The sequence below is a fragment of the Cetorhinus maximus genome, chromosome 1 (assembly GCF_964194155.1).
Source record: "Cetorhinus maximus chromosome 1, sCetMax3.hap1.1, whole genome shotgun sequence".
In the NCBI taxonomy this organism is placed as follows: Eukaryota; Metazoa; Chordata; class Chondrichthyes; order Lamniformes; family Cetorhinidae; genus Cetorhinus; species Cetorhinus maximus.
In genome coordinates, this window is record NC_135879.1 from 47,024,335 (window position 1) to 47,312,692 (window position 288,358).

Here is a 288,358-nt window from a genome sequence, read left to right on the forward strand (position 1 = left end):
CGGTATCCTGCTCCTGAAAAAATGCCTAGAACACGGCCTTGTCATAACCAACACTTTGTTCCATCAGAGAGATAAGTACAAGGCCTCATGGAAACACCCTCACTCCAAGTGCTGGCACCTGCTTGACTACGTCATCGTCCAAGCGAGGGACTGCAAGGACATGTGTATCACCCATGCCATGACAGGAGCCGATGACTGCTGGACAGACCACTGCCTAATTTGCTCTGTCATCAACATCAACATAGCCCCAAAGCAGTAATGGCGACAGAAACAATGCCGGAGGAAAATCAATACTGAGGCACTCAAGGTCCCTGAAAAGAGAGCCCTATTCAGCCAGCGCCTCACTGCCAACCTGGTGATGTCTGGTGACCCAGGGATGCAGAGTGTCCACAGCGCCTGGTCTGCCCTCGAGGCCTCCATCTTCAGCACCTGCGAAGAGACCCTTGGTCACTCGACCAGGAGACACCAAGAACAAACAGGAGATCCAGGAACTGATAAGCCACATGCACAAGGCATTTTTGAACCTGAAACAGCAACCCAACTCGAGAGCAAGAAAGCAGCTCTACAGACGGCTGAAGGCTGAGGTCCAGCAAAAAACCCGCGACCTAAAGAACAGGTGGTGGGTGGAGAAAGCGCGGGAGGTCTAACAGTTAGCCAACATCCATGACATGCAAGGTTTCTTTAGTGCAGTCAAGGCCACCTATGGCCCAAGCACCCAAGGCCCCACTCTATTGCTGGCCAAGAACGGAGAGGTGCTCATCAAGGACAGAGAGGCGGTCAGTGCCTGCTGGATGGAGCACTTCGAAGACCTTCAGTCTTCAACACGAGTAGCCTCGACTCCAACCTGCAGGATGCTATCTGGTGCCATCTCAGCACAACCCCAAACTGGCACAAGGCAGAAAAGGCCATTCGACAGCAAAAGAACAAGAAGGCATCAGGAGTAGATGGGATCCCTGTTGAAGCGCTATGGTATGGTGGAGAAGCATTATTGGCACGAATACATGGCCTCATCTCCCTTATCTGGAAGGAGGAGAGCATGCCAGGAGATTTCAGACATGCCGTAATCATGACTATCTTCAAGAAAGATGACAAGTCTGACTGCGGTAACTATAGAGGAATCTTCCTGCTGTCAGCCAAGAATCCTCCTCAATCGCCTTCTCCCTGTGGCTGAAGAGCTCCTCCTAGAGTCGCAATGTGATTCCACCCACTAAGGGGCACAACAGACACGATCTTCACCACGTGGCAACTGCAAGAGAAAGGCAGGGGGCAGCACCAGCCCTTGTATGTGGCCTTCTATGACCTTACAAAAGCCTTCGACGTTGTCAACCGCGAAAGATTATGGAGCATCTCCTCCATTTTGGCTGCCCCCAGTGTTCATCACCATCCTCTGCCTGCTCCACAATGACATGCAAGCCATGATCCTGTGCAACGGATCTACCACAGACCCAATGCACGCTCAGACCGGGGTCAAGCAAGGCTGTGTCATCGCACTGAAGCTCTTCTCAATCTTCCTTGCTACAACGCTCCATCTCACCCTCAGCAAGCTCCCCACTGGAGTTGAGCTAAACTGCAGAACAAATGGGAACATGTTCAACCTCAGCCACCTGCAGACCAGATCCAAGGTCGCCCCATCCTCTTTCATTGAACTACAGTATGCAGAGGATGCTTGCGTCTGCGCACACTCGGAGGCTGAGCTCCAAGCCACCTTCACCAAGGTGTACGAGAACATGGGCCTTACACTAAACATCCATAAGACAAAGGTCCTCTATCAGCCTGCCCCCTCCACACCACACAGCCTTCCCCAGTTATCAAAATCCATGACAAGGCCTTGGACAATTTGGACCACTTTCCATACCTTGGAAGCCTACAGTCAACAAGGGCAGACAACGACAACAAGGTTCAACACCGCCTTCAGTGTGCCAGAGCAGCCTTCGGCCGCCTGAGGAAGAGAGTGTTTTATGACCAGGGCCTCAAACCCGGCACCAGGCTCATGGTCTACAGAGCAGTACTGAGACCTGCCCTCCTATATGGCTCAGAAACGTGGACTATGTACAGCAGGCACCTCAAAACTCTGGAGAAGTACCACCAGCTCTGCCTCCACAATATTCTGCAAATCCATTGGCAGGATTGGTGCACCAATGTCAGTGTTCTCACTCAGGCCAACATCCCCAGCATTGAAGCATTGACCACGCTCGATCAGCTCCGCTGGGTGGGCCACATCATCTGAATGCCTGACACGAGACTCTTGAAACAAGCGCTCTACTCGGAGCTTCGACACGGCAAGCGAGCCCCAGGAGGGCAGAGGAAATGCTTCATGGGCATCCTCAAACCTCCCTGAAAAAGTGCAACATCCCCACTGACATCTGGGAATCCCTGGCCCAAGACGGCCCGAAGTGGAGGCAAAGCATCCAGGAAGGAGCTGAACACCTCGAGTCTCATCACCAAGGGCTAGCTGAAGCCAAGCATCGACAGTGAAAGGAGCGCATGGCAACCTGGGCACCCCACCCACCTGTTCCACCTACCACCATCTGCCTCACATATGACAGTCACACATTTGACTCTTCAGTCACCTGAGGACTCATTTTTAGTGTGGAAACAAGTTTTCCTTGACCCCGAGGGACAGCCTAAGAGAGAGGGGAGACTCATGCCTGATGAACCCTTGGCCGCCTCCCTGTGGGCTCGGGGGTAAGGAGCTGGAGCCCTGCTTATCAGGCACCCTGTGGCCCACAGATGGGCACCCCCCGCGACAATCACCACCCCTGTGGCAATCCTCCTCGTGCCCTCACTGACAACCCTTTGCTGGGACTTGCCTGGCTGGCCCCGATGACCCTAGACCCCACTTACTGGTTACGGGGCTGGCCTGCTCCCAGGGTTTCCTCTCTGCTAGGTGCAATCCAGCAATCCTAGTGGCGCTGTTGAAGCTGCTGAGCAACTGGCCCTCCAATTGACCAACGACTCTTGGTGGCGAGTGCCCTCGTTTAAATGGACGGGACCCAAGTTAGCCCTGATAATTAGTTGCTGGATGGACAAAAATGCTGCTGGGCATCCCACAAAGGGCAGAGATGGGTTTGTCCCCAGCTTTGAAGCGCATTGTTGTGGTCCTCGCCTTACTGACAAAATTCTGGCCTGAAGAACTGCTTTCTGACATTACCTCTGAAGGGCTTGATCTAATTTTAAGGTTATGATACCTTTGACTGGACTCCCCTATGAGAGGAACCAGTTTCTCTTTATCTGGCCTATCAAATCCTTTACTCATATTAAGCACCTCAATTGGATATTGTACCCCTTAATTTTTTATATTCTAGGAGGTACAAGCCTAACCATCAGTCCCACATCCATTGCACCTCCTCTCTTCGATTCCTTGATCCCTGTAGTGGATTTGTAGCACACGATTGACCTGCCTGTAACACAGGCTTTCCTCAATTCCATAGCTATTTTTCTGCTATTTTTGAATGGCTGCCTCCCAATTGCAAAGAATTACTGCCTCTCCCTTTTCATTGCTGGCCCATTGTTTGGGAGGCATAATTCAAATTTTAGCACACAGATTGAAAAACAGTAAAGTTGCAAATAGCAGATTGAGTTACTCCCTAAAACCTCCATTAACCAGCAGTTACCACCCCCGGTACACATGCCAGCAGTATCTTCTAGACCATAACGGTGTATATGAAATAGGAACAGAAGTAGGCCATTCGGCCCCTCAAGCCTGCTCTGCCATTCAATAAGATTTGGCTGATCTTCTTGTGTTTCGAATTCCACATTCCCATCTAACCCCGATTACCTTTGATTCCTTTGCCTAACAAGAATCTATCTACCTCTGCCTTAAAAACATTCAATGACCCCGCCTCCACAAGACAATCTGCACCTGTAACATACCAATCTTATTTACCACGCTCCATGCATTCACATACATGCACAGTAACCCTGATTTAGATTCTATAACAAACTCCTTCACTCTGACCCCACCTATTAACTTATTATTCCATACTACAGTGCTATCTTTCTCCCCAAGTATTCTGTGACCCTTGGTAATTGTCTCAATATTATCTCCTGGTTCCCTTCAGAGGCAGAGAGTTCCAAAGTTGCACAACCCTCAGAGAAAAAATTCTCCTCATCCCTGTCCTAAAAGGGCAACCCCTAATTTTAAAACAGTGCCCCCTAATTCTGGACTCACCCACAAGAGGAAACATTCTTTCCACATCCACCTTGTCAGTACTGTTCAGGATTTTATATAGTTCAATCAAGTCACCCCTCACTCTTCTAAACTCCAGTGGAAACAAGCCCAGTCTGTCCAACCTTTCCTCATAAGCTCATTCCAGGTATCAATCCAGTAAACCTCCTCTGAACTGCCTCCAATGCATTTACATCCTTCCTCAAATAAGGATACCAAAACTGCACATGATATTTGAGATGTGGTCTCACTAATGCTCTGTATAACTGAAGCATAACATCCTTACTTTTATGTTCAATTCCTCTTATAATAAAGGATAGCATTCCATTAGCCTTCTTAATTACCTGTTGTACCTGCATACTAACTTTTTGTGACTCATGCACAAGAACATCTAGATCCCTCTGCATCTCGGAATTCTTCAGCTGTTCTCTGTTTAAGTAATAGCCTGTTTTTTTATTCTTCCTGCCAAAGTGAATAACTTTACACTTTCCTACATTATACTGCATTGGCCAGATTTTTGTCCACTCTATCTATAGCCATCTGCAGCCTCCTTATGGCCTCTTCACAACATATTTTCCTACCTATCTTTGTCCCATCTGCAAATGTAGCTACCATGCCTTCACTCCCCTCATCTAAGTCATTGATATAAATTGTAAAAAGTTGAGGTCCCAGCACAGACCACTGCTGGACTCTACTCGCCACATTCTGTCAATCAGAAAAAGACCCATTTATGCATACTCTCTGTTTTCTGCCAGCCATCCATGCTAATATGTTACCCACATACCATGAGCTTTTATTTTCTGCAATAACCTTGGATGTGGCAACTTATCAAATGCCTTCTGGAAATCCAAGTACAGCACATCTACAGGCTCTCCTTTATCCACAGTGCATGTTACTCCTTCAAAGAACTCTAATAAGTTGGTTAAACATAATTTCCCTTTCGAAAAACCATGCTGACTCGTCCCAATTACCTTGTGTTTCTCTAAGTGCCCAGCTATAACCTCCTTAATGATAGATTCTAACACCTTCCTCATGGCAGACGTCAAACGCACTGGGCTATAGTTTCCTGTTTTCTGCCTCCCTCTCTTCTTGAATAGAGGGGCTATATTTGCTACTTTACAATCTGATGGAACCTTTCCAGAGTCTAGCGAATTTTGGAAAATTAACACAAATGCACCTAGTACCTCATTAGCCATCTCTTTTAAGACCCTAGGTGGAAAAGTTCCTGTCTCCCTCCCACCTACTGACGTACAGCTATCACTGGAATGTTTTTTGTATCCTCTATAGTGAAGACAGAAGCAAAATATTTGTTCATTTCATCCGCCATTTCTTTATTATCTACTATTAACTTTCCATTATTACATCTAGAGGACCAACACTCACTTTGCTTACTCTTTTCCTTTTTACATACCTGGAGAAACTCTTGCTATCCATTTTTACATTTCTAGCTAGCTTCCTCTCATACTCTAATTTCTTTCTCCTGATTAACCTTTCAGTCAAGTTCGGTCGTTCTTTATATTCTGACCTATCATCTGTCCCACCACTCATCTTTGCGCAGATATATGCTTTTTCCTTAAGTTTGATGCTTTCCTTAACATCTTTAGTTAACCACAGATGGTGGGTCCTCCACTTAGAATTTTTCTTCATAGTAGGTATATACTTATTCTGAGTATTCTGAAATATCCCCATAAATGTCTGCCACTGCTTCTCTTTTGATCTATCCCCTAGCCTAACATTCCAGTTCACTTCAGCTAGCTCAGCTTTCATGCCCACATAGTGGCCCTTATTTAAGTTTAAAATACTAGCCTTAGACTCACTCTCTCCCTTTAAAACTAGATGTAAAATTCAATCATATTGTGGTCGCTGCTACCTCGGGGTGCCTTCACTCTGAGGTCATTAATTAATCCTGTCACGTTACACAAGACCAAATCTAATATAACCTGCTCTCTGGTTGGTTCCAGAACACGCTGCTCTAAAAAAGCTATCTCGAAAGCATTCTCTGAACTCCTTATCCAGGCTACTACCGCCAGTCTGATTTTTCCAGTTTATGTGTAGATTAAAATCACTCATAATTATTGCTGTCCCTTTATCACGAGCACCCAACATTTCTTCTTGTATACTTTGTCCTACATTGTAGTTACTGTTAGGGGGCCTGTAAACCACTCCCACTCGTGATTTCTTTCTCCTACAATTCCTCATCTCCACCCAAATAGATTCTACATCCTGATCTCCTGAACCAAGGTCACCTCTAACTTTTACGCCAATGCCATCCTTGATCAACAGTGCTACCCCTCCACATTTACCTAGCTTCCCATTCTTCTCTGTATGTGTTATGTCCTTCACCTGAAAGACATTAACCATTAACTTTTGAAAAGAAATTACGACTCATGATTATTAACTGGAAGAATCACACCACAGGATTTCACATTTTAAACCAAACATTTACTGTGCTAGAGTTAAACCGAGCAAGCACTATTAACCTAACACTATATTTCATAAACCTTTATTGTTTAAGCCCCAAAATCTCAATGGTACACTCCTTGCTCTAGTGTTATTTCCACCAAAGAGTTCCCCTATACTTTACAGGTTCTTGAGTATTCCTTCGCTTCACCTGAGAGCAAACCAAGATGTGCCACAGCTTTCAAGAATTCACATTAACTCTCCTCAGTTTCCAATGTGGCACTTATGCTTCCAGTCTCTCTGCAAGGATTCCATTGGTGATCTCTTCCACTAGCTTAACCAGGCAGGTCTGACAATTTTAATTACTCATGAATTTGGACTTTTCATTTTGAACATGGGCCCCACTCACAATTTCTGCTTAGTGACTCCAACTCAGAAACATAGAAACATAGAAAATAGGAGCAGGAGTAGGCCATTCGGCCCTTCGAGCCTGCTCCACCATTCATCATGATCATGGCTGATCTTCCAACTCAATAGCCTGCTCCCGCTTTCTCCCCATATCCTTTGATCCCTTTCACCCCAAGAGCTATATCTAACTCCTTCTTGAAAACATAGAATGTTTTGGCCTCAACTACTTTCTGTGGTAGCGAGTTCCACAGGCTCACCACTCCCTGGGTGAAGAAATTTCTCCTCATCTCAGTCCTAAATAGTCTACCCCATATCCTCAGACTGTAACCCCTGGATCTGGACTCCCCTACCATCGGGAACATCCTTTCTGCATCTACCCTGTATAGTCCTGTTAGAATTTTATAGGTTTCTATGAGATCTCCCCTCATTGAAGTTGAAGAAGAGTGCGAGAGGAGCCAGGAGTTGAAGAGGAGTGCAAGAGGTGCTGGGAGTTGGAGAGGAGCGCGGGAGGAGCCGGGAGTTGAAAAGGAGCATGAGAGGAGTCGGGAGTTGAGGAGGAGTGCGAGAGGAGCCGGAAGGTGAAGAGAAGAGCAGGGGTGACTGAGGGAGTTCGGTGGGGAGGGAAGGAGGTGATCCTTTGAGTACCGTGAGTACGGCTGGGTAAGCATTTACTACTTTTATTGCTTATAGCTTTCAAGGTCTTATTTTGTGGTTCATCGTTTGTAAGGGTTATATTCTGTAACAACGAGGAACAGGGAAGAAGGGCCTAAGTATAATTGATATTATTCGATATTAAGTATCTTTCAAAAGGTTTAATTTAATTTAAAGGGGTAAGTCATGGCAGGAGAGCTCAAAGCCGTGGTGTGCTCCTCCTGCTCTATGTGGGAAGCCGGGAACATTTCCAGTGCCCAGGGCCAGCATGTTTGTGGGAAGTGTCTCCAACTGCAGCTCCTGGAAGCCCGGGTTTCGGAGCTGGAGCGGCGGCTGGGGACACTGTGGAGCATCCGCGAGGCAGAGAATCTCATAGATAGCATGTATAGAGAGATGGTTACGCCGCAGGCTAAGAGTCCACAGGCAGGAAGGGAATGGGTGACCACCAGGCAGAGCAAGAGGACTAGGCAGGCAGTGCAGGAACTTCCATGGCTATTCCCCTGCAAAACAGATATACCACTTTGGATACTGTTGGAGGGAATGGCCTCTCAGGGGAAAGCAGTAACAGCCAAATTTGTTGCACCGTGGTTGGCTCTGCTGCACAGGGGAGGAGTAAAAAGTGTGGGAATGCAATAGTTATAAGGGTTTCAATTGTAAGGGGAATAGATAGGCATTTCTGTGGCCGCAAACGAAACTCCAGGATGGTGTGTTGCCTCCCTGGTGCTAGGGTCAAGAATGTCTCAGCGCAGCTAGAGGACATTCTGAAGGGGGAGTGTGAACAGCCAGTGGTTGTGGTACACATTGGTTCAAACGACATCAGTGAAAAAAGGGATGAGGTCCTAAAAGCAGAATATAGGGAGTTAGGAAGTAAGTTGAAAAGTAGGACCTCAAAGGTAGTGATCTCAAGATTACTACCAGTGTCACATGCCAGTCAGAGTAGAAATAGCAGGATATATCGGATGAATACGTGGCTGAAGAGGTAGTGTGAAGGGGATGGTTTCAGATTCCTGGGACATTGGGACCGGTTCTGGGGGAGGTGGGAACATTACAAACTGAATGAGTTACACCTGGGCAGGACCGGGACTGATGTCCTAGGGGGAACATTTGCTAGAGTGATTGGGGAGGGTTTAGACTAAAATGGCAGGGGAATGGGAACCTGTGCAAGGAGTCAGAGGAAGGGGAATCAAAGACAAGAACAAAAGACAGAAAGGGGAATAAGAAAAGTGATAGTCAGAGAAACCAAGGGCAAGAATCAAACAGGGCCTCAGTGAAAAATAGTGGGAACGGGACAAGCAATGTTAAAAAGACAAACCTTAAGGCTTTGTGCCTTAACGCAAGGAGCATTCGCTTAAAACTGAAAATGGATTTCCTGTTATCCTCATTGTGGGTCTTAAGAGGTTGTCCATGATCAGGATTGATAGATGCTGCTGGAGGCAAAGCTGTTGAACATTCTACTAACAATGTACATTACAAGGCTTAGCATGTGGATTCACATAGAACCAACTCAGCATAGTCTGTTGTCATGTCGTGATGTTACATCACTGATGATGCAAGCTGTCATTTACATATTTAATATTAACCCTTTATACTACAGCTTTGTACTTCGACATTTTTCAAGTGAATTCAAATTCTTTAGCTGTCATGATTTGAACTCAAAGATAAAAGCAAAATACTGTGAACACTTGAAATCCGAAACAAAAATAGAAAATGCTGGAAAAACTCAGCAGGTCTAGCAGCATCTGTGGAGAGAGAAACAGAGTTAACATTTCGTGTCCATCTGACCCTTCTTCAGAGCTGAAGAGAAGTGGAAATGTGATGAAATTTATACTGTTTAAGGGGGTGGAGCTGGATAGAAGGCCAGCGATAGGTGGGGACAAAGGAGGGATTGACAAAGATGTCATGAACTAAAGAACAAAGAAAGTGTTAAATGTAGTGGTTAGTGCTAAAAAGAAAGGTGCTCACAGTGGCATAAAGGTAAGAAACCAGAATGTGATAATAGCAGAACAAAGGCAGCATTATGTGAAAGAACATCATGGAACAAGTAACAGATAGCCCTGTAAGGGATAGGGTTGGTGGGGGGTGGTGGTGGTGGGGAATAAAACGATAGAAAATGGGATGGAAGGGGTGATAAAATGGGGGATAAAACCACAGATGAATGAATAAAAATAAAAATAAACAGAAGTGAATAAAAATGAATGTAGAAAAAAGCGGATTTAAAAAAAGGGGTGAGGATGGAGGAGAGAGTTCATGTTCTGAAGTTGTTGAACTCAATGTTAAGTCCAGAAGACTGTAAAATGTCTAATCGGAAGATGAGGTGCTGTTCCTCCAGCTTGCGTTGGGTTTCACTGGAACATTGCAGCAGGCCAAGGACGGACATGTGGGCATGAGAGCAGGGTGGTGTGTTGAAGTGGCAAACGACAGGGAGGTCTGGGTCATGCTTGCGGACAGACTGGAGGTGTTCCGCAAAGCAGTCACCCAGTCTGTGTTTGGTGTCCCCAATGTAGAGGAGACCACATTCGGAGCAGCGAATGCAGTAGACTAAATTGAAGGAGGTGCAAGTGAAGCACAGCTTCACCTGAAAGAAATGTTTGGGCCCTTGGACAGTGAGGAGGAAGGATGTAAAGGGGCAGGTGTTGCACCTTCTGTGATTGCATGGGAAGGTGCTGTGGGAAGGGGATGAGGTGTTGGGGGTGATGGAGGAGTGGACCAGGGTGTCCAGAAGGGAATGGTCCCTACAGAATGCTGACAGGGCGGGTGAGGGGAAGATGTGTTTGGCGGTGGCATCATGCTGGAGTTGGCGGAAATGGCGGAGGATGATCCTTTGAATGAAGAGGAGAAAAGTGAAGACAAGGGGGACCCTATCATAGTTTTGGGAGGGAGGGGAAGGTGTGAGGGCAGAGGCACGGGAGATGAGTTGGACACAGCTGAGGGCTCTGTCAACCACAATGGGGGGAAACCTTGGTTAAGGAAGAAAGAAGGAGAAGGAAGAAGAATTCACACTATCTGAATTATTAGTTCAGTAATACTCTCGTACCCTATTTCTCACAGAATCACACAGTGCAGATGAGGCCCTTCAGCCCATTGAGTCTGCACTGACACGTGAAAAACACCTGATCTACCTACCTAATCCCATTTACCAGCACTTGGCCCATAGCCTTGAATGTTATGATGTGCCAAGTGCTCATCCAGGTACTTTTTAAAGGATGTGAGGCAACCCGCCTCCCCCACCCTCCCAGGCAGCGCATTCCAGACCGTCACCAACCTCTGGGTAAAAAGGTGTTTCCTCACATTCCCTCTAAACCTCCTGCACCTCACCTTGAACTTATGTCCCCTCGTGACTGACCCTTCAACTAAGGGGCATAGCTGCTCCCTATCCACCCTGTCCATGCCCCTCATAATCTTGCACACCTCGATCAGGTCACCCCCTCAGTCTTCTTTGCTCCAACGAAAACAACCCAAGTCTATCCAACCTCTCTTCATAACTTAAATGTTTCATCCCAGGCAACATCCTGGTGAATCTCCTCTGCAACTTCTCCAGTGCAATCACATCCTTCCTATAATGTGACAACCAGAACTGCACACAGTACTCCAGCTGTGGCCTCACCAATGTTCTATACAATTCCAAAATGATCTCCCTACTTTTGTAATCTATGCCTCGATTGATAAAGGCAAGTGTCCCATATGCCTTTTTCACCGCCCCACTAACATGCCCCTCTGCCTTCAGAGATCTATGGACACACACACCAAGGTCCTTTTGTTCCTCAGAACTTCCTAGCGTCATGCCATTCATTAAATACTTCCTTGTCAAATTACTCTTTCCAAGGTGTATTACCTCATATTTTTCAGGGTTAAAATCTATCTGCTACTTATTTGCCCATTTGACCATCCCCTATATATCTTCCTGTAGCCCAAGACACTCAACCTCACTGTTAACCACCCGGCCAATCTTTGTGTCATCCGCAAACTTACTAATCCTACCCCCCACATAGTCATCTATATCGTTTATATAAATGACAAATAATAGGGGACCGAGCACAGATCCCTGTGGTACACCACTGGACACTGGCTTCCAGTCACTAAAGCATCCTTCTGTCATCACCCTCAGTCTCCTACAACTAAGCCAATTTTGAATCCACCTTATCAAATTACCCTGTATCCCATGTGCATTTGCCTTCTTTATAAGTCTCCCATGTGGGACCTTGTCAAAGGCTTTGCTGAAATCCATATAAACTACATCAACTACCCTCATCTACACACCTGGTCACCTCCTCAAAAAATTTAATCAAATTTTTTAGGCATGACCTCCCTCTGACAAAGCCGTGCTGACTATCCCTGATCAAACCTTACTTCTCCAAGTGGAGATAGATTCTCTCCTTCAGAATTTTCTCCAATAGTTTCCCTACCACTGACATCATTCTGATTGAAAGAAAAATCAAAAAATGTCTTTGATTTCACATATATTTCAATTTTACTTTATTTTAAATTTTTTTATGTTGTCAGTCTCACAACAAATATTAGACAACACAGTATTTCTGGCAGTAAAGTGGGGATTATTGAAGTAGGCAAGTTTATGCTAGGCAAATATTCAATGCAAAAATTAAAGCATTCCACAACATTTACCAGAAACATTGCTTTCACAAAGCAAACATAAAAGTAAGGAAGATTATGAGGAATATCTCAATCAACATTAGAAGGGCAAATCCAGAAATCGACAAATTATAGTCACTTGGTTGCTATTTACGTCTGGAACATTCGCGAGAGAAGAGCAAAAAAATACAAGAGCTGGAAGGTAATGTTCATTGTAGCATCTTTGTATGCAGGAAACCTATCACAATCTAGCTTTACACATGTTTCATGCAGCACTTCACATGTTCCAGGCTGAATTTTTTTTTCAAACACTAACCCTGTGGTAATCTGAGGTGCAATACACCTTTAAGAGAATGTGAGCAGATTGACCATGTGACATGACTGTATGACCCAATAGCTGTGTAGCGCGGGCTATGATGTTAATGTTAGTCTAGAGTAGGGTCTGGATGGAGAAGCACACATCATGTTAGTGCTCTGTTGCCTGTGTAAATAAATAACATGTGCTTCACCTCATATTGGTCTCTGCGTCTGCAGTATATTGTTATTGACTCACCCGCTGGTAGGTAAGTGTGCAACCGGTTCGCAAGCAAAGCGACCCCCCCAGTATAACAAAACAAACTCTTTGATTCCATTTAGGCTCTGTTTTAATACAAGGACCCTGGCAGTTCTCTGCTTGTGACTTTTTACTCCAAGGCTGGAGTCGGGGACAAAAATTATTACTCCAAACCTTAAGTGTCTCCAATGGATCCATAATTGCCCTCCTTCCCAGTTGAATTCAAGTCTAAATTAGCCGTAACTTCCAAGCTCCAGGGTGTCAAATTGGGAGGAGGGGGGTGGAGGTTACCCCAAAGATACGCTGGGGAATCTCCTTTGGAAGTTCACAGGTAAGATTTGCATGGATGTGCAAACATCCCCTGGGCAATGGCTCTGTGCTGGGAACCATCCGAAAATGTGATTTAAATCACAATTTTGAATGGTTCTGACTGGGTGCATCAATAGTTACCCAGAAAAAGTTGGAAGGATTAAACCTTCTTCTATTGGTAACTATTGGCACAGACACAGACCGACCCTCCCATGGGATTCCTGCCACACCCCAAACCCCCACCCCCACCGACTACCCCCCACTAGACTACCTCCACTCCAAAGGGACCACATCCCCCAATGGGAATTCCCCAATCCATGGGAATCCCAAACCTCCAAAGGGGACCCTTCCCCCCACCCCAGCCAGGCCCAACTCTCACTCATTCTCCCACCCCTGCCAGGTCCGACCTGACCCGACACCATGTCCCCAGGCCCAGCCTGACACCCACCCCTTCCCTAAGGTCCGACCCGACCCAACACCCCCCCCACACCTCCAGGCCTGACCACACTTGACCCGTTCCCCCCTCTCACCAGGACGGAACTGACCCGACCCCACCCGAGACCCGACCACTCACACCCCTTGGCCCGACATGACCAGCCCGAGTCCCGGCCCAAACTCCCTCTCCTTGCAAGGCTCGACCCTCCCTCTGCAAGGCCCAATCATGACCCCCCCCCCCCCCAGGGTCCCGACCTCCCCTCCCCTCGTAAGGCACGATCCCGGCCTCCACCAGGGACCCACCTTCACCTCCCCTCAGAAGCCTGGCGCGGCTTCCTTCCTCCCGCAAGGTCCGACCCAAACCGCCGTCGAGACTCGACCCACCCTCCCCTGAAGCCCAACCCAGCCCCCCTTCCACCTTCCAGAGGCCTGACCTGACACCACACCCCGCAACCCCCCATCCCCCCCCCCCACCCCAGGGGCCCGACCTTTCTCCCTGGCCTGCTGAGGACATTTAAACTTGGTTGGACCTTTAAGCTTACCTGGTTTATGGCAGCTAGTACTGTAAAATAGGGGACATGGCCTCCTTCCCTTCAACAGAGTTGCCCTTCGATGCTCGGCCCTGGGGGTGCACTGCACTACTTGGATCTCACCTGGACTGAGACGGTAGGTCGGGTGAGACAGGATGGAATAAAACTTAAGGTAAAAAACTAGGAGTGGAGTGGCAATCTGCCTCTGATTGCCACTCTGAGGAAGTTCAGGCCAATTATAATTTTAAAATATCTTTTAATTAGTTAAAGCTTATTTTAAGATTAAATGGTAATTTGTCGTCCACTTTGTCACCCTCCACAAAAGTCTCCTTAAAATGTGAGAAAGGAGTTTTCTTAATCGGTTATTGCTTCAGCAGAATTTGTCCAGTGGAACAATTTAACCTCCTTTTCCCCAGTATATGTGGATGTGTTGTAAACTGCAAAACTTCCTTCAAGTAGGAAAGTTTTTAGACAAGCAATGTACAACAGAATTGCATAAATTGGCTTGAAATTCATCATTTTGCCATTTATGTGTGAGCTAATTGTCACAAAAATCTTCAAATTTTGAAAATGTTCTTATAGAAGGAAAAAAACATTTGCCAAATCATTTTTCTTTTAAAGGTGACTGCTTAAAAAGCTTAGATAGGATGAATGACCTTTGCTCTGTTCTATTATCAATGATTTTTTAACAAAGCTTCATTGCACAGATGGAAGCCGCTCAGCTGACTGCACCTGTACAGGCTCTCTAGTTATTGTTCCCCTCCCTTATCCCCAAATTGTCTTGAGTTTTTGTTTTCTCAAGGTTATAATGTACTGCCACCTGAACTTGAATTTTAATTGTGTCTTTAGTCCAGCTGGGCCTGTCTCCCTTCAGATTAGCTGCAGCAATAAACAAGGCAATATTGCACAAGGAATTTGTAAAATGAGCTTTATCTGCAGGTATGTGACAGTTTGCAACTCCAATCTCCTCAGTTCTGCCCACATTGGAAATAGTGACCCTGAAAGGTAACAGAAATTCTACTCCTCTTCTGCTTTTCTTAAAATAAATTTCAGTTGCACATTTTTAAACTTGTCCTTTCTCAAATTGTTTATCAGCACTCTCCAAGTAAAAGAAAAAGTTTACTTTATACAGCATCTTACCTGATCCAAAGGATATCTCAAAGTATTTTGGATAGAATTTTGTTTAGGCATCAGGGGTCTTGCCTGCCAGCTGGAGAGCTGGTGAGAGTGCCACGCTGCCTCTTTCAGGAAAGCCCCCTGAACCACAAGGCAGTGGTGTGGCAAGTGGCAGGCCTTTTCCTGGAATCAAGACCCCAGGGGTGCAATTCTCACCTACCGAGAGCTGTTGACTAATCAGAGGCCGGAAGCCCTTCTGCTCAGCAGCACATTGGGGAGGCTGTGATTGCTGCTGGAAGGACAGGCACTGGTGTCCAAGAACCTCAGAGCGACCCAGGCCACAGATCAGTAATGTGGCGGGCAGGAGGTGTTTTGTAGGGTGGAGGTTGCGGGGAGAGAGGTGCAGGGGGGGTGTGTTGGCAGTGAGGGCAGGAGGCTGGCTCTCAGTGGGACCCCTTTCCCAATGTCCAGTTCTTTGTTCAAGCACTGATCGAGGGACCAACCCCCCACAACCCCCAGAGGTGTTAACCTGGTTGCACAGTTTTAACTGCTATGCATGCTGCATGGTGACATGCCACCTGCAGCTGGGATAATCCAGCAGCAGCAGGATGATGCCCTTAAGTGGTCACTAATTGTTCACATAAGGGCCTCAACTGATGGCAGGGCAGAAAGGTCAACCATGGGCCTTTCCGCCCTGAAATTAATTCTGGTGGAGGCAGGAAGATGGAGGGGTTCAGGTATGCCACCATCCTGCCTAATGAAATGCCCTTCCTGATTCCAAACTTGCCATCAGAAAGAGCAGAAGATTCTGCCCTTCATCTTCAATTGAATATGTTTTAAACTGAAGTTACTATGTTATGTAAGCTGAAGCAACAGCCAGTTTACACATAACATGACTCCATAATAGCAATCTGATGACTGTTCATCTGTTTTTGGTGACATTGCTGAAGAATGAGAATTGACAAGGTCACTAAGGGAACTCCCCGCTCTTTGAAGAATGTCATGGGATATTTTATGGTCCCTGAAGAAGGCGGGTGGAAACTGTAGTAATTATGGTTTTATTTAGTGTGAAATTATTTAAGAATAATACTTGTTAGGGAAGATCACATGATCTGTAGTAACCAATAGGAGAGTAGTGCGGGCTACCTCTGCAGTCAGTGTAGAGAAAGAGTTGGAATTGAAAGCACATATGTAGTTGCTGCTGAGTATATTGTAAATAAACTTAATGTTTCCTCTCAAGAAGTGTCTGCAGTTCAATTCTGTTTCAAATAGGCAACTCAGCCACCCTAAAACAAACTGGTGACGAGGATAAAACAGGATTGAACATAAGAAATCAAGTTAAAAAGAAATCGCTCAGCCATTGTAAGCAATAAGTTACGTTAGAATTGAAGAAGATACCCTCTCTCAAAATGCTACAATTTGGGAGAATTCAATTTTTTGAACCAAAAACAGAGAATTGGTCTCAATACATAGGATGCTTCACATTCTTTTTTCAAGTGAATGAGATGATGGGGTAAGAAAAGAAGCGAGTGATCCTACTGAGTACCTGTGCGAGCAAAGCCTAGATTTGAAGATTTGATTTGAAGTTTGATGGTACCCAGTGCCCCAGACTCGAAGAATTTTGATGAATTGATGGACCTCGTGAAGGGACATTTTCAATCCAAGCCCTCACTCACAATGCAGAGGTTCAGGTTTAATTCACGAGATAGAGCCCCGGGTGAGACAATTGCATGCCACGTGGCAAATTTGAAGCAGCTAACGGGACATTGTGAGTTCAGTATGACTCTGAACGATATGCTCGGAGATCATTTAGTGTGTGGTGTGGAAGAGGACACTATTCAGAAAAGATTATTGCCCGAAGTGAATCTGGATTTCAAGAAGGTGCTAGAAATAGCATTGGCCATGGAAAGTGCTGTAAGAGATTCATAAGCAATACAGGGTGTGCAAAAAGGTGCCATCCAACACATCAGGTGGGAAACCTTAGTCGAAATTGGGGTGAAAAAGCAAGTCTCTGCCAAGAAGCGGGAAGCAGTCCCTGCTAGCCGAAGAATAAAGCAAAAAAGCTTAATTTTAATAGAGGTGGAAACAGTCAGTCTTTTAGCAATTGGTAGTTTGAAAACATTGAATGCTGCCATTGCCACAGAAATGGAAATATGATGAGACAGTGCCGGGAAAGATTCAAGCAGGCTTGTAAACAAAAGAAGAAGCCCACAATGTAGAAGAGCCTGAAACAACAAATTCTGACATTTAGTCATTTAATTTGCAAGTTGGAAAGACAGAACTAATGTTTGTCACTGTGAAAGTAAATGGCAAACCTGTTAAGATGGGAGTAGACATGGGAGCTTCCACTACCATAATTGGGGAACATACTTTCAGATATTTGAATTATGGTGAACATCAATTTAGTTTGGAACAAACAACAGCCAAGCTAAAAACATACACAGGTGAAGACATTCAAATAAAAGGCATAAGCAGAGTAACTGTCATTATGGAAGCCAATTGGCAAAGCTACCAGTGTTGGTATTGAGAGGTAGAGGACCAAGCCTTCCAGGGTGAAATTGGCTAAGGGAAATTAACCTTGATTGGCCACTAACATTCCAAAAGAAAGCTGGAAGCGTTCCTGTTTTGAAAAAGAAGTGTGTAAGGACTCAACAACCTGAAGAAATGCAGGCTGTCTTGAGCCAAAACCTGGAAGAACAGCAGAAGAAACTCAAAGAGACCCTGCTTGATGATAGAGTTCGAGGCAAGGTGAGTAACCTTTGCAGGGAAAAAGAAAACCTTTTGAAAGACCTTCACACGCTACAAGATTCCCTCAGGTCAAAGTTTGTACACCTGGAAAAGTATGAAGAGAAATGGGCAGAACTCAGCACTTCTCTGAACAAACTGTAGAATCAGTTGGCAGAGAAGACATAACAATGTTCAATTTTCCAGGAGGCAGAAACAAATACAAAAAAGAGACGGAAGAGCTGAAAAATCAGCTATGTGAAACCAAAGAGTCGTTGGAAGTAAAAGTTGCAGAATTTTCCAAGAAGCAGGAAGCTAATGAAATTTTGGGAGACTCAGCCACTGAGCTCAGACAAGTTGAACTTTCATCTGAGAGAAGCCTGGCCAATAGTGAAGACAAAAAGAAGGCCAAGATTAAGGTCTGCACTAGAAAGAAGAAGGCACATAGAAAGAAGATACAGAAATATTAATAGGTTCTTACTCCTGGCAGCATACAAATATACTTTCGTACATTGGCCTGGCAATCAAATCGCAAACGCCGATGCCCTTAGTCATTTGCCTTTACAAGAAAATGATGAGCACGTCCCAGCTCCACATGAACTTGTTTTACTGTTAAATTTCTTAGATTCCTCACCAGTTTGTGCTCAGCAGATCAGAGACTGGACAAGTCAGGACCCAGTCCTACCTCAAGTATGAGAACTATTGTTACATTGTTGGTCCCAGGAGCCTGTACCTGATTAAATGAAACCATACTTCAACAGAAGACATGAAATAACCAGTCAGGATCGCATCCTATTGTGGGGTGCACAAGTGATAGTTCCTCCAAAGTAAAGGGAGCTACTTTTAATTGAACTCCACAGTGCCCATCCAGGAAATTGAATGAAGGCAATAGCATGCAGCTATCTATGGTGGCCAGGGATGGATGGCGAAATAGAGATTATGGTAAAGTACTGAGTGCAATGTCAGCAACTGCAACAGCAGTTGTCAGTGACAGCTCCATTACACCCATGAGAGTGGCCTGGTAGGCCCTGGGTGCAGTTACACATTGACTACGTTGGACCTTTCCTGGGAACAATGTTTCTTCTTATTGTCGATGCCCTTTCACATCTCAGTGTGAGAAGTGCAGAAGAGGCCCTTCTGCCCATCGAGTCTGCACCGAAACGTGAGAAACACCTGACCTACCTAACCCATTTACCAGCACTTGGCCTATAACCTTGAATGTTATGACGTGCCAAGTGCTCATCCAGGTACTTTTTAAAGGATGTGAGGCAACCCGCCTCCACTACCCTCCCAGGCAGTGCATTCCAGACTGTCACCACCCTCTGGGTAAAAAAGTTTTTCCTCACATCCTCCCTAAACCTCCTGCACCTCACCTTGAACTTATGTCCCCTTGTGACTGACCGTTCAATTAAGGGGAACAGTTGCTCCCTATCCACCCTGTCCATGCCCCTCATAATATTGTACACCTTGATCAGGTCGCCCCTCAGTCTTCTCTGCTCCAATGAAAACAACCCAAGTCTATCCAACCTCTCTTCATAACTTAAATGTTTCATCCCAGGCAACATCCTGGTGAATCTCCTCTGCACCCCCTCCAGTGCAATCACATCCTTCCTATAATGTGGCGACCAGAACTGTACACAGTACTCCAGCTGTGGCCTCACCAAGGTTCTATACAACTCCAAAATGACCTCCCTACTTTTGTAATCTATGCCTCGATTGATAAAGGCAAGTGTCCCATATGCCTTTTTCACCACCCAACTAACATGCCCCTCTGCCTTCAGAGATCTATGGACACACAAGTCAAGGTCCCTTTGTTCCTCAGAACTTCCTAGTGTCATGCCATTCATTGAATACTTTCTTGTCAAATTACTCCCTCCAAAGTGTATCACCTCACATTTTTCAGGGTTAAATTCCATCTGCCACTTATCTGCCCATTTGACCATCCCCTATATATCTTCCTGTAGCCCAAGACACTCAACCTCACTGTTAACCACCCGGCCAATCTTTGTGTCATCTGAAAACTTACTAATCCTACTCTTCACATAGACATCTATATCGTTTATATAAATGACAAATAATCGGGGACCGAGCACAGATCCCTGTGATACACCACTGGACATTGGCTTCCAGTCACTAAAGCATCCTTCTGTCATCACCCTCAGTCTCCTACAACTAAGCCAATTTTGAATCCACCTTATCAAATTACCCTGTATCCCATGTGCATTTGCCTTCTTTATAAGTCTCCCATGTGGGACCTTGTCAAAGGCTTTGCTGAAATCCATATAAACTACAGCAACAAATCATCCAGACCTGGAGATTTGTCCACTTTTAAGCCTGCCAAAACCTCCAATACCTTGTCACTCCCTATATCAATTCAAAATGGTTGGGTATATATGAGGTGAAGTCACCAATGTCGGGCGCTACTTTTGAGAAACTACGTCAGAGTTTTGCCATTCACAGACTACTAGGGGTAATCGTTTCAGATAATGGAATGGCATTTGTGAGTGCAGAGTTCCAATGGTTTATCAGCCTCAACGGTATCACTCATGTGAAGACTGCATAGTACCACCCTTCTTGAAAGGGATTGGCCAAAAGGGCGGTTCAAACGTTCAAGGCAGGCATGTAAAAGCTAACTGCTGATTCCTTGGAAACTAAGCTAGCATGCTTTCTTTTTCATTACAGGACTACCCCTCAGACAACAACGGGTGCCACACCTGCTGAGTTATTGTTGAGGCGCTATCTCAGGCCGAGATTAAACTTCATAATGCTGAATTTAGAGGGTAAGGTGAAAAGGAGTCAGAGAAGCCAGAAAACTAGACATAATTGGCATTGTGGTGAGAAGAAATTTACTGTGGGGGTGTCGGTATACATGTAAAACTTCAGGGAAGGACCAAAGTAGTTACTGGGTGAAATAAGTGCAGTGCCTGAACCTCGATCTTACCACATGGAAGCGGGAGGCCGGATCATTTGTAAATATGTGGACCATTTAAGGAAGAGAGAGGCAAATCATTAAGGTATGGTTTCACCAGTGACCATGACCAGGTCTGCATTTCCTGTTGAAGATGCTCAACCCAGGACTGCCATGTCTGATGTTCCTCTAAGAGTTGAGGATACAAAACTGCAAATGCCCACTGAAGCACCTGACGTTCAGGGAACTCTGGAAAAGGAGGTACCTGACAAAGAATCTGAAGTTGTGGAGCTGCAATGTCCCACGTGTATGAGGAAACCACCTGAATGACTGAACTTGTAAATTTCTGACCCAGTGTAAATATTATGTTGTCTTGAAAAATATGTACTTGTAAATATAACATGTATAGCCGAGTTAAAGGGGGAGGAATGTAATAATTATGACTTTATTTAGTGTGTAATGTACCTTTAAGAATAATACTTGTTAGGGAAGATCACATGATCTGTAGTACCCAATAGGAGAATAGCACAGGCTATCTCTGTAGTAAGTGTAGAGATAGAGTTGGAATTGAAAGCACAAGTATAGTTGTTGCTGAGTATATAGGAAACAAACTTAATGTTTCCACTCAAGAAATGTCTGCAGTTCAACCCTATTACAAATAGGCAACTCGGTCACCCTACAATAGAAACGTGAGGTGGAATCGTCCCACATTTGCAGTAAGTGAGGTAGTGGGCATGTAAAAGGGTTGACAAGATGAAAGCGCAGGTTTCCAAGAAAGACGCCAAGAAAGTGCACAAAAAGTTGCCCGCGAAGGGCAGCAAGAAGAGGAAAATATCCAGGAAAGAAAGTTACTCCATCTACATCTACAAAGTGATGAAGCAGGTTCGCCCCAACACCGGCAAGGCCATGAGAATCAAGAATTCATTCGTGAATGATATTTTCAAGTGCATCACGGGTGAGGCTTCTCGCCTCGCCCATTACAATAAGTGCATCACCATCAGCTCCCGGGAGATCCAGACTGCCATGCGCCTGCTGCTGCCCGGGGAACTGGCCAAGCACGCCATGTCGGAAGGGACAAGGATGGTGACCAAGTACACCAGCTCCAAGTAAAATTCTGCAATGGCCTGAAAAACACCTTTAAAAGGTAATTTTAACCCCTGGCCGCGATGGTAGGTTTTCATACCGTATCGTCCCCTTCCTGGTGTGTCCTGCCTTATTAATAATGCATTCATGGGAAACACAGCAGATTGCTGGCAGGGCGGCCTCTGATTGGACTGCCCCACTGTCATCGGACACCTTCATTAATCCAGGCGCCATACTTAAAGGGTGCACCTGCACAGAGCTAGCATTCTCTAAGGGATCGAGAGCTGCTGGAAAGTCATGGCTGCCAAAGGGAGGAAACATATTGCCCTCAAATTTAGCAATGCCACATTTGGGCGCCTACTGGATACAGTGGTGGTGAAGTCCTCTACCCCGGCTCTGCGTGAAGACCGGCAAGCAAGGTCACCAATCCACATGGGAGGCTATGGCAGCAGTGATCAGTGCCAACACCCTGCAAAAGAGGACAGTCACCCAGTGCCGAAATAGGGTGAATGATCTCCTCCGTTCTGCCAGGGTAATTTACTCTTCTCATCACTTTCAACTCACACACTCACAAACCCATCACAAACCCACATGGATCTCACTGCCACTTCAAGGGACATCACCATTCACTCTCTCACACACTTTATCTGCCCTGCGGATCATGTCCTCATCCTATCCGTGTCACCACTCATCACCCACACATGCCAGGCATCCTCCTCATCAGGTCTGGCAGGCGTCCTGCTTACACTCTCTCTATCTGTCTTTACTCAGGACAAGCTGGCAGACATAAAGGGAGAGATCGCAGACTGGTGGAGGAATGCCCGACATCAAGGCCCTCACAGACTTTGAAAATAGAGTCATCCAGCTGGCCGGCAATGATTTGGACCATTCCTGTGCTGACCGTGTGGTCGGAGGTGCCCAAGCAAGTGAGGATCCAGCAGTGCAACATCCATCAGAAAACCATGCTGTGAGTCAGTTCCCCTGTCCCTCAGCCCCCTGCCATGCACTAATTATTGGAAAGGTCATATGGACTCGAAACGTCAACTGTATCCCTCTCCGCAGATGTTGTCAGATCTGCTGAGTTTTTCCAGGTATTTTTGTTTTTGTTCTAATTATCTCTCCTTGCTTTCGCAGGCACATCTGGGAAACAGCCGAGGGGGTCCATGAGCCACATCCTGGATTCAAACCCCAAAGACCCTTCTGAAGAATCTGATGACATCCTAATTGAAGACCTGTCACAGCGCTCAACCATACTCACCATCAGCTCAGAGACACACTCTTCAGTGGGACCTATCTCTAGAGTAACCTCGGGGTCACAAACTGGTGAGCACGTTGCACTGCCTGATGCACAGCAGGCAGCACTTCCTAGGTTTCCGGCACCCAGAGGATTGGTGGAGACCAGAAATCTAATGAGTCTGAGTCAGATGAGGAGTCTCTGGACTCGGTCATATCTCAGTTGCTGGAGCTGCAAAGGCAAGCTCAGGAACATCAGGAAGGGATGTCTGCTACACTACTCAGATTGCAAGGCACGATGGAGGAGTCTAACCACCTTCAGCCTGAGGTGATAGTTCTGGCATGCAAATGCACCAAGGTAAACACTGGTAGGATGGCGGCCACCATGGAGACCTTGGCCCAGGACATGCGTCCTGCACTCCTGTGGGAGCTGCACTCCATTGCTGAGGCACTTGCAGGCATCTATGAGTGTCAACATGGTGGTGGGGGGGCAGGGGGTGGTGTGCTGGGCATCTCAAGCTTACTCCAGCTGTCCCTCCCTCTCAAGGAGTCAGCCAGGCACCCTTAGGAAGGAGGATCAGTAGACACACACCCCGGGGTCATCAGTCCAGATGACTCTGAGAATGTCCAGCCCATCCAAATCCCCTCTTCCTGTGACCCCATCATCTCAAGCTCCACAGGCAAGGAGTTGCGCCTGCCCTGTGGCAGGACTCTGAAAGCAGGTTGCGACCCTCCAGACCTCAGTCCTCCAGAGGACGCCAGCAAAGGTCATCACAGGCAACAGGGTGCAGCAGTCAGCAGACTGCTTCTACCTCTGCTGTGGATGTTAGGGGAGCACCAAGACTCATTGACTCACCGATGTTTACAGCATAGAAGGAGGCCATTCAGCCCATTGTGTCCATGCCGGTCAACAAAGATCTAACCACACTAATCCCATTTTCCAGTGCTTGGCCCTTAGCCCTAGCAGCAGGGTTAGAAAGGTCAAGAAGATTTAGTTGCACAACGTCAGCATGGATGTTAATCACTTAATGTTGACCATTGTAAATAAACTCCCAAGAATGCCCCTGTGTCTATAGCTCCTTGTTCTGATGAGCAGTGCTTGTGTCAATCAAATGTGAAACCTTGGCTCCTGCACAAGATAAAGGCAGGAGTCTCAGTCCAGGGCTGGAGCTGCCATCAGCCCCTGTGCAGTGATGGTCCAGCTTCACACTCACTGGACACATTATTATTGCCTGCACTTTGATGGTGCTTGTCATTGCTGCCAGAATGTAGTGGGTAGGTGTCACAGAGTTCTGTCATTCTCTCTGTGAGCTCTCAGCACCTTTGAGGTGGGGCTGGCCCCCATCTCGTCAGCATCTGTGACCTGTGACGCTGTGCTCCTGAAGGGGGCAGGTGCTGAAGCCTGACAAAGGATCAGATGCATTTAAAGTTCCTCGGCTGCATCTCTATGATATGACCCTGATCACAGAGCGCACAGAGTGAGATACCTATGAGCACCCAGTCTCTGAGTATCTTCTGCCATTAAATTAATGAGTGGCAAGATTAACTAGAAGTCACTTTTATCCATGCTGTTTTTTCAAGCAGATAGTGTTGAATGTGCAGGCACTAAATTAGCACCAAAGTTAATATTTTCTTCAAAGAAAATGCTGGCCATGAATGTGTATATGTTTTAGTGGGATTTCAATTATTTTTTTCATATATCATACCACATTATACTTCTGAATGTGTATGACTATACTAACAAAGAATTATGTTTTTCTGTTAAATAGCCACTAAATCGTTCACTGTTAGTCAATCCATCCTGATGACTACATTTCTGGAAGTTTTGAAGGATGTTATTTACAAATGATTATGACTCGTGGTCAGACCATTCAGCAAAGAGTCTGAATTATACCATATTAGGAGCATCAAAGACCAGTAACTTTTGCTTATTTGGTTTTGTTGGTTGATGGATAGGGGTGTAGTCCACCAACAGAAATGATCCAATGATGTGTCATGGCAGTTCATTTATTACTTTGAGGGCACTCCAACCCTCTTGAGGGCTCTGGAAACTATTCTGCAGCATAAATAAATAACAAAGGGTGTCCTTGTGTTCTTTACCAGGGAACAAAATAGATCAACTGAAGGACAAGATTTCCAAAGCAAATGCCTGCACTCAATTTCCTGGTGAAGCGCTGATTCGAGGTCATTTCTCCAGTTCGGCAAGAAATTTAATGACCTAACATGTGTGGTCAAGGTAAGATCCCTTCTCACAGACACACTTCTCAATAACTATACCATCGCCAGCTTCACAACCTCAACACACATTAGAACATAAGAAAGAAAGAAATAGGAGCAGGAGTAGACCATATAGCCCCTCAAGCCTGCTGAGACACTCAAAATGATCATGACTGATCATCAGCTTTAACTCCACTTTTTTGCCCACTCCCCATATACCTTGATTCCCTGAGAGACCAAAAATCTGTCTATCTCAGCCTCAAAGTTATTCAATGATGGAGCATTCGCAACTCTCTGGGTGGAGAATTCCAAAAATTCACAACATTTTGAGCAAATAAATTTCTCCTCATTTCAGTCCTAAATGATCACCCCCTCATCCTGAGACCGTGCCCCCATGTTCTAGATTTCCCAACCAGGGAAGACAACCTCTTAGTGTCTACCTAACAAGGCCCCTCAGAATCTTGTATGTTTCAATGAGATCACATTTCATTCTTTTAAACTCCAGAGAATATGGGCCCAATTTACTCAGTCTCTTATCATGAGCCAACTCTCTCATCCAAGGTACCAATCTAGTAAACATTTGATGCGCCACCTCCAATGCAAGCATATCCTTCCTTAAATGTAGAGACCAAAACTGCCCACAGTACTCCAGGGGTGGTCTCACTAAAGTCCTATACAATTATAGGAAGACTTCCTTATTCCTGTACTCCAAGCCCCTTGCAATAAAAGCCAACATGGCATTTGACTTCTGAGTTGCTTGCTGTACCTGCATGTTAACTTTCTGTGTTTCTTGTACAAGTGTATTCAAGTCCCTGTGAAAAGCAACAATTAGAAGTTCCACTCCTTTGAAAAAATGTTCTGCTTTACTATTCTTATTACCAAAGTAAATAACTTCACATTCCCCAAATTGTACTCCATCTGCCACTTTGTTGCCCACACAGTTAACTTGTCAACATCTCTTTGCAGCCTATTTCTGTCCTCCAGGGTGCTTATATTTCCACCTAATTTTGCATTGTCAGTAAATTTAGATACATTATTCTCTGTCTCTTTGCCTAAGTTATTAATAAAGAATGTAAATGGGTGAAGCCCCAGCTCTGATTCCTGTGGGACTCCACTAGTCACTGCCTGACAAATGGAAATGGGCTGTTTATCCCTTCTCTCTGCTTCCTGTCTGTTAACCAATCCTCTATCCATGCTGATGTATTACCGCCAACTCCATGCGTCCGTGTCTTGTGTGGCATCTTATCAAATGCGTTTTGGAAATTCAAGTATACCACATCTACTGGTTCCCCATTACCTACCCTAGAAGTTACATCCTCAAAAAACTCCAATAAATTTGTCAAACATGATTTCCCTTTCTTAAGACCCTGTTGACTTTGTCTGACCAATCAATGATTTTCTAAGTGCATGGTTAAGACTTCCTTAATAATAGATTCCAGCATTTCCCAATAACTGATGTTGGTTAAACTGGCCAGTAGTTCATTATTTTTTTTATCTTCCCCTTTTCTTGAATAATGGAGGTACATTTACTAACTACCAACCTGCTTGGACCATTTTAGAACCTAGGTAACTTTAGAAAATCATAATCATTGCATTCACTATCTCTGCAGCTATCTCTTTTAGAACCTTAAATTAATCTCATATTTTATTTTGTTCCCTTATCAACTTTTTGGTGGCCCTTTGCTGGCTTCAAAAACACTCTTGGTTCTCATGTTTACTACTATTCTTTGCCATATTATAAGCATCTTCTTTTAATTTAATACTATCCCCAATTTACTTCAGTCACAGATAACTCTTTCTTGCTGAGTTTTGTTCTTTTAAAGGAATGGATTTTATTGAACATTTTGAATTATATCTCTAAATGTTTCCCACTGTTTGTTTATTGCCATATCTTTTAGTCTATTTACCCAGTCAACCTTATCCACTTCTCCCCTCAAACCTATATAATTGGCTTTGTTTAAGTTTAAGATTCTTGTTTTGGGCAGGGGTTTGTTGTTTTCAAACTTAATATAGAATTCAATCGTATTATGCAGATCTTTTACTATGAGATTAACTCTGCTTTATTGCACAAAACGAGATCTAAATTCCCTAGTTGGTCTTGCAATGTATTGCTGCAAGAAAGTGTCGCAAAAGCTTACCTAGCCATCTAGAACTCATCTTCCCCAAATGATCTTTGCCAATTTAATTGCTCCAGCCTATCTGAAGATTAAAGACTCCACAATTATATGTTGCTTTTATTACAAGCTCCAATTAGTTCTTAATAAAAGCAAAATACTGCAGATGCTGGAGACCTTAAATAAACAGAAAATGCAGAAAAACTCAGCAGGTCTGACAACATCTTTGGGAAGAGAAACAGAGTTAGTGTTTCGAGTCCAATATGACTCTTCAGAACCCGACATTCTTCAATTTCGAGGAAGAGCCATAATGGACTTGAAAGGTTGATTCTGGCCGGGACTTTCTGCGCATGATCATTACGGGCGTGTTTGGTGGCGAGATCGGGATTCTTGTGAGAAGGCCCTAGGCGCTTTTCCTGACTACGTGAATCCAAGAAGTGAATGTCTCCTCCCACCATCAATGGCAGACCACGTTTCCTGCCATTGAACGTCAGGAATTTAATTTGAATGCATTTGCACCTCATTATTGTGGCCACATACTAGAATCACCCCCACCCCTGCTACGTCAAATCTAAATCCCACATCGATGTGTTTTTTTGACGCTGTCATTTACATCTGCCTTGAAAAGGTATGCACCTGGTGACCAGAACTTTGAGGGGAACTTGAGGTGAGTGCACACAATTTTGCGCAGCACCTGCAATGATCCCAATGCAAGGAAGCAGCTCCACAGATTCAGTTGAGGGTCACAGACAAGTCTCCACAGCGGCTTCTTCGTGGTTGGCTTGTGGTGCCGAGGTAAGGGCGACAATGCTGGGGAGAAAGGAACTTCACTGTAAGGGTTTCAGTGCAAGAGGGGGGAAGGGGCAAAGGGGAACCTCGGGGCAAAGATGACAGTGCTGGGGAGAAGGGAAGCTTGGGGCAAAGGCCACAGTGAAAGGGAGAAGGGAAACTTGGGGCAAGAGCGACAGTGCAAGGGGGCAACATGGCAGGACAGACAAGTTTAAGCACAAACACATGCTGGGGGTGGGTGGGAGGAAGAAAATAGCCAGGCAAATGCCAAAATGTCAAAGATGAGCTCTGTTCCACAGCTGAGACTGTCTAGCTGGAGCTCAATTGAGATGCTTGAGGTCAGGCGAGTTAAGTAAGTGTGCTCATTGAAGCAGCACTAATTCCTGACAGTGCCAATGATTGTCCCTCCACTGTTAACCCCTCGCATGCACACTTCAAACTTGAATGAGTGCTATGATGCTGCAGAACCATTGTGCAACTGGGCAAGCTTGAGGATCCTGTTGGGAAAGGTGGCCATCGAACACTGATGGAGGGGTGTGCTCCTAGTCCCTTACATCATGTTTAAGTTGACATTGAAAAGTCACCCTCTTGGTTCAAATAAACTGCAAAGACTTCAAGTGCAGGTTAGAACAATGCCTGCGCCTGAGGTGAGAGTTCAGGATACAGTCGAGTGGCTGAAGCTGTTGTCACTTGGTCAAGTAGTATGGGGAGGTGCTGGGTGGGGGCATGGTGAACCATCATGCACATTAAACACTGGGCATCTATGTGGTGGCCTGGACTCTCCAGCATATGTTAAGGAGAGGCAGCCGCAGGTGATGACTTGACCAAAAATGTTCTTTAGGAGACAATTGCTGACACTGGCATCTCTCTCTTTGAAACTGCAGTAAGGAGGCCATCAGGAACATTGGCGATCTCACTGTTCTCTAAGGTGCTGAGAACATACAGAGAACATCATGGAACCCAGTGACACTTGGGTACGAGATTCTTGCAGCGTCACTAATGTGGAAAGTGACGTTGAATCCGGACATTCACTGTGCTCAAAAGGTTACACACTGCACAGGGGGGAGGCCCTGGGCTGCAACACTAGCCTTCATTTTGTGCAGGAAGCAAGGTTTCACATCTGAGTGACATGAACAATACTCATCATAACAAGGAGCCACAGACAAGGAGACATTCTTGAGAGTGTAATTATAATGCTCAACATTAAAGTACAAATGCCGATGTTATGCAACTGCATGTTCTTGACCCTGCCTTGGTGCTCCCCTGACATCCACAGTGGAGGTGGAGCTTGCCTGCTCACTGCTACGCCCTGCGTTCTGTGATGGCTTGGCAAGCCTCTGGAGGGCCGAGACCTGGAGGGCCCCGGCCTTCTTTTGGGGTCCTGTTATGTGGTAGTGGCACCCCCCTCAGCCTGCAGAGCTCGAGCTGCTGGGGTCACAGGAAGAGGAAAGATGGATAGTTGGAACGTTTCTGGAGTAACCTGGGTGGATGGCCCCGGGGTGTTCACCTGCTGATCCTCCTCCCTACGGATGACTCCTTGAGAGGAAGGGGCAACTGGAGTGAGCTCAGGCTGCCCTGCACCCCTCTTACATTAATACTGATGGATGCTAGCATGTGCCTGAGCGATGCAGTGTAGCTCCTGCAGTAGTACAGGACCGATGTCCTGGACCAAGGTCTCCATGGCTGCCGCCATCCTATCAATGTTGACCTTGGTATGTTGGCATACTGGCGCTAACATCTCAGACGGAAGGCGAATGGATTCCTCCATCATGTCTTGCAATCTGAGGAGTGCAGCGGACATCCCTTCCCGATGCTCCCGAGCTTGCCTTTACAGCTCCAGCAACTGAGGTATGACCGAGTCCAGAGGCTCCTCATCTGACTCAGACTCAGCAGATTTCTTGCCTCCAGCAGTCTTCTGAGTGCTGTAGACCTGGGAAGTCCCTGCCTCCGCTTGCTGTGGATCAGACAGTGCAATGTGCTCACCAGATTGTGACCCTGAGGCTACTCTGAAACTAGGTCCCACCGAGGTGTGTGTCTCTGCGGATTCCTCCTCAATTTCAGTGTCTGCGGATTCCTTCTTTGTTGTGTCCTTAGGGTTAGAGTTGAGGCTTGTGGATCCCCTCAGCTGCTTCCCTTGCGAAAGCAAGGAGAGGTAATTTGTGCATGGCAGGAGACTGCGGAACAGGGGAACTCACTCACAGGTTGTCTGATGGATTTTGTCCTGCTGGATCCTCACTTGGTTGAGCGCTGCCTACCTCACCATCAGCACAGGAACGGTCCAGATTGTTGTGGGCCAGCTGGATGTTGATGTTGGGCATTCCTCCACCAATCTGCAACCTCTCTTTTTTTTGTGTGCCAGCTTGTCCTGCATGAAGACAGGTGGAGAGAGTGTAAGCAGCATGCCTGCCATGCCAGATGAGAAGGATGCCTGGCATGTGTGGGTGGTGAGTGGTGCCATGGACAGGATGAGGACATGATCTGCAGGGAAGATGATGGTGTGTGTGATAGAGTGAATGGTGACGTTCCTTGAACTGGCAGTGAGTGAGGGCCCTGTGGATGTGTGATGGGTTTGTGAGTGTGTGAGTTGAGAGTGATGAGAAGATTGAATTACCTGGCAGAATGGAGATCATTCATCTTCTTGCAGCATTGGGGTGGCCGTTCCCTGTTGGAGGGTGTTGGCACTGACCACCGCTGGCACTGCCTCCCATGCTGCATTTGTCACCTTGAATGATATTCTTTCCCAGAGCGGGGGTAGAGAACTTTGTGACGGGCCTCCGCTGTATCTAGTAGGCGCTCAAGGGAGGCATCCCTAAATTTGGGGTCAGCATATTTAGCAGCCATCAGTTTCCAGTAGCTTCCCATCCCTTGAAGTGTTCTAGCTCTCTGCTGGGGTGGCCTTTAAGTATGGTACCTGATTTACTGAAGGCCTGAGCTGAAGGCAAGGTGGGGGAAATCAGAGGCCACTGTGCCAGTGATCCGACGTAAAACCCATGCCTCTCAACTTTTTTAAACAAAGTAGCTGGCGCAAGATGCGACAGAAACATTGCCATAGCCATCGGCAGGTCACATGCCAATTTCCCTGCCCAATATTGGACTTTACCGATTTTTGGGACAATTCCACCCTCTTCTACTCTCTCCAATTATTTCTTCCTTCATGCTCTGTCCAAAAGCATAACAACTGTTAGGGGGCCTATAAACTACTACCACCGGTATTTTCTTGCACTTGTTATTCCTAATTTCCACCTACTTCCTGACCTTCTGAACCAAGATTCTTTCTCACTAATGTCCATTGTTGTCCTTTACCATCAGGGCTACTCCTCATCCTTTTCCATTCTGTCTGACCTTTCAAAGCGTTGGAATATTAAATTCCCAATCTAGGCCACTTTGTAATCATGACCAGGATTTTACGGCCCCGCCGCAGCATGTCTTCCCCTGATGGACGTGGTGAGCCATTTAAATCCATATTCAGTTCGGTGGGCAGGAGGGGCCATAAAATCCTGGCCCATGGTCAGAATTTTCCGCTTGTCGGGCGGCCATGAACCTGACCCCAACAAATGTAAAATGACGCACGATATTTCAGTCGCTGGGAGCCTGAACCGTGCCCGCCATTAATTAAGAGGCTAGTTAAGGCCCTTGACAACCCAATTGTTGGCGATTTAATGTTGCCCATGCGATTTTTCACTCACCACATGGGCAAAACAGGCAGACGGGCAGTCCACAATTTGCAAAACCTCATCCACAGGTGGGATAAAAAGGATCAGCAGCATTGTCAATGTGAGCAGTGAGGAATTTTGGAAATAACTTGCTATTGGTGACTTATTGGTGCTTGTCAGCTTAATTTCTGATCGGGGCTTCATTCTTAGCATTTCCATGCATCATTTCAGGACTCATTGGTGTCTTCAAGACTCCCTGAGGATTCAGACTGTGTAGACCCTTCCAGTTATCAGACAGCCTTCCCTTACCCTGGTAATGGGGATTGTGGTCTCCACTGGAGGCACCTCATCTGAGGAGGAAGACAGGGGCAGGAGGGAGAGGAAGCCAGGTGTCCTAATGCAGCTCCAGGGAAGTGATCTGTGGGAGCAGAGGCACAGGCACAAGGGGCGCAGGGCCAGCAGGAAGTCCAAGGCAGAAGGGGCTGCAGAAGATGTGACTATCCTGCAGCCAGGGTTTACAGGCAGTGATGCAGCTACCTATCCAGGGAGACTGTGACCTCCTTTTGTCAGATGATCGGGCCTAAGGTTAGCTCCGACTGTGTGGGTGAACACCCCATGCCAGTGACTCTGAAGGTTACAGTGGCCCTCAACTTTTACGTTTCTGGCTCTTTTCAGGGGTCAGTGGGGGATCTGTGTGAAGTCTCCCAATCAGCTGCCCACAGTCGCATCAAGCTGGTGACAGAAGTTCTGATCAGGCGGGTACTGACATTCATTCATTTCTGTACAGACGAGGCCAGCCAGGCTGAGCGAGCCAGAGGCTTTGCAGTGATTGCTGGGTTCCCCCGCATCCAGGGTGCAATCGACTGCACACACGTGACCATCAAGGCTCCAACAGGTCAGCTAGGTGCCTTCATTAACAGGAATGGATTCCACTCCATGAACGTACAGATAGTGTGTGAGCACTGGATGCAGATTCTGCAAGTCTGCTCAAGGTACCCTGGCAGCTCCTATGACACATATATCTTGAGGCACTCCCAGGTGCTAAGGCTTTTCAGTGCTCTAGCCCGACCGGATGGATGGCTGCTGGGTGACAAGGGCTATCCCTTGAAAAGGTGGCTCATGATACCTCTCCACCACCCAAGAACAGAGGCAGAACAGAGGTACAACAGGGGCCATGCGTCCACAAGGGCGGTGGTGGGGAGAACCATAGTTCTTCTCAAGATGTGCTTCCAATGCCTGGACCATCGGACTGCAATCGCACTGCAATTACCTCCAGAGCGGGTGTCACTGATAGTGGTTGCATGCTGTGCTCTCCACAATCTGGCACTGGCAAGGCAGGACCCACTGGAGGAAGAAAATGTTGATGCAGCTGCACAGGCCACAGATGATGAGTCCGGTAGTGAGTCAGAAGAAGAGCACGGTGAGGAGAACACTGAGGGCATGGAGGCAGACCTCAGAAACCTCCACAGAGGCAGGGACACCAGGGACGCCTTGATCTAATACTCCTTCAGCTAGACTGCCAAATAAGAGCTACCACCTCATGCCAGGGCTGCTGCCACCATCCTGGATCGCAGAAATGGCCCTTCCCTTAGCTCCCAAGATACAATCAGTGCCTGTGCAATAAAGTTTCGAGCCACCCACGTCCAGTGTTACTTAAGGGCCTACCCTGCACCTACAAAACAAATGAAGTATACTCAGGCTAATAAAATAAAAGCAAATGTAATTTAATTTTGGAACTCATATTATTGAACAGGACAATATCCAGTGTTGTTGGTCACACCATTAAAAAAAGTAAAACAAAATGGGGGAACAAAAGATCACCTGTGACCAGTCTCTCTTGTGCTTAAGGTGCTTTAAACTTACATTTATGGGTGCTATGTCTAGGTGACTCCCCCCCTCACTGGCACCAGCATTGGAGGCAGCCCGCTCGCTCTGCTGTCTAGTTGGCCTTGATGACCTTGGCGGTCGTCCTCTGCCAGTGGCCCTGCCTGAGAGGGAACGGCCAGCGAGAACGCTGGCATCTCCCCAGTCGCTGCAGCTTCATCAGATGACACTGTCACTGGCAGAGGGGCAGAGAAGCTGCTGCCATCATCCAGAGTGCCCTGTGATGAGCCCGCAGAGACAACAAGCAGCTCGTGCACCAAAGTGAGGCCGCTGTGGACCTCCCTGCTCACCATTGACGAATGGGCACCTAACTGGGATACTGGGTGCCCCATCCACCTCATACACGGACACTGGCCATCTGAGGTCAGTGCTTGTGTGAGGGCTTGCAGATCTGAACAGTACCCCAGGAACCCCTGATTCTGTTCCTGGAGCAGCCTCTCCATGTGAGTTGTCACTCTCTCCATAGAGGAGGCATTGCGCTCGGCCATGAGGGTCAACGCAGTGCTCAGGCCCGGCAGGGACTCATACACAACAGAGACCATGGCACGCATACCCTCTTGGATCTCCGCCAGATCCTCCCGCATGGCCCGCTGGACTTCCGGCATCTGCTGCCTAATGGACAACTCCAGAGGCTCATCATCAGCCTTTGACTGAGCATCGTCCTGGTCTCCAGCAGTCCTACGACTGCCAGCACCCTGGGCACTCTCTGCCTCCACCTGCCCCTCAAGCAAGTGTGAAGCGCACTCACCAACGTGCACCGAGATACTAGCCACCAAACTAATGGCCACTGAAGTGCTGGTATCTGCGCTGGTGCCTGCTTCAGAGAGCGGGTGTGATGCTGGTTCTTTGGGAGCATGGTGGTCCTCCGGTGTCAGGGGTAGCACCTGGCGGTCCTGCTCTTGGCTGCTTGGTGGCAGATCTAAGGCAGAAGAAAGACATGTCACTAGTTTAAGCCACCACACTGTCACTGTGCATGCCAGGCACCCTAGTGAGACAATGGAGATCTGCATCATGGTGTCATCATCTTTCAATGAACAATGAGGAATCCAGTCTGGAGGCTCCCATCAATGATGAGACTGCACAAGATTGTTTGTAGCATCTGAAACTCTCACTTCAGTGCACTGCACTCTTACTATCGTCTTACACCCCAGCCTCACCTCATAGTAGTGCATATCATCTCTCGAGTTCCAAGGCCTCCTGCTTGTACCAGGAGAGGATGAGGAAGTGTGAGGGTCCTCCACTGTGTGACCTCTCAATGTTGCTATGGCTCATCTTCTCCTGAAAGGACAGAGAGGCATTGATTAGTCCACTCTCTACAGCAGCGCCACTGCAGCCTGGCCAACCCCAGCTGAGCACCTTGCAGGGCACATCCGAGTCATGGCCCTCAAGACGCAAGGCACTCAGTCCAAACAGCCAGGGGGCACCACCTTGGCTAGGTCCGGCGTGATTGGCACTCCGACTCTAACGCCCCTGAGCTCCACAGGAGGGATGGCCAGCCCAAAACAATTCAATAAAGTGACCCGGGCCAACACGGTACACACCCTTCCTGAGCGCAGCAGGTCATTGAAGCACTTCCAGCAATGCACCCAGGTGCGCCGCACCATGTCATGGCTGCTCACCCGGGCTTGCCAACTCCTCCTATGCCCTCTTTGTGAGGTGCGGTGCCCTCCTCCTCCCATCTCTGGGGACAAGGGTGTCCCTTCTGGCAGCCACCGCCTCCAGGAAGGCGGCAAGACACTCATCAGAAAAACAGGGCGCCAAGTACCCAGCCGACCTCACCACCCGCCTGGGCTCTACATCTTTGTTTGCAGCCATGTCGCTAACGCAAATCTGACGTGGGCAGCCTCCCTGGGCAGCCTGTGTCCTTTTTGAACCGGCCACCAGGTCGCCATTGGACCCGGCGATCAACAAGCCCCCGCCCCTTCTCAGACGTTTGGCAGCCGGCGTTCACGCTGGGCGAGCCTTAATTGGCTCACCAGCGTGAAATCGCGGTTGGGCCCCGATCGCAGGCAAGCATGCCTGACAAGGGCAAAACTCTGCCCCATGTATCTGTAATGACAATTAGATCCAAACTATTTATCTGTATTTGTGCCAGTAGTTCATACATCTTTTTGCAATGCTTTGCACATTTAGATAAAGAGACTTTACACTGATATTCACACACCCCACTATATCGTATCTTTCACAGGCTTGACTCACACCTCAGACATGCCTCACATCTCCTCAGCCATGTGAGGCATCTGTTATAAATACAGAGTTCATGGTTCATGTTAATGTTTTAGAAGTAATTTTTAGCTCTGCGAAGGTTAAGGTTTAACTGTAGAAAATGGGATAAATGCAACTAAAGCAGCTTGAAGATTATTACACTTAAAAGGTTGGAGCCATGTTGACTTGAGGAGTTAACATTAGAAAGGTAAGATCATAAAACAGCAGATGGGCTTACTTAGCTGGAGAACTGGAAACAAGGGGCAGAATTTTCTGTGCCCGTTGGCAGGGGGCGTGTTTGGCAGTGTGAGCAGACAATATGGCAAGAAGTCCAAAAACCGGTTTCACGACATCATGAAACCAGGTTGTAATCATCCGCTCTGCCTGTCAATGGTGGGCCATGTTTCCCACCATCAGACATTGGGAACTTCACTGTAATACATCTGCATATTATTAAAAGCCCAGCTCAATGGAATCACCCCCCAATGCTGGACCATCCGAGCACAATGGCGTGCAATCATGCCAATATGTTTCACAACTGTACAAAAGCGATGTGCACCTGGCGAGCTGCACTTCACTCGGGACTTCAAGGTTTGTTTGCCTACTTTGCTTCAGGCAGCACTCGTGGTCATCAGCGCCAGGCTTTGCAGACAGCACTACATCACTTTTGTGGGGGCTCAAGGGCAGGTCTCTACCTACCAGACCAGCCATAATGCAAGGGTGGCTTTTCATCGGCTGGAGGGCTAGGACTTGCTTGGGGAAGGGGGAGAAGTGGCCTCAGGCAAGGGAAGAGGCTGCAGGGCAAGGGCTGTACTGGGGAATGTGGGCATTACAGGTGTGTGTGGGGGCACCTGTTGATCTGTGCAAGTGGCTTCAAGTTGGTGAGGGCTGAGGAGGCAGTCTCCAGAGCATATGAGGCCAGATGGAGATGTGAGAATGTGTGAGAGAGTGAGTGGTGATGTCCCTTGAGCTGGTAGTGAGTGAGATGCCAGTGAATGTGTGATGGGCTTGAGTGTGATAGTTTAGAGTGATAAGATGGTTGCCTTCCCCTGGCAGCATAGATGAGATCACTCACCTTCTTTCTGCATTGGATGACCAACCTCTTCTGTGCAGCATTGGCACTGATCACCACTGCCATCGTCTACCAAGCTGGATTGGTGAGATTGCTGCCCCTCCTGCGGCCAGAGCAGGGATAGAGGACTTCATGGTGGGCCCCCAAGGCGTCCAAAGGTCGTTCCAGGGATGCATCACTGAATCGGGGACTGCAGTCTTCTTGCCTTTCGGGCTATGTCTTCTGTTCGGCAGTCCAGGACTAGAAGCACTGAGAGGTGTGCACGCAGCTGCACTCTAAATATGGCACTCAGCATGATGAAGCAGCGAGGTGATGGCGTGGCGGGCAAGTGAGAGCCCACCTGCCATTGAAACGGCATGCTTCCCGGGAATGCATGATTAATGAGGCAGGATTGGAACGAAACGGTGTGAAAAGCTGCTATTGTGGCCGGCGAGTCAAACATTTCCTGTCAGCTACCGTACTTAGTGCCAATCTGAGATGATTCTGCCCAAGGTATCTGCACTGCTTGCAAAGAAATGCAGCCCAGCAAATTGTTTTTCTTGGAGTTAAAGCGACAAATAATTTAAAAGCGTTCGGGGAGCCCTGGAAGACTATGTCATCATGGAGATGGGTGGAGCTTAAGAAAGTTCTAGGGTTTCAATTTATCTGTGTGTTTGCTGAGGGAGTGAGTGTTCTGCAGCAGGGGAAACAGCCATATGAAAAAGGTGCTGCTGTTATCAGGCTGCAGACAGCAAAAATGTTAGAGCTCAGAAACCCTGAAGGCCATTTATAGCTTGGTGTAGCCAGGGAGATTAGAACTTGGTGAAATCCAGGGGCACTGCCCAGTGAATCTAGCTGGCTATTAAAGAACTGACATGGTGCCAATAAGCAGAGGCTGGAGTGCAGACTCAGAAGTCCAGGGGAACAGAGTCTCGGGAGATGAGATTGAAACCCTGGGAGATTGCAGTCGTTGAGGCAGTCTGAGTTGAAGTGGCTTCGGGGGAATTCAGAGGCTTGATATTTGAAAGTAAAAAGTTTGGAGTCCCACATGAGGAAGACAGAGTTTCAATGAGATTGGTTGACTCACAATGTTTGCTGTTTGGGTGAGTTGCTGAGAAATCCGTGGGATCTGTCTTTGTCACATTTGCTATTTATTATACAGTGTGGCATGTTTGACCACAGTTTGCCTATTATTTCACATGTACCTCATATTAACCCTGAATGTAAGATAGATATTGTAAATTGTTTTGTCTTTTTGACCTTGTATAGTAAAATTTGTTTTTGTTTGTTCAAAACCCATGGAATCTTGAGGCCTTATTCACTGAGCAAGTGTCTTGAATCTCAAACTTTGTCAACTTTAAACAAAACGTTATTGTCCCGAACTGGATCACACCAGAAACTTTAGGGTTGAGTCCAGGATCATAACACATTACACACAAACAAACATACCTTTTGGTTTTATTCATTCATGTGAGCATTGCTGGCATGACCACAATTTGTTGCATATCCCTAGCTGCCCTTGAGAAAGTGGTGATGAGCCACCTTCTTGAACTGCTGCAGTTCATGCAGTGTAAGTGCACCCACAGTGCTATTAGGAAGAGAGCTCAATACTCTTATTCAGACTCACCACTCTTTCTCTTACAGGATAAGATAGCACATCATTGGCAGCAGCGAGGCATGACCAGGAAAGGGCAAGTATGGCTGTATGACATCACCCTTGAGGAGGCAATGCTGGCTGTGTTCGTGAGGGGAGTGGGAGGCACTGTGATCATAAGCAGAACAGGGGCATGGTCTCTAAAGATATGTGGCCACTCCAGCTTCGTTACCACTGCACAACTATTCCTCATCCCTATCCCCTAAAGCTGTCCTCATTTCCGATTTCTCTATCATGCTCATCATACATCCTCCCATAGTAGCAACACACACAGCACCCAAACCCTTCTGGTTTTATCACTGCAACCTCCCAGGAGCAAGATACACTTCACCATCCCCAATTCCCCAACTTGGAAGAAGTGGAAGACAAGCGCAAGATATCTTGATCTTCCCAGAGGAAGCAGAGGTGGTGGAGTAGAGTGAGGGAGCATACACTGCGTTAATGGCCACCTATGTCACAGGCACTAGCTCAGAGATTAACACCATATAATTCATTTTTAATTAATTAACTTTAATGCTAAGTTAGAAGAGGGATTGCAATAATGTCACACACCAGGCTCTAGTTGGCAGCAGCCATACCAGGTGGAAGGGAGACCACAGGTTCTACCTTGCTGGGAGGTAAGGATGCAAGCTATTTCTGCTGTAGAGGAGTCAGTTGAGCATCTTGCAGGGCCAAGCTTCAGAACAAGGTAGATGAGTCTGATAAATGAAATGCTTTGTTCATTGGAGAGCCTGCCTGAAAATTTATGGGTCATGGATAGAAGGAATGGAAGAGTCTGCCTCTAACTATGTCCATGACTTGATGCAGAGCCTCCATCATCCTTTCCAGCATGGAGAGGCTGATTCCAGCGAGAAACTTCTGGAGCCCAACATCATGCAACATCTGATGACTGAAGTCACAGCTTGCAAAGCAATCATTGCTACTCCTATAGAGCTCTAAACAATGTCTGTGTAACACCGAAGTGTGGCAGCAGAAGCTCAGGCAGTTGCCATGGTGCCTCTGGGCTCCTTGCTTGAAAAGGACTTACGGAGTGTCTCTGATCCTTGGAGATCTGTCCTCCACCAGCTCACTAGGCTGGCTGCAGAATCCCTGAGGTAGTGCCATGGCAGCAGAAACCTACTTGCCTCTCTCTGACTGCCAACATTGCTGCTTCCCTCCCTGCCCCTCCACCATTGTGCTTGCAGTTGCCTGTCAGCACAGTGGCCCAGACTGCTCAGGTCCATGATGAGAAGGTGCAGCCTGAGGTGGAACCTTTAAGGCCCATAGTCTCTTGGGGGTTTGGCAAGAAAACATCTTAACGGCCCTCCTAAGATTCTTAGTAACCATTCACCTTGCCAGTTGCTACCATGGGGTTTGTACTTTATAGAATCACTAGATTAAGCAAGAGTACGTATAGGATAGCCAGGAAAGATAAACACCAGGGTGAATAGTTTCATATTCGTATTCAACAGCTTTAACTGTTCAAATGCCCCACAGCAGATTCTTCTCATCAGTAAGGCAGACACCGTAGTTGGAAGCTGTGGAGGCTGCAGAAGAATATGTAGCCATGAATGCTGTGAAACTGCTCATGTACCAATGCTTCTCTCTGTCTGCTGGAGAAGAACGTGCACAATAAGTGTGAATGTGCAAAGACAAGGGGAAAAATGCCTGACATCAGGATCCTAACCCAGTTCGAGGAATAGGCCACAGAGCTGACAGGAAAAGAAGATGACCAGGCTTGTGCCAAAGGGGAAATCGGATTTGTCCAACCATCTAGTGAGAATGCCTCTAGTCTGCTCCTCCCAGCTGAACATGAAGCAACAATGCCTTATACATATGTTAAAGAAGGTTCACGGCTCACGGCACTAATAATTCTTCATGTTCTTCAATGCAGCCTCCGCAGCCCACTTCCACCCTAGGCATGAGGAGAAGACCCCCGTCCTACACCCACCTCCGCCTCCAGTTCCAAGTCTACCTCTAAGGAGGAAGAGTTGGGGCCCTCAGAGATTACACTGTCAAGGCGTTCCTCTGCACCCCCATCAACAAAGAAACATTCACCTCTGCGTAATCTATCTAAATTAAGCTTGGCGTCACAATCTGGTGATCATTACACTTACACGGGCCTGCAGCTGGCAGATGAAGTAAGGGCTGAGGTCTCTCGGAGGACTTCTTGAGAACAGGCCCCTGGAATGCAGATGATGAGCCTCTGAACTCGGCCATTAATTATATGATGGAGAGGCAGAGACAAGCAGGGAAACATCTGGCAAGATTTTTTCACTTGTTCATCAGATGTGGGCATCACTAGCTAGGCCAGCATTTATTGCCCATCCTAATTGCCATTCAGAACGTGGTGGTGAGCCGCCTTCTTGAACCACTGCAGTTGATGTGGTATAGGGACACTCACAGTGCTGTTAGGAGAGGAGTTCCATGATTTTGACCCAGCAACAGTGAAGGAATGGCAATGTAATTCCAAGTCAGGACGGTGTGTGGCTTGGAGACCTTGCATCTGCTGCCCTTGTCCTTCAAAGTGGTAGAAGTTATGCATTAGGAAGGTCCTGTTGAAGGAGTCTTGAGATGCTGCAGAGAGTCTTGTAGATGGTACACACTGCTGCCACTGTGCATTGGTGGTGGAGTGAGTGAATGTTGAAGGTGGTGAATGGGGAGCCAATCAAGTGACTGCTTTGTCCCGGATGGTGTCAAGCTTCTTGCGTGTTGTTGGATCTTCACGCATCCAGGTAAGTGGAGAGTATTCCATCACGCTCCTGATTTGTGCCTTGTAGTCAGTGGACAGGTTTTGAGGAGTCAAGAGGTGAGTTACCCTTCACAAAATTCCTAGCCTCTGACCTGTTCTTGTAGCAACAGCATTTATATGGCTGGTACCATTCAGTTTCTGGTCAATGGAGACATGAGGCTATATCCCATTAATTTTGAAAATATAATTTTCAACTTTCAGCTGACTGTAAATTTTGCAATTTGAAATGAGACAGAACAAACTATGTAAAATGCAAGGCCACCTTCCAAGGTGAAGGTGAAAAATTAACAAACCACCTACAGGGGAATGTGAAGAGAAAAACATTTCATAGAACTCAAAGTCTCATCAAAATTCACCACTGTCGAAGGAAAAGACAGTAAGATCCAAAGTGCTGGATATTGAAACAATGGCTGTTACACAAGTTTATGTTTTTGGTTATCAGGTTCACTTTGTCCAGCGGACGCTAGCTGTGCCATTGACGTTAACACATTAGTTGGTGCTTGAAACATTACAGGCAGAGACCGATTAATTGAACTAACATTGGTAGTTTATTGGAACTACAAACAGAGCACTAACACCATGTGTCCTTCCTCAATCAACTCCAGCTCTAGACTTCCTGTTACCCAAGAAGCCCCTGCTGTGTAGCAATTGGCCAATACAGTCACACGGTCAACTAACTACATTCTCTTAAAGGTACATAGCACTCCACTTTTCCACACAGGCAGACCCACCCACGCTCCTTGGAAATACACAATGGATGGAATATAACTGCAGAGAGATTGCAAGAAAGTTTTCAGCAGATGAAAACTCTTTCTATCTGTCTTTTAGAACAGTAGCCTGTTCGGAAGCCAGTGTTACTAGCAATCTACCAGTGAACTGAGATGTCATAATAATTGCAACATCTTCTACATCTGACCACATCCATGAAACTAGCTAACCCAAATCAGCCGCAGGATTTAAAAAATCTATGCCTCAAGGACAATCAAAGGACATTTAACCATATATTCTTTAAACCTTTTTTCATTGGATGCTAACTTCCCTTATTTCTGATACCTTTGTGTGTGACATTGTGTTTTTATTATTTTTTTCTCAGGTTTAGTGGTTAATAAATTTGCCCTTTCTTTAACTCAAGGAAGCCTTGTTTGATGGACATTGTGTTTTTATTATTTTTTTCTCAGGTTTAGTGGTTAATAAATTTGCCCTTTCTTTAACTCAAGGAAGCCTTGTTTGATGGACTCCTTATTGATTACAGCTTAAATAGTTAAGTAGATTTGGATTTGGAAACAGCATATCCCCATTAAAAAGAAACTTAAACCTTTGTTATGACCAACCAAGGAGGCTGAATAGAGGCCAGCCAGTTCACTCCTTCTAACCTGGGAGACTGAGTGATGGTAATGCCATTGAATGCCAGCAGGATATGGTTTGATTCTCTCTTGTTGAAGATGGTCATTGTTGGGCACTTCTGTGGCGCAAATGTTACTTGCCACTTATCAGCCAAGCCTGAATGTTGTCCAGGTCTTTCTGCATATGGACATGGACTGCTTCAGTATCTGAGGAATCACAAAAGCTGCTGAACATTATGCAATCATCAGTGAACACCCCCACCTCTGACCTTACGATGGAGGGAAGCAGCTGAAGATGACTGGACCTAGGACACTACCCTGAGGAACTCTTTCAGTGGTGTCCTGGGATTGAGATGATTAACCTCCAACATCCACAACCATCTTCCTTTGTGTTCAGTATGGCTCCAAGCAGGAGTATGATTCCAGAGGCCTGTAGGCCTCGGACCACCAGAGGACATCTGTCAAGGTCATCTCAGGCAACTCTCTTCCTGTCTCTACAGATTCTGCCAGCCCTGCTGAGTTTTTCCAGCAGTTTCTGTTTTTATTTCTGATTTTCAGCATCCGCAGTATTTTGCCTTCATCATTTTGCCTTCAGCTTTTTCTCCTGTCGAGTATATGTCGTCCAAGAATCACTACTGTGCTGAGGATGCAGGCGACGTAGACTTGTAATTTGGTGTTCAGTCAGGTTGCAGTTGTCCCACCATGCTGACTTTGAAAAATACCCCCATTCCTTAATTGTTGTTTGGTAAAAATTCTGGAACTCCCTCTCCAACTGTTCTGTGGGTGCACCTACACCACAAGGACCTCAGTAGTTAAAGAAGGTGGCTCACCACCATTTTCTCAAGAGCCATTAGGAGTGGGCAATAAATGCTACATTTGTCTGTGATGCCCACATCCCATGAACAAATAAATGGAATGAAACTGACATCCTAGGGAGCATTTTAAGAGTGAAATCACAAAGCTTGATGTCAGCTCCAGTCAAAGGCTGGTGTTTGCAGAATTTGTTGTGAAAGCCTGAATTCATAGCTTCAAGGGTCATTTCCAACTTTGGATATACTTTTAACTACCTTGGAGTTTACACAGTTTTATCTGGTGTTAATTTGGTGTTATGTCTTCACTGCAGCATGGCAGCCTCTCATGAAGCATTTGCCTGAACCTCTGAGGAGCAGCAACAACAACTATTGATGTCTTTTCGACAACCAGCTGCTACTTCAAAATGACAGGGAGGATGAACATGGAGCTCCAGCTCGAATGAGGCAATATCTCTCAGCATAGGGTAAAAATAAGGCAATCAGTTATGCATGTAAAGCTCTCATGTACTTCTGTAAAATTCCCTAATGCTGCTGTTCCCAAGAAACAGAAGCATAAACTAGATGCAATAGAAATTAACCATTCCTTTGAGAGCAATGAGCCATCATGGGCTCATAGCTTTGAGTGCCCTGGTAGATTCGTGGAAACTCATTCGGCCTCAAATCATAGGTTCTCACAGGCCTGTCTGCCATGTCTCACTAGTGCCCTGGCTTCTTCAGCAGCCTCATCACCGTCACCTCCCTCAGCATCTCCGTTGTTCCCCCCACCCCGCCCTGTCTGAGGAGACATGTGGCTCGTTCATCTTCCTATCTGGTAATTGCTCACCCTGTCACTCAGCTGGGTTGTGAAGGGCACAGCAACCAATCACAATCCTGGCGACATGGTCCGGCGAGTACCCAAGTGCATCGCCTGAGTTGTCCAGGCAATGGAACTTCACCTTCAGTAGACCAATTGCCAGTTCAATGATGGCCCTTGTTGATAAATGGCAGCATTGTACTACTAAAAACAAAAAACTACTGCGGATGCTGGAAATCCAAAACAAAAACAGAATTACCTGGAAAAACTCAGCAGGTCTGGCAGCATCGGTGGAGAAGAAAAGAGTTGACGTTTCGAGTCCTCATGACCCTTCAGCAGAACATTCAGTTCTGCTGAAGTGTCATGAGGACTCGAAACGGCGACTCTTTTATTCTCCGCCGATGCTGCCAGACCTGCTGAGTTTTTCCAGATAATTCTGTTAGCATTGTACTACTGTTTTGGGGTTCCAGACTGGGGTTTCTGGGGGTACCTCAAAGCCAGTATAGGTGCTGGGCTCATCTGGCTGAACATTGACAATGGAAGCCATGATCTGTGAACATTTTGCAGGAATTATATGATTGGCTTTTTCCAGAAACCTCCCCCTCGCCGCCATGACCTTTGTGCCCTTCTCAGTCTACTCATATCTTTGGTGAAAACCTGCCCTGCATCCACCCTGGTGAGATCCATCCTGCAAGAACCAAGGCTAGTTCTCCTCTCCCTCATGCAGCCGTGTGCAAGGAATCTGCAGCCTCGAGCATTACACTGCAAGCCATGATAGTGCAACTGAGCTCACTCTGATTCTTGCTGGCCTTCCTCATTCCCCTGCAACACATCCCTGCAACTGTTGAATTGACAACATGGTAGCCACCTCTCTATGTCATTCAGAATCATCCACCTGCAATGAAGGCTGCTCGATGACATAGCATTGCTACAAACACTGCCCCTACCATGTCCCCCACCCCCCCAACCAATATTGCAGAGTGTGAGTTGCCCTTCAGCACAGACTTCAATGCATCACCTGACCTGGTTGGGATCTCAGTGTTGTGATTACTCAGCTAAATGCAAGTGCACTGCCTTTTCTTGTTTTCTGTTTGGCTTCACATTCATTTGGGAATGTGAGCAATCCAGGAGCTCATGGAACTAGAGCTGAGACCCTTCGCCTTCCATTGTGCAGTATCAGTGAGGGGCTGCATAGTGAGCCTGCATTGAGTTACAATGGAGCGTCTTAATTTCTTATTTGATTTCATCACTCTCAATCCTCCCCCATGACATACCAACTTCCCCCCATCATCATAGACAGTCTTATGTTTTCTTTTGCCCTCCTCTCTGTCAACTTTAAAGACCAGCCCCCCCACCCCAATCCCAGTCACCCTGGACCCATTCACCCTTGCTTTGGATCTTCCTGCTGTTCCACCTGAGCCCACATCTGTCGACCTCCCCATGCTCAGTCTGACCCTCACACTGTCGCTTATCCATTTCACCTGCTCCCACACCCTCACAAGCCTATCTCATGAGACCATTCATTTCTCTCATGTTAACATTCAACTCCCACACTTCATTGTCCCCCTTTCCCCTGTCACTGTAATTTCCCCCTTGGCTTTCCAATTGCCTGTGTTGGATTCCTCGGACCCTTTTGCCAACCCAACCAACCATGCCTTTAGTTCCATCCCTGCCTGACACCCTTATTTATCCCACGTTTAGCTTCACCACTGATATTCACATTACACCCTTTCCTGATTGCCCCGTACAGCATTCCAGCCATAAGCCAGCCTCCCTGCTTCCCTTGGGCAGCTTCATTGCCCCAACCAGGCTGCCTCCCTTGACAGGACACCAACCATTCTGGGTCATAGCCTGGCAATGAAGGAGTCTCCGTAAGAGGCATAAAGCAGTGTGTACTCACCGCAGTGTTCAGGAAGAAGTCTACCTCACCTGGTGCATGTCTCATACATATGGTCGGGTTTCTGAAGGCACATTTTTCTTGCTCATTAATAACAAGATTAGGACTGTGAATGTAAAACCAGCAGGCTGGGGTTTTAATGAGTATGCATGACATGTTAATGAATGCAAAAGAGCTTCCCGACTATCACTGTTGAGAAGGTTGACCCGCCTGAAACATTCTTTTATTTTAATGCCAAAAGTTTAAGCTGTCATTGGGAATCTGACTTTTGGCCTCCGACACAAGTAAATCCCCCCACCATCTCCACTCCTTCCTTCCCACTACAGGCAGGCCTGGAAGATTCCACTCAAAGGTTTGCCTGAAAATTGACTCAGATGGGCAAATGGGTACACAATCTTCTCATCAGATTTTTAATTCCCTTTCACTCATTTGTTAGATGGGATGTGGGTAGCAATTGAAAGTGTCCCTCTCTCCACTTATGTCTATGCCTTTCAGATTACCACCACAAAGGACAATGTAACAGTGTGCTAAAAATAGCATTCAATGATACTTAGAATTAGTTAGAATCAGCAGGGTTAATTTTCACCTTGACATCTTTGCCGATGAACTGATAGATATGATCACTTGCCCATTAGAGAGTTTGCTAAATTTTGATTCTGTGGAATTAAAAGGGGGATGGATTTTATAACAGGTGAATGATCTGCTCTATATAAAAGCAAAATACTGCGGATGCTGGAAATCTGAAACAAAAACAAAAATTGCTGGAAAAAACTCAGCATCTGTAGAGAGAAAGGCAGAGTGAACGCATCCATATCAGAACTCTAAAAGAGTCAAAAGGACTCGAAACATTAACTCTGTCTTTCTCTCCACAGATGCTGTCAGACCTGCTGAGTTTTTCCAGCAATAGTTGTTTTTGTTGTGAATGATCTACTCTGTCAGTTTATTGCCCAAGAGATGAAGGTGAAAATTGCCCCTATAGAGTTCTACAGCATAGATGGCAGCCACTCAGCTTAATATGCCTGTCTAAGCCCTCTAAAAGAGATATTCATTTAGTCCCATTGCCCTGCACTTTCTTCAGATGTACTTACATTGTTCTTTTCAAGTTTACTCGTATTCTCTCTAGAACAATAGCACAGAGATGTTTATTGATTTTAATACCACTTTTCCTCCCATGTTCCAATGAGCAAAGAGCATCCATACCACTTAGAAAACTAGCAATAGCTGATCAATTGATTCAAAAAAGCCTGACAACTCAAGAACAACCTTACAGAAAAACAAAAGGATTCATTTTAACTCTTGTCACCTGACTGAAACCAGGTGAAGTGCAATTAAAATGGAGCAGATCACTTCCCCAGTCTTTTCCTGTCCTAGCTGACTGCCATTAGAAATTGCAGGTGGCAAAACATCCACCACAAACTGGAGGGTCCCTTTGAATATATTGATTCATCTCTGATTACACAATTGGGGCTTGATGTTATATTTGAACCTGTGGCTTGCGTGGTGGAGCAGTAATGGATCTCCCGCCAAGAAAATCTTGTTAGGAACAGTAGCAAGAGCAAGAAGAGGTAAATTTTTGCATAATTTCTTTTTGGGCCAGGAGTGTCCTCGTGGGCCTCATTAGGAAATCTTGAACCCTCCCTGTCATGAACATGTCTACTTACCTTGACTGGAACACTTACCCTGCTCTAGAAATCGTTTCCCAGGGTGTAGAGTAAAGAGTTAACATCAGGAGCACCTGATACTGATGAATCACATAATTGTTACGGTGTAGTAGGAAGCCATTCGGCCCATCATGTCTGCACTGACTCTTTGAGCATTTTAACTTAGTACCAATCTCAGGTTAACAGGCAAACTCGAGAAAAATAAAAAATAAAAGCAGAAAATGCTGGAAAATCTCAGCAAGTCCAACAGCATCTGTGGAGAGAGAAACAGAGTTAATGTTTCAGGTCCATATGGCTTTTCTTCGGAGCTGAAGAGTGGTAGAAATGTGCTGGGTTTTATGTTTAAGAGGGGGTGGAGCGGGTGAAGCAAAATAGAAAGTCAGGGATAGGTGGGAGCTCAGGAGAGATTTGACAAAGATGCAATGGACACAAGACAAAGGGAGTATTAATGATAGTGTTAACAACTAAGGAAGTTGCTAATAGTGGCACATTGGTCAGATAGTAGAATGTGTTAATAGCAGAACAAGGGTCAGTGTTCTGTGAAAGCAAAACATAAGAACAAGTTACAAACTGGCTCTGTAGGGGGAGGGGGTTTGGAAAAGATTTTTTAAAAAGATCAAAATGGAGGACAAAGTCTGAAGTTGTTGAACTCAATGTTAAGTTCAGAAGGCTGCAAAGTGCCTAATCGGAAGATGAGGTCCTGTTCCTCCAGTTTGTGTTGGGCTTCACTGGAATGTTGCAATAGGCCAAGGACAGAAAAGTAGGCATAAGAGCAAGATGGTGTACTTAAATGGCAAGCGACAGGAAGGTTGGGGTCATGCTTGCGGACTGAGCAAAGGTGTTCCACAAAGCAGTCACCCAGTCTGCGTTTAATCTCCCCAATGTTAGTGAGACCACTTTATCAGCAGCAAATGCAGTAGAATAAATTAAACTAAGTGCCAAGTGAATCATTGTTTCGCTTGAGAGGAAAGTTAGGGGCCTTGGACAATGAGGAGGTAAAGGGGCAGGTTTTGCACCTTCTGCGATTGCATGGGAAGGTGCTGTAGGAAGGGGATAAGGTGTTGGGAATGATGGAGAGTGGACCAGGGTGTCACAGAGGGAATGGCCTCTCTATGGAATGCTGACATGGGGGTGAGGGGAAGATGTCTTTGGTGGTGGCATCATACTGGAGTTGGCGGAAATGGTGGAGGATAATCCTTTGAATGCGGAGGCTGGTGGGGGTGAAAAGTGAGGACAAGGGGGGTCTTATCATGGTCCTGGGAGGGAGGGGAAGGGGTGAGGGCAGAGGTGCAGTGGTTGGACATGATTGAAAGCCCGGTCAATCACTGTGGGTGGGAAACCTCAGCTCAAGCAAAAGGAAGGCATGTATGAAGCGCCATTTTGGAAGGTAGTATCATTAGAACAGATGCAACGGGGACGGAGGAACTGGGAGAATGGGATGGAGTCCTTAATGGAAGCAGGGTGTGAGGATGTGTGGGAGTTGGTGGGCTTGTAATGAATATTGGTAGACAGTCTATCACCAGAAATGGAGATAGAGAAGTCAAGGAAAAGAAGGGACATGTCAGAGATGGACCAGGTGAAGGTGAGAGGTGGAAATTGGAAGCAAAATCGATAAAGTTTTCCAGGTCCAGGTATTATTATTGAACCCTAAAGAAACCCCCGAACCCCATCTAGACCCTGAACTCAAGACAAAATATGATGGCAGCGGACAGAGCATAAAGACCCAGAAAAACTCCAAGAGAAGACTGTAAACCTGAAAGACCTACAAATCCTTGGAAAAAGGACAAGAGGGAAAAAGATTGAAGACTCACCTGAGAATGGAGCAATGTGGGCTGCAGATGCAAATAGATACACAGACCTGGAGTGCAGACAGGGAGTACAGATCACAATCTACAAGCCGAACCACTGGAGCAGCAACGGATCCAGAGCATAAATAAGCATGGAGTCTACATTGCCATTCCCAGAACTGTTCTGAAGAGCTGAAGGCTCACAACAGGCTCAATACTGGGACAATTGGAAGAAGGGATTTTCCAGACACAGAACAGCTTCAAAATTGCATTAGAAGGACCAGAAGGATCAGGTCAATAGTTTACATAGTAGGGGCCATCACAGATGATGTTACTGCAAGGCAGGGCATTGATGAGGCTTCAAGCTCATATGAGGAAGTTCTCCAGGCATTTGATTCATATGTCAGTGTTTGAAAAAATTTGACCATTAAGTGAGCAAAATTTAATACAAGGAGGCAAAAAACAAGCAAATCCATGGATTCATTTATAAATGACCTGTAAAGACTTGCAGAGAATTGCAATCAAGGGATCTTCAGAGATGAATTAATACGTGGTCTTAGATGAAAGCCTATCAGAGCCTTTATGTACAAGGGAAGATTTAACTCTCACAAAGGTAGTACAAATAGCGTGACAGACCAAGCTTACTAAAAAAAAACAGATGGCTGCTTGTGGGGAAAGTGATGTCCCTTGTAAAAAAAGGAGTGAATCCATTCAATATTTTGGACATAAAAAAGAAAGGGCAGGAAAGCAAAAGCCTGCGAAGTTGGGAAAAAGCACATCAACTGCCATCTAGGGATGCTTTTGGTGTAGCAGTAAACCCTACACAAGCAGGAAGAATGCCCAGAAGGGGAGCTGAGTACTACAACTGTGGGAAGTTAGGGCATTTTAAAATAGTTTGAAGATCCAAAGTTCCTATAGCTAATATGGAGAAAGAGAAAACAATGAAACCAAGTAAAATCCAAAAAGCGAAAGAACAAATAACCTTCTTAGGAGAAGTTAATGAAGCAAAAAACAATTATTGAAGCAATAAATTAGAAGTTAATGGTTACCCTACAGAATTCAAGCTAGATACTGGGGCAGGTGTTTCAGTATTATCTGGTGAAGGCTTACAAATATCACGTTACAACCTTCCACCATCCAGTTGCAAGGTCCAGGAGGTACTACGCTGTTGAGACAAGATCAACATTCATGCTGGAAGGTGGACAGCAAAATGCTTTCACAAGATCAAAAATCTCCTGATTTCACCAGAAGTTCTAATGCACTTCGATACAGTGTTCCTAATAATTATAGCAGCAGACAAATCATCTAAAGGCTTGAGCACAGAGTTGTTTCAAGTTCAAAAAAATGGACCAAGACCTGTTTATTATGTCTCAAGATCTCTAAAGGACGCAGAGGGCAGAATTTTGCCCTTGTCATGCGGGCTCAGTGGGGTAGGTCAGGAAGGCAATCACCACCCACAATCGGGGCCGGACCACGATTTCTCGCTGGCGGGTCAATTAAGGCCCGCCCAGCGTGAAACGCAAGTGGCAGCACTCAGTGCTACCTGTGCAGGGGAGTGGAGGTGGGGGTGGGGGAGGAGGGCAAGTGGGGCGAGTGCGAACTTCAATCTCCCTGAGGCACAGAGCTGCCTCAGGGAGATGAAGAGTTTTAAAAAAATAATAATAAAGATTTGAAAAATGTTATAAAACATGTCCTCTCATGTAACTCTGTCACATATTGTAAATGGCATTTTAAAAAATTTATATCATTTTTATTTGATGTTGGAAATCTCATCCCGCCCGTGGATGAGGTTTCCAAAAATGTGCAAAGGCCGCCTGACCTTTTAGCCTGCCCGCTGAACATAATGTTGGATGGGCGGCGAAAAAAAATGTCAATTACCTTGTTAATGGCCTAAACAGGCCTTTTAATTGTTGGCGGGTGGCTGCCGATTACCACATGTGCCCGCTGGCCGAAATATCATACACCTATATCGCTAACCGAAATATTGCTTGCCCGACATCAACGCGCATCATTTTACGCTTGAGTGGGTCAGACGCGCGCCCGCCCACCGAGGTAAAAATTCTGCCCAGAGAAAAGGTATGTAACCATTGAGAAAGAAGCATTAGCAGCCACATGGGCCTGAGAGAAGTTCTCTGATTGTGTCATTGGATTAAGGGTTAAAATTGAAGCTGACTACAAACCTTTGGTAAATCTTCTTAACCTAAAGGAAATTGCAAAAATGCTGCCTGGAATTCAACATTTTAGACTGAGACCCATGAGAATCAATTCATATACTGAGTACATTCAAGGGAAGTACCAGACAACAACAGATGCATTGTAAGGAACACCAGTGGAAGGTATCAAGCTGGAAGATGTAAATTTTATTGAGGAAGTGGAAGCAAATACTTTGTTCATCGCCAAACACTTACCAGCCACTGAGTAGAGATTACAAGAAATTAAGCAAGTACAGCAGCAGAATGACGAGCTCATCAAAATAAAAGGGTATTGCCAGAACGGATGTTTATATTGTACACTCCTGACTCAGTGCTTTGCCAATTCTTCAAACAGAGAAAATATCTCACAATCATCAATGATTTCTTAGTTTTTAATAACAGGCTAGTCACCCATAAAACACTTCGACTCGGCATTCTCCAGAAAATCCATCAAAGTCATGTGGGCATAGTGAAATGCCAAGCAAGAACTCAGCAGTCAGTCTGGTGGCCAGGCAACCGTCAGTCCTTTGAAGAGTTAAAGATGAATTGTCTTACGTGTATAGTGAATAGCCAACAGCAGATCAAACCACACTGGCACCCTCTACTTTTCCTTCAAGGCATGGCAGCACCTGGGGATGAATATATTCGAGTTCAAAGGCAAAGTTTTCCTTGTTGTTATTGATTACTACTCCAGATGATTTGAAATGAGTAGCCTGTACAGCACCACAACAGAGGCAGCCATTACATCACTAAGAAGAATTTTCACGACACATGACATCCTGGGCATTGGTCCTCAGTTTGCTAACGAGCTATTCTACAACTTTTCACAGGAATATGGTTTCATGCATGTGACTAGTGCATCTAGATATCCTCAGTCAAAAGTAGAAAAAGGAGTTCAAACAATCAAGGAATTGATGAAAAAGAATGAAGATTTTAATTAGCCCTTCTTAACTACAGAACCTCACCACTAAAAAATGTGTTCTCACCATCTTTACTATTGATGGGAAGACGGCTGCGAACACAACTTCCAACTCTACAACAACACCACAACCAAACATTACCTCAGATGATTGTGAGAAAGTCAGGAAGAGTGAGGAGCAATAAAGAGACAGTCAAGCTTGTAATTTCAACTTCAGGCACAGAACACAAAACTTGAAAGTGCTCCATCCCAGGGAGGTAGGGTGAATACGAGATCAACAGAAAGATTGATCCTTTTGATATTTCCCTGGGAGATGTGAATCAGGATGTTTAGTTGGAAAAGCACTAATCGAACACTCGAAGTGCGAGTGCATCATCATTTAGCTCCTTTTTCAAATTGCCTGTAGTGTCTGCAAATGGTAAAGTGATGATAAATCTACTGAACTATGTAAGGTCTACCACGCCATAAGGCACCGCCAGTCTTATAGAAATATTGACTGTAGCATAAAAATTGATAAAGAAATCTACAGTGGCTCCTTGATGGTGAGAGCGCTGATGTGTGGGGAAACTAAGCCAAAAACAATGAGGGGGGATATTCCAGCACTGCATTCTGTTTAGAAGCACATTGTCAAGGATACTTTAAAAGAGCTTCCCCAAAGTTGTTGGTACCAATGTGGATCACAACCTCTGGTCGTTGATCCTCCCCCAAAAGAATGCCTGCAGCTGTTCAGTGACATCTGGATTGTGGCAGCAGGGAGGCAACATACAACCCTGGAGTCACACCGATGGCCACAGAAATGCAGAAATTTAAATACAACCATCCAATCAGACACTTAATTAAAAAATCCCTGGGATAGATTTTCCACGGTGGTTCTTTTACCTCCCCATAACTTCTGTGGGCAATTGGTGAAAATCCCAGAGAAACAGATGCTTCCACCTTTTCTCTGGGTCTTCCACCAAAGTTAAGGCAGCTGATGGGAAGACTCTGTGGAAATTATTGATGCTTATTAAACTGCCAAACATGACTTGTGTTTGGAGAAATGCCTTTGTGCAAGGTTGCCTGTTGTGTACGGTGGCTTGCCATAGTCATGTGACCTCCGAGTTATGTCACCTCTGATGTAATTCATTTGTGAGTAAAGGGTTGAGGCAGAAGCCATTTTTACCCACCACATGGAACAACTTGCCTCAAAGCTCTGTGCAAAGCAATCACTCACTGACACTATTGACAATGACTGGGAAGGGAGAAGTTAGTTTCTGCGTTATTTCTAAACTTGACAAAGACAATGTACTGAAGCTAAGGGGAAAGTGCAGGGAAATGGAACAAATCAGATAGCCATGACCATAATCAGGGTAACAAGTAGAATTTCTAAAGGGTTTTTGTGAAGGATTTTCAGATGTTGTAATTTGTCTTTTGTTCTGACCTGTTCGAGATTGTTTAAGCCACTAATGATAAACCAATTGTCAAACTATATTGGTTTATGTTTGAAAAAAAAGCAACTCATGATTTTTATACTAAATATTTTGATTTTTAAGGGTTAGTCTCTTGATTCATGAGACAGTAGGGTTGGCATATTTAAAAGTCAAATTATTGACTGTATCTGAAATAATTCTCAGATACTTCAACCTGCCAGACTTAACTCAGATTGTTCAACTGATGGAAAAAATACTCATTTACAAATATTAAACATAACAAACTAGATAGTCTCAATTTTTTTGGGCTTTTTTCAAAAATGTCTACTTCATTCTAGGGGTATTGTTGTGAATAAAAGCTTCTGGTAAACTTTTATTTGCTTTGTATGTGTCTAGCTACAACTCATGAAATGTATATATATATATATATATCTATAATGCATAAGATGTGGGAGAGCAATCCTTCAGATGAGGACCCAATAATACAATAGAAGTGTTATTATCCACACAGGCTTGAGGCCTACAATGTGGCTGACGTGCCCTAATAGCAAAATGCTATCAGATACTACAGTCTAAGCTGTGTGCAAGACTTAATAGACCCATGATGTTCACTTAAATTAGAATAACCTATGGGCTAGTACACCGTGGCAGAAAACATGGTGGCCGGGCCCACTTAAATGCGGGAGAGACCATACATCAGTCTCCAGGTGGTGGGAAAACCTCCCAGTTAAGTTGGAAGCAGAAACAGGCCCATGGGGAAAACTCACCCACTCACGGCAAGTTGTCAGTTAGGCTCATTATTGAGCTAATTGACACCAATAATACCTGAGCCCACCAGAGTTTAGTGGAGGCTCAAGGATTACATAAAAGTGACATAGATTCCCTGTGCCTCCAAAAGGACATTAACGCTTAGTGCCCGATTGAGGGACGTGGCATTGGAGTGGGATGGGTGGCTTCTGAAAACCATTGCCCTTCCCTTGCGTCCTTCCCACCGACCCCTACATGATCACCTACCTGTGACCCCCATCTCACCCTCACCTGGCCCTCAGTGATCCTAGTCCTCTCTCTGGGTGCATTAAGGGTAGCAGTCACTGCCTCCCAGAGGCACTGCTGTATTAGAAGGCTGCTGGCCTCTGATTGTCTGGCAACTCTGGGCAGGTGATATTTCTGTCCCCTGGATCCTGATTCCCAGGAACACCTGACGCTAGCCAGTGTAAGTCATCCTTTTGTGCCTCCCCTTCAGAAGCGACATGGGTTTCCCATTGGTTCTCCAATCAGTTGGCTGAACCCGTGTCAATTACATTAAATTCTGCCCCATAACGCAGTTGAAGCACTTCACTGAAGCCCTGTGTGTTTGGAAAGAGCATTGAATGGGAAGTTAAATTATATTTTGGAAGTTCCCAATCACTTTAAGCAACCATACCCTCATACACACCATCCACCTACCTTTGCTACATACACCTTCCTTCCGACATTTGTTGAAAAATCCTTGACATAAAACAGGAAGAGCACAAGTCTCTACTGTTAGCTGATGCTAACTATTCACCACAGTACTGCAGTATGAGTATTTGGTGTATCATAAAATTATGGGAGTGAGGTGACCCTGCATTACCCAGCAAGTTTAGTTCATTTCTGCACAGGTGCACACAGTGTCAGTCCAGTGTCAGTGGCACTGCATGGAAACTCTATTGTTATCATCATGAAACATGAAACATATTGAAAACATGCTGTATGATGATAGCAACAAATATGTTCATTATGGTGTCCTTCTTTCTGTTACTTTTGTGTCTCTGACAATAGCAAACAAACAAATTTCACACAGCACCCCAGGGGAAATTAATGACACTTTTAGGAGAGAAATACAGTAAGAGATGTGAATGGGTTGCCAGCTATTGCTCAGTATGCATTTTTTCACAAAATTAAGTTATATTTTCTTCTGTTTGCAAATTTTAATAAAAACAAAGGTAATGGAGGCTAACATGTTGTTTATTGGTGTTTATTGTTTAAAGTTTTATAATGTAACCCTCCAAAATAATTTAAAGAATACTAACAAAGATGCCAGAGTAGACACTACTTTGTGCATCATGCTCATGCTGAAGATCCTTATTGAAGGATTTATGCAGCATTCTGCAGCAGTGCACTCAAAAGGAAATATGAGTATTTTAGTCAGACCAAGCATCAGTGAGTTCAATGAAGGAAAAGATTTCAATTCAACCCCACAGAAAGACAGCAACATTAAACATTGTTAGATACCTTATTGAATTTTATCTATCTTCTATTAAAAACAGTGGGAGTAATTTTAGCTTTTGGTAATGGTGTAAAATGGATGATATCAGGTCAGCTGCCAGTCTATCTCTTGGATGGCCAATCCGATAGCATCTATTTTAACTGTACATGAAGGCGGTATTATGAATGTATTGTTATGTGACTAATTGAGTATAATGAGGCAGCAACTAATGTATATGACACCCCTGTACATAACTTTAAGAATATCCAATATAGCCCAGTCAGGATACAATCATGGTTCCAGGCAATCAAGGCATTCACAAGCAAAAAGAACCAATTGTTGAAATGGATAAAGAAACAGAAAGCATGTCCCTGCGCAAATTATTGAAGCAAAGATCAGGCAAAAGCATCACTGGAGTCTGAAGTCTGTATACTTCTTAATTAAATTGCACACAAAAAGAAGGAGTTCTTGATGCAAGCGCTAAACAGATGTTGGAGTAGTATATATATTGTTCAAAAAAACACATTTTCAGTATAACTATTACTCACACCAGCACCCAATGAGCAAGGAATCCTGAGAAAGAGAAAAAAAACAGAATTGTGGAAGTATAAAACATTTACTGGTGCAGGTATTATTAATCTCCTTCCAACCCCACACCATATGAGATTTGATGAGATCCAATACCCCAACAACCCTACAGAGAATGCCTCGGCAACTGAACAGGGAATGAACACACACTTTGTTGGACACAAATCTCTCCTTGTTAAGGTGAAGATCCAATGCATCCTGCATAGTAAAGAATGTCCCTTCACTACTCTCCTCTGAGCAGTGATCAATCCTCAACCCCCTACCTTCTTACTGAGCAAGGAATGTAGCAAGCCATAACATGCAACCCTCCTCCTGCTCCCTAACCCCGCCATGCACACACAATCCTGCACACAAGTGGGATCCACTTTGAACAAGGATCACTTCTTATTGAGCAGATACTTTGGCCACAGCCTGAGATGAAAAAGATGCCCAATGAAAAAGCAAAGAGATGAATTGTCCACTATATAGGAGTGGAAAGAGCACAAATTGGACATTAATCATCTGGCCTTCTCTACAAATCAAGGTAAGGAACTCTGAAGAACATGGGCAAACAAATTGAAGGGGTACTCCCCACATCTTTATAAAGATTGCAACACCTTCACCCCAAATGTAAACAAACCTTTATCCACCAAGCAAAATAACCTGGCACACTACACTGAGCTGAAATCCAAAACAGCTGACATATTTTCCAGCTTCTCACCCAGAAGCAACTTAACATTGTGCCCAACCTCTGCACCCAACACTAAGCCAAGGCTGCACCAAATGAAAAGCGTTTCAATCTCTCCTACCATTGCTATGGAAGTGGGCTGCTTTCCTTAGTAGCTGTCCTTTCCTAGTAAGAAGAAAATTATCTGGCTCAATGTCACTCAACCCTTTCCCAACCATCCTTCTCTCTGCTCATCCAGCCATATCTCCCTCCACTTCCTCTTTTTCACTTATCTCTTCCTGGTTCCACCTTTCACTACCATCACCACCCCCCCAACCCCCCGCAAACCCTCCTCTTCCTGACCCTTCTCAAAATGCCTCCTCTTCCCAACCTCACAATGTGAAGAAATGAAGGAGAAAAGGGCATGTAAACACAAGACTACACTGAGTGAGACATAGATTGAGTGAGGAGTTGGGAATTTGGTTCAGGTCGTAAGTTCTGGTAAGCTTTTCTTAAGCTTAAATTTAGATTAAGAGTTAGGTTCTTACTTTCAATCATTGTTAGGTTAACAGCCTAGTTAAACAAGGAGCTGCCTGAAGTGGTAGTTATCTGTCAATCAGCTGAAAGCACTTGCCCCAATAGGTGATAGTCACTGTAGCAGAAAGCTGAGCTAGCTAGTGAGTCATCAGTGGCTCCATGTATAAACAGAGAAGTTTTAAACCTGCATGGAGATAGGGGTGTGCGGACACAAGACTGCACTGAGTGAGATGTAGATTGAGTGAGGAGTTGGGAATTTGGTTTGAGGGAATTCAGTGTAGAGGGGCAAGAGGTGCTCTTTTTTCTACTTTTTTCAGCCTCCAGTGGTTGGTGAGTTCCCTTCCTTGTCTCCAAGCTAGGTGAGTTCAAGTTTCTGTTACATTACTTTCGCTGTGTAAATATTAACTAATTCACTAAGTAACTACATAAATTTATTAGGGTGTATTAGTCCTAGTAAGGCATATTAGTATTGGTAAGGCTTTTTAGCAGTAGCAAGGTTAACTAATAAAGGAATGGCAGGGCTGCTGCAACCTCAAGAATGCGCATCTTGTGCAATGTGGGAACTCCAGGATACTCCTTGTGTCCTGGATAACCACTTGTGCAGCAAGTGTTATCATTTGCAGCAGCTTGAGCTCTGGGTTTCAGAACTTGAGCAGCAGCTGGCATTACTGTGGTGCATCTGTGGAGCTGAGAGCTACATGAATAGCATATTTATAGCTGTGGTCACTCTGCAGATTAAGAGTTTTCAGGGAGAGAGGGAATATGTGACCACCAAGGAGTCAAAAAGGACCAGGCAGGCAGTGCAGGGGCCCCTGAGTGCATCCCACTCTCCAACCAGTATTCAGTTCTGAATACTGATGAGAGTGATGGTTCATCTGGGGAGTGCAGTCAGAGCCAAGTGCATGGCACCACGGGTGGCTCAGCTGCACAGGAGCACACAAGGAAGACTGGAATAGCCATAGTGATAGATGGTTTTATAGTTAGGGGAGCACATGGGCGTTTCTGTGGTTGCAAAGGCAATTCCAGGATGGTGTGTTTACTCCCTGGTGACAGGGTCAAGGATGTTAACAAGCAGCTGTAGAGCATTCTGAGGTGGGAGGGTGAACAGTCATCAGTCATGGTCCATATGACATAGGTAGAATGAGGGATTTGGTCCTGCAGTCATAATTTAGGTAGAAAATTAGCAAGCAGGACCTCAAAAGTAGTAACGTCTGGATTACTCCCAGTACCACACTCAAGTGAATACAGGAATAGGAAGATAAGGCAGATGAATGTGTGGCTAGAAAGATGGTGCAGTAGGGAGAGCTTTAGATTCTTGCAACACTGGGACCCGCTCTGGGGAAGATGGGACCTGTACAGGCTGAATGGGTTGCACCTGAACAGAGCCAGGGCTGTTGAGGAGGGTTTAAACTAGTTTGACATGGGTTCGGGGGCCTGAGGGTAGATCCAGTTGGGACAAAATTAGAAATGAAAATGGAAGGCAGAAAATTAGTGGATGAGTCTGGAAGGCAGACACAACAAAAGTTAGGAAATAAAATAAATAAATAGTTTTTCAGTGCTCAAAGGTATCTACTCCAATGCAAGGAGCATAACAAAAAAAGCAGACAAGCTGAGGGCACAGAGAGAAATGTGGCAGCATGGTATCATAGCTATTACAAAATCATAGCTTAAGGAGGGACAGGAGGGGCAGCCCAATGTTCCTGGTTACAGGGTCTTCAGACAAGATGTCTGTCTTCACAAAACAGGGGGACAATGCAGATATTGTAGGGAGGCGGGTGGCAATTTTAGTCAAAGAAAAAATTACAGCTGTGAGAAGGGATCATCAAATGAGGCCACATGGATTGAGCTAAGGAACAAAAAAGGGGCAGTTACACTGCTGGGGTGTACTATAGACCCCCAAACAGTCAGAGGGAGAAAGAAGAGCAAATATGTAAGCAAATCTTTGAGAAGCGTAAAAACAACAGTGTAGTAATAATAAGGGGTTTTAACTACCCCAGTATTAACTGGGATCGCTTTAGTGTGAAAGGAATTGAGGGAGCAGAATTCCTGTGGTGCATTCAAGAGGACCATTTTGGCCAGTATGTAGCAAGTCTAACAAGAGAGGGCACCGTTCTGGACTTAATTTTAGGACATGAAGCTGGATAGATGGAAGGAGAGACAGTGGCAGAGAATTTTGGTGGTAGTAATCATAATTCAGTTAATTTTAACATAATTATAGAAAAGGACAAAGATAGAATAGGAGCAATAGTTCTAAAATGGGAACAGAATTACCTGGAAAATCTCAGCAGGTCTGGCAGCATCGGCGGAGAAGAAAAGAGTCGACGTTTCGCGTCTTCGTGACCCTTCCGCAGAACTGAGTAAAGTTAGGAGAGGGGTGAAATATAAGCCGGTTTATGGTGGGTGAGAGGGGGGGGGGAGAGAAGTTGGGGGGGGTGTGGTTGTAGGGACAAGCAAACAGTGATAGGAGCAGATAATCAAAAGATGTCACAGACAAAAGGAACAAAGACGTGTTAAAGGTAGTGATATTATCTAAGAGAATGTGCTAATTAAGAATGGATGGCAGGACACTCAAGGTACAACACCAGCGGTCTGTCCGCAAGAAAGACCCAAACCTCCCTGTCGCTTGCCATTTTAACACTCCACCCTGCTCTCTTGCCCACATGTCTGTCCTTGGCTTGCTGCATTGTTCCAGTGAAGCCCAACGCAAACTGGAGGAACAGCACCTCATCTTCCGACTAGGCACTTTACAGCCTTCCGGGCTGAATATTGAATTCAACAACTTTAGATCTTAAACTCCCTCCCCCATCCCCACCCCTTTTCCGTTTCTTCCCCCTCCCTTTTGTTTTTTCCAATAATTTATATAGATTTTTCTTTTCCTACCTATTTCCATTATTTTTAAATCTGTAATGCCCTGTCAGTCTTTCCACCCCACCCCCACTAGAGCTGTACCTCGAGTGTCCTGCCATCCATTCTTAATTAGCACATTCTCTTAGATAATATCACCACCTTTAACACGTCTTTGTTCCTTTTGTCTGTGACATCTTTTGATTATCTGCTCCTATCACTGCTTGCTTGTCCCTACAACCACAACCCCCCCAACTTCTCTCCCCCCCCTTTCACCCACCTTAAACCAGCTTATATTTCACCCCTCTCCTAACTTTACTCAGTTCTGCGGAAGGGTCATGAGGACTCGAAACGTCAACTCTTTTCTTCTCCGCCGATGCTGCCAGACCTGCTGAGTTTTTCCAGGTAATTCTGTTTTTGTTTTGGATTTCCAGCATCCTCAGTAGTTTTTTGTTTTTAGTTCTAAAATGGGGCAAGGCCAATTGTACTAAGCTGAAGAGTGATTTAGCAAAAGTGAACTGGAAAGTTACTTGAAGGTAAATCAGTGTCAGAGCAGTGGGAGACATTCAAAGAGGAGATTCAAGGAGTTCAGAGTAATCATGTTCCCACAAAGAAAGAAGGCGGGACAGCCAAATCTAGAGCCTGCTGGATGTAAGCTAAGGCAGAAAAGGAAAGGAAAGCTTATGTCCGACACTGAGAACTCAATGCTACAGAAAGCCGAGAGGAGTAGAGAAAGTGGAGGGGTGAAATCAAAAAGGAAATTAGGAAAGCAAAGAGAGGGCAAGAAAGAATATTGGCAAGCAAAATCAAGGTAAAACTAAAGTTTTTAATCAGTACATTAAGAGTAAGAGTAGGAAAAAATAAGGAAAGAGTAGGGCCCATAAAAGACCAAAAAGGTAACTTATATGTAGAGACAGAAGATGTTGGTACAGTTCTTAATGAATACTTTGCATCTGTCTTCACAAAACAGGGGGACAATGCAGATATTGTAATTAAGGAGGAGGAGTGTGAAGTATTGGCTGTGAAAAACATAGGGGGAGAGAGAGTATTAACGTGATTAGTATCCTTAAAAGTGGATAAATCACTAGGGCCAGATGAAATGTACCCCAGGCTGTTAAAAGAAGCCAGGGAGGAAATAACCATCATTTCCCAATCCTCACTGCATACAGCTTGGAGGATTGGAGGTCTGCTAAATGTGGTGCCTTTGTTTAAAAAGGGAGCAAGGGACAGATCGAATAATTACAGGCAGTCAGTGTAAACTCAGTAGTGGGCAAATTATTGGAACCAATTCTGAGAGTATAAACTGTCCCTTAGAAAGACACAGATTAATCAAGGATAGTCAGCATCTATTTGTGAAGGGAAGATCATGCCTGACTAACTTGATTGAATTTTTTGAGGAAGTGAAACGGAGGATTGATGATGGTAGTGTAGTTGATGTGGTCTACATGGATTTTAGCAAGGCTTTTGACAAGGTCCCACATGGCAGACTGGTTAAAAAAATAAAAAGCCCATTTAATCCAGGGGAATGTAGCAAGCTGGATACAAAATTGGTTCAGTGGCATGAAACAAAGGGTAATTGTTGACGGGTGTGTTTCCAACTGGAAGATTGTTTCCAGTGGGGTACCACAGGGCACAGAAATAGGTCCCCTGCTTTTTGAGGTATATATTAACAATTTGGACGTCAATGTACAGAGCATGATCCAGAAGATTGCAGATAACACAAAAATTAGCCGCATGGTTGGACTGCAGGAAGTTATCAATGGACTGGTCAGATGGGCAGAAAAGTAGCAAATAGAATTCAACCCAGAAAAGTGTGAAGTGATGCTTTTGGAAAGGCCAAACAAGGCAAAGAAATACACAATTAATGAGAGAATACTGAGAGATCTAGGAGAAGTGAGGGACTTTGGTGTGAATATTCACAGATCCCTGAAGGTAGAATGACAGGTCATTGAGGTGGTCAGGAAGGGCATATGGAATCCTTTCCTTTATTAGATGAGGTATAGAATATAAGAGCAGGGAGATTATGCTGGAACTATATAAAACATTAGTTAGGCCACAACTTGAGTATTGTGTGCAGTTCTGGTCACCTCATTACAGAAAGGATGTCATTGCACCAGAGAGGGTACAAAGGAGATTTACAAGGATGGTGCCAGGACTGGAAAATTGCAGATATGAGGAAAGATTGGATAGGCTATGGTTGTTCTCCTTGGAACAGAGAAGTCTGAAATGTACAAAATTGCAAGGGGTCTGGGTAGAGTGGATGGGAAGGGCCTAGCGAGGTCAGTGACTAGGGGGCATAGATTTAAAATTTTTGATAGAAAGATTAGAGGGGAGATGAGGGGAAAAAAAAAATCACCCGGTGGGTAGTAGGGGTCTGGAACTTACTGCCTGAAAGGGTGGTAGAGGCAGAAACCCTCAACTCATTTAAAAAGTGTCTGGATATGCACCTCAAGTGCTGTAAACTTCAGGACTAAGGATCAAATGCTGGAAAGTGGGATTAGACTGGGTGGCTTGTTCCTCAGCTGGCACAGACACTTTCTGTGCTGTAAACTTTCTATGATTCTATGAAATGCATCCTGGCCCAGTACATTACACTATTGGCTGTTTGCATTTCTCCCTTTTCTTTGTCCCTGTTTTGGCTTTTTTTCCATTCTCTTTCTCTCCATCATCTATACTTCTCCCTATGTCCTTCCACATTCACCTCTTTTCATCCCTTTCTTTCCATCTTTCAATCTCTTCCCTTCTCACCCTCCCCTCTCACCCTCCCAGCCTTCTCTTGTTTTCCTCCTCTTCTCCTTCTACTTTCTGAGCCTTACCCCTTCCCCCACCCAGGTGAACTCTATTGCTCTCTCATTTGCTTGACCTGAATTATAAACTTGACCTTGTCTCCCCAATTGCAATACTACAATAAATTGTAGTGATAAATAAGTGGAGCATATGATATTTCACAGTTTTGCCTGACAGGAACAGCAAGAGGTCAATTCAAAAGTATGTTTCAAAAAGTCACTTGTGGTTATATAAATAGACAATTGAACCAAATGATGAGGTTACATGCAGAAATAGTGAGTTGAAAGGATACACATAAAATAAGATGAATAGATAAATCACAAGAAAAGAATAACACCTAAACAGGGAATTGGCTTATCTGTGGGAAGACAGGCTGGCACACATGAGTAGTAATTGAAGGGTGGTGGGTGCAAAAACAGACTGTCAGCACTGGACAGGTGGGTTCTTGCTGTTACTGGAGAGAATGATTGGTAATACCAATTCTTGGAATAAAGAAATATGATGTTAATGTAACCACATGAGTAGAATTTTATCTTTAGCACTTGGGCATAACTGAAGGAAAATCGGGTGGGTTCCATTGTAGGTGTGCAACCTTCTCATCCAACTTTCCTCATTGAGCCTTTCTAGGTGATTTAATGCCCAAGGGCTAAAGACAAAAACCCACTCCACAGAGCTCTGGTAGGGGTGAGATGGGGGTGGAAGTGTAGTTTGTTTATAAGCACAAAATAGACAAATCATCCAGTTATCAAATTATCTTATAGTCAGTTCATAAGACATTAGCAGGTTTATTATTTGTTTAAAATGCAGTCATATATTATTGTTGTATAACATATGTAATCATATAAATTTAATTTTCATATTACAATTCCTTTGTTTGGAACTTTCCTCATGTAACTATATATTAGCCACCACCTTCTCAAGGCAGTTAGGGATGGGCAACAAATGCTGGTCTTGCCAGCGGCGCTCACATCCCATGAAAGAATAAAGTAAAAATGAGTAATGATTGAAAATCATAGAAGGATTCTAAGCCTATAGAAGTGCAAATACCAAACAGAGGAAAGCTTTCTGCTGTGTTTATGGTATTGTTGACCTATAACAATGAGACAAGTCCTCCACAGGTTGTAAACCAGGATCTTGCAGCAGTTCCTCTCTAGATATGCAGCAGTTTCCACAATATCAGTCATTGTTTTCCACCAGATTTGTGAGATACTGAACTATATCATCAGCTACAAAAAAATGGAGTAGATCTTCACTTTGTGTGATTGTAGCCAGAATTTTCTGGCCCCATTGGCATTGGGCATCATGGCAGGCGGGGGAAGGAACAATCTGTCAAGAGGGCCAAAAATTAGTTTCACGCCAGCGTGAAAGCACAGCATGATCAGGACTGGAAAATTGCATGTATGATCAGCATGGTGTCCACCATGATGGAACAGGAATCCTGCTGGAGGTTGGCGTGAACATGATTTGCATCCCGGTAATGGGATGCAAAGTAAGATCCAAACGGAATCGTCCCCCTACACCAGATTTACCGTTACACCAGCGGGAAAACACATCAACCCAGTACAGATCTGGAAAAGAGTGACATGCAGAAGTCGGGATTTACCGTCAGATCGCGGGCATCCGAGGAGCAGAAGATGCTGGAGCCCAACAGCTATCGGACCCTGGAGGAACATATGCATCGCATCCTGGGTGGATTCTCATGGACATGGCTCCGCCACGAAGCAGCTCACAGAAGGTGGGAGGTCTCTGTTGATGTCCCGGGTCTGCTCCGGAACATCACAATCTTGACCAGGGCTGCTATGTGTGATCGGCAAAGTGGTGGGGGGTGGGGGGGGGGAGGGGGTTGGGTGGGAGGGACGTCCAGCTGTGAGTGGGAGAAGAAGGTGTACTGGGGGAGGGGTGCATAGAGTGCAGTTGGGATGGGGGAGGAGGGAGTAAGAGGGAGGAGGGTGTAACAGGGGAGAATGTGGCAAGTGGGGAGGTAGGTATAAGTGGGGAAGAAGGCATAAGGGAGGGAGTTCGAAGGGGGGAAGGAGTTCAAAGTGGGGAAGGTGTCTGGGATGGGGAATGGGGGAAAGAGTTTAGGGGGACGAGTGAGTTTGGAGGGAGGAAGGAGGAATCTCTGAGATTCCTGGATGGATGACCCAGAGGTGCCCAGCTGCTGCTCCTCCTCCCTTCGGGTGCCCTAGGGCCCTGGTCTAACTCCTTGAGGGGAAGGAGCACCTGGAGGGATGTCAAGGTGCCCTGTTTCCCTCTCGCGTTGCCACTGCGGGAACTCACCCATAGCTACCGCGATGGAGTGCAGGTCTGCACATATCCCTGCATTCTGCTGGATCAGGGTCTCCATGGCATCAGATGTCCTTCCTATGGAGACCTCCATGTGCGCACATGTGGCCACCACTTTAACAGAGAGCAGGTGGACCCACTGCTCTGACTCATGTGTGACTCTGTTGGGAGCTTCCAACAGCTCTGCATGATGTTCCCCCACCTTCTGCTTCCACGATGAGTTGGAAGGCCGAATCCAGAGGCTCGTCATCTGGCTCGGACCTCACAGATGCCACTTCCCCAGCAGTCCTCCGAGTGCCAGGTAGCTTGAATGAACCTGCCTCCTCCTGCTGTGGACATGTGTTTGTGCAGTGACCACCAGATTGTGAACCCAAGCCTGCTCTAGATCTAAGTCCCACCGAGGTGTGTGTCTCTGCACTGGTGGAAGGTGTGAGTAAGCTCTGTGATGGGTCTTCCAGGCTGCTTATATCCAGCTCTTCAATGGAGAAGGTATGCTCTTGGCTGGAGGTGAGGACCTGGATGGAGCTGAGGGACTGTCTGGCTGAGGGTGTCGGTTACTTGGAAGAACTCCCCGTGAACCAAAGTAGAGATAATTAGTGCATGGAAGCAGAGTCAAAAGCAGGAGAGAGAGCAGGAGACAGTTGTGTTGAGAGAGGGATGATGTGGTGCAGGATTCTCGGGTGGGTTTTCGCCATCGACCTCACAGTCTCTGCAGGCAGGGTCCACGTCCTCACCAGCCTGCGCAATGGCACACTCCTCAAAGTGAGTGAGGGGCCTAATGTGGGCCACACCACCCCAGTCTGGGATCTCTCCCTGCTGTGTGAGCCAGCTTCTCCTGCATGAAAACAGATGGAGAGAATGTGAGTAGGACACATGGCGCTGTTTGGAATATTTGTGCAGTGAGTGGAGCCATGAACAGGATGAAGACGCGAGCTCCAGAGGATATGAGCCTAATGGAGATGTGAGGGTGTGTGTGAGAGGTAGTGCTGTTGTCCCTTGAAGTGTGAGATACCTGTGGATGTGTGATGGGTTTGTGAGTGTGTGAGTTGAGAGTGATGAGGCGGTTGACTTACCCTGGTGGAACGGATGAGAGCATTCATCCTCTTCCTGCACTGGATGACTAACCTCCTCTATGTTACGGTGGCACTGACCACTGCTGCCACCACCTCCCAGGCTGGATTGGCGACTCTGCTGGACCTCCTGCGATCAGAGCAGGGATAGATGACATTGCAGCAGCCTTCCACTGCGTTGAGCAGGTGTTGCTAAATTTGGGGGCTGCCGCCTTCTTTGCTTTTGGGGTCATCTGTCACCTGGAGCAGACCTGGTATGAAGACATGAAGTAGGCTGCATTCTGGTGTGCTTTAAATGTGGCACCCGGAGTGAGGAAGCGCTGAGGTGACGGCGTGGTGGGCAAATCCGAGCCTGCCTGCCAGCGATCTGTAATGTTTCCTGTGAAAACGTTATTAATAAGGTGGAACACGCCAGGAATGGGAGGACACGGCGCGAAAGACCGTCATTGCGGCTAGCGGGTAAAATGACTTTTTCATGGCCGCTACCACACTTAGCACAAATCTGGGGCAATTCCACCCAGTGTGAATGGGTAATAGTGAATCAACAGCCTTTTTTTATATCCCTCCAATTTCTATTTTTGTTTTGTTGTGTATGCTGTTAAGGATTTGTAGCTAAATCAGGATTTTTCAATTTGCACTGAGCTATTTAGGATAATTCTTGCACATTCCACAGAGCTTTAATGAATAATTGAAGGCTAGTATAAGTTAGCTGCATAAAGAAGTATTAAAAAATCATTTGTAAAATGTTTTTCAATTTCTACTTTTACATTTGCAAACAAAATACATATCTTGGAACAATTTATTCTTGAGATTTTATTAGCTGAAACTTGCTAAGAGAAATAGCCATTTTAATCCATTATTTTCTGAGATAATGCAGCTGATTATTTTTCCCATTAAGTGTCAACCATGGCTCAATTGGTAGCACACTCTTGTCTCTGAGTCACAAGATTTTTGTTCAAGTCCCACTCCCAGGGCTTGAGTACAAAAATTAAGGCTGACACTCTAGTGCAATACTGAGAGAGTGCTGAACTGTTGGAGATGCCATCTTTCAGATGAAATGTTAAACCAAGGTCTCATGTCTCCCTGCTTGGGTGGATGTAAAAGATCCTGTGGCACTATTTCAAGGAAGAGTATAGGGCAAGTGTCCTGGTCAATATTTATCCCTCAATCAACATCTCAGAATCAAACTATCCAGTCATCATCACATTGCTGTTTGTTGAAGTTTGCTGTGCGCAAATTAGCTGCCATGCTTCCTACATTACAACAGTGGCTTCACTTCAAAAGTACTTCGTTGGCCATAATGTGCTTTGAGGTGTCTGGTGGTTATGAAAAATACTAAATAAATGCAAGTCTTTCATTTTTTTTCTCATTCTCATAGCCGCTATCCTTGTAGCTTCTCTGAGCGAACTTATGATTTGATGCCAGAGTATGTATTTGTTTTGTTTGGACAGACTTGAAACAGAGTTCAATCTGCAAAGTTTTATCTTAAGCAGGGATCTCATAGCTGGACCCAGGAAGTCCTCATCTCTGTTCTCCTCAGCAGAGCTGGAAAAGCACCTCACCCTGCAGTGAACTGCCTCCTGGACTGTCCTGCAACCTTCACTCTCTAATCCAGTCAGGACGTCAATTTCTGTGCTGGTGCTCGTAAGTGAAGTGGTGCATAACAGTGCCTTCTGTTACGGAGAAGAATGAGAAATAACTGAACCCTCAACTCCCTTACCTTACTGTCTGCAATCAGTATGTTTTTTTTAAAGGAAGATGTGTGTATTTCTTACTCCTGAGTTTATGGTCAATGTGAATAAACAGCAGTAAACTTCCATGGATTTAAATAAAGAGGATTATTTATTCATGCATTCACCCCGAAAGTCTAATGATACACTACTCACACAGCACTTACACACACACGCACACACGCTCTTGAAAGGAAATACAGTTATAGAGATTAGTGCGCTTCTACTGTTTGCAAAGATAGGAGCAGTTTCTATTTCATGTGTTTGGCTCATCTTAGGAAAGAAACATACTGGTGGGACTATTGAAGAAGGCATTTTCATTCCTGAAGGGTTAGATTATGTAAATTCCAATAACCAGAGTCATATCTCACAGTTGTTGCATGATTCCTTTGAAGGTATGGATTTTTCAGCAGGTCTTGAAATTGGTTACTTGTGGTTTTCCTACCGTGAGGTCAAATTTTTGCACTGATGGACTTGAAAAGGAATACGATGAGGAGACTTTTAAATTGTAGCCATCTCCAGGTTTTAAAAGCATAGATATTACTGCCTTTTTTCTGCTGCTGCTGTTGCTGCAGCTGATGTTCTATATAGGCTAGCCAGTTTCTCCCTGGTCCTTAACATAATAATACTTGTTATCTGCAACCAGTTTTGATCACATGATCAATGCTGCTATTGTACACCCAGAATGGTTTGAAAGTCTGAAGCCATTGTTACCCAGTGGAGAATGGAGATGGGTCTTTTCACACCTACTTGATGGACTTGATGGACTAGTTTTTCTACAGCTCTCTTTGAGTTTCAACTTCAGAAACTGTTAGTCTAGGAGTCCATTGATTTCAAGTTGTTGGATGAATCCACAGACAATAGAATATGTAAATTTCACAGATAGTTTTCATTTCAGTCTGTCCATTCAAGGAGGACCCCACCCCCTGGCCATTCACTGATGATCTCTCTGGAGACCTGAGGTAGTCTATCTGAAAATTGCAAAAGTTACCCGACCCTTCATCAGCCATCTCAGCCACCTTTTAATGTCCATTTTTAAAAGAAAAAGGCAGTTCCAGAAAATTTTATACAAACACAGTCCATGTTTAAATTTATGAATTTGACATGCCTTTACAGGCTGTGACACATCCTAGAGGGACTCTTCTTCCCCAAGTGCAGCTGCTGAGAAGGATCTATGGGGAAAAGAAAAGGGACAACAGTTAGCATGCAATGAAAGGCTTGGTAAGAATTGATGTCAAGCATTACAATGCAGCTTGACAGCCTTTCTAGTGTTCATCAAGGGGTACAAGTAATAGTCAGAGACCATTTTTGCAGAAGCTCCAAGTGTCAGCATGATTTGTTCTGGCAGATCTGGAAGTGACACTAATTTCCAATGTTTTCTATTCCAGCTCAGGCAGATTTATGAGCTTGGCTGGTCCTCTTCTGGTCATAATCCTCTCCCACATGCTGTATGCTGACTTGCCCAGCAGAGAGAAATTAATATATTTTCCAATGCCCCATTTTACATCCGAATGAGTTTGTAGAATGCTTTTGAGAGTTTTTTTTAGAGCAGCATGTTCTAGAATCAACCAGAGAGCAGGTTATTTTAGCCTTGGTACTGTGTAATGTGATAGAATTAATTAATGACTACATAGTGAAGGCAACCCTAGGTAGTAGCGACCACAATATGATTGAATTTTACATCCAGTTTGAAAGGGAGAAGAGTGGGTCTAAGACTAGTATTTTAAACTTAGATAAGGGCAACTATGTGGGCATGAAAGCTGAGCTAGCTGAAGTGAACTGGGATACTAGGCTAGGGGACAGATTGATAGAGAAACAGTGGCGGGCATTTAAGGGGATATTTGAGAATATTCAGAATAAATATATTCCTACTATAAATAAAAATTTTAAGGGGAGCACCCACCACCTGTTGTTAACTAAAGAAGTTAAGGAAAGCATCAAACTTAAAGGAAAAGCATATAACTGCGCAGAGATGAGTGGCAGGTCAGATGATTGGTCAGAATATAAAGAACAGCAGAGAATGACTGAAAGGTTAACCAAGACAAGGAAATTAGACTAAGAGAGGAAGCTAGATGGAAATGTAAAAACAGGGAGAAAGAGTTTCTATAGGTATTTTGAAAAGGAAAAGAGTAAGTAAGGTGGTGGCAATGGGGAGTTAATATTAGGTAATAAGAAAATGGTAGATGAAATGAACAAATATTTTGCTTCTGTCTTCATGACAGAGGATACAAAAGACATTCCAGGGATAGCTATAAATCAGGAGGTGGAAGGGAGAGGGGAACTTGGTGAAATTACAATCATAAAGGAAGCAGTACTGAGCAAACTGATGGATCTGCGAGCTGACAAATCTCTGGGTCCTGATAGACTTTGTTCTAGGGTCTTAAAAAAGGTGGCTAATGAGATAGTAGCTGCACTGATGTTAATGTTGCAAATTTGCTAGGCCCTGGAAAGGTTCCATGAGACTGGAAAGTAGCAATTATCACCCTCTATTCAAGAAGGGAGGGAGGCAGAAAACAGGAAACTATAGGCCAGTTAGCTTGACATCTGCCAGGGGAAGGTGTTAGAATCCATCATTAAAGAGGTTATAGTTGGGCACTTAGAGAACTCAAGGTAATCGGGAAGAGTCAGCATGGTTTTGTAAAAGGGAAATCATGTTTAACCAATTTATTGGAGTTCTTTGAAGGAGTAACATTCACTGTGGGTAAAGGGGAGCCAGTAGATGTGATGTACTTGGATTTCCAGAAGGCATTTGATAAGTTGCTCCATCAAGGGTTATTGCATAAAATAAAAGCTCAAGGTGTAGGGGGTAACATATTAGCATAGATAGAAAATTGGCTGGCTGGCAGAAATTAGCGTTTATGCATAAATGGGTGTTTTTCTGATTGCAGAATGTAACAAGTAGAGTCCCGCAGGGGTCTGTGCTGGGGCCTCAACTTTTTACAATTTACAACAATGACTTAGATGAGAAGAGTGAAAGCATGGAGCTAAATTTTCAGATGGGTATGAAAGTAGGGTAGGAAAGTATGCTATGAAGAGGACATAAGGAGGTTGCAGATAGGTTGAGTAAGTGGGCAAAAATCTGTCAGATGGAGTATTAAGTGCTAAAATGTGAAGTTGTTCACTTTGGCAGAAAGAATATAAAAGCAGAGTATTATTTAAATGGAGAATGGCTGCAGAACTCCGAGGTACAGAGGGTTCTAGTGCGTGAGTGACAAAAAGTTATGCAGGTGCGGCAAGTAATTAAGAAGGCTAATGAAATGCTATTCTTTATTACAGGAGGAATTGAACATAAAAGTAAAGATGTTATGCTTCTGTTATACAGGGCATTGGTGAGACCACATCTCGAATATTACATGAAGTTTTGGACTCCTTATTTGAGGAAGGATGCAAATGTGTTAGAAGCGGTTCAGATGAGGTTTACTAGATTGATACCTGGAATGAATGGGTTTTCTTATGAGGATAGGTTGGACAGGCTAGGCTTGTTTCCACTGGAGTTTAGAAGAGTGAGGGGTGACTTGATTGAAGTATATAAGATCCTGAACGGTATAGACAAGGTGGATGTGGAAAGGACGTTTCCTCTTTTGGGTGAGCCCAGAACTAGAACATTGTTTTAAAATAGGGGTTTCCCTTTTAGAACAGAGATGAGGAGAATTTTTTTCTCTCAGAGGGTTGGGTGACTTTGGAGCTCTCTGCCTCAGAAGGTGGTGCAGGAGCAGGTCATTAAGTATTTTTAAGGCAGAGGTAGATAGATTCTTGTTCGGCAAATGAATCAAAGGTTAACAGAGGTAGTGGGAATGTAGAATTCAAAACACCAGCAGATCAGCCATGATCTTATTGATTTCAGAACAGGGTCAAAGGGCCAAATGGCCTACTTCTGCTCCTATTTTGTATGTTTTTATGTAAATACATTTCAAAACTGATTTGCAGGCTCTTGTTTTATGTCGCAGTGGGAATTGGGTGGGCAGGGTCCAGAGTAGGTGGTAAACTGTAAATGCACGTGTCCAATCAGCTTTCTATCCACAACTATCTGGAGGTGACAGTTAGATGAACAAATTTATGCCTGTCACCCAGGTAATTTGGGTGGCAAGAGGAGGTAGCAAGAAAGATCTCAGGGCAGGCCTAAACTTTGCTTATAGAGGTTGGAGGAAAACTCCTCCTCTTGACCCCATGAAGAAAGTAAAGCAAAAATCAAAAAAAAACTTTTTCACCTCTTCCTGCCCTGACTCATCTTCCCACCAGGTTGGCCTGGCAGGAAAGCCCCAACTGCCCACCCCACCCCTGTTAAAGCCCATAGTTAAAATTCTTGTCACAGCCTGATGACACCACTGGAGCCAATGTGCGAATTTAAAGAAAGGCATTTCCATTTTCCAGCAGGTATCTTTATTGTCTGCTTAGAAGAGTAGATGGCTGAGACACTTCAGCAAACTCCACAGGACTATCTATCTGTCTGGTTTCTGCTGGGCAGGAAAGGTTAAAATTGACCCTGTTGTGTTTTTACTTTTGCAATTTGTGGGGCCTCAGGGGATATCTTTAGTTACTAAATTTTCTTAAAAGTTGGTAGTAAAAGTAATATAATATGTAAGCCAATATTGTGCAAAATTAGAAGTGTAATTTAAAGAAAGTAAATGCTGAATTTCAGATCATATTTCGCTGTTTATTATTTAAATAGAAAAACTTAAGGGAGATTAGAGTGAACAATGAGTTTAGTATTTGATCTTTCATCTCTGGGATTTACGTTTTAATCAAGTTCAATCTGATGGGTTGAAAGTCTTTCTTCAAGAGATGAGTCAGTTTGTGAATCAAACTATTTTTATCAGCAGGTTTGTTGTTGATGCAGACTTCTGACTCTTTAAGTTAAATTCACCTCAAGGACCTTTTGATTTCATCCGATCCTGATTTGAATTTATTCATGGGGCACCCAGCTGGTTTTCATGGCACATTTGCCAAATGAGTCAGGCAAGAATTAAAATGACGATCAGAGTGCTTCCTGCAGGAATGGGGCAGCAGGTTGATTTTCACAATTTTAACCGTTCAGTCATCTTGTTCCCCTTGGGAGGGTTAGATTAAATTTGGATCCTTATCTTTGCAGTGTCTCCAGTTTCTGGGTTGAAGGAGTCAAGGTAAGTAGAGTTAGTAATGGAAAAATCATCATTGCATTATCATGCTTTTTTGGTAAAGAGAAAAATGAAAACTCTTGAATTCTTGTAGCACTTTTCACATCCTACAGCATTTCCCAATAAGATATTTTTGAAGTGTAGTCACTGTTGTAATGTGGGAAAATACAGCACCCAACTTGCACTCACAAAATCTCACAAACATCAACGATTATAATGACCAGATAATGGCCTAGAAATTTAGTGATGTTCATTTTGGATGAATGGGGAGGTCCAAAGAACCCTAGAACTTGGGCCTCTGATATAATTACACTGAAAATAGCAAAGTTGGAAAAACCTAAGGAGAAGGAATAATGCACAAAGATTCAAAGATAAGTGATGGCTTTGTGGAAGAATTGTACAACATGGGATTGGGGGGTTGGGGGCAGGGGTCACAGGACTGGTGGTGAGATCTCAGGGCTTGGGAGAATGTGAGTACACTTGTCAGGGGGTGGGAGGTAGTGGCTGACAGTTTCCTCCAGGATCAGCAGTGGGGGGGAGAAAGATTCAGGGTGGTGATTGATCATGTGGCACAGACTGTGGAGGAAAGGGGATCTTGGGGCTCAGAAAGCATGGTGACCATGTAAGACATTTTTACCCTTGTGGGACTGTGAGCTCTTCCCAGCTCTGTACTGAATGTAAGTAACTCACCTATTTTGTTGAAAATCTGATAACAAAATACTGCGGATGCTGGAAATCTGACCTCTTTTGTGTCCAGACTTTCGTAGGGCTTGTTTCCCATTTTAGAGACTTAGGAAGAGGCCATAGTGCCTGAAATTTGAGCACTACTTATCCCAATTACTAGACTAGTCTGTTTCAGTAATGTTGATTGAAGGAAAAATGTTGAGCAGGACTGCATATTCTTGAAAAGCTGCAGTATAAATAACATAAAATGTGAACCAAGATCATGTGAAATTAGAAGAGTAATTTAAAGAAAATAAATGCTGAATTTCAGGAGATCATATTTCTCTGTTTATTATTTAAATAGAAAAACTTGAGAGAGATTAGGTGGAACAATGAGTTTAGTATACTGATGGTTCATCTCTGGGATTTATGTTTTAATCAAGTTCAGTCTGATGGGGTGAAAGTCTTTCTGCAAGATGTGAGCTTTCTGCTTAAGATAAGATTTTGCAGATTGAACTCAGTTCCTTGTGAGTAAAGTTTCTTCAAACAAAACCAATTCCTAACATGGCACGAAATGGCAAGTTTGCTCAGAAAAGCTGCAAGGATGACAAGTGTAGGAATGGGGAAAAATATGCTAGTATAGATTTTAACTACTGGTGTGGATCATCAGTTTGGGGATCGAAGCAGGAAAACTCTCCAGTCCCTGAAGTACAAAGTCCAAGAGAAGGTGGCCTCATTTTTAAGTTTAAGATGCGTTTGAAGCAGGGGGATTGGGGTGTCTCCAATAGCGTGCAGGAAAGCAGGAAGTAAGTTCATCCGGGTGGAATTTTTCATTCTGGTGACGAAGTCTGGTCATGGGCAAGAAAGTCAGCGTGATTCTTGCTGGGCAGCATGGAGGTTGAACATGCGAATGCATAATTAATGAGATGAAAAGGGAGGAGCTCGGCAAATCTCATGCTAGGGCAGGCAAGAAGTCACCCGTTCTGCCATTACCTTATGGGGTCAAAGGTACTGGTGCCATATTTAAAGGGCAGATGGAGAGACATTCACTCACTGCAGGCCAGGAGCTCCACATTACACCTTCAGAGTTCTTGCGGCCATAGGTCATAGTGGAGAAGCTCGCAGATGTGAGCAACTACATCCCAGGACATACAAGGGTACTTGCAGCATTGCCTTTGCTCATCTTTAGATAAGTGCACTGCCGATGATACACCCATGTTCGGGCCAATGCTTATCTTTGCAGTGGTCCACGTTAGCTAGTATCTTGACCTTTTAGAGTACCTGCTGCCTCTTGCTGCTCAGGCCCTTGTGTACCAACCTGCAATGGGCCCTCATTCTCTTCATCTGGATGAGAGCTATTACCCAAGGCAGGATTGTTTGCAGCCTGCAACATCGACACCTCAGTGGATGTGTGAACAAATTGAAGTGATACATTTAGTGGCCATATCCTTAATAGGTTTCTCTCCATCTCAAAGCCAGCAGGCTAGTGCTAAGCCTGTCACCTGGCCTCCACCTAGACATGGCATCCCCACCTCACCTTTTCAGGTAAAGGACATCCTGGAGGACCAGAGATGGGTGTTCCTCCCTTTGATACATGACTACATAAGAAGACATTGCTCTTTGACCAGGATGATGAGTGCCATGTGCAAGAAGCCTCCTTCTGACAATATTATGCTTGTCTCTGCTACCCTCAAGACTCTATAGAGAGACCATTGCCTTGGCAGTATAGAAATACTAACCACATGAGCACCTGTCAGCCATGACAATTCACCCAGGAGGATGAAGGTTTGGAGTTGCAAGTTGGCTACTGTCCACCAGCTGTGCCCTTGGAGGCTCCACCTCCCTCTCTCCCTTCATCCCTGCCTCTGACAGCAGCCGATGGCACAGAATGAATGGCAGCACTGGATATTGTTGGTATCTTGACGTTATAAGACACATGAGTCAGGACCAAACCTGCTGCAATGCGGGCTTCACCATAAAGAGGAGAACTCAACTGAGTGTGGTTCTCATTCAGTTGCCTCGTAATTATTAGGCTGGCCTTTAGTTGGCCACTGGTGCTGACCTTGAACTCCAGCCACCTGAAAAGACCCTCCTCCCACTTTGAGGGATCTCACTGACTGACTAACTGTGTGGTCAAGGTCAGATTTGAAAAATGGTGCAGTTACTTTTCAAACTTACTCCACCACCTTCTACCTGTCAGTCCCATTACCCTTGGCCTACGCAATATCACAATTCCTCTCCCCTCTGTCACCTCTAAACCTCCCGACATTATCCTGGACCCTATTACAATCCACCTCCACATGCCTTCACATGTGTCAGAGCCAACACTTGTTACAGTCCCCAAGCACATATTTACCCTGCTCCTTCCCATTATCCAATCCATCTGTCCAGTCCACCTCCATGACCCATCCCCTGCCTCCCACCCCAAGAAACCTTCATCTACCAGGCTCTCACCCTGGACTTCCACCTACCACATCCCACTCTCCCCTCTGACTGTGACTGTTCCCTCCTATCACCAGTACCCTTTGGCAAGTAACTACCTCCTGACTCACCAAAGCCTTGCCACAATCTATAAGGCACAAGTCAGGATCATTTTGCCTTTTCTCCTTTGTTCTCTCAAGTGTTGTGAAATCCAGAATTACCTCATTGGCAAAGGAGGGCCCAGAACTCCAAGTCTCGATGAGACTCAGTAGTTTCATGCATGTGTGGGCCGGAATTGGGCAGTGCATGAACAATCTGGCCATTTTCTAATTCTTCGGGCTGAGGACAGATCCAGTACACATGTGCAAAAAAGGAAAAGGCAAGATAACCAGATCATGTGACCCAGGAGCGGAGTGCCATAATCCTCAAAAAAGTCTCCATGCATGGATAGGGCAAGGGGACAGGGAGAGGTCCCAAAGTTAAGAAGAAAGAAGAGCAAAGAAAAAGGCTTCAAGCAGTAAAATAGCTATGGTTGGCAAACTTTAAGTGGTGAGGGCTCAGGAGAAGTCCTGGTGATCAAATAACACTCAGGAGAAACCCTGGTGATTGAAGCAGGAAGCATAAGTTTGGTAATTCTCTTCTGAGGGTCGTTGGGGCAAAGGTACCCCTTTGGAGCAGTAATGTTCTGCTCAGTGTGGCTGAAGAGCTGAAGTACTTGTGAGTTGGTGCTGCAATGCAGACTCAGAAAGGAGTCTCAGGAGAAAAGATTGAAACCCTGGTTGGTGTGCTGCTGTTGAGGCTGTCTGAGTTGGAATGGCTTTTTGGAGAGATTTCCAGGATGAGATCTTCAAAGGTGAAGACTGGAATCCTTCATGAGATAGACAGAGTTTCAATGAGATTGATTGACCTACAGTGCTTACTGATGTCTGGGTGGATTGTTGAGAAATCCATGGAATCTATCTTGGTGTCATCTGCCATTCATTGTGCATTGTGGTGTTTTTAACCATAGTTTGCCTGTTATTTCACAAGCACCTCATACTAATTATGAATGTTAGAAAATAAGATAGATGTTGTAAATTGTTTTATCTTTCTGGCCTTGTATAGCGAAGCTTATTTTTGTTTGTTCAAAACCTGTGAAATATTGTGGCTTTATTCTCTTGGAAAGTGTCTTGAATCTCAAACTTTGTCTACTTTAAACAAAAGCGTTATTTGTTCCTAACCAAATCATACCTAGAACATATGGGTCAGGTTTATGATCATGACACATGTTATGTGGGTGTCACTGGTAAGGTCAGCATTTGTTGCCTATTCCTAATTGCCCTTGAACTGAGTGATTTGGCAGGCGATTTAAGATGGCAATTCAGAATCAATCACATTGGGTCTGGAGTCACATATAGGCCAGGCCAGGTGGGGATACCAGATTTCCTTCCCTAAAGGACCAGATAGGTTTTTACAAAAACTGATGATGGTTGTAATGGTCACCATTACTGAGATTAGCTTTATATTCCAGATTTATTACTTGAATTTAAACTCCACCAGCTGCCGCAGTGGGATCTGAACCAAAAAGAGCATTAGACTGGTCCAATGACTATGGCACTATGCCACATTCTCCATTAGCCAGGATGAGTGCAACTGCAGCATCACTCAAGAAGCTCAACACCATGCAGGACAAACTTGGTTAATGCTCCATTCATCACATTGAGCATTGACTCCCTCCACAGCCAACTCACAATGGCTGCAGTATGTGCCATCAACAAGATGCACTACAGCAACACACCAAGCAGCCCTTGACAGCAACTTCCAACCCCACAACCTCTACCACCAAAACAACAAAGACAGCAGGCAGATGGGAACATCACCATCTGCATTTTCACCTCTAAGTCATACAACATTCTGATTTGGAAACATATCCCTGTTCCTTCATCACTGTAATACACTTGGAGTGCAGGACAGTTTTTTGTAAGAAGCAGTAAACTTTATTTACAGAGCTCCTGATGAAGCTTGTTGCCAGACCAAGGCTAGAAAAACCTGCCCCACGATTACCCGCACTTAGGGCTGATTCATCTATACAGTCACATGATCCCCATATCAATATGAAAAGTTTAATTTACAATTACTACATTCCCCACCTTTAACTTTGTTTTGCTACTCTATTTACAAAAAATATCTTAACCCATATCATATACAAATATATAAAGCTCATGCAATTATAGATTTAGTCTTTGAGGTGGTTTTCTGATTCGGGTAGAGCGGTGCAACGCTACAACTTGTGATTCTTCCATTGGATCGACTTGACCAGGAATTGCAGCATCAGGGACATCCTTAGACAATGGCAGTTCAGAATTATTTACTTCAACAGAGGCATCAGGTGCGTCTATTCTTTGTCGGTTTGGCACATCAGGGATTAAAGGTTCGACTTTGATTTCAGGTGGAGCAACTGGTTGTTGGAGGGTCTCTCGACTTCTGAGATGATCCACGTGTTTCCTAACAGTCCTGTTTTCCACTTACACTTGATAGGATAAAGGTCCTGTTTCAGAGGCAATTGGTCCAGGAACCCATCTCGGTCCTGTTGCAAAATTTCATACAAAAACTGTCTTTCCCACAGTAAATTTTTGACCTTTATTGCGAACACCATGACTCACTTTCTGACTATTCTGGTTTTTCTTTTTATTAATTCACTCGTGGAATGTGGACTTTGCTGGCTGGGCCAGCATTTATTGCCCATCCATAATTACCCTTGAGAAAGTGGTGGTGAGCTGCCTTCCTGAACCGCTGCAGTCCATGTGGTGTGGGTACGCCCACAGTGCTGTTAGGAAGGGAGTCCAGGATCTTGACCCAGTGACAGTGAAGGGACAGTGATATATTTCCAAGTCAGGATGGTAAGTCACTTGGAGGGGAACTTTTAGGTGGTGGTGTTCCAATCTATCTGCTGCCCTTGTCCTTCTAGATGGTAGTGGTCGTGGGTTTGGAAGCTGCTGTCAAAGAAGCCTTGGTGAAGTCCTGCAGTGCATCTTGTAGGTGGTTCACACTGCTGCTACTATATATTGGTGGTGGAGGGAGGGTGTGGCTGTGGTGCCAATCAAGCAGGCTGTTTTGTCCTGGATGGTGTCAAGCTTCTTGAGTGTTGTGGGAGCTGTGTTCATTCAGACAAGTGGGGAGCATTCCATCACACTCCTGACTTGTGCCTTGTAGATGGTGGACAGGCATTGGGGAGTCAGGAGGTGGATTACTTGTCACATTATCTTAGCCTCTGACCTGCTCTTGTAGCCATGGTATTTATATGGCTAGTCCAGTTCAGTTTCTGGTCAATGGTAACCCCCAGGATGTTGATAGTGGGGGATTCAGTGATAGTAATGCTATTGAACATAAAGGGGCGATGGTTATATTATCTCTTGTTGGAGATGGTCACTACCTGGCACTTGTGTGGTGCGAATGTTACTTGCCACTTGTCAGCCCAAGCCTGGATATTGTCCAGGTCTTGCTACATTTGGACATAGACTTCTTCAGTATCTGAGGAGTCGCGAATGGTGCTGAACATTGTGCAATCATCAGTGAACATCCCCACTTCTGACCTTATGTTGGAAGGAAGGTCATTGATGAAGCAGCTGAAGATGGTTGGGCTGAGGACAATACACTGAGGAACTCCTGCAGTGATGTCCTGGAGCTGAGATAACTGACCTCCAACAACCACAACCATCTTCCTTTGTGCTAGGTATGACTCCAACCAGGGGGGAGTTTTCCCTCCGATTCCCATTGACTCCAGTTTTGCAAAGGCTCCTTGATGCCACACTCGGTCAAATGCTGCCTTGATGTCAAGGGCAGTCACTCTCACCTCACCTTGGAAATTCAACTGTTTTGTCCATGCCTGAACCATGGTTCTAATCAGGTCAGGAGCTGAGTGGTCCTGGCAGAACCCAAACTGGGCATTAGTGGGCAGGTTATTGCTAAGGAAGTGCCGCTTGATAGCACTGTTGATGACCCCTTCCATTACTTTACTGATGATCAAGAGTAGACTGATGGGGCAGTAATTGGCCGGGTTGGATTTGTCCTGCTTTTTGTGTACAGGACATACCTGGGCAATTTTTCACATAGCCAGGTAGATGCCAGTGTTGTAGCTGTACTGGAGCAGCTTGGCTAGGAGTGTGGCAAGTTCTGGAGCACAAGTCTTCAGTACTATTGCTGGAATTGTCAGGGCCCATAGACTTTGCAGTATCCAGTGCCTTCAGTCATTTCTTGATATCACGTGGAGTGAATCGAATTGGCTGAAGACTAGCATCTGTGATGCTGGGGACCTCCCGAGGAGGCTGAGGTGGATCATCCACTCGGCACTTCTGGCTGAAGATTGTAGCAAATGCTTCAGCCTTATCTTTTGCACTGATATGCTGGGCTCCTCCATCATTGAGGATGGAGATGTTTGTGGAGCCTCCTCCTCCAGTGAGTTGTTTAATTGTCCACCACCATTCACAAATGGATGTGGAAAGAATGCAGATCTTAGATCTGATCCGTTGGTTGTGGGATTGCTTAGCCCTGTCTATCACTTGCTGCTTATGCTGTTTGGCACGCAAGTAGTCCTGTTATATAGCTTCACCAGGTTGACACCTCATTTTTAGGTATGCCTGGTGCTGCTCCTGGCATGCCCTCCTGCACTCTTCATTGAATCGGTGTTGATCCCCTGGCTTGATGGTAATGGCAGAGTGGGGAATATGCCAGGTCATAAGTTTACAGATTGTGTTTGAGTACAATTCTGCTGCTGCTGATGGCCCACAGTGCCTCATGGATGCCCAGTCTTAAGTTGCTAGATCTGTTTGAAATCTATCCCATTTAGCACGGTGGTAGTGCCACACAACACGATGGAGGGTATCCTCAATGTGAAGCCAGGACTTCGTCTACACAACGATTGTGCGGTGGTCACTCCTACCAAAACTGTCATGGACAGATGTATCTGTGGCAGGTAGGTTGGTGAGGATGAGGTCAAGTATATTTTTCCCTATTGTTGGCTCCCTCACCGCCTGTCGCAGACCACGTCTAGCAGCTATGTCATTTAGGACTCAGCCATCTTGGTCAGTGGCGGTGCTTCTGAGCCACCCTTGGCGGTGGACATTGAAGTCCCCCACCCAGAGTACATTCTGCACCCTTGCCACCATCAGTGCTTCCTCCAAGTGATATTCAACACGGAGGAGCATTGATTCATCAGGGTGGTATATGGTAATCAGCAGGAGGTTTCCTTGCCCAAGTTTGACCTGATGCCATGAGACTTCATGGGATCCGGAGTCAATGTTGAGGACTCCTAGAGCAACTCCAAGTGTATACCACTGTGCCACCACCTCTGCTGGGTCTGTCCTGCCGGTGGGATGGGATATACCCAGGGATGGTGATGGTTGTGTCTGGGACATTATCTGTAAGGTATGATTCCGTGAGGATGACTATGTCAGGCTGTTGCTTGACTATTTTGTGAGACAGTTCTCCCAATTTTGGCACTAGCCCCAAGGTGTTAGTAGAGGAGTTTGCAGGGTCGACAGGGCTGAGATTGCCATTGTCGTTTCCGGTGCCTAGGTTGATGCCGGGTGGTCCGTCCAGTTTCATTTCTTTTTTGTGAGTTTGTAGTGGTTTTTTACAACTGAGTGGCTTGCTAGGCCATTTCGGGGGGCATTTAAAAGTCAACCACATTGTTGTGGGTCTGGAGTCATGTGTAGGCCAGACCAGATAAGTACAAGAGATTTCCTTCCCCAAAGGGCATTAGTGAACCAGATGGGTTTTAACAACAATCAACAATGGTTTCATGGCCGTCATTAGACTCTGAATTCCAGATTTTTAAAAATTGAATTCCACCATCTGCTGTGGTGTAGTTTGAACCCCGGTCCCCAGAGCATTACCCTGGGTCTCTGGATCATTAGTCCAGCGATAATATCACTACGCTTCCCTTTGCTCCATTTTTCTCCACCTTCCCTTCTAAGTTAGGGAATACTAGACTCAATCTTGTATGAACTCGGTGTTTCATTAGTAATTTAGAAGGTATTGAACCCATGGTTGTATGAGAAGTTGTGCGACAGTTGAACAGAAATCTTGAAATTTGTGTTTCTAACGTTCCCTCTGATAGTTTCTTCATGCCTGTTTTAAAGGTTTGTACTCTTTCTGCTAACCCATTGGATGAGGAATGATACCGTGCTGTTCTGACCTGTTTAATCCCATTTAGGTTCACAAATCTTTGGAATTCAGTACTAGTGAAAGCTGTACCATTAACTGACACAATAACTTCTGGTAAGCCATGTATACTAAAAGATCGGTGCAGCTTTTCAATAGTTGCACACAATATAGGTGATCTCACTTCATACATATCCATCCACTTTGAATGTATGTCGATGATCACTAGAAATATGGTACCTAAAAATGCACCTGCATAGTCTATATGTAATCTTGCCTAGGATCGACCAAGCCACTCCCACAGATGCAGTGGAGTTGAAATGGACAACTTTGCTGTTGCTGACACTGGAGACAGTGTTTAACGATTTTTTCTGTATCACTGTCTATACCTGGCTACCAGATATAACTGTGTGAGCATCTTCATTTTTGAAATACCTGGATGAGTACTATGAAGCTGTCAATAGTCTTCCTTGCACAGGGATGACGACTCTTGCTCCTCATAACAAGATACCAACTTGACAACTCCGTTCAGATTTAAGAGCAAAGAATGGTTTTAATTCTTCAGAGACTCGTGCATTTGTCCATCCTTGCAATTCCTTTTCACAGACTCTTGATAGAATTGGATCCAGATTTGTCCAATTCTTTATCTGTCTCGCGCAGACCGGTGACGAGTCCAGGAAGTTCAACACAAATACCACCTCTTGAGGTACTGGAACATGCATAATGCCATCTGACAAAGGAAGACGACTGAGGGTGTCTGCATTTGCTAAATGCATACCCAGACTATCCATAAAAGTGTACTCGTATGCTGACAAAATTAAAGCTCGTCTTTGAATTCCAGCAGAGGCTATCTATCGGTGGGATGGCTTATCTTCACTAAACAAGCCCAACAGTAGCTTGTGATCTGACACAATGGTGAAGTGTCAACCGTGCAAATATTGATGGAACTTCTTTACTCCAAATACGATAGATAAACCTTCTTTTTCAATTTGTGAGTAACCTTTCTCGGCTGCAGAAAATGCTCTGGATACATATCCTATTGGTCTTTCAGATCCATCCTCCATCTTGTGTGACAATACTGCTCCAACTCCGTAGTGAGATGCTCACAAGTGAGTATCAATTACTTAGACAGGCCATGGTGTACTAGCAGACACGGCGAGTGTAAAAGTTTCTTGACTATTATGAAGGCTTCCTCTTGTTGTGCCTTCCAGGGCCATCTATGGTTCTTCTTCAATAATAATAGTATTTAGGACCGAGATAGATAGGTTCTTGATTGGTAAGGGGATCAAAGGTTACGGGGAGAAGGCGGGAGAATGGGGTTGAGAAACTTATCAGCCGTGATTGAATGGCGGAGCAGACTTGATGGGCCGAATGGCCTAATTTCTGCTCCTATGTCTTATGGTCTTATAATAAGTGTCAAGGGGCTAACACTGTAGATAGATTAGGGGCTAACACTCTAGATAGATTAGGCAAGAAGCGACCGTAATAATTTAACATGCCCAAAAACGACTTGAGCTCCATGACATTAGTAGGAGAGGGCACTTCCTTGATTGCTCTGAATTTCTCCTCTAATGGATGCAACCCTTGGGGATCCACTCTATGACCCAAATACGTGACTTCAGTTGATTGGAAAGTGCTCTTTTTTCAAACATACGCCAGCCTCCAAAAATCTCTTCAGAGCCTCTTCTAGATTGGCCAAATATTCTGCTTCCATTGATCCTGTGATCAGGACGTCATCCAGGTGCACTATGACTCAGGGAAGTCCTTGCAGTAGGCTTTCCATGTTCTTTGGAAAATTGTGCAGGCTGATGACACACCAAAGGCTAGGCATGTATATTGTTACAGGCCCTTGTGCGTGATTACAGTGACATACTCTCTTGACGTGTTATCCAGCTCTAGCTGTTGGTATGCATGACTCATTTCCAGTTTTGAGTAGGACCTTCCTCCTGCAAGTTTAGCATACAGATCTTCAACCCTTGCGCTTGGGCATTTGTCTGATCCCGCAGCCTTGTTCACGATTAATTTATAATCTCTGCAGATGCGCATGGTTTGATCTGGTTTTATCAGAGGCTTTGGGTGCTGCCCATTCTGAAAATTGACTGGCTGGATTATTCCTAATTTCTCCAAACGACCCAACTCCGCATCCACCTTCTCTTTTAGGACGTAAGGCACAGGTCTTGCTTTAAAAAAACTGGGGTGTTGCTTCAGAATCCAGGTATATTTTAGCTTGTAGACCGAATATTTTCCCCAGCTCATCTTGGAATACTATGTCATACTTTTTTTTAACAACTCAGGAACTCCACTTGTTCTGACTTGAAAACTTTGTGACTCGTTGAGTTTGATTTCTTTGAACCAATCAGAACGGCACCATGCTGCACACTCTGCAAAGCCTGCAAGTCTCTCTCAGCATTCTCTATTGCTAACACTATCTCCATGGCGAGCTTCAGGTTTATATTAACTTCTGCAAGTAAATGGCGCTGAATGGCATCATCATTTATGCCGCAAACTGAATGATCTCGCAATGTCATTTAAAGTGCCACCAAAGTTACAGTGCTCCGTTAACAGTTTTAACTTCACGATGTACATTGCGATCGACTCACTGGGGGCCCTTACTCTAGAGCTGAACTTGAATCTTCCACGTTCAGAACCGTCAAACTACGGATTTGGTTATACATTTTGCTCCCGCAGACACTTAGGAGAATTGCCTTCTGTTGCTCCTCTGCCATTATTTTATTAGCCACAAAGTAGAAACTCAGGTGCTCTATATACTGACTCCAGTCCTTGATCAATGAGTCTTACGGGTCAATTCTACCAAAGAGAGGCAGTGCTGGTGAGAATACTTTTATTTCATCCCTTCAAATTTGAAATATTCACAGTCAAGAGGCAAGGTGCAGCATTGGAGCTATTTATCCTCGTCGCCAATTAAGACCATAAGACGTAGGAGCAGAAGTAGTCCATTCGGCCCATCGAGTCTGCTCTGCTATTCAATGTGATTATGGCTGATCTGATAATCCTCAACTTCACTTTTCCTGCCATTTCCCCATAACCCTTGATTCCCTTACTGATTAAAAATCTGTCTATCTCAGCCTTTAATATACTTAACGACCCAGCCTCTACAGCCCTTTGCAGTAAAGAATTCTACAGATTGACTACCCTCTGAGAGAAGAAATTCCTCCTCATCTCTGTTTTAAATGGGTGCCCCCTTACTCTGAGATTATGCCCTCTGGTCCTAGACTCTCTCACAAGGAGGAACAACCCCTCAGCATCTACCCTGTCAAGCCCCCTAAGAATCTTATGTTTCAATAAGGTCACCTCTCATTCTTTTAAACTCCAATGAGTACAGGCCCAACCTATTCGACCTCTCATAAGAAAATCTCTCCACCCCCGGGATCAACCTAGTAAACCTTCTCTGGACTGCCTCCAATGTCAGTATATCTTTCCTTAGATAAGAGGGTAAAAACTGTTCACAGTATTCTAGGTGTGGTCTAACTAGAGCTTTGTATAGTTTTAGCAAGACTTCCTTATTTTTATACTCCATTCCCTTTGAAATAAAGACCAACATTCTATTTGCCTTATCTATTGCCTACTGAACTTGAATGCTAGCTTATTAGGATTCATGCATGAGGACCCCCAAATCCCTCTGTGCTGCAGCTTTCTTCAGTCTTTCTCTATTTAAGTAATATTCATCTCCTCTATTCTTCCTGCCAAAGTGCATAACCTCACACTTTCCCACATTATGTTCCATCTGCCACGTTTTTGCCCATTCACTTAACCTGCCTATATCTCTCTGTAGACTCTTTGTGTCATCTTCACCACTTGCCTATTTTTGACACCTATTTTTGTGTCATCTGCAAACTTAGTGATAGTACATTCATTTCCCTCATCCAAGTCATTAATATATATTGTAAATAATTGTGGCTCCAGCACTGATCCCTGTGGCAGTCCACTAGTTACAGGTTGCCATCCTGAAAATGTCCCCCACCGTATCCCAACTCTTTGTCTTCTATTAGTTAGCCAGTCTTCTATCCATGCTAATATACTACCTCCAACACCATGGATTCATCTTATCAAGTAGCCTTATGTGTGGTACCTTATCAAACGCCTTTTGGAAATCCAAATATATTACATCTACTGGTTCCCCTTTATCTATCCTGCTCGTTACCTCCTCAATGAATTCTAATGAATTTGTCAGGCATGATTTCCCTTTAATGAAGCCATGCTGACTCTGCTTGATTATATTATGCATTTCTAAATGCTCTGCTATTACATCCTTTATAAGACACTCCAACATTTTCCAAATGACAGATGTTAAGCAAACTGGCCTATAGTTACCTGTTTTTTTGTCTCCCTTCCATTTTAAATAAGGGTGTTACATTAGCAGTTTTCTAATCCTCTGGGACTTTTCCAGAACCTGAGGATTCTTGGAAGATGATGACCAGTGCATCCACTATCTCTGCAGCTATTTCCTTTCATATCCTAGGATGGAACTCGCCAGGTCCAGGTGATGTATCAGCCTTCAGCCCCATTAGTTTCCCTGGTACTTTTTCTTTAGTGATAGTTATTGTATTTATTTCCTCCCCCCCACTTTTGCCCCTTGATTATTTTGTATTTTTGGTATGCTACTAGTGTATTCTACCATGAAGCCTGATGCAAAGTATTTATTGAACTCCTCTGCCATTTCCTGGTTCCCCATTATTATTTCCCCAGCCTCATTCTCTAAGGCGCCTTTATCGACTTTGGCCTCTCTCTTCCTTTTTATATATTTAAAGAAGCTCTTACTGTCCGTTCTTATATTACTTGCTAGTTTACCTTCAAAGTTCATTTTCTCCTTCTTCATTTTTTTTTTGGTCTTCTTCTGTTGGTTTTTAAAACTTGCCCAATCCTCTGGCTTACCACTAGCCTTTGCCACATTGTATGTTTTTTCTTTCACTTTGATACTATCCTTAACTTCCTTGGTTAACCATGGTTGGCTTTATCCCCTTCCTACAATCCTTCTTCCTCATTGGGATATATCTTTGTTGTGAGCCATGAACAATTTTCTTAAACGTCTGCCATTGTTCATCAACCATCTTTTCTGCTAAACTCCTTTCCCAGTCCACTCTAGCCAACTCTGCCCTCATTCCTTTATAATTACCCATATTTGAGTTCAGCACAGTTGTTTCCGAACTAAGTTTCTCACTCTCAAACTGAATGCTAAATTCCACCATGTTATGGTCACTGTTTCCTAGGGGATCATTTACTCTGAGATAATTTATTAAACCTGCCTCATTACACATTACCAGATCCAAAATAGCCTGACTCCAGTTGGATCCACAACATATTGCTCTAGGAAACTGTCCCAATTACACTCTATAAATTCTTGTTCGTGGCTACCTCTGACGATTTGATTTTCCCAATCTACATGAAGATTAAAGTCACCCATGATTATTGTACTGCCTTTTTTTACATGCCCTCATTATTTCCTAATTTATTCTCTGTCCTACAGCATAGCTACTGTTAGGGGGCCTATGGACTACTCCCACCAGTGTCTTCTTCCCCTTGTTATTCCTTACCTCCACCCATATGGATTCTACATCTTCCAATCCAAGATCATTTCTTGCTATCGTAGTTATTCCATCTCATACTAACAAAGGTACCCCACCACCCTTTCCTTCCTGCCTGTCCTTTCGAAAAGTCACATACCCTTGATACTTAGTTCCCAGCTTTGATCTCCTTGTAACCATGCCTCCATAATGGCTATAAGATCATACCCATTAACCTCTATTGTGCCATTAATTCATTTATTTTCTGAATACTATGTGCATTTAAGTAAAGAGCCATTAATTTTGCGTTTTTACCATTTCTCCTCCATTGACTCTATTTTTTATGCTTTTTTTAATGTTTGTACACTCTGTCCCTTCCTGTCACATTCTGAGTATCAATACCTAAGTAGCTGCCCTGCAATGCCTCCATATCTTTTTGGCTTTGTAAGTATACTTATCCCCTTTCCAGATCTCCCCCCCACCCCCGCCATCCAATTGTAATACACTTGGAGTGCAAGACGGGTTTCTTATAAGAAACAGTAAATTTTATTTAAAGAGCTCCTGATGAAGCTACATGCTTGTTCCAAGACCAAGGCTAGAAAAATCTATCCCTAAGATCATCCGCGCTTAGGGCTGATTTGCCTATACAGTCATATGATCCCCATAACAATATGAAAGGTTTAACTTACAATTACCACAATCATCAATGGGTCAAAGTTTGGAAATCCCTGCTAAACTGCACTATGGATGTACTTACTCCACGTAACTGCAACTGTTCAAGAGAGCAGCTCAGCACCTTCTTCACAAGGGCAATTAAGATTGGCAATAAATACTGAACTTACTAGCGACACCTGCAACCCATGAACAAATAAAATAAAAATCTCAAACAAGTGCAGAACATGTAGCAGAGTCTGAGCACCAAGGTTTTCAGAAATTGCATTGGATGTCTTGGTGAAAGAGGTGGAAAGGAGAGATATCCAGTATTCACAGTGGGTTATAAGCACTATAGACAGATCCTCTGAAGACAGTGGAAACAAATAGTGGGAGCGTTCATTGCCAGTAGTATTGTTGCAAGAATGCGGATGCAGTGAGGAAGAAGTTTAACAATATGACATGAATTATCAAGGTCTGTGAGTTGATCTTCAAATAACATATCCTATCAAGCTGCATCACTCGTCTCATCCACTGCTCAATTCCCTACACCATCACCCACCTACCAACGATCTTTTTCAGTCAGTAATCAATCCTTCAGTACTTATGTTGAATTTCACTTAGGCTCCTTGATGCTACACTCAGTCATAGAACATTTGAAATAGGAGCCGAAGTAGGCCATTCGGCCCCATGAGCCTGCTCCATCATTCAATAAGATCATGGCTGATTTATTTGTGTTTCAAATTCCACATTCCCATCTACCTCCAATAACCTTTGATTCCCTTGCCTAACAAGAATCTATCTATCTCTGCCTTAAAAACATTCAATGACCCCGCCTCCACCACCTTCCGAGGCAGTGTTCCAAACTTGCACAACCTTCCTAAAGAAAATTTTCTCCTCATCTCTGTCCTAAAAGGGCAACCCCTAATTTTAAAACTCTAGTTCTGGGACTCACCCACCAGAGCAAACATCCTTTCCACATCCACCTTGTTAATACCATTCAGGAGCTTATATACTTCAATTAAGTCCCCTCTTATTTTTCTAAACTCCAGTGGAAACAATCACAGCCTGTCTAACATAAGACAAATGCTGCCTTGATGTCAAGGGCAGTACTCTCAACTCACCTCCAGAATTCAGCTCTTTTGTCCATGTTTGGACCAAGGCTGTAATGAAGTCTGGTGTGAGGGGGCTTGGCAGAACCCAAACTGAGCAGCGGTGAGCAGGTTAATTGAACTGTCAATAACACCTTCCATCATTTTGCAGTTTTGAGAGTAAACTGGCAGGGCTGTAACTGGCCGGTTGGTTAGCAAATGGGAAATAACTTATTTCCTGAGTCCCCAAAGTATGCTCACCATCTATAAGGTACAAGTCAAGAGTGTGATGGAATCTCTCAATTTGCCTGGAAGAGTGCAGGTCCAAGAACACTCAAGAAAGGTGATCTATTAAATGTCTATGAGCCATGGTCAGACATTGTTAGATTTTGCAAAGAATATATCATGGACTTTAATAAATTGTATAAAATATTGGCAAAATTCATTTTGGGGATCTTTAGTTCAGTACAAGTCTTTAAATTGCTGGACTGTGCTGAGATGTCTCTTATGGACAGCTTCTGAAGAAGTTTCATATGGACTCGAAACATTAATTCTGTTTTTCTTTCCACAGATGCTGCCTGACCTACTGAAGTTTTCCAGCATTTTCTGTTTTTATTTCTTATGGGCAGGCTGCTGGATCTAACTGATGTTTGGTTCTTGGAGAGGGCGATCCTGTTGGATAAAATGTCTGCTGTCTTGAAAAAAATTCTGAGGAAACAATCTTTTTTTCAGTAGACATAGAACAATTGGCATATTCTTCAGTTGTATAAAGAATAGAGGACGCAATGATTGCCAGAGTTTAAAATAGTCCATGAACTGGACTCAGGTGTTAATACAATGGAAGGATTAAAGACAGGCAGAAGAAGGATGAAAGCAGCTTTCACAGACCTGGATATTGCAGCAGAAGACAGAATTGAAACTGAAATAATTGACAAATGAATTCCAGGAATGCCCAAGCAACAGTTAATGGGTGCTTCAAGTGTGATTCAAAAGCTGGCATTTTCCTGGCAGGCAGTGAACCCCAATGTCAGGACCAAAAGAAGGTTCACCAGCCCAAACATGCAGGAAGCAGGATCATGGCAATGTTCTTCTTGGTGGCAGCATCTTAAGCATAATGGGTTGGCACTCCACACTGCTGGCCCAATCAGAGGACCAACAGTTCTGCAGCCTTGGCTGTGCCACTGAGTGAGAAGGGAATCACTGTTGAGGCTGCAAAAATAATGGAATTGCATCTCCATTTTGATTGGACATTCTCTGCAACTGGTTTCATAATATTTCTTATGAGTGAAAATGGTTAAAGTTGTCTTTTAGCTTGGGAAGCTAAGAAAATGAAAAGAGTTGTTCCAAGTCTTATGGCTGCTGAAACACTGGCTCTTGTGGAGGTATTAAGAACATAAAAACATAAGAAATAGGAGCAGGAGTTGGCCATTCACCCCCTCAAGCCTACCCCAGGCCTCAACTCCTCTTTCATGCCTCATAGCCCTCAACTCTCAGGTATTTCAAAAATCTATCCACCCCCTCACTGATCTAGCCTCCACAAGTCTCTGGGGTAGAGAATTCCAGATATTCACTACCCTCTGAGAGAAGAAATTCTTTTGCATCTCTGTTTTAAATGAATGTCCCCTTATTCTGTAACTATGTCCCCTAGTTTGAGATTCCCCCACTAGTAGAAACATCTTCTCAACATCTACCCTGTCAAGCCCCCTCTGAATCTTGTACATTTCAATAAGATCACCCTTCAATCTTCTAAATGCTAATGAATAAAGGCCAACCTTTAAAGCCGTTCTTGATAAGTCAACCCTTCACCCCAGGAGTCAGCCAAGTGAATCTCTTTTGAACTGCCTCCATTTCCAGTATATACTTTCTTAAATACGGGGAACAAAACTGTACACAGTACTTCAGGTGCGACCTTACAAACACCCTGTACAGTGGTAACAAGACTTCATGATTTTTAAACTCCAACCCCCTAGCAATACAGGCCAAAAGTCCATTTGCCGTCTTAATTACTTGCTGCACCTGCATGCTAACATTTTGTGTTTCATGCACAAGAACACCCAGATGCCTCTGTGCTGCACTCTTTTGGAATCTCTCTCCATTTAAATAATAGTCTGCCCTTTGATTCTTCCTACCAAAGTGCATGACCTCACACTTTTCTACATTAAACTCTATCTGCCAAATTATTGTTCACTCACTCAACCTATCTATATCCTCTTGCAGAATCCTTATGCCCTCATCACACTGCCTTCCCACGTATTTTTGTATTGTCAGCAAATTTGGATATATTACACTCTGCCCCCTCCTCCAAGTCATTAATATAGGTAATAAATAATTGAGGCCCCAGGACTGATCCTTGTAGCACTCCACTAGTTACATCTTTCCAACCTGAAAAAGACCCATTAATCCCGATTCTCTGTCTTCTGTGTGTTAACCAGTCATCAATCCATGCTAACACATTACACCCAATACCATGAGCTCCTATCTTGTGCAATAACCTTTTATGTGGCACCTTATCCAATGCCTTCTGGAAATCCAAATACACTACATCTATCGGTTCCCCTTTATCAGCTCTGCTTGTTATATTCTCAAAGAACTCCAGAAAATTTGTCAAACATAATTTGCCTTTCATGAAACCATGTTGACTCTGTTTGATTGTGTTAAGCTTTCCTAAATGTCCTGCTATTTCTTCCTTAATAATGGACTCTAGCATTTTCCCAATGACAGATATTAGGCTGACTGGTCTATAGTTTCCTTCCTTTTGTCTCCCTCGCTCCTTCAGAACATGGGTGTCACATTAGTAGTTTTCCAATCCGCTGAGACCCTCCTGGAATCCAGTGAGTTCTGGAATTTTTCGACCAATGCCTCCACCATCGCTGCAGCCAATTCCTTTAAAATCCTTGGATGCAGGCCATTGGGTTCTGGTGATTTGTTTGGCTTTGGTCCCATTAGTTTGTCAAAATACTTTGTCGCCCCTGATAGAGACTGTTACAAGATCTTTCATCCCATTAGCTCCTGGCTTATCTGATATTATTGGAATGTTTATAATGTCCTCCACCGTGAATACCAAAGCAAAATATTGGTTTATGTTATCTGCCATTTCCCTGTTCCCTGTTATCAATTTTCCAGTCACATCCTCCAAGGGTCCCACTCTCACTTTAGCCATTCTCTTTCTTTTTACATACCCATAGAAATTCTTGCTGTTTGTTTTTATATTTCTTGCCAATTTACTTTCATAATCAATTTTCTCCCTCTTTATTAGCTTTTTAGTCATCCGCTGGTGTTCCTAAAAAATTCCAAATCCTCTGGCCTACCATTAGTTTTCGCTGCTTTGTATGCCTTAGTTTTTGATTTGATACTCTCCTTGACCGCCTTTGTTAACCATGGGTGGTTCATCCTTCTCAAGTCCTTCTTTTTGACTGGGATAAATTTTTTGCTGAGCTTTATGAAATATCTGCTTAAATGTCTGTCACTGCTCGTCTACTGACCTTCCCCTTAGTCTCTTTTCCCAGCCCATTTTAGATAACTCTTTCTTCATACTGTAATTGCCCATTATTTATGTTGAGGACATCAGTTTGAGACCCGTGTTGCCCGCCCTCAAACTGAATTTGATGTTCTGCCATGTTATGATCGCTAGCCCCTAGGGGATCCTTAACTACTAGATGTTTTATTAATCCTACCCCATTACACATTATTAGATCTAAAATAGCCTGTTCCGGGGTAGGTTCTGCAATGTATTGCTCTAAGAATCAATCCCTGATGCACTCTAGAAATTCGTCTTCCATGTTACCCCTGCGAATCTGATTTATCCAGTCAATATACAGATTAAAATAACCCATAACAATTGTAGTGCCCTTCTTACACGCCTCCATAATTTCCTGATTTATACTTTGTCCTACAGTCAGGCAACTCTTCAGCGGCCTTCAGCGACTCTCACCTGTGACCTCTTTCCCTTGCTATTCCTTATTTCCATCTAATCTGATTCCACATCATGATCTATTGCACCTATATCACTACTCACCACCTCACTGATACCTTCCTTTATTAACAAAGCTGCCCCACCTCCTTTTTCTTTTGCCTATTTTTCCGTGACGTTGAATACACTTGAATACTGAGTTCCCAGTCTTGGTCATCCTGCAACTTTGTCTCTGTAACAGCTAACAAGTCAAATTCATTTATTTCTATTTGTGCCATCAACTTATCAACTTGTTACAAATGCTGTGTGCATTCAGATAAAGAGCCTTAAGGTTTGACTTTTTACCATTATTACTTATTCTGGTTCTAATTTCTGCTGCACTCTTCTGCTTATATTTTCTGCCCCCTCCTGTTACACTTTGATTATCGTCCACCTCTTCACTATGCTGCACCTCTGCTCTCTCGTTTCTTTTTGAATTTTTAAGCTTCCCTTCAATTGAACCCTCATATGCGCATAAACATTTTTAAAAATTTCACGAGAGGAAGGAGAATGTGTTAATTGTATTAATTATGCATAGCTGTATGCAGACAGTTGGCATTAATTGGGATTCACTTGTGTCCCTATAGACTGAAACTGTGTCTGTTGCATTAGGAAGTGTATGCTTGTAATGTGTGGCTCCATAAATAAATGCTGGTTATAGTGTGCAAATATTGGTTCCAGTCCTATTCTTGACCAAATGGCTTTCTTGAATACTGGCGTTAATAAGTACCTTAGTAGAAATGACATTAAATTTGAATGATGGAGAGAGGGATCTGGTGAAAATAATATATGCCAGGAAATAAAAGAAATATTTGGTGAGAGTAAGAATCAGACTAAGGTAGGGGATAAGTGTAGCATATATGGTCATCACTGATGGACCTAATAATGGAAAATGACCCAAATGAGAGAAACAAGTAGGTAATAAGCATCATAACATCATAATGTTTACAATAATAATTGAGAAAGACTTGCGTAATACAAAGACCAAAGTAATAGATTAAAAATACCTAATTAAATGGGGTGAGAATGGATCAAGGAAAGGTGAACTGAAATTCTTTATTAAACAGCCAAAGAGGTCTGCACTGGAGTGCTGCTTTGGGTGCATGAATGCTTAAGTCGGAGTTTGGTGAGTGAGGGAGTTTTAAGGGTTAATTTTAATGTTTAAGTTAATATAAGGGTTAATTTATATCTAAAGTCTAGTCTTTTCCTTAATTTAGCAATGAATGAAAAGTTGCTCTTTGAGTTGGGAGAAGTTGAGTTTTATTCCAGGTTTAAAACATGGGTTTACAGGCTCTGAGCTGCAGCTAGTTAATTTGATAACTTGCTTAAACTGGTTTTCAGAAGCTTGAATCAGGGAGCATAAAAATAGGCCTTCTTCAGTGCTGCTTGTATTTTATATTCCCTTTCTTTGTCAAGGAGACCAAATCTGCAAACAATACTCCAGGTGTGGTCCCACCAAGACCGTGTACACCTGCATGCTTGCTTTCTGTGACTGGTGTGCAAGGACATCCAGGTCCCTTTGTACATCAACATTTCCCAATCTATCACCATTTAAATAATACTCTGTCATTCTGTTTTTCCTACCAAAGTGGATAACTTCACAGTTAACCATGGCATAAAGCATCTGCCATATATTTGCACGCTCACTCAACTTGCCTAACTCACCTTGAAGCCTCTTTACATCCTCCTCAGCACTCACATTCCTACCTAGTATTATGTCATCAGCAAACTTGGAAATACTACATTTGGTTTCCTCATCCAAATCATTGATATATATATTGTGAATAGCTGGGATCCAAACACTGATTCCTGTGGTACCTCACTAGTCACCGCCTGCCACTGTGAAAAAAAACCCTACATACAATCCCTACTCTGTTTCCTGTCTACTAACCAATTCTCAATCCATGCCTATATATTACCCATAATCCCATGTGATTTAATTTTTCACACTAACCTCTTATGTAGGACTTCATCAAAACTTATCTGATAATCCAAATACACCACATCTACTGCTTCTCCCTTTTCTATTTTACTAGTTACATCCTCAAAAAGCTCCAGAAGGTTTGTCAAACATGATTCCTCTTTCATAAATCCATGCTGACTTTGTTTAATCCTGTAGATATTTTCTAAGTACTGTTATCACATCCCTTATAATAGACTCCAACATTTTACCGACTACTGATGTTAGGCTAAACAGTCTGTAATTCCCTGTTTTCTCCCTCCCTCCTTTTGAAAGTAATGGAGTTACATTTGCCACCCTACAGTCTGCTGAGATTGTTCCAGAATCTATAGAATGTTGGAAAGTGACAACCAATGCATCCACTATTTTCATGGCCACCTCCTTTAGTACTCTAGGATATAAATTGCCAGGCCCTGGGGATTTATCAGCCTTCAGTCCCATTAATTTCTCTAGCAATATTTTTTTATTAATACTAATTTCCTTCAATTCCTCATTCTCACTAAACCCTTGGTTCCCGAGTATTTCTGGGAAGCTATTTGTGACTTCTTCCATGAAGACAGAACTAAAGTAATTGTTTAATTGCTCTGCCATTTCCTTATCCTCCATTATAAATTCTCCCATTTTGGACTGTAAGGGACCTACATTTATCTTCACTAATCTTTTTCTTTTTACATATTTATGGAAGCTTTTACAGTCCGCTTTTATGTTCCTTGCAAGTTTACTCTCATATTCTATTTTTCCCATTTTGATCAACCTCTTTGTCCTCCTTTGTTGAATTCTAAAGTGTTCCCAATCCTTGGGCTTGTAACTTTTTCTAGCAACTTTATATGACTTCTTTTTGGATCTAATTCTATTGTTAATTTCTTTTGTTAGCCATGGTGGGCCACTTTTCCTGTTGTGTTTTTGCACCAGAAAGGAATGTAAAACTGTTGCAATGCCTGCATTCATTCCTTAAATATTAGCCATTGCCTTTCCACCATGATGCCTTTTTGATGAAGTTCCCCAATCTATCATAGCCCTCATACCTTCATAGTTTCCTTTGTTTAGATTTAGGACCTTAGTTTCAGATTGGACTCTATAATGTTATGGTCACTCTTCACTAAAGGTGAACATCAAGATTTTTAATTAACCCCTCCTCATTGCACAATACCAAATCTTGGAGAGCCTGTTCCCTAGTTGGTTCCTCAGTGTACTGGTCTAAAAACCGTCTCATATACACTCCAGGAATTAATCTGCATGCTATTATTGCGAATTTGGTTTGCCCAGTCTATATGTATATTAAGGTCACCCATAATTACTGTAGCTTCTTTGTTATATGCATCCCCAATTTCCTGTTTAATGCCACTACTGTTTGGAGGCCTGTAGACAATTGCCACTTATGTTTTCCACACCTTGATGCTTTTTAGTTCCACCCAGACTGATTCTACATCTAGATTTTCTGAGCCAATATCCTTTCCCACTCTTGCACTAATGATATCCTTTACTAAGATTGTCACACCACCTCCTTTTCCTTCTTGCTTGTCCTTCATAAATATTGAATATCCTTGGGTATTCAGTTCCCAGCTTTGGTCACCCTGCAGCCATGCCTATGTAATCGCAATCATATTGTATCTGTTGACATCTATTTGCGCTGTTAATTTGTCTACCTTATTGTGAATGCTCCATGCATTCAGATACAAGCCTTTAGACTTGTCTTTTTAACATTTTTACACTTTTCTTTTGTACTATGGCCCTATTTGCTGCTAGCCCTTGTTTCCTCTGCCTTCCACTTATGCTTTTTATTTTTCTGTCTTTCATTTCTATCTTTGTTTCCCTCACTTTGTGTCTCCCTTTTCAGGTTCCCATCCCCCTGCCAATCTAGTTTAAACCCTTCCCCACAGTACCAGCACAGTACCTGCACGCGAGGATATAGGTCCTTGTCCTGCTGGGGTGCAACCCATTCAGCTTGTGCAGGTCCCATATTCCCCAGAATCTACTGCCTCAGGAATCTAAATCCCTCACTCCGACAACATCTCTCCAGCCACACATTCATCTACTCTACTCTCCTATTCCTGATCTTGCTAGCACACGGCACTGGGAGTAAACAGGATTTTCCAGTTGTTGGGCGGGTGTGGTGGGTGGCCCGGGACTGGCCATGAAATGGACTGCCGCCCACGATTTCATGCTGGTGGGCCAATTAAGGCCTGCCCAGCATGAAACACGGCTCTGCACTGGACGGGAAGGGCTGAGCAGGGGCGGCGGCCTGTTGGCTGCCAGGTCCAATAATGACCTGGCAGCCAGTTTAAGAGTGGCCCAGCCAGACCCTTGAAGGCTGCCACAGAGGACACCCCTGAACTGACACTATGGACCCGAGTGCAGCTGGACACGGCAGGCGGGAGGGCAGGTCGAGTGAGCACTTGACCCCCCCCATTCTCTGATGAGTGCCTCAACATCCTCCTGGAGGGGGTGGCTGCCTGGAAGGGCACCTTTGTCCCCAGGATAGGAGGAGGAGGCCATTGCACCTCAGCAAGAGGGCATGGGAGGAGGTGTCAGCGCTGGTCAGCAGTCGTGACATGGTGCGGCGCGCATGGGTGCAGAGCTGGAAGAGGGTCAATGACCTGCTGCACTCAGGAAGGGTGTGTACCATGTTGGCATGGGCCAGTGTGCAGATGTGTTAAGGCCTGGCCGTTCCACCCGTGGACCTCAGGGGTGCTAGAGTCTGAGTGTCAAGTGTCAATCACACCGGAGCTGGCCAAAGGAGTGAGCCCTGGCTACTTGGACTGAGTGCCTTGCAGCTCGAGGGCTACGACTCGGATGTGCCCTGCAAGGTGTTCCTCAGCTGGGGTTGGCCAGGCTGCAATGGTGCTGCAGGTAGAGAGTGGACTAATCAATGCTCTTCAGTTGTTTCAGGAGAAGATGGCCCATAACAGTATAGAAAGGTTGTGGACTGGCAGAGGCTCCTCTAGCCTTCTATCCTCTCGAGATATGAGAAAGACGGCCTAGAGCTCAAGAGCCTGCATGCCCCAAGTGCGTCTGGGCATGGAGAGGTGGGGGTGCCAGACGAAAGTAAGAGTGCAGTGCACAGAGGTGAGAATTTCGGGTTGGGGAATTATTCTAGTGTGGTCGCCTCATTGATGGGAACCTGAAACCTGGAGTCCCCATTGATCATTGGAAGACGAGGGCACCATGATGCAGATCTCTGTTGTCTCAACAGGGTGCCTGGCATGCACAGTGACAGAGTGATGACTTTAACTAATGTTATGTCCTTGTTCTCCCTTTTAGGTTCACCAGCAGGCATTCGCTCTCAGGAAATCAAAGGGCCACCCCTGACACCAGAGGACCACCAGGCATCATTTGCACCATTTGCACCGCTCTCTGAAGCAGGCACCAACGCAAATACCAGCACCTCGGTGAGCATTAGAGCGGTGGCTAGTATCTCGGTGAACAATTCTAAGGGCACTTCACATTCGCTTGAGGTGCAGGTGGAGGCAGAGAGTGCCCAGGGCGCTGCAGTCAGAGGACTGCTGGGGACCAGGACGATGCTGAGTCAAAGGCTGATGATGAGCCTCTGGGGTCATCCATTAGGTGGCAGATGCTGGATGCCTAATGAGATGTGTGGGAGGATCTGGTGGCGATCCATGAGGGTATGTGTGCCATGGTCTCCGTGACTGAGGAGTCCATGGACTGTGTTTACCGTCATGGCCAAGCGCACTGCCTCCTTCATGGAGAGAGTGGTGACTCTCATGGAGAGGCAGCTCCAGGGACAGAATGAGGAGTTCCTGGGGTTGCGCTCGGACCTGCAAGCCCTCACACAGGCACTGACCTCAGGTGAACAAGACAGCAGAGGGAGCAGGCTGTCTCCAATGCCGGTGCCAGCAATGGGGGAGCACCTAGACGTAGCACTCGCAAACATAAGTTAAAGGCATCATGGGCACAAGAGGGACAGGTCGTGAGTGATTTTATGTTCATTTTTGTTTACTTTAAGTATATTGGTTTGGTGTTGAAGACCAGAAAAGACTTTGTTAAGATTATTGAACTGTCAGAATGACATAAATTGTGTTTTTTCATCATGGTCTGAGTATGCTTCACCTTTTTATTTCCTTGGTGCAGGGAGCGCCAGTATGTAATGCTGTACGTAGATGGTTCTGAACTTTATTGCATAGGCACTGAGCGTCCTTTGTGTTCAAATGAAAAGGTCATTTCAGACATCTGGGATGCAGGCAGCAGCCATGGCATGTGGTTGAAGCTGATCTTTGGCAGCCTAGCTGAAGGAGCGTTGGATCAAGGTATCCCTGGTGTCCCTGCCTCCCTGGGAGTTACTGAGGTCTGCCTCCATGCCCTTAGCATTCTCCTCACCATGCTCCTCTCCTGACACACTAGTGGACTCATCATCTGTGGCCTGTGGAGCTCCCTCTTCCTCCAATCGGTCCCCCCCTTGCCAGTGCCAGATTGTGGAGAGCGCAGAATGCCGTCACTATCAGTGACACATGCTGGGGGATATTGTAGTGCACCCCCTGAACAGTCCAGACATCGGAAGCACATCTTGAGAAGACCTATGCTCCTCTCTACCACCGCCCTTGTGAAGGCATGACTCGTATTGTAATGCTGCTCTGCCTTTCTTCTTGAATGGCGGAGAGGTGTCATGAGCCACCTCTTCAATGGATAGCCTTTGTCACCCAGCAGCCATCCATCCAGTCGGGCTGGAGCACTGAACCCGGCACCTTTGAGTGTCTCAGGGTGAACATGTCATGGGAACTGTCAAGGTACCTTGCACAGACTTGCAGAATCTGCACATTCATGAAGTGGAAGCCCTTCCTGCTGACGAAGCACCCGGCTGACCTGCTGACACCTTGATGGCCCCATGTGTGCAGTTGATTGCACCCTGGACATGGGGGAACCCAGCAATCGCTGCAAAGCCTCTGGCTCGCTCAGCCTGGCTGACCTCGTCCGTACGGCAAAGAATAAAGGTCAGTACCCGCCTGAACAGAGCTTGTGCCACCAGTTTGATGCAACTGTGGACAGCTGATTGGGAGACTCCACACAGATCCCCCACTGACCCCTGGAAAGAGCCAGAGGCATAGAGGTTGAGGGCCACTGTGACCTTCAGAGACACTGGCATGGGGTGTCCACCCACACAGTCGGAACTGACCTCAGGCTCAATCATCTGGCAAATGGAGGTCACGATCTGCCTTGAGAGGTGGAGCCTCCTTTGGCATTGCACCTCAAACATACTGAGGTAGCTGCATTGCTGCCTGTAAACCCTGGCGGCAGGATAGTGGCCCCTTCTGCCTTGGACTACCTGCTGGCCCTGCTCCCCTTGTGCCTGCGCCTTTCCTCCTACAGGTCCCTCCCCTGGAAGCTGCATTGGGACACCTGACCTCTTCTCCCTTCTGCCCCTCCCTTCCTCTTCAGAGGAGGTGCTTCCAGCAGAGACCACAATCCCCATTACCAGGGTAAGGAAAAGCTGTCTGATACCTGGAATGGTCCACACTGTCTGACTCCTCTGGGGGTCTGCCAGACAGCAATGAGTCCTGAAATGAAGCCCCGAACAGAGATGAAGCTGCCAAGTACCAATAAGCAACCAGCTGCAAACTATCTCCAAAACTCCTCACTATTCACACTGGCAATGCTGCTGACCTTTTTTATTCCGCCCTTGAAAACGGTTTGTGAAAATGTCGGCTGGCATTCTGCCTGTTTTGCCCATACGACGAGCAGAAAATCACACGGGCAAGGAAAAATCAGTCAATTGGACTGTTAAGGGCCTTAAGTGGCCACTTAATTAATGGAAGTCGCCACTCCGGCACCCGCGCGCACCTGCTGGGTGAAATATCGTGCGAGTGTGCGATGACATTGGGGCGCCCGCCCGATGTCATCACATGCAATTTTACACCCGATCAGGTCGGGTGCACACCTACCTGCGAGATGTAAAATTCTGCCCCTGAAATTACTACGTTTGAGGTCCTGCTTGTTAATTTATTTCCTGGCTCCTTATATTCTGCTTGCAGGACCTCATCCCCCTATGTCATCGGTACCGATGTGGGCAATGGCCTCTGGCTGTTCACCCTCTCTCTTCAGAATATCCTGCAGCTGTTCAGTGACATCCTTGACCCTGGCAAGGTAACATGCCATCCTGGTGTCATGTCTGGAGCCGCAGAAACGCCTATCTGTTCCCCTTATAACAGAATCCCCTATCAATATTGCTCTCCCACTCTTTTTTCTCCCCCCATGGGCAGCTGACCCACTCGTGGTGGCCCGGACCCGGCTCTTGCAGCATTCCCTTGAGAAACCATCTCCCCTAGCAGTATCCAAAACATAAAATCTGTTAGAGAGGGAGATGGACCCAGGTGACTCCTGCACTACTTGTCTAATACTGTCATTGCTTTTCTGCTTGTGCACTCTTCACCTGTAGTGTGACCACCTCACATGCTATGCACAAAGATCTCAGTCTGTGGATGCTGCACAGTGACTCCAGCCACAGTTCCAGCTCCGAAGCGCAGATTTTGACCAGCTGCAGCAGGAGACACATCCTGCACATGTGGTCACCCTGGATACTGGAAGTATAGAAATAGAGATGAAGATGGAAAGGAAGACGTGCGCGCACAACAGATGTCAGATAGAAAATACAATGGAGAATCAGGCTGAATATAGAAAGACCAGAGAGGAAGTGAAAAAAACTAACAAGAAAAGCAAGGAGAGAGCATGAAAAGAGACTGGCAGCTAATATAAAAGGAATATCCAATGTCTTCCATGAGCATATAAATAATAAAAGGGTGATAAATGAAAGAGTAGGGCCAATTAGGGATAAAAAAGTGGACTTGCACATGGAGGCAAGAGAACTAGTAAAGATATTAACTGAATACTTTACATCAGTTTTTACAAAGGAAGAAGATGCTACCCAGGCCAAGGTGAGAGAGGAGGCATTTTTTTTAACTCATTAAGGGCCAGCATTTATTACCCATCACTAGTTGCCCTTGAGAAGGTGGTGGTGAGCTGCCTTCTTGAACCGCTGCAGTCCATGTGGTGTAGGTACACCCACAGTGCTGTTAGGAAGGAAGTTCCAGGAATTTGACCCAGCAACAGTGAAGGGACGGCGATATTGGAGCGATAATGGAGAATTGATAACAGGAAACAGGGAAGTGGCAGATAATTTAAACCAATATTTTGCACGGTCTTCATGATGGAGGACACTATAAATATCCCAAAGATATTAGATAAGCAAGGAGCTAACGTGAGGAAAGATCTTGTAACAGTCTCTACCAGGAGGGACAAAGTATTTGATGAACTAATGGAACTAAAGGCAGACAAGTCACCAGGACCTGATGGTTTACATCCAAGGGTTTTAAAGGAAGTGGCTGCAGCGATAGTGGAGGCACTGGTCAAAATATTCCAGAACTCACTGGATTCCAGGAGCGTCCCAGTGGATTGGAAAACCACTAATGTGGCGCCCCTGTTCAAGTAGGGAGGGAGTCAAAAAGCAGGAAACTATAGGCCAGTCAGCCTAATATCTGTCATTGGGAAAATACCATTATTAAGGAAGAAATAGCAGGACATTTAGAAAAGCTTAACCCAATCAAACAGAGTCAACATGGTTTTGTGAAGGGCAAATCACGTTTGAAAAATTTTCTAGAGTTCTTTGAGGATATAACAAGCAGAGTTGATAAAGGGGAACCAGTAGACGTAGTGTATTTGGATTTCCAGAAGGCATTGGATAAGGTGCCACATAAAAGGTTATTGCAAAAGATAAGAGGAGCTCATGGTATGGGGGGTAATGTATTAGCATGGATTGAGGGTTGGTTAACACACAGAAGACAGAGAGTCGGGATTAATGTGTCTTTTTCAGGATCGAAAGACGTAACAAGTGGGGTGCCACAAGGACTAGTCCCAGGGCCTCAATTATTTATTATCTATATTAATGGCTTAGAGGAGGGACCAGAATGTAATGTAACCAAATTTTCTGACAATACAAAAATAGCAAGGGGATATAGATAGGTTGAGTGAAGGCCATTACATAATCAATTAAATTATTTTTTTTGCTGCCCATCCAACTTTATGGTTGGTGGGCAGGCAAAAATACCAAGCAGCCTTTGCATTTTTTGGAAACCTCATCCACGGGTGGGATGACGTTTCCAAAAGCAAATAATAAAATAAAAAGTTTAAAATTTAATTAATAACATGCCCCTGCTCATTTGACAGAGTCAGATGAGGGGACATGTTTCATTACATTTTTATTTAAAAAATTTTTTTTTATGAACTGCTTACTGGCATGCATGCGCGAAGTTCACGCTCAGCCCAGTCACCCTCCTCCCCCAACCCTGCACGGGTAGCACTCAGCACTGTCACTCGTGTTTCACGCTGGGTGGGCCTTAATTGGCCCACCAGCATGAAATTGGGGTGCAGTGCCGATTGCAGTCGTCTTCCCGACTGCCCCCACCCACCCCCGCCGAGCCCGCCCGCCAAGGGCAAAATTCTCCCCAAAATAATTGGCAAAAGGAGTAAAAGGGAGATGAGGAAAAAAATTTTCACCCAGCGGGTTGTTGGAGTCTGGAACAAACTTCCTGAGAGGGTGGTGGAGGCAGGTTCAATCGAGGTATTCGAAAGAGAATTGGATTGCTATCTGAAAAGAAAGAACGTGCAAGGTTATGGGCATAAGGCAGGGCAGTACGACTAGGTGGAATGTTCTTTCAAAGAGCCAGTGCAGACTGAATGGCCTCCTTCTGCACTGTAAAGATTCTGTGATTCTGTGAAACAGAACGGACCAATAGAGTACAGGATAAATATATTCTGACAAAAAAACAAGAACAAACGTGTTGACAATGAAACACCATGGGTGGAATCGTCCCAGATTTGCACTTAACATTTTAGCCGCCAGCCACAATGGTGGCTTTTGACGCCATATCATCCTAAACCTGCTACATTAATTATGCATTCCCGAGAAACATGCCATTTCGATGGCGTGGAGGCTCTCATTCGCCCGCCACGCCACCATCTCGCCCCCTAATCACGCCAGGCACCATACTTAAAGTGCAGCCATGCCTTCACCTCTCAGTGCTTCCAGCCCACAACCGCTGCAAAGAAGACATGGCCCTGAAAGGCAAGAAGACTGCAGCCCTCAGGTCCAATGACGCATCCCTCGAGTGCCTTTTGGACAAAGTGGAGGCTCGCTGTGATGTCCTTTGCCCTGCTCTGGCTGCAGGATGGGCAGCATCATCACCACTCTGGCTTGTGAGACAGTGGCAGCGGTGGTCAGCACCAAAGCCCTGCAAAAGAGGACAGCCACACAGTGCCACAAGAGGATGAACGATCTCCTCCGTTCAACCAGGGTAAGTCACTCTTCTCATCACTCTCAACTCACACACTCACATAACCATCACACATTCTCAGGGCCCTCACTCATTGCCACTTCATGGGACATCACCATTCATTCTCTCACTCACGCCTTCATTGTCCTCATCCCGTTCATGGGACCACTCACCACCCACACATGCCAGGCATACTTACCGTCTGGCCTGGCAGGCACTCTGTATACACCTTCTCCATCTCTATTCAAGCTGGCACACGATAAGAAGGAGAGGTCACCAACCGGCGGATGAATGCTTGAAATCAAGGTCCTCATGAACAGAGCCATCCAGCTGGCCGGCGAGGATCCGAACAGTTCCTGCACTGACGGTGAGGTCGGTGCTGCTCTACCAAGTGAGCATCTAGCAGTGCAACATCTATCAGACAACCATGCTGTGAGTGTTTCGCAGGCCACTGCCATGTACTAATTATCTCTCCTTGCTTTCACAGGTACATCTGCCAAACAGCCAACAGAGTCCACAACCCAGGGCCTCCACTCAAGCTCCAAAGACACCTCTGGAGAGGAATCTGAAGGCACCCTCCTTGAAACCCTGTCACAGCGCTCACCCACACCGTCCACCAGTGCAGAGACACACACCTCAGTAGGACCTAGCTTTAGAGTAGCCTCGGGATCACAATCTGGTGAGCACATCACACCTTCTGATCCACAGCAGGCGGTGGCAGGGACTTCCCAGGTGTCTGGCACTCAGAGGACTGCTGGAGGCCAGAAATTTGCTGAGTCCAAGTCAGATGATGAGCCTCTGGACTCGGTCATGTCACAGTTGCTGCAGCTGCAAAGGCAAGCTTGGGAACATAAGGAAGACATGTCCGATGCACTCCTCAGATTGCAAGGCATGATGGAGGAGTCTGTCCACCTTCAGACTGATATGATAGCGCTGGCATGCCAATGCACCGAGGTCAACACTGGTAGGATGGCGGCTGCCATGGAGACCTTGGTCCAGGACATCACTCCTGTACTGAGGTCAGAGTTGGCCTCCAACAGTGTGTATGCGAGAGGGGTGCAGGGCAACCTGATCTCACTCCAGATATACCTTCTCCTCAAGGAGTCAGCCAGGGGCTCTTGAGTACCCATAGAGAGGAGAATCAGCAGGTGTACCCACCCCCTTCACTCTGACAGGCCATCCATTCAGGTGACTCTGGGAGTGTCTGGCCCATCTGAATCCCCTCTTCCTGTGACCTCAGCAGCTCTAGCTTCACAGGCCGAGGAGCAGGATCCCAAAAGCAGGCCGGGGCCCTCCAGGTTTCCACCGTCCAGCGGATGCCCGCCAAAGTCATCACAGACAGGGCATAGCAGTCAGCAGGCTCTCTCCACCTCCGCTCTGAATGTCCGGGGAGCACCAAGAAGGTATAGTTGCACAGCCTGGGCACGGGTGTTAATCATTTGTACCTAATGTTCACTATTGTCAATAAACTCCCAAGAATGTCTCCCTGCCTGTGGCTCCATTTTCTGATGAGCAGTGTTCATGTCACTCAGATGCGAAGCCTTTCTGCACATTCCCTGGACTTATTACTGATGCCTGCTCCTCAACGGTGCTGGTCATTGCCTCCAGAATATCGTGGGCAGGCGTAACAGAGTTTTCATTGTCTCTCTGTGTGCTCTCAGCACTTTTAAGGTGGGGCTGGCCCCCATCTCTTCAGCATCTATGACCAGTGGCTCTTTGCTCCTGAAAGGGGCAGGTGCTGAAGGCAGACAAAGAATCAGATGCTTTTAAAGTTTCATGGCTACATCCCTATCATATGACCCTTATCATGGAGCGCAAGCAAACTGCCCTCAGAGAGACAGGAGTCAAACATTCCATAGAGGCTATGTGAAGATCTATGGAGTGTCCTCACTGCATGTCGTCATTATCCTCCTGCAATTGAGCAGCTATTAGGGCCTCCACTGCGTCTCCGTGACAGGAGCATTATCACAGAGGGTATGTGCACTGCCATAAGCCAGACTGGAGTCAAACATTCATAGATGCAATATAAGGATCTTATGTTGTCTCCTCACTGCATGTCATCATCATCCTCCACAAATCTAGCAGCTATGAGGGCCTCCCGTGTGCATCTGCCTCATCTGGCTAGTGCGAAGGCCTCATCGCCTTCATCGTCATCTCCGAGGACCTCCTCACCCTCATCACCGTCGACATCCTCCTCAAGGGAGGGGCCCTCCAGCTCCTGCATCTCCTTCTCAGCCAGTTCCTCTTTCCGTTGCAGCACCAGGTTGTAAAGGGTGTAGCAAGCGCCAATGATGCGTGACACCTTCTGCAGACGTATTGCAGGGCTCCACCAGACCGGTCCAGGCACCGGAACCTTATTTTCAGCATCCTGATGGTTTGCTCCACCAAGTTGCGAGTTGCAGCATGAGCCTCATTATACATTTGCTCTGCTGCAGTCTGAGGTCACCATACAGGTGTCATCAGCCACATCCTCTGCAGGTAGCCCTTGTCCCCGAGGAGCCAATGCTGCAGCCTCTATGGACCCTGGAAGATGTCAGGGATCTATGACCAGTTGAGAATGTAGGAGTTGTGCACATTCTCTGGAAACCGTGCGCAGACCTGCAGGATGTGCTTGTGGTGGTCGCACATCAGCTGCACATTCAGCGAATGGAATCCATTGTGGTTGACATAGTTGACTGCGTATTGCCATGGAGATCTGAGTGCCACATGAGTGCAATCAATGGCACCCTGCACCCGTGGGAAACCTGAGATCTGGGCAAATCCAGTCATTCTTGCATCCTGGCTTTCCTGGTCCCAGGCAAAATGCACAAAGTTGTATGCCCTCGTGAAGATAACATCCGTGACCTCATGGAGTTATTTGTGGGTGGAGGTTTGTGAAATTGCACAGAGGTCAGTTGTGAAGCCCTGAAAGGAGCAACTGTCACTTTCACAGCCATTGGCAGTGGATGTCTTCCATGTCTGTGTGGCACCAAATTCTGCGGTAGCTGGCAAATGTGACTGACCAGTTCCTTGGACATGTGCAGTCTTTGGCGACACTGGTTCTCAATCATGTACAGGAATTAAAGGCAGCGTCTATAGACCCTGGGTCTAACTAGGCACTGAACAGAGACGGCTCGCTGTGGCTCTTCGGTAGCATGTGCGGGAACCCCAGCCGCCCCGTCTTCCAGAGGGTGTTGCTCCTCCCTCTGCGCAGTCAAGCACCTCAGTCACTCTCTCCTCCATTGTCTTCACTCTCTGTACACCATGAGGCATACAGCTAGTTCAACAGGCTCCATGATCCTGATGTACTCCTCCTGCAGGATGAAAGAGAGAGGCGCATGGGTTAGCATGGATGTACTAAAAACCTCTCTTGGTTAATTCTGAAGGCCCCTTAATGTATTGCAGAGAGTGCTGGCCACCACTTGGATGGCCAGAGATTAGTGCTCTGCATGGCTGCCCGAAACCCCACCCACTTTCATGCCACTCAATCTGACCGATTTGCGACAGCTTCGCCCACTGGACTGCATGCTGTGCTCTCAGCTCAGGCGCAGGCATTCTCCTAACCTGCACTACAAGGCTGCACTGTTAGCTTGAACCATGGGGGAAACTGGTCCAAACCGGGATGATGACATTGCAAGGGGCTGTGAGCACCTCCACCAGTGACTGTTCCACGGCCAAATTTAGCAAGAAGATTGTACAATGTGTGCAGTTGTCCAGCTGTCCTGCAGTCCACTAAAACGCTCATTAGTTTGCAGTCTGTGCCCAAGGGCTGAAAAGCTCTGGAGCATTTGGTGGCTCTTTTAGGCTTCTGCACGGCTTGAGTGGGCAGATAAGATAGTGGCCCAACTCCAAGCATGTCAATGTGGCTACGCCTGAACTATCTCAGCTGCAGAGGGATGGTCACCTTATACAACATGTCCCTAATGCATGGCTGCTTCCTTCGCCCACCACCCCCACCCCGCACCTGCTTGTGCTCTACCTTCAGCTGCAGGACAGCCTTTGCCCCACCTCCAAAGTCACCTGAACTGCAGGACAGCCTTTGCCCAACCACCCCCCCCAAGTCACCTCAACTGCAGAGCAGCCTTTGCTGCCCCACCAATGTGCCTCAACTTTAAAGCTCAACAGGTGTCCCTCGCTAGTGCTCGGCACTTTGTGCTCATCTCCGAGTTCCCCTCAAAGTGCAGCCTGCCAAGTGCGTGCCTTTTATCTGCTCTTATAAAACAGCCAACGATTGCATGTCAACGTGGGCGGTCGATCCAGTGGTGGGGGCTGAGTCCGGCGGGCTAGCCTAATAATGATATGCTGATATATTGCAAAAAGGTTTCGGACACCCAATGGTGGGAAACATGGCCCGCCATTGACGGGATGAGCGGACGGTCGCAAACTGGTTTCACGACATTGTGAAACCGATTTTTGGCCCTCTTGCCATATTGTCCGCTCACGCCACCGAACACTCATGACGCTAGCGGGCATGGAAAATTCCACTGCATGAATGAATAGAGATAAGGGTAAAATTGAAACTAAAGAAGAAAGCATACATCAAGTGGTGTGTTACAGTTCGCTCAGGGAGTCCAAGTTGCTGTGGAAACATGCACTTTTATATGCATGTTGTAGTTTGACACTTTGGATAGCAATGGTAGAGGTTCCAACTTTCTTCCCATCACATGACTGACTAGGAATCTCTCCCACTCTTATAACCAGCTATTGGTGTGTCTTGGAAGGATTTTCAGGTTTAAAAAATCAAGCTGTTTGGCCACATTTTAAACGTATCTTTGTTGGCCAACAAATCCTGAGGTGGGACTGAAACCTGGAGCTTTTGTCCCAGGGGTAAGGATGCAACCCGCAACACCACAAGACCATATATACACACACACATATAAATTCATTCGAAAAGGGAATAGTACCAGAAGGCTGGCGCAGAGCTAATATGTTTTTTATATATTTACAAAGAGAGATAGAATAAATCCAGGGGATTATTGATCAGTTATTTTAATGTCAGCAGTAGGAAAGATAATTCAACCCTTACTCAAAGATGTCATAGAAAATCATTTAGGAACAGAATGTATATAAGTACAATAAAAAGCACTGATTTCATGCTTGACCAACCTTAATAAATTCTTTGAAGTTGCAGGAAGTATAGACATCGGTAATGTACTAGACTTAATACATTTGGATTTTCAAAAACTTTCAACTGGTGCCATATAGGCTCATAGCTATTGTGTGAAGTTTGGACAAAAACGGCAAGCTAATTATAGAACATAAAACAGAGAGTAAAGGTGAAGGGTAGATTCTCAGACAGAAAAGAAGGAAAATAGTATTCCACAAAGATCGGTGCTGGGACCACTGTTGTTCAAAATCTGCATATCCCTGGGATCAGAAGTACAATTTCAAATTTAATGATGACAACATATTGTCAGGTATAGCTAATGTTGAGAAAGACTGAGAAAATACAGAAAAATATTAATAAGCTTGCAGATTGGGCATGCAATTGGCAAGTTAATTTCAATATAGATAAGTGGTCAGAGGTTACCTCCCTGTGAGAGCCTGGTAGGGGACCATCAGAGCTGGAGGTTCCATGCTCTAAAGGGGGGCCGCTGGCAGGAAAGACCACCTAGACTGTCAAAACAATGCTCCTTGAAGGGTTTCACCTCTGATTCAAGAGGCCTAACAGCTTTGCTCCTAATAATTTTACCTTTAAAAACAGACCTCTGAAGGCACCTCCATGTTGAGGTGCCCTCAAGATCCCCAACCTGCCTCAGTAGCACCCACCCCTCCCGGTGGGGCTGCTGAAGCTCCAGAGTTGCTGGCCCTGTGATTGCTGCCAGCAGCATTATAAGAGCCTGCCCATCATCCTTAATAGGATGGTGAAAGTGGAGGTGGCCAATTAGGAGGCTGCTTCAGGGAAGATTCTGCTTTGGGTGGACTTCTGGTAAGTCTGGGATCAGGAACCCCCCCCATCCACCATTTGTTCCTGACATTGGGGTCCGGAAGCAGAGGGAAAATCCACCTCAATGTGTCCATTTGTGGGGTAGAACAAATTAGGAACTGTAAATATAAAATAATCTGCAATAAGTCCCGTAAGGAATTCAGGAATTTGCACATAGAATGGTGAGAATATGGAACTTGCTGCCACAAGCAATAGTTAAGGTGAATAGCATAGATGTATATAAGGGAAAGCTAGATAAGCACATAGGGGGAAACAAATAGGAGGATGGACTGATAAGATTAGATGACGAATAGACATGTGTGGAACACGGACCACTTGTGCTGTTTCAATGAACTCACCCATACTAAAAAAAGGGTAGGTTAATTGTGGGGTTATATTCCTTTTAACCTGTCTTGAAATATTCTTATGTGTACTATGAATAGATATCATCTACCACAGATTAAATTGTTGTCATTAAAGTCGAAGTTTATTTAATTTGCCATTTATCCACAGGTGCTGTGGAAATAAGATACATTATCTGCGACTGTGTATTATCAGTCTTCTTCCAGGAGTGTGAGTTACCTAATTGGCAAGCAATCCTAGACACAAATGTGCTATGAGTTTTCTCATGAGTGAAAGTGCAACAACGTTTTCTATCACACATTCTAGTACTATGTATTTTTATGCATCTAATATGCCGGGATTTAAATTATTTGAGTCATCTCTATTCTAATTTGTCCACTTGTAATATCCAAACTTTGTGATGTGAGGCCATTGTATTTAATTTTATTGATTTAACTGCAGAAACTCCCACAGCCTTTTACTTTGAACATTTCTTGAGATAGTGTGAAATAAGCCCATTAGTTAGAATTATTTGATTGAGGAGCTATTTTCATCATGATACTATACCTCACAATCCCCAAAAATAAGATGAATATGAATTGAGGATGAAATCCCTATTTAATAAAAATTGCAGAAATACCCGGGAGTGGCAGAATTGTCTTATCGGGGAGATTGAGGAAACTCCCTTTATTCTCTAGAGTTCAGAAGAATGAGAAGTGACCTCATTGAAGTGCACAAAATTCTTACAGGGCTCGACAGAGTGAACGCAGGAAGGATGGCCAGAATCTTATGTTGATCGGGCAGGCACGCGCCCAACCTGAACGCATGTGAAATTGTGTGAAATGATGTTGGGTATGTGTCCCGACGTCATCACGCACATGAGCAACATTGAGGTTGGTGGGCATGCGCTGGAGCCAGAGTCATGCACACCAACAATTAAAGGGCTAATTAAGGCCAATAAAAAGCCTTTTGTCCACGATTTTACATTGTCCGTGAGATTTCATGCTCGTCAGATGGGCAAAATTGGCAGCCGGGCAGCCCATTTTTAATGAAACCTCAAGAGAGGGATAAAAAGGGTCTGGAGCATTGCATTGTGAGTAGTGAGGAGGTTAGGAGGTAGTTTGCTGCTGGTTGCTTAGTGAAACTGACAGCTTTAACTCTCTTTTGAACTTCAGTGTTTTGCATTGCTAGCCTTCATTTCAGAACTCATTGGTGTCTCCATTGGATTTATACTGTGTGGACCCTTCCGTTCACCAGATAGCCTTCTGTTTCTTTGGTAATGAGGATTGTCTACTCCACTGATGGTACCACCTCTGAGGAGGAAGAGAGGGGCAGAAGGGAGAGGAGGCCAGTTGTCCGTAGGCAGCGTACAAGGCAGCGATCTGTGGGAGGAGAGATGCTGGAACAGGGCTATCCATTGAATAGGTGGCTTATGACACCTCTCCGGCAAGACAGAAGCAGGGCAGAGGTATTATAAGAGTCATGCCTCCACAAGGGTGGTGACAGAGAGGACTGTAAGCCTGCTGAAGATGAGATTCAAATGCCTGGACTGTTCAGGGGGGCACTTCAATACCTTCCAGAGCGTGTTAATTAGCCACCCAGCGTGAAATCGCGTTGAAAACGTAATCTAACCTGGGAGCAGATTATACATCCACTTCTGGGCCCGCTGACTTGGCGCACACGCCAAGCATGAAATCCAGGCTGATGTTTCCTCTGGTTGGGTGGTCTAGAACCAGGGGACACAGTCTCAGAATAAGAGGTAGGCCATTTAGGACTGAGATGAGGAGGAATTTCTTCAGTCAGAGGGTGGTGACCTTTGGAATTCTCTACCTTAGAGGGCTTTGGAGGTTCAGTCATTGAGCATGTTCAGAGCAGAGGTCAATAGATTTCTAGATACTAATGACATGATCTTGCTGAATGGCAGGGCAGGCTTGAGGGGCAGAATGGCCTACTCCTGCTGCTATGTTCCTAAATAGTATCTTGAGTTTTCTGCCTACAAGCTGTTAATCTTTTAGAGATCTGGAGTGAAGAGTTGTTTAGGAATGTAATCCATCATGTTCCTGCTTTATTCCATATCTCTCTGGATTTCTTCAAACAAGAGGCTTAGCAGCCATGGATAAACATATGAGGGGGAGTGTTAACTCCCAGGCAGTTGGGCGGCAGAACACGTGGGTTGATGATTCAAGAGGTGCAGAAGGAGGCCAGGTCCTTGTTTTATGTGAAAAAACAATATTGACACCCATTAGGGCGGGCAGCACATCAGATCAATTTAATGAGGTGTTAGACCACATTTTAGTGGGAAGATCTGAGATAAATGGAGCAGATAAGCTGCAAACCATTAACTGATGTTCACAGGCAGCTTCTCAGCATTTGGAATGGCACAAAACTGGCCTGACAGCTGCCAACAGCAGGGTAAGTCTTTGGGGAAGGATAGGAGCAATGTTTATTTATTTTCTTTGTTCGTGGGGTGTGGACATCACTGGCAAGGCCAGCATTTATTGCCCATTCTCAACTTCTCCTCGAGAAGATAGTGGTGAGCCACTTACTTGAACTGCTTCAATCCATGTGATGTAGTCACACTTTTAGTGCTTTGAGATATATGATTATTATCACATTGCTGCTTGTGGGTTCTTTCTGTGGGCTATTGGCAGCTGCATTTTCTACATTATAGCAGTGACTACACTTCCAAAGTACTTCACTGGCTGTCAATGTTTTGCGGTGTCTGGGGGTTGTGAAAGGCACTCTATAAATGTAAGTCTTTTTTCCCCTGAAACAGCTGCAGCTGGGACATTCTCAGGGATCATTGCCTTTGCTGTATACAGGGCACTTGGCTGTTTCTTGATATTTCATACAGTGAATTGAATTGACTGAAGACTGGCTTCTGTGGTAGTGGTGACCTTAGGATGAGGCTGAGATCGACTTAATATTTTTGGCTGAAAATTATTAAAATTGATTCAGCCTTGTCTTTTGCACTGAAGTGCTGGACTCTGCCTTCATTGAGGACGGGGATGTTCATGGAGTCTTGATCTGATCAATTGTTTATGGGATTGTTTAGCTCTGTCTGTAGCATGTTGCTCCTGTTGTTTACTATGCATTTAGTCCTGATGCAAATGAGGGAGCTAAATTCTCTGATATTTCCTGTCACCTGCTCTTTTGTCATGCTGGTCACATGGTCTCTTGTTCGTGCCTGGTGTTCAGTGTTGCTATTTTGATCAAGAAGTGCGTTGAAATGTTCTTTGTTTGCCACCATGGCCTTTGCAATTTTTCAGAGCAATGGATTACACAGGAAAAGTGTGATTCCTCCAAAAAAATGCCCTCTTCTACAGGAAGCATGGAGGTTTCCAAGAGCTATTGCAGCAAAACTCATAGCTGTGATCCAATTCCACCAAGCTGTTGAATGTTTTAGAGTATGTAATGCAACAAAGTGCCATTATGAATATTTATAGAGGTCCTGGAGAAAATATGTCAAGAATAATAAGTGCTCAATCCATGCTTCATTCAGCATCAACATTTGTTATGATCTCAGGAGAGACATGTAACTTTTAAAAAGAAATTCGAACTCTCAGTTATTAACTGAAAGAATTATGCCGCAAGGCTTCAGGTTTTAACCAAAAACTTTCACTGCACAGGAGTTAAACAAAGCAAATACTACTAACTTAACGTTACGTTTTGTGAACACATTTTTTAAGCCCGAAAATCTCAACAAGTCACTCCTTGTTCTACTTCTATTTCCACCCAAGAGTTTCCCTATACTTTCCAAGATCTTAAGGGTTCCTTCATTTCTCCTGGGACAAAACTAAGATTTCCCACCATTCTTAGTAATTCACTTCGATTCTCCTCAGTGTTCCCACTATTCTCCAAGATGTGATTTCTTAGGGTCCTTCTATCAGCAGCCAGCCAGGCGACCCTCCAACTCTCCTTATGCACCTGTTATTATCCTTGGCCAGACTCCCAAGTTTTTGGTAAGGTCTGGTTAGAGACCAATAACATTTTGTTTAAGGTATACAAAGTTTGAGATTCAAGGCACTTGCCCAATGAACAAGCCACAATATTCCATGGGTTTTGACCAAACAAAAATAAACTTCACTAAACAAGGTCAGAAAGATAAAATAATTTACAATATCTACCTTATACTCTAATACTCAGGGTTACTATGAGGTACACAGGCAAACTGTGGTCAAACATATTACACTGCACAATAAATGACAGATGTAACCAAAGCAGATTCCACGGATTTCTCAACAACCTACCCAGACACCAGTAATACTCTGAGTCAGCCAATCTCACTGAAACTCTGTCTCTCTCATGAGGGATTCCAATCTTCACCTTTGAAGATCTTGCCTTGGAATTCTCTCCAAAAGTCACTCCAACCCTAACAGCTTCAATGACGGTCTACCTCGCAGAGTTTCAATCTTGTCTCCCAATATTCCATTCCCTTAGATTCCCAAGTTCTCACTCAAAGCACCAAATTACAGGTACAACTTCAAATCTTCAGCTACACTGAGCAGAACACTACTTTTTCAAAGGGATATCCTTGCCCCAGCACTTACCAACCTTCGGCTGCCTTCAGGGCTTCTCCTGAGCCCTCTTCAATTACCACGGCTTCTCTTAAGCCCTTTTTACTTAAATTCTGCTACCTGTAGCCTCTTCTCTAATTTGGAGCCTGTTTCTCTGTTCCTTTCTTTTTCCTTAACTTAACTGGGGCTTATTTCTGCCCCCTGTCTCTGTCCCCCGCAGAGACACTAGGCTTTCATGGTGCTCTGCTCCTGGTCACCTGACCTAGCTTTTTGTGCCTTTTTTTCTCCCTTTATGTGGAGGTGCACTGGGCCTGTCCTGGGCCCAAAGAACATAAAGATGCAGATCTGCTGAACTGCGCTTGTGCAGCCCTCTCCCAGTCTGCGCATGCGCAGGAAGTCTGAGGTTTGTCAGGACTTGTAGTTCCCGACCTCCATGCTCAACATTAAAGTAAATTTGGATTTCATAACACACCTCACTATTGTGGACACTCCCACTCAAACATGGGCCTCAATACTTTCTTGCTCCACTGGAACATGGAGACTTAGTGTAAAATTCCAACTGCTGCACAAGATGAAGGTGATCTACAAGAATTTCTGGTCGTATGGTTTCAGATTAGGAAAGGCAAAGAGGGAAATACTTGCTTAGTAACTTATGTTATAATAGTCATTCATGTAGGACATGCACAGTTAAAAATTGGTCTCTTCAAAATGGTTGAAAAAATTGACACATTAGAGTCAGATTTCTCTTCACTCTCCCAGGGTGAAATTTAATAAGAAGAGCATGGCTCCCGATGGCGGGACAGGAAGTGGGCGCCACTTCCTCTTTGGTGACAGTAGCTGCCACGCATGCAATCACATTGCAAATTTTAAATGTGTGTGGTAGGCATGTCCCCCACATGCAATCATGCAGCACGGGATCACTCTCAGCAGCTTGTCTACTCATTAGCTGTTGATATCAGAGTCACAACAAGGTGTAAAGGTTGTAAAAGATAAATTAAGAAGTATTGAGGGCATAATGGTGGCATGGGTGCTGAGATGCTGTTATGGTATGCACATGTGTATAGATATCACTATGTATTTTGTTCACTTGAACATTGTGTGCTTTATGTGCATTTGCTGGCACATCTGCACTGTCACATTTATGTATGACAGTCACTGCTGAACGATGGGGACTGAGGAACATTTTGCCCATGCAAGCAACAACGTGGTGGTGTGTTAGCGGCCAGTCTTTGTTGGATGGTAATTTTTTGTGGCGTGATTTGTATTCTCAAGGCAATGTGACATGGCTGAACATGCAGCATCTGCTGGCCTCCCCATAAATGATGTGTCAAGGAGATTGGCTGAGGTCATTGATGAGCACGAGAAGTGATGTGTTGTTCATGTGACCATGGCCTTGGCAATGTGGACAAAGGAGCAGAGAGATAGCTCATGGTAGCTTCATTGACTTGAGTATCAGCACAAAGCCAGTATCCTAGTGGGGAGTCATCTCTTTTCATCCTGTGTGATAATGGTTCACTCCCCTTGGTCTTCTAGGGGGTAGAGGATGTGTGAGGTAGCTCCATATGGAGGCTGGCAGAAATGGACACACAATCAGAGCAGGCTAAGGTTTGCAGATGAGGAAATGATGCTCAGGCAGGTGCATCACTCGTGGTCAAAGCGATTGAAGATGAGGTTGTCCATGACAGGTCTGACACATCTCTGCATAGCCCTGGCATCTGGGAGAGCTGCGCGATATCTCTGTCCTCCTCCTCACATTCCTCCCCATCATCCTCATCTGAGGAGGTTAACAGCTCCTCATGTCCTTGACTGGCAATTCTTCTCCTCTTTGCAATGTCACGTTGTGCAAGGCACAGCTGTTGATGACAATCCCGGACATCCTCCGTGGCGCATATTGCAAATCTCCGCTGGTCAATGCATTGGAAGTGCATTTTGAGAACCCCAAGGACTGTTCATGCCCTTTTTGAACAGTGCACAGCATCATAATGCTCCTCTGCAGGGCTTTGGGGATGATGCACTGGTGTCCTGAGCCACATTCTGAGGGGATAGTTCTTGTCACCCAGAATCCAACCCTGCACTTGGGCAGGGGCCTCAAATAACTGTGGCAACTGCGAGTTCCCTTTGCGTCATGGGAGCTCCCTGGAAAATAAGCAACACCTGCATCATTTTCTTCTGGTGGTCACAGACAACTTGAACGTTAAGGGAGTGAAACCCCTTCTAATTTGCAGATGCAGCCGGCTGTTCGCAGAGAGCCCTAATAGCCATGTGTGTACAGTCAATTACATCCTGTATCTGTGGGAACCATATGGTGGCCTTGAAGCCAACTGCTCTAGCAGCCTGGCTAACAGCATCTGGTGAGGATCTAATGAATTTCTTGGCCCTTCTGAACAGAGCATTTGTCGCCTCCCACATGCATCTATGTGTTGCAGTCTGGGAAATGCCACACATGTCCCCCATGGAGCCCTGAAATAAGCAGCTAGTGTAGAGGTCTAGGGCTACAGTCACCTTGAGGGAAACTGGCATGTGGTTTCCTTCAAATCCACGGGATTGCAGATCTTGTTGTAGAAGTATTCACAGGTCAGTAATCGCTTCTCAAGAAAGCCTTAACCATCTCTGACATTGACTCTCAAACATCTGGAGGCAGTTGGTGCATGTTCTGAACATGCGTTGATGCGCCAATGCTCTTTGGCCTGAAGATGGCCCTGGTTGGGTTCCTCCTGACCTCCCCCTCCCCTTGGCTGGTGCTGCCTTGTGGCCTATGTTGTCATGCAACCAAGTCCCTCCTCTGGCAAATGCTCTCTTCCACTGTCTGAAGTTTCAAAAAGATGGGGTACATGAGACCCAGAATACAGAAAGTGAATTGTGTGAAGAAGGCAGGCAATTGCACCTCTATTGACATGGCTTTCATTCCTAGAGCAGCTACTGCTGACCAAGGGCCACATCTAGAACTCCTCCCATCCCACAGTGACCTCCTCCCACAACAACCTAATCTTCTGTGAGGTAAAACTTTCCTAGCAGCACCTGGCCTCCACCAAGGTGGCAGTTTCTTAGCTGCCATGTTGATGGGCACTAACACTGTGACCCTGCAGCTGAAGATCATCCACCTCCACCCTCCCTCTGTCATCCTCGTGCTTCCTCCCAACTCCCTTAACCCTCCCAACATTACTGTGCTCCTTCCCTGAATCATCCTGTAGCATCCAACCATCATGCTTGACCCATAGCCATTGATACTCAACCTTCCATCTTTCACTCTCAACACTCCCTCTCTCACCCTGGACCTTCCTGCCATTATCCTGTTTGCTCCCTCCAGCATCTTTTTCCTGCCTTCACTTTCTCTGTACCCTCCCTCAGAGGCCATTGGCCTGCTGTACCTACAGCTGGACCTGCCCTGCTTCAAATTCAAGTTCCTTTCCCTGACTGTTGACCTGCCATGTGTGGTGCAGTTACCTCCCTTGGACACACAGGATGAGACCACTGCAATGACAGACCCTGCCATATAGGCCAGAGCCTGGCTCCATTCAGACACCTCTTCGCACCCCTCCACTCCCAAACATGAGAACGCCTTGCTGTGCTGTCATTTGAGGATCCGAGCACCATACTCTCCACCCACTTTGCCCTTTCCGCTGTCAGACTGTCCATCTTCTCCCGCTCCCCTCCCCTCTGCCACTGAGTTAAACAAAGACAAAACCTCATATCCAAAGATTGAACAATCTCACATGGTGCATGCCAACTTTAAGCTATCCGGTAACAGGAGGCACAAGTTTCTTGTTTGCCACTGAATTAATCTTTAAGGTAGAGCTTGATTTGGTATGCTTCCCAATTAATGAATATTCATGGTGGCAAATGGATGGTGGATAGGTTCCAGATAAAATCAAAAAACTGCGAATGCTGGAAATCCAAAACCAAAACAAAAATACCTGGAAAAACTCAGCAGGTCTGGCAGCATCTGTGGAGAGGAGCACAGTTAATGTTTCGAGTCCACATGACTCTTCAACAGAACTAAGGAAAAATAGAAAAGGGGTGAAATATAAGCTGGTTTAAGGTGGGGGGGGGGAAGTGGGGGGGGGGGGTGGGACAAGAAGAGCTGGATAGAGGGCCAGTGATAGGTGGAGATAACCAAAAGATGTCACAGACAAAAGGACAAAGAGGTGTTGAAGGTGGTGATATTATCTAAAGGAATGTGCTAATTAAGGATGGAAAGCAGGATGAGCAAGGTACAGATAGCCCTTGTGGGGGTGGGTGTTGGCCAATACGCAGTCCACTTTATCTCATGAACTTCAACCCAACGAGGTCCCAGGTCTCATTACACTCTTTGACTTTACTGCCAATGCAGCTGAAATCCCTGACTCCTTTTTTGAGGAGTCAGCACTATTCATTGATGAAGCTACTGAAGAGCTGAATTCGTCTACTTGTCCCACTAAACCCACCAATGAAATGCATCAAAATTACTGACTGATCACAGTAAGCTATCCATGGAGAAAGGAATGCTTGATTCTAAGTTGGATCAAACTACTAGAGGAAATGCAAAGCTTATTAGTTTGTGTGAAAGTAAGTTGCAGCCCACACTCAAATCTCATCAGCAAGTCATGCTAACACTCAAATCATCTTTCAGCGCAGAAGCAGAGGCCCAAACTACAGAGCTTCTACAGCTGAAAAATCCTATAGAAGGTTTCCATCTAGATCCAGGTCTGGAAGTTTATTCCATCGTTGAAGATGGTGTAATCTTATCTTCTTATACTGACACCATCATCCCATTGCCTGCAGCAGAGCAACCTCACACTGAAACAAGTGTGGAAATGTTACTAATACCTATAGAAAGTGCAAGCAGTACCCTGAGATAGCATGGAAGTTGTCTTTTCTTCATATCAATGTCTTCAGGATGTTTATCATTCTTCTTCTTGTCTACGAGATTTATTCAGATCACAATACTTCTTTTGTCATGCAGCAGTGAATGATACAGCTGTGAAATTCTTCGTTGAAGTTGAAAATGCTTCATCATCTCAGGTCTTTCCCTAGCGTGCAAAGAAGAAGCAGAAGATTCAGAGAGAATGTTTATTTGTTCCCTTCCTATTCGAGACAGTGCAATTGTCCAGGTCCTGAAGCTTTGTCTCTTGAATCAGTCTTTCATTGAATGGGTTTCACAACCCTTACGATCAAGTCATCATAGAGATCACAGCCCAGATACCAGCGGGCATCAAGAGCTGTTATCCTACTCCACCAATGTGTTTGCCTTCCAGGGAAAAGACAAGGGAACGCATACGTCCGCAACGTGCCCCAAGCCGAGAACATGTTGGAGATTGAAGACTCAGGTGACAATCACTTGGACGGGGGGAAGGGTAGGAACTGGATAGAAACTGTAAAACAGTACAGGAAATTTACAGACTAATGAAAATGTAATGTTAATGGTTTAACTAAAGAATGAAACAGTTTGAGATTATACTTGGGGGAGATGTAGGGTAATAGTGAAAGTGAGTCTGGAGAATTGATAATGCAAAACAAGGAAATGGCAGATGAATTGAACAGGTATTTTGCATTAGTCTTCACTATACAGGATACAAGTAATGTCCCAGAAGCAGCTAAAAATCAGGAAAGGGAGGAAGGAATTCAGGAAAGTTACAATCACCAGAGAAATGGTACTGAGTAAATTGTTGGAGTTGCAGGCTGACAAGTGCCCAGGTGCTGATGGACTTCATCCTACGGTCTTAAAAGAAGTGGCTAGTGAGATAGTTGATGCATTTGTTTTAATTTTCTGAAGCTCCCTAAATTCAGGAAAAGTTCCATTAGATTGGAAGATAGCAATCTAACTCCATTATTCAAAAAGGGGGACAGAAAGTGGGAAACTACAGGCCAGTTAGCTTAATATCTGTTGTAAGGAAAATGTTAGAAGCTATTATTAAAGAAGCTAGAACAGGGTACTTGGATAAGTTCAAGGTAATTGGGCAGAGTCAACATGGTTTTGTGAAAGGGAAATCACATTTACCCAACTTATTGGAGTTCTTTGAGAAAGTAACGTGTGCTGTTGATAAAGGGGAACCGGTGGATGCACTGTACTTAGATTTCCAGAAGGTATTTGATAAAGTTCCACATCAAAGGTTATTGCAGAAAATAAAAGCTCATGGTATGGGGGTAACATGTTGGTATGGATAGAAGATTAGCTGGCTAGCAAGAAGCAGAGAGTAGGCATAAATACATCTTTTTCAGCTTGGCAAGGTGTAATGAGTGGTGTGCCACAGGGATCAGTGTTGGGACCTCAACTTTTTGATTTTTATATATATGACTTGGGTGAAGGGATGGATGGGATGGTTGCTAAATTTGCTGATGATACAAAGTTAAGTAGGAAAGTAATTTGTGAAGAGGACATAAGGAAACTGCAAAAGGATATGGGTAAGTTACGTGAGTGGGCAAAGAACTGGCAAATGGAGTATAATCTGGGAAAATTTGAAATTGTCCATTTTGGCAGGAAGAATAAAAGATTATTATCTAAATGGTGAGAGCTGGCAGAGCTTTGAGATGCAGAGGGACCTGGGTGCCTTAGTGCATGAATCGCAAAAGGCTAGTCTGCAGGTACAGCAAGTAATTAGGAAAGCTAATAGAATGTTATCATTTATTGCAAAGGGAATTGAATACAAAAGTAGAGAGATTATGTTTCAGCTATACAGAGCACTAGTAAGACAACATCTGGAGTACTGTGTACAGTATTGCCCTCCTTATCTAAGGAAGGATGTAAATGCATTGGAAGCAGTTCAGAGAAGGTTTACTGGACTAATACCTGGAATAGGTGGGTTGTCTTATGAGGAAGGGTTGGACAGGCTTGGCTTTTACCCACTGGAGTTTAGAAGAGTAAGAGGCAACTTGATTGAAACTTATAAGATTCTGAGGGGAATGGACTGGGTGGATGTGGAGAGGATGTTTCCTCTTGTGGGAGAATCTAGAACTAGGGGTCACTGTTTAAAAATAAAAGGTTGCCCACTTAAATTGGAGATAAGGTGAGTTTTTTTCTCTCAGAGGGTCGTGAGTCTTTGGAACTCTCTTCCTGAAAAGATTGTGGAAGCAGGGTCTTTGAATATTTTTAAGGCAGAGGTGGTTAGATTCTTGGTAAGCAAGGGGTTGATAGGTGATCGGGGGTAGGTGGGAAGCAGATTTGAGGATACTATCAGATCAGCCATGATCTTATAAAATGGCGGAGCAGGCTCAAGGGGCCGAATGACCTACTCCTGCTCTTTGTCCGTATGTTCGTATCGGTTAATGAATATCTTAATGAGACCATGATGATATTAACGATATAAATATGACATCAGAGGTTATGTGACAGGAGGAACCAAGATATCTAGGCATATCCTGAATACCATGTGTTTACCCTGAAGCCTTTGTAAACAGTTCTTAACTATTAATGGCTTGAAGTTAAACTATACCAACTATCTCAAGTCTGTTATAGAAGAAGCAAAGCTTCATCAAGGTACAGTAAATACATGCTAACAGTAAAACCTCACTAAAGCTCAGCAACAACACGAAACACCGCCTAATTAAGTCCCCCTGTCCGCCATGTTTCCTGTAGGGCCCATTAAATACGGCCCCCATTGTGCAGCCTTGTCTGCTGCATAGGCATTCAGAAAATCAGACTTATTGCTCTCATGTAGTTTTCCTGTTAAATTTTACACATGTTGTTGCTTACAGGACTATAATCTGGTTTTATGAATGTTTTAGTGCTAGGCTAAGCTAGCTTAATTGCCTAAGGTTTGCTTGCAACCAAGAAGTGAACATGATTCCAGATATGTAGACACTGTTGTTACGTTGGCAAAAGCAGCAGCCATTTTGTGCACAGTCAAGGCCCATAAATTGCAACAAGAGGTATAACCAGTTAATCAATTTTTAGTGCTTTTGGGTTAAAGTAGCAGTATTAATCAGTTTAACTGATTTTGCTGCTTTTCACAACACCTCACAAAACTATTTTCCTATATTTCCAATTCCTGTAGCAGACACTGTCAAGGACTTTGGGAATAAATGTCCTGTTATCTTGATTATTTAAAAAGAATTTAGAGCTGGAATACAAATACCAGGTAAACACCAAGGGTGGAATCTTCCTCTTGCATCGCAGGCCCCAACGTTGGGACTGAAAGTGCATGACACTTCTGCTCGTAGGTGGGATGGCTGGCCTCGCGCGATCACATGGTGGCCATGAAATTAGTTATTCATAGTTGAAGAGACCAGCCAATTTAATGGCAGCATTGGGAGGAAGTCGACAAGCCCACCGTTTCCCCCAAGGATGAAAATCCGGGCACCATATTTTAAGTTCCTGGGCAGGCATTCATTCCCTACAATCCAGCAACATCAACCTAGCTGTGTGACTGAATGCCTTGAGACTCAGCTGCTGCTTGAATCTTTTGATCTTTCACCACCCCCATCCTCCACAAGCCCCCATACCATGGAAAACCAACTGCTGCTATCAGGTAATGTCTCAGAGTAGACAACGAGTGGCCTCATGGCTCAGTGATGCCTTTGGGCTGCCTGGGAATGACGGGAGGTGCTTTTCCCCAGGGATGGCAGCAGGAGGCCTGACTAAGGTGGACTGGGTGGAGGTGGCAGCCAAGATTAGAAGTCATGGAGTCCACAGCAGAAACTGGGCAGGAAAAGAATGAACAATCTCTTCCGCGCTCTGGAAGGGTAAATGGTACTGTGTAGTCACTTGAACTCATAAGGGCATCAAGCAGTGTAAATATGTGAGTTTAGAGAGATGCCAGACAGGAGTTTGAGTTGGCCTCAGCAGCAAATAGAACGTGTGGGCCTGAATTTCACGCTGCCCCGCTGGCAGGTTTTTAGGCCAGGTGGGGGGTGGGGGGAATGTGAAATAGAAGGAACAGGCTTCCCACCCTCCCCAACCTCGCAGAAATTTTACGCTGGGGTGGGCAAGGGCTTGGATGGTCTGCCCACCCATTCCCCAATTGAGGCCTTTAAGTGGACAATTATTGGGCTATTCCCCATCCAGCCTCAATTTTCAGGCTGGCAGGAGGAGTTCCTGAGCATGGGGGAATGCCTGAAAATGATTGGGCTTAGGCCTCGGGTAGGAAGGGGGGTTGGGGAGGGTGGGTGGCGTCTCCATCAGAAGCCCCCTTCTAACTTTGGGCCCATCCACCCCACAAAGGTCCAGTAGCTGCTGGATCTTCCTCTCCTCCTTCTCCTGGCCTCTCCCCCAGCATTCCAATCACCCACGTTCCACACCCGCAGGCCTTCCCCAAACTCCCTGCCCTGGGTTCCCAAAAACTTACCTTTCTGTCCATCCCGGGACTTAGACTTCATCATCTTCACGCACTTCCACTTCTGTCCACTGCAGCTCATGTCGCTGCAGGGACTAGAGACCCGCTAGCCAACCTGGTTGCCAGCAGCTCTGTGAAGTGGGTCTTCCTCCTGAGTGAGGGGTGGAAGTCCTCCCTTCAGCTAAGTGTGAAATGGCTGTGGGGCAGCAGACTTAGCGGGGATGTGTTCCCCGCCGACTTTTCGGATGGTGCAATGGAAACCCAATCCTGGCCATGGACTGAATGTGTGGGAGCCAATTCATGCTGCGATAGTTGTACCAGTTGCAGGACAGTGTCTGTATGAAACACTAACTAGTGGCGGGGTGGGGTGACGCTGGAGGTTGGTGGGGGCATAGGAGCTGTCATAGGCATGACTGTTCATAAAGTGGTTATGCATCCATTGAGATGATATACAACCTTTCTGTCTGCCTGCAGGACAAAAGAGCAACTTGAGGGAGCGCTCGGAGACTGGTGGAGGCGTCCCCCATATTAGAATCTCCACAGAAGAGACTGTTGTGGAATTGGCAGGGAAGAAATGGGGAAGATCTTATGCAGACAGAGAGGCCAGAGTTTCAAGGCTAATGAGTGAGAATGCTTTCAGTTTGGTGTTGACAACTGGGCATACAGGAGTGACACCTGAAACAACCTTCCCCAAGCTCCATCTCCACCTCCACCTCTGAGAATGATGATGCAGTGTACTCAGAGGATGCACCATCCGTCATTCTCCTGCATGTCATTCTCCTGCACCCTCCACCAGCACAGAGACATTCAGCTCAGTGGGTAGGCGATGTTGATGAGGCTCGGAGTAACAATGTAGTGAGCACATCATAGACACGTCCCTGCAACTTATGGAGGATGAGACAGGCAGGGGAACATCTGGTGGAGATGCCTGAGGCCATGCGCAGCCTTCAGTAAAAGGTGGGGGAGTGTGCCAAGTCCTGAGTGCTATCATGGCTCCGACATGCGACGCTTGGCGTCCTCCATCGAAAGGCTAGTGACCGCCATGGAGAACCAGGTCCAGCAGAACTCTCAGTGCCTACCGGATATGCGCTCAGACTTGCATTCCGTTGCTCTGGACGTGGGCTCTAATCAACGGTGGCTAGGTGACGGGGGGATGAGGCACCTGAATCTCCCTCCAGGTGCCCCTTCTCTTCCTGGGTTCAGGGAGATGCCAATGTGTACCGACAGGGAGGAGTGCCAGCAAGCTACCCTGGGGATGTCATCTCAGGACGCTCCAAGGGTGCTCTGCCACTCCTCTCCCCCTCTGCCAGTGATCCCATTGCCTCCAGAAGGTGAGACCAAAGATGGTGCATCCAAACCTGTACAGGAGGCCATCAGCAGGCCAGAGGCATCAAGGCCTTGGACCACCAGTGAAATACCACCAAGGTCATCTCAGGTAATAGGGCATAGCGCTCAGCAGGCTGCCTCTACCTCAGCTGCGGATGTCAGGACTGCACCTAGGCATAGCAACATCAGATTAAAAATCATAATGACACAAAGGTGGAACAGGTGTCTGTTCATTATATAGCTTTTAAAACTTGTGTAAATATATGTTTTGGAGAACTTTACTGGTCATTGTGTTGTGAATTGTATGAGTTGATGGGTGCATTTAAGGGCGGGGAACTTCATGGACAATCAACAATGGGTTATGTGGGCCTATGGAAACACCATTTATTGTGTGAACTTGGGAGTAGTGATACCTCTGAATATCTTGACATATGCAGGTTTCTATCTTAGGCAACCTTTGTAAAGTGAGGGACTTGGAACCTGGCTGGCAAGCCAGCAGGTAGTGCTCACCCACTTATCATCCATCAGAAGCTGTTGTCTAAACAGCTAAGGCATCCCATATATGGCAGTTAAATGCATAGAGTTATTAGCAAGGCATTGTAAGCATTTGGAGCATGTATCACTGAGTCATGTGCAACTTCCTTCCAAATCACAAGTGTATGTGGCTTCCATGAGAACATGCATATGGACTTGTTAGTGCCAAGAGTCTGCAGCATTTTTCCTAATAGGTGCCAGTGCTCACAGGAATGTATGTTGGTCTGGAAGGAATGTGCCAGTTCTGCTGGCACTTCCACCATGACTTTTCTTGAGGAGATCATGAGATTTTGCAGGCGCCTCACTCTGGCTTGAATCTGGATGCAATGAGTGTAGCAAAGGCCTGTCTGGCATGTCATTCCATCACCCGGGATCTGCAGCTGCATCATCCACTCCCTCATAAACATCAGCTTCTCCTCCTTCTTTCTCAACTGAGGAGGCATCGGGCTCCTCCATATCCCCATCTGCAAATTCCTCACCACTTTGCTGAGTGAGGTTGTGTAGGGTGCATCAAAGCACAATGATTCTGGCGAGCACTACAGCACTCCACCTGAGGGGTCCAGGCAGTGGAACCTCATCTTCAGCAGTTCAGATGGTTTGTTCTATTGTTGCCCTTGTTGAGGCATGGGTGGCAATGTACATCTCCTCTGCTGGGCTTTACGTGTTCTGCACAGGTGTCATGAGCCAGGTTTGCTATGGATAACCCCTGCCCCCAGGAGCTACTGCTACAATAGCTGAGGGGGAGCGCACAGTTGGGCACCTGAAAGTAAGTGAGGATGTAAGGATTATAAGAGGTCCCTGGGAAATGAGTACACACATGAAGAATTTGTTTGTGGTGATCACAGACCAACTGCACATTGAGCAAGTGAAAAGTATTTCGGTTTATGTATGCTGCTGACTGATCCCAGGGTGCTCTCAGCACCACATGGGTGCAATCAATTGCCCTTTGTACCTGTGGAAATGCAGCAATGACAGCCAATCCCACAGCTCTTGGCTACCTGGCTCTCAGGCCCGTGGTGAATCGTACAAATTCTTTGGCTCTTGTGAACAGGGCATTGTTGACTTCCCTGATGTATTTGTGAGTGGCTGCCTGTGAGATGCCACATATGTCCCCCACGGTGCCCAGGAAAGACCCGCTGAAAATTCAATATCAAGTGACTTTTAAAGCTATTGACATTGGATTGCCTCTCAATCCACAAGGACCTAGGTCTTCCTGAAGGAACTGACATAGGTAAGTGATTGAAGCCTGTAACATCCCCGGTGGTCTCTGTCATTACCTTTCTGACATTTGCTGGTAATTACACTGCATGCAGTATATGTGCCAATGCTCGACACCGCACTGACCCCTCATTGCCATTATCCAGAGCTGCTTGACCCTCTGCTGGCACGTTGTTGATGTTCTGGCCGTAGTTGTGTCTGGCCCTGAACTATCTTCTATTGGTTCCTCTGCAGCTATACCAGAGCTAGCAGAAACACTGGGTGCACTTGACCCATCTTGTCTGCTTTGCACTGCAAACACAAGGCAGGCAAAGATCTAGCCCACACAGGCTTTGAGGCCCTCCCTCCTGTCCTGAGCACTTTTGACCAATGGGGAGCTATATTATCCACATCCTGGTCTCCACCCACCCAACTGTGGACACCTCCATCCTTGAGCTTGTGTCCAGAGAACTCTTCCTGGTGACACTGTCATGCCCATGGTCACACAATGATCCTGGAACTGGAAGCCGTCACCCTGCACCTCCCTCCCTTCATCACTCTTGACCATCACATGACTCTGCCACTTGAGCAGGGACATGTTTTTAATTCAAGTGTAAAATTTTTATTTTATTTTTATGTGCTTCAGGAAACCTCATCCCGCCTATGGATGAGGTTTCCTAAAAAGTGCAAAGGCCACTTGGCGTTTTCGCCTGCCCATCGATCATAAGATTGGACGGGCAGCGTAAATTTGAATTGAATGACTTTTCAATGGCCTTAATAGGCCTTTTAATTGTCGGGGGTGTGTGCCGAACAAAATATCATGAGACTATGCGATGACGTCGGGACGCTCGCCCGATGTCATCATGCGTCATTTTACGCTTGGCTGGGTCTAGCACACCCCCACCCGCGAGCTCAATATTCTGCCCAATGCCATATTATTACCAACATCGATAGAATTGTCAATTCCATTCCATATAGCTGTTTATCGTCTAATTTGCAGGTACAGGTTAACCAGACATTCATTGTCCTATCTTAGTTGCTGTGATCAAACTTAATGTTCTACCAGGAGAATGCAAGATATGATTAATTAATGCTTTTAATATTGAATCAGAGCACACAAATCTCATACTTTAGACAATCTCTTTAGTTATTGTTTCTTTTCAGACAAACTCTACTGTTTCAAATATGAGGTTTATAAAACTGTTGTCTTCTGGAACTGTGTCTTTAATTTGAGGTAAAATAAAAGGGGTCATGTGACCTGTTCTGAAGTCTCCTTGACAACAGATCTGGGCAGTTAAGGATCAATGGAAGGCTTAGATTGTGTCACTGGGGCGATGATGTAAGGTGTTCATGTGGACAAAGGCAGCAGTTTCTGAGTTCATGGATAGACTTTGAGGCTGGGATTTCATCAACAGTTTGTCATTCTGAACATCATAACCAGAACTGTGCGCCACTTCTGCTTCCTGTCTTTTTGCCATCTCCCATGCGATTCAAATTAAAATTCTAACTGCCGGCAGCGTGCATGCAAAGCACCTTTGCTTTAGCAGTGATGGAAGATTTTCATTGGTGCAACCTGCCATCAGCTGTCAATGCTGAATCTATAGGCGGTCTATTAAAGAGCCTCCTGGTCAAACAGGGAGGCTCTGCATTACTGCCACAACTTTCCTGCCCAATTCCATTGCCATTAATATAAGACTTGAGAGCACAAACATGGCACAGGTGTTATACAAAATTAAAATTCACTTGTAAATATTTCACATTGCATTGGTTTCACTTTATTCATGCGTGCATCATCATTATTTGTTGAGTCTAGCTTAGTCAGAGAGCTAAATGTACTGGCAGGCCTCATGGTTCGCACACAATGATGGTTATGGGGGAGTTAGGGGCATTTCCTTTATTGTGGAGGAAACAATGTTGTGTTTTTGTATTCACTCTTAATTGAATGTTCATGTGAGTCTCCAGTGTTGTGCTCACCGATCTGTGGGGCATGGCTGAACTTGCAGGCTCAGCTGGCCCACCGTTTTATGCATTGTAAAGAACATTGCCAGACAGCAGTCTCAGCAGGGGTAATTGAAATGTTGCAGCTGAACTGAAAGCCCTGTAAGGACTCTGGCAGCCAACCCCCTGATTATGGACACACATTTGGACAGTGCTGCACCACCCTTCAAGCTCCACATGTTCTTACCTTGACTGGCTGTCCCCACCAACACCGCTTACCACACCAAAGATGCCAGATACTTTCCACTTCACTCCTCCATGACCCTGACCCCCATGCCTCTCATCCCACCCTCTGTCCTGCCCTGGATCCCCCGACCCCACTCCACAAACCCCCTCACCACTGACTCACCCTTGCCAGTCCTGAGCCTCCATGCAAAGCTGCAAATAATTCTCTTGTTTCCCTCTCTTGTCCTGTAGAGTTAAACAAAGAAAACTGCTCACCTCAGATGCACCAAAGCCGACAGATGCACGCCACCATTAAACAATTATGAACCGGATACCACAGGATTCTCGTGCACAGCTGACTTTATCTTGAAAGTAGGATGTAATTTTAAAAAGTTTAACGCTAATGAGTATTCATGACATGCAAATGTATTACAAGTAGGAACCCACCACAGGCTAGCGAAATACTCAACATGCCACAAACACGCCGCTGACTTTATCTCTGCATCTTAAACACCATCGGGAAATTGAAATTTTGCATCCCGCCTAATTAAGTCGTCCCATGCACCAATTTTCTCCCTTTTGTTGGCTCCATAAAATCTATTCCCCCTCTCCCACACCATGTCTCCCAAAGTCTCAGAACGATGTTGAAACTGTAGGCCTGTAATCAGTTGTGCTGTAAATTGTCCATTTACTTCTAAGATGAAAAAGAGTTTGGGTCCAGAATAACTAATCAACATTTCTAACAGATGGCAAGGCTAATGTGTTTCACGTTGCCATGTAAAGAGGTCAGAGGAAGCCATTTTTGAGATCAGGTTACAGGCTTTCCTGCAAATCAATGGATATCATAGACAGACAGAAGTTTTGTGTGGTCATCAGAGAGAAGAGGTTGCTTGGCTTTGAGAGCTATCACAACTGGATATGGGAGGGAGAGGGTCTATCATCAAAGAGATGCATCCTGCAGCCATCTGTGGATTTGTTCTGACATGGCCAGGGGGAAGAACCATCAGGAGAGGTTTTACTGCTGGTGGTAGATTTAGAAAACTCTCTGAAAACTAAGGGAAGTGCCTAGAGGCGATCCCTCAAAGTTACTACTCAGAGAAACAGGGAAATGCGAACCCATTGGAAATTGGGAGCAACTGTGGACTGTTTGCTATAAAGACTGCAATTCTGTGAGGATTGAGATGTGTAATAAGTATAAAAGGGAAACATTCCTTTCTGTAGTTTAAAGTATAAGTTGTTGATAAAAGAAAATAGGGTTTAATCAATAGTGTTTTTTAAAGTTATTTGTTCCAGTGGAAGTTTTAAAACATGAAATCTTATCATGTCATTCTTTCAGCAATTAATATAAAATTTGAATTTTTTTTAAAAAGTTATCGGTCTCCATGGAGATCATAACTCTAGTGAGATCAACTCTTGTTTCCTGCACACTTTTTGAACCTGGTCCCTTTGGGAAACCAATTTGCAATCAGCAAAGTTCATATACAAATGTTCATAGGCCTGAATCTTCTGTTCGGCATGTGGGGGTGGGCCCCACACGCCGACGTGTAAAACGACGCACGTTGAGGTCGGGTGTGCGTCTCGATGCCACCGCGCGTCATTCCGATCTCCAGTTTGGCGGGCGCGCTCTGGAGTCGGCTACGTGCCTGCTGCACTGTCAAAGGTCAGTTAAGACCATTAATTACCTCATTAAAGTGTTTGTTGGGGCTGCCCGTCCAACCTGAAGGTTGGTGGGCAGACGAAGAGCCCAGGCGGCTTTCCCATTTCTCACGGACGGGATGAGGTTTCATGAAGGATTTATAAATTAAATAAAAATTTTTATTAAAATACATAAACATGAGGAGACGTGTCTGAGTAATTTTTTTTTTCTTTTTTGCAATGTTTTATTATTAAATTAATCTCCCTGAGGCAGCTCTGTGCATATGCACAAAAGAGCACAGGCTCCGACTCTCCCTCCTCCTCCCGACTGCACAGCTAGCACCGAGCGCTACCTGGTGCACATCATGGTGGATGGGCCTTAATTGGCCCGCCCACGCAAAACAGTGGTGCACAGCCAATCGCAGGCGGCAATCGGCTCTGCGCCTGCCTGCGCCCGCTCCTGAACCGCCCGCCCGACTGGGAGAAAATTCTCCCCATACTACATAGTAACATGCTTCTTACTATTCATTAATATATAAAATTTGCTAACTAGAACTTCTTAGCACCATGTTATAATAAATAGTACATAACAGAGAAGGATATGTTTACACTCTTGTTGTCTATTAGAAACTTTTAATGATGTATGTTCATTTGTATTATAGATATGGGGCAAAAGTTTTGCACCCCTCCCCAACCACAGTTGGAAACGGAGGTGCAGGAGCCCCAAAAATACCACTGCTGGGCGATGTGTCAATTTCAAGACACCATTCCTGGTACTGACAATGATCACCATAGCAGGGGGAAGAAGGCTCAAAAAGGACAAAAAGGGACTCAGTGCTGAGGAAGTGCCAGGGACACTGGGCACTTGTGCCCAGGATTTGAACAGGATCAGTACTTACCCCGCCTGCCACCTCCCCGCCGCCCCCCCCCCCCCCCCCCCCAACCCTGATGTTGTTTTGGAAGAAGAGCAGGGGCACTGCCAAGGACAATCGGACGGTAACCTGCCCAGAAAGAAGGTCTCAGCTGGCTATGGGAACACAGCTGTCCCCGATGAATTGTCTCCCCCCAGGGCCTTATTGTCCTCAAAGCCCACACCTCTCTGGAAGGCCATGTGATGGAGAGTGCAGAGGAACACTACAATGACAAAGATCCTCACAGGAGGGTAGTGAAGGGAATCATCTGACCAGTACAGGCATTGGATTTCCATCTTCAGATGGCCGATGGCCTGATCAATGGTTGTCCCACTGAGCAGGTGTGCCTCTGTCTGGGGTTCCTGCTGGGGAATCAGTAACCATGCCTTCAAGGAATATCCCTTGTGTCCTAGGATACATCCATACACTTTAGGGATTGGAGTGAAGATCTGAGGCAGTCTGGACTGGCAGAAGATGAAGGAGCCATGGCAGCTGCCAGGGGAACAATCACACACAGACCCAGCATCTAAGTCTATATGAAAATCTGAAATTATTGGAATTGAATTAGCTTATTATTAAATAACCAAATTTGGCACAATTAATTTTAAATTCTTCCAAGAATGGAACAGGACAATTTTAAAAATTATTAACAAAACAAAAACAGAATTACCTCGAAAAACTCAGCAGGTCTGGCAGCATCGGTGGAGAAGAAATCAGTTGACGTTTCGAGTCCTCACGACCCTTCGGCAGAACTGAAGTATAGTTAGGAGAGAGGTGAAATATAAGCTGGTCTAAGGTAGGGGGCGGGGGGAGAGAGAAGTTGAGGGTGGGGTGGTTGTGGGGATAAGCAAGCAGTGATAGGAGAAGATAATCAAAAGATGTCACAGACAAAAGGATCAAAGAGGTGTTGAAGGTGGTGATATTATCTAAGAAAAGTGCTAATTAAGAATGGAAGACAGGATATTTAAGGTACAGCTCTAGTGGGGGTGGGGTGGAAAGACTAACAAAGTTTTAGTTTTAGATTTAAAAATAATGGAAATAGGTGGGAAAAGAAAAATCTATATAAATTATTGGAAAAAAAAGGGGGGAGGGGGGAGAAACGGGGTGGGGATGGGGGGAGGGGGAGTTTAAGATCTAAAGTTGTTGAATTCAATATTCAGCCTGGAAGGCTGTAAAGTGCCTAGTCGGAAGATGAGGAGCTGTTCCTCCAGTTTGCGTTGGGCTTCACTGGAACAATGCAGCAAGCCAAGGACAGACATGTGGGCAAGAGAACAGGGTGGAGTGTTAAAATGGCAAGCGACAGGGAGGTTTGGGTCTTTCTTGCGGACAGACCGCAGGTGTTCTGCAAAGCGGTCGCCCAGTCTGCGTTTGGTCTCTCCAATGTAGAGGAGACCGCATTGGGAGCAACGAATGCAGTAGACTAAGTTAGGGGAAATGCAAGTGAAATGCTGCTTCACTTGAAAGGAGTGTTTGGGCCCTTGGACGGTGAGGAGAGAGGAAGTGAAGGGGCAGGTGTTGCATCTTCTGCGTGGGCATGGGGAGGTGCCATAGGTGGGGGTTGAGGAGTAGGGGGTGATGGAGGAGTGGACCAGGGTGTCCCGGAGGGAACGATCCCTACGGAATGCCGCCGGGGGGGTGAAGGGAAGATGTGTTTGGTGGTGGCATCATGCTGGAGTTGGCGGAAATGGTGGAGGATGATCCTTTGAATGCGGAGGCTGGTGGGGTGATAAGTGAGGACAAGGGGGACCCTATCATGTTTCTGGGAAGGAGGAGAAGGCGTGAGGGCGGATGCACGGGATATGGGCCGGACACGGTTGAGGGCCCTGTCAACGACCGTGGGTGGAAAACCTCGGTTAAGGAAGAAGGATGACATGTCAGAGGAGCTGTTTTTGAAGGTAGCGTCATCAGAACAGATGCGACGGAGGCAAAGGAACTGAGAGAATGGGATGGAGTCCTTACAGGAAGCGGGGTGTGAGGAGCTGTAGTCGAGGTAGCTGTGGGAGTCGGTAGGCTTGTAATGGATATTGGTGGACAGTCTATCATCAGAAATTGAGACAGAAAGGTCAAGGAAGGGAAGAGAAGTGTCAGAGATGGACCACGTGAAAATGATGGAGGGGTGGAGATTGGAAGCAAAATTAATAAATTTTTCCAGGTCCCGACGAGAGCATGAAGCAGCACCAAAGTAATCATCGATGTACCGGAGAAAGAGTTGTGGGAGGGGGCCGGAGTAGGACTGGAACAAGGAATGTTCCACATACCCCATAAAGAGACAGGCATAGCTGGGGCCCATGCGGGTACCCATAGCCACACCTTTTATTTGAAGGAAGTGAGAGGAGTTAAAGGAGAAATTGTTCAGTGTGAGAACAAGTTCAGCCAGACGGAGGAGAGTAGTGGTGGATGGGGATTGTTGGGGCCTCTGTTCAAGGAAGAAGCTAAGGGCCCCCAGACCATCCTGGTGGGGGATGGAGGTGTAGAGGGATTGGACATCCATGGTGAAGAGGAAGCGGTTGGGGCCAGGGAACTGGAAATTGTTGATGTGACGTAAGGTGTCAGAGGAATCACGGATGTAGGTGGGAAGGGACTGGACAAGGGGAGAGAGAAGGAAGTCAAGATAACGAGAAATGAGTTCCGTGGGGCAGGAACAGGCTGACACGATCGGTCTGCTAGGACAGTTCTGTTTGTGGATTTTGGGAAGGAGGTAGAAGCGGGCCGTCCGAGGTTGGGCGACTATCAAGTTGGAAGCTGTGGGAGGAAGATCTCCAGAGGAGATGAGGTCAGTAACAGTCCTGGAAACAATGGCTTGATGTTCTGTGGTGGGGTCGTGGTCCAGGGAGAGGTAGGAGGAATTGTCTGCGAGTTGACGCTCAGCCTCCGCGAGGTAGAGGTCAGTGCGCCAGACAACAACAGTACCACCCTTGACAGTGGGTTTGATGGCAATGTTGGGGTTGGACCTGAGAGAACGGAGTGCAGTAAGTTCAGAGAGAGACAGATTAGAATGGGTGAGAGGAGCAGAGAAATTGAGACGGCTAATGTCACGCCGACAGTTCTCAATGAAAAGATCAAGAGAAGGTAAGAATCCAGATGGAGGGGTCCAGGTGGAGGGAGAATATTGGAGGTGGGTAAAAGGATCCGTTGAACAGGGAGAGGACTCCTGCCCAAAGAAGTGAGCACGGAGACGAAGACGGAGGAAGAAGAGTTCAGCATCACGCCGAGCCCGAAATTCATTGCGATGAGGGCGTAAGGGTATGAAGCTAAGTCCTTTTCGGAGCACTGAACGTTCAGCATCGGAGAGGGGAAGGTCAGGGGGTATAGTGAATACGCGGCTGGTGCTGGGATTGGAAGATGGGGTGGGGACGGAGGGACAAGCAGGGGTGGAGGGTCCCAGATGGGTGTTAGTGTCGATGAGTTGTTGGAGCTTGCGTTCCTTAGCACTTGAGAGAAAGAGAAAAAGTTTCCTGTTGAGGCGACGGATGAGGCGAAGAATAAAATGAAACTGGGGGCACGCGCAGCTTTGAAAAAGGGTGCGGCGGTGCTGCTGGAGGGAGAGGTCGAGTGTGTTCATATGGCGGCGCATGGCACTGAGTGTGGATCTCAGAATGCGACGGGAACAGCAGTCCGAGAAACGTTTTATGCCCCGGAGATACCTATAATCCTGGGTGGGTTCGAAACAAGAGGGGTGGAATTTCAGTTGAAATCCACGTGGGGTGAGTCGGAGACGGAGACAGTCACTGAGAAAGGAAATATGGCTGTGAAAGTGGGTTTTAGTAAACACCTTGTCAAACACCAGGAGAGAAATGGAAAGCAATAAAGGTGAGCAGGGCAGAAGAGACAGGCGGAAATCCTGTCGGAGAACAGAACAGTACTTCTTCAGAGAGGGCATTTCTTGAAGAGAGGTGGCAGTCAATTAAACACAGAGATAAAAACAATAATTTTTAAAGCTTTTAGCTTTAAAAATTATTGTTTGTTCATTTCAGGTGCAGCAGATTACACCAAATGATTTTTGTACTTTTTTGAAGGCAATACTTAGTAGTTAGGGTGTGTTTTTACTTGTTTTAGCCCTGTGTTATTCATTTTTGGGATTTAGCTTTTGTCTATCCAGTTTGGTTGCTGTTATATCAGCTAAGTGCAAACTGTTCAACTTCCTAATTGATTTAATAGCCATGTGCCTGACTTCCCGATTCACCTAGTTGTCTTAGGAAAGGGAGGTGATACCTCCACTTGATTATTTGGTGTGACTGATGTGTTCAAATTCCTTTGAGTTCAAGCGGGCCTGATGCACATGAATTCGCTATTTAATGTAGCCTATGCACCCACATTGTTTTTGTGATCTAATGGAGTGGATGCATTTGACCTCCCTAGCTATTTAATGCATCTGATGTGTCAAAGTTAACTTACAGACTAGTGGATGTTGGTGAATTCCCAGTCTATTTATAATCTAAAGTGTTCAGTTAGATCAAGCTTCATGGTAGCCAGGGGAGATCCTACCCTGAGACATCATTTTTAAGTAAAGTACAGATGTAAATTTGGATTATTTGAATTTAAAGCCACCTAAATCCAACGTTGAATTTTAGCTTTAAGTATATCTGAAATCTAAACTCTAATACGTGTAGTAGACATAGGGCAGAATTTTTCCCTTGGTGTGTGGGATCGACGAGGATGGTCGGGAAGCCGACCGCCACCCGCGATTGGCAGCGCTCCGCGATTTTACGCCAGCCCAATGTGATACACGAGCGGCAGTGCTGCACACTGCCTGTGCGGGGTGGGGGAGGAGGGCAAGCAGGCCAAGTGCAAACTTTGCGCATGAGCGAGGGAGGGCGCAGAATAATCTCCGCAAGGCATGGAGCTGTCTCAGGGAGATGAAGAATATATTGAAACAATTAATGAACGTTATAAAAATTTAATAAAACATGTCCCCTCATGTGACTCTGTCACACAAAGTTTTTATTTTAATAGTATTTGCTTTTGGAAACGTCATCCTGCCCGTGGATGAGGTTTCCAAAAAAATGCAAGGCCACTTGACCTTTTCGCATGCCCGTCAACCATTAGGCTGAATGGGCAGTGAAAAATTAAACTCAATTAATAATTTAAAATAGCGTTAATAGCCTTTTAATTGCCGGAACCGGCAGCGCACCCGCTGACCGAACTATCATGCGACTGCGCGTTGACACCGGCATGCTCAGCTGACATCATTGCACGTCATTTCACGCTCAGTCAGGTTGGGCACATGCCCACCCACCGAGCTAAAAATTCTGGCCATAATCTTCCACTGCTAAAGCAGTCCTAATATAATAATAATTTAGGTATTTTGTATATCCACAGGCTCCACCAGAATTTTCTGAATTAAGGAATGTTCAGTTTTAGAATATTTGGTGCTAGAAATTAAGAAGCAATCGGGAGACATCATTATCTGATGAAGAGAGAGTAAAAGGGAAAACTGGGCAGACATTAATTGCGAAAGGTAGGCAGACTTGAGAGTTACCAGTGCCAGAAGGCAACCACTAAGATTCACGCAAATACATGAGGAAGAGTAATTCTTCAACTCCTTATCAACAAAGCAGATTTTCAACAGCTATTACAGAGTTCAGTAGCATGTTTAAGCTGAACCTCATAGAGGAAATTTTCTGTTCTGATAAATTCTAAGTGAAATCCTAAAAATGAATGGATCATCAGTGCTGCAAAACTATACCGCATAATGGAAAATGTGTGTATTTTGATAGCTGCCAAGAACATTCTGTACTCAAAGATATTTTCCATTTACTTCTATAATCTAAATGCATTAATGAAATTAAAGCAGTGTGTTTATCATAAGCCCCAGGATTCTATTTAGTGGACCATTTTTATTTCATGTCAAAACAATGGCACAGGAGCACTAGTAAACACCTTTTACTTAATCACTTGAGTAGTTTTAGTACAAAAACCAAAAGAACAGCCTAAAAGAAGCATGTAGAGCCTGAGAATTACAACTTTTAACAAAATTAAAGGGTAGAACAGATCTGTTCCATTAAAAACAAGAGCTGTATGGTTTTATGTTTAGCAAGTATGAAAACAATGGTACTTGCAATAGCTTCGTAGGTTCCAAGTAAAATGTCTGGGGAAAAGCCCAAGTTTTTTAATCGGTTTATATTCCTTTGAACAGAAGTTACCAATAAAAATTCCCTGAGGGCAGAAACAAAACTAATAATTCTAGTGGGGTTAAAAAAACAAATACACGGAATTAGTATTGATACCTGAGACTTTTTAAATAAAAGTAATTACATAATACAGACATAGTGGGCGGAATTGTCCCAGATTTGCACAAAGTGTGGTAGTGGGTGGAAAAAGGACGTTTTAACTGCTGGCCGCAATGATGGCTTTTCACGCCGCATCATACCATTCCCAGCCCGTTCTACCTCATTAATTATGCATTCATGGGGAACATGCTGGATCCCTGGCAGGGTAGCCTCTGATTCGCTGGCGGGCAGGCTTGAATTTGCATGCCACATTGTGACCTCAGTGCTTCCTCGCTCCAAGTGGCATATTTAAGACATACCAGAGCACATGCCTACTTCATGTCTTCTGACCAGGACTGCTCCAGGTGACAGATGGATCCAAAAGCAAAGAAGATGGCATCCCCCAAATTGAGTGACACATCTCTGGGACACTAGCTGGATGCAGTGGAAGGCTGCCAAAATGTTGTCTACCCCCGGCCCTGGCACCAGGAGGTCCAATAGAGTCACCAATCCTGCCTGGGAGGTGGCGGCAGCGGCGGTCAGCACAACCAGAGCATAGGTGAGGTCAGCCATCCAGTGCAGGAAGAAGATGAATGCTCTCATCCATTCCGCCAGAGTAAGTCAATCACCTCATCACTCTCAACTCACACACTTACAACCCATCACACATCCACAGGGATCTCACACTTCAAGGGACAACACCATTAACTCTCACACACATCCTCACATCTCCATCAGGCTCATATCCTCTGAAGCTCGCACCCTCATCCTGTTCATGGCTCCGCTCACCACACAAACATTCCATGCCGTGCCATGTGTGCTGCTCACACTCTCGTCATCTGTTTTCATGCAGGAGAATCTGGCTCACAACAGCAGGGAGAGGTCCCAGACCGGGGGTGGAGTGGCCCACATTAAGACCCTCACTCACATTGAGGAGTGTGCCATTGCACTGGGTGGTGGAGATGTGGACCATGCCTGTGGTGACAGTGAAATGATGGCAAACACCCATGTGAAGATCCTGCACCCTATCATTCCTCTCTCAACACAACCGTGAGTGCTCTCACTCTTGCTTTTGACTCTGCTACAATGCACTAATTATCTTTACTTTGGTTCACAGGGAGTGACTGACACCCTCAGCCAACCAATCCCTCAGCTCCATCCAGGTCCTCACCTCCAGCCAAGAGGACACCTACTCCATTGAAGAGCTGGAAATAAGCAGCCTGGAAGACCCATCACAGCGCTTACCCACACCCTCCACCAGCGCAGAGACGCACACCTCAGTGGAACCTAGATGTAGAGTAGGCTTGGGTTCACAATCTGGTGGTCACCACATGGACATGTGTCTGCAGCAGGAGGAGGCAGGTTCAGCCAATCGCAGCCCTGTCGATCGTGCAAGGTCCTCCCTATTAACATCTGTGGGCTAGAGCCAAAATTGGGGGAGCTGTCTCACAGACTAGACAAGCAACAGCCTGACATAGTCATCCTCACGGAATCATACCTTACAGATAATGTCCCAGAATCCACCATCACCATCCCTGGGTATGTCCTGACCCACCGGCAGGATAGACCCAGCAGAGGCGGCAGCACAGTGGTATACAGTTGAGAGGGTATTGCCCTGGGAGTCCTCAACATCGACTCAGGACCCCATGCAGTCTCATGGCATCAGGTCAAACATGGGCAAGGAAACCTCCTGTTGATTACCACGTACTGCTGTCCCTCAGCTGGTGAATCAATATTCCTCCATGTTGAACATCACCTGGAGGAAGTACTGATGTTTGAAAGGAAGCAGAATGTTCTCTGGGTGGAGGACTTCAATGTCCATCACCAAGAGTGGCTTGGTAGCACCATTACTGACCGAGCTGGCCAAGTCCTAAATGACATAGCTGCTAGACTGAGTCTGCGGATGCATCTGTCCATGGCAGTATCGGTAGGAGTGACCACCGCACAGTCCTTGTGGAGACCAAGTCTTGCCTTCACATTGAGGATACCTTCCATCGTGTTGTGTGGCACTACCACTGTGCTAAATGGGATAGATTTTGAACAGATCTAGCAACTCAAGACTGGGCATCCATGAGGTGCTGTGAGCCATCAGCAGCAGCAGAATTGTACTCGAACACAATCTGTAACCTCATGGCCTCATGGCCCGGCATATCCCCCGCTCTACCATTACCATCAAGCCAGGGGATCAACTCTGGTTCAAAAAAGAGTGCAGAAGGGCATGCCAGGAGCAGCACCAGGCTGCTGAGGTGTCAACCTGGTGAAGCTACTAAACAGGACTACTTGCGTGCCAAACAGCATGAGCAGCAAGTGATAGACAGGGCTAAGCGATCCCACAACCAAAGGATCAGATCTAAGCTCTGCAGTCCTGCCACATCCAGTCATGAATGGTGGTGGACAATTAAACAGCTCACTGGAGGAGGTGGCTCCACAATATCCCCATCCTCAATGATGGAGGAGCCCAACACAACAGTGCAAAAGGTAAGACTGAAGCATTCACAACAATCTTCAGCCAGAAGTGTCGAGTGGATGATCCATCTCAGCCTCCTCTGGAGGTCCCCAGCATCACAGATGCCAGGCTTCGGCCAATTCAATTCACTCCACATGATAACAAGAAACAGCTGAAAGCACTGGAAACTGCAAAGGTTATAGGCCCTGACAACATTCCGGCAATAGTACTGAAGACATGTGCTCCAGAACTTGCTGCGCCCCTATCCAAGCTATTCCAGTATAATTACAACACTGGCATCCACCCGGCAATGTGGAAAATTGCCCAGGTACGTCCTGTACACAAAAAGCAGGACAAATCCAACCCGGCCAATTACTGTCCCATCAGTCTATTCTCGATCATCAGTAAAGTAATGGAAGGGGTCATCAACAGTGCTATCAAGCGGCACTTGCTTAGCAATAACCTGCTCACTGATGCCCAGTTTGAGTTCCGCCAGGGCCACTCAGCTCCTGACCTCGTTACAGCCTTGGTTCAAATTGGACAATTGAGCTGAACTCCCGAGGTGAGGTGAGAATGATTGCCCTTGACATCAAGGCAGTATTTGACCGAGTGTGGCATCAAGGAGCCCTAGCAAAACTGGAGTCAATGGGAATCAGGGGAAAAACCCTCCACTGGTTGGAGTCATATCTAGCACAAAAGAAGATGGTTGTGGTTGTTGCAGGTCAGTCATCTCAGCTCCAGTACACCACTGCAGGAGTTCCTCAGGGTAGTGCCTAGGCCCAACCATCTTCAGCTACTTCATCAATAGCCTTCCTTCCATCGTAAGGTCAGAAGTGGGATGCTCACTGATGATTGCACAATGTTCAGCACCATCCGTGACTCCTCAGATACTGAAGCAGTCCATGTCCAAATGCAGCAAGACCTGGACAATATCCAGGCTTGGGCTGACAAGTGGCAAGTAACATTCATGCCACACAAGTGTCAGGCAATGACCATCTCCATGGAGATGGAGAATCCAACCATCGCCCCTTGATGTTCAATGGCATTACCATCACTGAATCCCCCACTTTCAACATCCTGGGGTTTACCATTGACCAGAGACTGAACTGGACTAGCCATATAAATAACTGTGGCTACAAGAGCAGGTCAGAAGCTAGGAATAGTGCGACAAGTAACTCACCTCCTGAATCTCCAAAGCCTGTCCACCATCTACAAGGCACAAGTCAGGAATGTGATGCAATACTCTCCACTTGCCTGGATGAGTGAAGCTCCTACAACACTGAAGAAGCTGGACAAAAAGTCCAGGACAAAACAGTCCGCTTGATTGGTGCCACATCCACAAACATTAACTCCCTCCACGCACAGTAGCAGCAATGTGTACCATCTACAAGACGCACTGCAGGAATTCACCAAGGCTCCTTATATAGCAGCTTCCAAACCAACGACCACTACCATCTAGAAGGACAAGGGCAGCAGATAGATGAGAACACCACCACATGGAAGTTCCCCTCCAAGTCACTCACCATCCTGACTTGGAAATATATCGCCATTCCTTCACTGTCACTGGGTCAAAATCCTGGAACTCCCTTCCTAACAGCACTGTGGGTGTACCTACACCACATAGACTGCAGCGGTTCAAGAAGGCAGCTCACCAACACCTTCTCAAGGGCAACTAGAGATGGGCAATAAATGCTGGCCCAGCCAGCCAAGCCCACATCCCATGAATTAATTTTTTAAAAAGCCGAGCTCCGTGGAACTCAGAGGACTGCTGAGGAAGAGGCACCTGTGAGGCCCGAGTTAGATGATCAGCCTCTGGATTTGGCCTTCCAACTGATTGTCGAGATTCAGCAGAAGGCGGGGGACCATCATGCAGAGCTGTGGGAAGCCCTCAACAGAGTAGCACACAAGTCAGAAGAGTGCATACCGCCTGCTCTCTGATGAAGTGGTGTCCACATGTATGCATATGGAGGTTTTCACTGGAAGGATGGCAGACACCATGGAGATCCTGGTCCAGCAGAACATGGAGATGCCGCCGACCTGCACTCCATTGCAGTAGCCATGGGCGAGTTCCTGCAATGGCAATGCGAGAGGGAAGCGGAGCACCTTGATGTCCCTCCAGGTGCTCCTTCCCCTCAAGGAGTCAGGCCAGGGCCCTCAGGCGCCCGAAGCGGAGAGGAGGAGTGGCAGCCCTGGTCATCAAATCAGAAATCTCAGAGGCTGTCCTCTCCCATCGAGTCCCCTTTGTCTGTAACCCCCTCAATCTCATCCTTTGTCAAAGCATAGGGAGCAGCTGGCCCATAGGAGGACAGCCAAAGCAAGCTGGGACCCTCAAGACCTTGGTTCTCCAGAGGACCCACGCTGAAGTCATCAGAGGCAACGGGTCTAACCATTGCACAGGCTGTCTCTACCCTTCCTGTGGATGTCAGGGCAGCACCTAGGAGTAATGGTAGGCCTAGAAAAGTTAAGAAAATTCTGATCACAAGTGGTCGCACGGGTGAACACATTATCACTTCATAATCTGAAAATACATCGTCTTTCACTGAATAATGTGTAATGGTGTCTATCAGCTTCATTTACAGGCTTTCTGAGTCCTCCCCCTGCATCCCCACCATGAGCAGTTCAGCTGCACACAGCCAGGCCATGAGTGATTCTGGAGTGTGTGTGGCAGGGCCTTTCGGAGCCTTGTGCAACCGCACTCCCACACACGTGGAGCCTTCCTCCATCATACTCATCTCAATGTCCTGAGCATTTTCAATTCTGCCCACTGGGGTTCTATTTCAGTCATCCATCTGAGCTGACCTGCATCTCCGCCCACCCACTATTTGCACTCCCTTGTGGCGCATGTGCCCATCCAACGCAAGGCTCTTTCAGTTTGAAAAACATGGTCATTGTCAAGTTTCTCTTAAGCTTCCCCATCCTTCCCTCTTCCCCAGTGACCCATGTCCTTTCCCACATCACTGTTGCCCCCACCCCGGCATCACCTTCCACCTCCCCACTGTCACCTACCAACCCGAACCTTTCTCCTTCCAGGACATCCGGGTGAACGTGCACATTCCCCACCTTCCTAAGAATCCCACCCCCATCCATATTGACCTCCTCCTTCCCACCCCAGGGCCAGTGTCTGCCTCTGAGTCCCCACCACCAACAGTACCACCCCTTTTACTATCGCAACTTCACCCTCCAACCATTCCAGCTCCCTCTGCTCCCTCTCCCACTCACCATTCCTTCCTACCATGCCTATCCTCAGTTTGCTCCCCAAGAGGCAGTCATTGACTCCACAGACCCCTCCCTTGCAAGTTGACCTGGACATTCCCCCCATTACTCCGTCCTCCACCCTTACTCCCCCCTCCACCCTCACTCCTTCCCCCCTCCAAACTCCTTCCTCCCCACCGGACTCCTTCCTCCCCCAGAAGCCCTCCCCCCTCCAAACTCCCTCCTTTGCACCTTCGTGCCCCTTACACTTACCTCCCACTTGCTGCATTCTCCCCTGTTACACCCCCCTCCCCCATACTCTCTCCTCCCACCTCCCAACCTCACCTCCCCAAACACCTTTGCCACCAAACCCCACCCCACCAATCTCACCCCCTCCAGTACACCTTCTCCTCCCAGTCAAACCTAGATATTCCTCTCCCACCGCCGACCCCCCACCCAGTACATCTTCTTCTCCCACTCACAGCTGGAACTTCCTCTCCCCCACCTCACTGATCAACCAAAGCAGCCCATGGCCAAGACCACGATGTTTTGAAACAGACCTGAAGCACCAATGGAGACCTCCCATCTTCTGTGAGCTGCTTCACGGCAGAGCCATGTCCATAAGAATCCACCCAGCATGCCATGCGCATGTTCCTCCAGGGTCCAGGTAGCTGTAGGGCTCCAGCATCTTCTGCTCCTCAGATGTCCGTGGTCTGAACAAGGCACGAACATTAAGTCCCAACTTCTGGGCCGGTGTGTTTTCCCACTGGCGTAATGGAAAATCTGGCATGGGGCAACAATTCTGGTCGGGCCTTACTTTGAATTCCATTAGTAGATGCAAAGCCATTTTATGCCAGCGTCCAACAGGATTGGCGTTCCGCCATGGCGAACACCTTTGGATGATCCCACTGTGCTTTCATGCCGGCATGAAACCAATTTTTGGCCTTCTTGCCATATTGTCCACCTCCCCTTCTGCCATGACACCAACGGGGCCAGAAAATTCCAACCAGTGATTGTGGAGATAGATTAATAAAATGACTGAGGGAATTGTTGGACAATATATTGCTGCAACTTGGGATACTTGACTATTTGGTACTCGACGATGTTGATCAAAAGATATTCTTTGTAAATTCAACAGTACCCTTTGTGTTTTAGATACCTGCAGAAATTTAATGCAAGGAAGAAAAACAAAGAATCAAAGGACATCATTTGCTAAGGACAAATAATGTTGCAAAGGTGTAAGACCAGAATAGAAAGTTCAATCGGCTTGCAGGTCATCAGAAATCAGACAACTAATTAAAACCACTTTGGGCACAGAATATGTTGATTTGTTCTTAAAAAAGTGCTGAACCAGCAGCTTGGACTGATAAAGAAAAAAATTGTTGAAACAAGGAACAGATGACATTAAGTCTAGAAACAGAAGATTGAAACCATAAGACCCTGAAACATTATTGGCTGTGGCTGTGTCATCAATGACATGAGAACACATATCTGGAGTCAAGATGGAAGTAGAAGATTCAAAGATCAATGCAGGAAAACCAAGAAACAGGCAATGACAAAGAAAACTAAGGAGACTTTTGTACCTACCTACCCTGGGTTGCTAGCTGAAGAAACCATCTAAGAGGAAGAAGAGCACAGACGTACGTGGGGAACCTTCAGAGAGTCAAAAGTGATGATGTCTTTGAGATTTTCAGTGTAGTACGGTTCAACCAAATGTTGCATATACATGGTTAGTGAATTTTATACTAAATTTAGTTACTAAAACTTGTTAAGCTTGTAAAAATTGAGATTGCATAGTATTTGTTTATGTTTTAGTAATATGAACAAAATGAGGCCTACTTTTTGTCTGTGGTTAAGAATATCACTCCACTCCGCAACATGTTTAAGATGAACCTCACGGAATATTCTCATTAACTCCATAGAAGTAAACTTTTATTGTTCAGCAATTCTACTATTCCTGCAATTCATCCATTATGCGTTTAATTAGTTGATTGTCATCTCAACTGGAACATGTCTTAATTCAAGCAAAAATATTACATAATATTTTTCTGCTATTCCTAAAAGAGATGCTTTACTCCCGAAAAATAATGATACAGTCAGTAACTCATAGGGCAGGATCTTCTGGGCGGGGAGTGGGGCCCGCTCGCTGACACGTAAAATGACGCGGGATTACGTTGGGTGGAAGTCCCGACATCACCCCGTGTCATTTCCATTTTCAGGCCGGCAGGGGCGCAACCAAGTTAGCTGTGTGCCTGCTGACCTGTCAACGGCCTATTGAGGCCATTGAAAAAGTAATTAAGATTATTAATGGACCTGCCCGTCCAACCTTAACGTTGGTGGGCAGGCCAGGAGCCCTAGCGGGCTTCAGAAAAAGTATGAAACCTCATCCACAGGCAGGATGAGGTTTCATGAGGGTATTTAAATCTTTAAGAAAGATTTCAGTAAAACATATGAACATGTGTCAACTCGTGTGACAGTGTCACATGAGGGGACATGACAGGGAAAATTTTTAAACATGTTTAATGAAAGTTTTAAATCGGAGCTGATCTCCCTGAGGCAGCACTTAGCCTCATACTCAAAAGTGAGTACTGCCGGCTGAGGGAATCCCCCCCTCCCGCCTTCACAGGGAGCGCATAGCGCTTTCTGAAGGATGTCACGCCAATTAAGGCCCGCCCACATAAAATGGTGGCACGCCCCCGATTGGGGGCGCCAATTGGAGGTTTCCGCTTGCGTCTGCTCTTGCACTTCCCCCCCAATTGCGGGGGGGGGGGGGAATTTTTCCCAGAATTTCCTTTCAGCTCAGCGGGAATATAAATTAAACCTGGATTTGCAAGTTCAAGCAGATGATTGAAAACCAAACTGAAAACAATGGTCTATTAATGATCTGTGCCACAAATTGGTAGAATCTGGCTTCTATTTCACATTTTGTCTTATTCTGACTCCTCAGTCTCAACCTAATCACTAACAGTCTAGTGAGGAGAAAGGGCTGTCATGTCCTATCCCTGACATTCTAATTTCAATATGTGCAAGCATTGTAGTCTCTGGTGTTCCAGTGTCCATACGTTTATGACAGGAGGGTAAAGGGAAATAATAGGGTGCGGTGGGGCAGAGGTAAAAGAATGGAGTTTTATGAGGCATTTGTATGACTGCATAAGGTTACAGCGATAGAGAAGTGCTAAGCCATAGAGTGATTTAAACACAACTATAAAACATTGAGGTATTGGGAGACCTAGGTCATTGAGGCCAGGAGTAATGGGCAAGTGGGACTTGGTGTAAGAAGGATACAGGCAGGAGAATTATGGATAAGTTAAAGTTTAAGAGGATGAAGAATGGGAGGCTGGGCAGGAGAGTATTAGAATTTTCAAGTGAGAAGGTAACTAAGGCATGGATAAGCGTTTCAGTAGCAGATAATCTGACTTTGAGATAGGAGCAGGCAATGTGTTGGAGGTCTTTGTGATCGAAGAGACATAGGATTAGAAGTTCAGCTCATGGTCAGATAAGGTGCCATTTTGCAAACAACTTAGTTCAACTAGAGAGAGGTCAGGGTGGAGAATGATATTGAAGGTGAGGGCACAGAGTTTGTGATTGAGGAAGGGCAACAGCTTCAATATTTCCAATGTTTGGCTGGAGGAATAATTCCAGATGATGTTGCCAAGAAGTACAATGTAGTGGAGGAAAATGTGGGGACCAAGATTGTATCCTTGAGTGAGAAGGTTCTACAGGTGATAGTGATGGAAAGAGAAGCCATCATGAGTGAGACTCTGGCTATGACTGGATAGGTAAGAGTACAAACATGAATGAACAGTGTCACTTAGCTCTTATACTCTAAGGGAGTGAAAGGATATGGAATTGGGTGGCTGAAGACCAGTAATAATCTTATTGAATGGCAGAGCAGGCTCAAGAGATTAGTTTATTCTTGCTCCTATTTCTTATGTTCTCGTGTTCTTATGAGCTGGACAATGGAGGGCAGGCATTGGATAAAGACGATTGGTTGACTGCATCAAAAACTCTGGACAGGTGAAGAAAGATGACAAAAACAAAAATAAAAGTACCTGGAAAAACTCAGCAGCTCTGACAGCATCTACGGAGAGGAACACAGTTAACGTTTCGAGTCCGTATGACTCTTCAACAGAAGAAAGATGACAACTAATAATGCACATAGAGGGTATTATTTGTAACTTATGTTAAAGTTGTTTTGGTACTGTTTGGAATGATTCAAATAGAGAATGTCAGCAGAAATGGGCATGAACTTGCAACATAACACATTCAAAGATTTTGGAGAAGAAAGGATGATTGGAAGGGCCAAGAAATGAAAGTGAATATACAATAAATGGTAGGACACTGAGAAGTGTAAAGGAACAGAGGACCTTCAAGTTTGTATCTACAGATCACTGCAGATATGAGAAAGTTAGATAAGGCGATTAAGAAAACATATGGGATACTTTGTCAGCTGGGAGATTATGTTAGAACTGTGAAAAATGCTACCTAAGCTACAGCTAGAGTATTGCATAGAGTTATGGTCACCACATCAGATTGATCGTATTAGAGAAGGTATAAAGGAAACTTACAAAGATGCTGCCAAGAATGGAAAACTTAAGGGAGGCAGTGACAGCAGTGGTCAGCATCAACGCCCTTCAACAGAGGACAGCCACCCAGTGATGCAAGAGGATGCATGATCACCTTCATTCTGCCAGAGTGAGTCACTCTTCTCAGCACTCTCAACTCACACACTCACAAACCCATTACACATCCACAGGGCCCTCACTCACTGCCAGTTCAAGGGACATCACCATTCACTGCCTCACACACACCTTCATTGTCCTCATCCCATCCATGGGACCACTCACCAACCACACACGCCAGGCATACTTATCATCCGACCTGACAGACATCCTGCTTACATGCTCTCCATCTCTAATAATGCAAGACAAGCTGGCACACAACAAGAGGGAGAGGTCGCAGGCCAGTGGAGGAATGCCTGATCTCAAGGTCCTCACCGACTTTGAAAACAAAGTCATCCAGCTGTCCGACAATGATCTGGAGCAGTCCTGTGCTGACGGTGAGGTCGGCAGTGCCCTACCAAGTGAGGTTCCAGCAATGCAACATCCATTAGACATCTATGCTATGAGTGATGTGTCCTGTTTGACATGTACTAATTATCTCCCCTTGCTTCCACAGGCACATCTGCAAAACAGCCAAGAGGGTCCAAGACCCAGGGCCTCCAATCAAGCCCCAAAGACATCTCGGAAGAGGAATCTGAAGGCACCCTCCTTGATGTCCCGTCACAGCATCAACCACACCCTCCATCAGTGCAGAGGCACACACCTCGGTGGGACTTAGCTTTAGAATAAGCTCAGGATCACTATCTGGTGAGCACATTGCACTGTCTGATCCACAGCAAGTGGCAGCAGGGACTTCCCAGGTGTCCGGCACTCAGAGGACTGCTGAAGGTGAGAAATTTGCCGAGTCCTAGTCAGATGATGAGCTTCTGGGTTCTGCTGAAGCTGTAAAGGCAAGCTCAGGAACATCAGGAAGATATGTCCGATGCACTCCTCAGATTGCAAGGCACGAGGGAGGAGTCTGTCCACCTTCAGACTGATGTGATAGCGCCGGCATGCAAATGCACTGAGGTCAACACTGGTAGGATGGCAGCCGCCATGGAGACCTTGGTCCAGGACATCGCTCCTGCACTGCTGCGCGGGCTCAACTCCATCGCTGAGACCAGAGTTGGTCTCCAAATGTGTGTACAAGAGAAGGGTGCTGGGCAGCTCGATCACACTCCAGCTACCCCTTCTCCTCAATAACTCAGCCAGGGGCCCTCAAGCACCCATAGGGAGGAGGATCAGCACACTCCGGGTCATCCACCCAGGTGACTCCGAGAGTGTCCAGCCCATCTGAATCCCCTCTTCCTGTAACCTCAGCAGCACCAGCTACACAGGCTGAGGAGGATGCCACTGCCACACAGCAGGACCCAGAAAACGGGTCGGGGCCCCCCAGGTCTAGGCTCTCCAGAGGATGCCCACCAACATCATCACAGACAGGGTGTAGCAGTCAGCAGGCTGCCTCCACCTCTGCTGTGGATATCCAGGGAGCACCAAGATGTAGCGGCAGGGTTAGGAAAGTTAAGAAGAATTAGTTGCACAGCCAGGGCACGAGTGTCATTCACTTGTACATATTGTTCACTGTTGTCAATAAACTCCCAAGAATGTCTCCCTGCCTATGGCTCCTTGTTCTGATGAGCAGTGTTCTTGTCACTCAGATGTGAAACCTTTCTGCACAAGATAAAGGCAGGTGTCTCAGTCCAGGGCCTCTTCCCTGTGCTCTGTGCAGCCTTCAGACCACAGTGATGGCCCGGCCTCACACCCACTGGACACATTACTGATGCCTGCACCTCGGCGGTTCTTGTCATTGCTGCCAGAATGTAATGGGCAGGTGCCACAGAGTTCTCTCATTTTCTCTGTATGCTCTCAGCACTTTTAGGTGGGTCTGGCCCCCATCTCCTCAGCATCTGTGACCACTGATGCTGTGCATCTGAAGGGCTCAGGTGCTGAAGGCAAACAAAGGATGAGATGCTTCTAAAGTTTCATGGCTGTAACTCTATGATATGACTCTGATCACAGAGCGCAGCGCCAGACAGGGGTCAGATATTCTCAGAGGCTATGTGAAGATCTATGAAGTGTCCTCACTGCATGTTGTCATCATCCTCCTGCAAGCGGGCGACTATTAGGTCCTCCATGAAAGGAACATTCTCAGAGAGGGTATTCACGCTGCCATAAGCCAGGCTGGAATCTAATGTTCACAGATGCAACGTGAAGATCTATGGGGTCACCTCATGCATGTCGTCATCACCCTCCACAAATCTAGTAGCTATGAGGGCCTCCCGAGCATGCTTGCCTTTTCTAGCCAGTGCGAGGGTCTCATCCTCATTATCGTTGTCTCCGAGGATCTCCTCACTCTCATCCCCATCGGCATTCTCCTCATCGGAGGAGACCTCCAGCTCCTCCATCTCTTCCCCAGCCGGCTCGTCTGCCTGTTGTAGCACCAGGTTGTAAAGGGTGCAACAGAGGACGACAATGCGTGACACCCTCTGCGGGCTGTATTGCAAGGCTCCACCAGAATGGTCCAGGTACCGGAATCTCATCTTGATGGTCTGCTCCACCAAGATGTGAGCTGCAGCATGAGCCTCATGACAGCGTCACTCTGCTGCAGTCTGAGTCGCCGCACGGGTGTCATCAGCCATGGCCTCTGCTGGTAGCCCTTGTCTCCGAGGAGCCATCCCTGCTGCTTCTGTGGATCCTGGCAGACGTTAGGGATCTGTGACCGAGTCAGGATGTAGGAGTCATGGACACTCCTGGAAACCGTGCACACACCTGCAGCGTGCATTTCTGGTGGTTGCACACCAGCTGCACATTCAGCGAATGGAAGTCCTTGTGGGTGATGTAGTCCACCGTGTGTTGCGACAGAGACCTGAGTGCCATCTGAGTGTAGTCGATCGCACCCTGAGCCTATGGGAAACCCGAGACCTGGGTGAATCCAATTGCTCTTGCATCTTGGCTGTCTTGGTCCCGGGTGAAATGCACAAAGTTGTGTGCCCTCACAAAGATGGCATCCATGACCTAATGGATGCATTTGTGGGTGGAGGCTTGTGAGATCCCACAGAAGTCACGTATGGAGCCGTGAAAGGTGCCACTGGCATAGAAATTGATTGCCGCGGTCACTTTCAGAGCCACTGGCAGTGGATGCCCTTCATGTCCCCATGGCGCCAAATCCTGCAGTAGCTGACAGATATGAGCGACCAGTTCCCTAGACATGCTCAGTCTTCGGTGACACTGGTTCTCGGTCATCTGCAGGAATGACAAGCAGCATCTATAGACCCTGGGTGTCGCTGGGCGCCGACCAGTGACAGCTCGCTGTGGCTCATCGGTAGCGTGTGCGGGAGCCCCAGCCGCCACTTCTTCCTGAGGGTGCTGCTCCTGCCTCTGCACAGCCAGGAGCCTCAGTCACCCTCCCTTCCATCCTCTTCGTTCCTGTAGGCCATCGGGCATACAGCTAGTTCACCAGGCTCCATGATCCTGATGTAGTTCTCCTGCAGGATGGAAGAGAGAGACACGTGGTTAGCATGGGTGTACTAAGAACCTGTCCTGATTAAGTATGAAGGCCCTTTAACGATTCCCAGAGAGTGCTGGCCACCACAGCACTGCATGGCTGCCCAAGGCCCCACCACCTCCGTCCCACTCCACCTGACCGATTGGCGGCAGCTTTGCCCATTAGACTGCATGCTGTGCTCTCAGCTCAGGCGCAGGCATTCTCCTAACCCACACTGCAAGGCTGCACTGTTATCTTGAACCATGTGGGACACTGGCCTAAGCCAGAATGCTGACATTGTAAGGGGCTGTGGGCACCTCCAGCAGTGACTGCTCCATGGCCAGCTTTAGCAAGGAGATTGTACAATGTGTGCAGTTGTCCAACTGTTCTGCCATCCACTAAAATGCTCATGAATTTGCAGTCTGTGCTGTAGGGGCGGTGGTGGGGAGATGAGGTGGGGAGGTGATGAAAAGCTTCGGAGCATTTGGTGGCACTTTGATGCCTCTGCATTGCTTGAGTGGGCAGATGAGCTAGAAGCCCAACTCCAATCATATTAATGTGGCTGCGCCTGAACTGTCTGAGTTGCAGAGGGATGGTAACTTTATACAGGTTTCCCTGATGCGTGGCAACTTCCCTCACCCAGCATACCCCCCACCCCGAATGCTTGTGCACTATATTCAACAACTTGCCTCACATGTATACCAATTCTTTTGATGTAAAGAAACATTAGTAAACATGATGAATGTAATAGCTTCTTAACTTTCACAAAGGCTTCTTCCTGTTGTGGATTCCACGACCAACGATGATTCTTTTTTAACAAATGTAATGGTGCTAACACCGTTGACAAGTTTGGCAAGAAGCAGCTATAATAGTTGATCAAAGACAAAAAAGACTTGAGTTTGGTTATACTGGATAGAGAGGGCGCATCTTTGATTGCCCTGACTTTCTCTTCTACCGGATGCAAACCTGTAGCATCCACCCTGTGACCCAGGTAAGTAACTTCTGGCACTTGGAATGTACATTCCTCTTTCTTTAATCATACATTGGCTTCCAAGAATCTTCTTAGTACCTCCTCCAGGCTAGCCAAATGTTCAGTTTCAGGTAACGCTGTGATCAGAACATCATCTAGGTATACTACCGTTTGGGGAAGTCCTTGCAAAAGACTCTCCATTGTTCTTTGGAAGATTACACATGCAGACGATACTCCAAAGGGTAGGCGAGTATATTGATAAAGACCCTTGTGCATGTTGATGGTTACGTATGCTCTAGGCATGTTATCCAGCTCTAATTGTTGGTAAAAATGGCCCTTATCCAGTTTTGTGTAGGATTTGCCTCCAGCTAGCTTTGCATATAAGTCGTCTACCCTCGGGATAGGATATTTATCTAGTTTGGCTACCTTGTTCATGGTCAATTTATAGTCCCCACAAATGCATGTAGTTTGGTCAGGCTTCACCGCTGGGACTATGGGCACTGCCCATTCTGAAAATTGGACCAGTTGGATGATGCCCAGCTTTTCTAACTGGCACAGTTCTGAATCCATCTTCTCCTTTAAGGCACAGGTCTGGCCTTAAAGAAACGGGGTGTTGCCTGAGAATCCACATATATTTTTGCTTGCAAGCCTTTTAACTTTCCTAATTAATCATGAAATACACTGTTGTACTTCCTTAGCAGTTCAGGAACTCCTCCTGTTCTCAAGTGGAATATTTCAGACCAGCTAAGCTTGATTTTTTTTGTAACCAATCTCAGCCCAGAAGACTGAGTCCTTCACCTGTCATTATGATCAATGGAAGCTGGGCAGTCTGTTGCCTATAAAATGATGCCCTTTACCTTTATAGATTCTCCAGCGTACATCTTCAATTGAGCAGTTGTCCGCTCCAGATTCAGTGGCTGGGTACCTTCCATGAGGTATTTAAATGTGTGCTCTCCCACCACTGTGGTCGAGGATCCTGTGTCTACCTCCATTATTAGTGGCTTCCCATTAGCTTGGATTGTGACAGTGATAGATTTGGTTTTTACAGTTGTGATGTTATACAGGGAATAGATGTCAGTGTCGGCAGCTTCAGGTTCTGTTGTATTATTCAACTTAATCATATTGTTTTGCTGCTTTGTGGGTTGTTTCGATTTCGCCCTACATTGCTTTATTACATGACCTCTCTTATGGCAGTAATGCATTCCGCCTCCTCGAATCTGCAGGTCTCCGGTATGTGGTCACCCCCGCATCAATAACAGATTAAACTTGGGGTTGCTACTGAAATGTTTCTACTAGGCCTTTTTATTTTTCTAACAGCAGACAGTGCTTCTCGCTTCACTGCTGTGTCTCTAGTTTTCGTGCCATGCCCGGTGGTAGGTTCCTGCCCCACATGAAAGACAGCGCCATGTTGTCTGTGTTGTAAAGCTTGCGAGTCTCTCGCAGCACTTTCCATGGTGAGAGATATTTCCATGGCAATCTTCAAAGCAATGTCGACTTCTGCGAGTAAATGCCACTGAATGGTGTCATTGTGAACTCCACAAACTAATCGGTCCCGCAGCCTATCATTGAGTGTGTCTCTGAGGTTGTAGTGTTCTGTTAGCTGCTTCAACTTTGCTATATAGGTTGCAATGGACTCTCCTGGGGCTCTTACTCTGGAGTTAAACTTAGACACCTGCATTATTATGGATGGCTTTGGCTGGAAATGCATTTTCATGAGGTCCACTAATTCATTAAAGGACTTAGAATTGGGCGCATTCAGGGCTGTCAGGCTGCAGAAGAGATTATATGTCTTGCTATCGCATACACTCAAAAGAATTGCTTTCTGCTTTTCCTCCATGGTAATTTTATTCACCGCAAAATAAATACCAAGGCGCTGTAAGCTCTGGCTCCAGTTTTCCATGGTCATGTCGTAAGGATCAATTCTGCCGAAGAGTGGCATGCCTGGTGAGTATTCTTTTCGTTTTTCTTAAAGTTCGATGTACTCACGTTAACAAGGCGAGGTGCAGCACTGGAGTTATTTTACCCTCATCACCAAATGTAATGACTTGACAGATAGGTTTCAACAAGAAACAGTTAACTTCATTACAGAGAGCTTTTCAGATGTTACATGCTTGAACCAGGTCCTCGACAAGACCCTCCGGATTATCCGCACTTAGGGCTCAATGGTCAGAGCCTCCAAGAACAATCAGGTGACCCCTGATAGACATTAGGAAAGGCTATACCTTCAGTTACTACATCCTTAATAGAAGAAGTTCCCCCTCATCTTCGTCTAAAATGGAAGACCCCTTTTTTTGAAACTGCCATCTAATTCTATATTCCCCCATAAGGGGAAACATTGTCTCAGTATTTACCCTGTCAAACCCCCTCAAAATCTTGTGGGTAGATTTTTCAGGTTGACAGGCTGCCGCAATCGGGAGGCCCGGTAGCGGCCGGGGAACAGGCTGCCGCCCACGATCAGCCCCAGACCATGATTTCACCCTGGCTGGCCAATTAAAGGCCAGCCAGCTTGAAAGGTGCGCTAAGAGGCTCAGTGCTGCCGGGTGGGGGCGGGAAGAGGGCGAGCGCTGAAGTCAGCACAGCACGTGGGAGCACAGAAGGAAAGGGAGCTGACGAATTTAAAATCAATAAAGGCAGAATTTAAATCTGGAAAAAACGTCCACGCATCAGAATGAGTCGCCTGAGTGTGGACGCTATAAAAATTCTGTGCATAGATTTTGTTTTAAATTTAATTACAGAAACCTCATCCCGCCCTGAGATGAGTTTTCCTGAAAAAAGCAATGGCCTCCTGGCCGATTCGCCCACCCGTCCGCCAACCATAAGGTTGGACGGGCAGCGAAAAACCCCTGTTAATTGATACTTTAATGGTCTTAATAGGCTTCATAATTGTTGGTGGCCGCTGCCAACTCTCTCGCATGCAGGTCTGCCGACCGAAATATCGTGCAAGTGCACACTGATGTCAGGACGTTCGCCCACGTCATCTATTTCATGCTTGAGTGTGTTGGGTGCATGTCTGCACGCCGAGCGGAAAATTCTGCCCTGTATGTTTCAATAAGATCATCTCATTCTTCTAAACTCCAATGAGTATGAGCACAACTGCTCAACCTTTCCTCACAAGACAAACCCTTCATCCCAAGAATCAGCCTAGTGAACCATCTCTGAACCTGATGGGCCCAATGGCCACCTTATGTGCCATAAATTTTAATGAGATATGGCAGTAGTTTGCAAGGACAAATTAACTGAAGGCTGTTTTTCTTTTTGAAACAAAGGGGAGGCTTGGTCTGGTGAGGAAAATGGTGGAAAAAAACTTAGCAGTTTAGGCAGCATCTGTGTTGAGAGAGAAAACCAGAGTTAATGGGTGGAATTCTCCCATCCCACCTGCGGCAGGTTTCGTTGTGGGCGGGAACGGAGAATCCAGCGGCAGGCAAAAAGTCGCAAATCCGCTGTCGTAAAAATAGGTTGCAATTCTCTCGATGGTGTGTTCATGGCGGGTTTGTTATCCCACCGTCTTGTGGCATAATCGCCATTTGCATTCATTAACATCTCATGAATTCTCATTAAAATAGCTGCTTGCTGGTATCTTGCCTTTCAATCGCTTCCAATCTTGCGTCATGGCAGTGGGAAATTACGTAGGCCTCAAGTCCATTTGAAAAGAGCACAATTTGGGGCCTCAGATCACTGGTACCTTGGAGATGAATGGAACATACATAGCCTACCAACCATAGCGCAGCGCCGGTCTTGTTGTGGTGAACACCACTCTGCTGGAGCTGTAGGATTGTCTGCTCCTGCTCTTTGCCTACATTTTTCCGAAGAACACCACTTTGCTGTGGTACTCATGCAGGCCTCCACTTTCAGAAACTAGCGTGTCAACCAGGGGTGGGCTGTGAGGCCGTGATGAACATGAGGGGGGAAATGGGGAGGGAATGCTGTGGAATAGCAGTGAGGAGGAAGGGTGAACACGAGGGGGGCCTTTCCAGGGCTGCCCTCTAACCTCTTCCTGCTGCAGGAGTGAGCAGAAGTCTGCATAGAAAGAAAGGAGGAAGCTGCTTGCGATGAAAGCCACTAAAAGCCAATGGCTTCATTAGCACTGTTAAAGGGCTACTCAGAACTCAGTGGCTACACATCACAGTTGCTGCATCTCAAGAGTAACACATAGGAATATAGAATTTAGGAATGCAGGCAATAGTGAAGGAGGCATCATATATGGCATTCCATCAATGAAGGCTTGTCACTGTTCACCAGAATTGACGTTCCTAAGGGGCCAAAGCGCATCCAGTCAATGACCATGAGCAACTGATTAGTCTTTAATATGCCACATCAGAGATTGGAACACAGAGCAAGGTTAGGTCACTCATCTCACTGAAACTTTAGCATCCCACACAGGGCTCAAGATGTTACCTATCTGCAGTGCCATCTTGGTCACAGCTACTGTCTAAGGGACAAGGCAGCATCAGGGCAGGATAAACTATGGATCCTTAGCATTTCCAAATGTGTCACCTTCTGAGCTTCACTTTCTTGCCCCTTGAATCATTAATGTCTTTAATGTTTTCTTTCAGAGAGAAGACAAAAACACATAAGGATCCAGGGCTCAATGCTGCCTTTGTCAGGGTCCTAATGCAATGAAGGAGGTAAAGGAGGGAGAGACAACTCCGCATGCGGCTCCAGCAGGAGGTACATGGTTAAGCGGAACCAGAGCATGAACAGGAGGGTCAGGAGGAGAGACCCAGACAACAGCAGTGACTCGCCAGCCTAGGTTTTATTGTAGAATAGTCTCCTATTTACGAATGAGCGAGAGGCAATGCCATGCATGTCTGTGATTGTCCTTAGATCTGATACATCGTATATGCCACATTCTTCGTGAAGACCTGATGCCATTTGTAGTTGGAGGGTATCCCTGGCAATGGCTTTGAAGGTGACCGCAGCACTAAATTTCTTGGCCTCTGGTTATTCCCAAGGATCAACAGGGGACATGGGGGGCATCTCTCAGTCTGCAACACATCAAAGCATAAAGGACGTCACAGATCCCTTTACAGAAAGGCCAATCATTATGTCAGGTTTGCTCAGGACAAAGATAGCCAGGCTGCAAGATTCGCCAACTTCGCTGCCATCTCAGACTTCGCAATAGATTGTACCCATGTGGCTATATGGGCTCCATGGCAACAGGCCCTAATGTTTACAAACCACAAGGGCTATCATTCCACCAATGTACAACTGGCGTGTGATCACCAGAAGCACATACTGCACGTTTGTGCACAGTACCCTGGGAGTTGCCATGGCTCCTACATCCTGAGTCACTCTCAGGTGCCTGAGATTTTCGAGGGGCCATTCCGTCTGCAGGAATGGCGGCTTGGGGATAAAGGGTACCCACTGAAATGATGGTTGATGACATCGGTGCATCACCCTCAGAGTTGTTTGAGGAGAGGTACAATGCTGCCCACAGCTCCACACGCTCCTTTATAGAGCAGACCAGAAGGCCTCTGAAGATGCGCTTCAGATGCTTGGATCATTCAGGTGGCTCACTCCAATACCCTCCCGACAGGGTTTCCCACATCATCACAGTGTGTTGCAAACTTCACAATCTGGCAATGCAAAGAGGTGAACCCCTGCCAGAGGATGAACTGGAGAAGGATGAGAGCTCATCAGAGGATGAAGATCCAGAGGCCCAGGAACCTCAGGAAGCTGATGAGGGTCAGTATGAGTGTGATTACACCATGGAGGAAGTAAGCTGTGGGAGAGGTTCCCATGGTACGTTAATTGTTGACACGTTCCAGGTAGAGTGAAGTTAATTGAGGGCATAGAGCCCCCAATCCCATTTTCTCTCAACTCAGGGGATGTCCACCCACTTGGAGTGAGAACAAATCCCACATTCACACTTGTGCGTTCTAACCTCATGATTCGCCAGGCCATGATCTTTGCTTTGGTCCATGGGGCCCTGTGAGTGAGTTCACTCTGGGAACTGAGGGTCCACTTACGAACAAGAGCGATGCGAGAGAAGACTTGAAGTCTTCACCGCCACCTAATGATGCAAACACTGCTGCAACTGAGATGTGGACATGCCTAGGGATCTCCTCCTCCTGTGCATGTCTTTTCTTCTGCCACTACCACTGAGGAGACACAAATGCCGCTAGATTATCAATGCTGATGAGCTGCCCTCACTCAGTGTTGTTCCTTGAGGAAGAAGGGTTAGAAACGCTTACATCACACATTTCCAATAAAGGTTTAAACAAATCTCCCTGACATCACACAAGGGGTGCAGAGGTTGGTTCAACTGAGGTTGGCATCACATGAATATGAATCTCACAGTGGGACACTATCACTGAGTTGGAGGAAGTTTAAACCTCGAAATAAGAGGATTCCAAAGTGCAAAATCACAACACCTTCAGTTGACAGGAACATCCACATAACCATCAAATATATTCACAAAAGTGCAACTTCTTTACATGTATAGCACACCCGTGACCCAAAAGTGACATCAAATTTTCTTAACTTTCCTAACTCTACCACTATGCTTGGGTGCAACCCCCGCATCCGCAGCAGAGGTGGAGGCAGCCTGCTGACTGCTACGTCCTGATGTCTGTGATGACCTTGGCAAATGCCTTCCGGTGGCTGGAGACCTGGAGGCCCCCTGCCTGATAAGGTCACCTGCTCAGGGGCAGAAGCGTCCTCGGTGGCCTAAGAAGCTGGAGTGGATGGGGTCACAGGCAGAGGGGGCTGTGAGCGGCTGCACATCCTTTGAGTGTCCTGAGAGGAGGCCCCCAGGGTGTCCAGTTGACACTCATCCTCCCTGTGGGTGCCTGAGTGTACCGCCCTGACTCCTGCAGGAGATGGTGCACCTGGAGGGAAGTCAAGATGCCTCAACCCCTACATCTTGATGGTGCCACCAGGGTGTGTGGCCATAGAGTGCAGGGTCGAGTGTAAATCCGACAAGACCTGCTGGACCAAGGTCTCCAGGATCATCACCAGCCTTCCCATGGTGACCTCGAGGCGTTCACACGTCAGAGCCATGATATCAGACAGAACACAGACGGATCCCTCCATTCTTCGTTCTAGGCTGCTGAGTTACTGTCGAATCTCTGCCTGATGTTCTACCACTTCTCGTTACATCTCCAACATTGATTTGGCGGCCACTTCCAGAGGCTCATCACCTGACTCGGACAGAACGGGTGGCTCATCTCCAGCAGCCCTCCGAGTGCTGAAGACCTGGGTTGTCCCTGCCTCCAAATGTTGCGGGGACGTGTCAGTGAAGTGTTTCCCAGAAAGTGAGGCTGGGCCTAATCTACAGCTGTGCCCCCCGACGTGTGTGTCTCCGAGCTGGTGGAGGGTGTGTGCGAGCACCGTGACAGTCCTTCCGGAGCTTCTCCTTCAGATGAAGTCTGTGGGCCCGCGCTGGTGCTGGACTGGCTTGGGGGCCTTGATCTGCTGGTGCCTAGAAAATACAAAATAGAGTTTCAGTTAATGAGCATGAGCTAGATAAGACTGCATGTGACTCACTGTGATTGTCAGGATTTGATGAGGTGATGGAGCTGTAATCCGTACTAGGTTGCTGGGGGAGGTTGATCTCCCCTTCCCCACAGAGGTGATCCTTGTCCTCCGCAGCCAGCATGGCTGCAGTCTCCTCAAATGCAGTGAGGGAAATGATGTCGGCCAACCCATACCCAGCCTGCAATCTCTCATGCCTGTTGTATGCCAGCTTGGCCTGTATGAAGAAAAAAGAAAGGCATGTGATGAGAAGGGATGGAGCAGAGGTTGGGTAAGATGCATGTTCCCTGTGTGTGGTGAGCCTGCCCCAGAAGGGCGAGAGGGTGGAGTGTGAGCAACATGATCGATGGGATGGTGGTGATGTGAAAGTCTCGGTGAGTGAATGAGTGTTGATATGTGTCCCCCGTTAATGGTTACGTGGGATCCCTGAAGAGAGTAGCCATTTGAGTGCATGATGCCATGATGAGAGTTTGGTGTTGGAGGGAGCTGAAGGCTGACTTACCCTGGTGGAGCAGATCAGATCATTCATTCTCTTCCTGTATTGGATGGCATTTTGGGTGCGGTTGCCAGCCACACTGACCTGCTCCATGACAGCCTCCTAGGCTGGAGGGGTGAGGCTGTGCTTCCTACGGCCATCCCTGGGATAGAGCACGTGCCTTTCCACCTGCACCCCTCTGATTAAGGCCTGGGGGCCAGATGCATGAAGCAGGGTGCTGCCTTCTTCTTCAGGCTCTCCGGCTTCCTCTTCTGGCTGCCAGATATCTCTGGTGGGCTGGAGAGAGTGAGATTGTGTGTTGGACTGGCCTTTAAATATGGCGCCTGGACCTTTGAACCCACCAGCTGACGACAGCCACACAAATCAACTCCTGAACCACCAGGTGATTTGGACAAAAATGCCCCTTTGCATAATTAATGAGGCTCTAAGTGCAGAATCGAGTGTGAGTTCCTGCCATTCTGGCCAGTGGGGTGGGTGCCTCCGAAAATGCCCACTACCGTGCTTAGTCTCATTTATGTAGAATTCCACCCAGTGTTTCAGGTCTGTGACCTTTCATCAGAACTGGGGAAAATTAGAGATGTAACAGGTTTTGAGCAAGTGGGTGGATGGGACAGGGACAAAGGAAAATCTGTGATAGGGGGGTAGACCGGAGAGATTGAAGGACAGAAATGTTAGTCCTCCAGGGTCAAAGGGAATGGAGATGGGGCAGGAAGGGAAGCAAAGAAACAAAAGATGTGCCTGGAGCAGGAGCGCTAAGAACTGAAAGGAAAAAAACACAACAAGCAAAGGAAAGGAAAAAACATGGATGACAGAGTTTACGGTAGGAAATTGTTGAACTCACTGTTGCATTCAGAAGGCTGTAAAGGGACTAATTGAAACCTGAGGTGCTGTTCCTGAAGCTTAAATTAAGCCTTGCTGGAACAGTGTGCAGGCCGAGGACAGAAATGTCAGCATGAGAACAAGATGGAGAATTAAAATGACAGGCCATTGGAAGCTCAGGATAGTGCTTGCTGACAGAATGGAAATCTTCTGCAAAGCGATCACCTGAACTGCGTTTGGTCTCCTCACTGTAGAGGAGACCATGTTGTGAGCAGCAAGTAGAGTAGACTGGATTGAAAGAAGTACAAGTAAATCGCTTATTCACCTGGAAGGAGTGTTTGGGGGCTTAGAGGGTGAGGAAAAAGGAGGTAAAAGGGCAAGTGTTACGTCTCCTATGTTTGCAAGGAAACATGCCCTGGGAAGGAGACTGAGTGTTGGACCGGGTATCACAGAGGGTACGTAATGTTGAAATTGGAAGGGCAAAAGTGTTTGCTGGTGGCATCATACTGAAGGTGTCAGAAATGGTGGAAGATGATTCTGTTGAATACAAAGGCTGGTGGGGTGGAAGCTGAGGACAAAGGGAACCCTATTATGGTTCTGGAAGAGACGGGAAGGAGTGAGAGCAGAAGTACGAGGAATGTGTTGTAATGCAGTTTTGTGTCTTACTAAGAGATCTGGAGGCTTGTGTGGTCGAACATAAACTGTTTATTGTGAACACACAACTATTCACATATCTCCAAGGTTTAGCGCTAACTAGGTACTATTTTCACGCTAATTTCTGGAGCCAGAAGAAATGGGAGAGATACTAAATGAATTCTTCTCATCAGTATTCACCAAAGAGAAGGACTTAGTGGTCGATTTGTCTAGGGAAGAGTGTGTAGATAGCCCGGATCATGTTGAGATCAAAAAAGAGGAGGTGTTAGGCATCTTGAAGAATATTAAGGTGGATAAGTGCCCAGGGCCAGATGGGATCTACCCCAGAGTACTGAGGGAGGCAAGGGAGGAGATTGCTAGGGCCTTGACAGAAACCGTTGTATCCTTACTGCTATGGGTGAGGTCCCAGAGGACTGGAGAATGGCCAATGTTGTTCCATTGTTTAAGAAGGGTAGCAGGGATAATCCGGGAAATTACAGGCCAGTGAGCCTTACGTCAGTGGTAGCGAAATTATTGGAGAAGATCATTTGTGACAGGATTTACTACCATTTGGAAGCAAATGGGCGTATTAGTGAGAGGCAGCATGGTTTTGTGAAGGGGAGGTTGTGTCTCACTAAGTTGATCGAGTTTTTTGAGGAAGTGACAAAGATGATCGATGATGGAAGGGCAGTGGATGTTATCTACATGGATTTCAGTAAGGCCTTTGACAAGGTCCCTCATGGCAGACTGGTACAGAAGGTAAAGTCGCACAGGATCAGAGGTGAGCTGGCAAGATGGATACAGAATAGGCTTGGTCATAGAAGACAGAGGGTAGCAGTGGAAGGGTGCTTTTCTGAATGGAGAGCTGTGACTAGTGGTGTTCCGCAGGGATCAGTGCTGGGACCTTTGCTGTTTGTAGTATACGTAAATGATTTGGAGGAAAATGTAATTGGGCTAATTAGTAAGTTTGCAGATGACACTAAGGTTGGAGGAGTTGCAGATAGTGAAGAGGATTGTCAAAGGATACAACGGGATATAGATCGGTTGGAGACTTGGGCGGGGAAGTGGCAGAAGGAGTTTAATCTGGACAAATGCGAGGTAATGCATTTTGGAAGGTCAAATACAGGTAGGAATTATACAGTAAATGGCAGAACCCTTAAGTACATCGACGGGCAGAGGAATCTGGGTGTACAGGTCCACAGGTCACTGAAAGTGGCAACGCAGGTGGATAAGGTAGTCAGGAAGGCATATGGCATGCTTGCCTTCATTGGCAGGGGTATTGAGTATAAAAGCTGGGAAGTCATGCTGCAGCTGTATAGAACCTTGATTAGGCCACACTTGGAATATTGCGTGCAATTCTGGTCACCACATTACCAGAAGGATATGGAGGCATTGGAGAGGGTGCTGAGGAGGTTTACCAGGATGCTGTCTGGTCTGGAGGTTATTAGCTATGAGGAGAGGTTGGAGAAACTTGGATTGTTCTCACTAGAGCGACGGAGATTGAGGGGCGACTTGATAGAAGTTTACAAAATTATGAGTGGCATGGACAGAGTAGATAGTCAGAAGCTTCTTTCCAGGGTGGAAGAGTCAATTACTAGGGGACATAGATTTTAAGGTGAGAGGAGAAAACTTTAGAGGAGATGTGCAGGGCAAGTTTTTTACGCAGAGGGTAGTGAGTTTCTGGAATTCGCTGCCATAGGAGGTGGTGGAAGCAGGTACGATAGTGGTGTTTAAGAGGCAGCTTGACAAATACATGAATAGGATGGGAATAGAGGGATACACACCCCGGAAGTGCAAAATGTTTTAGTTTGACGGGCAATATGATCGGCGCAGGCTTGGAGGGCTGAAGGGCCTGTTCCTGTGCTGTACTTTTCTTTGTTCTTTGTTGTCTCAGATTCTGTCGACACACAGTCTACTATCATGTGACTCTCTACATCATAATGTGGGTGGCACTGTTTCCCCAGTCCCACATTAGCCCTTACTAACCTGAATGCCCTTATGCTTCACCTCCCCCAATGTCCTCTCCCAAATATAGTTACCATCCCTCCCCAGGCCCAACCTGACCTGACATGGCACCCCCGACTGAGCCTGACCTGACAGGACATGACAACCACCCCCACCCCAGGCCCAACCTGGCCCTCCTTCCCAGGCCCGACCTGACACGACACACTCTAGATCCGATTTGACCCCCTTGCCAGACCCGGCCTAAGCCGACCCAACACCTTCCTAGGCCCAACCAGAACCAACCACAACACCCTCCAGGCCCAACTCGAGCTGACCACTCCCCATCCAGGCCTAATCCAACACCCCCACCCCCAAGCCCGACATGACCACCCAACAGGCCCGACCCCCCCAACCTGCCTGCCCCGGCAATCCTACCCACCTACCTTATACACTTACCTTCTCCCTGGTTTGTTAATATGGCTGGAACTTTAAACTTACTTGGCTTTTACAACAGCTAGTGCTATAAAAACAGGGATACAATGTTCCTTTGTCTGTAACATCTTTTGATTATCTGCTCCTATCACTGCTTGCTTGTCCCTACAACCACCCCCCCACCCAACTTCTCTCCCCCACCCCGCCCCCACCTTAAACCAGCTTATATTTCACCCCTCTCCTAACTTCACTCAGTTCTGCTGAAGGGTCATGAGGACTCGAAACATCAACTCTTTTCTTCTCCGCCGATGCTGCCAGACCTGCTGAGTTTTTCCAGGTAATTCTGTTTTTGTTCTATAAAAACAGGGGCCTGGCTTACTTAGTTTTGACTGAGCTGTCCTCAGCTGTAGGCTTCGGAAACCCACTGTGCTATACAGATCTCATCCAGCCTGAGTCAGAAGGTCGGGTGAGGTAGTAGCAGCTGAATTTCAAGGAAAGTACTTACAAGCAGAGTGGCAATCCGACTCAATTGCCACTCCACCAGAAGTTACGGGACAATCCAATATTTACATGCTACCCCTTCTCCCCCCAAATCTCTGGCTTTATAATTCAGATGATCTGAAGGCTTTATGACTCTTCCAGATCTTGTTCCCTTCCCATTCGGAGGAGTGGTAGTCTCAGTTGCTTTGGGCTGGCTTTATTGGCTCAGGATTGAAATTGTAGTACTTGCTGTTTCAAACACTCGGGTTTCAATATCAGGTTCAATTCTTGTGCTCTTTAGTGTAATGTTTTTCTTTGTCCACCATCCGTCTTCTTTGATCAGATATCATGGGTTCCTTCCAGGAATATTCACACCGTTCATTCATAGTGTGGACTTGGGTTTTCTTTATCCATGGGGTCCACCATGTTCTTCCTGGAAATTGAGATTTCAAAAATGGAATCTTCATTTCCACTTGTTTCACAACCTTAGCCAAATATTGGTTTATTCTCTTATTTTCTAGTTCTTTTTCAAGCCAATTAATATTTTCATTCAACTCAGCAACTACTCAGTTGTCTTTCAGTTTCAGAGTTATCTGCTGAACCCTTAGAGAAGCTTAACAAACTCACATAGGTATTCAGTTCCTTTCGGAGTCTTTCTTCCCTGGTTAGTGACTGCTCCTTAGACTTTTTCAATTCAATCATTAGATTCTCAGTCTGTTTCTTAGAATTTTCCTTATCTGCTTTTAAAGTCTGGATTCGCTCTTCCATGCTGCGCAGCACATCTTTCGTGTTCTTCAGATTGGATCAAAGTTCAAGAATTCCATTGTTCTTTTCATGATGAAGTTTTAACATTTCATCAATGTTGGTTGATAATTCTGCATTCAACCAACTGTTCTGATTCATCAGTAATTCCTTTTCCTGTTCCAGGCATTTTTCACGATACTCAATAGAGACTTCTGATACTTGAAGTTCATCAAATTCTGATTTTTCATTCGCAAACTCATCTTCCATATGTGAAAGTTAGTTCTCTACACTGAACAGTTTCTCCTTAGCAAAGCCTAATTCCTCTGTGCTATTCTTCAAGCTCACATTTTTTAAGCTTAATTGTTAAATTCACTATTTGTTTCTGAGAATTTCCATGCTCCTTTGTGAGAACTTTTACTTTCTCTTGCACCTGTTCAACTTTTTCTTGATATTCTAGGTTCTTGATTTTTATTTCAGCCATGTAATTTATCAACAACTTAATGGTTCTCAGTAGGCTTGAGGCATCCAATGCTTTTCCTTCTATCTTCACTGATAGACTTACATTTTCCAATCTTATTTCCGTATTTTCTTTCTCCACCTGCAGCAGAGTCCTTGTACTTCATTTTGGTTTCATTGTTGGCCAGGTCTGTCTCTGCTGAAGTCTTAACCTGTTTCAGTTCTGTAATTGTGCTACTTGTGGCTTCAATATCTGCTCATAGTTTGGAAAACTGTACAGCTTTTCCTTTCAATTCCTCCTCTTTTTCATTCAGTTGGTTCTTCAGCCTAACAATACCAAATACGGACTTGAAACATCAACTGTATTCCTCTCCGCAGATGCTGTCAGACCTGCTGAGTATTTCCAGGTATTTTTTTTTTGTTTCGGATTTCCAGCATCCGCAGTTAATTGCTTTTATCTAACAATACTCATGTTCATCTTCTCTTTCAATTGGGTGCGCTGCAAAAGTGGTAGAGAACTCTTTATTTGACTGTTGAATTGGAGCTGCAAGTTTTCTACTTTTTGTTTCTCCTGTACACAAGAATTCTTCATCTTTCCCTTTTCCTTTACAGTGTTTCACTTTGCAGTTCGACCTCTGCATGCTTCCTCATCACTTTTTCCATGTGCTTATCCTTTCCACACATCGCATTAATAAACTTGCTTCGCATTTCTTCATATATATCTTTGGAAATGTAATGTTTTTCCAAGCTTTCTTCCAACTGTCTACCCATTTTCTTCAGCTCTGCAATCTCTTTCTTGCACCTCTTAGCTACATCCTAGAATATTGAAGTTTTGAGTTTTCTCTGCCAACTGGTTCTTTAGTTTTCTCAGAGTGAAATTAAATTAATTTTGTTTCTCTTTATAATCTTCCAGTGGAACAAGCTACAACCTGAGGAATCCTTGGAGCATGTGAAGGACCTTCAAGAAGTTTTCCTTTTCTTTGTAAAGCTCAGTAACTTCATCTTGAGTTTTTTTGTAAGTCAACGGAGTCTTCTCAATGTTTTTCTGCTGTTCTTCATTCTGCTGTTCAAAGCAGTCTTCATTTCTTTGTGCTGCTGAAGGGTTATGTAGTCCTTTTGCACTTGATCTTGAAGGATGCTTAGCTGATATTTCAACTGTTTGTTTCCTTATTGACCTCTTGCCAACTCACACTGTCCTTCAGTGCATCGCTTTGTACTGATAGTTTCAATGCAGATTTTTTTGAAGTAGTATTCAACATCTTTTTTAACTCTTCATGTTTTTCCAGGGTCACGTATTGATTCTTCAAAGAGTCTTTCAGAGCAGCAACTTCTTTGAGTGCCTTTTCTGTCTACTATTGTATCTGGTTATACTTCTGGTTGAGTTCTTCCAACTCTGCTTTGATACGAACATTTTCCTGTGGAATAGCTTCATTTTCTTTTTGTAGATTTTGTTACTTTTGGGTCACGCAAGATAACTTTCCTTCATTCACAGCCATCTGTTTGCTCCACACTGCCACTTGTTGTTGCAGTTTGGGTACTGTGTTGGCATTTTCAAAAAGCCCTATTTTTAAGCCTTTTTGCTACACCTCAGCATCTTCCCTCCTCTGCACTAAACTCCAGCTCATGCACTTCATTGCATTGACATGGTCTGTGACCATCTTGTGTTATGCATGAGTATTGTCTCCTTCATCCTGGGGTCTCCTTGCCCTTTTGGTGCTTTATTGGAGGTGTTCTAAACCTTTCTTTAATGTCTGTGTTCCCCACAACATGGAGTTTAAAATATCTGTCAAAGATTTTTAATACCTCATCAAATATGGTTTCATCTATACCTTGTCTTACTTTGTCAGCAATTTCACCAAGTAAGTACAAAAATGTATTAACTTGGACTTCCTCTGATTTCATGCTTAATCCTGATGTACTCCTGTAATCTAAAGATTTTCTTCTCCATGATGCCCAATTTTTCATCTGGTTTGGCTGTTGCATGAGCTCAAATTGGTCTGGTAGTTTTAATTGACTGTCCATGGCTGTTTTTCTGAACAGGGGAGTATAGTTTTAAATATTTTTTCAAGATAGTGCCACAGAAACCATGTTTTTCTCTCCTTCCCACACTTGTCAGACTCCTGTTGCAATCTCGGAGCCGTCTTTAAAACTTTCTGATTCTACTGGAAACCTTTTGGCCAGTTTTGCCCAGTGATTTGCTTCTCTGAGCTTGGTTGGTGTCTCACGAAGAGGTCTGAAGGCTTGTGTGGTTGAACATAAACATCTTATTGTTAGCAAACAAAACTATACACATATCTCCAATGTGTAGCCCTAACTAAGTACTATCTTCATGCCGACTTCTCTCAGACTCTCTCCACACACAGTCTACTGTCCTGTAACTCTCTACATCATAGCGTGGTAGGTACTGTTTACCCAGTCCTGCATTAATCCTTACAAACACAAAGAGCCATATACTACATAATGTGGTGGAGGCAGTGAAGCGCCTTGTCAACCACAGTGAGATGGAATCCTCGGTTAAGGAAAAAAGAAGACATCTCAGAAGCATCCGTCGTTGTCTGCTTTTCGAAATGTAAATGAATGCATGGTGTCTATCTTGATGACAAAGATTCTTGTATATTTAGTAAAATGTGGTGGTGGAGGTGAGGGGTTTTAAAGAAGCATCTGGTAGTGAGGAAAGAAGCAAGAGGTTATTGTCGCTTTCCAGGAAGATCCTAGAGTTGTGGGCAGTTTTCACAGAGAACTCTGAGGTCCAGTAGATCCCTCCCATGATTCCCTCCACCATGTGGTTCTCTCACTCTAAGCATTGTTCTCCATCCCTGCTGCTCTCACACTCCCCATAATCTCTGTACCATATCATCAATCTCTCACTCGCTAACATTCCCCCTTAAATATCAAGGTCATAGAAAGGGTGCAAATGAGATTAACAAGAATGGCACCAGGGATGAGAGCCTTGAGACTTGAGAACCAAGAGAAGTTGGAATTTTTTTGAGGAAGTTTAATAAAGGTGTTCAAAATCATAGTGACAAGCTTGTCTATAAAGTCACAGGAGAAAATAACAGCAATATTTCACAGAAAGATCATTTTAAATTTGTTTAATGTTTCATTTCTTCTTTAAGTTTGCACTGGTTCCTTTATATACAACTGTCAATCATGAACGTTGTTTGGTGTAATCTGCTATTTCTCATAAAGATCTGTTATGATCTGTGCATTTTTCAGTTTACAATTTAGTATAGAAAATCATTTTAAAATGCGTATAATTCTACCGTGCAATCAGTTGATTGTTAGAAGTATGTTGATGACTATGCTGCATTGTTGCCAGATATAAATATAACTCCAGATTTATGTAAAGACATGAGAAAGAAAGGCATGAGATAAGGCTTTTAGCCCATTTGAAGCTCAACCCTAGAATTCATCTCCAATCACGATATTTAATTGTATTTTGAATTACCTCAATATTTTTTCCTCTGATACCTTGCTTGGTAGAACTAGCTGATTCACTAAACATACTTGAACCACTATTAATTTTACATCCAAGCATTAAAAACCTATTGGTACAATATTATCTCTGCTTATGAACTTAATTCCTTGGAGAAAATTTTTAACATTTATCGATGCACAGAAACAGCACTGATGTTTTCTTATCGCTTATAAACTGCTTGTAAAGTAATGGAATGTTTCCAGATGTATTAATTTCTTCCATTTAAAGTTGGGGCTAAAGCACCTGAGGAAGCTGAAGAAGCTTCAGGGGTGAAGAGAATAGAGTACACTACCCGAAGGATGAGTCTTTTGATGAACCATGGAAGGTAAATGTTTCATGTTTCTTCCAAGAAGTCTTGCATCCAGACAATTCAGCATTCTATTCGATTTTCTGAATGGTGGTTAGACATCTCAACCCTGATTTTACACTAGTAATGATGGTTAAACTGTCAGGATGTACCACCTGGATTTGATGGAGAGGCGATGTCCTCACCCCCACATCCGCCAATCCAGGAATCCATGAACGGAGTTTATGGTCGACATACAGTTAATTGCCTGAGGTCATGGCTCCCGCCCCCATTTGCAAGGATGTCCTGACTCCCAGAGCTGCCAGCCAATCAGATGCCCAGGAGCTCTCCTGTCTCAACAGTGCCATTGGAAGCTAAAGCTCCAGCTGGGACTGTAATCAGTCCCCAGCAAGGAGCCATGAAGGAGCCAGGGTTGGAAAATAAGTGGGGCGATCTTGCTGGGGCCAGTCAGGCAGGCCCCCCAGTGGGAGGGTCCGCGATTGGGAGGCCCGGGGGAGGGTTCAAGCTGTCCCTTTCCATTTGCGGAGGTGGAGTGGGGGGTGCCTCCATTGGACACATGATGCCCAAACAGGCAGGACCATCTCCATAGCCTGCAGCTGGTATCTGGAGGGGCTTCCACATAGTGTGGGCATCCCTGCTCTGGTAAAATACCAGCAGCGGTGGGAAGAAACACTTAAGCGACCATCAATTGGCCAAATTAATTGGCAGCAAAACATCTATCCCGCTGCTGGTAAAATACCAGCAGAAGTGGGTGGGTAATGGGCAAGGCACCTCCATCCACCATCCCGCTTGATTTTATGCATCCCCAGCCTGCCAGAAAACTCCTGGGATGGGGGAGACAATGAAAAATTCAAGCCATTACTCCACTAAAACTGACAACAACTTCAGGAATCCGCACATGAGCAGTTAAATGCAGAAATGCTGAAGTTTCTGTTGGTGATTCTACAGTTTGAGAGCTTTTGAAGTCCACCTGGAATACAATTAATTAGAAACCACTGAACTGACAAGAACCTCTACTCTTGTGCACTTAGACTTCCCATAAAAACCCTTGAAAAAGCCATACCTTGTTAAATGAGGTGAAAATAGCTTTTAACAATATACTAAGTTCATAATTAGTACTAAACCCCCTCACAGGTCTTGGAAGAGTAATCTTATATTTGTTGAATGTCATATTTCTCCATTCTGATAAAAAAAATCTTCACACTTTAAAAATAATAAATTTTCAAATGTTTATTTAATTTTAGCTTCTACCGTAATCCCATTTGTGTATCACAATCATTTCTTTCGCTATCTATAAAAGTTAAAACCAAGTGATTTGTCTGTTTAATTTCCTGATTTGCTGTTTGTTAGGCTACTTCAATGTGATTGTCTGCTTACCCTGCTGGCATCACTTGATCTGGATGTCTGGACATCCCCTTAACTTGTCACCAGATTCAAACTGATATCAGGAAAGGGAAATACATGCTACAGCAATCACTATATCATTTTTGGCCGCTTTCTTTGAATCAGTGGTGAGGACTACTCAACATCCTTTGCTCTCATACTATTTGTGGAACGGGTATGATCACAGAATCGCGAAATCACAGAATCACAGTGCAGAAGATCGGGTCTGCACTGACACGTGAGAAACACCTGACCTACCTACCTAATCCCATTTACCAGCACTTGGCCCATAGCCTTGAATGTTATGACGTGCCAAGTGCTCATCCAGGTACTTTTTAAAGGATGTGAAGCAACCCGCCTCCACCACCCTCCCAGGCAGCGCATTCCAGACCGTCACCACCTGCTGCATTTCTTTCTTCTTAAGTTTAAATACTTCTGTCCGTGTTAACTTTCATTGTACAAAGTTTTCTTATTCATTTAAAACATTGATCCAGAACTTGCTGAAACTATTGTGTGTGAATGATGCACATCATCATTAATGTGCAAATTGACCAGCACCCAGTGGCGATGAAGAGATATTCTGTGAATTGGGAATCGTCACAAGTTCTTGAACTATTTGCATCACAATGCTTCATGAAAATTGTATCATGAAGCTAATGAGGTGAGGGATTGGAGTGAACATTGTCAGAGGTGAGGGAGAGGTGAGTATTGTCAGGAGGTAAGGGATTGGGGTGAGCATTGTCAGGAGGTGAGGGAGAGAGATGAGTATTATCAGGAGGTGAGGGACTCGGGTGAGCATTGTTGGAAGGTGAGGGAATGGGGTGAGCATTGTTAGGAAGTGAAGGAATGGGGTGAGAATTATCAGGAGGTAGGGAATGGGTTGAGAGAATGGGGTGAGTTTTGTCAGGAGGTGAGGGAATGGGGCGAGTATTGTCGGGAGGTGAGGGAGAGAGATGAGCGTTGTCAGGAGGTGAGGGAATGGGGAAAGCATTGCCTGGGAGTGAGAGGAATTGTGCAGTGATGTGGGTAACAGCTCCATTTAAAACAGTTTAAGTCAGTGAACTGAAGACAGATCTTAAGAGGCATGCCGTCAGTTCATGATGAAAAAGGAGGGCATGGCTTTGCTGGAATTGTGCTCACCACCAACTCTGTTCATTGTTACATTCCTGCTGGAGCCGAGGCTAGAAAGCGCAAAGGCTCCAATGTGAAATGGTAAGTGGGCAGATTAAATTGCAGTCAGTGGCCGGAAGTTCTGGGCCGAGGTTTGATCTCATGGGGTAATCTAGAACAAGGAGGCATAATTTCAAAATAAGAGGTCTCCCATTTAAGATGGGGATGAGAAGGAATTTCTTCTGACAGAGGGTCATTAATCTTTTGAATTCTCTACCCCAGAGAGCAGTGGAGGCTGGATCATTGAATATATTTAAGGCTGAGTTAGACAGATTTTTGATTGACAATGGAGTCAAAGGTAATGGGAGACAGGCAGAAAAGTGGAGTTAAGGCCACAGTGAAATCAGCCATGATCTTATTGATTGGTGAAGCAGGCTTGAGGGACCAGAAGGCCTACTTCTGCTCCTATTTCTTGTGTTCTTAGGTTCTTACATAATACAAAGTACTCGTCAAATATTCTAGCCTTACCCTGCATCTCCAAGCATATATCACTCTATCTGTCCCTAATAGGATGCACTCCACCTCTTACTACCTGCTTACTATTTACATGCCCATAGAAGATTTTGAGGTTCCCTTTTATGTTAATTGCCATTGTATTCTCGTTTTCTCTCTTTGCCAGGCTTACTTTCATATTCACTTCACCTCTCAACTCATTGTATTTGGCCTGATTCTTGCTTAGAGAATTCACTTGACATGCATCATACACCCTCATTTTTTGTTTCATCATATTTTCCAGCTTTTCCAACATCCAATGAACCTTGCTTTTGGTTCCCCTACCTTTCGCTCTTGTTGGAATGTACCTAGACTGCACCTGATACATCTCCTCTTTAAAGATCACCATTGTTCCATTACAGATTTTCCTGTCAGACTTTGGTTCCATCTTAAATTGGCTGGATCTCTTCTCACCATATTGAAAGTAGCCCACTTCCAATTTAGATGTCCTATTATTTTAGATTGGTCCTTGAGCTTCTACATTACTAGTCTAAATTTTATAATATGATAATTACTCTTACCCAAGTGTGCCCTTACGGACACTTTGGTCCACTTCATCCACTTCATTCCCATCATCAGATCCAGCAATACCTCCTTTCTAGTTGGGCTGAGAGCATGCTGATCAAGGAAGTTCTCCTGAAAACATTTCAGAAATTCCTCCCCTCTCCTACCCTTTACTGTAACAATATCCCAGTTGACCTTTGAGCAATTAAAATCCCTCAATCCCCTCTCTACAGTTTTTGCACATCTCATGACTCCCTAAAGCTCTCACTCTCAGTCCTACTGCCGCTCTTTTATCCCCCTGCTGGTCTCGCTGTCCACTATCTACAAGGCACAAGTCAGGGGTGTGATGGAATAGTCTCCACTTGCCTGGATGACTGCAGCTCCAACAACACTCGAGAAGCTTAACATCACCTAAGACAAAACAGCTCATTTAATTAGAACCCCATCCACCACCTTCAACATCCACTCCCTCCACCAGTGACGTACAATGCTATATACCATCTACAAGATGGATGGCAGCAACTCACCAAGGATCCATTGACAGCACCTTCCAAACCTGTGATCTTTACCACCTAGAAGGACAAGGGCTGCAGACACATGGAAACACTACCACTTGCAAGTTTCCCTCCAAGCCACACACCATTCTGATTTGGAACTATATCGCCATTCCTTCACTGTCACTGGGACAAAATCTTGGAACACTGTCCCTAATACCTACACCAAATGGACTGCAATGGTTTAAGAAGGCCAACACCTTTTCAAGGATAATTAGGGATGGGCACAAAAATAATAGCTTAGCCAGCAATGTCCCATGAAAGAATTATAAATATTTCTCCGCTATCTCTCATTCACTATTTGATGCTCTGTAGAATGCCCTCAGTAGTGTGATAATACACTTTTTGCTTCTCAATTCTAACCAAATGGATTCTGTCCTTTCCCCTTCAAGGACATCTCCTCTTTCTAACTCTACGATGTCTTCTCTAATGAGTATTTCTGCCCCACCTCCCTTTTTTTCCATCCCTACCTTTTCTGAGCACTTTATATCCTGGAATATTAAGCACCCAGCCCTCCCCATTTTTTATACTGCATTTCCGTTATTGTCACATCATATTCCTACACAATTACTTCTACCTGTAGCACACAAATCTTATTCACACTTAGTGTGTTTACATATATGCATTGTAATCCTGTCTTTGTATTCCTTGTAGTTCTTCTTAGTCCGCTCCTATCTAATATTGAGTTATTCCCTTCTCTATTACTGACCAAAACTCTCAATCCATGCACTTTACTCCTCCCTTCTAATTCTTTATGCTGGTGCCCATCCTCATGCCAATTTAATCCCTTGCCACCACACTTTTGATCCTCCTGCGAGGACATTGGTCCCAGCCCTATTGAGATGCAATCCATCCTATTTGAATGGATGCCTCCTGCCCCAGAGCATGTCCTAATATCCCAAAAATCTGAAGGCCTCCCTCCTGCACCATGCCTCTTTTTCTACTCTCAGTAGTGAGTGGCTTCTTGCAAAGGGCTCCATTGCAAACCTCTTCCTCACTTTGAGGGACTGCTAGATAGAGGGAGAGAGAGAAAAAGAGAGTGCATGGCACTGGGAGTAATCCAGTGATTGCTACCTTTAATTTCCCCACTAGCTGTTGAAAATCTGACCATAGGATCTCAATACCTGCTCTCTCTATGTTGTTGGTTCTGACATGGACACAACTTCTGTCTCACTTCCATCACCCTGCGGAGTAATGCGCACCCTCTGTGCTGTCCTTTACCCTGGCACCAGGGAGACAACACACCATGCAGGAATCCCGATGACAGTTACAAAAATGTCTGTGCAGCCCCTTGCCCATTAGTGCCATAGTCTGAACTGCAATCGTCAAGGTGTCATCACTTCCAGGAGTCTCCAAACTAAGCATCCGTTTGAGAGTCGCACACACTCTGAAAACGCTTGTAATTCCTGCCTCTTCATATTCTTCCTAATGGCCACCCATCTACTATCCTGAACTCTCACTGCCCATGCAGTGCCAATTCCTGGAACATATGATACATGAAACTCCATGATGCTCCGCAGTGATACCAGTTGCCCGTCAAGCTCAAAAATCCTGAGCTCGAGCTGAAGCAAATAGAGGCACTTCCCACCCATGAAGAGTCTGAAGTGCTGAAAAGGCATAGGAATTGCAAGTAATTTGCAAGCTCATTTGCTATCCCTGATCAGAAAAAAACCTCTATTATGTCTTTAACAATATAGTTAATGCCTTGTTTCAACATTTTAAACAGTTTAAACTGTTAGTTTTACTTAATGCCTCCAGACCAGCACAGTCATATTTAAAAGAAAACTCACCAACCAATCAGTTATCTGTTCCTTGTGATGTAACAATTGGATTATTTTATTTCAAATGCAGTTGGTCAGCACTGAAGCCACACATCCCTCAAACCCTTTTATTCTCTCACGGGTCTCGCTATCCAATCAATGTTTGTGCTGCTGCTGCTCTTTTATCGTCCCGCTGCTCTCACTTGCTCTCACTCTCTGTGCTGATGTTGCTGCTCTTTTATCCTCCTGCTGATCACACTGTGCTCCCACTCTCGGTGCTGCTGCTGTTGCTTATTTATCCTCCCACTGGTCTCACTGTGTTCAAACTCTCGGTGCTGCTGCTATTGCTTATTATCCTCCCGCTGGTCTCACTGTGCTCTCAGCCTTGGTGCTGCAGCTATTGCTCGTTTACCATGCCGCCGGCCTCACTGTGCTGCCACTCTTGGAAGCGATGCCACACTTTTATTCTCCCGCTGGGCTCACTGTTCTTTCACTCTCGGTGCTGCTGCCATCGCTCATTTACCCACCCGTTGGTCTCGCTGTGCTCTCACTCTCAGTACTGCTGTTGCTCTTTAATCCTCCCGCTGGTCACACTGTGCTCTCACTCTCGGTACTGCTGTTGCTCTTTATCCTTCCGCTGGTCACACTGTGCTCTCACTCTCAGTGTTGCTGTTGCTCTTTATCCTTCCGCTGGTCTCAGTGAGCTCTGGCTCTCAGTGCTGCTGTTGCTCTTTATCCTTCCACTGGTTACACTGTGCTCTCATTCTCAGTGCTGCTGTTGCTCTTTATCCTTCCGCTGGTCTCAGTGAGCTCTCCTCTTAGTGTTGCTGTTGCTCTTTATCCTTCCACTGGTTACACTGTGCTCTCATTCTCAGTGCTGCTGTTGCTCTTTATCCTTCCGCTGGTTACACTGTGCTCTCATTCTCAGTGCTGCTGTTGCTCTTTATCCTTCCGCTGGTTACACTGTGCTCTCACTCTCAGTGCTGCTGTTGCTCTTTATCCTTCCGCTGGTCTCAGTGAGCTCTCGCTCTCAGTGCTGCTGTTGCCGCTCTTTTACCCACCCACTGGTCTCACTGAGCGCTTCCTCTCGGTGCTGCTGCTCTTTTATCCTCCCACTGGTCTCGTAGTGCACTCAGTCTCGATGCTGCGGCTGTTGCTTGTTTACCCTGCCGCTGGCCTCACTGTGCCCCCACTCTTGGTAGTGATGCCGCACTTTTATCCTCCCGCTGGTCTCACTGTACTCTCACTCTCAGGACTGGTGTTGCTGTTCTTTTATCCTCTCACTGATCTCACTGTGCTCTCACTCTCGGTGCTGTTGCTGCCGCACTGTTATCCTCCTGCTTGTCTAACTGTGCTCTCACACTCAGTGCTGCTGTTGCTCTTTATCCTCCCGCTTGTCTCACTGTTCTCCCACTCTCGGTGCTGCTGCTGCTGCTCTTTTTTCTTCCCTCTGGTCTCACTGTGCTCTCACTTACGGTGCTGCTGTTGCTCCTTTATCCTCCCACCGGTCTCACTGTGCTTTCACTCTCAGTGCTGCTGTTGTTCTGTTATCTTCCAGCTGGTCTCACTGTGCTCTCACTCTAGGTTCTGATGTTGCTGCTCTTTTATCCTCCTGCTGGAATCACTGTGCTCTCACTCTTAGTGCTGCTGTTGCTCTTTATCCTTCCGCTGGTCACATTGAGCACTCACTCTCAGTGCTGCTGTTGCTCTTTATCCTTCCACTGGTATCAATGAGCTCTCGCTCTCGGTGCTGCTGTTGCCGCTCTTTTACCCATCTGCTGGTCTCACTGAGCTCTTCCTCTCAGTGCTGATGTTGCTGCTCTTTTATCCTCCCACTGGTCTCACTGTGCTCTCACTCTCGGTGCTGCTGTTGGTCTTTATTCTTCCACTGGTCTCAGTGAGCTCTCGCTCTCGGTGCTGCTGTTGGTCTGTTTTCTTCCTGCTGCTCTCACTGTGTTCTCACTCACGGTGCTAATTTTCCTGCTCTTTGATCCTTCCGCTGGTCTCATTTTCCTCTCACTCTCGGTGCTGCTGCTCCCGGTATTTTACATTCCTGCTGGTCACACTGTGCTCTCACTCTCGGTGCTGCTGCTGCTGCTCTTTTATCTTTCCGCTGGTCTCACTGTGCCCCCACTCTCTGTGCTGCTGTTGCTCCTTTATCCTCCCATTGGTCTCACTGTGCCCCCACTCTCGGTGCTGCTGCTGCTGCTCTTTTATCTTTCCGCTGGTCTCACTGTGCCCCCACTCTCTGTGCTGCTGTTGCTTCTTTATCCTCTCATTGGTCTCACTGTGCTTTCACTCTCGGTGCTGCTGTTGCTGCTCTTTTATCCTGCCTCTGGTCTCACTGTGCTCTCACTCTCAGTTCTGCTGCTGCTCTTTTATCCTCCTGCTGGTCTCACTGTGCTCCCACTCTCGGTTCTGCTGTTGCTCTTATATCCTCCCGCTGGTCTCACTGTGCTCTCACTCTCGGTGCTGCTGCCGCTCTTTTATCCTCCTGCTGGTCTCACTGTGCCCCCACTCTCGGTTCTGATGTTGCTCTTCTAAGCTCCCGCTGGTCTCACTGTGCTCTCACTCTCGGTGCTGTTGCCGCTGCGCTTTAATCCTCCCACTGGTCTCAATGTGCTCTCACTCTCGGTGCTACTGCTGCCCCTCTTATATCCTCCCACTGGTCTCACTGTGCTTTCTTTTGTGGTGCTGCTGTTGCTCCTTTATCCTCCCACTGGTCTCACTGTGCTCTCACTAGTGGTGCTGCTGTTGCTCCTTTATCCTCCCACTGGTCTCACTGTGCTCTCACTAGTGGTGCTGCTGTTGCTCCTTTATCCTCCCACTGGTCTCACTGTGCTCTCACTCTCAGTGCTGCTGTTCGTCTGTTTTCTTCCTGCTACTCTCACTGTATTCTCACTCTCGGTGCTACTGCTGCCGCACTTATATCCTCCCACTGGTCTCACTGTGCTCTCATTCGCAGTGCTGATGTTGCTGCTCTTTTATCCTTCAGCTGGTCTCATTTTCCTCTCACTCTTGGTGCTGCTGCTCCCATTATTTTACATTCCCGCTGGTCTCACTGTGCCCCCACTCTCTGTGCTGCTGTTGCTCCTTTATCCTCCCATTGGTCTCACTGTGCTCTCACTCTCGGTACTGCTGTTGCTCTTTAATTCCCACGCTGGTCTCGCTGGCTCTCACTCTCGGTGCTAATGTGGCTCTCTTAACCTTCCGCTGGTCTCACTGTGCTCTCACTCTAGGTGCTCACGCTGCTGCTCTTTTATGCTCCTGCTGGTCTCACTGTGCTCTCACTCTCGTTGCTGCTGCCATCGCTCGTTTACCCACCCGCTGGTCTCGCTGTGCTCTCACTCTCAGTACTGCTGTTGCTCTTTAATCCTCCCGCTGGTCACACTGTGCTCTCACTCTCAGTGTTGCTGTTGCTCTTTATCCTTCCGCTGGTTACACTGTGCTCTCACTCTCAGTGCTGCTGTTGCTCTTTATCCTTCCGCTGGTTACACTGTGCTCTCACTCTCAGTGCTGCTGTTGCTCTTTATCCTTCCGCTGGTCTCACTATGCCCCCACTTTCGGTGCTGATGTTGCTGCTCTTCTATCCTGCCGCTGGTCTCACTGTATTCTCACTCTCAGTGTTGCTGCTGCACTTTTATCCTCCCGCTGGTCACACTGTGCTCTCACTCTCGGTGCTGCTGTTGCTGCTCTTTTATCCTTCCGCTGGTCACACTGTGCTCTCACTCTCGGTGCTGCTGTTGCTGCTCTTTAATCCTCCTGCTGATCACACTGTATTCTCACTCTCAGTGTTGCTGCTGCACTTTTATCCTCCCGCTGGTCACACTGTGCTCTCACTCTCGGTGCTGCTGTTGCTGCTCTTTAATCCTCCTGCTGATCACACTGTATTCTCACTCTCAGTGTTGCTGCTGCACTTTTATCCTCCCGCTGGTCACACTGTGCTCTCACTCTCGGTGCTGCTGTTGCTGCTCTTTTATCCTTCCGCTGGTCTCACTGTGCTCTCACTCTCGGTGCTGCTATTGTTTTTCTTTCTTCCCGCTGGTCTCACTGTGCTCGTTCTCTCTGTGCTGCTGTTGTCGCTCTTTTATCCTCCCAATGATCTCACTTTTCTCTCTCTCATGGTGCTGCTACTGTCGCTCCTTTAAGCTCCCGTTGTTCTCACTGTGCTCTCATACTCAATGATGCTGCTGCTTCTCTTTTGTTCTCTGGCTTGAAGAGGGACACCTCTGCTTTTCAGAAAGGAGCGCTAGCTGCTGTGGTCTCAGCACAATGCTATTTGTCCTCTTCTCTGAGCACAGGAAGATGGCAGCATGAAGAGGACAGCTGCAGTGAGCAATCGACTTGGCCATTCAATGCAAATTGGTAACCAAGGTTGGAATACCAAGTTAACAAGCTGCCCACCTCGACTACAACAATCATGGGCGGGTTGCGAATTTCGACCCCCATACCCAATTAAAGATATTTATGAATTTTTAGCTACAGGTCTCTGAATACTGGGTTGATATTGAAAGGAAGGATAAGCAGTGACCAGCAGCTCCTGGTTTTAATGTGGAACCTGAAGGAATACTGCAGCTGTACATTAGGTAAGTAAATAAACTTCTACTTACTTTTTTGGTTGCAGCATCCAGTGGTGACTTTAAAGACCTGTTTTAACAAAAGCTGTTTTAGTTACTCTGCCCCAGAGAACTGCTTATATCATGCACGGTTCATGCTGGAGTCAGACGCTAACCAATTTTGGAGTTGGGTTTGAAATAGATCTGTATGGACAATGGGCCAAACATCTGTTTTAGACCAGCACTCTGGATAATTATAGAGCACCCTAACCAATATGATGTTAGGCTCCTACTGGCTGCTTTATTTGACAATTCAGATTCTGTTTTTCGCCATAAAACAGGTATTGTGTGATTCAATTTCTAGGTCATAGTCCGGACAGGACACTAAATCTTACTGCCTTTGAAGATTTTCTGCAGTTGGGATCAATGGTGGGTCCAGACCCTATTGATGATCCCTAGCTGCCTGCCTGTCCATTCTTACAGGAGGCACTCAATTAAAAGGCCGCCTCCAGGGCAATCATTCAACTAAGGACAGTGGGTGGGCCAAGTACCTGGCTGAGCCAATGAAAGGGCTTGCAGTGTTGTCCTACCAGCAGCCCCACTGGGAGAGATAGCTACTGCGGCAGCCAGAAGAATGAGAGGGCATCTCAAGATGGAGGCAGCCTCGGAAGATGTGTTAATATTTAGAACTACTTGTGCCAAGCCATCAATGTGCAGGGGGGCCCCCTCCAAAACATGGCTTCCAGCTGTAGTTGTGGCCCTGGGGCAGAAGTGGCTCTGATGGGTTGGGAGGGTGGCTAAGGATAGGAGGCCTCATAGACCCAGCTAGCTGCTTTCAGGCAACTGCCGAGCTTTGTCCTCAGCGGGGGGCCCATCTGCTGCCAGGAAGGTCCCAGCAGTGTCCCAATCTGCCCACAAGTGGGAACTTAACTATTCAAATTTGTAACCCAGCACTTCTGGGAAGTCAGCCGCTACCATTAATGATCCTCCTCTGGCAAGATCACCAAAAGGTGGGAACACGTTGGGCCACTCACCCGCTATCCTCATTTCAAAATTTCCTCAAGGTTCACCCTTCAAGCCTGCCTCTGCAGGACTGGGAAGATTTTGCCCTGTGCCTTTCACATGTGTTCAAAATACTTCTTTAAACATGCAATTGGAAAATAACCATTATAACTTAAATATTTAAATAAAAAAGGTCAAGAGAGACATACTTGGAAACTATAGACTAGAAATTTTGGTACCTGTTGAAAACCTATTGGATGAATACTTGGAAAATAATAAGTGTGAAAGATGGTCAGCATGGCTTTAAGTAAACAAGAGCATATTTAATCTGGTAGTCTTTTTGGAGAAATTAGTGACATGATAGATGGGAGAAAGTTCAGTTAATATTAGAAACATGCATCCCCAGAAAGTTTTTGACAAGGTTCCATGTTCAGTGATTAATAAGCGATGCAATGAGATATAACATTGGATAGAATTGACTCAAATGCAGGCTAATCATCAATAGGAATATTTAGGCTGCAAAGACATTATGAGCAGAGTATGCAAGCGACATTCTTGGAATCCCTGATGTATACACACTTGAAGAAGGATATGGCAAGAAAAAGTTTTCAGGTTGTAGAGGCTAAAAGCCTCCTGTGCTGTAAACTTTTAATGTTCTGTTTCAAATTTAGTAGGAACTAAATATTTTAGGCAATTGATTAAAGATGGCAGTTGCAGTTCAACTTGGATAAGTGCACCAAATAATTAATCTGTATGCAAGAAACTGAAGAGTGGACACATATTAAGTGGAATAGTGTTGCAACATGTTGATCAGGAACAAGATCTATGAGTTATAATAGATAAATCTATGAGACCATTGGGCATAATAAATGGCACAAATTACTATTGGGTTGCATTGTCAAGGAAATAGAATACAAATTCTAATAACTAAAGGCAAATCAAAATCAGTTGAATTGCTTTTATCAAATCCCATTGGAGTCCTGTTGTGTCTCTGGTCACATAATCATTAGGAAGTTCAAACCATGGGAAAAGATGTCAAAAAATTGCCTGATTTCCTTTCAAAAAGATGAGACTACAAGGTGGTCTGATTGTGGTTTTCAAGATTATGAAGAGAATCGATAAAACTTATCAAATTTGTGGCTCTAGCAAGGGAAAGAAATTAAAGATCAGCACTGGGAATTTCCTTGGGCCTTCTTCCTCTTTGCTGCTGTGACTTTAATAGAAAATCTTTTAATGCATGTAAACGAGACTTCTGCCAAATTTATAGTGCTGCAGCAGAAGAAGCCGCATGAGATCTCTGGTGTAGGAATCAGGAAGAAAGTCTGGTAGTACTTATTAAATTAATGGATCATGGAAATGTGCAACAAGTTGCCCAAGAAGCAGTAGAAATGGGTTCAATAGGCAAATAGGCCTCAATATTAATAGGAAGACAGGGAAACTGCAGGGAGGTCAAATTCAACAATAAAAAAACAGCAATGCGGACAACATGGAGGCCCTGCTGGTCTTAATGACCAAGCTTCATTCACATATTACACCAAATGGACAGCATGGCTGACAGGTGGAAAGGAACACCAGCAAAAGGAGGTCTCAGCCAGTGACCCTTAGAGACAGTCCCCAGTTCTGGAAAGGGGGCTCTGCTTTGACAGCAGGAGGTCAACAATTGGGAGACTCGGGGGACATCAATGATTGGAGGGGCAGTGGAAGGTTAGAGATCAGGATGACTGAAGGAGGCCTGAGATCAGGGTAAAGGGAAGGGCTGCTAATTGGCAAGGTCTTGTTGGGGGAGATCGGTGATCAGGAGAGCTGGTGGCAGCTTGTTGATTGGAAGAGCTGGAGAGGGGCTTGCAATCTATGGGACAGTGAGGAGGCTGGTGGTCAGGAGTTCCACAGGTCAAGCCTCTATTTCAGATACTATGGAATCTAAGTCATGGCACAAAAAATGTCAACAGGTCGTGACTTTAGTGTATAAATTAGGCCCACACGTGTCTTGTGGGAACCCCATTCAACGTCTGAATGCTACGCTTTAAAATTTATATGAAGAGAAATAGCATTATGTTTCTCAATTTTGGAATTTTAATTATCCACTTAGCCTCTATTCCTATCCAGCTTTACAATCAAAGATGTAAAGTTTAGTTTGTTACATTATCGTACAAACATTTCATATTCCATGCATTATTGCAATGTCTGGTACTTAAATGGCGTTTTAACATGTTTATTTAAAGCAGATTAAAGTTTGGACTAGAAACAACAATTAGAATAAGCTACACAAATGTATAAAGCACTTGTACACAAATATCAGAACCAATCATTTTTAGACTAAGATGTATTTGTGTTTGTGCAGAGAAAGGATTGAAGGATGTGTTAGGAAGGCAGCATTAATTTATGAAGAGGGCTGGATTTGTTCTTGTTGTTTAAAGTCAGGTGAAGTTAAATGAGGATTTAATTGTGCTCAATCCTGGATGGGAATGCACTCAACGGGCAGGGGTGGGCCCGACATGCCGATGTGTAAAATGTCTTGTGATGATGTCGGGCGTGCGTACCAAAGTCATCGCGCTGCCTCACGATGTTTCGTTCGGCGGGCGCGCGCTGGAGTTGGCTGCATGCCCGCTGATATGTAAGCGGCCTATTAAGGCCATTAAGGAAGTGATTAAGGTAATTGTAAACGCTGCCCATCCAACCTTAAGGTTGGTGGGCAAGCGAAAAGTCCAAGCAGCCTTCGCATTTTTTAGGGAACCTCATTCATGAGCGAGATGATGTTTCCCAAAGCTTTTATTAACTAAATTCAATAAATTTTAAACCATTTATTCATTAATTACAATAGCGATTCAATCTCGCTGAGGCAGCTCTGTGCCTCAGGGAGATTGAAGCATCTTTCACTTGCATGCGCGAAAGAGCGCTGGCCTCGACTCTCTCTCCTCCCCCCGCCCGCACAGGTAGCGCTGAGCACTATGGCTTGCGTCTTACGCTGGGCGGGCCTTAATTGGCCTGCCCACGTAAAATGACAGCGTGGAGCTGATTGCGGGCAGTGATCGGCTCCGCGACTGCCCCCGCCCGCTCCCACTGAGCCCGCCCGCCGCCTGGAAAATTCAGGCCAATGTGCTCAAGATAAGATTCAAAGAAAATTCTGGGGTATCCATTTCATATGGATATTTTATACCCATATTTATATATTTATATTTTATGAGAAATGTGCAACAAGATCTAGCTTCATGGGCCAATGTCCCAAGGCCAAAGGACTCTTGAAAGATATCCAACTTAATAATTAATTGGGTAATTTTTCAGGCATTCCTAGCTGCCACTTAAATCAGGCATTCGACTTCTTACATAATGAAAACTGAAAATGCTGGAAATAGTCAGCAGATCTTGCAGCTTGTGCAGAGAAAAACAGAGTTAACATTTCAGATCAAGACCTTCCATCAGAACTGGAAAAGGATAGAGGTGTAACAGGATTTAAGCAAGTACAGAGGCAGGGACTGGAGCCAAGGAGGAAAAGGACAAAAGAATAAGTCTTTGATAGAGTGGAAGGCAGGAGAAATTAAATACTGTGGGTCTGGAATCACAGGTAGGCCAGATCAGGTAGAGATGGCAGATTTCCCTATAGGACATTAACGAAACAGATGGGTTTTTACAACAATCATTTATAACTGTCATGGTCTCCATTACCGAGACTAACTTTATATTCCATATTAATTGAATTCAAATTCCATCAGCTGTCGTTGTGGCACTTGACCCCATGTCCCCAGAACATTAATCTGGGCCTCTGGATTACTAGTCCAGTGATATGGCCACTGTGGCAACATACATTTTTACATGCATGTTGTAGCCTGGAAAAAGGGATAGTGATGACAGAGGCTCCAATTTATTTCCATTGTGTGGCTGACCAGGCATCTCTGCTGCTCTTACTGCCTGCCATATGTTGGAGGGATTTACAAATTGATAATCACCCTGTTAGCCACATTATGAACACACCTTCCCTGGTCAACAAGTCCTAGAGTGGGTTTTAAACCCAGAGTTTCTGGCTCAGAGACAGGGTCACTACCCATTGCACCACAACACCTCCTCCTCTTTAAATAGATGCAGGAGTTTATTAAAAGACCTCCCAAATAACCCAATGTATTTCCACAACTTTGGCACAGCAGAAATAAGTCAAAAGCACATCTCTTGCAAGTTGAATGACTTGTCCTTTAAATCAAACTCGTGGGACGTCTCGTGCAGCTGAATGCATGAGAATGAATTGTAGAGGCAGTCAAAGGAGCTCCAAGTTCCAAGGGTAAAATTTTACGCCTCGTGCGGGTGAGCGTCCCAACCTCATCCCACACGTGCGCAATCTTCAGGTCAGCAGGTGTGCAAGGGTGTCGGAGCCCTGCCACCTTCAGTTAAGAAGCCACTTAAGGCCATTAAAAACCCAACTGAACTTGATTTTACGTTACCCCTGTGATTTCACGCTTGTTGCTCGGGCGGAACCTCTTCCAAGGGCGAGATAAAAAGGGTCAGCATCATTGCCAGTGTGCGTAGCCAGGAGTTTAGGAGATAGGTTGCTGCTGGCTGTTTACTTGAACTTGACAGCTTCATCTCTGTTCAGAGCTTCATTCTTAGCATTTCTAGGCTTCATTTCAGGACTCATTGGTGTCTCCAATGCCCCCGGAGGATTTTGGCTATGTGGACCCTTCCAGGTCGATTGGGAAAATCAAATCGGGAGAGGTAGCCACAAGCAAGAATTCATAGGGCAAAATTTTTCGCTTGTCGGGCGAGCGCGTACCCAACCCGAATGAGCATAAATTAACGCACAATGATGTAGGGTGAGCGTCCCAAAGTCTTCGTGCATTTGTGCAATATTTCAGTCGGTGGGCACGAGCAGGAGTCGGAGCAGCATCCACCATTAATTAAGAGGACAGTTAAGACCCTTGACAACCCAATTGATGGCGATTTAATGTTGCCCGTGTGATTTTTCACTCGTCGCACGAGCAAAACGGGCAGGTGGGCAGCTCACAATTTGCAAAACATCGCCCACAGGCTGGATAAAAAGGATCAGCAGCATTGTCATTGTGAGTAGTGAGGAATTTTGGAGATAGTTTGCTGTTGGTTGCTTATTGGTACTTGTCAGCTTAATCTCTGATTGTGGCTTCATTCCTAGCATTCCCACATGTCATTTCAGGACTCATTGGTGTCTTCAATTCCCCCTGAGGATTCGGACCGTGTGGACCCTTCCAGGTATCAGACAGCCTTCCCTTACCCTGGTAATGGAGATTGTGGTCTCAGCTGGAGCCACCTCCTCTGAGGAGGAAGGCAGGGGCAGAAGGGAGAGGAGGCCAGGTGTTCCAATGCAGCTTCCAGGGGAGCGACCTGTGGGAGGAGAGGCGCAGACACAAGGGGCGCAGGGCCAGCAGGAAGTCCAAGGCAGAAAGGGCCACAGAATATGCCACTATCCTGCTGCCAGGGTTAACAGGCAGCAATGCAGCTACCTCAATATGTCTGAGGTGCAATGCCGAAGGAGGGTCTGCCTCTTCAGGGAGACCATGACATCCATTTGTCAGATGGTCGGGCCTGAGGTCAACTCTGAATGTGTGGGTGGACGCGCCATGCCAGTGGCTCAGTGGTCACAAGGGCCCTCAATTTCTGGCACTTCTGCCTCTGGCTCTTTCCAGGGGTCAGTGGGGGATCTGTGAGGAATCTCCCAATCAGCTGTCCACAGTTCAGGTGGGTACTGACCTTCATTCATTTCCATACGGACGAGGCCAGCCAGGCTGAGCGAACCAGAGGCTTTGCAGTGATTGTTGGGTTCCCCTGCATCCAAGATGCAATTGACTGCACACATGTGGCCATTAAGGCACCAGCGGGTCAGCTGGGTGCCTTCGTCAACAGGGAGGGAATCCACTCCATGAATCTGCAGATAGTGTGTGACCAAAGGATGCAGATTCTGCAAGCCTGCGCAAGGTATCCTGGCAGCTCCCATGACTTGTCCTGAGACACTCCCAGGTGCCGAGGCTCTTTAGTGTTCCAACCTGATTGGATGGATGGCTGCTGGGTGACAAGGGCTGTCCCTTGAAAAGGTGCCTCATGGCTCCTCTCTGCCACCCAAGAACAGAGGCCGAACAGCGGTACAACAGGAGCCATGCATCCAAAAGGACGGTGGTAGAGAGAACCATAGGTCTTCTCAAGGTGCGTTTCCGATGCCTGGACCATTCGGGGATGTACTACAATACCCCCCAGAGTGGATGTCACTGATACTGGTTGCGTGCTACACTCTCCACAAACTGGCATTGGAAAGGGGGGACCCACTGCAGGAAGAAGATGTTGATGCAGCTGCACAGGCCACAGATGATGAGTCCGGTAGTGATTCAGAAGAGGAGCACGGTGAGGAGAATGCTGAGGGCGTGAAGCCAGACCTCAGTAACCTCCAGTGAGGCAACGATCCAATGCTCCTTCAGCTAAGCTGCCAAATAAGGGCTACCACCTCATGCCAGGTCTGGCGCCACCATCCTGGATCGCAGAAATTACCGTTTCCTTTGCCCCCAAGATAGGCTCAGTGCCTGTGCAATAAAGTTTCGATCCACCCATGTCCAGCATTACATACTGACCTACCCTGCACTGACAAAACAAATGAAGCATACTAAGGCCAATAACACAAAAGCAGATATAACTTAATGTTGGACCTCATATTATTGAACAGAAAAATATCCGGTGTTGGTAGTCACACCATTAAAAAAAGTAAAACAAAATGGGGGAACAAAAGATCACCCGTGACCAGTCCCTCTTGTGCTTAAGGTGCTTTAAACTTATGCTTATGGGTGCTACGTCTAGGTGTTCCCCCCTCGCTGGAACTGGCATTGGAGGCGGCCTGCTGACTGCTGTCTTATTAGCCTTAATGACCTTGGCGGTCGTCCTCTGGCCAGTAGAGCCTGTGCTGGCCCCGCCTGGGATGGAGCGGCCAGTGTCACGGCTGGCATCTCCCCAGTCATTGCAGCCGCATTAGATGCCATGGTCACTGGTAAAGGGGCTCCCGTCATCCAGAGCGCCCTGAGAGGAGCCCGCAGAGACGACAAGCAACAATATGAGGTTGCTCTGGTCTTCCCTGCTTGCCACAGATGGACAGGCACTGAGCTGGGATACTGGATGCCTCATCCATCTCCCACACTGGCACTGACCACCTGAGGTCATTGTCCATGTGAGGACTTGCAGGGCCCCAGGAACCCTGATTCTGTCCCTGGAGCAGCCTCTCCATGAGAGTCACCACGCTCTCAATGGAGCAGGCAGTGCGGCTGGCCATGAGGATCAACACAGTGCTTATGCTCCACATGGACTCCACCTCAGCAGAGACTATGGCATGCATAACCTCATGGATCTCCTCCAGATCCTCTCGCACATCCCGCTGGACATCTAGCATCTGCTGCCTAATGGACAACTCCAGAGGCTCATCATCTGCCTTCAACTCAGCATCGTCCTGGTTTCCAGTAGTTCTGCCAGCACCCTAGGCACTCTCTGCCTCCACCTGCACCCCAAGCGAACGTGAAGTGCCCTCACTGCTGTGCTCCGACATCATAGCCGAAGGTCTAATGCCCACTGAGGTGCTGATATCTGCGCTGGTACCTGGTTCAGAGAGCGGGCGTGACACAGGTGCATGTGAAGCCTGGCGGTCCTTTGGCTTGAGGGGTGGCTCTTCAGAGTCCTGTGATTGGGTGCGTGCTGGTGAATCTGAGGGATAACAACATAACAATATCATTAGTTTAAGTCATCACACTGTCACTGTGCATGCCAGGCACCCTGGTGAGACAATGGAGATATGCATCATGGCGCCATTGTCTTCAATGACCAATGGAAAATCCAGTTTTGAGGCTCCCATCAATGATGAGACTACACAAGAACGTTTGCACCATCCAAAATCCTCACCACTGTGCACTGCACTCGTACCTTCGTCTGACATCCCAGCCTCTCCACGGCTGGTTGGCCGAGGTGCATGGAGCCTCTGCAGCTCCAAGGCATCCTGCCCGAATCTGGTTAGTATTAAGAGGTTTGAGGGGGCCTCCGTCTGTCTGCGCCCTCTCAATGTCGTTATGGGTCATCTTCTCCTGAAAGGACAGAGGAGAATGGATTAGTCCACTCTCTACCTGCAGTGTCATTGCAGCCTGGCCAACCCCACCTGAGGAAGACATTGCAGGGCATATACAAGTCATGGCCCGCGATCCACAAGGCACTCAGTCCAAGCAGCCAGGGCTCATCCCCTTGACCAGCTCCAGTGTCATTGACAGTTGGCATTCAGACTCTAAAATTCTGAGCTTCACGGGGGGCTGTCCCTCCTGGCAACCAGCTCCTCCACAAGGACCGTGAGGCACTCGTCTGAAAACCAGGGGGGCCGAGTGCCCACCCAACCCGCCCTCCTGCCTGGTGTCTTCAGCCGCACTTGAGGCCATAGCTTCAGTCTTCAGAACGCTGAAAACATGTTCTTCCCTGGCAGCCTTCAAGGAGCTGCCTGTGCCCTTTTTAAACTGGCCGCAGTGTTGCCATTGGACCCGGTGGCCGACAGGCTATCGCCCCCGCCCACCCTTCCCAACCATTGGGAAGATGCGTTTCACACTGGGCAGACATTAATTGGCCAGCCAGCGCGAAATTGTGGTGGGAGGCCGATCACGGGTGGCGGCCAGTTTCCCAACCAGTCGTGGGCCCACCAACCGTGTGCGCCCACCAAGGGTCAAATTCAGGCCCATGTTTTGAAAACGTGCATCAGATCATTTGACTTTACAATCTGATCATTCCTGACATTCCTGGTGCAGACTCAGCATGCCACCTTCCCAGCATGGAGTGCTGCACTGGAAATGACTGGAAACATGGCAAGTGTCATTTACAGACTTCGGGCTTTCCATAGCACTTGCATTAGTGGCGCTATGGAGCCCAATTTCACAGCCCATATATTTGAATCAAAGTGTCGTTAACTCAGTGAAATTGGGTTGACTCAAATGGCTGAATGACCAGTATGGGCCAGATTGGTACAAACAGCATGGAGGCGATTCCTGTTCCGGCTGTGGTGGATTCTTCCCCTACCCATGGTGGAGATCGTGGCATTGTGGGTTGGGCCTGCCTTCAGGTAGAGAACTGACGAAGATGATTCAGAGAGAGAAGAGGATTTGGTCATTTATACATACCAAGTCTTGCGAGAGTATCCCTGGTCTGCCATTCAGCTGAAAAATTAAGCAGAGGCTGCAGAGAGGGAAGGTCTATACAGAGTGAGGAGAACGAGGGTGCTTTACAGAAGGCCTTACCAACCTTGGGTTTTGAGACAGAAATTCTTCCCACCTCTAACATACCCTGGAGTGAGGTATCTCAGACTCAACAAGATGATAGTTGAGGAATTGTGCTACCTCCTTCAAGAGAACCTGCAGTCTCCCAGAATAGTAAGGGTGGCACTGCCAGTGGTCAAAAAAGACACAGCTGCATTAAACATGTTTGGCAGGACTGAATAACACTGCAAACATCTCCCACCATGCTGTCCATCGCTGCATTGGGGAGGTAATAGAGTCTCTATTTGTGAAGGAATTGATTTCATCTTGTACTGTCTAAGCAAAGAGAAGAATTGTAATGACTAGATGGAGCGGACATGTTTCAACAAGAAACAGATAACTTTATTGCAGAGAGCTTTTCAGGTACTACATGCGCGTTCAGGATTCTTGTCAGGAAGCCACCACCTCCCCCCTGCCTTCCGATTGTCTGCGCTTAGGGCTTATTGGTCGGAGCATCACATGACCCCTGATAGACAGTAGGAGAGGCTATACCTTCAGTTATTACATTTCCTCCCCCTTTACTTTTTTACTATTTCTATTTACAGGGAAACATTTGAATATCCAACAACATAAACATATATATAACTTCACGTGATTAAAGATCAAGTCTCTGAGGTGCTCTCCTTATACGGCCAGAGCAGCGTAGCCCTACCACTTGAGGTTCCTCAACAGGATTGACAGGATCTGGAACTGCAGCATGAGATGCATCATTAGAAAGTGGCAGTTCTGGGTTTGACAACTCCACAGAGACATTGGGCATGTCTATCCTAGGTTGATCTGTCACCTCAGGAATTGACAGTTCAACGCTAATCTTAGGTACTTCAATCAAATCACCCCTCACTCTTCTAAACTCCAGTGGAGTCTGTCTAACCTTTCGTCATAAGACAGCTCATTCCAAGTATAAATCTAGTACCTCTGTACTGCCTCCAACTCATTCACATCCTTCCTTAAAGAAGGAGACCAAAACTACGCACAGTATTTGAGATGTGGTCTCACCAATGCCCTGTATAACTGAAGCATAACATCCTTACTTTTATGTTCAATTTCTCTCATGATAAAGGATAGCATTTCATTAGCCTTCTTAATTACTTGCTGTACCTGCATGCAAACTGTTTGTGACTCATTCAATAGAATACCTAGATCCTGCTGCACCTCAGAATTCTGCAATCAATCTCCTTTTAAGTAATACTCTTCTTTTTTCTTCTTCCTGCCAAAGTGAACAACTTCACATTTTCCCACATTATACTCCATATGCCAGATTTTTGCCCAATCACTCAACCTATCTATGTCCATCTGTAATCTCCTTATGTCCTCTTCACAGCCTACACTCCTACCTATCTTTATGTCATATGCAAATTTACCTACCATGCCTTCGCTCCCCCCATCTAAGGGCGGAATCCTCCCAGATTTGCACTGAGTGCGGTAGCAGGCATGAAGAAAAGGTGTTTTACCTGCCAGGCGCAATGGCAGGTTTTCGCGCCGTATGGTCCCCATCCCGGCATTAATAATGCATTCATGGGAAACACTCCGGATATCTGGGGCACGGCTAGGATTTGCCCGCAATGCTGCGACCTCAACGCTTCCTCGCTCTGGGTGCCAAACACTGAAAGGTTCAGACCAACCTCATTAAAAAAGTCCAACAGTTAGTTCCTGATTTCAGATGAAAGGCAATTATTTTGAGTTCAGTTTTAATTATCACCTTCATTCTGGGTATCATTCTTTTCTTGGTGTCGGTTTGAATTCCTTATTGGTTTTCATGGGTTCTCTTCTAAGTTCGTCCAATGGGATTGTGCAGGAGTACCTACCACTAAATACCTCAAGGAGGGGTCAACCATGCAAATGGCACCTGAAATCTCAACAGAGGTTCTTCTAATCACATACTATAACCCTGGAGAAAGAAAACATTGAAAAACGTAAAAACAGTGATATGATTAATTTAAAATAGTCAAATTAGGTAAAATCATAGCAAAAGCTCAATGTAGTGCCCATGTGTCAAGGTAAGCAGATTTTGGGTTCTGCCCTATGTCAACATGATACAACAAATATTTCCCCTTAAAGTTTCAATTGCCTGAATGGTCCACCCAGATATTTTATAAAATAAAATGAACAAAAAATAAGGAAAACAGCAATATCAAGAAGGAAAACTGGACTGTATATAACAAAAGAAAAAAAAAAAATCATGTAATAATGAAGTGAGTCAGAAAGCAATGATTTTCATGGGTCCCATTTAAAGTAGGCTGTAGGTTTGTATAGTTGGGCTAACCAATCTAATCAGGATCCATCAAGTGCATTTCTAATGGGGCAACATGATTAAAATACCAAGGAGAGATGGTCCAGCCAAAGCAGCTATAAACAAAAAAGACATGTTAAGTAACTAAAATAATAAAATGAATTCAAAAGCTTAAAATTGGTGAATTAAGATGAAAATACAGGTGTCATGAAAAGCAGAGGGCCTTATTTAGGTTTGAAATGGGTGTGCCAATCCCAGAATTAGGTCTCGGATTTTACTAATCTTATTCGAGTGAGTGGCCAGGGCCTGTCAGAGACAACTAGCCCATTTTTTAAAAATTGAATTTTGACAGTCTGCTTCACAGGTAGCAGCACAAGGGTAAGTCCCAGTGGAGGTGTGGGGAATGGAAATGGAGCAGCAATGTGGAGGGGTTGTGATCGAGATACTGCTGCTTCTTATGGCTCTACAGGAATTTTTTTTTACAAACTTATTTTTTGCTGGTTGCTGATTAAGCTGCAGCAACCAGTGAACAGTCACAGTTTCCCCATGAGATGACTGTGGCATAGTGATCATGTCACTGGACTAGTAATCCAGAGGCCCAGACTAATGTTCTGGGGACATGGGGTCAAGTGCCACCACGATAACTGATGGAATTTGAATTCAATTAATATGGAATATAAAGTTAGCCTCGGTAATGGAGACCATGACAACTATAAATGATTGCTGTAAAAACCCATCTGGTTCGCCAATGTCCTATAGGGAAATCTGCCATCCCTACCCAGTCTGGCCTATATGTGACACCAGACCCATAGCATTTAATTTCTCTTGCCTTCCACCCCAGCACAATCGATATGTAGTCCAACCCAGGATTGACCAGGCCACTCCCACGGATGCAGGGTAGCTGAAACAGGTGCTATGACTGAGCAGTTGGTAAAGCTGAGCTATTTAAAAATTCCAAAGGGAAACTTTAAACAACTGTCATAACCTATAATTTTAAGTGTTATATTTGAGATGCGACTCTAAATTCAGGAATCAGACCATCAGTTCTCGAGGTTTTACATTAAACTAAATGGAGCATTTTATTAACTTACATAGGTTAAAATATATATGCACATGGCTACAAATTACTACTATCATAAATCCAGCTCTACCTGTCCCACCCACTGCCCCCCCCACCGCACCCCCCCCACCCCTTAAACCAGCTTATATTTCACCCCTTTTCTATTTTTACTTAGATCTGTTGAAGAATCGTTAATTGTGTTCCTCTCCGCAGATGCTGCCAGACCTGCTGAGTTTTTCCAGGTATTTTTATTTTTGTTATAGTATTCTTGCTGATGCTATTGGCAGAATGGCCTTATCCCCATTGAATGAACCCACCAATGGTTTATGGTCCAACACAATGGTGAAATGTCATCCATGTAGGTACTGGTGGAATTCTTCACCCTGAAACCTACCGATAAAATTTCCTTTTCTAGTTGGGAATAACCTTTCTCAGCTGTAGAGAGGGTTCTTGAGACATAACCAATGGGCCTTTCTGATCCATTTTCCATTCTGTGTGATGACACAGCTCCTACACCATAAGGAAAGGCATCACATGTTAATATCAATTCTTTTGATGTGTTGTAGTGTGCCAATAAGCACGGCGAATGCAACAGTTTCCTTACTTTCACAAAGGCTTCTTCCTGTTGTGAATTCCATGAACAACCGTGATTCTTCTTTTTTCTTATTCATTCATGGGAGGTGGGTATCACTGGCTAGGCCAGCATTTATTGCCCATCCCTAATTGCCCTTGTTCAAAGGGCATTTAAGAGTCAACCACATTTCTGTGGCTCTGGAGTCATATGTAGGGAGACCAGGTAAGGACAGCAGATTTCCTTCCTTAAAGGACATTAGTGAGCCGGATGGGTTTTTATAACAATCGACAATGGTTTCATGGTCATTGTTAGATTTTAATTCCTGTGGCGGGATTCGAACCCGGGCCCCCGAGCATTATCCTGTGTCTCTGGATTACTCGTCCAGTAAAAATACCACTACGCCATCGCCTCCCACAACAAGTGTAACAGTGCCAACACGGTTGATAAGTTAAGCAAGAAGCAGCTATAGTAGTTGGTCATATCCAGGAAGGACTTGCGTTCAGTTACATTGGATGATGAGAATGCATCTTTTATTGCCGAACTTTCTCTTCTACTGGATGCAAACCCATGGCATCCACTCTGTGACCCAGGCAAGTAACTTCTGGTGCTTGAAATGTGCATTTTTCCTTCTTTAACCATACGCCAGCTTCCATGAACCTTCTTAGCACCTCCTACCTTGCTTAGCACCAAGCATTCAGTCTTGGTTAACCCTGTGATCAGGACATCATCTAGGTATACTACTACTCAGAGAAGTCCTTGCAAATGATTCTCCATTGTTCTCTGGAAGATAGCACATGCAGTCGATACTCCAAAGGGTAGGTGAGTGTACTGATAATGACCTTTGTCTGTGTCAATAGTCACGTATTCTCTCGACGTGCTATCCATTCTAATTGTTGGTAGTTCTAATCGTGGCTTGTATCCAATTTCGTATAGGACTTGCCTCCAGCCAGCTTTGTATATAAGTCATTTATCCTTGGAATGGTCGAATTTTGCTGCCTTATTTACAGTCAATTTATAGTCCACACAATGCATGTGATTTGGTCAAGCTTAACCACTGGAACTATGGGTACTACCTATTGCGAGAATTGGGCAGGTTGGATGATGCCCAGCTTTTCTAACTAGCAAAGTTCTGCATCCACATTCTCCTTCAATGCATTAGGCGTAGGTCTGGCCTTAAAGAAACGTGATGTTGCCTGAGGGCCCACAGATATCTTGGCCTGCATGCCTTTTAACTTCCCTAATTCATCCCAAAATATCTTGCTGTATTTCCTTAGCAGTTGAGGAACTCTTCCTGTTTTCAGGTGAAATATCTCAGACCAGTCAAGCTTGATCTTCTGTAACCAGTCTCAGCCTAAAAGATTGAATCCTTCACCTTTCATTATTATCACAGGCAACTGGGCTGTCTGTTGCCTATTACACACTGGTACTGCGGTGATGCCCTTTACCCGAACAGATAATTTAGCGGTTGTCCGCTCCAAGTTAATTGGCTGTCTACCTTCATTAAGGTATTTGAAAGTGTGCTCTCCCACCATTGTTGTTTAGGCTCCCATATCCGCCACCATTATTAGTGGCTTTTCATTAACTTGAATTGTGACAGTGATAGTTTTGGTTTTTACAGCGGTTACGTTATACAGGGAATAAATGTTGGTGTCGGCAGCTTCAGGTTCTGCTGTATTTTTTAATTCAATCATGTTGGTTTGCTGCTTTATGGGCTGTTTCAACTTTGCCCTGCATTGCCTTACCAAGTGACCTTTCTTATGGCAGTCATGGCATTCTGCTTCCTTGAATTTACAGGTGCCTGGTTCATGGTCACCTCCACATCTATAACAACTTAATCTTGGAGTCGTTGCCTTTTGATGTTTCTAACAGCGCACATTGCATCTCACTTCAATGCCGTGGGCCTGGTTTTTGCACCACGTTCGGTGCTAGGTCCCCGCCCCACATGAAGAACGCTGCCATGTTGTATGTGCTGCAAAGCCTGTGAGTGTCTCGCAGTGCTTTCCATGGCAAGGGAAATTTATAGGGTGCGCTTAAAGTCGCTGTCAACCTTGGTGATTAAACAGCGTTGTACAGTGTTGTCTTGAACTCCACAAACTAATCGGTCCCGCAGCCTATCATTTAATGTGTCCCCGAAGTTGCAGTGTTCTATCAACTGCTTAAGGTTCGCTACATAGGTTACGATGGACTCTCCTGGGGCCCCAACTCAGGAATTAAATTTAAAACAGTGCATTATTACAGATGATTCGGCTGGAAGTGCGTTTTCATGAGGCCCTCTAATTTATTATAGGACTTAGAATTGGCCACGCTCAGGGCTGTCAGGTTGCGAATGAGATTGTATGCCTTACTGCCACATACACTCAAAAGGATGGCTTCCTGCTTTTCCTCCGCGGTAATTTTGTTAGTTACAAAATAAAATCGGAGGCGTTCTACCTACTGGCTCCAGTCTTCCATAGTCGCATCGTAAGGATTGATTCTGTCGAAGGATGGCATGACTGGTGAGTAGTCTTCTTTTTCTTAAGATCGATGCACTCACATTAACAAGGCGAGGTGCAGCGTCAGGGCTATCCCACCCTCATCACCAAATGTAATGACTCGACGCTGCAGACAGGTTTCAACAAGAAAGAAATAACTTTATTACAGGGAGCTTTTCAGGTGCTACATGCTCGATCAGGACTCTTGTCAGGAAGGCCCACCCCATCTAGATTTCTTGCGCTTAGGGCTCATTGGCTGGAGCCTCCCAGAACATCATGTGACCCCTGATAGACAGCAGGAGAGGCTATACCTTCAGTTACTACACGAATGATCTGGGCAAACAGCATAATCACAGTGATGCTTTTACATTGACAAACTCATTATAAATGTGGTAAGATAGAAATTTAAGATAGGAAAACATTGACACACAAAATATGGCAACATTGACACACAAAAATAGATCAAGTTAGGCAGCTAAGAAGTGTGTCTTGTGTTGTGATTTTTAATACACTATAGATATAAATTACCCATATAAGGGTAATTCCATTTGTCTTGTCTCATCATTTCAGTGAACTTGAACAGTGTCCATTTGTGTACAAATAATATTGTTTTCCAATTTCTATTGCTAGTCTCCTGCTAGTTTATTTGATGTCATCCAGAGCTAAAACAAATTTCCATGAGGGGAGAGGACTGGTAACAATACCTTCATCCTGACCAGTCTGCTGTTCCCACCATCAGTGAGCTTCCAAGAAGAACCAAAGAGTTGCTGCTTGGGATACTCTCTCTACATCCTGGCTAATGACCCCTCTCTGCTACCTGACTAGGTGAGGACAATGGACATATATGACAGTCATATAGTCATCACAAAAATCATGGAGCAGACCATTAGCATGCTAAGGCAACATCACCACAGACTGGAACACTGGAACTTAGCCTGGGGGGAGGTCTACAATATTTTCTGGAGAATGTCACCAAGTTCATGACTGCCTTCTGCTGCTCCTCAACTTCACCAGGGCACTACGAGGGCACAGCCACTGCTACCAGGCATCCAGACATCACCTTGATAGGAAGAGGAGGAGGAGGCAGGGTGATTGCAGCCATGTCCATTTCTGGACAGGCTGTCCGAGAGAATCTGCTCAGAATCCATTTCCTTTAGGGGAACATTCCTTCACAACCATGGATCCAACATTCCCCAACTTACTGTCTAAATGCAGACAGTTGCGGTACTGGCAGTCGGTAGCTGTTTCCTTTCAGTCAATGCAGCTGCCTTTAAGAGGGGTAGATTGCCTTTAAAAGCTGGAGGTTGTCTGGAACATATGCTAGCCTTGCACATCACAAGGCCCCCATTGACCATTGAGCCAGCTAGCACCTCAACAGGTATGGGCAGATCGCCAATAGCAATCCTCATGCCTGATGACGGGAGTAGATACGTTTTTAGCCATGATTTTTAATGTGATGCTCAAGTGCCAAATATTTGACTTGTGTTTTTCTTGCCTGAGCTTCCCAATAATTATGAGGTTTATGGATTAGAGGTACACTCGTTGCTATTTCAAAACAACACAAACATTAGCTTGCAACGCGTGCTTCTGCCTTCCATGTCCAGTTTTCAAAGCCAAAATGATGTCTTTTGAAGCAAAGAGAAAATCTAATATCAATTGAGTGTGACCTGGCTTGTATTCCTTGGGAAGAACACACATTACAATGAAAGATACATTATTGATTGTTATTTATAAATAATACATTATTTTAAAATATGCAGTTCCGATTTTGAATTCAGCTTGAATTGAAGCTTGAAGGCAGAAGCACATATTAGGTTTTAATTTACTCCTTTCCTTCAGATGCTCGAGGCTAAATTAATTATGAAAATGGGCATGGCTGTGAGGTAGATCTTTGGCAGGATTTTTCTTTTGGTGTGAGGGCACGTGCCCGACATGCCCAAGCGTAATATGACCGCGATGACATTGGGCGTGCATCCCAACGTCATCGCGCACTCGCACGATATTTCCTTCAGCGGGCACGTGCCGGAGTCAGCTATGCACCCATCGATAATTGAAAGGTCTATTAAAGCCATTAACCCACTAATTAAAATCAAATTAACATTGCCCGTCCAACCTTAGCGGCCTTTACATTTTTTAGGAATCCTCATCCACGAGCAGGATAAGGTTTCCTAAAGCAAATAAATATTAAATAAAAACTTTATTTTTGAATTAAAAACATGCCCCAGCTCATGTGACAGAGTCATATGAGGGGATTTTTAAAATTTTTTTTACTGTCTTTATTAATTTTTTAAAAAGTGCTTCAATCTCCCTGAGGCAGCTCCATAACTCAGGGAGTTTGAAGTGCTCTTCCGCGCGCATGCGCGAGCCCTCCCCATGACCACACAGGTCTCGCTCAACACTGCCGATCGTGATCCATGCAGAGTGGGCCTTAATTGGCCTGCCTGCGTGAAATCCGATCAGCTTCCTGGCTGCCCCCACCCATTCCCGCCTGACGAGGGAAAAATTCTGGCCCTTGACTTTGTGGGATTTCTTCTAAGGTTTATTCTCATACCCATTTTATACTATTGCATAGAGTCAAGATCTCCCCCATCAGTGTGAATTAATTTAGGAAATCCTTCTCATTAATGAATGAGTACAGGTAAAGCAATATTGAAAGTTATAGCACAGCTGGGAGACAACAACCACAGAATCAGTGATTTGGGAGACAGAGCCAAACATATAAAAGGGCTAAATTCAATGAAATGAGACAAAACTAAAGCAAAAGTAAATTAGTGGTGACTTAACATCAGATTAGTAGAAGTCAGATGGAGAGGGTAGGAAGGTTCTCTCAGTACTGAAGCAAAAAAGAGGGCAGCAGAGAAAGGGTGAAAACCAAAAAGAACACAAAAGGGATTATAATTGAGGACAAGATAATGGTTCAACTCTAGCTAAAGTAGGGCATCTCAGGCAGGCATTAATTAGACTTTTCCTGTACCTCTGAGATCAATTTTGTTTTAATTTGTGAACTGACAGCAACATGTAAAGGGCAACAAGGCACCTGGCAGCTTTATGAATGACAGCACCAACAGTCTATCTCCTTAAGAAATGAAATTCAAGGATTCCTTCACAGGGCAGTTAATCAGTGTGGTGAGGGAGGGTTTAAAATACGGTGGCCTGGGAAGGGGCACCAGGACACAGCAACAGAGAAGAGAGACATGCTCATAGAAAGCAATATAGGAAGGAAAAACAGCAAAATGACAAAGAACAGCATCGAAAGAACAGGAAATAGATGGAGGATAAAAGCAAAGCTGACCAGCATTATGTTGGACTGCATGTGCGTTAATGTGAGGCACATGTTAAAAGCAAAATGTTGCAGATGCTGGAAATCTGAAATTAAAACAGAAAATGCTGGAAAAACTCAGCAGGTCTGGCAGCATCTGTGGAGAGAGAAACGAAGTTACCATTTCGAGTCTGTATGCTCTTCTTCAGGGTATAGCAGTCAGCAGGCTGCCTCCATCGCCACTGTGGATGTCGGGGGAGCACCACGACGTTCCAGCAGGGTTGGGAAGGTTAAGAAGATGTAGTTGCACAGCCTGGGCATAATGTTCACAATTGCAAGTAAAGTCCCAAGAATGTCTACTTGCCTATGGCTCCTTATTATGATGGGCAGTGTTCATCTCACTCAGGTGTGAAACCTTGGTTCCTACACAAAATCAAGGCAGGCGCCTCAGTCCAGGGCCTCTCCCCCGTGCTTTGTGCAGCCTTCAGACCAGCCTCACACTCACTGGACACATTAGTGATGCCTGCACCTTGATGGTGCTTGTTATTGCTGCCAGAATGTCGAGGGCAGGCGTCACAGAGTTCCATCATTCTCTCTGTGTGCTCTCAGCCACAGGAGGTGGGGCTGGCCCCTAATCTCTCCAGCATCTGTGACTGGTGATGCTGTGCTCCTGAAGGGGTCAGGTGCTGATGGCTGACAAAGGATCAGGTGCATTTAAAGTTTCACGGCTGTGTCTCCATGATGTGACACTGGAGTCAGACATTCACAGAGGCTATGTGAAGATCTATGGAGTGCCCTCACTGCATGTCGTCATCATCCTCCTGGAATTCAAAGACTATTAGGGCCTCTGCTACATCTCCATGACAGGAACCTTATCACAGAAGGTATGCGTGCTGCCATCAGCCAGACTGGAGTCAAACGTACACAGATGCAATGTGAGGATCTTTGTATTGTCTCCTCACTGCATGTCGTCATTGTCCTCCATGAATCTAGCAGCTATGAGGGTTTCCCAAGGGCGCCTGTCTCATCTGGCCAGTGCAATGGTCTCATTGCCATCATCCTCACCTGCTCGGACCTCCTCACACTCATCCCCGTCGACATCCTCCTCGTCGGAGGAGACGGTGAACACGTCCATCTCCTCCTCAGCCAGCTCATCTCCCCGTTGCAGCGCCGGGTTGTAAATGGCACAGCAGGCGATGATGATGCATGACACCCTCTGTGGACTGTATTGCAGGGCTCCACCAGACCAGGCACCAGAGCCTCATTTTCAGCACCTGGATGGTTTGCTTCACCAAGGTGTGAGTTGCAGCATGAGCCTCATTGTACTTCCGCTCTGCTGCAGTTTGAGGCTGCTGCACGGGTGTCATCAGCCACGTCCTCTGCAGGTAGCCCTTGTCCCCATGGAGCCAACCCTGCAGCTTCTGTGGACCATGGGAGACGTTGGGGATCTGTGACCTACTGGGATTGTAGGAGTTGTGTACACTCCCTGGGAACCTTGCGCAGGCCTGCAGGGTGCGTTTGTGATAGTCACACACCAGCTGAACATTCAGCAAGTGGAAACCATTGTGGTTGACATAGTTGACCTCTTGTTGCCATGGAGATCTGAGTGCCACATGAGTATAGTCAATGGCACCTCTGTGGGAAACCTGAGATCTGGGCAAATCCCAGCGCTCTTGCATCCTGGCTTTCCTGGTCGTGGGTGAAATGCACAAAGTTGTGTGCCTTCGCGAAGATGGCGTTTGTGTCCTCGTGGATGCATTTGTGGGTGCCGATATCCCACAGTGGTCACCTATGGGGCCCTGAAAAGAGCCACTGGTCTAAAAATTGAGTGCTGCAATCACTTTCATGGCCACTGGCAGTGGATTCCCACCATGTCCTGTGGCGCCAATTCCTGCAGCAGGTGGCAGATCTGACTGACCAGTTCCCTGGATGTGTGCTGTCTTCAGCAACACTGGTTCTTGATCATCTACAGGGATGACAGGCGGCATCTATAGACCCTGGGTCTGGCTAGGCACTGACCAATGACAGCTCGCTGTGGCTCTTCAGCAGTGTGTGCGGAACTTCAGCCACCGCTTCTTCCTGAGGGTGCTGCTACTCCTTCTGCGCAGCCAGGCATCTCTGTCACTCTCTTCCCCTTGTCTCCGCTCTCTGTAAGTAATGAGGCATACAGCTAGGTCACCAGGCTCCATGCTTCTGATGTTCTCCTCCTGCAGGATGACAAAGAGAGACGTGTGGATTAGCTTGAGTATACTAAGAACCTGTCTTGGTTAAGTCTGAAAGCCCCTTAACGCATCCCAGAGAGTGCTGGCCACCACTTGGATGGCCAGAGTTTAGTGCATTCCCACCCAACTCTGCCCCAGTCCACCTGACCGATTGGCGGCAGCTTTGCCCACTGGACTGCATGCTGTGCTCTTATTCAGGCACAGGCATTCTCCTAACCCACACTGCAATGCTGTGCTATTAGCTTGAACCCTAGAGCAGACTGGTCCAAACCTGAATGATAAAATTGCAAGGGACTGTGAGCACCTCCACCAGTGACAGTTCCATGGCCAGCTTTAGCAAGGAGATTGTACAACGTGCGCAGGCATCCAATTGTTCTGCAGTCCACGAAAATGCTCATTAGTTTGCAGTCTGTGCCTGAGGGGTGAAAAGTTCAGGCGCATTTGGTAGCACTTGCATGTCTCTGAGTTGCTTCAGTAGGCAGATAAGCTAGAGGCCTGACTCCAAGCATGTCAATGTGGCTACACTTGAGCTGCCTCAGCTGTGGAGGAATGGCCACTTTATACAAGATTTCCCTAATGCATGGCCGCTTCCGTCCAAACCCCACCCCCGCACCTCTTGCACATATTTGTGCACAACCATCAACCGCAGAGCAGCCTTGCCCCCACAACTTGCCTCAACTGCAGTGCAACCTTTTCCCTGGCACCGCATTGTCAGCCAGCTGGGAAAATGTGACTTGCCTGTGCCTTCGCCCTAATGCACAGTGCCTCAACCTTGAAATCCAACAGGTGACCCTCGCGAGCGCTGTGCAATGTTACTGTGCACTCACCTCCGAGTTCCCCTCGGAGTCCAGCTCACAAGGTGCACACCGACATGCTTAGATGATCCAGCGTGGGGAGGTGATTCTGGCGAGCTCGGCTTATAATGACATGCAGATGTTTTACAATGAAGTTGTGTCTAGCTGCATGGATAACTAATGTGAGAAAGTTGTCCTGGATCCTAATCCAAACTCCAAACATGATCCAATAGGAATCATGATCAGTGCCCCTTTGTTAACTTTCTAATTTCAGAAAGGCAAGCTGTGACAGGTTCTCCATGGACCAGGATGCTGCAGAGACATTTCTGCTTCTCCAAAATAATGTTTGTAGAAATGGTGAAAACCTCCTTTAGAAAGGATGCCAGACAAACAACATCTTGAATCTATCAGAGGATGCTAAAAACCTCTATGAAGCATATGCCAACTGTTTCTAGGTAGATCCATTTGGAAATGACCCTCTGGAAGCTGTAGAAAGATTTGTAGATGCAATATCAGATGAGAAACAAAAAAAGTGGCAGGAACTGGTTATATCCACAGATATTTCACACAGCAACAGGAAAGCATGGAAAACCATCAGGATGTTAGGAAATGAGTTCATTAAAGCACAACCACAGTACAAGATCACAACAGATCAAATTGCTTATCACCTCCCCTTGAACTGCCAAGGAAACCCAAGGCACTGTCCCAGCAGGGCAAAATGTAGATCTACAGAAGATTCTGACTTTATAAATCCTTTACTAAGAGTGAGATGTTACTTGGTATCAAAGTAATAAAAAGCAACAAAGCAGCTAGACTTGATATTTTGTGTGAACAAATCAAACACTATGGAATTCTGGCTTACTATGGCTACTCAGTATATCCACCAATTGCTTAGTAACTAACTATTCCTAAGCTGTGGACTTGGGTAAGAATAGTGGAAATTCTGAAGCCGGGCAAATACTACCTTGCCCTAAGTCAGCTTTAGGTCAAATCCCCTGCTATGGCACAGTTACAAACTGAAAGATTCATCCACTTGGGCCCCTTTGTAGATGAACATATCCATGAGCAAGTGGGATTCAGATAACGGAAATCCTGCACAAGCCAACTTCTAAATCTCACCCAATTCATTGAGAATGGCTATGAAACAGAACCAAAACACATGCAGCCTTCATGGATTTATCAGCTGCATATGACACAGTCAATCATCAGCGTAGTAGTAGGGTCTGGTACATAACATGGTTAATGTGGGACTGAGTATAGTACTGCCCACACGGTGATGTAAGAAAGCACATGGCCCAGAGCCAGGGTCCGTCTGGAGATGGATAAAGGTGTGTAAAGACCTAGGATGGAGTCAGCTCCATACCTGTATCCTCTATTGTGTATAGTTATGAGTTGTTAATTGAAGACTTGCTGTTAATATTCTCAAGACTACGAAGCTTACTTCATGATGTCCGAAGCAGGATTCTTCATGGCGGCAGTGTCCGGACCAAAAACCCTTATCCTCACAAGAATGCAGAAAAACTAAGAGAAAGGACAGCTTCAACAGATTATGAACAGAAACAAATGCCCAACTGAAACTACAGATGCTGAGAAAATTCACCAGAAAAAAAATCACCAGAGAGAGAAGAGCCTGGAAGCAAAAAGGTAGAAGTTTTACTCCAGCATAATACCCCATTGAATCTCCCTTGGAAGTAGTTTCAGCAAATAGAGCTCACAGCCTGCAAGGGTGAGATAATTGTTTTTTTTAAATTCCAGCCCAGCCAGTCCTGAGAAACCCCTTGTCATTCATTCAGTCAGAAACACTGTTTGAAAGAAACCCGTCACTAATCTCAATCCCTGACTCTGGCTCCTAAATTTGGCAAAAAAACAAACAAATTTTGTCTATTTCTGATACCTCGTGACCATCTGATTTCCTAAGCAGCAATCCTGTGGTTCTTTTCTACACATCCCAAATCACTCACTCTATACTGCTGATTAAATTAAGTTGGCAGCCAGCTGACTCACACAGCCATTGTGGACCCCTTTTCTTCAGGCAGAAGTGCGCTGACACCATCTTGGAAAGCCCGCCAATAACCGGCAAGTGTAAGGTCCACTATTTGACACTGAATGGCGGCGCCATCTTGGAAGCCTGTAATCTCTTAAAGCTGTACCCACACTTTTAAAACTCTTCAAAGTGGATCACAGTTCCACTCATGGATTCACCCATGGCCCAGACCAATTACAGAATTGGAGTCTTTGGAGGAAAAGATTTTTTACAGGTCTTTGCTACACGTCTAAATAAAAAATCAGAAGCAGAACCAAGTCAATACACTTCTTTACTTGATTGAGGCAATTGCAGACTGTATCATCACATGATAAGCTATCGGTGAGTCATCTGCTAAATTTGATGATGTTTTAAAATACTTTGATGTTTATTTCAACCAGAAATCAAATAAAATATTGGAGAGTGCCAAATTTAATAAGAGAGTCCAACTGCCCGGGGAACTTGTTGATTCCTTTATAAATGATTTTAACAGGCTGGCAGATGGATGTGAATATGACAATCTAAAGTCTGATCTCATCCGAGGCAGAATCATGGTGGCTGTTGCAGACAATTCCCTCTCTGGCCACCTGCAAGCTAAAGATAATCTTTCCCTAGACAAGGCAATCCAGCTAGTTAGACTGTCAGATCTATGTGAACAACATAGGACATCCTAAAGGGAGAGAACACTATTTAGGGCAGAACTCAAGCCTCAGACCTCCATATCAGCTCACAGAAATGCAGGGACCATCCAGGTCAAGGAATGAAATTTCTGAACCACCCAGCAGGGTGACCTTGCCAGCGCTGATCTGCGAAGTGCCCTCACAGGAGAGATAAGTGTCCTGCGAGCACTGTCCAATGCTTCCACTGCAACTGACAGGGACACTTTGGTAAACTGTGCAACTCAAAACCACAGCAAAGCACAGATATCCAAAAGGTAATCCACAAGGTTGAGACCAAAAACCCTGAAGACACTCAACCATGTTTTCTGGGTGACATCAGTGAACGTGGCTCTTCATTTTGGAATACAAACATCCTGCTAAATGATCATCTAACGAATTTTAAATTAGATTCAGGTGCAAGTTTGTCAGTCCTGTCGATGAGGAACCATGGCTCCAAGGCCTTTGGATTTGAATGACAGGTACCCACTTTATGGAGCAGGGGGAGTTTATGGAGCAAGGGGAGCCTGCACTGGAGTACTGCTTTGGGCTGCAATAGAGTGCTTAATTTGGAGTTTGGTGACTGAGGGAATTTAAGGGTTAATTTCTATCAAAAGTCTAGTCTTTTTTTAATTTAGTAATTAACTAAAAGTTGCTGTTTGGGTTGGAAGAAGGTGAGTTTTAGGCCAGCTTTAAAACAGGGTTTATACAGGCTCTGCTTGCAGCTACAACTATTTAATTAGATAACTGGCTTAAACAGGATTTCAGAGGCTAGATCCAGAGAGTATAAAAACAGGCCATCTTACAGTGCTGACTTTGTCCCAGTATGCTTGCACACGAGCAGGGGAGAGACCTCATCTTAAGTGAGACACAGCCAGAGTAGGTGTGGGTATTGGCAATTTGGTGCACAGTGGGAATTCGGTGCAGAGGGGAAGAGGTGATCTTTGCATTTTTTCTTTGCTACACAAATTCTTAAATCTTCAGAGAGTGGTCTTGCCTTGCTGCAGTAGTAGAGGCTACAAGGGAGAGAAATGAGGTAAGTAGTGGGTAAGGTCAGTTAAGTATTTACTACTTTTATCGCATAGAGTTTAAGGTCTTTTGTGATTGAAAGTTTGTATATTCTGTAGTAACAATGACCAGGAAAGAAGGGCCCTAGTGTAATTGATTTAAAAGGTTTAATTTAAAGGGATAAGTCATGGCAGGAGAGCTCAAAGCCGTGCTGTGCTCCTCATGCTCCATGTGGGAAGCCGGGAACATTTCCGGTGCCCAGGACCAGCATGTGTGCAGGAAGGGTGTCCAGCTGCAGCTCCTGGAAGCTCGGGCTTCAGAGCTGGAACAGTGGCTGGGGACACTGTGGAGCATCCGTGAGTCTAAGAGCATCGTGGATAGCGCATTTATAGAGGTGGTCACACCACAGCTGAAGGGACTTGAGGAAGGAAGGGAATGGGTGACCACCAGGCAGTCCGAAAGAAACAGGCAGATGGCTCAGAAGTCCCCTGGGGTCCTGCTCGCAAATTGGTATTCCATTTTGGAAGCTGATGAAGGCACTGGTTCCTCCAGATAGTGCAGACAGAGCAGCCTGTCTGTACAGGAGGGGAGGAAGAGAGGATGAGCAATAGTAATAGGGGATTCCACAGTCAGGGGAACAAATAGGCGCTACTGTGGTCGTCAATGTGACTTCAGGATGGTGTGTTGCCTCCCTGGTGCCAGAGTCCGGGATGTCACTGAATGGCTGCAGGGCATCCTGAAGGGAAAGGGTGATAAGGCGGAGGTCATGGTACATGTTGGTAACAATGACATAGGTAGAAAGAGGGATGAGGTCTTGTATCAAGAATTCAGGCAGTGAGGCAGTAGACTGAAAAGCAGGCCCTCTCGGGTTGTAATCTTTGGATTATTCCCAGTGCCACGTGCTAGCGAGCACAGAAATAGGAGAATAGCGCAGATCACTATGTGGCTTAAGAGTTGGTGCAGGAGGGAAGGTTTTAGATTCCTGGATCATTGGGGCTGTTTCTGGGGAAGGTGGGACCTGTGGGATGGTCTACATCTGAACCAGAGCGGGACTAACATCTTTGCGGGAGGGTTTGCTAGTGCTGCTGGGAGGAGTTTTAACTAATTCAGTAGGGGGAGGGGACACAGAATGTTAGCAGAATAGGGACACATCATAATACAGAAAAACAATCAATTCAGAGAGAGTACAGCTGCATTAAGTTTCAAGGACGTAAGGCAAGGCTGGGTGGCCTCTATTTTAATGCTAGGAGTATTACAGGTAAAACGGATGAGTTAAGGGTGAGGATTGACACATGGAACTGTGATATAGTAGCGATCACAGAGATGTGGTTGAGGGAGGGGCAGGATTGGCGCTCAACATTCCGGGATGTAGAATCTTCAGGTGAGACAGAGAAAGGGGTAAAAGAGGAGGAGGCATTGCATTATTAGTTAAGGAGTCAATTACTGCAGTAAGGAAAGATGATATCTTGGAGGGGGCATCGAATGAAGCTTTGTAGGTAGAGCTTAGGAATAAAAAATGAGCAGCCACAATGTTAGGAGTTTATTATAGACCCCCAGATAGTCAGCAGGAAATTGAGGAGCAAATATGTGCCCAATTTGCAGAGGTGTGTAAAAACAATAACAATAGGGTAATTATATTAGGTGATTTCAACTTTCCCAACATTAATTGGGATAGACATAGTGTTAAGGGCTTGGGTGGAGTGGATTTTTTGAAATGTGTACAGGAGAACCTTTTATGTCAATATGTAGAGGGTCCAACAAGGGACGACGCAGTGCTGGACCTATTTCTGTGGAATGAAGCCAGACAGGTGGCTGAGGTGGTGGTGGGGGAGCATTTTAGTGATAGCAGCCACAAGATGGTACAGTTTAAGATTGTTATGGACAAAGAAATAGACAAGTTGCAAAAAAATGTTTTGGATTGGGGGAAGAGTGGATTTTAGTAAAATAAGGCAGGATCTGGTCAAGGTAGACTGGGAACAGTTACTTGTGGGGAAATCTACAGGAGAGCAGTGTGGGGGCGGGGTGGCGGTCAAAAAGGAAATGGGGAGGGTACAGGCTCAACATGTTCCCTCTAGGGTGATAGAAAGGAATAATAAGCCTAGAGAACCATGGATGACCAGAGATATTCAGGATACAATGAGAAGGAAAAGAGGCTTTTAGCAGGTACAAGGGGAGCAAATCAGCGGAGGCATTAGTGGAGTACAGAAAGTGCAGGGTGGAACTTAAGAAAGCAATTAGGAGAGCAAAGAGGGGATATGTGAAAGCTTTGGCCGGTAAAAGTAGGGAAAATCCCAAGATATTCTATAAGTATATCAATGGGAAGAGGATAACCAGGGAAAGAGTAGGGCCCATTTGAGACCAAGGGGGCAATCTATGGGTGGAGCCAGAGGACATCACTAGAGTGTTGAAAAAATACTTCATATCCATCTTCACCCAAGAGAATGAGGGTGAAGGTATGGAACTCGGGGAGTGAGACTACAAGGTTTTTAAGCAAATTGACATAGGGAGTGACAAGCTATTGGAGGTGTTGGCAGGCTTAAGAGTGGACAGATGTCCTGGTTGGGATGATTTGTGTCTCAGGCTGCTGAAGGAGGCAAGAGAGGAAATCGCATGAGCTCTGACCCACTCTGGCCACGGGGGCAGGTGCCAGACGACTGGAGAACAACAAATGTGTCTCTGCTATTTAAGAAGGACTGCAGAGATAAGCCAAGGAACTATAGGCCAGTGAGTGTCGCATCAGTGGTAGGGAAACTATTGGAGAAAATTCTGAAGGAGAGAATCTATCTCCACTTGGAGAGGCAATGTTTGATCAGGGATAGCCAACATGGCTTTGTCAAAGGGAGGTCAAGCCTAACAAATTTGATTGAATTTTTTGAGGAGGTGACCAGGTGTGTAGATGAGGGTAGTGCAGTTGATGTATTTCATATGGATTTCAGCAAAGCCTTTGGCAAGGTCCCACATGGGAGACTTATAAAGAAGGCAAATGCACATGGGATACAGGGTAATTTGATAAGGTGGATTCAAAATTGGCTTAGTCATAGGAGACAGAGGGTGATGACAGAAGGCTGCTTTAGTGACTGGAAGCCAGTGTCCAGTGGCATACCAAAAGGATCTGTGCTGGGTCCCCTATTATTTGTCATTTATGTAAATGACATACATGACTTTGTGGAGGGTAGGATTAGTAAGTTTGCGGATGACACAAAGATTGGCCGGGTGGTTAACAGTGAGGTTGAGTGCCTTGGGCTACAGGAAGATATAGACGGGATGGTCAAATGGGCAGATAAGTGGCAGATGGAATTTAACCCTGAAAACCATGAGGTGATACACTTTGGAAGGAGTAATTTGACAAGGAAGTATTCAATGAATGGCATGACACTCGGAAGTTCTGAGGAACAAAGGGACCTTGGCATGTGTGTCCATAGATCTCTGAGGGCGGAGGGGCATGTTAGTGGGGTGGTGAAAAAGGCATATGGGACACTTGCCATTATCAATCGAGGCATAGATTACAAAAGTAGGGAGGTCATGTTGGAGTTGTATAGAACCTTGGTGAGGCCACAGCTGGAGTACTGTGTACAGTTCTGGTCGCCACATTATAGGAAGGATGTGATTGCACTGGAGGGGTGCAGAGGAGATTCACCAGGATGTTGCCTGGGATGAAACATTTAAGTTATGAAGAGAGGTTGGATAGACTTGGGTTGTTTTCGTTGGAGCAGAGAAGACTGAGGGGTGACCTGATCGAGGTGTACAAGATTATGAGGGGCATGGACAGGGTGGATAGGGGGCAGCTGTTCCCCTTAGTTGAAGGGTCTGTCATGAGGGGACACAAGTTCAAGGTGAGGGGCAGGAGGTTTAGGGGGGATGTGAGAAAAAACCTTTTTACCCAGAGGGTGGTGAGGGTCTGGAATGCGCTGCCTGGGAGGGCGGTGGAGACGTGTTGCCTCACATCCTTTAAAAAGTACCTGGATGAGCACTTGGCACATCATGACATTCAAGGCTATGGGCCAAGTGCTGGTAAATGGGATTAGGTAGGTAGGTCAGGTGTTTCTCACATGTCGGTGCAGACTCGAATGGGCCGAAGGGCCTCTTCTGCACTATGTGATTCTGTGATTCTGGAGTGCTGCTTTGGGCTGCAGCAGAGTGCTTAAGTTGAAGTTTGATGACTGAGGGAGATCAGTGAGGAGGGAACGAGGTTATCTTTTGAGTACCGTGAGTACGGTCGGGTAAGTATTTACTACTTTTATCGCTTATAGTTTTTCAGGTCTTATTTTGTGGTTCATCATTTGTAAGGGGTATATTCTGTGACTACGAGGAGCAGGGAAGAAGGGCCCTAGAGTAATTGATATTTTTTGATATTAAGTGACTTCCAAAAGGTTTAATTAAATTTAAAGGTGTAAGTCATGGCAGGAGAGCTCAAAGCCGTGGTGTGCTCCTCCTGCTCTATGTGGGAAGCCGGGAACATCTCCAGTGCCCGGGGCCAGCATGTGTGCAGGAAGTGTCTCCAGCTGCAGTTCCTGGAAGCCCAGGTTTTGGAGTTGGAGCGGTGGCTGAGGACACTGTGAAGCATCCGCAAGGTGGAGAGTATTGTGGATAGCAAGTATAGAGAGGTGATCACACCGCAGCTAACAGCCCACAGGCAGGAAGGGAATGGGTGACCACCAGGCAGAGCAAGAGGACTAGACGGGCAGTGCAGGAATCTCCTGTGGCTATTGCCCTGCAAAACAGATCTACCACTTTGGATGCTGTTGAGGGGAATGGCCTCTCACGGGAAAGCAGCAACAGCCAAATTCGTTGCACCATGTTTGGCTCTGCTGCACAGGGGAGGAGCAAAAAGTGTGGGAATGCAATAGTTATAGGGGATTCAATTGCAAGAGGAAAAGGTAGGTGTTTCTGTGGCTGCAAATGAGAATCCAGGATGGTATGTTGCCTTCCTTGTGCTTGGGTCAAGGATGCCTCAGAGCGATTACAGGACATTCTGAAGGGGGAGGGTGAATAACCAGTGGTCATGGTACACTTTGGTACAAACGACATCGGTAAAAAAAGGGATGAGGCCCTAAAAGCAGAATATAGGGAGTTAGGAAGTAAGTTGAAAAGTAGGACCTCAAAAGTAGTGATCTCAGGATTACTACCAGTGCCACGTGCTAGTCAGAGTAGAAATAGCAGGATATATCGGATGAATACGTGGCTGAAGAGATAGTGTGAGGGGGATGGTTTCAGATTCCTGAGACATTGGGACCGGTTCTGGGGGAGGTGGGACCAGTATAAAGTGGACGGGTTACACCTGGGCAGGACCGGGACTAATGTCCTAGGGGAAACATTTGCTAGAGTGGTTGGGGAGGGTTTAAACTAAAATGGCAGGGGGATGGGAACCTATGCAAGGAGTCAGAGGAGGGGGAATCAAGGAAAAGAACAAAAGACAGAAAGGGGAATAAGAAAAGTGATAGTTAGATAAATCAAGGGCAAGAATCAAACAAGGCCTCTGAAAAATAGTGGGAACGGGACAAGCAATGTTAAAAAGACAAGCCTTAAGGCTTTGTGCCTTAATGCAAGGAGCATTCAAAATAAATTGGATGAATTAACCGCTCAAATAGATGTAAACAGATATGATATCGTCGGGAATACGGAGACATGGCTGCAGGGTGACCAGGGATGCGAACTAAACATCCGGGGGTATTCAGTATTTAGGAAGGACAGACAAAAAGGAAAAGGCGGTGGAGTTGCATTGCTGGTTAAAGAGGAAATTAATGCAATAGTGAGGAAAGACATTAGCTCCAACGATGTGGAATCTGTCTGTGTAGAGCTGAGAAATACTAAAGGGCAAAAAACGTTAATGGGGGTTGTATATGGACTCCCAAACTATAGTGGTGATGTTGGGAATGGCATTAAACAAGAAATTAGAGACGCATGTAATAAAGGAACATCTGTAATTAAGGGTGACTTTAATCTGCATATAGATTGGGCAAATCAAATTACTAACAATACCATAGAGGAGAAATTCCTTGAGTGTTTATGGAATAGTTTTCTGGACCAATACATTGAGGAGCCAACTTAGTGAACAGGCCATCCTAGACTGGGTATTGTGTAATGAAAAAGGAATAATTGGCAATCTAGTTGTGCGACATAATATGATAGAATTCTTCATCAAGATGGAGAGTGACGCAGTTGATTCTGAGACTAGGGTCCTGAATCTTAATAAAGGAAACTACGATAGTAGGAGGTGCAAGTTGGCTATGATGGATTGGGAAACGTTACTTAAAGGGATGTCGGTGGATAGGCAATGGCAAACAGTCAAAGAGCGCATGGGTGAACTGCAACAATTCTTTATTCTCTGGCGCAAAATTAAACAGGAAAGGTGGCCAAACCATGTCTTACAAGGGAAATTAGAGATAGTATTAGATCCAAGGAACAGGCATACAAATTGGCCAGAAAAAACCACAGACCTGAGAATTGGGAATAGCTTAGAATTCAGCAAAGGAGGACTAAGGGATTGATTAAGAAGGGGAAAATAGAGCACGAGAGTAAGCTTGCGGGGAACATAAAAACTGACTGTAAAAGTTTCTATCGATATGTGAAGAGAAAAAGATTGGTGAAGACAAATGTAGGTCCCTTACAGTCAGAAACAGCGGAATTTATAATGGGGAAGAAAGAAATGGCTGACCAACTGAATACATACTTTGGTTCTGTCTTCACAAAGGAAAATACAAATAACATACCAGAAATGTTGGGGAACACAGGGTTTAGTGAGGGGGAGGAACTGAAATAAATCAGTATTAGTAGGGAAATGGTGTTGGGGAAATTGGTGGGATTTAAGGCCGATAAATCCCCAGGGCCTGATAATCTACATCCCAGAGTACTTAAGGAAGTGGCCCTAGAACTAATGGATGCATTGGTGGTCATCTTCCGAGATTCTATAGACTCCGGAACAGTTCCTCCAGATTGGAGGGTAGCTAATGTAACCCCACTGTTTAAAAAGGGAGCAGAGAGAAAACAGGGAATTATAGACCAGTCAGCCTGATATCGGTAGTGGAGAAAATTCTAGAGTCCATTATAAAAGATTTAATAGCCGAGCACTTGGAAAACAGTAGCAAAATTGTACAGAGTCAGCATGGATTTATGAAAGGGAAATCATGCTTGACAAATCTGCTGGAATTTTTCGAGGATGTAACGAGTAAAGTTGATGAGGGGGAGCCAGTGGATGTGGCTTATTTGGACTTTCAGAAGGCTTTCGACGAAGTCCCACAAAAGAGATTAGTGTGTAAAATTAAAGCACATGGGATTGGGGGTAGTTTATTGAGAAGGATAGAAAATTGGTTGGCAGACAGGAAACAAAGAGTAGGAATAAACGGGTCTTTTTCTGAATGGCAGGCAGTGACTAGTAGGGTACCACAGGGATCGGTGCTGGGATCCCAGCTATTCACAATATATATTAATGATTTAGATGAGGGAACTAAACGTAATATCTCCAAATTTGCAGTTGACACAAAGCTGGGTGGGAGGGTGAGCTGTGAGGAGGATGCAGAGATGCTTCAGTGTGATTTGGACAAGCTGAGTGAGTGGGCAAATGCATGGCAGACGCAGTATGACGTGGATAAATGTGAGGTTATCCACTTTGGTAGCGAAAACAGGAAAGCAGATTATTATCTGAATGGCTATAAATTGAGAGAGGGGAATGTGCAACGAGACCTGGGTGTCCTCATACACCAGTCACTGAAGATAAGCATGCAGGTGTAGTAGGTGGTAAAGAAGGCAAATGGTATGTTGGCCTTCATAGCGAGAGGATTCAAGTACAGGAGCAGGGGTGTCTTGCTGCAATTATACAGGACCTTGGTGAGACCACATCTGGAATATTGTGTGCAGTTTTGGTCTCCTTATCTGAGGAAGAATGTACTTGCTATAGTACTTGCTGTAGAGGGAGTGCAGCGAAGGTTTACCAGACTGATTCCTGGGATGGCGGGACTGACATATGAGGAGAGATTGAGTCGTTTAGGATTATATTCGCTGGAATTCAGAAGAATGAGGGGGGATCTCAGAAACTTATAAAATTATAACAGGACTAGACAGGGTAGATGTAAGAAGGATGTTCCCGATGGCGGGGGAGTCCAGAACCAGGGTTCACAGTCTGAGGATACGGGGTAGAACATTTAGGACTGAGATGAGGAGAAATTTCTTCACCCAGAGAGTGGTGAGCCTGCGGAATTCGCTATCACTGTAAGTAATTGAGGCCAAAACATTGTATGTTTTCAAGAAGGAGTTAGATATAGCTCTTGGGGCGAAAGGGATCAAAGGATATGGGGAGAAAGCGGGAGCAGGCTATTGAGTTGGATGATCAGCCATGATCATAATGAATGGTGGAGCAGGCTCAAAGGGCCGAATGGCCTACTCCTGCTCCTATTTTCTATGTTTCTATGTTAAATCATGGTCATCGACATGATCCGTGAGCCACTGAGGTACGCTGATAAACAGATCTTTGAGCGAATGTAAATTATCCACAGTCAGCCTTTCTCTCTTATGAGCAGGGATGCCTGCATAGCCCTAGATCTCTCCAGACAGCAGAAGATGTCAAGACTACCACTGTCGTTAGCCAACTAGAACAACCTGGTCCTGAGTCCTCAAACACCAAAGAGTATTCAGATTCTAATTTCACCTGTGATCTTTCTTTTATTTTTGTGGAACAGCTCTGTCCATCATCATGCAGGACCTGAAAAGTCCCCAATGGTCAGACCAACCTACCATACACGGGATTATCATAAAAACTCCGGTAGCAGTGATACCAGAGAAGGATCAACAGTCTGAGGAGCCTCTAACTCCAATTACTATTATGGTACAGTTAGTTGGTAGACACACCAACCACTGTGCAGACACAGCAACTTCCAGCCCATGTGCCAAATCCACAAGGGATGCTGGTACCTCGTAGCAGTCTCGCATCATCAACAACAAAAACAGAAGTGAGCACACTACTCAATCTTCTTCTTGTCACAGTAGTGCCCTTCCTCAGCCTCAGAGAGCTTCCTAATGGCCCAAACAGAAAAAGAAGAAAAGGCACCACCAAGCAGACAAATACCATTTTCATCCACCCCATAAGAAATGATCAAGTGTAACAATAACCATGCACCGCCAAACCAGCCAGACCAAACAGATATAGTTTAACATCAAGCTATGGAAGAAAAAAATGAAACCAAATGCAAATGCCAGTCCAGCTTCCAAGCCAACAACAAGAACTAGAAACATCAGAGCATACGACTCTCCCAACAGAACGGTGAGCGAGATGTGGGTTATAAGACCTCCAGACTGCCTTAATCTCTAACTTCAAGGACTTGAAGGGGATAGATGGGTTAGTGAGAATGTTGTTAATGTTAATACTGTAATAACAATAATGTTGGAATAGCATTAAGGTTGTAACAATAAGGTAAATGCCCAAGACTTACAGTGTTATAAGACTTGAAGTAAACTAAAGTAACTCTATATCCATGAATAAAGACTTGCGGGGAGCTGTAGAGCCTGGTACATAAAGGGTTAATGAGGACTGAGTATAGTGCCACCCACACAGTGATGTAAGAAGGCACATGAACCAGAGCGAGGGTCAGTCTTAGAGACAGACAGAGATGTGTAAAGACCTAGACTGGAGTCAGCTCCATACCTGTACTCTCCACTGCATATATGTATATAGGTTATGAGTTGTTAATAAAAACTTGCTGTTAATATATTCACAGACATGAAGCCTGATTCATAGTATCCAAAGCAGGATTCTTCAATCAGATTCTTGCACAGAAGTTATTCCGTAGAACCGAAGATTGACTCAGCTGATACGCAACATACTGGCCAACTGACATTTCTTTGTTGACTTAAATGACAAGCGAAGCAGATGGTGCAGATAGGAAAATGGCTTATTTCAAGGTAGTGTTCTCACACCCCTGCCACAACCAGCCCATTCATCCACATTCCAGAAGGTACTTCTATGCTGATGACCTGTGCATAGCTTCTCAGGATCAATCCTTTGATACAGTAGAGAAGTCCCTTGGTGATACACTGGCTGTGCTAACCAGCTGCTATGCAATTATTAACCAACTGTTAGCCAACTCTGAAAAGATACAGATCAGTTATTTTCATTTTAGGAATAGAAATACAAAGCAATAACTTTACATACATTGATATGGGAGAGTCCTGGCATACAACTTTAAGCCAGCATACATTAGAATAATGTTAGATCATCCCAAGCTTTAAAGATCAAAGTAAAGGTGAAGTTACCAGCTAGAAGCAACACCTTAAACAAGTTGGCCAGCTCTAAGTGGGGAACTGACCTGGGAACATTACAAACAACTGTCCTCTTCCTCTACTGCTCAGCAGCTGAATATGCCTGTTCAGTCTGGGGACACTCTCCCCATGTCATGATGTTGCATTCCATTCTCAGCGCAGCTTGCAGAGCTATTACTGGTTGCTTATAACCTACTGAAGTGAACAATCTTTACCTGCTTGCTGGTATTGCTCCACCCACCATAAGGAAACAAGTTACACCAAGAGTAGAATGGACAAAGCACTGACCCTTGTCATCCTCTCTTCCAGAAACAACCAGCAACAAAGAGGTTCAAGTCGAGGGGCAGTTTCTTACATACTGTCCAGTTCCTAGACTCTAACTCCCACAGCTGATGCCTTGCTAATTGATTAACACGTCTGAAGATGACAGCACATGAGTTGTCCAATGACCCAGAGGAAACTCTCCCATTCGGAATCAGGGAAACATGTCGTACTGGACTGTGTTTCAATCCCCTCAGGACTGATATTGGCTACTGCAAAGCCCTGGGCAGAATCTTTGGCTCAGCGAGCGGGGGTGGGGCTCACTAGCTGAGGCGTAAAATGACATGTGCGTCCCAACATCAATGCATGTCATTTAAATTTTCAGTTCGGCTGCACGCCCGCCGAACTGTCAAAGGCCTATTAAAGAGCAATTAAGGTAGTCAGCTGAGCTGCCCGTCCAACCTTAAGGTTGGCGGGTAGGCGAAGAGCCCAGGCGGCCTTTGCATTTTTCATGAAACCTCATCCACAGGCGGGATGAGGTTTCATGAATGATTTAAAATTTTAAGATAAATTTTTATTAAAATTAATGCACATGTCCCAGCTCATGTGACAGTTTCACATGAGGGGACATGTCATAAAAAATTTTTCAACACTTTATTAAACTGTTTAAACTTAAACTAATCAGCTGCGCGTGCGCCCACACCCGCCCCCGCACAACCCCCCTGACAGGGAGAAAATTCTCCCCCTAATGCAGAAGTGAGGACAGAGCCTAAAGAGGCCTGTTGTCTGTGACTGCAGAGAGGCATCCAAAACGATAAAGTATCTCCTAGAATTCCCTCTACAACCAGAGTCATGCAACCCTGAAGATCTGAAGGTTTTCAACTCTCAAGCCAGAGCTTGTATGAAACAGCAGTGAGGAAAGGCATAGTAACTTGACAAGGGAGATCCTGGGTCAGAAGGACTCAACTGAAATGTTCCTGAATAAGATGATCCCTGATATTCATGACATCCCGGCGAGACCTTTGAGCCCCATGCTGTGCCTGGCCTCTTCCCTGTGCAGTCTTCAGTATTCTGCATCCTTCCCCACTGCCTTCTCATCCTTCTCCTCATCTTCCACATCCTGCTCCTTCTCTTCCTCCAATGAGCTGTCTCCTTTCATGGCCTCACCGTACTCAAAGTCCACACCTCACTGGAAGGCCATATTAAGGAGAGCATAGCAGACATCACAATGAGTGAGATGTTTTGCAGGATTATATTTCAGGGCACCACCTGACAGGTCCAGGCACTGGAAACGCACCATGTATCCCTGCAAAAAATATTACATTCCCCATTAACAAGCTCTCAATGGACTCCTTAACCAACTTAATTGGCCTTAATTAGGGATCAACTGGGATTGTGAGGCCCCCTTACCCCTGCCCTCTTGAACATGACTGATACTGGGGATGAAGTCAGGAAATAAGCTTGCTGGCTGACACCAGTATTTTGATCTCCCGGCAGTCTCCATTCCCCACCCCTGTGGGACCCCAAAATCCAGCTTATTGTGTCGGACTAGCTTAATTAAGTTATTTGAAGAAGTAAGAGTGAAGGTTGATGAAGCTGGAAAATAAATGTTGTATAGATGAACTCCCAAAAGAGATTTGTTAAAATACCAAATGACAAACTTATTCAGAAAATAGAAGCACATGGCATTAAAGGGATAGTGGGTAACTTAGGTACTTAATTGACTAAGGGATACAATGCAGAGTGGTAATGAACAGATGTTTTTCTCACTAGAGAGAAGTCTGAGAAGATGTAATGGAGCCCATTGGTTTTCTTGTTATATAGGAATTAGCTGAACTTGGGTGTGAGCGGTACAACTTTGAAGTAGTTGGTTCATACAAAACTTAGCAACAGACGAAGTAGAACAGAATAGCTGCAGGAGGACAAAGACAGAATGGGTAGATGTGATTTAGCGTGGATAAGCAGGAAGTGATGCACTTTGGGAGAAACATCATGAAGAGGCAGTATAATCTAAATGGTATTATTTTGACGGGGATGCAAGAGCAGAGGGGTCAGGAGGTGCATATTCATAAATTCTTGAAAGTGGACAAGTTATTAAGGCAATTAAGAAAGTATATTGGATACTTGGCTTTGTAGCTAGGGGCTTTGAATACAAAATTAAGGAAGTCATAGGGCAGGATTTTCCCCTCGGCGATTTGGGGGCGGGGCCCACTCGCCGAGGGGAAAATGACATGGGATGACGTCAGGAGGAATCCCTGACGTCATCCCGGTCCCTTTAAATTTTTAGGAAGGCGGGCGGACAGCGAAATCAGCTGTCTGCCCGCCGACCTGTCAATGGCCAATTGAGGCCATTGACAGGCTAATTAAGATAATTAAAGACTTGCCCGTCCAAGCTTAAGGCTGGTGGGCATGCCAGGAGCCCCAGTGGGCTCCAGATTATTCAAGAAACTTCATCCACTGGCGGGATGAAGTTTCATGTCTGTTTTTTAAACATTTAGTAAATTTTATGTGTTTATTATTAACATGTCCCATCTTGTGTGACATTGTCCCATGAGGGGGACATGTTAATAATTTCAATATTTATCTATTTTTAGACTTTGCTTACCTGTCACAAATCTCCCTGAGACAGCACTTTGCCTCAGGGAGCAGTGTGCTCTTTCACGCGCATGCGCGAAAGAGCGCACTTTGACAGATGGGGATTCCCTCCACCCCCCTCACAGGAAGCGCATAGCGCTTCCTGTTGGGCAGGCCGCTGGGTGGGCCTCAATTGGCCCGTCCACTCAAAATGGTGGCGGGTCCCGTTTCGGTGGCGGGGGTTGCCTGTCCACCTGCCACCGAGCCGGTGGGGCCCGCACGCCATCCGAGGGCAAAATTCTAGTATAATTATAGTATAATTATGCCTTTAAGGTAAGGCCTCATTAGGACAATTGTGCATAATTCTGGTCACCATGATTTAGGAGCAATGTTAAGCCTAGGAGAGGCTACAGAGGAGGTTTACTCAAATGCTACTAGGGATGAGGAGCTTCAGTTATGCGGAGAGATTGGAGAAGCTGTGATTGTATTCCTTAGAGCAGAGAATATAAAAAAATTAGATTTAATAAACATGTTCAAAGTCATGGCAAGTTTGGTAGAGTAAATATAGAGAGATTGGGCTGAATTTTGCCGTTGGCGAGCAGGTGGCGGGGCCTGCTCGCTGACACGTAAAATTACGCAGGATGACGTCGGGGGGAACCCCCGACATCATCCTGGCCCATTTAAATTTTCAGGAAGGCGGGGGAACAGCCAAATCAGCTGTGCACCCGCCGACCTGTCAATGGCCAATTGAGGCCATTGACAGGATCATTAAAACAATTTAAGGACCTGCCCGTCCAACTTAGGGCTGGCGGGCAGGCCAGGAGCCCCAACGGGCTTCTGAAAAAACATGAAACCTCATCCACCGGCGGGATGAGGTTTCATGTAGGGTTTAAAAAAGTTTAATAAAGTTTTTGTGAAATGTATTAACATGTCCCATCTCGTGTGACATTGTCACATGAGGGGGACATGTTAAGGATTTTCTTTTTCTATTTTTAACGTTTCTACAACTTTCAGCGATCTCCCTGAGGCAGCAATTAGCCTCAGGGAGGTGTGCGCTCTTTCGCATGCATGCGTGAAAGAGTGCACCCTCGCATTTGGGGAATCCCCCCTGCCCGCACAGGAAGCACCCGCTTCCCGCCGGGCGTCACGCTGGGTGGGTCTTAATTGGCCCGCCCACTTAAAATGGCGGTGGGGCCCGCTTCTCTGGCAGGGGTTGGCTCCCCATCCGCCAGAGATTGGGTCGGGCCCGATCACCCAACAGGCAGAAAATTCTGCCCATTGTTTCTGATGGCAGGAAGGTCAGTAACCAGAGAAACAGATTAATTTAATTGACAAAAGAACCAGAGGTAAGGTTAGGAGATTTTTTTTTACATGAAGTGAGTTTTTATGATCTGGAATGCACTGCCAGAAAGGGTGGTGGAGGTAAATTAAAAGTAATTTTCAAAGGGGAATTGGATAAATACCTAGAAACAATTGCAGGGTTATGAGGAAATGGCAGGGGAGTGGGTCTAATTGGATAGATCTTTCAAAGAGCCAGCAGAATTGAAGTTCAGCACAGTTTCAATTCTGAACAAAAATAGCGATTTGAAGCAAAAGTTTTTGGGAAAGCCTTGAAATTGAAATCTATAATGGAGGTGTTGAAATACAAAAAAAAATTAATTACATTGTGAATTATGTTTTACTTTAACTTGTGTTTTGTCAATTCTTATTTTAGATATTTGAAATTTCAGTTACTGAGAAAAATATCAGAAAGCATTCTGAGTGACTTGTGGGAGCTCAGTGGGCTGATAGCCTAATCACAGTGATGAATTTACATTGACAACCTTATTTTCAATATGGGGAGATAGAAACAAGATAGGAAAACATTGACACACAAAATATGACAAGAAGAGATCAAGTTAGGCAGTTAAGAAGTGTGTCTTGTGTTATGGTTTATAATACATTATAGATATAAAAGTGTTGCCCTTGTAAGGGTAATTCCATTTGTCATGTTTCATCACCACAGTGGACTTGAACAGTATCCCTTTGTGTACAGTCAGTTTTGTTTTCCAAGTTCCAGTACTAGTCCCCTGCTAGTTTATTTGATGCCATCCAGAGCAAAAATAAATTTCCGTGAGGGTTTCCTGCTCTCCCTATATAGCCTTAACAAGAGATTGGTGGAACCCCCAGATAAACAATGGCCCCAATTTTCTGGTCGGGGTTTCATCTCCCGGCTGCAGCAGGGAGCAATTGTCGAAGGATCACGGGAGGACTAGTGGCGAAGTGCAGATGTGGCGAAGCTATACCCCCTTTGAGGTAATTGGAGGAAGGTAGGCCCCTTGAGGTCTTAATGTTCCAGTGGGAACATTAATGTTCTGGTAGGCGCTGTGTTTACAAGCATTTTAAGTTGGGTGTTTTATGTGTTTGCATGTGTTTCATTCGACTTATAATTCTAGCCCCTCTCTTTCCCCCGCACCCTTGACTCTGCTCACACCCCCTCCTCCCCAGCACTGCACCCCTTCCCACCCCCCTATCCCAGCTCTGCTCACCACCCCCATTCTGGCTCTGCTTATCGCCTCACCCCCCGCCCCCCCCACCCCCCCCCCCGCCCCCCCCCCCCCCCACTCCCATCTCTACTCACAACCTCCTCCCCAGCAGTGCTTTCAACCAACCCCTGTACCCACCACCGCACCCCCCCCCACCCCCGCGCCCCCCAAACCCTAATCCCGGCTATGCTCACCCCCCCTTCCCTCCCCTCTACACCCTGGGCTCTTCTCTGATATGGGCATGGCTGAGGACCAGGGGTGCAGAGTTAAGGGGAGAGGGCAATAAGCAGAACCAGGGGCGGGGGTTGGAGGGGATGAACAGTGTTGGGTGTGCTGTGTGGGCAGGGGGCCAGTGGGGAGCGGGGATTGTGAGAAGAGATGGGAAGAGAGGGCATAAGTGTTGCCGAGGGGTCTGGTTGGGGCTGAGGTGGTGGGGGATGGGGGCGGGCAGTGGTGAGAGGTGGTGGGGTGGTGGGAGGAGGGGGTAGGCAGTGACAGTGGTACCAGGGTTTGGTGGGGCTGCCAGTGGAGCCAGTGGTGGTGGAGTGCCTTCACACTCCTCCCAATTTAAAAGGCTGCATTCTTGGAGCAGGCTCTACACCTACTTGAAGCAGCCCTACATAAATCAGGATAAGTACTGGGTAAACAGCCCAAGTTTACACATTGACAGGTTTAGGTGGGACCATCAGTGTGTGCTCCCATGGAGTTATTCCTGGCAAACCACAAGTTCCAGGTTCCAGCATAAGTGAACTCCCCTGAACTTGCCATGTCCTTGCAGCCCCCAATAGTGGCAACGATCTCAACATTCACTGCTATTGGGATTGGAAGATCTGGGCCACTACCAGTGGTCCTTTCCAGCCATTCACTTCATTTCTCCAGTGAATTGCTGGTCTCCTGCTCAATGCATGGCAGAAAGTTGGGATGGCTCTCACAGAAATGTAAGGCCCAGCTGTCTTGTGGAGAGTTGTTGTACACACTTAATCTGTTTTAATGCTGACATTCTGTGGAGATTATATTGGTCTTCACTGCAACTCTGGTGGGAGCGTTGAGGAAAACCTACCTTTCACTTTTTGTTCTGGTCTGGATTGATGAGATGAATCCCTCTCTCAATTGGCTTTAATGTCATTATGCAAAATTACTCAGGTGGTCTTGATCTAATTCTCTGTGGGTGTGGATTCATGCTACAAAATTTCCCACAAATTGATAATGTTAAAAAGACCATAAGGTGTGAGCAAGGAGGAGAAAAAACAGACTCTGCAGAAGAGCTGTTCTTCTGAGGGTGGGATTAAAGGGAGATTTGCTTAGCATCCGAGTCCTGTGCTTTGAGTGACAGAAGTAGATAAAACATTCCATTCGCAAGCACTAAAATCCCTTACTTTGAGCACGAAAGGACCTTTTGGGGGGAGAAAAATTGTTAGCAGATTTTTACTGTAAGAAAGGCAATGCTTTGAAGCATTTCTTCGTTTTTCTCTGAAATTTTGTGCACTTATACAACATTGTAAAAACACTGGAGATTACATTCTTCATAAAAAGAAAAAAGTATGAAGTTTAATCAGATTATTTCTCAATAATTTCAGAGGAGTGTATGTTGAATAAAATGTAAAATTGAAGAAAGGAATTAATAAAGGTCTCAAAATAGGCATATTTTATAATGTTTATATGACATTTTGATGAGGGAGATTTAACAATCAAATTCATGTGTCATATTCAAACATTTTATAAAATTAAAAAAATAAATAAATTGTGATGTTTCTATCATTCCCAAAAGTGCAGTATTCCAGCTCTAAATGATAGTTCACAGACCTACGTTATTATTCCTCTCCTCGCCAACGTGAGTTATCACTGCTCGGGATTTTGGGATCAGTGTCAATGTCAGAAATAAATCCCGTTCTGGGCCATCTGTAGTGGAATCTCAAAAACATTCTTCATAAATACATTAATAATAAAAACCATATGAACAGGTTGCTAAGAAATTATGGACTCTGGGCAATATGTTTTAAGTTATACAACTTCAAACTACAGTAGCAAATTATGAAAGGTAAAATGTCAGGATCCTAGAAACGTAAGTTTCATTTATTGAATTGTTTGGAGCTATTAATCTACATTTATGTTTGTAAAAATGCAACTTAAATCTTTAAAAGTAAATATTTCAACTGTTGTCAAACTGTCAATAAATGTTCAGTTAAAGAAAAAAAAAACTCTCCACAAATTCAACATCATCAAGGCACTGCCATAAATTCCTTTAAAAAAAAAACTTGAATGCATCAGATCAAATGACTTAGTGCCTCACAACTAGCAGTACTGGATGTGTAGATAAGAAATGGCAAAGACTATTTGTTCATAATCATGCTCATTTGGTATTTCAAATGTGAAAAGATGTGAGACATTTTAGGAGCTAAGATGTAAAAGATATTTGTCCACAGTAAGTGATACTTTTTAAAGCTCGGTCAGAGAATTCCAGATAATCTGAGCCAGTGCAGAGTTGGAGGATTATTGTTAGCCTCACCCCTTAGCTGAGGGTGGGGAAATCAGCCAGGGTTTCCCTAATGATGTTATTTAACTCTTTAAAGGCTTTCCCGGCTGGAAAGTTCAGATGTATGGGTGACAGTGAGAACAAGATCAGGTTCAGCTATTTATGGCTAAAAAGGTTGTTGATATTTTTAAAACTGATTTTAATTGTAAATGATCGAACATTACTGATGTTTCATAATGTTATTGTTTGTGCCATTGCGTTTTCCTTCCTCTTAAAGGTGGTCAAATATCTTACCAACATTGCCATGTAATAAAAACTGAAAAATTACTGTTGGCTCTGTTTCATTTGCTGCAAAGTAAAATCGAAGGTCTACGCCGCCATTTTACGTGGGCAGGCCAATTAAGTCCCGCCCAACATACTTGCCAACTCCCGTGGATAGCATGAGTGTGCGGGCAGTGGCGGGCATGCACAGACCGCTGGGTCCAATGGCGACCTGGCAGTCTGTTTAAAGGAAGGCCTGGCAGCCTCCTGCAGGCTGGTGACAATGGCCAATTCGAGGGCACACAACTGGGGGTCGGCTGAGCAGGCCAGGCTGGAGGGAAGGGCAGAGGAGCAGGACAGGCTGCAGGGACTGCCACAGGAGCAGGGCAGGCTGCAGGGTAGGCCAGCAGGGGGCCAATGCACCCCTCACTTTTCTGATGAATGCTTTGCTGCCCTCCTGGAGGAGGTGGCAGCACATTGAGAGGTGTTGGTCCCCCAGGATGGGAGGAGGAGGCCCCCCCCACATGACCAAATGTGCCTGGGAGGAGGTGGCGGAGGCGGTGAGCTCCCGCGATGTGGTGCGGCACACCTGGGTCCATTGTCGCAAGCACTTCAACGATTTGTTGCGATCTGGCAGGGTGAGTACCATGTTGGCATTGGACATTTAACCCAGCTGGTAACCTTAGCCTTTGAGGCCTCCCCCGCAAGTCTTACTGTCGTGACTGCATTGAATCATGTAGGACATTTTTCCTATGCTGGGTGGGCAAGCAGATAGTGCCCATGCTTAGCAAAGACCGTGTGGTTCCTAAAGTGATGTACGCAGCATGTGTCCAAGGTGGCCGTTGGGAGCAGGCGTACTATCTTTGCGTGACTGATCAGCAGTAGCGGGGAGAGGAGGCACTGAAGGCCTGATATGGGCCACTGTGGTTGGGGTGCAGCATGCGCGTGCAGAGTCCATGTGCAAATTGCCGCAATGAATGGTGTTCTCTCTTTCTCAGGAGAAGAATGCTCATAATGCGTCGGAGCGTTCGAGGACTGGAGGCAGCCAGGCTCACCTCCTCATGTTAAGCTGCTTCGAACAGGAGGCCCTGGAGCTTGAGAGGCGCCATGCACCCATGTCAACTGGTGTCGATGAGGCTAGGGTGGAATGGCCAGGTATTTGAGGCCAACAGTGAGATCTGCAATGTCCTCCCAACATCCGTAGCACTGATGATTGTTTAATTTGTTATTGTTGCAACATTGCTCGGTCAAAGAGTGATAGGGTCAGAGGTGTGGAGCACAGAAAAAAGTCCTTCGGCCCTTCAAGGGTGTGTGGGTTAAACACATTCCTAAGTCTCCTAGTCCCATTTCTCAGCACTATGCCCATGGCCTTGTATGCCATGGCATCGCAAGTGCACATCCAAATACTTATTACATATTATGAGGGTTTCTGTATCTACCACCCTTTCAGGCAGTGCGGCCCAGACTCCCAACACCTTCTGTGTGCAAAAGTTGCTCATCACATCCCCTGTAAACCTTATGCCCCTTACCTTAAATCTATGCCCCCTGGTCACTGATCCCTCCGCCAAGGGGAAAAGTTCCTTTCTGTCGACCCTATCTATGCCCCTCATAAGTTTATACACCTCAGTCATGTCACCCCTCAATCTCCTCTGCTCCAGGGGAAATAACTCCAGACTATGCTATCTCTCCTTATAAGTCAAACTCTCCAGGCCAGCCAACATCCTGGTAAATGTCCTCTGCACTCTCTCCACTGCAATCACATCCCTCCCATAAAGTGCATTTCAGACCGCAATACAGAACTATAGCTATGGCCTAGGCAGCGTTTTCTACACTTGGAACATTACCTCCCTACTCCTATATTCTATGCCTTGGCTAATAAAGGCAAGTATAGCATATGCCTTCTTAAACACCTTATGTACCTGTCCCGCTACCTTAAGGGACCAGTCGACATGCACAGCAAGGTCCCTCTGGTCCTCGTTACTTCCCACGGTCCTACCATTCATCGTGTATTCCCATGCCTTGTTTGTCCTTCCCAAGTGCATCACCGCACACTTATCCACATAACATTCCATTTGGCTCTCATCAGCCCATCTAACCAGCCCATCTACATCCGCCTGTAATGTGAGGCTATCCTCCTCACTATTTGCCACCCCACCAATGTTCCTGTCCATTGGTTCTGGAAGGTTGAGTGCATAATGAGCCGGGGGAAAGGGATGAAGTGTGTCACTGTATGCACGCCAACTGATCCACTGTCCTTGTTGTTCATTTCAGCATCATCAGAGCATGGCCAACAGGAGAAGCTGCAGGTGCCCCCTCTCACACCTGAGGGCCCTCAAGTGTCACCTGTGTCACACCACTTCTGCGAGGCAGGCACCAGCGCAGATATGAGCACCTCGGTGGGCATTGGAACATCGGCTAGTGTCCCAGGGCACAGTGGAGAGGGCACTTCACATTCACTGGAGGAGCAGGCAGAGACAGAGAGTGCCGATGGCACCAGCAGTCGGAGGACTGCAGGGGACCAGGCACATGCTCAGTCAGTGCCTGATAATGTGCCACTGGAGTCGTCCACATTGCAGCAGCTGCAGGAAATGTGGCCAGGTGTGCAGGAGCATCTGGAAGTGTTGCATGAGGCTGTGCTTCGCTTGGTGTCCGTGGTGGAGGAGTCCACACGGAGCATCACTGATGCAATGAGCCTCATGGCAGAGCATTATGCTTCTTCCATGGAGAGAGTCGCAACTCTCATGGAGAGGCGCCTCCAGGAGAACAATCAGGTCCTCCTGTGGTTACGCTCGGACCTGCAAGCCCTCACAGCGCCAGTGGCCACAGTTGGTCAGTGCCAATGTGGGAGATGGTGTGGGCTTCAAGCTTCCCAGCTCGTTGCCCATCCATCCATGGTGAGCAGGGAGGTCTGAGGCAACCTCACATCGGAGCAGCAGCTGCCAGTTGTATCTGCGGGCTCCTCTCAGGACACTCCGGATGAGGGCATCAGCTGCTCTGCCCCTCTCCCAGTGACTGCTTCATCGGGTGAGGCTTCGACGACTGGGGAGATGCCAGCTGTGCAACTGGCAGATCCCTCCCAGGTGGGCCCAGCACAGGCTCCACGGGCCAGAGGACGACCGCCAAGGTCATCAAGGCCAACAAGACAGCAGAATCAGCAGGCTGTCTCAGATGCCACTCCAAGCGATGGGGCAGCACCAAGACGTAACACCCGTAAACAGAAGCATAAGGCACCTTAGGCACACCAGAGGTTTCTCACTGGTGCTTTTGTGTTGGCCCGAGATTAGGTCCTTATAATTTTTTTTTGCTTGCTTGAAGTATTGTTTTGGAATTGTGAGAACATCTGATGTTTAAAATAAAAATCAGACGTGTTGCCATGGCTGAGGGTGGCTCATTTGTTCTACTTGTGTAAGTTTAAGAGAAATGTCATGCGTGTTTGTTTGGAAATTCAAATTTATGTCCAAAGCCCTTAGTCCTGCTGATGACCTGGCAGATTTTGCACTGAGGTGCCGAGAATGGAAGTGCCAGGCAAGGCTGGTCCTGCTGATCCATTTGTGTTGTGCTAGCTGAATGTTCGTTAGATTAAAGCCTCCTGGGTGCCCCTGCCTCCTTGGTGTAGTCCCGGGTCAGCGTTTAGCCCCTCAGCATTCTCCTGTGCTTGCTTATCCTCAGAATCAGTGCTGGACTCATCGTGTGCAGCTGCAGACACTGTGTCAATGTCTTCATCGTCCACTGCGTCCCCTCTTTCCAGCGCAAGATTGTGTAGAGCGCAGCAACCACTATTACCAACACACGATCTGTGGGGTACTGGAGTGCGTCCCCTGAGCGGTCCAGGCATTGGAAGCGCATCTTAAGAAGACAAATGGCTCTCTCCACCACAGCCCTTGTGGAGGGGTGGCTCCTATTGTACCGCTGCTCAGCTCCTGATATTGGATGGTGGAGAGGCGTCATGAACCACCTTCTGAGGGGATAGCCCTTGTCACGCAGCAGCCACCCATCCAGCCGGGCTGGAGCACTGAAGAGCCCCAGCACCTGGGAGTGTCTGAGGATGTAGGCGTCGTGGGAGCGGCCGGGAACCTTGCACAGACTTGAAGAATCAGCATCCTGTGGTCACACACTATCTGCACGTTCATGGAGTGGAAGCCCTTCCTGCTGACGAAGGCACCGAGCTCACCTGCTGGTGCCTTGATGGCCACATGTGTGCAGCCTATTGCACCCTGGATGTGGGGGAAGCCAGCAATGGCCGTGAAGCCTCTGATTCGCTGTGCCTGACTTGCCTGGTCCCAGCGGAAGTGGATGAAGGCCAATGCACACCTGAACAGAGCGTCTGTGACCTGCTTCACACAAGTCTGAGCAGCTGATTGGGAGACGCCGCAAAGATCACCCACCGAGACCTGAAAGGAGCCAGAGGCATAGAAGTTGAGGGCATTCAGAGCCACTGGCATGGGGTGTCCACCCACACAGTTAGGAGAGATCTCAGGGCCAATTATCTGACAGATGTAGTTGACTGTCTCCCTTGACAGTCGGAGCCTCCTTCGGCACTGCGCCTCAGTCATATTGAGTTGGCTGCTTTGACGCCTGTATACCCTGGCAACAGGATAGTGGCGTCTTCTGCGGCCCCTTCCACCTTGGACTACCTCTTGGCCCTGTGCCCCTTGTGCTTGCGCCTGTACTCCCAAAGGTGGCTCCCCTGGGGGCTGAATGTGCACTCCTGGCCTCCTCCTCCTTCTAGCCCTCCCTTCCACCTCAGAGGAGCTACCTCCAGTGAACATGTCAGATCCCATACCCAGGCTAAGGGGAGGCCTCCGGAAAGCTACTGGCCCGGAAAAGATTCCTCACTGCAGAGTGCTGACCTGAAGGTTCAAAGTACACAGAAAGCTGCTGGAATGTGTTCTGAACTGCTGCAGATCATACAGGAAAGTTTAAAATACTTTCTCCAATAAATATTCCACAAAGCAGATTGACGACCCCACTGAGCCCTTCTTATCCCGCCCATGGATGAGGTTCATAGAAAAGCCTCTTACCCACCTGCCCATTGCGCCCGTGCGCCGACCCGAAGATCACCCGAAAATCGCCGTCGATTGACAAATTAAGGGCCGTAACTAGCCCATTAATTAATGGCAGGCGCACAGCGAACTTCATCGCACGCCCGCTCAGTGAAATATCGCAATGGCGTGCGGTGATATCGGGACACTCGCCAGACATCACCGTGAGCTATTTTATGCATGGACGTGTGGGGCCCGCTCCCCGCGTGTCAAACTGAAAACTCTGCCCCAAGTCACACAGTGAATTAGTGGACCTTGTGAAAACACTTCCAGCTAAAGCCGCCGGTGATAATGCAGTGCTTTAAATTCAATTCAAGCATTCAGGCCCCAAGAGAGTCCAACGCAACCTTTGTAGCGAACCTCAAGCAGTTAACAGGACACTGCAACTTCGGAGACATTTTAAACAATATGCTGCGGGAATTGTTGATATGTGGAGTCAAGGATGATGCCATTCGGCACCAATTGCTTGCTGAGGTTGATATTGATTTTAAACATGCCCTAGTAATCTCCCTCGCCATGTAAAGTGTTGCGAGAGACTCGCAGGTTTTGCAACATATGGATACTGACGCTATACTTCATGTTGGGCAGGAACCTGCTGCCGAGTGTGGCACATAAGCCAGACCTGCAGAATTAAAGCGTGATTCAATGGCCACTGTGAGAAACATTAAGAAGCCTAACAGAAACACTTCATCATCAGTTTCAAGACAAAATTGCTGTAGATGTGGAGGTGGCTATGGAACAGATATTTGTAAATTCAAAGAGGCAGTACTCCATTACTATCATAAGAAGGGTCACGTGGTTAGGCAATGCTGGACAAAGTTGAAGCAGTCTGCAAAACAGCAAACAAACATGATAGAAGTAACGGGTACAGCAAAGGCTGAAGCTGCTGATCCTGACGTTTACTCCTTATATAATGTGACTGCTGTGAATACTGAGCCTATTACAGTGACAGTACGAGTGAATGAGAAGCCACTGACAATGGGAATGGATACTGATGCCACAACTTTAGTGGTGGGAGAGCACACTTTCAGATACCTTAAGAAGGAAGACAGCCAACTTGGAGCAGACAACCGCTAAATTAAGAACTTATACGGGAGAATCTATTCAAATAAAGGGCATCGCCACTGTCCCAGCCTCTTACAAACAACAGACAGCAAAACTACCTGTAATACTAGTGAAAAGAGAGGGACACAATCTTTTGGGTCGGGATTGGCTACAGAAGATCAAACTCAACATGTCCGAGATTTTTCGCCTAAAAGCAGATGAATCCTAAAACTTCTAAAGAAATACAACATGGTTTTCGGGATGAATTAGGGAAGTTAAAAGGTGTGCACACCAAGATATCTGTTGATCCTCAGGCGACACCACACTTCTTTAAGGCCAGGTCTGTGCCTTATACATTGAAAGAAAAGGCAGATGCAGAGCTGTGCAGGGTTAGAAAAGCTGGGCATCATCCAACCTGTCCAATTCTCGAGGTGGGTAGCACCCATAGTTCCAGTGGTTCGGTCTGCTCACACCATACGCATCTGTGGAGACTATAAACTGACAGTAAATAAGGCAGCAAAACTAGATAAGTACCCCATTCCAGGGATAGATGACTTATATGCCAAGCTGGCTGGGGGCAAGTCCAATACGAAATTGGACATGAGCCACGCCTACCAACAATTAGAACTGGATAGCACGTCAAGAGAATACGTGACTATTAACACACACAAGTGTCTCTATCAGTACACTTGTCTGCCCTTTGAAGTCTTGTCAGCATGCGGTATTTTCCAAAGAACAATGGAGAGTCTTTTGCACAAGTGATTGTATATTTGGATGATGTCCTCATCACTGGGTCAACCGAGGCTGAGCACTTGGCCAACCTGGGGGAGGTGCTAATAAGGTTAATGGAAGCCGGCGTACAGTTAAAGTAGGAAAAATGCACATTCCAAGCACCAGAAGTCACTTATATAGTTCACAGGGTGGATGCCATGGGTTTGCATCTGGTAGAAGTTAAAGTTCAGGCAATAAAAGATGCACCATCACCATCCAATGTAACAGAACTCAAGTCCTTCCTGGGTATGATCAACTACTAGAGCCGCTTCTTATCCAACCTGTCAACTGTTTTGGCACCATTACACTCACTGCTGAAAAAGAACGACCATTGGTCATGGGGTTCACAACAGGATGAAGCCTTTGCGAAAGCAAAGAAATTGCTGCATTCGTCATGTTTATTGGTACTCTATGATCCATCAAAAGAGCTGGTATTAACAGGTAATGCCTCTCCTTCCGGTGTGGGAGCTGTGTTATCACATAAAATGGAAAATGGATTAGAAAGGCCCATTCGCTATGTCTCAAGAACCCTTTCCCAAGCCAAGAAGGGCTATTCTCAGTTAGAGAAAGAAGGATTATCAGTAGTATTTGGTGTAAAAAAATTTCAACAGTACCTACATGGGCGACATTTTACTATTGTGTCGGGCCATAAACCATTAACGGGATTATTCAGCGAGGATAAGGCCAATCCGCCAATAGCATCAGCAAGAATACAATGCTGGGCTCTGACATTATCTGTGTATGAATATACTTTTATGTACCGCCCTGGCCTCGACATTGCAAATGCAGATGCACTCAGTCATCTCCCGTTATCAGATAGTATTGTAAATACTCCCGTTCCACAAGAATTAGTGCTATTATTGAATTTCTTAGATTACTCGCCCGTGTGTGCGAAACAAATTAGAAATTGGACAAACACAGATCCAATATTGTCGAAAGTCAGAGACTTTGTTTTGCAAGGACAGCCAAACTCGCCTGTACCTGAAGAATTGAGACTGTTCCACGTCAGAAACATGAATTTAAGCTGTCATGACGGAATTGTGTTGTGAGGTTCAAGAGTTGGATCTGAATGGAATCTGACATATTAAAACAGTCCCTTGGCATCCCTCATCAAATTGTCTAGCCAAGACGGCAGTAAAAACTTTTAAGACTGGTATGAAAAAATTATCGGAAGGCATTCTTGAATTTCAGCTTTCCTGGTTTCTCTCCCGTTATCATACAATGCCATATTCAACTTCAGGTTCAACACTGTTGGAGTTATTAATGCAACTCTGTCTGCTTATGTTTAAACTTGGTGCTTCCAATTTAGAGGGGAAGGTAGCACAGAACCAGAGTAATCAGAAATTTAACCATGACATACACAATAAAGCTTGCACATTCAGTGTGGGTGACACAATATACGTGCAAAATTTCAACAGTGGATCCTGTTGGGCTCCAGGAGCCATTGTTTCAGAGACTGGTCCATTATCTTTCCAAGTACAAGTGGGAGATAGCATCATCTGTAAGCACATAGATCACATCCATGCCAGAGAAATATTCCAACAATTAACTGATCAACCTATGATTAACCTTGAACCGTTGACTCCTGAGGTGTGTGATCGATCTTGGAACAGACATTCCAGATGTTTCAGAAGAGTTGCCAAATCCTGAACTGCCTAGTTCTGATGATGTGTCTCACAGTGTAATTCCAGATCCTGTCGATCCTCCAGTGGTAGAGCTACGCCACTCTAGCCATATAAGAAGAGCATCTCAGAGACTTGATTTATAATCACCTGAAATTGTATATATGTTTGTTGGATTGTTTAAATGTTTTTCTGTAAAGAGCAATTGTCAAAAAACTAAAGGGGGAGGAAATGTGTTATCTGGATGTATAATCACTCCCTCCTGCCAATCACGGGTCATGTGATGGATTGTGGGGGATCTGATCCGTGAGCTCATAGCACGGGCAATCCATGGGGTGGGGCTTTTCAGATGAGAGATCTGGTCGAGCGTGCAAGCACTAAAAATGTCTCTGTAATAAGGTTTAACTATTTCTTGATGAAACTAGTCTGCTCCATAAAGTCATCACAATTACAATGGTGGACATCTAATAGTACTGCATTGACAGTAGGAGTGGGACAGTACATATAACCATTGGTATACCCATCATCAATAGTGTAGCATAACTAAATAGGAAGTGATGTATAATATAGTATTTAAGAAGAATGTTATAATGGAAGATCATATGATCTTAGTATCCAACAGCAGAGTAGCACGGGCTACCTCTGTAGTTAGTAGTTTGTAGTCAGTAGTTAGTAGCAGCAGTAGTGTAGAGATAGAGTTTGAAGTGTTAGCATATGCTTGGTTGCTGATGAGTACCTTTATAAATAAACACAGAGTTTCTACCTATGAAGTGTCTGCTACTCAACTCTATCATTAGTACCAAATCGGCCACCCCTTACAACAAGTGTGCAAACAGGATCCAACAAACTAGTATCTAGAATCCAACATGGTGTTATGCCATGAACATAGAAATCATACACAACTCAAGCAAGAAACTACTGCACCTCACGTACGGTTCTCTGTACTTGTCATGGAATATGGCAAGGCCAACAATAATAGTCCGTATATAACTGCCTGTGGGAAGTTGGTGGTGAGCCACCATGGACTGCTTCAGTATCTGAGCAGTTGTGAATGGTACCAAATACAAAATATCTCCACTTCTGATCTTATGATGGAGGGAATGTCATGAATGAAACAGCTGAAGATGGTTGGAGTGAGGACACTACCTTGAGGGACTCCAGCAGTGATGTCCTGTGACTGAGACAATTGGCCTCCAACAACCACAACTATTTTCCTTTGTGCTAGATATGACTTTCCCTTGATTCTCATTGACTTCAATTTCATGAGGGCTCCTTAATGCCACACTCGGTTAAATGCTGCCTTGAAGTCAAAGGCAATTACTCTCTCCTCACCTCTGGAATTCATCTCTTTCTTTCATGTTTGGATCTAGGCTAGAATGTGATCTTGAGCTGAGTGACCCTGGTGGAACCCAAACCGAGCATCAGTAAGCAGGTTACTGCAAATAAATGCCACTTGATAGCACTGTCAACCATAGCTTACATCAATTTGCTGATGATTGACAGTAGACTGATGGAGCTGTAATTGGCCAGATTGGATTTATCCTGCATTTCCTGGACAGGAAAAAAACCTGTGGGTAGTTTTATACATTGTTGGGTAAATGCCAGTATTGTAGTTGTATTGGAGTGGCTTGGCTGGAGATATGGCTGGTTCTGGAAAACTAGCCTTCATTCATACATCGAGGATGTTGTCAGGGCCCATAGTCTTTGCTATATCCAGTGTGTTCAGCCTTTTTTTATATATCATGTGGAGTGAATTAAATTGGCTAACAACTAGTGTCTGTGATGCTGGGGGCGTCAGGATGCAGAGATGAATCATCCACTCAGCATTACTGGCTGAATATAGTTCTAAATGCTTCAACTTTGTCTTCTGCACTGACCTGCTGGACTACCAGCATTATTGAGGATAGGGGTATATGTAGAGTCTCCTCCTCCAGCTCATTGTTTAATTGTCCATTACCATTCACGAATGGATGTGGCAGGACTGCAGAGCTTTGGTCAGATCCATTGGTTGCATAATTATTGCGCCCTGTCTATAGCATTTTGCTTCTTCTGTTTAGCATGCATGTAGTCCTGTGTTGTATCTTCACCAGGCTGGCAACTAATCTTTAGGTATGCCTGGTACTGTTCTTGGCCTTCATTGAGAGATAATTGAGTGCTGTATAACTTTTTAAAGGGGAGGCATCAGGGAAATGATTTTCCAAAGCTCTTTATATACAATCATACAAATTAGGGGCAGGGATAGGCCATTCGGCCCCTCAAGTCTGCTTTGCCATTCAATAAGATCATGGCTGATATGATTGCAACCTCAACTTCACAATCCACCTATCCCCAATAATCTTTGACTCCCTTGTTAGTTAAGGATCTAGCTATCTCTGCCTTAAAGATATTCAGTGATCCTGCCTCCGCTGCTCTCCAGGATAGAAAGTTCCAAAGACTCTCGATCTTAAGACAAAAAACAATTCTCCTCACCTCCGTATTAAATGGTAGACTATTTATTTTCAAATTGTGTCCGCTAGCTCTAGGCTATCCCACAAGGGCAAATGGCGAAGGTGACATGGTGGTAGTGTCACTGCACTGGTAATCCAGAGACCATGGGTTCAAATCCCACCATGGCAGCTGGTGGAATTGAAATTCACTTGATAAAGTCTAGAATTGAAAGCTAGTTTCAGTCATGGTGACCATGAAGCTATAGCCAAATATTGTTTAAAAAAAAAATCAGGTTCATAATGTCCTTTCTGGAAGGAAATCTGCCATCCTTACCTGGTCTGGTCTACCCAGTGACTCCAGACCCACAGCAATGTGGCTGACTCTTAACTACCCTCTGAAATGGTCTAGCAAGCCACTCAGTTCCAAGGCATTTAGGGATGGGCAACAAATTCTGGCCTTGCCAGCAACACCCACATCCCACAAAGAATTTTTAAAAATCCTTTCAGCATCCTCTCTGTCAAGTCCCTTCAGGGTCTTAGATGTTTTAATAAGTTCACATTTCATTCTAAACTCCAATGGATACAGGCTCAGCCTGTCCAGCCTCTCCTCATAAGATAACTCCCCTATCTCAGGTATCAGCCAAGTGAACCTTCTCTGAAATACTTCTAATGCATTTATATCTTTTATTAAAAAAGGAGACCAAAACTTTACACAGCACTCCAGATGTGGTCTTGCCAACAATAGTGACTATTTCTGTATTCTATTCCCCTTGTAATAAATGACAACTTTCCATTTGCTTTTCTAATCACTTGCTGTACCTGCACACTAACTTTTTGTGACTCATGTACCAGGACACCCAGATCCTTCTGTACCTCAGAGTTCTGCAATTTCTCTTCATTTAAATAATATGTTGCTTTTCTATTCTTCCTGTCAACGTGGACACGTTCACATTTTTCCACATTATGCTCCACCTGCCAATATATCCCTTAGTCACTTAACCTATCTATATCCCTTTGTAGACTCTTTATGTTCTCTTGACAACTTACCTTCCTACCTATCTTTGTGTCATCAGCAAATTTAGCAACCATACATTCAGTCCCTGCATCGAGGGCATTGATATAAATTGAAAATAGTTGAGGACCCAGCACTGATCCTTGTGGCACTCCACTCATCACATCTTGCCAACCTGAAAAAGACTCATTTATGCCTATTTTGTTTCCTGTTAGCTAACCAATCCTCTATCCATGCTAAAACGTCACCCCTACACCATGAGCTCTTATTTTGTATAGTAACCTTTGATGTGACATCTTGTCAAATGCCTTCTGGAAATCTAAGTAAAGCACATCCACAGGGTCCCCTTTTTCCACATTGCTTGTTACTTCCTCAAAGAACTCCAATAAATTATTCAAACATGATTTCATAAACCACATTAACTCAGGAATTGCCCCTAGGGTTAGAAAATTATCTCGTCTCCATTGTAAATGAAGGGATAAATCAGGAAATTATGGGCCTTTTAATCAAATGGCTGTTGTGGAGAAATTACTCAAGTTTATTGTTGGGGATAGTGTGTTTGAGCATTTGGACAAATATGAACTGAGGAGGGAAAGCAGCCAAGTTGAGCATAGCTAACTGTCACAAACAGCAATGTGATAATGACCAATGTGATAAATTTTGTGATGTTTATTGAGGGATAAATTTTGGTCAGGACACCAAGGGTTACCTCCCTGCACTTCTTTGAAACAGTGCCCTGGATTATTTTACATCCATGCAAGCAGGCAGGTGGGGGCCTTGGTTTAATAACTCATCTGAAAGATGGCGCATCTGACAATATAGTACTTGTTGAATATTTTATATCTTGATTGCAGAGATGACACTAGTTTCTATGGGCAGAATATTACCATTCTCCCCGTGGCGGGTTTCGTTGTGGGCGGGAGCAGAGAATCCAGCGGCAGGCAAAAAGTCGCAAATCCGCCATCGTAAGAACAGGTTACAATTCTCCCAATGGTGTGTTTATGGAGGGTTAGTTATCCCACTGACTAGTGGCATGAATGCCATTTGCATTCATTAACATGTCATGAATGCTTATTAAAACAGCTGCTCGCTGGAATCTTGTCAGGCCTTCCAATCTTCCGTCACGCCAGTGGGAAATTACGCCGGCCTCAAAGCCGTTTGAAAAGGGGTGGCGTGCACAAGTCGGACTTCAGTTCGCTGGTAACTTCGAGGTGAGTGGAACATACATAACCTACCTACCATAGCGCTACGCTGGTCTTATTGCAACGAAAGCCACACTGCTGGGGCTGTGGGGTTGGTCTGCTCCTGCCCTTTGCCTACATTGTTCCGAAGAACACCACTGTGCTCTGGTAATCATGCAGGCCTCCACTTTCAAAAACTAGCACTTCAACCGGGGGTGGGCTGTGAGGCGAGCGTGGGGTTGATGAACACAAGATAAGCAATGGGGAAGGAAAGCTATGGAATAGCAATCAGGGGGAAGGGGAAACACAAGGGGGCCTTTCTGGGGTCGGCCTCTAACTTCTTGCTGCTTCAGGAGTGAACAGGAGTCTGCTTAGGAAGAAAGGAGAAATACCTCCTTGCAATGAAAGCTAATGGCTTCATTAGCACTGTTAAAGGGCTACTCAGAGCTCAGTAGCATCACATCACAATTGCTGCATCTCAAGAGTAGCATACAGGGATTTAGAATTTGGGAATGCAGGCAATAGTGAAGGAGGCACAGCTGCATCATATATGGCATCCCATTAATAAAGGCCTGTCACGTGTTCACCAGATTTGACACTTGTAACATGCCGAAGGGCATCCACTCGTTGACCATGTTGTGGTGGTTGGAGGTCAATCATTTCAGTTTCTTGTCATCACTGCAGGAGTTCCTCAGGGTAGTGCCCTGGCCCAAACATCTGCAGCTGCTTCATCAATGACCACCCTTCCATCATTAGGTCAGAAGTGGGGATGTTCGCTGATGATTGTACAATGTTCAGCACCATTCGTGACTCCTCGGTTACTGAAGCAGTCCATGTCTAAATGCAGCAAGACCTGGACAATATCCAGGCTTGGGCTAATAAGTGGCATGTAACATTCATGCCACACAATGAACCAAGCAATGACCATCTTCAACAAGAGAGAATCTAACCATCACCCCTTGATATTTAATGGCATTACCATTGCTGAATCCCCAAGTATCAACACCATTGACCAGAAACTGAATTGGACTAGCCATATAAATACAACAACCACAAGAGCAGGCCAGAGGCTAGGAATGGTGCAGTGGGTAACTCAACTCCTGACTCCCCAAAGTCTGTCCACTATCTACAAGGCACAAGTCAGGAGTGTGATGGAATACTCTCCACTTGCCTGGATGAATGCAGATTCAACATTCAAGAAGCTTGACACCATCCAGGACAAAGCAGCCCGCTTGATTGGCACCCCTTCCCCAAATATTCACTCCCTCCACCACCGCCAAACAGTGGCAGCAGTGTATACCATCTACAAGATGCACTACAGAAACTCACAAGCCTCCTTATGCAGTACCTTCTAAACCCATGACCACTACCATCTATAAGGATAAGGGCAGCAGGTACATGGGAACACCATCACCTGGAAGTTCCCCTCCAAGCCACTCACCATCCTGACTTGGAAATATATCACCATTCCTTTACTGTCACTGGGTCAAAATCTTGGAACTCCCTCCCTAACAGCGCTTTGGGTGTATTTACACCACAGGGACTGCAACACTTCAAGAAGGCAGCTCACCACCACCTTTTCAAGGGCAATTAGGGATGGGCAATAAATGCTGGCCTAGCCAGCAACACCCATATCTCCTAAATGGATTAAAAAATAACTGATTGGTCATTAATATGCAACATCACTGATTGGACCACAGAGTGGTGTAGCTGAGTTGCTCATCTCGATTAAATTTTAGTGTTTCACGCAGGGCTCAAGGTGTTACATATCTATGATGCCATCTTAGTCACCTTGATGTGTGTGCTCGTGACTCAGGCACAATGCAGCATCAGCCACCATGCAAGTAGGACAGGAAAAACAATGGACCCTTACAGTTTCCATACATATCAACTTCTGAGCTTCACTTTCTTGCCCCTTGAATCATTAATGCCTTCAATGCTTCCTTTCAGAGAGAAGGCAAAAGCACATATGGATCCAGGGCTCAATGCTGCCTTTGTCAGGGTCCTCATGTAATGGAGGAGGTGAAGGAGGGAGAGGTGACTCTGCACGCAGCTCCAGCAGAAGGGACATGGTCAAGCAAAGCCAGAGCATAAGCAGGGGGGTCAAGAGGAGAAACCCAGACAACAGGGGTGACTTGCCAGACCTAGGGTTTATCTTAAGTGAGAGGCAATGCCATGAATGTCTGCACTTGTCCTGAGCTTTGAAGAAAAGTCATACGGACTCGAAACATTATCTCTGTTTTTCTCTCCACAGATGCTGTTAGACCTACTGAGTTTTTCCAGCATTTTCTGTTCTTGTTTCAGATTTCCAACATCCGCAGTATTTTGCTTATAAAATCACAACGCCTTCCAGTTGCCCAAAACATGCACTTAACTATCAAATGTATTCACAAAAGTGCAACTTCTTTACATGTCTAGCACACCCATGACCCAAAAGTGACATCAATTGTTTTTAACTTTCTTAACTCTACCACTATACCTGGGTGCAGCCCTAATATCCGCAGCAGAGGTGGAAGCAGCCTGCTGACTGCTACGTCCTGATGTCTGTGATAGCCTTTGTGGACATCCTTTGGTGGCCCAAGTCCTGGAGGACCCCGGCCAGATAAGAGTCACCTGCTCAGGGGCAGAAGTGCCCTCAACGGCCTGAGAAGCTGGAGTGGATGGAGTCACAGGCAGAGGGGGCTGTGAGCGGCTGCACATGAGTGCCCTGAGCAGAGGTTTCTGGGGTGACCAGTTAATGCTCATCTTCCCTATGGGTGCCCCGCCCTGACTCTTGAAGGAGATGGTGCACCTGGAGGGAAGTCAAGGCGCCTCATCCCCATGATGCCAACATCTTGATGGTGCCCACCACAGTGTGTGGCCATGGAGTGCAGGGCTGAGCACAAATCCAGCAAGACCTGCTGGACCAAGGTCTCCATGGTGGTGGCCAGCCTTCCCATGGTGACCTTGAGGTGCTCGCATATTGGAGCCACGACATCAGACAGAACACAGACAGACCTCTCCATTGTTTACTCTAGTCTGCTGAGTGAATGTCGAATCTCTGCCTGATGATCCACCGCCTGTCGTTGCATTTCCAGCATTAAGTGGGTAGCCACTTCCAGAGGCTGATCATCTGACTTGGACTGAGTGGATGGCTGGTTTCCAGCACCCTCCGAGTGCCAGAAACCTTGCCTGTCCCTGCCTCCAACTGCTGCGGGGCCGTGTCAGTGAGGCGTTCCCCAGAAAGTGAGGCCGAGCCTAACCTACAGATTTGCCGCCCAACCTGTGTGTCTCTGAGCTGGTGAAGGGTGTGTGCGAGCACCGTGACAGCTCTTCCAGAGCTTCCACTTTGGACATGGTCTGGGGGCTCACACTGGTGCTCGACTGGCTTGGGGGCCTCAAAATGCTGGTGCCAGAGAATAGAAAATACAGTTTCAGTGAATGAACATGAGCTGTATAAGACTGCATGTGACTCACTGTGAATGTCAAGATTTGATGAAGTGATGGAGCTGTGATCCATACTAGGTTGCTGGGAGAGGCTGATCTCCCCTTCCCCATACGAGCTATTTCTGTCCTCCCCAGCCAGCTCGGCTGCAGCCTCCTTGAACTCAGTGGGGGCAATGATATTGATTGTTTCTCCCCGGTCTGCAATCTCTCGCGACTTTTGTGCGCCAGCTTGGTCTGTATGAAGAAGAAAGAAAGGCATGTGATGAGAAGGGATGGAGCAGAGATTGGGTGAGATGCATGTCCCCTGTGTGTGGTAAGCCTTACCCAGAAGAGCCAGAGGATGGAGTGTGAGTAACATGATAGATGGGGATGGTGGTGGTATGAAAGTCTTGGTGAGAGAATGAGTGTTGATATGTGTCCCCCGCTAATGGTTGTGTGAGATCCCTGAAGAGAGTAACCGTTTGAGTGCATGGTGCCATGATGAGAGTTTGATATTGGAGGGAGTTGATGGTATGACTTAACCTGGCGGAGCGGATGAGATCATTCATCCTCTTCCTGCACTGGATGGGATTTCGGGGGCGGTTGCCAGCTGTGCTGATCTGCTCTGCAATGCCTCCCAGGCCGGGGAGGTAAGGCTGCTGCTCTTCCTGCAGCCATTCCTGGGATACAAGACTTGCCTGTGCATGTGACTCCTCTGATCAAGGCCTGGAGGGCCTGGCGGGTGAAGCGAGGTGCTGCTTTCTACTTGAGGCTCTCATGCATCTTATTCTGGTTGCAAGACAACTCTGCATGTGTCTGGAAGACAGGTGGGCTGGAGGTAACGAGATTATGTGTTGGACTGGGCTTTAAGTATGGCACCCGGACCTACGACCCCGCCAGCTGACGGCGGACAGATGGATCTACTCCAGACCCGTGAGGTGATTCAGGCCAATGCTTGCCTAAGCATATTTAATAACCCCTCAAGTGTGGAATTGGGTGCCAGTTCCTACCATTCCAGCCAGTGGGGTGGGCACTGCCAAATCCGCCCACAACCGCATTTAGTCTCATAAATGGAAAATTCCGCTCACACAATCAAACACCAAACAATAGAACCATTGAACGTGATAGGGGGAATCATCTGGTCCTGTTGGTGGCAGATGTAATGGCGGGAGTAGGGGAACAATATGGCTAGAAGGCCAAAAATTGGTTTCACGTCACTGTGAAACCAGTTTGCAATCATCCACCCCACCCATCAACAGCAGGCCCTGTTTCCCACTGCTGTACATCACAGACAGGTGCCCGACCCCGCTTGCATGTGAAATGAGCCGATGTCAACGCGCAGCCGCATGATAGTTTGTTCGGCAGGCACGCGCTGGGGCCAGCAGTGCACCTGCCGACAAGTAAAAGGCCAGTTCAAGCCATTAAGTTATCACTTAATGATGATAACAGTTGATCTAATGGTTGGCAGGCAGGTGTAAAGGCCAAGCAGCCTTTGCATTTTTTTGGAAACCTCATCCACGGGCAGGTGAGGTTTCCAAATGCAAATAAAAATAAATTTAAAACTTTAATTTTTCATTAATAACATGTTCCTGCTCATGTTACAGAGTCACATGAGGGGACAAGTTTTATTACATTTTTATTCTTTTAATTATTTTGTTATATTTCTTCATCGCCCGCGCCTCAGGGAGATTATGCAGCGCTCACTTGTGCGCGTGCACAAAGTTCACGCTTGGCTGGCTCGCACTTCCCACCCCACCGCGCCCCTCCTCCCACAACTCACGCCAGATAGCGCTCAGCGCTGCCGCTCGCGTTTCACGCTGGGCGGGCCTTAATTGGCCCACCAGCATGAAATCTCAGCACGGTGCTGATTGCGGTTGGCTTCCCAACTGCCCCCGCCTGCTCCCATTGAGCACCCCCGCCAAGGGCAAAATTCTGCCCCTAATTTCAATGCTTTAGCATTTCATTATAAGCCCTGCTCACTGGAATCATGCGCCCCACACTTTTCTGCCCACTCATGCAATGCAAAAGCAAGAAAGTGCCACCAAATGCGCCAGAGCTTTTCACCCCTTGAGTGAAGACTGCAAATTAATGTGCAATTTAGGAGGCAGCAGAGCAATTGGCTGACTAAGCAAGTTGTGCAATCCCCTTGCGAAAGGTGGAGGCGCTCAGAGCCCCTTACCAAGGTTCGGACTAGTATCCATTATGTTTCAAGCTAACAGCACAGCCCTGCAGTTGAGGGGTGGGGGGGGAGAATGCCTGAGCTGAGAGCACAGCCTGCAGTCCAATGACCGAAGCTTCCGCCAACTGGTCAAGTGGAGTGGGGTGGAGGTGGTGTAGGGTTTCAGACAGTAATGAAGCACACTACACACTGGTCATCCAAGTGGTGGCCAGCACACTTCGTCATGCGTGAAGGGCCCTTCAGACTTAATCAAGAGAGGTTCTTAGGACACATATGCTAACCCATGCATCTCTCTCTTTGATCCTGCAGGAGGAGTGTTATGATGTGGCAGATGATGTGTGCCAGGCAGACCAAATCCACAAGGGAAACTTGGCCACACTATCACAATGGTTTTGCAATTTGTATTTATTACAAGAAGATGAGTACACTGATGGGTACTACAGCAGTGTAGGGCCGATGTACTGGACCAAGATCTCCATGGCAGCTGCCATCCTACCAGTGTTGACCTCAGTGCATTGGCATGCCGGTTATATCACCTCAGGCTGAAGGTGGATGGACTCCTCCATCGTGCCTTGCAATCTGAGGGGTGTAGCAAATATCTCTTCCTGATGTTCCCAAGCTTGCCTTTGCAGCTCCAGCAACAGAGGTATGACTGAGTCCAGAGGCTCCTCATCTGACTTGGACTCAGCAGATTACTAGCCTCCAGCAGTCCTCCAGGTGCCAGAAAACTTGGAAGCCCCTGCATCCGCCTACTCTGGATCAGACAGTGCGATGTGCTTAGCAGATTGCGACCTCTAGGCTGCTCGCGAACTAGATCCCACCGAGGTGTGTGTGTCTCTGCGCTGGTGGAGGGTGTGGGTGAGTGCTGTGACAGGTCTTCAATTAGGGTGTCATCAGATTCTTCTTCTGAGGTGTCTTCAGGGCTTGAGTTGAGGACCTGGGTTGTGGATCCCCTCGGCTGCTCCCCAGATGTGTCTGCAAAAGCAAGGAGAGATAATTAGTGTGTGGCAGGGAACTGAGAAACAGGGGAACTCACTCAGAGCATGGTTTTCTGATGGATGTTGCACTGCTGGATGCTCACTTGATTGAGCACCGCTGACCTCACAGTCAGCACAGGAATGGTCCAGATCGTTGCCGACCAGCTGGATGACTGTATTTTCAAAGTCTGTAAGAACCTTGATGTCGAGCATTCCTCCACCAGTCTGCAATCTCTCAATTTTGTTGTCTCCCAGCTTGTTCTGCCTGAACACAGATAGAGAAGAGTATAAGCAGAATGCCTGCCAGGCCAGATGATAAGGATGCCTGGCATGTGTAGGTGATGAGTGGTGCCATGGATGGAATGAGGACACGATCTGCATGGCAGATGAAGGTGTGTATGAGAGAGTGAATGGTGATGTCCCTTGAACTGGCAGTGAGTGAGATCCCTATGGATGTATGATGGGTTTGTGAGTGTGGAGTTGAGAGTGACGAGAAGAGTGACTTACCCTGGCGGGCAGAGGAGATCATTCATCCACTTTCGGCACTGGGTGGCTGTATTCGTTTGCAGGGCATTGGCGCTGCCACCGCTTCCAATGCTGGATTTGTCACCTTGCTTGCTGGTCTTTGCCCAGACCGGATGCAAAGGACATCACAGCGGGCCTCCACTGTGACCAGCAGGCACTTGAGGGAAGCGTTGCTAAGTTTGGAGGCAGCATGTTTCCTCCCTTTGGCAGCCATGACTTTCCAGCAGCATTCGATCCCTTAGAGAGTGTTAGCTCTGTGCAGGTGTGCCCTTTAAAAATGGTGCCAGCGTTACTGAAAGCCTGAGGTGACATCAGGGCTGGTGAATCATAGTCCGTTCCACCAGCGATCCGCTGTGTTTCCCAGGAAGGGGATGATACAGTGCAAAAACTTGCCATTGCGGTCCACAGGTAAAATGTTGTTTTTTATGCCCGCCGCCACACTTAGTGCAAATCTGGGACAATTCTGCCCTACATCTGTACCTCCTTGTCAAACTAAGACCTTTTTTAAAAAATTAAACCATCCTAAACAATAAACATTTGTTTATCGAGTCATTTCTTAGCATTCAGCCTGTCTGTTTCCTCTAAGTCTTTGAGATATGAAGGCCTCTAATGACTATGCTGAGATCTACATATTTGAGGTGGTGGTTCCGCATGAACCTGTGAAACACTCAACTCAAAGTTGTACTGATAAAGATGTTCTGACCACCTGTAGATGCATAGATGTAAATGATCAGAGCCTGATGTAGCTAACAACGTAGTCAGCATTTGGCGATCTGTATGGAGAGTGAACTTTCTACCATAGAGGCACATTTGCCAGTGTTTACAAGAGTAGATGTAGGCTGCTGCTTCCCACTCTCCAATAGGGTATGTGTTCATTTTCTGACAAAGGGTATGACTCATAAGTGATTGGTTGCTCGATTCCTTCATTGTACTGAGAGTACAACTCCATTTGTATTTCCTGTCATTTGTTGTGACATATGTTTCTGCATGAGGGTTGAGATGTGCAAGGACTGGTGGAGATGCTATTTTCGCTTTTAATATGTCAAACGCTGTTTGCTGTGTGATTGTCCATTCCCATACCACTTTGTGCAGTAGCTTCCAAAGGGGCTCCACTATCTCTGCGTACTTTAGAAATGAATTTGTGATAAAAGTTGATAGTACTGAGGAACGATGCCAGCTCTTTCGCATTAGACAGAGTCAGAAATGCACAAATGGCATTGATGTGTAGGCTTTACTCCAGCTGCTGTCATCCTGTAACCTATGAAGTCAATTTCAAAATGCGAACATGCATTTGTCCTTATTCAGCATCAAATTGTGTTGTCCGAGTCGAGTGAGCACATTCTGATTTGTCCCTTCCATGGACAACAATGTTGTCAAGTCGGCTGAGTGTCCCCTCAATGCCTGACAAGACTGAAGAAACGACCCCGTGGAATATGCTGGGTGCTGAACTTATTCCACAGGACATTCTGTGGTACTGAAAAACATTTTCATGGCCAGGATTTTTAGGATGGCAGGATTTCCCTTTCTGCCATCCAAGAGTCAGCAGAGATACTGTCTGTCCCACAGTCATTTAACACTCCAGCAAGCATTAATTAGCTGGAGATGGGACTTTCGCCCCTCAGTCCTGCCCCAGAGAGCTGCCGGTCAATCACATTGGCCAGCAACTCTCTCATCCCTGCAGCACCAGAAGCTACAGTGGACAGGACTGTGATTCCAAGTAGTCCCCAGATCCTAAGTCCCGGGAATCCTGGAGCAGGTAAGTTTTGGGGATCCCAGAGCGGGTGGGGAAGTGAGGCCCAGGAGGGTGGGCAAAGGCTGGTGGGGGTGTTGGTGGAAAAGCCAGTGGGGGAGGGATGACCTGCAGTCCTTTTGGGGGAGGGGACGGCCAATGTTAAAAGGAGCCTGCTGATAGATGCCTTCCCGCCCGAGGCCTAAGTGGGGTTACTCTTCGGGCTTCGCCTTTGCTCCTGAACTCCTCCTGCTGGCCTGAAATTTGAGGCTGGGTGGGAAGCGGCCCTTAATTGGTCAATAAGGGCCTCAACTGGGGCAAGGGTGGGGAGCCAACCTAGACTTCGTCTTTCGCAGCATAAAATTGCGGAGAGTTCAGGGCAGGCAGAAGCCCAGTGGGAAGGCCATCCAAGAAATTTTACGACTATCTCCCACCTACAAACAGCCGGCTGGGGAGTGTAAAACTCTGCCCCATGAATAACAAAAGCTGTAAGATAGAACCAACAGAGCAAAGCTGATACCTGAAGATAACTCTGTTGCATATCAAGCTTCGTGAAGACTGTAGAGTCGTGAAATGATGCTAACCATTCTTGGACTGTAGGAAGCAGATATGGTCTGGGATGATAGCTTTGTTGATGACCTAAGGTTGATGCATCGTCTAAGTTTTCTATATTTGTGCCATGCAATGACTAGATTTGATATACACAGCGCTGAGTTGATTCACATAGTGATACTGTCTGCTTCTAGTCATGTCAGCTCCTTTGAATTGGCACAAATTGCAAATGGAAACCACCTCAAATTTTGAGTAAGTGGCAGAATTGCAGTGTTGCTGCAGGGAACATGACAATGCCCCTTGTCCCTAACTCCAGTAAATAAGGAAGGGGGGAGTGTGTAAAGTCTGTGCCATCAATCATGTTAATATGTGTTCTGGTGGGGTATTCAAGTTTGAATCCAAGCCTATTGAAAAGGTATACCCCCATTTAGCTACATAGAATTTGAAGGCTGTGTAGGATGACATTTTTGTAGCATACTGGACCTGTGATTATTCCCAAAACTGTAATAATTTAGCCATTGTAAGCTTGAAGATTGTGTCACAGGAGCGAGAGAAAGTTGCGATGGTGAAGTTTGTCGCTCAAATAGATACTTTCGCACCCAATATTGATTAAAAGTGACACAAATGCCCGCAATATCTGCTGAGCATTCCTTAAAATGATCTGGTGCCTTACTGCTCGTGATGGTATACACATGCTCAGGAAGAGGTTCCTCCACAAGTCGAACCGATTAAGATCTCTTTTATGACCTACTCACCTTTGTGAAGTGGTTTCACTTAAAGACTTTTTCCCTTGAACTGAACATGGTTTTGTGAATCAGCTCTACAATTTGGGCACAGTTTTGAAGGTATCTGACTGTGATGGGGTACGTGTTGATGGGACTGCTGAGATCTCTTTTTTCTGTAGCCCTAACATTGGGAAAGCTGAGTCTGCAAGCCCAAATCTGAGGATGCATTTCTGTGTAATTGCACCAAATCAAACATGGAAGATCTGCTTTGGGCTGCCAAGGTCCTGGCTTGTTCCGAAGTTAAATCACTATCTCTCATGAGGAGCATTCCCTAATTTGTGGAACTGAAGCCTTTACAATTAATTGGTCACAAATTAGTTTGTCGATTAGTGTGTCAGATGTAGAAGCCAATTGTCACAATGCTACCACATATTGTTTAATGGGCTCACCATTTCCCTGGCATCTCTGGCAAAATGTATATCATTCGATCATCATACTTCTTTTAGCCCAAAGTGTTTTTTCAAGAGCACTTACTGTTGTATCAAACATAGATGTGCCTTTGGTGAGCTGCTCGAATATTCGCTGTCTTCTGCTCCAAGATAATGTAAGATTATTGTCCTCTTGTGGATTGCTGCTACATCTGGATTGTCCACCCCAGTAGCAAATAAGTAGGTCTTGAACACCAAAATCCATATGAACATACGAATTAGAGGCAGGAGCACTCACCTCCTTGAGCCTGCTCCGCCATTTAATAAAATTGTGGCTGATCTGATTGTAACCTCAACTTCATATTCCCATCTACCTCTGATAACCTTTCACCTCCTTGTTTATCAAGAATTTATCTAGCTCTGCCTTAAAAATATTCAAAGGCCACTTTTTGAGGAACAGAGTTCCAAAAAAACTCTACCCTCTGAGAGAGAAAATTTCTCCTCATCTCTGTCTTAAATGCACGATCTCTTATTTTTAAACAGTGATCCCTTATTTTTAAACAGTGACTCCTAGTTCTAGATCATCCCACAAGAGGAAACAACCTTTCCACATCCATCCTGTCAAGACCCTTCAAGATCTTATGTTTCAGTCAAGTCACCTCTTACTCTTCTAAACTCCAACAGATACAAGTCTAACTTGGCCAACCTTTCCTCATAAGACAACCTATCCATTCCAGGTATTAGCCTAGTAAACCTTCTCTAAACTGCTTCCAAGGCATTTACATCCTTCCTCAAATAAGGAGACAAATACTGTACAGAGTATCCCAGGTGTGATCCCATCAATGCCCCATATAACTGAAGCATAACCTCTCTAATTTTGTATTCAATTCTCCTCATAATAAACTATAACATTCTATTAGCTTTCCTAATTACTTGCTGTACCCGCATACTAACCTTTTGTGATTCATGCACCAGGACACCCAGATCCTTCTACATCTGAGCTCTGCAATCTCTCACCATTTAGATAATAAGCTTCTTTTTTATTATTCCTGCCAAAATGGACAATTTCACATTTTCCCACATTATACTCCATTTGCCAGATCTTTGCCCACTCAATTAACCCATCTGTATCCTTTTGTAGCCTCCTTATGTCCCCTTCACAACTTATTTTCCTACCTATCTTTGTATCATCAGCAAGTTTAGCAACTATACCTTTGGTCCCTTCATCCAAGCCATTTATATGAATAGTAAAAAATTGAGGCCCCTGCACTGATCCTTACAGCACACCACTCATTATTTCTTGCCAACCAGGAAATGACCCATTTGTGCCTGTACTCTCTGTTTCCTGTTAGCTAGCCAATCTTCTATCCATGCCAATATGTTACCCACCATATCATGAGCTTTTATTTTCCACACTAACTTTTGATTTGGCACTTTATCAAATACCTTCTGGAAATCCAAGTATAGTACATCCACCGGTTCCCCTTTATCCACAGCACATATTACTTCAAAGAACTCCAATAAATTGGTTGAACAGGATTTCCCTCTCACAAAACCATGTTGACTCTGCCTGATTTCCTTGAATTTATCTAAGTCGTCTGCAATAACAGTCCATAATTTCTGAGCTCTCTTGCGTTGGATTGCAGGGAGGTACCTCAAAGTTGCGCTGGGGAATCCCTCTGGGAATTTCACAGGTAAGGGTTTGCATGGCAATTGCCCAAAAGCACACTCTTCCTCTGGGCAATTGCACTGTGCTGGGAACCATTCGAAAATGTGATTTTTAGATCACAAACTTTGGATGGTTCTGGCTGTGTTACACAAATAGTTACCCAGAAAAAGTTAGAAGAAATAAAACCTCTTTTAACTTCTGGGTAACTATTGTAAAAACTCAGACTGACCATTTCCCACCTTGCAGGCCTAACTTACCCCCTACCTGACCTGACACCCCCAACCTCCGATTCCCTTCCCCCCACTCAACACCTCCAATTCCTATCCATTTACCTTAGATACTTACCTTCTCCCTGGCCTGTCAATTTCAATAGGTCCTTGTTAACTTACCTGATTCACGGCAGTTAGTGCCATAAAAAAGGGGCGTGTTCTTCTTCAATTCGATTCTGCTGGACTGCTACGCTAAGCCATGAGGACAGCTGTGCTGCCTGGATCTCGCCCGGCCTGAGTCAGAAGGTCGGACGAGACAGCGACAGAAGAAATTTAGAGTGAGTAATTGGGCACAGAATGGGAATCCAATGCTGATTGTGACTTCAAGGAAGTTACTGCCATTATCTTTAACAATAGTTTCTAACATTTTCCCTGCGACAGACATTAAGCTAACTGGCCTGTAGTTTTCTGCTTTCTGTCTCCCTCACTTTTTGAATAAAGAAGTCCCATTCACTATTTCCAATCTAATTCATTCCCTGAATCTAGGGACTTTTGGAAAATTGAAACCAACTCATCAACTATCTCGCTAGCCACTTCTTTTAAGACCCTAGGATGAATTCCATCAGGACCTAGGGACTCGTCAGCCCGCAGCTCCAACAATTTGATCAGTACCACTTCCCTTTTGATTGTAGTTTTCTTGAGTTCTTCCATTTCCTATTTCTGGGACAATACATATATCCTCTACAGTGAAGACCAATGCAAAATACCTGTTCAACTCATCTCCCAGTTCCTTATTTCCATTATTAATTCCCCAGACTCACTTTTTACAGGACCAACACTCACTACAGCTCTTTTTTTTTTACTTTTAAAAATATCTTTAGAATCTTACTATCTGTTTTTATATTTCCAGCTAGCTTTCTCTCATGCTCCTGTCCTTATTAATCTTTTTGTCATTCTTTGCTTCTTTTTAATATTCTGTCCAATCTTCTGATCCCATCCACAATTATATGCTTTTTCTTTAGGTTTGATACTACCTTTAACTTCTTTGGTTAACCATGGATGCTGGGTCCTCCCCTTGGAATTTTTCTTTCTTGTTGGAATGTATCTATTCTGTGCATTCTGAAACACCCATTTAAATATCTGGCCACTGCATGCCTATTGACCTATCCCTTAACCTAATCTGGCAGTTCACTTTAGCCAGTTCTGCTTTCATGCCCTCATAATTGCCCTTAACTAAGTTTAAAAACTAATCTTATGCCCATTCTTCTCTCCATCAATCTGAATATAAAATTCAATCATTTAATGATCGCTGCCATCTAGGGGTGCTTTCACTATGAGGTCATTAAATAATCTTATCTCATTGCACAATACCAGGTCTGGTATAGCTTGCTCTCTGGTTGGCTCCAGAACGTGCAGTTATTATTTTAAATCCCTCTCTTTCTTTTGCACTCTGATTTTCTACTATTATTGGAATCCTTTGAAGACAGATGATACAAAATACTTGTTCAAAGTCTCTGGCGTTGACTTGTTTCTCATTATTAATTTCCCAGTCTCATCCTCTAAGAGACTAATGTTTAACATTTGGCTACTCTGTCCCTTTTAACTTTGAGAAGCTATTTGCTTTTTATATTTCTTGCTAACTTATTCTCATAATCTCCTTCATTATTATTCTTTTCTTTGCTAGTTTCTAACATTTTCACAATCCTCTGGCCAATCACTTATCTTCACAGCATTGTATGCCTTTTCTTGCAATTTGATGCCATCTTTAGCTTCCTTAGCCATGGACGGTTCATCTTTTTCATAGGGTCTTTCTCAATGGAATATATCTTTGCTAAGGACTATAAAATATCTTCTTAAATGTCTGCCACTGTAGTGTGCCATCTTACTTATTAATCTATTTTCCTAGCCCACTTCAGTCAACTCATTTTTTCATATCTTTGTATTTGTTTATTTAAATTTAAGGCACTAGTTTCCTCGCCCTCAAACTGAATAGAAATTTTATCATGTTACGTTCACTCTTCTCAAAAGGATCCTTTACTGTGCGATCATTCATTAATTCTGTCTCATCACACATTACTAGATCTAAGAAACTGTCCCTCTATGAACACTCTATGAACTCATCCTCAAGGCCAATTTGATTTGTCTGATCTATATGAAGACTAAAGTAATCCATGAGTATTGCATTACGTTTCCACAAACCCCCATTATATTTTGATTACTACTCTGTCCTACAGTGTAGTTGCTGTTTGGGTGCCTTTAGATGATTCCCATCAATGGCTTGTTTCCTGTGCTATTCCCTATCTCCACCCAGACTGAGTTGAGATCTTGATCTTCCTAGCAAAGATCATTTCTCTCTACTGTACTGATCTTATCTTTTATTAACAGAGCCACCCCACCTCATGTAGCTATTCTTCTGAAGCATCAAGTACCCCTGAATATTCAAATCCCATATTGATCACCTTGTAACCGTGCCTCTGTAACATTTATCAGATCATACCCATTTACTTCTATTTGTGCCATCAGTTCATGTCTTGTTATGAATGCTGCATGCCTTCAGATAAAGAGTTCCTTTAATGTTGTGTTTTTACCATTTTTGCCTCCTCTGACCCAAGTTGCTTGTGCACTCTAATGGTTGTATGCCCCCTCCTGTCACACTCCATTTATCTCTAGCCATATTCCTACCCTGCACTATTGTTTTGTCCTTTCTCTTTAACTTTGTAAATATCTCCTCGCTTGAACCCTCCCCCGTAAATTAGTTTATAGCCTTAGTCATTGATTCTCCAAGACGCTGGTCACAGCAGGGTTCAAGTGAAGCCCATTCCAGTGGTACAGCTCTCTCTTTTCCCAGTATTGGTGTCAGTGCTCCATGAATTGAAACCCATTTTTCCCACACCAAACTTTGAACCACATATTCAAGTCTCTGATCTTATTGATCCTACACTAATTTACTCATAGCTCAGAAAGTAATGGAGATTATTACCGTTGTGTTTCTGCTTTTTAATTTAGCCCCTAACTGCTCATATGGCCTCATCAGAACCTTTTTATTGGTCCTACCTGTGTCATTGGTATCTACTTAGACCATGACAGCTAGATATTTCCCCTCTTACTCCAAGTTTATCTTCAGCCCTGAGGAGATGTCCTTTTACCCTGGCACAGAGCCGACAGCACAGCTTTCGGAATTCATGCTATCGGCTGAAGACAACAGCATCCATACCCCTAACTATATCATCCTCTACTAGTACTTTATTTCTTTTTATTCCCCCAACTTGAATGGCCTCTTACACCATGGTGCTGTTGCCAGTTTGCTTATCCTTCTGGCTACTCCTGTACTTATCCACAAAGACTACAAGAAATTTATACCTATTTGACAAGGCTGCAAGAAGAAACTCCTCCAGATCTTTCTGGATCCCCATACCTGCCTCACTTGTAGTCACACCCTTCTGTCCCTGACCACCGACGAAATGTGAAGTACTTAAATGTGAAGTGATTGCCTCCTGGAACAAAATGTCCAAGTAACTTTCTCTCTCCCTGATGATTCTTTGAGGTATCTATTTCTTACATTAGTGCTATCTGTATCTCAATTTTCTATGCATATTATTTTTTCCTGTCAAATGTTACATCCTCGTTCCCATTCCCCAGCCAAATTAGTTTACACCCTCCCCAACAACACTAACAAATTGCTATGCCAAGACATTGGCTCCGGCTCTGTTCAGGTTCAATCCATTCGGCCTGTATAGGCCCCACCTCCCCCAGAACCAATCTCAATTGTCCCTGGAATCTAACACCCTCTCTCCTGCACCATCTCACTCATCTGCTTTGTCTTCCTATTTCTCTTTTCACCAGCATGTGGCACTGAGAGTAATCTGGAGATTGATACCTTTAAGATCCTCCTTGCTAGATTCTTACACCAATGGAAACAGTTTTTTTCTCTATCTACTCAGTACAGATCCCTCATAATTTTGAATACCTCTCTCAAATCTCCTCTCAGCTGTCTCTCCTCCAAGGAAAACGGCCCCAACTTCTCCAATCTATTTCGTAACTGAAGTTCCTCATCCCTGGGACAATTCTCCTGAATCTTTTCTGCACTCTCTCTAATGTCTTCACATCTTTCCTAAAGTGGGGCACCCAGAACTGAACACAGTACTCTAACTGAGGCCAAACCAGTGATCTGTGTAAGTTTAACATAACTCCCTTATTTTTGTACTCTATGCCCCTATATATAAATCCTAGGATGCCATATGCTTTATTAACCACTCTCTCCATCTGTCCTGCCACCTTCAGTGATTTAAGCACACATATATGCCCAAATCCCTCTGCTGCTGCACCCCCTTTGGAATTGTACCCTAGATTTTATATTGTCTATCCTTGTTCTTCCTACCAAAATAAATCACTTCACACTTCTCTGCATTGAACTTCATCTGTCACTTGTCTGCCCATTCCACCAACTTGCCTATGCCCTTTTGAAGTTCTACACTATCCTCCTTACAGTTCACAGTACTTCCAAGTTTTGTGTCATCTACAAATTTTGAGATTGTGTCTTGTACACGAAGGTCTAGATCTTAAATGTATATCAGGAAAAGCAGGGTGAAGAGTCATATGGACTTGAAATGTTAACTCTTATTTCTCTCTCCACAGATACTGCCAGACCTGTTGAGTTTTTCCAGCATTTCCTGTTTTTATCCCAACACTGACCCCTGAGGAACTCCTTTACAAACCTTCCTCCAGCACCAGGCCCTGTTTCCTTTTACTCAACCAATTCCATATCCATGTTGCCACTGTCCCTTTTATCCCATGAGTTATAACTTTGCTTACAAATTAGTTATAAGGTATTTTTCAAATACCTTCTGGAAGCCCATGTACACCACATTAACATCATTACCCTCATCAACCCTCTCCGTTACCTCATCAAAAAAATGTCCAACAAGTTAGTTAAACACGATTTTCCCTTAACAAATATCTGCTGACTTACCTTAATTAACTCAAATTTGCCCAGGTGACTATTAATTTTGAATTATAATTTTATAGAAACTTCCCCACCACTGAGGTTAAACTGACTGGTCTGTAGTTGATGGGCTTATCTTTACACCCTTTTTTGAACAACAGTGTAATATTTGCAATTCTCTAGCCATCTGACACCACCCCTGAGTCTAAATAAGACTGGAAAATTATGGCCAGTGCCTCGACAATTTCCACTCACTTCCCTTTGGATTCATCCCATCCAGTCCTGGTGTCTTTTAAGCTCTAAGTATGGACAGGCTCGCCAATACCTCCTCCTTATTAATTTTAACACCCTCAAGTATCTGAATTGTCTCCTCTTTCACTGTGACCTGCACAACAGCTTCTTCCATGGTAAAGACTGATGTAAAGTATTTATTTAATACCTCAGCCATGGCCCCTGTCTCCATGCATAAACCTCCTTTTTGGTCCCTAATTGGCTTTGCTGCTCCTTTTTAACCACCCTTTTACTATTTATATGGCAATAGAAAACTTTTAGATTACCTTTTATTTTAGCTGTCAGTCTCTTCTCATACTGTCTCTTTGCTTCCCTTTTATGCTTTTTCACATTCCTTCTGATACATCTATATTCAGACTGGTTCTGAGTTGTACTGTCCATCTGGCATTTGTCATAAGCACACTTTTTCTTCTGCATCTTAACTCTATCATTCTTGTTATCCAGGGATCCTTTCCATGTTGTGGGAATATACCTTGTCTGTGCCTAAACTATCCCTTCTCTAAAGGCCTATTGTTCAGATGCCACTTTGTCTGCCAACTATTGTTTCCCATTGGCCTGGGCCAGATCCATCTCCACCCCATTGAAGTGTGTTCCTGATGGCCTCTGGCCTCTGAGGAAACATGGCCTTTGTCTTTCTGTTGAACTCCGTAACTAAATTCTCCAGCACCAGATTCATGAACCTCAGAGTCCTTTTTCTTTCCTGATGTTCCATTTGTTTAGCTTCTACCAGCAGCTATTTGCAGTTTGCAGCAGCTTCCTTCAAATGAGTGCAACTCCTCTTTAAGTTGTGCATGCTAGCTTGAACATATGCTCGTCATACACGCTGCTAGGCCTACAGTTGAACATTCAACTGGTCTAAAGTATGGATGGCAGTTGACCGAATGTTACAGTAATTGAAATGAGGAATCTACTTGAACTTTGTTTGCTGTCTGCCTCAAAGGGACCAAACAAGGACTACTCACAAATTACAACCCTGTGAACCATTGTAATAAACTTGGAATATCGGACAGGTTTCTTGTAAGAAACAGTAAACTTTATTTACAGAGCTCCTGAGGAAGCTACCTGCTCGTGCCAAGACCAAGCGCAGCCCCCAAGATTACCCACACTTAGGGCTGATTCAGCTGTACAGTCACATGATCCCCATAACAGTATGAAAGGTTTTACCTACAATTACAACATTCCTCCCCCTTTAATTTTGTTTTACCTCTCTTTTTATAAAAATATCTTAACCCATACCACATACAAATATATAAAGCTCATGCAATTATAGATTAAGTCTCTGAGGTGGTTTTCTGATTCGGGTAGAGCGACGCAACTCTACAACTTGAGATTCTTCCATTGGATTGATTTGGCCAGGAACTGCAGCCTTAGGCAATGGCAATTCAGAATTATTTACTTCAACAGAGACATCATGTATGTCATCCTTTGTCGATCTGGCTCCTCAGGGATCAAAGGTTCGACTTCATTTTTAGGTGGAGTAACTGTTTGTTGGAGTGTCTCTCTGTTTCTGAGATGATCCACGTGTTTCCTAATAATCCTTTTTTCTACTTCCACTTGATATGACAAAGGTCCTTTATCAGGGGTGATTGGACCAGGAACACACCTCGGTCCAGTTGCAAAATTTCACACAAAAACTATCTCTCCCACAGTAAATTTCAGATCTTTACTGTGAACATCATGATTCGCTATCTGACTACCCTGGTTCTTCTCTGCCTTCCCCGCTAAACTACAGAATACTAGGCTCAACCTTGTACGAAGGCAGCATTTCATTAGCAATTCAGAAGGTGTTGAGCCCATAGCTACATGTGGAGCCATGCGATAGTTGAAAAGAAATCTTGAAATTTGTGTTTCTAACATTCCTTCGGATAGTTTCTTCATGCCTGTTTTAGAAATTTGTACTGCTTTTTCCGCTAACCCATTGGAAGAGGGATGAGACGGTGCTGCTTTGACATGTTTAATCCCATTTATGTTCATGAATCTCTGGAATTCCGTACGAGTGAAAGCAGTAGCATTATCTGAAACAATGACTTCTGGTAGGCCGTGTACGCTAAAACATTGATGCAATTTTTCAATAGTTGCACACCATTTAGGTGATCTCACTTCATACACATCCAATCATTTTGAATGCGCATCGATGATCACTAAAAACATGGGGCAGAATTTTCCGAGCCCAGTGGAGGTGGGCATGATAGGTGGCGTGCACAGAAAATATGGCGCAACCTGCTTCATGACGGCGTGAAGGCAGGTCGCGATCATCCACTCAGTACACCAACGGTGGGCCACGTTTCCCACCATCGGTTGGCGGGGAGCTAATTGTAATACATTAGCATATAATTAAAAGGCCATCCCGCCAGGCTCTTGGAACCCCACTGTATCATCTGTCCACGTTGGTGGGAAAGCAGGCCGATTTGTTTCACAACAGCACACAGGTGACGTACATTTGGTGGCCTTCACTTTGGGGGAACTGAGGTGAGGTGAGCAGCACATTCTCCACAGCTCACCCATTGTTTACGGGCCTCAGGGGCACCGGGGGATGGGGGCAACTGATGCCTGGCCCCGGAGGCAACTGCTGGGGGGGGTGGGGTAGGGGGGGGGGTGGTGTCAGGGGGCAAGTGATGGCCAGCATTGGAGGCGACTGTTGAGGAGGGGTGGTCAAGTGCTGCCCTGGCACTGCATCCTGCGCACAGGCAATCAAGGTGGGGGGCAGGGTAAGTGAGGGGAGTGGCCAAGCATTAGGGACGCCTGTATAAACTGACCATGCCTCTACAACTAAGACAGATCGGGCGCAATCATAGTGATATCACTGGGGTCAGGCAAGCTTCGCAGAGGCACCAAAGGGCCACCAAACACTCCAGACCTTATCTCCACCCCTCCCCCATCCCCCCAGCACAGACTTGGAGTCCGCCACCACTTTCTTGGACCGCGGAGCAGTTGGACTGCACACGTTGTACAATCTCCTCACCAACACTGGCCATGAACAGTCACTGCTGGAGGTGCTCAGAGCCTCTTGCAATCTCAGCATCCTGGTTTGGACCTGTGTCCCCCATGTCGCAGGTTGACAAGGCAGCCATGCAGCGCACTCATCTCTGACCATACGATGGGTGACCAGTGCTCTCCGGGAAGCATTAAGGGGGCGGTTACACAGGGCCAGGAAAGATGCTAAGTACAGCCATGATAACCATGTCTCTCTCTTTCATGCTGCAGGAGGACCACGTCAGGATCATGGATCTTGGTGACTGTTAGGGGGAAGAAAGTAAGTAAGAGTTTATGGTAAGGGAGAATTTATTGAAAAGGAATGAATTACTTAAAATCTCCAATCAACCAGGGCTACCAATCACATTGGCAGTTAAAGGTTACCAGGTGAACATTGCACAGCCTTAGGGCCTGCAAACAACAGAAAGGCCTTGGGAGCCGGACTGCAGTCAGAGCATTGGCAATAACAACTAAGATTAAGTGTGCTCTTCAACAGATAGGGGAAGGACAGATGGTCCCAGCTTAGATAGGGGGGAAGGTCTCTGCCTGGGTGAAAATAGGGACATACGATCCATGTACCTGTTCCAGAGATGTCTGTTTAATGTAAACCTATATGTTGACAAGATCGGAATCTGGAAACTGTTCTTGTACGTGACCAATAATGTATAAATATGTTGAACACTTGTAATTTAGCAGAGTGCTATCTCAAGCTGTATTGAGATGGTGTTCTCCTTGCAATTGCTCGAATAAATGATCGTGACCTGTACCTGAGACTCCTGTGGTCCGTTTGTGAAGGTGACCACAACAGTGACCTAGCTGTATGCCTGATGGCCTACAGAGACCATAGAAGACAGAGGAGCGAGCGACTGAGGCACCTGGCCATGCAAAGGCAGGGGCAGAAACCTCATGAAGAAGGGGCAGCAGAGGCTCCCGCACCAACTGCCTAGGAGCGACAGCGAGCCAACAGCGGAGCCGCTGGTCAGTACCTAGCAACACCCAGGGTCTATAGATGCTGCCTGCCATTCCTACAGATGACTGAGAACCAGTGTCGCCGATGACTGCACATGTCTAGGGACCTCGTGGCTCACATCTGCCATTTACTGTAAGACTTGGCGCCAAAGGGACATGGAGGGCATCCACTGCCTGTGGCTGTGAAAGTGACTGCGGTGCTCAATTTCTATGCCAGTGGCTCCTTTCAGGGCTCCACAGGTGACCTCTGTGGGATTTCACAATCCTCCACCCACAAATGCATCCATGAGGTCACGGATGCCATCTTCTCCATGGCACACAATTTCGCCCAGGTCCGGGACAGCCAGGATGCAAGGGTCATTGGATTTGCCCTAATCTCAGGATTCCCACAGGTGCAGGGTGCAATTGACTGCACTCGTGTGATGCTCAGGTCTCCGTTGTCAGGTGTTTCTCACGTGTCGGTGCAGATTCGATGGGCTGAAGGGCCTCTTCTGCACTGTGATTCTGTTACACTCAGTGGACTTCATAAACCACAAGGGCTTTCACTCACTGAATATGCAGCTGGTATGTGACCACCAGAAATGCATCCTGCAGGTATGCGAACGGTTTCCAGGGAGTATGCACGATGCCTACTTCCTGAGTCACTCACAGGTTCCTGCAGTCTTCCAGGGTCTACAAAAGCTGCAGGGTTGGCTCCTTGTCTGGCTTATCGCAGTGCCAATACCCTCTGTGAGAATGCTCCTGTCATGGAGATGCAGTGGAAGCCCTCATAGTGACTCGATCACAGGAGGCTGATGACACCCATGCGGCAGGCTTTGCCTGCAGCAGAGCGGTGCTATAATGAGGCTCATGCAGCAGCTCGCAACTTAGTGGAACAGACCACTAGGATGCTGACGATGTGGTTCTGGTGCCTGGACCGGTCTGGTGGAGCCCTGCAATACAGTCCACAGAGGGTGTCTCACACCATCGTCATGTGCTGCGCCCTTTACAACCTGGCATTGCAATGGGGAGAGGAGCTGGCTGAGGAGGAGATGGAGGAGCTGCACATCTCCTCCGATGAGGAGGACGCCGATGGGGATGAGGGTGAGGGGATCCTTGGCGGTGATGACGACGGGAATGAGTCTCTTGCACTGGCTAGATGAGGCAGGTGCACTTGGGATGCCCTCACAGCTGCCAGATTTGTGGAGGATGATGACATCATGCAGTGAGGTGTCCCCGTAAATCCGCAAGTCACAGTTGTGAACATTTGGCTCCAGTCTGGCTTATCGCAGTGCCAATACCCTCTGTGAGAATGCTCCTGTCACTCGATCACAGGAGGATGATGGCAACATGCAGTGAGGACACTCCATAGATCTTCACGTAGCCTCTGAGAATGTCTGCCTCCTGTCTGGCCGAGGGCAGCTCGCTTGCGCTCCATGATCAGAGCCATCTCAGAGACGCAGCCATGAAACTTTAGCCACATCTGATGCTGTGTCTGCCTTCAGCACCTCAGCTCTTCAGGAGCTGGTACACAGCATCACTGGTCACAGATGCTGGTGTGATGGGGACCAGCCCCACCTTAAAGGTGCTAAGAGCACACAGAGAGTTTGAAAGAACTCTGTGGCACCTGCCCACTACGTTCTGGCAGCAATGACCAGCACCACCGAGGTGCAGGCATCAGTAATGTTTCCAGGGAGTGTGAGGCTGGACCATCTCTGTGGTCTGAAGGCTACACAGAGCACAGGGAAGAAGGACTGAGACATCTGCCTTTTATCTTTCGCAGAAAGGTTTCACATCTGAGTGACAAGAAAACTGACCATCAGAACAAGGAGCCACAGGCAGGGTGACATTCTTAGGCGTTTATTGACAATATTGAACAGTTTGTACAAGTGATCAGCACCTGTGCCCAGTCTGTGCAGCTCGTTCCTACCTGAGCTGTGTGTTGTTGCTGTGGTTCAGCTTGGTGCTGGCTGTGGCTGTTCCTGCTGCTTGGGATTTCCAGTGTCAGTTCCTGCTGTTGCTGTATTCCTGTGGCTGTTCCTGATGCTCTCCCTGATGCTGGTTTTTAGGCAAACCCCAGAGGGCGGAGCGTCCGGAGGGGCTGGACAAGGCAGTGGGGGCCTCACAGATGGAGGTCTCCCCAGTCCTATGCCTACTCCGGAAGAGATGCCACTCCTCAAAGGGGGACTCACGACTCGCGAGGTCGGATGTGTCTCCTCCCTCATTGTAGTTGTGGTGGCGTCTCTGCCCCGTAAGTCCTCACTCTGCCCTCTGGGGGAAGCCCAAATCCCCAATCCTTTGCTGCAGTCCCCTGAGCAGGGCCTCTCGGGGGTCGGTGAGGATATCGCCCTTGAGGTGGTGCGCCACCCCGACCCACCTTGTACCCCCGATATGCCTTCTGGCCTGCCAGGGGACTGCAGCAGTCCCTTCATGGCTCCAACAACTGGGTCATCAGGCGGCGGTGGCGAGGAAGGCCTTCCGACTCCTTCCCAATCTTTAGCGCTGGGTGCTTTGGTGCTAGGTCCGGAGCTTTTTCCAGACTCGCTGGGTGACCCGGTGCCTGCGGGGGATCGGGGCTTTGTTCTGCTGCCGCCCTTTGACCCACATCCCCAAGAGGAGACCAGAAAGGACCCCTCTGCCCTTGATCCTGGGGGTGGGATTGAGGTGGAGGTGGAGCCGACTGGCAGCTCTGAACCAGCCCCCGTACTCAATGCAGGGGAGGGCTTGGAAGCTGGAGATGACGACCCAGGCTCCTGAAGGAGAGGAAGGATTAAAATAGTCCTCTGCTTCTTGCACTTTGTATTTGGTGATGGTCGCACATACTTCTGACAGTAACTACAAGATATTTGCCAGGACTATGTCTTCTCACCTTGGCACTATGCTGGACCACATGATCCACCTTGAACTGTTCTCCACAGTCCCAGGCAGCATAATTTTTGATAACACCCATCTAGTCTGGGACATTATCCACTTTTCCCAGAGGACTGGTCTGTCATGCACCTTCCTGTCTCTTGACAGGAGGAGGCGTTTGACAGGGTTGATCACGAATATTTATTCGGGTCCCTGCGAGCATTTGGTTTCAGGACGCATTTCGTTGCCTGGATCCGACTTCTGTACGCAGCCGCAGGGTGTCTAGTTAAGGTTAACGAGTCCCTGATGGCGCCCCTTCACTTTGGGAGAGGAGTGCATCAGGACTGCCCGCTGTCTGGCCAATTGTATTCTATCTGCAGGAGCCTTTCCTGTGCCTCTTGCAGAGGAGCTTGTCGGGATTGGTTCTGCGCAGGCCGGGCTTCGGGGTGATCCTCTCGGCTTATGTCGATGACGTGCTTCTCACGTTCTGACCTGCAGAGGATGTGTGAGTGCCAGGAAGCCTACTCTGTTGCGTCCTCTGCCAGGTTCAACTGCGGCAAGTTGGTCAGTGGCAGATGGATCCCCGACCCGAGGAGCTCAGGCCTTTCACCCGGAGCAGGGCCTGCCTCCTCTATTTGGGAGTCCTCCTCTGCCCTGCTGAGGAATCCTGACCGGTGAACTGGCAGGAGCTGGAGGCCAAAGTCACCACTCGCTTGCGGCGCTGGACAGGACTGCTCCGAGGTGCTATCTTACCAGGGTCGAGTTCTGGTCATGAACCAGCTGACTGCCACCAAGTTGTGCTACTGGCTGGTCATTTTGACCCCTCCCCTGGACTTTGTCACAAAAATCCAGAGAATGGTCTTCAACTTCTTCTGGGACAAAAGGCTGCACTGGGTTGCTGCTGAGGTTCTGAATCTCCCGCTGAGGGAAGGCAGTCAGGAGCTGGTGTGCCTACACACCCAGGTGGTGACTTTCTGCCTTCAAGCCCTGGCATTGAGCCCCCTCCAAGATGGTGTGCCCTGGCGACGTATTTCTTCCACCAGGTGCACGGCCTGAATTATGACGTGTAGCTCTTGTTTGTAGACCTGAGGGGCCTTCATGGCTCCTTGCAGGCAATGCCCATCTTTTACCAGGACCTGATCAAAGTCTGGAACATGGTTGCCTCGCGACGCAGCTCTCCACCATGAGGAGTAGCAGCTATCGTCAGAGAACCACTGCTCGGGAATTCACCCCTCCGCCCTTTTCAGTAGTTGGCAGAGAAGGGGGCTGTGGCTGCCGGGGTGACCAGGATCGGGGATGTGCAGAAAAGTCAGCTGGATGTTTCCACAGGAGTTGGCACATTGTGCATCCGTGAACATCCGGCTTGCGGCCAATGCCATTCAAGACCTTAGAACGGTCATGTTCAGCCCCAGTGTCATTCTGGGTCTCGAGGTGGCGTAGGTGTGTGGTGGGCTTCTGTCCTAGTGTACCCCTGTTTGGATGGAATTCCATATTGGCTCCAAGCCTTAAACTCTCCCTCAGGAGCCGGTGCTCCGCAACCTGAGCCGCCTTGTGGAAATGCTCTCCATGCCCTTTAGCATAGCGCGGAGGGGCTTCCTGTATGGGCTGCTGCTGCACACCCTTCACTTCCTAGCCCTCACCCGCTGCCCAGACACGCCCTGATGTGCCTAGTTGCCGTCCGCCGGCAGAGGTCCCCAATCGGGCGCCCTCTACGGGGTTGCCCTCCCACTTTCCATTGGGGACTTGGGGTGGAGGCTGTTGCACGCAGCAGTCCTATACAACCATAGGCCATATCTCCTGGACAGTGGTGGTGAGCTGGTGGCGTTGAGCGCTTTGCTGGTGGTTGCCTTTTAAAGATGGCGGCTGTCATGATGCAACAGCGGGGTGATGGTGAGCAGGTGAATGAGAGCCCGTTTGCCATGGAAACAGCGTGTTTCCTGGGAATGCATAAATAATGAAGTGGGCTCAGGAAGATACGGCATGAAAACCCGCCATTTTCGTCGGCGGGTGGGACTCCATTTTACCCGCCTGCTAGCACACATAGTGCAATTCTTGGAAAATTTTGCGCATGGTACCTAAAAATGGACCTACATAGTCTGTATGTAGTCTAACCCAGAGTTGATCAGGCACTCCCACGAATGCAGTGGAGCTGAAACGGGCAACTTCTGCTGTTGCTGACACTGGAGACAGTGTTTAACCATTTTTTCTACATCACTGTCTATACCTGCCCACCAGATATAACCTCGTGCAAGCATTTTCATTTTCGAAATGCCTACATGCACACTATGAAGCTCAGTCAATAGCGGTTCTCTTCCTTGTGAACGGACGATGACTCTTGCCTCCCATACATAACAAGATACCATCTTGACAACTTAGTTCAGATTTTCGGGCATAGAGTGGTTTTAGTTCTTCAGAGACTTGTGCATTTGACCATCCTTGCAATACCTGTTCTCAGACTCTTGATAAAATTGGATCCCGGTTTGTCCAATTCTTCATCTGTTTTGCACAGACTGGTGAGGAGTCCAGTAAATTCAACACAATTTACTTCTTGAACTATTGGAGCATGTGTAATGCTATCCGGCAAAGGAAAATGACTGAAAGTGCCTGCATTTGCTATAAGCACACCCAGATGGTGCATAAAAGTGTACCTGTATTCTGACAAAATTAAAGCCCATCTTTGAATTCTAGCAGACGCTATCAGTGGGATTGCCTTATCTTCACTAAACAAACCCAACAGTGGCTTGTGATCTGGCACTGTGGTGAGGTGTCAACCATGCAAATATTGATGGAACTTCTTTACCCCAAATATAACAAATTCTTTCTCAATTTGAGAGTAACCCTTCTCGGTTGCAGGGAGGGTCCTGGAGACATATTCTACTGGCCTTTCAGATCCATCCTCCATCTTGTGTGACAATACCGCTCCCACTCCGTACGGAGATGCATCAAAAGTGAGTATTAATTCCTTTGATGTGTCATAGTGCACTAGCAGACATGACAAGTGTAAAAGCTTCTTGACTTTTATGAAGGCTTCCTCTTGCTGTGCCTTCCAGCGCCATCTGTGGCTCTTCTTCAATAATAAGGGGCTAATATTGTTGTTAGATTAGGCAAAAAGCGACCGTAATAATTTACCATGCCCAAAAAAGATTTGAGCTCAGTGATGTTGGTAGAAGAGGGCACTTCCTTGATTGCCCTGACTTCCTACTCTAATGGATGCAACCCTTGGGCATCCACTGGATGACCAAAATGCGTGACTTCAGTTGCTTGTAAAGTGTACTTCTTTTTTCAAATGTATGCCAGCCTCCTAAAATCTCTTCAGAACCTCTGCTAGGTTGGCAAAATGTTCCGCTTCCATTGAATCTGTGATCCAGGTACAGTATGGGCAGAATTTTCTGGGTGACATGCGGAGGGTGGGCCCCGCACGTCAGCACGTAAAAATGACACGCGGTGGCATCAGGCGAGCTTCCCGACATCACCGCGCGCCGTCGTGATATTTCGTTGGGCGGGCGCACGATGAAGTGTAATGTGAGCCCGTCATTAATTAACTGGCTAGTTAAGGCTCTTAACTCGGCAATCGATGCCGATTTTCAGGCGCCCGTGCGATCTTCGGCTTGGTGCACAGGCGCAATGGGCAGGCGGGTAAGTGATTTTTTAATAAAACTCATCCACGGGCAGGATAAAAGAGCTCAGTGGGGTTGTCAATCTAGTTTGTGAAGTTATTTATTGCAGAAAGTGTTTTAAACTTGCCTGTTTGATCTGTAGCAGTTCAGAATGAATTCCAGTAGCTTTCTGTGTACTTTGAACCTTCAGATCAGCAGTCTGTAGTCAGTAATCTTTATCAGGCCTGCAGCTTTCTGGAGGCCTCCCTTTAGCCTGGGTATGGGTTCTGACATGTCCATTGGAGGCAGCTCCTCTGAGGAGGAAGGGATGGCTAGAATAAGGAGGAGGCCAGGAGTGCACAATCAGCCTCCAGGGGAGCCACCTTTGGGAGTACAGACGCAGGCAGAAGTGGCGCTGAGCCAAGGGGTAGTCCAAGGTGGAAGGGGCTGCAGAAGATGCCACTATCCCGCTGCCAGGGTATACAGGCGGTGAAGCAGCTAACTCAATATGACTGAGGTACAGTGCCGAAGGAGGCTCCGACTCTCAAGGGAGACAGTCAACTATATCTGACAGATGATTGGCCCTGAGATCTCTCCTAACTGTGTGGGCGGACACCCCGTGCCAGCGGCTCTGAAGGTCACAGTTGCCCTCAACTTCTACGCCTCTGGCTCCTTCCAGGGCTCAGTGGGTGATCTTTGCGTTGTCTCCCAATCAGCTGTCCACACTTGTGTCAAGCAGGTCACAGACACTCTGGTTCAGGTGTGCATTGACCTTTATCCACTTCTGCTGCAACCAGGCAAGTCAGGCACAGTGAGCCAGAGGCTTCACGGCCATTGCTGGTTTCCCCCGTGTCCAGGGTGTGATAGACTATACACATGTGGCCATCAAGGCACCAGCAGGTGAGCCCGGTGCCTTCGTCAACAGGAAGGGTTTCCACTCCATGAACGTGCAGATAGTGTGTGATCACAGGATGCTGATTCTACAAGTCTGTGCAAGGTACCCAGGCAGCTCCCACGACGCCTACATCCTCAGACACACTCAGGTGCAGGGGCTCTTCAGTGCTCTGGCTCGGCTTGATGAATGGCTGCTGGGTGACAAGGGCTATACCCTCAAAAGGTGGCTCATGACACCTCTCCGCCATCCAAGAACAGAAGCTGAGCAGCGGTACAATAGGAGCCACGGCTCCATAAGAGCTGTGGTGGAGAGAGCCATCGGTCTTCTCAAGATGCGTACTCCAGTACTCCCCAGATCGTGTCTCTGTGATAGTGGTAGCATGCTGCACTCTGCACAATCTTCCGCTGGAAAGGAGGAACGCAGTGGACGATGAAGACCTTGACGCAGTGGATGCTGCTGCACCGATGTGAGGTCGCTTCGGGCCTCCCTGCTCACAGTAGATGGATGGGCACTGAGCTGGGACACTTGGTGCCCAGACCATCTCCCACATTGCCAATGACCAGCTGTTGCCACTGGCGCTGTGAGGGCTTGCAGGTCCGAACGTATCTCCAGGAGAAGCTGGTTGTTCTGCTAGAAGCCCCTCTCCAGGAGAGTCGCCAAGTCACCACTCTCTCCATGGAGGAAGCATGACGCTCTGACATGTGGCTCATGGCATCACTCATGCTCCACGTGGATTCTTCCACCACGGACACCAAGCGAAGCATACTCTCATGCAACAGTCCCAGATGTTCCTGCACACCCGACCGCATTTCCTGCAGCTGCTGCGTCACGGACAATTCCAGAAGCACATCGTCACATCCTGACTCAGCATGTGCCTGGTCCCCTGCAGTCCTCCGGCTGCTGGCACCATCGGCACTCTCTGTCTCTGCCATCTCCTCCAGCGATTGTGAAGTGCCTTCTCCACTGTGCCCCGGGACACTAGCCGATGTTACAATTCCCACCGATGTGCTAGTCTCTGCGCTGATGCCTGCCTCGCTGAAATGGTGTGACACAGGTGACAGTTCAGGGCCCTCAGGTGTGAGAGGGGTCATCTGTAATGGAGCCTGGTCAGCTGCCTCTGATGATGCTGAAAATAATAACAAGGACAGTGGATCAGTTAGCGTCCACACAGTGACACACTTCATCCCTTTCCCCCAGGCTCATAATGCACTCAACCTTCCAGAACCTAAGGAGACAAACATTGGTGGGGTGGCAAATAGTCAGGAGGAGGCCCAAACATTACAGGTGGATACAGACGGGCTGGTCAGATGGCCTAAGGAATACCAAATGGAATTTTTTGTGGATAAGTGAGAGGTGATGCACTTGGGCAGGACAAACAAGATACGGGAATACACGAGGAATGGTAGGACCGTGGAAAGTAAGGGCGATTAGAGGGACCTTGCTGGGTATGTCGACAGGCCCGTTAAGGTAACAGGACAGGTACATAAGGCGTTTAAGAAGGTAAATGCCATACCTACCTTTATTAGCCGAGGAATAGAATGTGGAGGGTGGTCATGTTGCAAGTGCAGAAAACGCTGCCGAGGCCACAGCTACACTTCTGTGTTCAGTTGTGATCAGCGCTTCATAGGAGGGATGCGATTGAAGTGGAGAGAGTGCAGAGGTCGCTGACCAAGATGCATGCTGGCCTGGAGAGTTGGAGTTATGAGGACACATAGCATACACTGGTGATATTTGCCGTGAGCACAGGAGATTGAGGGGTGACATTATTGAGCTTCATAACATTATAAGCGGCATATATCGGGTGGACAGAAAGCAACACTTCCCCTTAGCGGAAGGATGACTAACCTGGCGGCATTTATTCAAGGGAAGGGGCATGAGGTTGATAGGTGAGGTGATGAGGAACTTTTGCACAGAGTAATGTGGGATGCACTGGCTGAAAGGGTGGTGGAGGCAGAAACCCTCCTAAGATGTAATAAGTATTTGGCTTTGCAGTAGTGATTCCATGGCATACAAGGCCATGGGGATAATGGTATAAGATGACTTTGGAAGATGCTAGACATGCATATCTTCAAAGGGCCGTGGGACCTGTGTCTATGACCCACACATCTGACTCTATCAGTCTGTGAATGAGAAGTGTTGCTACATTAACGATTACAATAATCATCAATGCGTTGGATGGTGGGAAGACAGAGCAGATAGGACTGTGGACTCAAATACCTGATTGCTCCACCCCAGCCTCACCAACACCTGTAGTTCTGGGCGCATGGCGTGTTTCTAGCTCCAAGGCCTCCCGCTCAAAACGGCTCAATATTACCAGCTGGGCCTGGCCGCCTCCGGTGCGCGAATGCTCATATGCATTATGCGCATTTTTCTCCTGCACAACAGAGAAGACCATTATTGGGGCTGATTGCTCATGTACTCTGCACGCACACGGTGCACCCCAATCACAGTGGCCCATCTGAGGCCCCCAGTGCCTCCTGTCCACACTACTGGTGATCGGTCACAAAAATATAGTACGGCTGCTCCCAACCACCACCCCCCCACCCCCCCACCCAACGGCCACCTTGGACACATTCTGCGCCCATCACTTTCAGAAACACACGGTCTTAGCGTCCATGGCAAGGAGGCGCAACTAGGTGCGGCACCGAGGACACCAGATGGCTCTTGGCCACGAGACCTTGAGGCTCCCCTTCCACCATCTCATCACCATGAATAGGAATGCGTTGGAGTTCTGAGTATGCACCAATCTGCATCTCCTGCAGGTTGCCCCCAGACTAGTCATGTACAACTAAGGCAAACACATGGTCCGGGGAGAACCCATCTTCTCATGAACCACTAAGGCTGATGTAAGTATGGTCACTATCTGCTTGCCCACCCACCAAGCGACAAATGCCCAACGTGAGTCAATGCAGTCATGACAGTAAGACTTGGCGGTGGGGGGGGTGCCCTCAAAGGCTAAGGCTACCTGCTGGATTAAATACCCAACACCAACATGGTACTCACCCTTCTAGAGCGCAACAAATCATTGAAGCACTTATGGCACTGGATCCAGGTGCGCCGCACCACGTCGTGGGAGCTCACCACCTCCGTCCACCTCCTCCCAGACATGCTTCGTCATGTGGGGGGCCCTCCTCTTCCCATCCTGGAGAAACAGGACCTCCCGCTGCACTGCCACCTCCTCGACAAGGGCAGCAAGGCAGTCATCAGAAAAGCAAGGGACACATTGGCCCCCCGCTGGCCTACCCTGCAGCCTGCCCCGCTCCTGGCCCACACCCTGCAGCCTGCCCTCCTCCTCTGGCCTTCCCTCTACATCGGCCTGTTGTGCAGACCCCCTGCGGTGCCACCTGCAGCTAGCCATAGTGAACAGCCTAAAGGAGGGTGCCAGGCCTTTTTTTATGCAGACTGCCGGGTCGCCATTGAACCCAGCGGTCTGTACACACCCCCACTTCAGACTCCCGCTCTCCATGGGAATCGGAAATGCGCTGGGCGGGCCTTAATTGGCCCACCCGCACAAAATGGCGGCGCGGCCCTGACCGCCGGTGGCGATCGGGTCTGCGGCCGCCCACGCCAGCGCTTGTTCCGCCCGCCCGCCTAACGGAAAATTTTGGCCTATACCTCGGGGAATTCTTTGTAATAGACTTTCCATGGTTCTTTGGAAAATTGCACAGGCAGATGGCACACCAAAGGGTAGGCGTGTATCTTGGTACAGGCTGTTGTGCATGTTGATGGTGACATGCCCTCTTGATGTGTTGTCCAGCTCGAGCTGTTGGTACGCATGACTCGTATCCAGTTTAGTGTAAAATCTTCCTCCTGCAAGTTTAGCATACAGATCTTCAATCCTTGGGATTTGGTATTTGGCTAATTTAGCAGCCTTGTTCACAGTTAATTTGTAATCTCCGCAGATGAGGATGGTTTCATCTGGTTTCATGTCAGAGACTACGGGTGTTGCCTATTCTGAAAATTGGACAGGCTGGATTATTCCTAACTTCTCCAAATGGTGCAGTTCTGCATCTACCTCCTCTTTTAGGGCGTAAGGCACAGGTCTTTCCTTAAAAAAACCAGGGTGTTGTTTCAGAATCCACGTATATTTTAGCTTGTAGGCCTTTTATTTTTCCCAACTCATCTTGGAATACTCTGTCATGCTTTTTTTTTAACAATTCAGGGATTCCTGTTGTTCTGACTTGAAAAATTTCTGACCAGTTGTGTTTAACTTCTTTCAACTAATCACAGCCCAGAAGGCTAGGACCTTCTCCTGTTGCAACAGTTACTGGTAGCTGGGCTGTCTGTTGCCTGTAGGATACAGGTACAGAGGCGATGCCTTTAACCTGTATTGCCTCTCCAGTATACATTTTTAGCTGAGCTGTGGTTTGCTCCAAACTCAATGGCTGGGTACCTTCCCTGAGGTATTTAAAGATGCGTTCTCCCACCACTGTGGTCGATGCTCCTGTGTCAACATCCATGACTAGAAGCTTCCCATTTACTTGAAGGGTAACAGTGATTAGTTCCATTTTCCTGGTCTTAAGATTGTGTAGGGAATAGATATCAGTCTCAGCAGCTTCTGGTTCATCTATAATGTGCATTTCATTCAACTTGGCCTGCTGTCTGAATTGCTGTCTCTATCTCGCCCTGCACTGTTTAACAACATGCCCATTTTTGTGACAGTAGTGGCATTCTGCCTCCTTAAATCTGCAGGTTTCTGGTACATCATTACACCCACATCAGTAACACTTCAATTTCTGAATTACTGGTGAGCTGCTTCCAGTACTTTTCTTTGTTTTTTGAGCGGTAGGGATGGTGTCCTGCTTCGCGGTTGCCTCCCTGGCCTTCACACCATGCCTGGCAGGAGGTTCCCGCCCTACCTGCAGAACGGTGCCATGTTGCACACTGTGCAAAGCTTACGAATCCCTCTCAGCACTCTCCATTACTAACGTTATATCCATGGTGCGCTTAAGTTCTATATTAACTTCTGCAAGTAAACTGCGCTGAATGGCATTGTCGTGCATGCCACAAACCAAATGATCTCGCAACATGTCATTTAAAGTACCACCAAAGTCACAGTGCTTCATTAACTGTTTTAACTTTGTGATTTACGTTGTGATCAGCTCACTGGGGCCCTTACTCGAGAGTTGAATTTGAATCTTAATATGATCACCGATGGTTTAAGCTGAAAATGTGTCTTCATGAGGTCGACTAGCTCGTTGAATGATCTGGAATTTGGTGCATTCGGGGCCATCAGACTACGGATTGGGTTAAAAGTCTTGCTCCCGCAGACACTTAGAAGATTGCTTTCTGCTTCTCCTCTGCCGTTATTTTGTTTGTCACAGTATAGAAACCTAGGCGCTCCATGTCCTGACTCCAGCCCTCGATGGATAAGTCATACGGCTCAATTCTGCCGAACAGCGGCATGACTGGTGAGTATACTTTTCTTTGTTCCCTTAAAAATTGAGATATTCATATTCAAGAGGTGAGGCGCAGTGTCGGAGCTATTTATCCTTGCCTCCAATTGTGATAAACTTAGAGTACAGGGAAGTTTTTTGTAAGAAACCGTAAACTTTATTTACAGAACTCCTGATAAAGCTACAGGCTTGTACCAAGACCAAGGCTAGAAAGATCTGCCCACAAGGTTACCTGCGCTTAGGACTGCTTCATCTGTACAATCACATGATCCCCATAACAGTATTGTTGGCCAGAGGCTGCAGTCGAACTGCTGACACATAGGCAAAAGCAACTTTTGACCTGAAGTAACCTGATTCCAGTCACTGGCCTGAGCTGGCTGGAACCGGTTTGAAGTAGCTGAGTTTCTTGGAAAACAAAGGGAATGTGATAAGACACAAGTCCTTATTTAGGAAAGGAGTAATGAGGTAATGCTATCTAAGTTCTTGGGACAGAACCAATGAGAAGATACCACAGACTAGGCAAGCAAGCCTAAACCAACAGGAGAGAGACAGCACAGCTTGAAGAGATAAGATTCAGTATAAGAATGGAGAATTTCGGGCGTGGAGGCAGCAAGAACTCCGGAGACCAACCATCGCAGAAGCGGAAGAACCTATGTCAGCAACGTAGAGACGCAAGAGAGAGAGAACGGAACGCCTGGCCAGCGTCAGCTCTCCTTTTCGGTATTAGCTTTTATATTCTGTGACCACTCAGGGAGTGTCACAGACACCTAGTGGGTGTGCGTTTAGATCCTAGTTTTGGGTATAAAATTGTATAACCTGCTGTAAACTGCATGTCTATATTTAACCAGACGTATAAGCTATATGTAGATGATCTAATGACGTAAATAAAGCGAGTTTAGAGTTAAGAGAGAATTGACTCTTCTCCTCTTTGTACTAAACCAACAACCGTAACCAGTGACCTCCAGCAACAGTATGAAAGGTTTTACCTACAATTACTACAACCATTGATCTCTAATATTTTCTGGTTCTGATGAAAGGTCATTGATCTTAAACATTAACTCTGCCGTTTTCTCTGCAGATGCTGCCTGCCCTGCTGAGTGTTTCCAGCATTTTCTTGTTTTAATTCTGATTTCCAGCATGCACATTATTTTGCTTTTGTAAAAGTAATGTCTGTTACTGTATTCATCAACTGTATTCTCAACATCATTGAGAACTGAACAGTGATTACACAATTGTGAAATTCAAACAATCAGAAAATATGCATCATTATCTGTATAATGCTGTGAAACTGCGCTGTTAAAGTTCCTTTGATGGCTTCAATACTTGACATGATGTATGCTTTATTGTAGATGGTTTATGCATAATATGTTGGCATGTTGACATTGACATGTTATCAATACATGTTTTCCCACAAGTAGCAGCAATTCTCAACGCTCAAATTTGTGAACTTTACACAACCACAATTTGAAAGGAGTTCAGCATGAAACGTGGAAGAGTGTATCTTTGCCAAGCTCATGAGCACATGAAAGCACATAAATATAAACAACAGACTTGTAATGGGTCATTTCTCATCTTTACTGCCTGATCAGAAAGCATACCTGAACAGGGCACAAAGAGAACAATCAGACGGGGAAGATCGCACATCCTCGCCTGATTTTCTATCCATTATTTTGACTAAAAGAAAAATTGAATAGGCTATGTTAAACTGTGCAGGTCTATCCACTTGATATTCCTCTCTACACTCTAACCCACTAATGCTACATGCTCATGCATCACAGATGAAAACCTGCTTCACTTGTCTATGCTGTATTAGCCAAAGAATTTGTCAGAATTGTTTTAAAAATATGATGCAATAACCTCTCTTAACCATACTCTTCCTACTTCTTAATTTCTTTCTCTCTTGTAAACTTTATACCCTACTATTTTAAATGAAGACAATCCCATGATTTAGCCCCTTATAATAACAAAGAATGGTGAAATTAGATTGAAGGTTCATCAGGGTCTGAAAAGAGCAATGAGATCCTTTATCAGAACTGAATTCTGCTAAATAGTCCCTATTCAGAACAGCAATCTAGCTTTTCTTTTTTCAGATGCTGTGTATTTTCTGTTTCTTTTCAGATTTCTAGCATTTACTGTTCCTTTTCTTCTCTGGTCTAATCAGACCTTTATTATTCCAATGACATCATACCTTTCTTTCAGCACTTATAATGAACCCATTATACTGTCTCACTTGTTAAGTTATCCAGGTCCTTTTGAATGCTGTCAATGTTCCCAACATTAGTTATACCCTGCCACATAGCTTTGTCTCAGCAGCAGGTTTGATATTGAAGGCCCCTCCTCCATATTGTTTATGAAAAGTAGAAAGAACAGAAAACCTAGAACACCCCACTGTGGAACTGCTAACATCCTCAGCCTTCTTTTCTCCTCCTAGTGGAGCCCAGTGAATTTATGATCACTTTCGCCCTCTTAATTTCAAACTAGTTTTCAATCCATCTGGTTAATCTGCCATAATTCCTTCTTGCCCTTATGAAACTGTATTAAACATGTTCTGAAAATTAAGTTGGGTTATATTCTCTTGAGTCCTTTTCCTAAAATTTAGCTACCTCAAGCTGTCGAGGAATTTCAGTGAGGGCTTATATTTCACTTTAAAATCACTCTGACTATATGCTCCATTTTTTAGACCAACACTTAAGAATCCTGGAGAGTATCTTGTAATATCTGTTGAGTATTTTCTTCATTACTAATTTAAAGTAAACTGGTATCTAAGTATCTGACCTCATACAATAATTGAATATGATGATAACACTACCCTGTTACTCTGAAACACAATCGTTATATTAAGAAAACTTCCGAAAAGAATAGCCAGAGGCTTGTCTCATTGCTCTGGTATTACCTTACAAATTCTAGTTGTAACTATTTCTTTAAGATTCTTCATGATCCATATTTCATCTGTCTCTACATAAATTTTGAGTGAGAACCTTGCCCACTGTCAGTACAAATTAGATCTTGAGGACATCGTGCTAGCAATTTTCTGCTTTGTGCTGGCAGTGAGTGAAGTTCCCCTCGCCATCAACATGTACTAAAAAATCAGGTTAGATTCCGGACTTCAGGGCCAATGTGACGGAATTGACATTTTTCCACAATCTTCATTTGAGAAGGTTGATGTAAGTAATTTATTTAATACATTTAACATTCACTAACATCATAATTCCATCCAATATATTTCTGAAATGACAAATTTATTTCACTACTAACATTCTAAAACATTTCATTGGATCCCTCTTGTTATTTTCTTCAGTAGGTCTTTCTATTGCATTCTTATCTCTTCTAATAATTATTTTAGACATTCTCAACCAACTCTTTGCCAGGAAGATATAGTGATTCGCATGGTGTTGTTGGAGTTTGTTGTGAAGTGGAGTGATGGTAGGATGTGTCTATGTGTCTGTCTGTGTCTGTGTGTGTATGAGATTTAATTGAATTGGAGGCAGCTAGTCTGGGTGCTTTGATCTAGGAGAGGTTGGGTTTGAAATGTTAATTAGATAAACATGGGGAAGTTTAGAAACATAGGTGTCAGGGAAAGATTTACATTTTGAAATAAACTAGACTGGATTGTTTTCAGAAGAGGGGCGAAATGAGTCACCTAGCCAGGTGAAGTTTAGAAATGGTGGTGTTTATTTTCCCAAAGATTACTGGTAAAACTTGGTGCTATGAGAGGGTTTTATTATCAGGGAGATGAGGTCCAGAGACATGGTGAGACGGTGGGTGCTTGCATTCAAAGAGAAATGTATAAAAAAGGAGCAAGGGCTGTGTGTTAAGGGAAGGCATTTTTAAGATCTTACAAGTGTGTGAAAAAGTCTTCAGTATCTAGGCCTCAAGCTGCTGTCTTCAAAGGACTGATGTTAAGAAAACTCACTTGGAAGTTGACTTGTTCAGGGTATCATGTTTCTTTGCCTGGGTCTTTTAAAATCTGTGTTTTACTATTGCCTTAAGGAAAGTGTAACTGGGAGTAGATTGATTAGAGGGTTTAGAAATTATCATAGTCATAATTTGTAGATCTATGTATGTATTTAAAGTCATTCCTTCTATTAATAAATGTTTAATCTAGTTTTGTAAAAACCTATAAGACTTGTTGGCCTTATTACTACTGAATTCAGGGCACACATCTCAAAATTTATACAAATTGCAAAACAAGTTGTACCATTTGTTTCAGGTTTCCCTTTGGGATTTGAACAACTCAGCATTTACCATCGGCTGTGCCATAACACTCCTATATAACTTCAAGTCCTCACAACTTTCTGCTTCCTTGCATCTTTCAAAATAATTTTTGGCAGCCTTTTGTCAATTTAATCAGTCATCACTGCTTCTGCTATTTTTCTCCTCCCTTTCAGAGGAACATATATCCTTTCTAAACTCCTTGCATTAGTCTCAAGAAAGCTACATTTTCCTTATGTTTAGTTTTCTAGTTCTAATTCCCATAAGAACTTGCTTTATCACCTTAATTTAACATTATCTCCAGTCCAAACTCCTGAAAGGAATGGGAGTCTTGTTTTGCTTAGTTTACATCTGAGGTAAAAAGATTGTGGAATCTTTCCCAATGACAGATGCAAAATGGTTTAACAGCAATTGATGCCCAATAACAAGCATACTGTGTTGATGGATTCTTTCATTACAATTTCTAATACACTTATTCTTCTCCCATCTTGCATTCTCCCATTTCTATGCCCTGTTAGGGCACCGCCTGAACCATGTTTCTTTTCCATCCAATACCAAAGCTTGGCTCAGTTCTTTGGGGAAGATATTATTCTTGCACTGGATGATCCAGTGAAGTCAATAATTCATTGACTACACAATCTGAGAGTGGGGCGATGTAATAATCTTGCTCAAAAAATTCCATGATGTCCTTATTCTTCTAATTGTCATTCTGTATGCACTAGTCCACTCCCTGATTCTCAACATCTTGGTAAATTATGAACATTCCTTCATGGAAAAAACTCTGAAAAGTTTGAAATAATGGAAATATTGTGCATCAGTAGGTGTAAAAAGTTCACAAATAGGAGAAAAAGAGCTGGAAAGTCTTGGTCTTTGGTACAACTTGAACTTGGACTGTCAACATAACTGCAGCTGCAATAAAATGTTAAAAGTTCATATTTATTTCTATAAATTAACAGATACAAAAATCTGTAGAAATCTGTAATTTTATTGAGGAGGTAACCAGGAGTGTTGATGAGGGTAATGCGTTTGATGTGGTCCACATGGATCTTAACAAGGCTTTTGATAAGGTCCGTTATGGCAGACTGGTCAAGAAAGTAAGAGCCCTTGGGGTCAAAGGCAAAGTGGCACATTGGATCCAAAATTGGCTAAGAGGCAGGAAACAGAGGGTCATGGTAGAGGGATGTTTCTGTGACTGGAAGTTTGTTTCCAATGGGGTTCCGCAGGGCTTGGTGCTGGGGCCCTTGCTGTTTGTGGTGTGCATAAATGATTTGAACTTAAATGTAGGGGGCATGATCAAGAAGTTCGTGGGCGACACAAAAATTGGTAGGGTGGTAAATAATGAGGAGGATAGCCCTAAACTGCAGGAGGATATCAATGGATTGGTCAGGTGGGCAGAGCAGTGGCAAATGGAATTTAACCCAGAAAAGTGTGAGGTAATGCACTTGGGGAGGGCTAACAAGGCAAGGGATTAGACTATGAATGGTAAGACCCTGGGAAGTACCGAGGATCAGAGGGACCTTGGTGTGCATGTCCACCGGTCCCTTAAGGTAGCAGGGCAGGTAGATAAGGTGGTTAAGAAGGCATATGGGATACTTGCCTTATTTAGCTGAGGCATAGAACACAAGAGTAGGGAGGTTATGCTGGAACTGTTTAAAATGCTGTTTAAGTCACAACTGGAATACTGCATGCAGTTCTGGTCACTACATTATAGGAAGGATGTGATTGCACTGGAGAGGGTGCAGAAGGAGATTTACCAGGATACTGCCTGCGTTGGAGGGGAAAGATTGGATAAGCTGGGGTTGTTTTCCCTGGAGCAATGAAGGTTGAGCAGGAACCTGAAAGAGGTGTATAAGATTGAGGGGCATAGATCGGGTGGATAGGAGGGCACTTTTTCCATTAGTAGAAGGGTCAATAACCAGGCGGCATAGATTTAACGTAAAAGGTAGGAGGCTAAGAGGGGAGTTGAGGAGAATGTTTTTCACCCAGAGGGTGGGGGTAGTCTGGAACTCAGTGCCTGAAAGGGTGGTTGAGTCAAAAACTCTCGTAACATTTAAGAAGTAGTTAGGTATTCACTTGTGTTGCCATAACCTCCAGGACTATGGGCCAAGTGCTGGAAAATGGGATTCGTGTAGTCAGGTCTTCGTTGAACGGCACATACACGATGGGCTGAATGGCCTCCTTCTGTGCTGTAAGCATCAATGGGCAGGATTTTACCCTTGGCAGGGGTGCTTGGTAAGGGCGGGCGGGGGCGGCCGGGAAGCCAACCACTGCCCACGATCACCACCACACCGTGATTTTACACAGGCGGGCCAATTAAGGCCTGTCCAGTGTAAAATGCGAGCGGCAGCGCCCAGCGCTGTCTGTGCAGGCGGGCAGAGGGGACAAGTGGGCCTAGCGCAAACTTGGCGTATGCGCGTGAAGGTGCACTTCAATCACCCTGAGGCACGGAGCTGCCTCAGGGAGATGAAGCGCTGTTTAAAAAAAGTAATGAACAAAATAAAAATGTCATAAGACATGTCCCCTCATGTGACTGTCACATGAGCAGGGACATGTTTTTAATTCAAGTGTAAAATTTTAATTTTATTTCTATTGGCTTTAGGAAACCTCATCCTACCCGTGGATGAGGTTTCCTAAAAAGTGCACAGGCCGCTTGGCGTTTTCGCCTGCCCGCCAATCGTAAGGTTGGACGGGCAGCGTAAATTTGAATGTAATTAAATTTTTTAATGGCCTTAATAGACCTTTTAATTGTAGGCAGGCATGCTGCCGACTCCAGCACGCGCCAGCCGAATGGAAACTGCGGGACTACACACTGACATCGGGACGCTTGCCTGACGTCATCGTACATCATTTTACGCTCGGCCAGGTCGGGCTCGGCCAAGCTCAATATTCTGCCCTATGAGTCTATGTAATACTTAAAGAGGATTGGTATTCTTTTCACCTGCTCCTGTAAGATGTTACGACTGGTTCCCTGGCGAGGACCCCCAATTTATCATGAACCCGGACAAGACATGCCAAATTGTTAACTTCCTGAACGGGACCCCAATTTTGTTATGCTCCCAGGTGAGGAGGAATGAGTTGGCTCCCCTTCTTTATTCAACACTTTCGGTTGGTTGCAACAAAGTTTAATTTAAAAGGGATTCCTTCTCTCGTGGATACCTTTGCCAATCCAAATATATTTATATAATAAAGACAAAAAATTTTGGAAAAACTCACCTGATCTGACAGCATCTGTGGAAAGAGAAACCGAGTTAAACGTTTCGAATCCATATGACTCTTCTTCAGAGCAAATGAGAAGTAGAAACGTGATGGATTTTATACTGTTTAAGAGGCGGTGAAGCAGGTGGAGCAAGATAGTCTTGTGATCATCGCTGGCTAGGCCAGCATTTATTTCCTCATCTCAATCTCTCAGAAGAGAAGAGTCAACCACATTGCTGTGAGTCTGAAGTCACATATAGGCCAGAGCAGGTAAAGACAGCAGATTTCCTTCCCTAAAGGACATTAGTGAACCAGATGGGTTTTTACATCAATTGACAATGGTTTCATCATTAGACTTATAATTCTAGGTTTTTATTGAATTCAAATTCTACCATCTGCCATGGTGGGATTCAAACCCAGGTCCCCAGAGCATTACCCTGGGTCTCTGGAGTACTATCTAGCAACAATACCACTATGCCATCACCTCCCCTTTAAAGGTCCTGACACCCTCAGAGAGTCCTAGATGGAGGTCCCAGGTCTATGCACATCTCAAGCAGAAACTGGGCATTCTGCTGGACCAGGTTCTCGATGGAGCATCTGCCACCCTCCCCATGGAGACTTCAATGTGCGCACATGTTGGCACCACTTCAGCAGCCAGCAGGTGGACGTGCTACTCTGCCTCACATGCCACTCTGCTGAGAGCCTCTGACACTCTGCCTGATGTTCCCCTGCCTCTTGCAGCATCTCCAGCACCTCGGGCACAGCCAATCCCAGAGGCTCCTCATCCAACTTGGACGTCACAGATGCCTTTTCCCCAGCAGTCCTCTGACTGCTGGCGAGCTTGGCTGTCCCTGCGTCCTTCTGCTGCAAACATGTGTCCATGTGGTGACCACCAAAATGTGAGCCCTGCCTGAACTACATCTAATAACCATCAAGGTGTCTCTGCATTGGTGGAGGGCGCAGGCGACTGCTGTGATGCCTCTACAGGTGCACTTTCTTCACCCTCTCCAATATCCCCAGTCCTCTGTGGGCTAGAGGAACTGCTGGACAGGATTTCCTCTTCCTGCCTTTCCCTCTTCCTGCTGGCACCTGTAAGTGAGAGAGGAGAGAGCGAGTAACTGCATGAGCTACCTCCAATGGAGGAACGCATGACCCTTAGGTTTCCATGTGATTACATTATGCACGGATCATTACTGCATGGAGGCTACTAGTTGACCTTTCCATCGCCGTAGGCTCGGTCTAGTTCTTCCCCAACCAATTGGGCTGCCCGCTCCTCGACTCAGTAAGGCTCTTGACGTCAGGCCAGCCCCCTCCTGTCTTTGCTCTCTCTCTTTCTCCTGTTTTGCCTCAATTTTTCCTGCAAGGATAGAAGGTGGCATTGCGAGCAATTGGGTATCAAGTATCCTTTTCATGCTTCCAGTCTTACAAATAACTCACTGAATCGTGTTCCATGTGATTGATGCATTGTAGGTTGCCCACAAGGGTTCTGAGGCAGCATCCTCCAAAGCGGTAAACCCATGCATATAGAAGGAAAAGGCATGTCATTAGCGGTGCTTGCTGGTGCCCTCAATGCCTAACCCCCTTCCCCTACCCCTACCTAGATAGCACCTGAGATCTCTGTGTGGAAGGGTCAGGGGCCCATAGCAGCCTCTCCACCGGCAGACTAAATGTACAGTGGGGCTACGAATCTTATCAGGTTGAGTAGCTCTTTTATGCATGGACTGTATGGATGGTGCCCTTGCCACTGAGGCCCATGTCCCCTCTATCATTCAGTGAGATGAGTGTGAGCAGTTGAGGATTCACTTACCCTGGCAGAGTGGATGAGGTCATTTATCCATTTCTGGCACTGCAGGGTAGTCCTTTGGTGGAGGCCCTGGGTACTAACCACCCTGGAGACTTCTTCCCATGTTAGGTTGGCCTTAAGGCTCGGCCTCCTCCTTCCTTCCTCTGAGTAGAGGATGCCCCTCTGCTCCTCCACTGCATTGAGCAACACTTCGATGGAAACATCACTCAATTTGGGGGCTGGAGCTCCCTGGGTTTGACAGGCTATCTCCTCCTTCAATGCTGGGTATGCGACAAAGAAGATGATGTCTGGGCGCCTTTTAAATATGGCACCCGGATATGACGGCTGGACATGCGTCATCCAGCCCGCCCTGCTGTGCGATGCATTGCGAAAACCCCGACTGCTTATTAAATAGGCCAGCATCATGTGATTTGAAGTGAATTCCCACCAGCCTCTGAAGCACTCCCATTTCCCGCCCCCGCCACGGTACTTAGGCCCGGAATGGAAAATTCTGCCTCGTGTCAATGAAAATCAATCCTGAGAGAAGCTGGAGAAGAGGATGTGGAATGAGTAGAATAGCTCTTTACTAGACTTCAGGGATGTTTAATGTGAAATAGTATGATGGAGAGGACGATTTATTGGCCCTTTTGCTCCAAGTTGCTTCATCACAGAATTATCTCAGGATTTCTTTCTAAATGTAACAGCTAACTGCCAGGAATTCCAAATGTCCTGAACTCGGTAAAAAAACAAAGCATCAACACAGTGACACCTAACCAACAGGAAAACAGTAAATAACCTGCTGAAACTATGAGAACGCCCTGGGGAGAAACCCTGGCTGAGTCCAAGAATTAACCTATCTTCATGCCAAATTAAATAGATTTGATCTACAACTAAAAGCTGTAGGTCAATATGCCTGTGATTGTACCTCATTACAACTTCCAGGTGAAAAAAGCCCTTTAAATCAGGCTTTTAGAAATGTCAAACAGTGGATGCTTTGCATAACTTGGAAGCTACCAATTAGGAAATGAGGGAGTACTGTTTAGATGCAACTTTCACATAACTCATATAATGTGACTTAAAAAGGGATTAAAATAAACTATCAGATCTAATGCTAAATGGTTGATTAGAAGATATGAAGGAGGTCACATGTGCTAGAACTGGGCTATAGACTCAGCACAATTACCACTGCAGACATTCAAGAATTTAAGGAAGCTTTAATGTGATGAGGAGATCTTCTTTTTGTGTCCATGGACAGTCTATACATGGCCCAGCCAGAACTGGACACATTGTTGCACCTTGTTGTTGAATTCGGCAAGATCTGCAACAGTCCTCTAGCAATAGGCATTGCAGGAGATGTTGCATAGTCTGTGGCTCAGTTCTACACTCACAAGTTGTCAGGCAGGTTGTATATCCCCATTTGCTTAGTGACACCTTTGAACGACCTACACCAGTCCTAAGTCTGTTAAGGCACTTCCAGGTTGCCCAGTTGCAATTAGCTCTTTGGGGAAGGCTTTCATCCGGTAGAATTTCCATCACTGGGGGTTGTTCGAGACTGGCGAGCCGGTCTTTCCACAAGGTGATGCGGGCTTCAGATGGGGTTGATTGTAATGGAACAACACTGTTCATGAAGCTCTTCCTTGACTTTAGGCGGCTGGGTGTAGGTGTATGACTATGTAGAGGGTGCCTCTCATCTGATGTTTGATGGAGTTGCTCTTTCTTGCTGGCTACCGTTCTTCTTATATCAGGGGGAGCGATACCCATCAGCATATATAGGCTGTTGATGTTTGTTGGTTTTAAACAACCTGTGATAAGTCGGCAGCTTGCATTCAGAACGGCATCCATCTTCTTAGCATGACTAGATCTTTCCCATGCAGGGCAGGCGTATTCGGCAGTGGAATAGCAAAGAGCAAGTGCACTGGTTCATGTTTTCAAGCTTGCTCCCTATTTTGTGTTAGTGAGCTTATTCAGGATGTTGTTTTGTGTGCTCACTATCGCCTTTGTCTTTTCGATGTGGTTCTTGAAGGTGAGGCATCTGTCAAGGGTGACTCCTAAGTAGAGAGGATGCTCGCAATGCGTCAGTGTTGCTCCACACCAGGTTACTTTAAGCTGGCGTTTGGCTTCATGGTTTCTGAAGTGGAATGCACAAACTTGTGTCTTTGATGGGTTTGCGCGAAGGTGGTTTTCTTCATAGTAGGATGTTAGTCCCTCCAAAGCCTCAGAAAGCGTTTTCTCCACGGTGTTAAAATCAGTGCTTTGGGCAGTGACACATAAGTCATCAGCATATATAAAACAGCGTGTGACACAGTCTATAGGTTGGTCATTCGTGTAGATGTTGTACAGCAGCGGTGCAAGCACGCTTCCCTGAGGAAGACCATTCTTCTGAATACGCCACCTGCTGCGCTTCCCACCTAGTTCAACATAGAACCGGCGATTCTGAAGCATGCTTTCTAACAGCTCTGTTAAGTGAATATCTTTTGTCATCTCTAGGATCTTGCAGAGGAGACGTCTATGGTTCATTGTATCATATGCTGCTGACGGGTCTACAAAAACAGGTCTCCTCTACATTGGAGAGACCAAACGTAAACTGGGTGACCGCTTTGCAGAACACCTGCGGTCTGTCCGCAAGAAAGACCCAAACCTCCCTGTCGCTTGCCATTTTAACATTCCACCCTGCTTTCTTGCCCACATGTCTGTCCTTGGCTTGCTGCATTGTTCCAGTGAAGCCCAACGCAAACTGGAGGAACAGCACCTCATCTTCCGAATAGGCACTTTACAGCCTTCCGGACTGCATATTGAATTCAACAACTTTAGATCTTGAACTCCCGCCGCCATCCTCACCCCCTTTCCGTTTCTTCCCCCTCCCTTTTGTTTTTTCCAATAATTTATATAGATTTTTCTTTTCCCACCTATTTCCATTATTTTTAAATCTGTAATGCCCTGTCAGTCTTTCCACCCCACCTCCACTAGAGCTGTACCTTGAGTGTCCTGCCATCCATTCTTAATTAGCACATTCTCTTAGATAATATCACCACCCTTAACACGTCTTTGTTCCTTTGTCTGTGACATCTTTTGATTATCTGCTCCTATCACTGCTTGCTTATCCCTACTACCACCCTCCCCACCCCCAACTTCTCTCCCCCCACCTTAAACCAGCTTATATTTCACCCCTCTCCTAACTTTACTCAGTTCTGCTGAAGGGTCATGAGGACTCGAAATGTCAACTCTTTTCTTCTCCGCCGATGCTGCCAGACCTGCTGAGTTTTTCAAGGTAATTCTGTTTTTGTTCTACAAAAACAGCACCTGTTATCATCCCTTGCTCAAAACCATCTTCGATATGTTGTGTGAGGTTGAGCAGTTGGCTTGCTGTTGATTTGCCGGGGTGGAAACCTGCTTGCTCTGGAATGATCTTCTCATCTACAGTTGGTGCTATCCTATTGAGTATCAGGCGTTCAAACAACTTATTGGTGTGGCAAAGCAGTGAAATTGGCCGAAAACTCTTAGGATCTGAGGGATCTTTTCCGGGCTTTAATAGTGCTATTACATGTGCCTTCTGCCAAATATTAGGTAGCTTGTATGTTGCCAGACAGTGGTTGAACAATTGTAGGAGCCATTTCTTTACTTGCTGTCCAAAATGCTTTATCTGCTCTGTTGCTATGTTGTCAAGACCAATTGCTTTCCTGTGTTTTAGACTAGATATACCAGTTTCCAACTCTTCCATGGTGAATGGTCCTGTGAAGCCAGGGTCATCGCTGTACTTCTTCCTATCTAGTTGTGCTCTTGGTTGTTTCTTGTTGATTTTTCCATTTAGGAGCAACTGGTGTGCAACTTGGTTAGCAGACACATTTGGATGTTGGGCAGCTTTCTTGGGATCGCCTCCAAGTTTGTGTATGAGAGACCATGCCTTCTTACTGTTTTTTGTAAGATCTGTTGTCTCTATCAAGGTGTCCCAGGTGTTTTGACGCTCTTGAGAGATACTTAACATCACCCTCTCACCGGTAGATACTGTTTCCTCTGAGAAGGGGTCAGATTCAAACATTGAGACATACTCCCAGTAGAGTTCAGTATTCTCCTTGGTGAGACCAGAGATGTAGTGTGCTCTACAGCCCCGGGAGATTTTCCTTCTGGCTGTCTTCTGGACAGCTTTTGCAAACAGGTTGTAATGCTCAGGTAGTGGTTTAATGTGCTTAACCTTACGGTCAAGTGCTCGTATGAACCCGTTCCAATCGGCCTTCTTGAAGTGCCTTTTGAATGGTACGACGGTTGGTAACACTGCTGCATTTACCTGGATACCAATAGGACGGTGTTGTGTCTGTGGTATTGGGTCTGTGACAAGATTCTTGCAGAGGCCAGTGATGTCGTTGCTGACAATAGCAAGATCAGGGTTATAACTACACTTCCAGCGGGCACTGTGGAAGGAGGCTGGCAATTTAGGATCGTGGATGAGACTAAGCTGGTTAGCATCCATCCATTCTTCAACTGCTTCCCCATCATTGTTATACTCCTTGTATCCCCATTAATAGCCACAACACTGTGGCTATTAAAGTCTCCAATGATGATCTGTGGTTTACTGTGCAGGTTGGGTAGAGGGTTAGAGAAGCTGAAATCTGCGCCAGGTGGCTTGTACACTGAGGTCACTACTACTTTGCTCAGCTCTACAGTTAGAATTTCGATGTTGTCCTCCTCTGTTTTAGAAGTGGCTTCTACGACTGAACCAGCTCTAACAAATACAGCACTGCCATATTGTCGAGGAGGTCTTTTAATAAACAGGAACATTCCTGGTATT